Consider the following 288,358-nt stretch of genomic DNA (forward strand, 5'->3'; position numbering starts at 1 on the left):
TCTTCATCACACATCTCAGGTGTGAGACTGTCCCCCAGAGAGACTGAGAGCTGTCCCCCTGCCGGTGCCCTGCTGGGCTCATGAGCTTGTGTTACGTGTTCTGAGCGGTGCTCACGGTGCAAGAAGGGAAGCAGCCCATGTTTCCGCCTGGGCTCACCACCTGTGGCACTTGGGTGGCACAGTCTCACATAGTTTGTTTGAATGCAGCTTGTATTTCTGAAGTTGAACTTGTTAATAGTTCACTGGGTTGAAAGGGAAAAGCTTTGTGATTAAAGACAAAGTGTCAGTTTCTAATCCCAAACTGGTTTTACCAGAATTAGTTTATAATCCTCAAAAATGATACGCACTTTGCTTGCACGTAAGCATTCAGCCCTTGTGTTTGACAAGTCCAGCAAGACCTGCTGGGTCCTTCTGCTCAGGGTCACCCTCCTGCAGGCCAGACCAGGCACCTGGTGCCATGAAGCCATCGCCACGGGGAGCTATAGCAGCCAGAAACAGTTCACTGTCATAATTTCTTAAAATTTAGAACATCCAGGGAGGAGTTCCCGCCATGGCTCAGCAGAAACAAGCCATCTGACTGGTATCCATGAGGACGCAGGTGCAGGACGTCTCTTCCCGGGCTTCCTGCTCCTTAAAAGAATGTGCTGTAGGCGTTTGTTCTTTTGTTTGCACCTCTTCCTCTCCTTTCCAGCCTGTCTCTGGTTCCATGTTGTTTTTTCACAACTCAGCAAATGTGTGTTTTTTTAGTTTTACTGAAGTATAGTTGATTTACCATATTGTAATAATTTCTGCTCCACAGCAAAGTGATTCAGTTACACCTACGTGCATCCATTCTTTTTCCGATTCTTTTCCCATATAGATCTTCACAGGAGGGTTTCTTTTGGGGACCCAGGGAATCCTGTGGGGCTTGAGCACTCAGGGAGTGCATGGAAATCGTGCCAGGACCCAGGAGGTTCTTCCTGCATCCCACATGGATATATTTCTCCAGGACTCTTTCCATTCGTGTGGCAGATGGTAGCCCCAGAGTCTTGCTCTCCATCTCCTTCCAGAACCGGGCTGTTACTCTGCCTCGAGCCCAGATTCCTGGAGGAGAGGCTCTGATTGGTGAGGCTGGTCCAGTCAGCTGCTACCATGGTGGGGGTGGGGTAGGGTATATGTGAAGGCACTGCTGCTGGCACCCTCCTGGGCAAGGGGCAGCCTAGAGAAGTAGGGGAGACTTGATCCACCGAGTGGGTGAGGTTAGCCAGGACAGGTGTCTTGCCAACATTTCTTCCATTCTGGGGGGAAACCAGGCAGAAATACCTCTCTTGGCTGGTGTTCAGCAAATGTTGAAAAATCCAGATTTTTGAATCTGTAGATTGCCATGGGTAGTGTGGTCATTTTAATATTTAATACTGATTCTTCCAATCCAAGAACACAGTATGTCTTTCTATCTGTGTTGTCTTCAGTTTCTTTCATCAGTATCTTATAGTTTTGGGAGTACTAGTCTTTTGCCTCCTTAGGTAGGTTTCTTCCTAGGTATTGTATTCTTTTTAATGTGATGATAAATGGCATTATTTCCTTAATTTCTCTTTCTGACATTTCGTTGTTAGTGTATAGAAGTGCAACAAATTTCTGTATATAAATTTTGTAATGAGATCGTTGTCAAATTACTGATGACATTTTTCATAGAACTGGAACAAATAATCTTAAAATTTGCATGGAACACAAAGGATCCCAAATAGCCAAAGCAATCTTGCAAAAGAACAACAGAGCTGGAGGAATCAGGCTCCCTGACTTTAGAGTACAGAGCCACAGTAATCAGAACAGTACGGTACTGGCACAAAACCAGACACAGGATAGAAAGCCCAGAAATAAATCCATGCACTTACTGTCCATTTGCAGCAAAGGAGGCAACAATATACAGGGGGAAAGACAGCCTCTTCCATAAGTGGTGCTGGGAGAAGTGGACAGGTGCATGTAAAGAATGAAATTAGAACATTCTCTAACACTATGTACAAAAATAAACTAAAAAATGAATTAAAGACCTACATATATATATCTAAAAAAAATACGTATGTACACACCCTCCCCCCGAATCACTTTGCTGTACACCTTGAAGCTAACACAACAATTTTAAAAAGAAAAGAAAAATCTGAATTTTTTAAAGCAGAGAAGTTAAGTTGTGATCACTTACTTCATAAAAATGATTATTCACTTTTGGGGAGACATACCAGGATTCTTTTCAACTTAGTTTCTTTTTAATTTGAAGATCCACTGCGGGTTTGAACGCAGAGCCAGCAGAGCTGCAGAGCAGTCTCCTCAGGCTGCTCCGGGCTGGTCCTTCCTGAGTGGATGCCAGGCTTGATGGGTTGGCGCCTGTGGCCAAAACAACCATTAAGTATCTTGACGTCACCCCTCTTGGAAGCACCAGAACACCTACGTGAAAGGGGGCTGCTGGAAGGGTCGGCGTGCGCAGAGTTGATGGTCACCTCAGCTGTCCTGCTCGTGAGCGTCAGGGCGCGGAGGTGATCCGCAGAGCTGGCAGCTCCTTGGTGTGCTGTCCCGGCTGGGACTGGCCGCCCGCATCACCCCCAGCAGCATTCCCCTAAGAGAAGATGCTTCCCGGGAGGAAAGGAAGGGGCTCACCACAGGACGTGGGAGCTTTTTAAGAACCGGAGTTGGAGAGCTTGCCGGAACCAGGACAGGTGGCGTGCCCACCCGCAGGCCTCTGTCGTTCCTCACGCGGCCGAGCGCTCAGCCGACGCCCCTTCCCTGGTCCTCGAGTCGGTCCTGACCCCCGTCGCTGCAGCCACATGTTGGCTGTTCACCTGCCCGCGTTCCTAGGCTGCGAAGGCCGCTCTGCGGGGTCCTGAGGTCCCAGAGGAGTCCTCCCTGAGTCATGCGCGTGTGACACCCAGGAGCACGCGGTCGTCTTGGAGTGGCACCTGGACGTTGCCAGACAGGTGCAGGGCGCTCTCGGCCGTTACTTCATCTGCAGTGTCTGAGGACGAGAGGTAGATGTTCTGGAAATTCCTAGGGACTTTTCTCGCTGGGGTTAGTTTCCCCCACCCACCTAGTTTAGCGACGTGGACTTTTTATTTCCTGGGAAAGTGTTAACGGAGAAAACAGTCTTCTGACTTGCTTAATATTCGTGGAAATGCAAATGGGAGCAACAGTGAGGAATGCATTGTGCTCACCGCGCGGGGAACAGTTACGAGGCTGACGGTTGGTGTTGGCACGCATGTGTGGAAACAGGTAAGGCCGAGGGGCGGCTTGGCCCTGAGGTCGCAGGCACGGGTTCCAAGCCGTTCTGAGTACCCCGCCTGGTCTGCTGTGACCTCGGCAGCGCACTTCCTGCCTGTGAGGGGAGAGCAGTCGTGCCTGTCTCAGGTCGCTGTACAGGGCAGGGTGGCTCACACAGAGGATGCTCACAACTGCATCCCAGGCACGCATACGAAAGGTGGGTCTAGTGAGTGAAAAAGTGTTGCTGCTCATACGCTCTTAGTGGAATTGCAGAATGACATGGTCTTTTGGGAAGGTATTCAGGCTTTACTAAAAATTTAAATGTAGGAGTTCCCATTGGGGCACGGTGGAAACGAATTGACTAGTATCCATGAAGATGCGGGTTCGATCCCCGGCCTTGCTCAGTGGGTCGGGGATCCAGCGTTGCCGTGATCTGTGGTGTAGCTTGCAGACACAGCTTGGATCCCGTGTTGCTGTGGCTGTGGACAGGCCAGCAGCTGTAGCTCCGATTTGACCCCTAGCCTGGGGACCTCCCTAAAAAACAAATATAAAGAAAAAGTTTAAATGTATATGCTTTTTGATTTCTCCCTTCCCTTTCTAGATACGTGTCTTACAGAGATATTTCCAAATGCATAAAAATTAAATGAAATAAAATAAACATATATTCATATTACTGAACGCCATCTAATCATTAATACAGGTCAATTCATTGGTATGTCCAGTACACATACGGTATGTGTTTAACATGCGCACAGTGGGAAGACGTACAAGATTCTTGGTGAAAAAAAGCACGTTGCAGAAGAATACATATAGTGTGGTCCTACTTTTCTTTGTAGCTAAATAGATGTGGGTGTGCACATACCTCATAGGAAAATGCATACTAAAGAAGCCGGGACTTGGACGTTCCTGTGTGGCACAGTGGGTTAAGGATCCAGTGTTGCCATAGCCGTGGCACAGGCCGCAGCTGAGTTCGGGTTCAATCCTTGGTCTGGGAACTTCCATATGCCATGGTTGCAGCCAAAAAAAACCCAAACAAACAGACCGGCGCTTGATGTTTAAAGTGTGGGTGACGGCTGCCTGGGGAGGGAGTGGCTGGAGTACGTGCGCCTCTTGCGCCTTCGTGTGGACAAGTGTTTGGCTTGTCCACACGAAGGATGTGCTCACGTGCTGCTCGTTCATGCCACTGTTCTAAAACTCCAGGGAAAGAGACCCTCCAGTGAACTAAGCGTGGTCTATTAGACCAGAGGCAGGCAAGGTACTGGGGGAAGTGGGGCGGGGGGGCTCTGCGTGGGTCTGCAACCGAGTCAGTGTTGCTGTGCCTTGGCTTTCTAATCTGTCAAATGGGAGGCTGGTAGGTTCGCTGTAGTAAGCACGTCGGGGTGTGGAGAGCTCAGCCGAGCACAGCCGCCTCATCTGGAGGGCGCAGTCGGCACAGCGGGTCCAGCCGGAAAGCCGTGGGACAGGGCGGGAAGCGCCATCGTCCGCGGTGAGGTGGGGCAGCAGGGCCGTGTGTTCTGTGCCCGGGAATTCAGGTGCTTCTCTACTCCGTGTTGCATGTATTTTGCAAATCCGCAAAGAGAAAAACCCAGGGGTCTGAGGATCTCTGCCTGGCTGGGGACTTAGTGTAAACATGGCTTCGATTCAGTAACGTGCGACTGGTGCTGTTGGTTTAGCTGAGCAGACGTGGTCTTCCGTAACGACCATTTCACGGAAGTGGTTGAAAACTTCTTGCAACAAGTGTAGCTCATGTTTTTACGGTGCTTCAGTATTGATTCTCACTATCATTCAACGTAGGAAGGTGGGTCTTGTCACTAGGACAGGCCGTACACTGTCGGGTTGCGAAGGAACGTCTCCCTCCTGGCTTCTCCTGCGCGGTGGTCCCCGGTCACCATACACTAGTTCTTATCCTCCCAGGCTTGGGAGTGTCTTGGCTGGTCCGGCATTTTGCTTTTAAGTGTTACCGCTCGGAGTAGTCGTTTGCTAGGGCTGTTACTACTCTGAGTGTTCATTAACAGAGGGCCTCAGACCGGGTACCTTTAAATAGCAGGACTCTGTCCTCACAGTTCTCAGTCTAGAAGTCCGGAGTGCAGGCCCGGGCCCTTCTGTGGGCTCTGAGGGGAGCCATTCAGGCCTGTCTGGCTGCAGGTGCCTCTCCCACGCCTGCCCATGTCACACGGCCTTCTGCCTGTGTCTGTACCTCCTTTCTCTTCTTACAGGGACACCCCCTTCTCATCCCGGTTCCATTGCAAAGACCCTATTTCCCAGTAGGGTCACTTTCAAGGTTCAGGGGTTAGGACCGGGACATGTCTTTTGTGGGGGGACACCGTTCAACCCACAGCAGATACTCAGGCTTATGATCTCTGACCTCACCTGGGGTCTCGACCAAGGATGAGGGTAAGAGTCCTGGCAGCAGAGGGTTCCTGCAGGGCTCCCCGACCTTCATTCCCAGCTATTGATTTGTTGGGGTCTTTGGAAAAGAAAAGGCCAGGAGATGAGTAGAGACTCCGGAGTAGTTTCTCTTTTTGACGGTTACAGACGGAAGAGTTCTGTTTTCAGACTCTTACGCTTCTTTATATTTTTTTCAACTTAGAATTGGATTTTATTTTATATTTCCATGAGCAGTTTTCAGTCTAATTTTTCTTGAATCACAGCTGCCTTTATAGTTCAAAATTTTTTTTAATTTCATTGAAGTATGGTTGATTTACAGCGTTGTGTTAATTTCTTCTGTACAGCCAAATGAGCCCGTTGTGTACACACACACACACACACACACTCACACACTCTTCTTCGTATTTTTACTGTTATCCCGTTTGTCACGGGAGAGCGACCGTAGTTCCCTGTCTCTGCAGTGGGCCATGTTGCTCACCCATTCTCTGTGTAAGGGTTTGCCTCTGCGAATCCCAAACTCCCAATCCTTCCCTTCCTTACCCCCCACAGCCACAAGCATGTTCTCTCTCTGTATTTTTTATTGAGATATAATTGACACATAACATATGCTTCTTTTTAAAAATACACCAGTTGCTTGATTCAAATGAAATCTCTTTTTGCAAAATTGTTTTTGTTTTGTTTTGAAGGCTGTGCCCTGGGAGATATGGAAATTCCTTGTCCAGGGGTTGAATTAGAGCTGCAGCTGCTGGCCTACACCACAGCCACAGCAACACCAAATCCTCAACCCACTGAGTGAGGTCAGGGATCTAACCTATATCCTCATGGAAACTAGTTGGGCTCTTTACCAACCAGCCACAGCAGGAACTCCTCTTCTTGCAAATTTTAACTTTTATGGCTTCATTATAGACCTTCATTATATTATTTATTTATTTGTCTTTTTGCCTTTTCTAGGGCCGCTCCCACGGCACATGGAGGTTCCCAGGCTAGGGGTCCAATCAGAGCTGTAGCCGCTGGCCTTCGCCACAGCTACAGCAATGCAGGATCCAAGCCTCCTCTGCGACCTACACCACAGCTCACAGCAATGTCGGATCCTTAACCCACTGAGCAAGACCAGGAATCGAACCTGCAACCTCATGGTTCCTAGTCAGATTCGTTAACCACTGAGCCACGATGGGAACTCTAACCTTCATTATATTTTTAAGCTATACAGCAAACTTCTGTTTACAGTCCCTGTATTAGACCCTGAAACCCCATTAAGCATCTGCATATGGAAAATTACAGAAACGAACGTGAGGTTTACCTTAATTGTACGCTCCCACTTTGCTCACATCGAAGAATCTTTAGTTTTCGGGGGTAAAACCCTTGATCCCGGCGGTGTTTTCTTTGTTCATGGAATTGCTCAGCGGCTGTTTGTTGCCGTACTTCTCCAGGGGCGGGGCAGCCCTCCTGCCCCAGGACGTGCAGGCTGTGATGGGGAGGCGTGTGCAGAGTTAGACGGCGCCTGCCCAGGAGACAGGAGGAGGGGTGCTGCTTTGTGGGGGTGCGGAGCAGTCACATGTTGGAGAGGAAGCCCTGCGGCTGTCTGCCAGAACAGCTCGAAGGGGCCAGAGCAAGGCCCGAGCCCCCAGGGAGCGGGCCGAGGCTTCGGGGAGTCAGAGGAGGCGAGGTGGGGGTGGCGGCTGTTCCTCCCGCCCTCCAGCTGGGCCCTCCCCCAGGTGCTCGCAGTTCTGACACATGCAGCTGAGCGCGGGAGCCTCCGCGTGCGGTCCCGTCTGACCCGGAGGCCGACTCTCTCCTCACTGCTGTCATCTTCTGGGGGATGGGACTCTCCTCCTCAGCCGCTTTCAAACCTGGGAGATCCGACCTTGCAGAGAGGGGGCGGCGGGAGGAGGAGACGGCCCGTCCATGGCGGATGGGCGCAGGGAAGGTGCGGACAGGGGCACTGCCGAGTCTTCGCGTCTTGGGAACCGGGAGGGAGAACGAGCAGACGTTAGGGCCGTCCCAGCAGAGAAAACGGAGGCTGAGAACAGCAGCACCACGCGGCAGCCGGGCCTGCCGTCCGAAGCCTCCGGACCCAGAGGTGCGGCCTGGGTGTGTGCAGCACATGGACTCATGGGTCTGTGGCGGGGCAGCTGACGTGCTTCTGATCAGACACAAACTGCCGTTGCAGGCCCACTGACGACAGCAACCAGCCCCCAGGCCGCGGCGTCCTCTCCATGCACGGGCTGACCTACGGCGTCATCCGGGTGGACTCAGAGGAGAAGCTGTCTGTGCTCACCGTGCAGGACGTCGGCCTCGTGATGCCTGGAGGTGAGGGTGGGCCCTGGGCGCAGGTGGTTCAGGCGTCCAACTCGGACCCCAGCCAGGCCGATGGACTGGCCACCTCCCCTGCTGGCCCAGCCGGCGTCCCCATGCCCTGAACCGTGGGCGCACCCACTGCAGCCTGACTGCTGCTCTCGTCACGTGTCTGCCAAGCTTCAGCACAGGATGGGCAGTGCCACTGCCTCTCCTGGTAAACGAAAACCTAGGCTGTGTCCAGGGCTGAGGAAGGGCCTCTCTGTGTTGCATGCACCCCAGGACCCAGGAGGCACCCGCTGCGTCTGTAGACAGACCTGTGCAGGTCAGTCTCCCGTTGCCCATCCTGGCGCCGTGGGCAGATCCGTGGCACAGGAGCCCTTTAAGTCACAGCGATGGGCTCCAGGTTTCGTACAGACCAGCCCCCAACTGCGGAGCTGGCCTTGCTGAGCCCTCCTGCCTCTCCACCCTGGCCCTGCCTGTGCCCTCGCTAGGGCAGGACTGTGCTGACAGGAGGGGCCCTGGTCCCCTGGCCCTGCCTCCCGCAGTGCTGTCCCCCAGGGAGTGGGCTCTCTTTCCTGGGGCCGCTTTTCTTCCATGCCCTGGGCGTCTTGCCTCGCTGGGGCCGGGCTCAGCCAGGCCCGTGTGCTCAGCACTGCTTCAGCTTCAGCCAGGCCTCCTGGCTCCATTCCTTTCTTGTTTTTAAAAAACAAGGGGTCTTTTTGTTTGTTTTGGCCGCCCTGCAGCTTATGGAGCTCCTGGGCCAGGTATCAGCTCTGAGCCGCCGCTACAAACTAAGCCACAGCTGCAGCAACGCTGGATCTGTCATCCACTGTACCAGACCAGGGATCAAACCCATGTCCCAGAGCTGCCAAGATGCTGCCAATCCCATTGCACCATAGCGGGAGCCCCTAAAAAACAATTAGTGGAATTCCCTTGTGCAGCGGGTTACGGATTACCATTGTCACAGCAGCAGCCCAGGTCACTGCTGTGGCATGGGTTCAATCCCTGGCCCAGGAACTTCCACCTGGTGTGGGTGTGGCTAAAAAATTTCTTTAAAAAACCCAAACATTTATTTTTCAAATAAGTAATAGATTCCCCATAGTTCCAACCTCAGTAGATCAGAAGGTTGTCCAGTGAAAAACCTTTCCAGCCAGTGGAGGCAGCTGCAGAAGAGGGAGGTGTGCAGAGCTGCAGACACAGGCACATGGGCCGGCATGCACTCACGAATCCTTTGTCCTATTCTTAAAAAAATTTTCAGTAACAGTAGAACCCTGCAGGCCTCCTTGGGTCTTGAGTCTTGAAGCGCATGAAGAGCTCACGCATTCCTTCCCAGGCTGAGAAGTATCCCCGCCCTCCCACTGCGTGACCCCCTGCCCTTCACTGCTGCTGGGTGGGTGGTGCAGTGAGTAACCTGTCTGCGCTGCAGTCGGCACACGGGCTCGAAAGAGCTGCAGGGAGAGGTCTAGAGACCGCGTGCAGGGCACCTGGCCGAAGGGCTGACACCCCTTCCTCCCCACTGTAGCTTGACTTGGGGTTTGTTTTTTTTGTTTGTTTGTTTGTTTGTTTGTTTTTGTCTTTTTGTCTTTTTAGGGCCACACCCGCAGCATGTGGAGGGTCCCAGGCTAGGGGTCCATTCAGAGCTGTAGCCGCCAGCCTACACCACAGCCACAGCAATTCGGGATCAAAGACGCATCTGTGACCTACACCACAGCTCACGGCAACACCAAATCCTTAACCCACTGAGTGAGGCCAGGGATGAAACCCGAGTCCTCATGGACGCTAGTCAGGTTCGTTAACCGCTGAGCCACGATGGGAACTCTGAATTTCAGACTTTGTGATTTTCATCAATCCGATGGGTGAAGACTATTGCGGTGTCATTTTAACTTGAACTTTTCCTGCCGCGAGTGAGCTGCACCGCACGTCTTCCCGCATCTCCTCCAGCTCTGTGTTGAGGTCCAGCCTCCCATCCCCGTTGCCAACCTGGGGCTGACGGGGAGGCCTCGTTTGCTCTTTGCAGGCAGCTCACCACGCGCACCCTCCACCTCCCGGAAGCACAGCTCCCGGCCCCTGCGGCACGTGCTCACGTGCTCTGCGGGGCCACGGATGGGAGAATTACAGCACCCGGCCTCCTCTGAAGGCCCAGACACGGAATTTGAGATCAGAGATCGAGATTCCCATGGGATGTGCGAGGCTTTCTGTTTAGGAGAGCTTGGGAGGGAGTTCCTGCTGTGGCGCAGCAAGCTAAGGATCTGGCATTGTCTCTGCCATGGCCCCTGTTCAATCCCCGGCCCAGCACTGTGGGTTAAGGATCTGGTGGTGTTGTGGCTGTGGCGTAGGTGGCAGCTGCAGCTCAGATTCGATCCCTGGCCTGGGAACTTCCATATGCCATGGGCGTGGCTGAAGAAGAAAAAAATAAAAAATAATTTTAAACAAGTAGAAAAGCTTGGGAGACTATCGAGCAAGTATTTTGTGCTCAGTGGTTTGAGCGTTGAGCCCTCATCCTGGAGGCTGTGTGCACTCACTGGTCGATGATGTGCTGTGTGGCAGTGACTCCTAGTGTCACCCTCATGTCTTGGTGGCAAAAGGAATCACTCCCCTTAAGTACGATTTACACACTAACAGTAAAGCATTGCAATTATTTACCAACGTCGGGACGATGCAGTTGGATGTTTCCGTGGTCCACAAGCACCTGGCTCACTTCCGGGTACAGGTTTGCTGCAGATTCTGCTTCTGCTCATCTGCGCTCTTCTCACATCTGTTCATTTCTTTCCTCCGGTGCCTGCCCGTGCCCCTCTCTCGTGCCGCCTGTTGTGCGCTCAGCCGTCATGTGCTCAGTGAAGCCCGACGGGGTCCCCCAGCTGTGCAGGACGGACGAGGTCGGGGAGCTCTGCGTGTGTGCGGTTGCAACGGGCACGTCCTATTACGGCCTCTCGGGTATGACCAAGAACACCTTCGAGGTAGGTGGGAGCAGAGCTCGCGCAGCCAGCCAGCGCCAGCGCCAGCTACGGGAGCAGATGGGAAGGAGGAGGTGGCCGTTTCTCCGTGGAGAGTCTCCACAGCAAGGCAGAGGGTTGCGCTTTCTCCTGCCGTTTTTATAGTTTTCAGTAAATCTGGCTTAACAGCCTTGTTTTCACCTCATAACCGGAGCTGAAAAAGAGCTCCCGAGTGTCTTTAAAAGGGCTTTTTGTATTGCTGTTTCCACTCATTTACTGAGGGCCCAGCAGACGGGGGGTGGCTGGGGTACGAGCACAGCGTGCATGGCCTCTCGGAGGAGCAGCGGGCCCCTCAGGGCCTGCCGGCCTCGGCCAGCCGTGACCCGGTGTGAACACACACACACACTGCAGCCCGTATGTGTGGCATGCAGTTAGCACACACATCCCTGGTCTCAGAAGTTGTGTCTTTTCAGCAAGCGTGCCTAACCTGGAGAGGAGCGCACTTCGACCAAGTGTACCTGTGCAAATGGGACTCGGGAGGGGCGGGGGGGGTAAATTTCTTAACATGTAGAACTGCAGATGTGAGCACGTGACGTGGTACCTGGTACAGGCAGCTTTGTCCATGTGGATTCAGGGTTCAAAATGCCCTGAAGCTGAGCCAGACACAGTCTACACACAGCTCATCCCCTTGCCCTCACGACGTGTCTATCAGGGTGGCAGAAACTAGGGGTCACGGTTTGAAGTCATGGTGCTTCGTCTGCATTTTTCTTTTCCGTGTATGTCCAGTAAGGAAAAAGAGCATTTTAATGAGCAAGGATCCTTTTACAACTGACAGATGTGATTTAAAACACGCCCTGCTCCTCTGCTCCTGTTTGTGCTGTGGTTTTAAGAGCAGAATTAACCGTGTTTATTAGGCTTACTGCGGTCCTCTTAAGAGAGGCCTGTGGGGACGAGCCGTGAGCCAGTGGGAGGGTGCTGCCCACAGGCTGCCCACGGGCTGCGGCTGCCTGGACCTGGGCCACTCGGGCTGGGTTCAGGTGCAGAGACCCGGCTGGACGGGAGCAGGTCCAGTGGGTGGGTCCAAGGAGGAGGGTGACGGACGGGGACCGGCGGACACTCAGCGCTCCTTGCCCCCAGGTGTTCCCAGTGACGGGCTCGGGGGCCCCAGTCAGCGAGTACCCCTTCGTGAGGACGGGCCTGCTGGGTTTTGTCGGCCCCGGGGGGCTGGTCTTCGTGGTGGGCAAGATGGATGGGCTCATGGTGGTCAGCGGACGCAGACACAACGCCGACGACATCGTAGCCACCGCCCTGGCCGTGGAGCCCATGAAGTTCGTCTACAGGGGAAGGTGAGCTCTCTGCAGTTGGCCCTCTTCTCTGCAGACCACGCTTGTTGTACACACCGCAAAAACTAAAACTCATGGGGCTCTGTGTCCTCTTCTGTAAAAAGTGGACCTGGACTCGGTGCCTTCTGAGCTTCCCTGCAGCTCTGAATGTCCAGTTTTATGGAAATTTCCTGAGCCTGATAAATGTATTTTCACGGACTTCTCCAAGTTAAATAAGAATGTCCATTTGAAAACCTTATTTTTAACAAGCTAACTACACAGAAAAGAGCCGAGCATTTCTCTTGCTGCAGTTCATCCACCCAGAGGCCACGCTTGAGCCACAAGCTGCCCAGGATATGGCTCCTGTGGGCTCTGTACCTGGTGGGGCCCCAGCCCCTGCTGGGCACACGGCCAGCACCGACCACGGCCCCTGGGCGGGGAGTCCTCGCTGCTTGAGATCTTCCTCGGGTTTCCAGGCTGGTGGCAGGGGGGACTGCGAAGCTTGCTATTGGGTGTGGTGCAGCCACTTTCGTGGAGTCCAGTCACCAGCCCCTGCACTTCCGTGAGGCAGACACGGCCAGCAGGACACCGTCAGCTCCCGGGCAGCAAGTTTCTGCTGACGGGGAGACTGCGGCTTCAGAGGCCCAAACTCCCCATGCGAATTGTGGGGCTCGCTGCATTTTAGCACGCACGAGTGTTTCCATCGCCCCCGAGGCACGAAGCCCGTCACCCAGAGTCCTGGGTGGCCTCCACAGGGCACGTGGGCAGTTTGCCCTCCGGCCTCGCCAGCCTTCTCCCCAAAGGCACGCTCACCTTGCCGAGGACAGGCGCGGCCTTCACCAGCTGGGGTCGGCGCTGGGATGCTCTGTGCGTGGCTGTCAGCAGCTGCAGAGCCCCCGGCAGCGGGCCAGGCCTCCATGCGCCTCCAGCCTGTGCTCACCACGCTGCCGTCTGTCCCCACAGAATAGCTGTGTTCTCCGTGACCGTCCTGCACGACGAGAGGATAGTGATTGTGGCCGAGCAGAGGCCGGACTCCACGGAGGAGGACAGCTTCCAGTGGATGAGCAGGGTGCTCCAGGTAGTGCTCCCCTGCCTCCCTGGGCGGCACCCTGTGCTCCTAGGGCTCGCCGTCTGTTGCAGGGAGCAGCCGAGCAGAGCAAGGGCAGGCCTCCAGGCGTCGTGGCGCTGGCCCCTCGGTCCTGAGCCACAGCGCAGGTGTCGTCACCTCCCTGAGAGCATGCTTTCCTTTCTCAAATGTCCCCTCTTGTGCACGTGGTGGTCCACAAGTGCTTGCGCCGCTCAGTCCGGTGAGCCGCCCTCTGAGCTCGGCACCCCCGCGGGGAGCCCGGCTCGTGCCGCCTGCGCCTCCGTGGGCTGTGCTTGGCCGTCTGAGCATTTGCTCTACGTCTGTTCATACATAGTGCCTCTTTTAACACGATTCCCTCTCATGACTTTGCAGGCAATTGACAGCATACACCAAGTTGGGGTTTATTGTCTGGCCTTGGTTCCAGCAAACACCCTCCCCAAAACCCCGCTCGGGGGGATCCATCTGTCAGAGACGAAGCAGCTTTTCCTGGAGGGCTCGCTTCACCCCTGCAACGTCCTGATGTGTCCTCACACGTGTGTCACCAACCTGCCTAAGCCCCGGCAGAAGCAGCCAGGTACGTCTGGAGGGGGTGCAGGCAGGGGGTGGTCCTGGCCCTGGGGGGGCTCCCATCCCTCGTCACCCTCCCAAGGAAGCAGCCTCCTCATCGGTGGCATCCCGCCCAGCGGGGGATGGGAGGCAGAGTCCCCCCATCCGGGGAACAGGCGTTGGCCGCGCCTGGGCCCAGCACTCCTGGTTTGGGTGTTGGACCGCCCCTGCTGGGTGGTCTCCGGCACAGAGTCTCTCAGGGTCACGGCTGCCTCCCGCGCTGATGCAGACAAGGCTTCCGTACACGTCCTCTGCGGCCCAGCAGCAGGCGCGTGGAAGCCTCTGCGGACCTGAGCGTTTCTACTGATGCGATTGTTAAGATGGCCGTTTGGGGAACACGTAGCGGTCCATTCGTGAACTTGGGCCTCCCAGCAGCTGACTGGTCCTGCTCTTTAGGGCAGCGCGCAGTTCTCAGTGCAGAGAACTTCGTGCAGGAATGTGGAGCGCAAGGAAGCGGCTGTTCTGTCCTGGGGCCACCGGTCTCGATGTGCGGACAGACCTGGGAGGCGGGCAGGCTGGGGTGTTCAGATGACAGCCAGCGCCCAGGCTGCCGTGTCTCCATGTGTCAACTCGTTTCATCCTCACGGGCCCCGAAGTGGGCGCTCTGGTCTCCACCACTTGTGCCTCAGAGGGTTCGGGAACTGACCCAAGGCTCTGGGGCCAGAGGGTGGGAGAGTGAGACCCAGACCTGATGGCCCTTCGTGGGGGAGGTGGTCAGGGGGTGTGGGCCGCAGTGGGCGTGGAGCCAGCCGGCCCCCAGGCCCCCCGGGTGGAGCTCAGGTGAGACGGGGGTGAGCAGCCCTTCCACGTGCAGGGAGGGACCTCGTTCGGTGAAAAGCGTGGATGCTGATGTTCTAAGAAAGTCTAGGGTTTCTCGCAGTCACATTTCGAAAGCGTCTCTGCACCTCCTTAGAAACTTTTTTCTTTCGTTAGGAGAGAAAGGCTGTCAGAATAGGCTGTGTTTGCTTTGCTCGTGTGGAGCGCTGCACGGACTCCGGCCGCAGCTCCGTGTTGCGTCCCTGGCGGACTGGGAGGGGCGTGGGCTGTGCTGGCACAGCCCCCTGTTGTGCAGAGGCCTCCAGCCTCCACGGGTCGGCGGGCGGCCGAGCCCCGCCTCCCCGCTGTCGAGCCCCGCAGTCCATCCGAAGGCGCTTTTCTGTGGAATGTACGAGGTCGTGGGGCTGTTTTCGGTCAAGCCTCCGTGATGCGCGAGAGCACCTGGGAGCAGGTCTTTCCCTGCTTAGAGCGAACTACGTCCCTTTTTAGATGCCAGCCTTGTCTTCTGCATTATACAGGAAAAACCAGGCAGCGGGCCCGGGAGGGCCCCAGGGGCTGGCGGAAGCCTGACCTCCTGTGCCCTTACGGGGCCTCGTTCACCGTTGCCTGCTTGTCACGGTAGTGACCTACTCGAAACCCTGTTCTAACGAGATGTTTCAAAGCCTCAGCCTCGGGAGGATTTGCCCAGAGTCAGCTCCTCGCCCCCGCGGAAGCTCGTGTTGGAAGGAAGCCCGCGTGTGCTTTCCTCACCTGCGTGCCCCTGCTTCTGTCCAGAGATCGGCCCTGCCTCTGTGATGGTGGGGAACCTGGTGTCTGGGAAGAGGATCGCGCAGGCCAGCGGCAGAGACCTGGGCCAGATAGAGGACAACGACCAGGCCCGGAAGGTGAGCCCCGGGAGCCAGACCTCGGCCGGGCCCCTCCCTTGCTGCCCAGACGCCACATCACAGGTGCCCCCGACTCCCAGTTTCCCTCCCCGTCCTCGACGACCCTTCTGCCCGCCTGCCCTCGCAGCCCTGCCAGAGATGTCCGTGCAGTTTTGTAAGGAACACGTGTTTGTCGGGGTGCCCTGCGGTGTGGGACATGTCACAGGGGGAGGTGGTGCAGCCCCCGGACTTTCAGGCCCGAGGTCCCTCTGGGATCCCCGTCCGGTTCCAGCGCCCCCCCCCCCGCGCCCTTGCTCCTAATCCTCCCACCAGCCCGTGTTTGACGGCCGCACTGCCCCCCAGCCATCCAGCCCTGCTGGGCTCCCGGGGGACATGACGGCAGCAGCCACTTAACCGCCTCACAGTACGTTTCTCTCAGTAAAGTGGGTTAAGGCGAGGGTGCGGGTGCTTCCTGTGTCCCGACACGAAGCGGGCGGTCCTCGTGACCGCAGACCGAGTCAGGTGGCACGTGGCCTGTGTGCCGCGCAGCACTGCTGCGTGACCTCAGGGACGACCCTTGTGAAAACAGCATAATCAGAGAGCCCACTTGTGAAAGAGGATAGATCGGGTTCTGTCAGCAGCCCCAGAAATCGCCATTGCCTCTTCCGACAGCCCCGGGAAAAGGGATTTTTTTCTGTGGGTGAGGAGACTGGGCCTCCCACCCTCGGGCAGACGTCCGAAAACTTCCCTAACGGCGCCTTGGCACCAGCCCTTGACGCGTGGGCCTGAACAGGCACTGCAGTTCCAGATCACTGGCAGGAGCGCACCGTAGGCAGGGCCTGTTCTGCCACCCCTTTCCGTGCGAGTTGTCCTCTCCCTGTCTCAGGAGCCCCAGAAGCCCTCCTCCAGACCGCAGTGGTTTCAAAGGCAAGGTCAGCCCGCCCCCACGAGGCCCCGCACCTGACGGCTCTGCTCTGTTTCAGTTCCTGTTCCTCTCAGAGGTCCTGCAGTGGAGGGCGCAGACCACCCCTGACCACGTGCTGTACACGCTGCTCAACTGTAGGGTGAGGCCTCCCCCGCCGTGTTCCTTGCCGCTCCCTCTGCCCCCCACCCTTGGGGGCTCTGCGCCCCGTTCTCAGGGCAGACCTTCCACGCCAGCCTTGCCTGGATCCTTTGATTTGTTTGTTGGTTTGCTGCTGTTTTGACTGAGACCTTGTCACCTGGGAAACAGTGCCTTTAAGCCTTTGCGTGTGTGCACACTTTAGCAATTGAACAGCACGGTGTTTCCCACAAAAAATGAATGAATGTCTCCAACAGAGAACAGTTCCAGATCTATGAGGTATTTATGTCGTTATTTTTATTACTAAACTATTTCTAATAAGTAGGAAGTTGGGCTGTAGTTATAGGTGTTCATTCTTAGGGATGAAAAGCATGTCTGTTTTGTTTTAAAGTTCATACTCACTTCACATCAGAAAAGCAGACTCGTCATATGTTCGTAATAGTTCCGAGGCAGGCCTTAAACATTCGAGCCAATAGTAGTAACAATAAAAATTAACTGCGGAAGCCTTAACATGCTTGTTAACTTTCTGTTTGCTTTGGAAATAAAGCCCGAAAAATAGATCTCATGTAGGCCTTGTTGGCAAGTTCGGGTCCCTGCCACTCGAGGAAGCTAGGGCTCCTCGGAGTTGGGGGAAGTAGCAACATCCCAGGGCACGAAGGCACCGCTTGCTGCTTAAAGCAGTGGAGGAAGGACGAGTGGAAGGAAGTGCAGCCACACGAGGTGCTCTCTCGAGTCTCTAACGGGTGTCCAGCCCTCAGATCCGCTTTTCAGAGGTTCAGGGCGCAGAAGCCGCCTCTCCTCCTCCGACGCAGCCTGCCCTGCGTGGCCGGGTGCGCGGCGCTGACCCAGCGGTTCCCCATGCACTGTGTCTGTTCAGGGTGGTCCCCAGAAGGGCCTTCGTCTCAGCAAGCGCTCCCACACCCTGGCCCCCGCGAGGAGGCCTCGCTACCCCTGCCTTTTGGCGCCGCCCCATGCGCCGTGCGGACCGTCTTCCCAGGAGTCCCGCTCTGGCACTCGAGGCTCCGGGGCCACTCGTGCTCACAGGGGCGCAGCAGGTGAGCTGCTGGCCGTGGTGCGGTCACCAGGAGACCCTGCTCGTCGTCTCTTGCCTCCACTCCTTCCTCAGCCCCCACACAGCTAAGACGCCTTTGCTGGCACTGTTGCCAGGTTGGCCATCTCGGCTCTGAGGCCTGGCTGCTTCCTCTCTCACGGCTCCTTCTGATGTTCCCCAGGCTCTGCCCGCAGCAGCCTCCTGGACACTGTTGACGACTTTCCTTTCTTCCTCCAGAGGCTCTCCTGGCCCCTCTCCAGCTCTCCTGGCCCCCCTCTCCCCAGCCCCCGGGAAGGACCCCTGCACTCAGCCCCCGAGCATGGCGGGGCTGCCGACGAGGTGGCCTGCCTCCCTGAGAGCTGTGAGCCGCGGGAGGGCGAGAGTCCGTTCGGCTGGCTTTTCCACCTCCACCCTAGGCCTCCCTGGAAGCTCTTGAGTTTGCAGTCTGGGTGGGAGTTTGTGTCCATCCCGGCCGGACACGCAGATTCAGATGTGATCCAGGCACGTTCACAGACTTGGTCCTGTCGGTGGCAGGGAAACGCGCTGTCTTAACTGTGTCTCCCCTGGGGACCAGCCGCTTGCAGGGCCAGTGCCTTGGGTTGCCGACGGAGGGATGCTGGGACAATGGCCTCCTTGTCAGCAGGTGTGACCTGTGTCCCTGCCAGACCCTGTGTTCACAGCCCGTTGCTCTTGCTGGACACTAGGTCCCGGGGGCAGTGTCGTCACTGGAAATGGCGCAGACTCTCAAAGGGATGTGTCGGCAACAACAGATCTGACGGGGCGGGTTGTGGAGGTCGAGGCTGGGAGGAAGTTTGCGTCAGGTCAGCGTGGGGCCACTGTGGGCCACAGTAGCCTACCTTCAGACGTGGCCTCTCCCTTCTGAGGCTCGCCTGCTGCGGAGGCAGCTGCGCCCTGACCAGCCGGGCGCGTCGGATCAGAGCCAGGCGTCTGTGTCACTCGCACCTGCTCCAGCCCGGGGTACAGTTTCCGTGGGCGGGCAGCCTCCTCCGAAGCTCAGGGGCATCATTGTCGTGTGCTTTCAGTGTAACTTCCATTTAATCAGCCTCTCAGTTCAGCGCTGCCCAGTGGAAGTGCGACGCAGCCACAGGCAACTTCGCGTTCTCTAAAAACTTTTGAGAAAGTCAGAAAGGAGCTCCCTTTGTGGCGCAGCCGAAACGAATCCAACTAGGAACCGTGAGGTTGCGGGTTTGATCCCTGGCCTCGCTCAGTGGGTTAAGGGTCCGTCGTTGCCGTGAGCTGTGGTGTAGGCCACAGACGAGGTTCGGATCCCGAGTTGCTGTGGTGTAGGCCAGCAGCTACAGCTCCAATTCGACCCCGAGCCTGAGAACCTCCATATGCTGCAGGTGTGGCCCTAAAAAGCAAGGAAACAGAAGAAGAAGAGGGGTTGGGTAAGGAGAGCAGACCAGGGGTTCCCAGGGGAGAAGAGGGAGGAAGTGAGCATTTGGAGGTTTTTTGGATGTAAACGGCTGTATTTGGATTGGATGGGCAGTGGGGCCCTCCTGTACAGCACAGAGAAATGTGCGTGATCGGGTCGCTTTACTGCACAGGAGAACTTGAAGAAACCCTGGAAATCCACTCTACTTCAATTAAAAAGGAGGAGGAAGAGGGTGTGGGTGGTGGGCCCCCTGCGTCGCCGTGCTCTCATGATACAGACCGAGACCTCCTCTAGGAAAAGTCAGCCCTAATTTCCTGGGAGGTACTTTTTCCTAGAACCTTCTCTTAGGCAGTGAGTTTCTGTACCAAAAACCCAGCTTAGCTTCTGAGTGTTGATGAGGGTGCCAGGTAACCTCTGACCCAAGGAGAAATGACTACTGGTTCCTGGACCACTCGCCCGGCACATGCGTGGTTCTGTGCCAGTGAGCACTTTGGACAGTGAAAGGTGTGATGGAAAGGCGTCTTTTCTCCTGAGGAGAGGGAGTGGTGGTGCCCAGGCTGGTGGCTCCCTGGACGGGACTGCGCAGAGAGCCCCGCGCCCGGCCTGCCGTGGACCCCGCAGGGGCGCAGAGGGTGTCATGAGACTGCTGCCGAGGTGCCTGGAGGCCAGCAGGCCAGCAAAGCATCACCTTTCTAAGCGCCTGTGGTTGGAAATTTCTGAAACCAGCGCCTCTTTCAGATACATTCTTGACGGCTGGTGCCTCTCGCACCGCACAGGCTCTGCCGTGGGACGGAAACGCCGGTCCCGGGTAGAGACTGATGCGGGCTCCCTGGGAGATGGGGAGAAGGTCGGGCCCGGGAGTTGGACAGCGCAGCCTGCAAACACCTGCTGTTTCCGAGGAGACCGGCTCAGGTGCCTCAGGCGGAGCGTGGGGGCCGAGTTCCCCGAGCCATGCTGCCACCCGCAGCAGCCCCAGGAGTGCAGCGCTGGCTTCCCTCCAGGGCGCTGGCCTGGGAGGGCCTGGGCCCGATGCCCCGTCTTCACGGAGTGTGCGTTGTGGTTCCCGCGAGCGGGGTGCTCTCCGGGCCGAATGCCTGCTTGTGACAGTACCCAGTTCTAACGTAGACACCAGACGCGTCTTCCTGTGCTTCCCCGGCACGGCCGCCTTCTGCTCACTGGCTCTTCTACTTGTGCGTCTTTTCCTATGGTTTTTTAACTTTCCTCAGAAGGAAAGTAATTAAGGAAGAAATGTGGGAGGAAGCCTAGCTCGTCCACAGTGGGAGGGACTGGCCTCTCCTGGCCGTGTTTTCCCACTGTCTCCCTGGGGACTCTCTTCTGCCCGGGCCACGGGCCTGTCCGTGTCGCCCTCCAGTTCCCTCCGCCCCCCCTGAATGAAGGTGGGTCTTCCTACCCGTCCCTCCCGGCCGGTTTGCCTGTTCCCTAGCGGAGGGCCTTCGCCCTGCTCGTCACTTTGGAGTAGGACTTGAACACAAAGAGCAGCTGTGGACAGTGGTCTTCGCTCACCTGGGGTGGTGTGTGCACTTGAAATGCGTCCTCCAGGGAGACTTTTCTGGAAGCGTCGTGTGTTTATAGTCATGCTTTTCTTTATAGTTTAAAGTGTGGGAGTGCCCATCGAACCCGACTGTCATCCATGAGGACGCGGGTTCAATCCCTAGCCTCGCTGAAGTGGGTTAAGGATCTGGCGTTGCCCTGAGCTGTGTTGCAGGTCAAAGACTCAGCTCGGATCTTGTGTTGCTGTGGCTGTGGCGCAGGCCGGCAGCTGTAGCTCCGATTAGACCCCCAGCCTGGGAACCTCCATATGCCGTGGGTGCAGCTCTAAAAAGACAAAACAATAAAAAAATATATATGTAATGCAGCTGTCATGGATTCTGATATTCTTTAGTTCCTCTCTTGCTCCTCATTTTCCTAACAATGCTTTTTAAGGTACTTTTCAATCCAGATGTGTTTTACCTTTGTTCCTGCCAGCTTAAAAAGTGTGCATTAAATGCCTTTGATATATATATATTTTTTTTTTGGACTATCGCTTGGGGGGCAGGGTTGGTTTGTTTTCTGAGCTCCCTGACTTTTGATGTGGGCTTTCTTAAAAACAGTTTCAATTTGTCTTATTTTTCATGGTGTGAGTCCTGCAGTTTGCTACTAATTCCTATTGCCCCTGACAATTACACTTAAGTCCCAGAATTGCTGGGTTGATTTTTTTTTTTTTTTGGTGATTTTAGCTATTTTTTTAGGTCAAGCAATTCGTTTTTTAAATGTTTCTCTTTAATACAGATGCATCTCGTTGCCTCTGTGGGTTGGTGGTGCCCTTTTCTAGGCTAGGGGGCGGGGAAGGAAAGTGAATTCGAGCAGTGTGGGCCTTTGGACTGTGGTGGCTGCACAACTCTGTGCAGAGACGCACGTCCCTTGACCTCTACATTTAAATAAGTGACTTATGTGGTATATGACCTATACGCCAAAGCTGTTACATTAAAAAATTCTCACCCGCTTGTTCTTGTGATACTCAGGGCACAATAGCGAACTCGCTGACATGTGTCCAGCTGCATAAACGAGCTGAGAAGATAGCCGTGATGCTGATGGAGAGAGGGCATCTGCAGGACGGGGACCACGTGGCTCTGGTCTACCCCCCGGGTAAGAAGTAGCGCCGTGGAGGACAGCCGCTGCCCGAGAGACTCTTCATTGCGCACGCCGGCGCCTCCTGGCCTGGCTGGGCACTGCCAGGAGCCAGCGCCGGTCCTGCCTGGCTCACCGCCCCCGACCTCTCCCTCCCACTTGTGGGGACGGCGCTATAGGCTGTGCAGCTCCCAGCAGGGAGACAAACGAAATGGCCCTTCGCAAAGGCTGCTGCGTCTCAGTTTGTCTTACCCGGTATCCGAGATAGTTCATCTAATCAGTTGTAGTTAAATGCTTGACTCTGAACTGATGATAGTAAAGTCGAGTGAGTCCTTCGAGAAATGACAGCAGTAAGAACCGCCCAGATGGGGTCATGGCTGAGGTGTCACACACCCGCAGGGCCGAGGAGAGATCCGCTCAGGATCTCAGTGACCCGCGCACTCGCCTGACCTTTCCAGCCTGGTAGCTCTGCGGACGGGGTGGAGGCCAGTGGGCAGCGTGGCTTGTTTCCGGTGAGAACCTGTGCTCTTCTCCCCGTGTAGGGATAGACCTCATCGCAGCGTTTTACGGCTGCCTGTATGCAGGCTGCGTGCCCATCACCGTCCGTCCCCCGCACCCTCAGAACATCGCCACCACGCTGCCCACCGTGAAGATGATCGTGGAGGTGAGGCTGCTGGCCGGTGTCTGGGCCTGAGCGCTGGGCTCCCGGGCAGGGCCGGCCGTGGAGGGGGAGCGGGGGTGCCTGGGCCTGCGGTCCCGGCCGTGGAGCAGGCGCAGCCTCTTCCCCCAGGGAGCTTGCCGTCCAGTTCTGGCGGCAGGAGAGCAGCTTGTGTGTGGGACCTGGGGCTGGGGTCAGCTCTGCCACAGTGCGTGGATCAAAGCAACTCCCTGCAGGGCACAGCCCTGCAGACCCTGGAAGCGTCCCTGCCAGGCCCCGGAGCCAGCCAAACCAAGTGGGGAGTCACAGTTTAAAGGTTCCTTCCTCCATATTTAGAGGTGTCTTGTTCCTTTTGAAAGGATAGAGTGGTTTACAGTTTGGGCCTGGGAAGTCTGAGAGGATTAGGATATGTTTCCCCTTGGAAGAGGAGCCGCGGGGACGTCACAAACGAAGACTTTCGCGCAGTTGTGCTGGAGGACAGCCCTCACGGCTGCTGCCCGGTGGGAAGTGCTGAGGGTGTGTGCGCATGTGTGCGTGTCTGGTAGGATGAACCAGTGGTGAGAGCCGTCACTTTGGCTGCTGCTTTCTGAGTGCAACCGTCGCCCCGAGGGCACCACCCAGCTCTCCCAGGACCTCTGGTGGCCGGCGGGTGGAGCTGCGTGCCGAGGCCCAGCCTGCTCTGGGCACTGCGCGCGGCCTTGGTGCATCTGTCCACTCTTCACCCTCCGCTCCTTGCTGTCTGACCCCCAGGTGAGCCGCTCCGCCTGTCTGATGACAACACAACTGATCTGTAAATTGTTACGATCCAGGGAGGCAGCCGCAGCTGTAGATGTCAGGGCCTGGCCCCCCATACTGGACACAGGTCGGTCCTTGACTAGCTGAGATGCCTTCGTTTGCTTGTCTGTTTTTCCGTGAAGGTGGAGATGCTGACAGCTTTGTTTTGCTCTCCAGATGATTTGCCAAAGAAGCGGCCTGCCCAGATCTACAAACCTTCCAACCCGGACACACTAGCCTACCTTGACTTCAGTGTGTCCACAACTGGGATGCTTGCTGGAGTGAAGGTGAGACCCACAGAGCCACACAGTGATGTGCAGGTTCATCCTTATGTGTAGTGGGGCTCTGCTGGGGCCTGGCAGGGAGACACAGAGAGAGCATGCGTGCAGGTGTGGCCAAAAAAAAGAAAGAAAGACAAATGCTGCATGATCTCACTTACTTACATGTGGAATCTTAGGGGAAAAAGAAGCCCAGTTCACAGATGCAGAGCAGGTTGGTGTTGGGCAAAACAGCTGAAGAGAGTCACGAGGTACAAACCTCCTATTATAAATAAGGCTGCAGATGTAAGGTACAGCACGGGGAAACTATAATTAATACTGCCGTATTGCATATTTGGCAGTTGCTGAAGAACAAATCTTAGCTCTCTTCTTGAGAAAAAAATCTCTTACTATGTGTGGTGGTGGATATTAGCTAGACTTATTTTGGTAATCATTTCCCAGTATATACACAAATGTACATTTATGTTGTATACCTGAAACTAATAGAATGTATGTCAATTATACCTCAGTCAATCAATCAGCTGCATCTGAGGTGTAAGTAAAAATGAATAAATCAGTGAAAAAAGTTTTAAAAATCATATATATATATGAGGGTTTATTTCTGGACTATCTCTTCTCTTTGTCTGTGTCTGCCTTATGCAGTACCACACTGTTTTGATTAATGTAGCTTTGTGCTAAGTTTGAAAACCAGGAAGTGTGATTCCTCTGACTTTGTTCTTTTTCAAGACTGTTTTGCCTGCTCAGGTTTCCGTAAGATTCAGTGTGAATATACAGTGGGCTTTGCTATTTCTGCAAAACGTATCACTGAGATTTTGATAGAGAGTGCTTCAAATCCATATGTTCTTGTGTCATATTGCTGTCTAAAAATAAAGGATGTGCTCCCATCTATTTATTTCTTTAATTTCTTTGAGCAATGTTGTATGGTTGTCATTGTACAAATTTCTCTCCTCCTTAGTTAATTCCTAAGTATTTTATTCTTTATGATGCCATTGTAAATGGAATTGCTTTAATGTCCTTTTCACATTTTTCTTTTAGTGTATAGAAATTCAGCTTATTTTTGAATGTTGACTTTTTATCCTTCTGCTTTGCTGAATTCACTTATGGTTATTTTCAATTTTTGTGGCATCCTTAGGGTTTTCTGCATATAAGAGCACATCATCTATGAACAGAGATAATTTTACTTATTGTCCAGTTTGGATATCTTTTATAGCTTTTTCATGCCTAATAGCTCTGGCCAGAACTTACAGTGCTATGTTGAATAGAAGTGCTGAAAGTGGGCATCCTTGTCTTATTTCTGATTTAGAGAAAAAGCTTTTAGTCTTTTACAGTTGTGTATCATGTTCACTGTGTGTTTTTCATATATTGCTCTTATTGTGTTGAGAATTTTTCTTCTGTTTCTAGTCTGTGACAGATTTTGTCAGATGCTTTCTCTGCATTGACGGAGGTGATCATGTGGGGTTTTCTTTGTTCCCTTAACGTGACATTTTGACTGATTTTCACATGTAGAACCATCTTTGCATTCCAAGAATAAATCCCACTTGGTCATGATATATAAGCCTTTTAATGGGCTACTGAATTTGGTTTGCTAGTATTTTGTTGAGAATTTTTCCATCAGTGTTCAGAAAGGATATTGGTCTATAGTTTTCTCTTCTTATAGTATCTTTGGCTTTTTCACTATCAGGATTCTGCCGGCCTCTAAGAATGAATTAGGAGATGTTCCCTCTTCAATTGTTTGGAAAAGTCCGAGAAGGATTGGTGTTAGTTCGTCTTTAAATGTTTGGTAGAATTCAGCCATGAAGACATCAGGTCCAGCCAAGGCCTTTTTGTTCTTGGACTTTTTTGTTTTTCTGATTTGATTTTCTTACTAGTTGTAGGTTTATTCAGATTTTCTATTCTTTATGATTTATTCTTCATAGATTTTGTGTGCCTCCTTGATAGCTTATGTTCTGAATTCCATGATACGGAATTTTTCCATTTCTTGTAGGGTGTGCGGGTTGTTGGTATACAGTTAGTCGTCCGTTGTAGTCTCTTATAACTTGCTCTGTTTCTGTCGGATCCGTAGTACATGTCCTCGCTTTCATTTCTGATTTAGTAAGTTGATACTCCCCCCTTTTTCCTTAGGCCATCTGTCTAGAGGTTCATCAATTTTGCGAATCTTTTCAAAGAACGAACTTTTGGTTTCATTCTCTTTTTCTTTTCTTTGTCTGTCTCTTCTCCAACCTTTATTATTTCCTTCTTTCTGCTACCTTAGGACTTAGTCTGTCCTTCATTTTCTCATTCCTTAAATTGTAAAACTAGGTTATTGATGTGAGATCTTTCTTGTTTTGAATGTCATCCTTGATTGCTATCAATCTCTGCCTTACACTGTTTTGCTGTGTCTCGTAAGGTTTACTGTGTATGTCGTCTTTTCATTTTCATTAGTATCCGAATAGTCTCTGATTTTCCTTGTGATTTCTTCTTTGATCTCTTGGTTAAGAGTGTATTGTTTACATTCCACAAATTTGTGGGTTTCCCAGTTTTCTTTTTGTTTATCCTGTTGTGGTTGGGGAAGATACTTTGTATGTTATTTATCTTTTTAAATTTACTGAGACTGAATTTGTGGTCTAAAATCTGGTCTGTACTGGGAAATGACCAAAGTCCTCTCGAGAAGAAAGCGCATTCTCCTGTGGTTATATGGTGCTCTCTGTGTCTTTAGAGCTCTTTTGTTTAGTGTGTTAAGTCCTCTATTTCTTACTTCTCTTCTCTCTGGTTGTTTTGCCCTTTATTGAAAATGGAATATCAAAAGTCTTCCACTGTTATTGTAGAGCTGCCTATTTTTGTTTCATCTATTTTGATGGTTTGTTTTTAGGTTTGTAGATGTTTGCAATTGTTATGTCCTCTTGCTGTAATAAACCTTTTGTTAATACATTGTGCACTTCTTTCTATCTTTCTTTTTTTTTTTGGCTTTTTAGGGCCGCACCTGCAGCACATGGAGGTTCCCAGGCTAGGGGTCGAATCAGAGCTGCAGCTGCCCTCCTACACCACAGCCACAGCAATGTGGGATCCGAGCCACAGTTCATGGCAACACCAAGTCCTTAACCCACCAAGCAAGGCCAGGGATTGAACCCACATCCTCATGGATACTAGTCAGGTTCTTTACCCCTGAGCCATGACGGGAACTCCCCTTCTCTGTTTCTCGTAGCCCTTTTTGATTTAAATTTTGTCTGATATTGGTGTAGCTACCTCTGCTCTCTTTTAATCACTGTTTGCATGGAGTATCTTTATCCATCTATTCATGCTCAGACTTCTCATGTCTTCTGATGTAAAGTGAACCTCTCGTGGGCAGAATAAATGTTGGATCATAGTTTTTATCCACTCTGCCAGTTTCTGTCATTGGTTGGAGAGAGAATCCCTTTATGTTTAAAGTCTTTTCTTACAGGAAGGGACTTATTTTCTCCTCTTGCTATTTTCCATGTGGCTTGTATGGCTTTTCTGTTCCTCATTTCCTGCATTTCTGTCTTAGTTTACGCTTGGTTGATTTTTGGGTAGTGATGGGTTTAAATGCCCTTCTCATTTCCCCTTGTGTGTATTCTGTAGCCGTGTTCTTTGTGATGGATGGTTTCCATGGGGATTCCATATAACACCTAAAGTCATTATGTTCTAATGTGAAGTATGCCGGCTCAATTTCAGTAATATACAGAACTGCTTGTGGGCAGCTCCATCCCACCATTTTTCCGTTGTCGATGTCCCAAAAGCATATCTTGGTACATTGTGTGGCCCAAAACATAGACATAAATCTTTTAGATGCATCAGTTTTTTGAAAATATGCAGGAAGAAATGTGAAATTAAAACCCAAGGTTGTAACAACACTGGTTTTTAGACTAACGATTGTTTTGTTTTAGTATGTTAGTCTCTTAGCAGGGTTTACGAGCTATTGTTCAGTTACACTGGCTTTTATCATTGCCTTGTATTTACCGTCGCTGAGATCTTTAGTTCTTCAAATGACTCAAGTTAATAGTGTTCTTCTATTGCAACCTGCAGAATTTCCTTGAGTATTTGTTTAACTGCAGGTCTAAATGTAATGAACTCCCTCAACTTTTTATAACCTGAGGATGTCTTAATTTCTCCAAAATTCGTTGCAATTTGCTGTGCACACCTTCCTCTGGAAGTTGCAAGTGTTTCACTGACTCGAGTTCCACAGTAGCTGCATCTGATTCTGCCTGTGTGGTCATCGTCCCAGGGACACAGCCTCCTGTTGTGCCTCCTTGCCTGAGCCTCTCCTCTGCCTTCTAGGAGAATGCGAGGGGTACACTAATAAAGCACTCTGTAGAACAAGATAAATTCTGGAAGCTTTGAAAAGCCAAGGTATGTTTGCAGACCAGGTGAATCTTCGTTTACTAAGTATGGCATTAGCTCTGAGCCTCCTATAGGACAGTCAGAAGAGAAGCACACACTCTTTAAAGGAATTTTAATGCACAGAATCAAGTAAGCTCTGTTAACGTCATGTAAGCAGACCAAAGCGCGTGAGGGTATACGTGTTTACTTTCGTGAATACTGGATATTGTCCTTTAAAAATACTCGCCGACATCACAGTTTAATACTGTGTAATAGTTCATAAGAAAAGTCTAATTGTTTATCTGCTTTCTGTTTTAAAATTTTCTTGGAATGTAGTTGACTTACAAAGTTGGGTTAATTTTAAGCATAAGCGAAGCAAAGCAGTTGTGCGTATAGGTCCATCCCTTCCTTTTCAGAGTCTTTCCCGTACAGGGTATTACACAGCATCCAGTCATTTCCCTGTGCTTTGCAGGAGGTCCTTTTTCGTTCTCCACGCCTCTGATGATGGACATTTAGGTTGCTTCCACGTCCTGGCTACTGTAAAATAGTGCTGCTGTGAACGTTGGGATGCATGTATTTTTTCAGAGGATGCTTTTCTCTGGGTATGTGCCCGGGAGCGGGATTGCTGGGTCATGTGGTAGTTCTGCATTTAGTTTTTTGAGGAATCTCCAGACTGTTCGTTGTAGTGGTTGCAGCAGCTTACATTCCCACCAGCAGGGAAAGAGGGTTCCCTTTTCTCCACACCCTCTCTAGCCTTGGTTGTTTGTGGACTTTTCGATGAGGGCCATTCTGACTGGTGTGAGTCGGTGCCTCATTGTAGTTTTGATTTGCATTTCTCTGATAATGACGATGCTGAGCATCTTGTCAAGGAGAAGCACACACTTTTGATCACACCGCTTCCGTGGACTGCGGAAGTGGAAGCCATCACCTTAAACCCTGACTCAGGAAAGATGCTCCTCCTCGAAAGGGTTATTTGTGTTATTCCTTCCTAATGATTCTACTTAATATACGCACAGACGCTGGAGACCCCAGAGACAGGAGTGAGTAAACTGTTCTCGGGTTCTGTCTGCTGTGTGTGATGTGTACCTGGAAGGAAGGAAGAGGCGGCGTCGGTGAGTGTGAAAGGGCACCTGCTTCCAGTGCTGAAGGTCGCGGATAGAGCGGAAGCCCTCGGAGAGACGCTTGGCCCCAGAGGGAAACTCCTTCCACGTCTGTGGTTGCTTGGTCACCACTTCTCTCAGAAAGAAATTTTTATTCAACTTTAAGAACAAAAGTATGACTGAGTGTCCAATTACACACTGAAAATTGGCAGAGAGAAGCCTGTCCGGTAAAGTGTTTTCCCATAAAGGGCACCGTAGAATGTCTGATTTAGTATAAAATCCACGGATATATGTTCAGATGTTCAATTTAAGTTTTTTATACTATTTATTTATTTATTTTGATTTTTAGGGCCACACCCGTGGCATATGGAGGTTACTGGGCTAGGGGTCGAATCGGAGCTGCAGCTGTGGGCCTGTACCACAGTCCTAGCAACTCAGGATCCGAGCCAGTCTGTGACCTACACTACAGCTCACAGCAACACTGGATCCTTAACCCAATGCGCGAGGCCAGGGATCGAACCCGCATCCTCTTGGATCCTAGTCAGGTTTGTTAACCACTGAGCCATGAAGGGACCTCCTGTGCTACCTACGTAAAAGTGTGATTTGATCCCTGAAGTTTCCTTGTAGCTCTTACCTTTGCTCAACAGCCACTGGAAGTTGCAATGTGCTTTCTTTGGGTGAACCGCCTGTGGGTGTCCTCGTGGGATGTTCTAGAGCTTCTCGGATACTTTCCTGCTTGCTACAGATGCCCGTGAGCTGGCCTGTCGCCCAGGAATGGACACCTGTTTAAAATCAGCCAAAGCAAAAATGCACTGGAAGCTAAACCTGCTGAAGATGCCACAAGACACATCCTTAAAATAAATACCCTTGGCCTCATCCTAATGCCTCCATGTTGGTGTATCTGCTCTCAGTGTCCCTTTTAGAGCAGAGCAGTAGAGTTTGTTGCTCAGAGCTTTCGGAAAACTCATTTTTTGTCCAAGTGCAAGTTTGCAGGAGCTGTTCTTGCTAAGAGGTTCTAGTAGAGTGCTCCAGCCACGGCTCTGCTTTCTGATGTCGGCAGGGTCCGGGTTGGAGTGAGCTTGGGGATCGACAGCCGCCTTTCCTGGTTGCTTTTCTTAACCCGTTAACTTTCTGGTCGCTGTGTTGATGTCAGTTAATACTCACTCCCCTCTGCGTCCACGGGGGGTGAGCATCATCCCCTGCTCTCTGTGAGCTCTGTCCTCCCCGGGTCAGTTACCCGTCTCTGAACTCCCAGTGGACGGCCAGCTCCTGAGGGCTGGGGCTCTTGCTCCTCTTCTGCCCCAGGCTCACCTCGTCTGCTGGCCCGTCGGCACCTGCCCAGAGCAGGGCTTCAGGGAAGGTCCGTTGTGGTTGCCAGCCTGAGAATGTGGGTGATTTGGGTAGTTGGGGGTCTCACCAATTCCTGATGCAGCAAGTAGGAGGTTGAAGGAATATTTCACAAATCTGGCTTCATTTCTTCTTTAAACAAATGTGGCTTTAAAGGCAAACCAGAAGAAACTACTTGTGTGTTAGATTCTGAAGTAATTCTTTTTTTTGGGGGGGGGGGGTCTTTTTGCCTTTTCTTGGGCCGCTCCTGCGGCATGTGGAGTTTCCCAGGCTAGGGGTCGAATCGGAGCTGTAGCCGCTGGCCTACACCAGAGCCACAGCAACTCGGGATTCGAGCCATGTCTGCGACCTACCCCACAGCCCATAGCAAGGCCAAGGATTGAACCCGCAACCTCATGGTTCGAGGTCGGATTCGTTAACCACTGCGCAATGACAGGAACTCCTGGAGCAATTCCTTTTTACTTGCTCTTTTTTTAGGGCCACACCCGTGGCATATGGCAGTTCCCAGGCTAGGGGTCGAATCGGAGCTGTAGCTGCGGGCCTGCGCCACAGCCACAGCAAGGTGGGATCCAAGCCATGTCTGGAACCTACACCATGGCTCACGGCAGTGCCCGATCCCTGACCCACTGAGAGAGGCCAGGGGATGGAGCCCACATCCTCATGGATACTAGTCGGATTCATTTCTGCTGCGCCACAACGAGAACTCCCTGGGGTAATTCTTCATTGCCTCATATGAATTCAGTAAGACATCTGTGAGGAAACCTGGGCAGCACTCGTGGCAGTGCTCCTACATGCCAGGCTGGCAGGGTCCCCGCTCCTGGTTTCTCATCTCTCTCCCTGGAGTGGATTTGGCTGGACTTCCCTGACTGTTCCTGGGCTCTGCGCTGGTCCCTTCAGCAGCTCGGTGCTGGGGGCGTGTCCTCCACGGTAACTGGAGACGTGTTTAAGACCGTGAACTTGAAGAAGTTTTCCGGGCTGCTTTTACTTGGTTTTTCTTCTCAGATTTGTTTGGAGAGAAGGAGAAAATTGATTTTTTTTAATTTTTTATTTTAATATAATGATTTTTTTTCACATTTTAAAAATTTTTATTTTGTTTTATAATTTTTTTTATTTTCCCACTGTACAGCAAGGGGGTCAGGTTATCCTTACATGTATACATTACTATTAGATTTTTTCCCCCACCCTTTCTTCTGTTGCAACATGAGTATCTAGACAAAGTTCTCAATGTTATTCAGCAGGATCTCCTTGTAAATCTATTCTAAGTTGTGTCTGATAAGCCCAAGCTCCCGATCCCTCCCCCTCCCCCCCCCCTCCCATCAGGCAGCCACAAGTCTCTTCTCCAAGTCCATGATTTTCTTTTCTGAGGAGATGTTCATTTGTGCTGGATATTAGATTCCAGTTATAAGTGATATCATATGGCATTTGTCTTTGTCTTTCTGGCTCATTTCACTCAGTATGAGATTCTCTAGTTCCATCCATGTTGCTGCAAATGGCATTATGTCATTCTTTTTCATGGCTGAGTAGTATTCCATTGTGTATATATACCCCATCTTCCGAATCCAATCATCTGTCGATGGACATTTAGGTTGTTTCCATGTCCTGGCTATTGTGAATAGTGCTGCAGTGCACATGCGGGTGCACGTGTCTCTTTTAAGTAGAGTTTTGTCCGGATAGATGCCCAAGAGTGGGATTGCGGGGTCACATGGAAGTTCTATGTATAGATTCCTAAGGTATCTCCAAACTGTTCTCCATAGTGGCTGTACCAGTTTACATTCCCACCAGCAGTGCAGGAGGGTTCCCTTTTCTCCACAGCCCCTCCAGCACTTGCTATTTGTGGACTTATTAATGATGGCCATTCTGACTGGTGTGAGGTGATATCTCATGGTAGTTTTGATTTGCATTTCTCTTATAGTCAGCGATGTTGAGCATTTTTTCATGTGTTTGCTGGCCATCTGTATGTCTTCCTTGGAGAACAGTCTATTCAGGTCTTCTGCCCATTTTTCCATTGTGTTGTTGGCTTTTTTGCTGTTGGGTTGTATAAGTTGCTTATATATTCTGGAGATTAAGCCCCTGGCCGTTGCATCATTTGAAACTGTTTTCTCCCATTCTGTAAGTTGTCTTTTTGTTTTCTTTTGGGTTTCCTTTGCTGTGCAAAAGCTGAGAAAATTGATTTTATTCCAAATAATTTACAGCACTTTTAAAGAACCCAGGCTGCATACTGACTGCAGTGGGACTGTTTCCTGGGCTTGGAGACGCTTTTTACTGCAGCCCCACGGCGAGGGCGTGAGGTTGGATTTTGGCCGCCGTCAGATGGCGGCCCATCTCCTGGCACAAACGTGTGTGGCTGTCAGCAAAGCTTTCCCTTCGGAGCCCCGTCCCTGACCATTGAGGCAGGGTGTGTGCGTCAGCTGGTCCCCCTGTTGCACAACAGGTGTTGGGCCTGGAGGTGAAACTTGAGTCCAGTGTAGTCCCTGCCTGGACAGGGGACATGCGTGGTCCTGCGTCCCCTCCGTCGTGACAGGGCTGCAGTGGGGACTGCAGTGGAACCTGCCGTTCAAATGCAGGACACGCCAGAGTTACGTCCTGGGGGACCGGGAAGTTTTGCGTGCGGTTTACTCATGAAAGCGGGGGGCCAGTGAGCACATCCGCCGTCCACTCTCTCCTAACAAAACCAGAGTGTGGCTCCAGTTGTCCCGCGTCCTGAAATCAGCTCTGGACATCGGCTGTCAGGTCTGGGGCACGTAGCGTGGCCTCGTTCTGTAACAGGTGTCCTTAGGACGGGCACCAGCCCCGTGCCCCTAACGCGGCCTTGCTGTCTTGCAGATGTCTCACGCAGCCACCAGTGCCTTCTGCCGTTCCATTAAGCTGCAGTGTGAGCTCTACCCCTCTAGAGAAGTGGCCATCTGCTTGGACCCTTACTGTGGACTTGGGTTTGTCCTGTGGTGCCTCTGTAGGTGAGTGTCCTCTCGCCCGTCGTTACAGTAACGGAGAAATAAATCATACGCCCTTTTCAGAGCCCCTGGAAGAGATGCTGCCGCCTCTGGGGGTGGGGTGGGGGGCAGCAGCGGGGCCTCCCGCCTCAGCCAGACTCCCAGGGGCTGCGGCAGCACCTGCAGTGGGTCCTCATCCTCCAGTGTCGGAAAAACGAGTCTCCGTAAAGTTGGCTGAAGCCAGCAGAGGTGGAATCCGAGTTAGGAATAATCCGTGAGGTGTAAGGTTATCAGGTCCTGGGCTGTTACCTGCTGTATGGTCGCGTTTGGGGCCGAGATTGTTCCTTTAATAGCCATGCGGCACAGGTAAATTTTCCCTTGTTTTATTCTTCCTGTTTGGTGCAACCTTGAGGCTTCTTGATTGGAGTTGGCACCTTGGCTACAAAGAAAGCTCTAATTCAGGACCACGCTGGATGGGGTGCAGGCTGACCCTCGAGCTCTGGTGCAGAGGCCGCGGCCGTGCCTGGGGAGAAGCCCCCGGCAGCTCGCAGGAGTCGTCCGCACGAGTGGCTGCTGCTGGCTGGGCAGGGGTCTGCGTGGGAGAGGGCGGGATGCGGGGTACCCCTCAGCTCCCACAGCCCCTGGAGGCAGACGGGGCCTGTGCGTGAGGGGCGGGCGGCCTCTGTGCACCGCGAGGCTGCTTCAGCGCCCGAGCCTCTCTGGGACAGTCGGTGGAGAGCAGCGGGGCTTGATCAGAGGCGAGGAAACGGGCCGGGTGTGCCGGCTTCCGCACGCACGCACCCGGAGACCGGTTTTAAAGCGCCCGGTGTGGAGTACAAGGCCCCCCGAGGAAGAGGGTGTTTCCCAGAGGCGGGGGCGAGGCGGGCTTTGTGTGGAAATGCTGATGGATAGGACGCTGCTTGCAGGCGGCAGGCGTTTGACCAGGGTGTCGCTGTTCTGTTCGTGATGCAGCTGTGCTCGCGGTACTGCTGTTTCATCTCTTAAGTAACCATGTCGTAAAGTGATCTTTACAGACCGAAATCAGTTTCCCACAGACGACCTTAGAGGAAAATGGACAGAATTTTTTGAGTGTTGTAATTACTGCAGTGGGATCCGATTGATTTTTATATGTTGACGATGAAAATAACTCTTAAACCTTTTCACAGGACTTGATTGGAATGAGCTATTTTGTGTGTTACATGCATAAAAAACTCACATCTGTAAGCTGGCCCCGGGAAAAGTGGAAGTTTGGGGCACAGTAACCCTTTCTCCCTGGGACCGAGAGCAGTCAGCACGTGCTCTGAGCTCTTTAACGCTCGTCGAGTCGGCCTGGTTCTCTTCTGAGTTGCTTGCGGTCTTAAGCACCGCGAGCCCTGTTCCTTAGTGGATCTCCTTGCTCAGGAGGGTTCAGTCAAATCCAAAAAATCCGGAAACCACCCCTTATAAAATCCCCCCTAGATTATCAAATAGCCTTCCTAGAATGGCCCATTTGTTCCCCACACAGTGGCCGCTGGCCATCCGATCGGAGAATCTAAAGCAGTCACTTGTCCAGCATTTTGCTGTCCTGGTAGGAAAGGCGTGATTGAGGTTTTCCAGGATAGATTTGTACCTGTGTTTGAATGTGAACGGGGGTCACATTCTACGGAAGTGAATAAATAAGGGTCTCAGGACACACACACACACCCCCGCCACCAGCCCACATCAGTACCTGCTTCTTGCCCTGATCCGCAGCTGTAATCATAGTTTGTACGTGGTTCCAAGTCCTGCTTGCTTCTTTTGGTATTAAAAATGGGAAGGTTTTGGAGTTCTCGTTGTGGTGCAGTGGTTCACGAATCTAACTGGGAACCATGAGGATGCAGGTTCGATCCCTGGCCTTGCTCAGTGGGTTAAGGATCCGGCGTGGCCGTGAGCTGTGTAGGTCACAGACGCAGCTCGGATCCCGCGTTACTGTGGCTGTGGTGTAGGCTGGTGGCTACAGCTCTGATTAGACCTCTAGCCTGGGAATATCCCTATGCTGCGGGAGCAGCTCTTGAAAAGGCAAAAAAAAAAAGGACCAAAAAAAAACCAAAACAGGAAGGTTTTAAATATGTGTCTTGGATTTAAGTTTTGTGGAATCCATTGTTAAAACCTAAGGTAGAACACATCTGCCAGCAAGTCACTTTCATTCACTGAAAAGACTGCATTCTTCATCAAACCCAAACTGGGGGTGTGTCACCCCTCAAAAGCCAGCGTTTCTGCTGACAAACCAGAGAGGTGGCCTGAGAGCCGTGGTGAGCTGTTGAACTGTCAGGCTGAAAAAGGGCAGAGGATTGGACTGTCCCCACTCCCGGGAGCTTCTGAGCGAAGGAGCGCAGACCACGGGGTGGGGAAGGGGTCCTGAGCCCCCTCCTCGCCTCACAGGCTTGTTCCGTCCACACCTGGCCCCCCGCGTCGGGTCGAGGCATCTCTGTGAAGCAAAGAGCTGTTCTCATTCTCATACGCCCATGGAGCACGTCAGTTACTTACAGGCCTCCTGCTTGTGATTTTCCCTTGCTCAGTGGGGTCTCCAGGGTGATGGTGGGAGGGTGGGAAGAGCCTCAGGGGCCACCCACTCATGGGGTGTCTCCTCTGAGCCCTAAGTCTCAGCCCAGTGCCGTCTCCTCCCCGAAGAAGCCCTGTCCCCGGAAGAGAGACACTGGTGCAAATGTACAGTGGCCGCACTCTGAGCACTTGCATGTGCTCAGAGGTGCTGGAATGGATTCAGTCCGGCCTGTGCAGTGAGTCCGAACCGGCAGAGAATTGTTGAAATCAATTGGCAAATGTCTTCTTTTACTTGCTCTGCTATTCCATCAGAGATCAGAGTAAGTTCACACAGAAGAAAAGCCAGCACAGCATCACAGTGCAGTGCCATTCCACCTTGAGTGTGTGTGTGTGTGTGTGTGTGTGTGTGTGTGTGTGTGTGTGTATGTTCAGCTCTGATGATAGAGTGCGTGGCTTTTACACTTTTGAATCTTCACTTTCAACAGACAGGGGCCTTAAGATTCCTCAATCAGTGACATGATAAAAGCCAATTGTGTTTTAAAAATGGGCAAAGGACTTGATTCAATGATCCTCCAAAAAAAAACTGGAGCTCCCTTTGTGGCTCAGCGGAAATGAAGCTGACTAGTATCCATGAGGATGCGGGTTCGATCCCTGGCCTTGCTCAGTGGGTTAAGGATCCAGCGTTGCCGTGAGCTGTGGTGTAGGTGGCAGATGAGGCTTGGATCCCACGTTGCTGTGGCTGTGGGGTAGGCCAGCAGCTGTAGCCCCAATTTGACCGCTAGCCTGGGAACTTCCATATGCTGTGGGTGTGGCCCTAAAAAGACAAAAAAAAAAAAAAAATTAATGAGGCAAGTGTGGTTTTAAAATAATAAAGTATTTTCCTAAGCACAGTGAACGCCTTCCGTCTTGAGCGGTTTGTGACTCGGGATGAACGTTAATAGGTGCGTGTGCTCCGCAGTGTGTACTCCGGGCACCAGTCCATCCTCATCCCGCCCGCGGAGCTGGAGACCAACCCTGCCCTGTGGCTGCTTGCCGTGAGCCAGTACAAAGTCCGGGATACGTTTTGCTCCTATTCGGTGATGGAACTTTGTACCAAGGGGCTGGGCTCACAGACAGAATCCCTCAAGGTAAGTGCCTGGGACACATGCCAGCATCCCCGAAAGCTCAGGGTGGGAGGGAGTGGAGCAGGCGTGGGGCGCCGCAGTGATGCTCAGAAAGGCCCGCCTGTGGCCCACTGTCCGCCGAGTTTGTTGAAGTGTTTCCACGTGGAAACCTGGCGTTGTAACCCGAGTAGTTAGAGCTCAGGGTGAATGTATTGATGTCTCCTAGGGCGGCTTGGAGGGCCCTGCCCTGCCTCTTCAGTCGCTGGGGGGTGTAGTCTTGAGTGCAGTTAGTTTTATTCCGATGCTGGGGTTTGAGTCATAGGTCTGAATTGAGCCACTTGTTTTGTTTATGTCGAAGACCTGATTGGTAGGTCTGGGTCCTAACCAAACTTCATCTTTACAGTCAATGAACAGTGGTTTGTTTTTATTTTTTGATGTTCAGTTAGTATTATGTGACAGGGCCATTCTGATGGACGTTCTTTTCATGGGAAATTATGTGGTCCTTATCCAAGTAAGTAGCAGAGAGTAATCGTGGGGCCTGTTGTCTCCCAACTGTCAGTGTTTATACGCTCAGAGGTGCGTGCGTGTACATACTATACACAGATTGTGGGTACGCACACTTGCCATTAGGAAAGCAGTGTTTCCTCGTTCCTAAACTTTGTTTTCCTCTTCAGACCTCGTGCATTAAGCTTGAACAGGAAAGCAGGACGCACGGTGACTTTGATACTAGGCTGCGTGAATGAATGTACTGTTACTTGGCGTCACGTCCTCACGTAGGAAAAGAAATGTGTGTCTGCGACACAGTTACCACCTGGGTCTGCCCTTGTTCCACTGTGATAGCGAGTCTGTTTCACGAGCTGGCCCCGTAGGCACGTGCGTAGGAAGTGTCTTGAACCAGTAAGTGATTTCTAGGCCCCTGACATAACGGTTATTTTAACCTTTGCAGAGGCGCTCTGAAATAGGTCCACTGTCGTCTCCATTATACAGATGAGGAAAGTTCAGCACCCTTTCCGGGTTCTTGCGTTTAGTAAACTTTAGAGCCATATTTTGAATCTCTGACTCCAGGGGCACCATCTCTGGGCCCAGCTTTGCCTCCCAAAACACCCACATGTGGGAACGGGCCTTTGTGTTACCCCAACTTTGATTTTCCCTGGTGACCATCTGCATGGAAAGTCTCGGTCCTCGGTTCAGGACCCTGGTCAGCTCTCGAGGGCGTTCACAGCTCAGGCCTCGCCTTTCCCTGCTGCTCCCAGGTGCTCTGCTTGCCCTTGGCTTCGCCTGGGGAGCCTTAAGCCTAAGGCACTTGCGTTCCTGCTCCTCTGAGCTGGGCGTGCTTTGTTGTGACAGTTTATCTCAGGTCTCAGGACACAGAAGGGGAGCTGTCCTTTCGAAGGCGCCCCGGCGCTTCGGGTTTCCATTCCGCTTTAAAAGTGGGGTTTCGTTTCTCCGATGCGAGTTCCTGTGTGTCGGTGGGTGGAGGAGTGTGTACAGATGCTTCTGTTCTTCCCCAAGCCCTGCCCTTTAGTTGTCCCCCCAGACCTTGCCTTCCTTCAGCAGTGCTGCTCATCATGCTTCTCGTGTTATTGAAAATATGTTTGTAGTGTTTGTGGTGGCGTCTTTGATGGGCCAGTAATCTAACACGGGTGGTTTCTCTATTTAGAGACATGTTTCAGAGTGTTTCGATTGGTGGTGTGGACACAGAGAGCCCCGAAATGAGTATCTGCGTGGAGTTTCTGTCGCTGCGCGGGTCTGGCGGAGGAGCCTGCGGGTCGCACCCCCTCCCCACAGGGCTGACCTGCTCCTGCTGTCGTTATTTTCAGGCACGAGGCCTGGACTTGTCCCGCGTGCGGACCTGCGTGGTCGTAGCAGAAGAACGGCCCCGAATAGCTCTCACCCAGTCCTTCTCAAAACTGTTTAAAGACCTGGGCCTCCATCCGCGGGCCGTCAGCACTTCGTTTGGCTGCAGAGTGAACCTGGCAATTTGCTTGCAGGTGAGTTTCCTTGGCGCCAAAGTGCGCTTGAGTCAAAGAGTGACTTTAAAGACAGCCTGCAGCCCCAAGCTGCTCAACGCGGTTGCCTCTCCTGCCGCGTAGCCGTGTTTAGAAGGCGTCGTCTTTCAAGCAAATGCCTGTGGTTGCTGCACACCTGTTTGTCTTTTTTTAAATTATAGTCTGCATTTGTCAGTAACCATTATTCGTAACTAGCACTCGGGTTTATTCTGCCTGGGACATTTTCAGGTTTGCTACACGAGTCGCAGTTTGTCCAGCTCTTGAAGGATTAGATTCTAGACAAATGTTCCATAGTGGCAAGAAATCCCGCCTCTGGAAGCACTTGGTCTTTTGTTTCTAGACACTCATTTCTCCAGGAAGAATTCCGGTATGTTAAGCAGGTTCACGCACTTGCTGCTGTGGTGGCAACGTGGAAGTAACACTTACTGCTGCATAAAGGCGTAGGTGCAAGCGAGGCTGCCCTCCTAAGATTGCCTTGCATTGTTCGTGGCTGAAAGATACTGTTACTCTCTTTCTCTTCATTGGCCCCCTTCTGACCGTCTTCACTCTCCCGGTCCTGCTCGGAACTCTCAGTATGGGGTCTGGCCCACGAAGGAAGGGAGAGCGGTGCGGGGATCTCTCCCCGCGATGCCCTTCGCAGCCTCGCCCCAAACGGTCCACCAGGGCTCAGCTGCAGGTGCTGGAGTCGGGACAGTTGACACAAGCCAGCTCCCGATCTCAGTCTCCCCTCCCTGCCCACCCCCGTCTCTCCCACCCACGACCCCAAAGGTGCTGCTTGCAGTTCCCCTGGGAACCTTGGGGAGCTGCTGGTCCACTGTCCCCTGGAGTGGAACGTCGCCCAGCCATGTGGGGTTACATGCTGCACTCTCTGGGGACCATGCTTTGTAGCATCTGTGGGTGGGTGCCACTTCTGGAAGGTTCCCTGGTCTCTGGGGAGGGCTAAGTAAGCAGCTGACAGGCTGTTGTGACTGCAGACTGAAACGTACCTGATACACGAGGTTCTCAAGGTACTCGGAGGGTAAATGAGGGACGTGTTTTTACTTTGCAAGGACAGCTCACCAATGGCTCTGAGTGAGCCAGCCTGCAATGTCTCTCCCTCCACTTTGGCCCGTTTTATCCTGAGCGACATTCTCTACCATAGAGTCTTCTGTGCTTTTACTTCCTGGTGTCTCAACCCACACTCTTCTCTGCCTGGCAGGGGCTTCCTCCTTCCTCAGGAGGCAAAAGCCTGCTTCTCTTCCCAGGTCTCATGCTTTGATATCTCTGGCAAGAAGTATCTTCCTTCCTATAAATTCCCATGGCCAGTCACCCCTCCTGCATACTTAATGCTTTCTGTGGGAGGTGACAGTTACATCTGTAACCAGCACCCACCGCCTGCTGTGTGATAAACCAGTGCACCTCTCACATGTCACACGATCCCCCAGAGGTGAATTTGGCAAAAGTGTTGAAATTCAGTCCTCTGACTGCAGATAGGATTCACATTAGAGAAACGCAGGGTACACGGCAGCCCTGAGTTTTCTCCAAAATGAACCCATGTATTCACAAATAAAACCTCATGGTTGGGGGGGAAAACGCTTATAGTTGGAGTTCTCATTATGGCTCGGCGGGTTAAGAACCTAACTAATATCCATGAAGATGCAGGTTTGATCCCTGGCCTCACTCAGTGGCTGAAGGATCTAGCGTTGCTGTGGCTGTGGTGTAGGCTGGCAGCTGCATCTCTTCTTTGGCCCCCAGCCTGGGAACTTCCGTATGCTGCAGATGTGGCCCTAAAAAGAAGAAAAGAAAAGCTCATAGTACCGTTTTACCGTGTAAAATGAAAATCAAGGGTTTCCTGCTCTTCAAGCTTCCAGCACCATTTTTATCTCAAAGAGCAGGGCCTTCACCTTCAGAAAAAAATAGCATTCACACTCAGAGAAGAAAACAACAAAAGCATCCTCTCAAGCGTGCCGCGTCGTTCAAGGCCAGGCGGCGTCCAGCTACACTTCCCAGCTCACGGAGAGGAAGCGCGGTCCTCTCCTTCCAAGGCGAGAGAAGCTGAGGCTCGGAGAAGTTGAGCGAACTTTCCTCACAAAGGAGGGCAGGAACGGCAGCTGCTGGGAACAGAGCTGGCGGTGCTGTGGATGTGTAATCCAGGCAGAGCCGCATTGCAAAGGACTCTGTCATTTCACAGCTTTGCTCTGGGCCAGTTCCTTGCTGTGGGTTCCTTGCAAGTGAGACGCAGTCGTGTACGCTCAGTTTCTGCAGAGCTGAACTGCATGCAGGCTGAATAGCCTGCCTTCTGGTTTTGACTGTTTCCTCGAGCATTTAAATTCAGTCCTGCTGTGTCTGTGTGACCTAAATCAAGCAGCTCAAGAGGCAGGCGTGCGGGGTGGGAGGGGTACAGGGGACAGAGTCCCGGCCACCTCAGGAGACTCCACCGTGCCTGCCTTTGTGGGCTGTGGCCTGAAGCCCACGCCCCAGGTTCTCGTAAGAGAAGAGTCATGGAAATTGACAAATACACACATGGGAAGATATGAAATGTAAGTATTTGGTAATCATAAAAGTAGAATAATAGAAAACTGAGGCAATCACGATTTCTGTGATGCTGTGGTTTCAGCTCTCATATCTTAGAAACCAAGTGACTTGTTTACCCTTTTACCGTTTTGAGGCAGGAACTGACTGTTCTTACTTTGAAATTGCCCTTTCGACATAGCTCAGTGGCAAAGGAATGAACTCAGTGTGGGTGACTCTGGTGTAACCTGACTCTGTCTCTGCAGAAGAAAGAAACTTTGAAGTGTGAGCCGTTTGTTATGCTCATAGGAATGACGTTTCCCAGAATCTCTGGTGGGAAAAATGACTTTAAAGCCATTTTGCTTTATTAAACTTGTTAACGAGAGTGGACCTTAGAAAGCTCCAACTAAGACCTGTGAGAGTCCCAAATTCTCCCAGGAAGCGCTACCTGCTTATCAGCCTCCGTTGGAGGAGGAGGAGGACTCCGCTGCCTCTCTGCACAAGTGCAAGCTGAACGGTCGTTGGTGTGCTAGTGTGTGTGCCGGCTTGAGCAAGTGAGTTCGCGGTCACAGGAGAATGCGTCCTCGCCAGTGGAAGGAAGGAAGGGGAAATGAGGGCCTCTGCTTTCCCAAAGCGATCTCACGTCTCATCTTATCAGGAAGACACTTTTACGCCGCCTGAAACAGGAACCCTGATCTTTATTACATGGAAGAATGACGATTAATTTGAGGAGAAAGCGGTATTATAAATAGCTATGTGGAAGTAAGTCAGTGGGAACCATGAAGGCCAACCTCTGTCCCCGAGGCAAGCCGAAGCCTCCGCAGTTACTGTGACCTGATGGCCAGGTTCCAAGTGCTCTGTGGGCCGCAGACCAGACTGTCAGATTCACTGCCCCGGGTGTCGGATGTGTGCTGGCCCTGGGGCCCCACGTGGAAGAAGCAGTGCTCAGTCTAAGACTAAGCTTGTCTTTCCGGACGAACACTCGGGACTTTGGAAATAACCGCACAGGAAGAGTCAGCGTCCTAGTGGGCCATGACGGTGGACCCACGGCTTCTCAATCTGGGGTCCCCCGGCTTGGCTTGTCTCACTCTTGATGCTTGCATGTCGTGTGGAACCCTTTTTCTCAACAGGCCAGAGAGCGAAGAGCCAGGCCTGCAGTCCGTGGTATCTTCACAGGGGCTGTTGGCTCTGTAGCTTGAAGCACAAATAGAACATGTGTAACCATGAGACTGTGTTCCTGGAAAGCGTTGCCGAAACAGGTGGCCCCTGTGAAACTGACTTCAGTGCCCGTTTTGCAGGGCATGGCATGGACCCTTGCAGAGCCCAGCCCAGCAAAAGAGCTGGTTTTCTCAGCCTTTTTTGGCTTTAAAAAAAAAAAAAAAAATCTGCTGCTCTGTCTCAGATCCCTGTTTCCCTGACAACACGTACTACAGCCACGCCTGACAGCAGTTTCTAAATCAAAGTGCTTAATACCAACCATGGTTTTCACAAAAATTACACCAATTACAAAAGATTCTGGACTCCCCTTCTTGCCCTCGATACTGCATATATTTCCCTGCTGGACTTCCATCTTTGATTAGGCTGTGTAAGTCACAAGACATCATTGTTCCAACTCTAAGTACTGAAACAATCCGGTTAATATGCAAAAATCATAGTACTGAAAATCCGTCAGAGAGCTAAGATTCAGAGAATCTCCATGAACTAAATAAGTTCCTCAAAGAGAAGGGATCCACAGTTGTTTGCACTCCTTGCAGGAGAGCAGGAACCAACCAGAGGCTTTTGTGAGTATTAGCAGCAGCTCTTAGCCGGGCAGGCTGGAAGTCTCAGAGCCCATCCCGGTCACTCCACACATCTCCAGCAGCTTGCACAGGCCTCCCCTACTCTTAGGTGTGCAGAAGCCAGGAGCAGGGCAGCAGAGCTGAGGGAGTCCACCTGCAGTTCTCTGGGACTCCAGCGATTCAAGCAACATGCCTCTGAAGTCAGAGGAGGGGCCCTGGAAGTGAAAACATTTCCTCGGCGGGGAGGTCAGAGGTCCTGAGGGCTGGCAAGCGGAAAAGCTGAGAGCCCTTGTCCAGGCAGCCCCGGATCACCAGGTGCACCACTCCGGCACTCCAGAGACCAGGCTGAGACAGGAAGGCTGAAGGCATCTGTCTGGAGCCCCAAGCGCCTTCACCAAGTGCAGGGTTTGCCTTTCAAAGGCTAAGGGTTGGGCATTGGGATGGCAAGACGAGGAGCAGCCAGTCATGCAAAAATCTGCTTATAAAGCAGAAAGAGCTCTACAGTTTGAAGGCAAGTCTTAGCTGTAAAGTGTAAAGAGGTTTGCAGACTCTTCTTAGTACTCGGTTTCAAGGGAAGCCGGCACGAGTGAAGTCTAACTAATGTTGCTGCAAAGCCCAGAGCCCAGGTTCACTGAGACAAACTAGGGCCCGACAGGAGAAAGCATGTGCCTCTTTCTGGGGCAAATGTTTTTACTTCAGCCTCCACTGGTTTTAAACACAGTGTTTGCTTTACAGTCAAAACCTAAAAGACAAGCAGAGAAGAAAGAAAATATGATACTTAGCCTTGAGAGGACAGCGTCAGTAGAGCCAGTGGAATAGACCTGTTGGAATTATCAGAGACTTAAAAACAGCTATGATAAATATATTTAAAAATCTAGGATTTCCCGCTGTGACACTGGCGGAGTCTCTGCAGTGCCGGGGCAGTTTCAATCCCCAGCCTGGCACAGTGGATTAAGGAGCCGGCGTTGCTGCAGCTGCTGTGCAGGTCACAGCTATGGCTCCGGTCTGAACCCTGGCTCTGGAACTCCATATGCAACAGGATGCCCCCCCCCCAAAAAAAAATCTCGTTGGTGAGGCTTATACCCTGCCTGGAGAGGTGAGGACTATCACAGGAAGAGAGAAGCCACGGTGCTAGAAATAAACATTCCTCATGGTTTGATAGCAGACTAAATGCCACAGGGGGAAGGACCTGTGTGTGAACCTGAAGTCCAATCAATAGAAATCATCCAAGCGGAAACACGAGGGAGACAGGAATGAAAATGAGATGGGACTCTGAGATGTGCGGCACACCGACCTGTCGTCTGACGTGCACGAGATGGGGTCCCAGAGGCGGGGGTGAGAGAAAACAGACGGAAGAGCAGTCTACAGACACGATGGCCAAGACCGCCGGCGAGAGATGTCCACATCCGGGTTCAGGAATCTCAGTGAACTCGAGCAGAATAACCAAACGGAGAGAAAAAGAAGAGAAACCGCGCATCCACACGTGGTCACCGAAGTGCTGGAAGCCAACTGTAGAAACCGTCTCAAAGCAGCTGCAGAACATTCGTGACCTAGGGGAACAGTAACACAAATGACACTGAACTTTGACCAGATACAGTGGAAGCCAGAACACAGTCAGATGACAGATTCAAGGCGCTGAAAGAATTGTTTATCCAGCAAGAATATCTTCAAAAAGGTAGACAAAAATGCTCTTCATAGACGGAGCAAAGCTGAGAGAATTCACCAGCAAAAGTGCACTGTAAGACGGGATAGCAGGATGAAGCTGGGATTTGTAGAACGAAATGAAGAATCCCAAAAAGGTGAGCACACGAAAACTTGAAAATATTTATGTCAGAATTCCCTTTGTGGCTCAGCGGAAGACAATCCGACTAGTATCCGTGAGGATGTGGGTTCGATCCCTGGCCTCGCCCCGTGGGTTAAGGATCCAGTGTTGCCATGAGCTGTGCTGTAGGTTGTGGATGTTGCTTGGATCTGGCGTTGCTGTGGCTGTGGTCTGCGCTGGCAGCTGCACCTCCAATTCGACCCCTAGCCTGGGACTTCCTTACGCCACGGGTGTGGCCCTAAAAAACAAACAAAATCTGGAGTTCCCGTTGTGGCGCAGTGGTTAACGAATCCAACTGGGAACCATGAGGTTGCGGGTTCGGTCCCTGTCCTTGCTCAGTGGGTTAACGATTCGGCGTTGCCGTGAGCTGTGGTGTAGGTCACAGACGTGGCTCAGATCCTGCGTTGCCGTGGCTCTGGCGTAGGCCAGTGGCTACGGCTCTGATTAGACCCCTAGCCTGGGAACCTCCATATGCCGCGGGTGCGGCCCAAGAAATAGCAACAACAACAACAAAAAAAACAAACAAACAAACAAAATCTTTATGTCAATATGTAGATATGTAAATATTTTAACGTTTATTTTTTATTGAGGTATAGTTGATTTACAATGTTTTGTTAATTTCTGTATGCAGCGAAGTGATTCACACTCTTAAGAAAATCTTTTTCATTATGCTTTATTATAGGATATTGGATATAGTTCTCTGTGATATGCAACAGGACATTGCACATCCATTCCGTGTATAATAGTGTGCAGCTCCTAATCCCAAACTCCCACTCCATCCCTACCCCAGCCGCCTCCCCCTTGGCAACCACAAGTCTGTTCTCCTTGTCCATGAGTCTGATTCTGATTTGTAGGTAGGCTTATTTGTTTCATACTTTAGATTCCACATATAAGTGGTATCATACGGTGTTTGTCCTTCTCTTTCTGACTTTACTGAGTATGACAATCTCTAGTTGCATCCATGTTGCTGAAAATGGCATTATCTTGTACTTTTTTATGGCTGAGTAGTATTTCCAGGATGTACAGACAGCTCATACAACTCAACAACAACAAAAAACAAAACGGGAAAGGGCCAGAGTGGGAGGGATGTGGAAGGAATATTTTTACGTTGTCCCTAAAGTGTAACGTGAGGGTGAGTTGTGTCACATGATGCAAATGTTAGTGTCCACATCAGCCACTAAAAAGTTGACCCAGAGGCCCAGAGAGGAGGTAAAATGCTGTATTAAAGGCATTCTGTTTGTGAAAAAAGAATGCAAAAGCCAGAAGTAAAAACAGAACAGGTAAATAAAAATCGTATCGGTAACTACAGTAAAGCAAAGGACTTGAACACACCCGTTGGGTGGCGCGGATCGTCAGAGTGACGGGGAAGACGGCAGCAGATGCAGCCGCAAGGACGCCCTTCTCAGCTGTTTACACAGGCCCTTCTCAGGTGCTCAGCCGAGCTCGAGTCAGCGCCTGTCACAGCATCAGTTCATACTGAGGAGACTGCCCAAAGCTGCAGAGATTCGAGGGCACAGTATTTGTTTCCACCAGCCAGACCAAGAGATGCCATGATTCACAAGAGCACTGATCCTGTTTCACCTAACCAATCCTAAAAGCAAGAACCTAGAAGATCAAGCTCTCTGCTTGTAATGTGAACGGGAACAAAGCTCAAGAATATTTACAGGGATTCAGAACTGTGCAGCACCCACCACAGTCAAAATGTACAGTGTCTGAGATCCTATTCAAAGCGAAGAGGCCTGCCAAGAAGCAAGTGCCGATCTGCAGCAAAGAGAAGTGTCAGCCACTCGGGACTGAACTGAATGGACGGACGCACATGTTGAATTTATAGGCAAGGATGCTAAAAGTGTGATTTTAACTGTATTCCAGATATTCAGAAAGTTAAGAAGAAACATGGAATGTTAAAAAGAAAAAAAACAAAAAACCCTAACTGAACTTCTAGAAATGAAAACTGCAATATGAGGCGAAAGATAGTCTGGATGGAATCGATGGTAGAAGAAAAGAGTAATGAGCTATAGAACACATACACGTAGAAACTTTCCAAAATGAAACATGAAAGAAACATCTTTTAGTGGAAGGTGTGCCAGTGAACTCTGGGAAAACCCCAAGGGAATTAATGTACATGTGATTGGACTTCCCACAAAAGTAGAAAGAAAAGTCTAGGAAAAAACCCTGAAGAAATACTTCAAATGTGATGAAACCAGACCCACAAATCTCACCGCTCCAATATAACATGAAAGAAACTTAATTATATTGCTCAAAACAGTGATGCAGGGAAAAGCTTAAAAGCAGCCGGATGAAACAAGTCACGTCACACGGAGGGGCAGTGGTCACAGTGACCTTGCACTCCTCATCAGAGGGGCGGGGGCAGAGGCGACGCCGCCCTCCCGGACTTCCCGGCCTTCCAGAGCGAAGCCATCCTCAGCCACAGGAAAGCTGAGAGCCAGCTGCGGGCAGGCCCGCACAGCAAGAACCATTAAAGGAAATCCTTAGGCAGGAGGGAAATGATACCAGATTGAAATTTGGATCTTTACAAAAGAAAGAACAATGCCGGAAATGGCAGCTGCGTAGGTAAACATGGTAAGACATTTTTCTTATTATTTAAATCTCTTTAGAAGATAATTAACTGCTTTTACAAAACCAATATTGTCAGGGGGGTTATGATGTGTAAAAGTCAGCTAATGACAGCACCTGCTCAGAGCTCGGGAAGGGTAAAGCGGAAGTATGCTTTCATAAGGTTCTCGTAACATGCGAAGTGGTGTAGTGTCACTTGCAGGTAGGCTATGAAAAAAAGCTTATTTTTTATGGCTGTACCTACAGCATATAGAAGTTGCCAGGCCAGGGATCAAATCTGAGCCACAGCTGTGACCTGCACCACAGCTGCAGCAACGTCAGATCCTTAACGCACTGTGCCAGGCCAGGGATTGAACCCATGCCAGCAGAGACTACACTGAAACCTTAACCCACTGCGCCACAGTGGGAACGCCTGGAAAATGTTTAATGTGTGCTATAAACCTTAAAGTGACCACTAAATTAAAAAAAAGCAGGGAGTTGTAGCTAATAAGCCAATAGGGAGAGAGAATGGATCTATAAAAGAGGCCAGAGTAAAGGGAGGGGAATAAGTGGGATTAATAAAAAAAATAATGAAAAGATAGATTTAAGCATAATCACATCAATAATCCCATAAATATAAATACCGCTCTATTTAAGATGCAGAGGACACTTCTTGAGGCTGGATCTTTAGAAAGCAAGACCCCACTCTATATAGCCTACAGTAAACATGGTTTAAAAATAAATAGATTAGAGCTGAAAGCATGGAAAAGTTGTACCATTCTAGTGCTAATCAAAAGAAAGCTGAAGTGGCTGTGTTAATTTCAGAGCAAAGACTACCACTGGGGACAAGGAAGGTCATTTTATAATAATAAAAAGGGGTCAGTAGGAATTCCCTGGTGGCTCTGTGGGTTAAGGACCCAGCCCTTTCACTGGCTGTGGCTTGGGTACTGCTGAGACACAGATTTGATCCCTAGCTCAGGAACTTCTGCATGCTGTAGGTTCAGCCTCCCCAAAATTAAAGGGTCAATTTATCAAGAAGACACAACCTGGGAAGTTTATGCATATCGGAACAGAGTTACAGAATACAAAGTATTAGGAATGAAAGAGGTAATATCACTACAGAATCAGCAGAATTTCAAGAAAAGGGAATATTATGAACAATTGCATGCCTCAAAAATTGACAGCTTAAATGAAACAAATTCCTTAAAATCTTCAAGGTCATAAAATCACTCCCTACAAATAAAAGTCCAGGACCAGATGGCTTCACAGGTGAATTCTATCAAACATATAAAGAGGAATTGGTGCCCATCCTCCTTAAACTCTTTCAAAAGGTTGAAGAAGAAGGAATACTCCCAAAGACATTCTATGATGCCACCATCACCCTCATTCCAAAACCAGGCAGAGATACCACCAAAAAAGAAAACTATCGCCCAATATCATTGATGAATATAGATGCAAAAATTCTCAACAAAATCTTAGCCAACCGAATCCAACAACATACCAAAAAAATTATACACCATGACCAGGTTGGGTTCATCCCAGGTTCACAAGGATGGTTCAACATACGCAAATCAATCAGCATCATACACCACATTAACAAAAAAAAAAGTCAAAAATCATATGATCATCTCAATAGACGCAGAAAAAGCATTTGACAAAGTTCAACATCCATTCATGATCAAGACCCTCGCCAAACTGGGTATAGAGGGAACATTCCTGAATATAATCAAAGCCATTTATGAGAAACCCACAGCAAATATAATACTCAATGGGAAAAAACTGAAAGCCTTCTCACTCAAATCTGGAACAAGACAGGGATGCCCACTCTCACCACTGCTCTTCAACATAGTTTTGGAAGTCCTAGCCACAGCAATTAGACAAACAAAAGAAATAAAAGGCATCCATATAGGAAGAGAAGAGATCAAACTGTCACTGTATGCAGATGACATGATACTATACATAGAAAACCCTAAGAACTCAACCCCAAAACTCCTTGAACTGATTAATAAATTCAGCAAAGTAGCAGGATATAAGATTAACATTCAGAAGTCAGTTGCATTTCTGTATACTAGCAATGAAACATTAGAAAAGGAATACAAAAATACGATACCTTTTAAAATTGTACCTCACAAAATCAAATACCTCGGAATACACCTGACCAAGGAGGTAAAGGACCTATATGCCGAGAACTATAAAACTTTAATCAAAGAAATCAAAGAAGACGTAAAGAAATGGAAAGATATTCCATGTTCCTGGATTGGGAAAATCAATATTGTAAAAATGGCCATACTACCCAAAGCAATCTACAGATTCAATGCAATCCCTATCAAATTACCCATGACATTTTTCACAGAACTAGAACAAACAATCCAAACATTTATATGGAACCAGAAAAGACCCAGAATCGCCAAACAATCCTGAGAAACAAAAACCAAGCGGGAGGCATAATTCTCCCAGGCTTCAAGAAATACTACAAAGCCACAGTCATCAAGACAGTGTGGTACTGGTACCAAAACAGACAGACAGACCAATGGAACAGAATAGAGAATCCGGAAATAAACCCTGACTCCTATGGTCAATTAATCTTTGACAAGGGAGGCAAGAACATAAAATGGGAAAAAGAAAGTCTATTCAGCAAGCATTGCTGGGGATCCTAGACAGCTGTATGCAAAGCAATGAAACTAGAACATACCCTCACACCATGCACAAAAATAAACTCCAAATGGCTGAAAGACTTAAATATACGACAGGACACCATCAAACTCCTAGAAGAAAACATAGGCAAAACACTCTCTGACATCAACATCATGAATATTTTCTCAGGGCAGTCTCCCAAAGCAATAGAAATAAGAGCAAAAATAAACCCATGGGACCTAATCAAACTGAAAAGCTTTTTCACAGCAAAGGAAACCAAAAAGAAAACAAAAAGACAACTTACAGAATGGGAGAAAACAGTTTCAAATGATGCAGCTGACAAGGGCTTAATCTCTAGAATATATAAACAACTTATACAACCCAACAGCAAAAAAAACAATCAATCAATGGAAAAATGGGCAAAAGACCTGAATAGACATTTCTCCAAGGAAGATATACAGATGGCCAACAAGCACATGAAAAAATGCTCAACATCGCTGACTATAAGAGAAATGCAAATCAAAACTACCATGAGATATCACCTCACACCAGTCAGAATGGCCATCATTAATAAGTCCACAAATAGCAAGTGCTGGAGGGGCTGTGGAGAAAAGGGAACCCTCCTGCACTGTTGGTGGGAATGTAAACTGGTACAGCCACTATGGAGAACAGTTTGGAGATACCTTAGAAATCTATACATAGAACTTCCATATGACCCTGCAGTCCCACTCTTGGGCATCTATCCGGACAAAACTCTACTTAAAAGAGACACGTGCACCCGCATGTGCACTGCAGCACTATTCACAATAGCCAGGACATGGAAACAACCTAAATGTCCATCGACAGATGATTGGATTCGGAAGATGGGGTATATATACACAATGGAATACTACTCAGCCATGAAAAAGAATGACATAATGCCATTTGCAGCAACATGGATGGAACTAGAGAATCTCATACTGAGTGAAATGAGCCAGAAAGACAAAGACAAATGCCATATGATATCACTTATAACTGGAATCTAATATCCAGCACAAATGAACATCTCCTCAGAAAAGAAAATCATGGACTTGGAGAAGAGACTTGTGGCTGCCTGATGGGGGGTGGGGGGGAGGGATCGGGAGCTTGGGCTTATCAGACACAACTTAGAATAGATTTACAAGGAGATCCTGCTGAATAACATTGAGAACTTTGTCTAGATACTCATGTTGCAACAGAAGAAAGGGTGGGGGAAAAAATCTAATAGTAATGTATACATGTAAGGATAACCTGACCCCCTTGCTATACAGTGGGGAAAAAAAAAAAATCCTTAAAATCTTCAAAAGTAACACAGGAGGAAATAGAAAAAAATTATACATTATAAGGGAGTGGGAGGGATCAGGAGCTTGGGCTTATCAGACACAACTTAGAATAGATTTACAAGGAGATCCTGCTGAATAGCATTGAGAACTTTGTCTAGATACTCATGTTGCCACAGACCAAAGGGTGGGGGAAAAAGTGTAATTGTAATGTATACATGTAAGGATAACTTGATCCCCTTGCTGTACAGTGGGAAAATAAAAAAATAAAAAAGTATACATTATAGGTATATTATATCATGTATATGTTGTGTATTTTAGGTATATCACATGTAAATAATATAAATCCAAAATCTTCACAGAAGGGAAAAATCTCTAGGCTCAGATTAGTTTCACTGAGGAAATACCAGTCTTACAAAAAATTACCCAGAAAACTAGAGGAAGAAAGACACTTCCCAGCATATCCTTTGGAGTGAACATAACTTAGATACCAAAAAAAATTCCCAGAAAACAAAATTTCAGGCCACATGAAAAAAACATTCTCAGCAAAACACTAGCCTATTGAGTCCAGCAGTACATAATAAAAGCAAAACGCTGTAACCAAGAAGGTTTGATCTCTGGAATGCAAAGCTACTTTGTCATTGAAAAACTCGTCATTCCAGTTACTACATGAACTGAATAAAGGGAAGAAGAATTAGATGATCATTTCAGGAGACGCAGGAAATGCACTTGGTAGAATTCAGTTCCCTTCATGGGATAACTAGGGAGACAAAGGGACCGCCTCAGTCTCAGAAACAGCATGTAGCTAACCTCATGCTTAAGAGTACACCTTGAGAGCTTTTCCCTAAATTCAGGGAAGTCAGCATGGTATCAGAGGTCCTAGCCAAAGTCATAAGATAAGGAAAAAGAAGAATTTTTAAAATGTTGGAAATAAATGTTGTTATTTGCAGACAGCCTAGTGGTGCTTATAAGAACCACCTGTGGGAGTACAAAACTAGAAATCTGATGCTCTCAGGTTAGAGCTCAGAATCAGTCTTACTGCATTAATATGGTCTTCCTACGGCATAGCAGCAAACAATTAGAAAGTGCAGTGTTTTGAAATAATGCCATTTACAAGAATCTCAAAAAAATTGCAGGCACTCAAGAACAAATGCAATGAGAGGCATACACTAAAAATCGCAGAAGATTTGCTGAGAGAACTAGAATTAAAGAAACCTAAATAACTGAAGGAGTTTGCTGTGTTAATGGGGGTAGAGGGTCAGTATTTTTAAGATGCCTTTTTTTTCCCCCAAACTGATCAATAGTTACAGCGCAGTCCCAAGCAGAATCCCAGCCGGCCTCCCTGAAGAAAGGAGCAAGATGATTCTGAGGTTGTTTCAGGATTGCAAAGAAACGGAATAATCAGCCTTGAAGAACAGTGCTGAAGACAGGCTACCTGATTTCAGTACTCACAAAGCTGTGGTCATTAAGACAATGTGATATTGGCATGAAGGGAGACTAATAGAGAAAAACAAAACGACAAAAACAAAGCAAAACAAACAAACAATCCAGAAATAGATCCACCATGGCACCAAGTCCACTTAGTAGAGAAAAGGCTTTTTGGCAGAATGGTTTTGAAGCAAACTGAAGATTCAATTGAAAACAAGTGACCTCAGTCCCTTCCTTATACAATACAGCAAACCCCAGATGGCTCATGTACCTGAATGTCTTAGGGTTAAAACTCTAGAATAAAACTTCCAGGAAAAAAACTATGAAATACTTAGGAATAGGAATATTTACAACTTTTGATAGGCAAAAATCTCCTAGGACACACAAAGTTAATTTTAATGTATCTAAGAAGATAATAGGAAAAGGACAAACTGGAAAAATATGTTTGTAATAATATAGCTGACAAAGAATTTCTATTCAGAATTTAGAAAAAACTACCAATCAGTAATAGAAAATATGGACAAAGACTAGAATGGATATTTCACAAACGAATTCTACAGATGACCAATAAATGGGCTAAATGGTGCCCATCCTGACTCAGCAGGAGAATGCTGATTACATCACGGGGAGTGTGCGTGTCAGCAACACGTCTGCTAAAATTGAAATGATACAGAGACTCGCGTGGCCCTGAGCAGGAACGATGGGCAGATTCACAGAGGGTCCTGTGTTTTGTGCAACGCCCAAAGGTCTTTGTTCCATGCTTCGTGCCATGCCAAAGGTCCTTCCACCCTTTGCTGGTTAGCTCCAGGGAAGTGACGTGAGTCAGAGCATAGCCTGTGGTACCCAAAATGGAAACGGAGATTCCGTTTCTTACTTTCTAGAATGACTGAGATCAAAAAAGCTGATGATAACTAAATGCTGATAAGGACTTATTGCTGATTGGAGAGCAATTTACATTTCTTACAAAGTGAAGCGAACTATTAACCTGCATGCCAGGTATGTATTCAGAAAAAATTAAAACATGTCTATAAACATATCTGTTGAAGCTACAAAAAAAAAAAAATGCTGTTTATAGCAGCTTTTTCTTTTCTTTTTTTTTTTAGAAGTGTATTATTTTTTTATTTTTTATTTTTTTTTTCCCACTGTACAGCAAGGGGATCAAGTTATCCTTACGTGTATACATTACAATTACATTTTTTCCCCCACCCTTTGTTCTGTTGCAACATGAGTATCTAGACAAAGTTCTCAATGCTACTCAGCAGGATCTCTTTGTAAATCTATTCTAAGTTGTGTCTGATAAGCCCAAGCTCCCGCTCCCTCCCAACTAGAAATAACCAAATGTTCGACAACAGCAGGATGGCTAAGTGGACAAATATATGTGAATAGAATAGAATACTTCTCAGAACTGAAAGGAACAGCCCAGTGATGCACCAACATGAATGAATTCCAGAAGCATTATGGTCAGTGAAGGAGGCCAGTCTCAGAAGGATACCCCGTGTCACCTTCAATGAAGCCCACGAATGGATTTAGCCTAATGGGTGGTGCTAGAGAGCTGTAGCCTTTGGGGGATACGGGATGGAATGACCGTCACTGGAATTTTTATATGCTGTTTGGGGTGGTCGTCACCTGTTTGTGTACAGTTGTCCAAATTCATCTAACTGAACCCTTAAAATCTGTGTATTTTATTGTATGTAAATTAAACCTCAGTTAAAATATTGAAAAGATCGTTAATATACAGATCTGCTAGGAGGACCAAAGGATGTGGCTTGGGTTATGCAGGCAGCAACACTGCGTCAGGTTTAGCTGCTGAAGAGGCCCCCCGATGAAGGCCTTTGCTGTGCGCACACCCTGCAGTGTCGACCCCTGGAATCCAGTCCTGCTGAGCTATTTTCTTTGCCCCCCGCCCCCCACCACCCTGGTTAAAGGAAACCTCAGCTCCTCAAACACCCAGCGCAGTAGACGTGCCTGATGCCGGGACTGGGGACTGCGTCCTTAGAGCCCACATTTCTACTCAGAGTTTGCTACTTAGCTTAGGGGTTTATGTGCTACCATTAGATCATACTAACGCTGCACTGAGTGAGTTGCTGAATAGAAGAGCCCCACTCAGCTGAGGCCTTCAAGTAAGTACCGTGCTGGACTGTCTGTGCTGTGTCTGGCATGTGAGTCTGTACATCTGCAGCTGAGATATAAATGTAACTCATTTGGAGTTCCTGCCGTGGCGCAGCAGCAATGAATCCGACTGGGAACCACGAGGTCGTGGGTTCGATCCCTGGCCTCGCTCACTGGGTGTCGCCGTGAGCTGTGGTGTAGGTCGCAGACACGGCTTGGATCTGGCATTGCTGCGGCTGTGGCGTAGGCCCGTGGCTACAGCTCCAGTTGGACCCTAGCCTGGGAACCTCCACATGCCGTGGGTGCGGCCCTAAAAAAGGACAAGAGACAAAACAAATAAATAATTGAACTCATTTGTTCAATAAGTACTTAAAACCTAACTGACATACCCTTATGAGAATGAGAAAAAATGGTCTTTTCTGTATGTCCGTAAGTAACATTTTTATTAAACAGTTGAACTTTCAAGTTAATCTTTTCTGATTAGTGTAACTTGTTTCAAAAGCATTTTGTATTCATTTCTGATAAACTTTGGTTGGAACAGATAACTTTGCTTTTCTGCTAGTCCTTTCTGCAAGTATTTGATTATATTTAAATAGTTTGGAGCAATAGGGATGGTCCTTATGCAAAGGACCTCCAGCTTTCATTCTTTGGCAAATAGTCCCTCCTCCTGCGTATATGGAAATCTCGGATTTTTGTGCCTTTGTGTTTTTGAAACTCGGAAACACCTCTGCGTTCATGCTTCGCTCTTCCTTCCTGTCTCCCTCATTCCCGGAGACCGACTTTGCAGCTGCAAGATAGGAAGCGTGTTCCTAGGCATGTGCATCTTTGTCCTGAGATTCTGCCTCGAAGCATTATAACAGTGTGTGTGGATTAGGGTGGTTTAGAGAGAACATGGAGTCACGTGGGCTTGATTTTGTTCCAGTTAATGTCTGGGATTCCAGGGATCATGAGGGAGGTCTTGACGTGACCGCCTTCAGCCTGGGGAGCCCCAGCGATGGTCCTGTGGAGCCGGGCGCTCACCCCTTTCCCGTCCCGCCTCCGGTCTCTAAGCAGAGGAAGCTTAGAGAAAGCAGCGTAGCCGTGGGTAGCCACCGTAGCGGCAGTCACAGGAGGAGGACAGCATCAGTCTCTACATCGCGAACCATTGCTTTTTTTTGTAGACTTGCCTCCAGGTTGAGTGGTGGTAGTTTTCCGTCTGGCCTTGTTCCTATTCACAAGTTGCATCCTCAGGAGACCAGGTCCAAACGCCCTTTTTCTGCTGCTGTTGCCGTTTCTGGAGGCCACCTAGTGATCGGGGTGCACGAGGCTGTGCCACAGAAGGACTCCTCCTCGTTTCAGCTTTCTGGGAATATTCGGAAGATACCCAGTCACCAGAGAAGGACACGGGGCATCAGAGGAGGCTGCCCACCATGCAGATGCAGATTTAGCAGGGGAGGTGGGCACCAGAACTGGAGGGTGAGAGGCGAGTGGAGGACGTGTCTCTGGGGACAGAGCGGAGGGCGACAGGGCTGCTCCCTGGGGCGGAGGCGTCCCGCTGCGCACTGCCGAGCTGGCGTGTCCGCGGGCCGGAGCTTTGGCCTCTGCTTCCCGCGTGCGTTGTCCTGTTTTCTTGTCCTGGTCACCCTGATTTTAGATCCCCGAGCTCCCAGGTTCCTAACAAGAACTTGCAGCTCTTTCACTGAGGGACACTCACCACATTTGAGTATGAAATTCATACTCTCTCAGAAAAGAACCTCGAGAAAAGCCCCGTAAAAATCAAACCCCCCGAGCATACGTATTGCAAGCAGTCCCTCGGGTCCGCGTGTCCGTGGCGGTTGTCTCTTTCTCGCCTGTGGCTCCGTGGGTATGTGGACATCTCTTTAGATTTTTTTTTTTTAGCCTTTAACGGTGCAGTGACAGCTTTCAACGATTTCCATATGTGACATTGTTCTCTGCCCTTGTCACTTTGTTCCCTGCGTTTGGCCTTCTCCTCCCGCCCCGCCCTCTTCCTCATCCCACTTCTATTGGTGGGTTGTGTGTTTCTGTGTCTGTGTGTGTCCCTGATTTCGGTGGTTTCTGTTGGTCTCGTGTCCTCTCCTTTCCTCTGCTCCCCCCTCCTGCTGCTGTAGCCCCACCGGCTGTGGACGCTGGCCCAGCAGGTAGGGATTCCCGCTCATCCGCACCGGTGCCTGAACCGCCACGTCTCGTCCGCTCCCCCCGGGGCAGACTAGGAGTTGAGTGCAGAGCGGGGCACCCACGGTCAGGAGGGCTGATGGGCAGCGTGGTGTCATTTCCAGAGCGCGTCAGACAGCTCGTGTTTGTGCCACGCGCCGTGCTTGCGCTGTACACCACCGGTGAGGTCCCTTTGCCGGTGTGGGGTCACCTCCATTTCACTTCATGTTCTGCTTCCAGTGACCTGTTTTCTGATCTGTCTGTTTCCCCCTGGCCTCTTGTGGTTGTGCGCTTTGCTTCCCCACGCAGCGCTGGGCTGCAGCACAGCTCCACTGAGTAGCCGCAGGTTAGCGATCGGCGCGGTCCCGCTATCGGGCAGCCCCTCCACGCTGACTGCATGTGCTTCTGGGTGGGAGGGTTCCTGGGTGGTCTCCCAGGGAGTTGTGGACGCGCCTTCACTTTCATCTTTTTCTTATATATAAATGTGCCTTTGCTACAAGAGTAAGGTTCTTTCCTGAAGAATTTTATCATGGTTCTTCTGAGAGCCTTCCTTGTCTTTTGGCGAATTTTTCTTAGGTTCTCTCTTTTTCTACCCAAGGTATTATGTCACCTTCCCGAGCAGTGTATGAAGAAGTTTGGTTTGCAGTGTAGCTTTAATGCCATTGCTCTTACGTGAGCAGAGACCACTGTGCAGAAGTCAACCCAGCATATGTTTTGAAGAGATTTATGGGGCCAGGATAAGGTCTCTGGACCCCGTGCTAAACACACAAGCTCCCCGACCTACCTCTTGGGCAGGAATAGCCTCCCAAAGCTGGAGGGAAGCCAAGGCGCAGAGAGAGCTGGAAGGAACAAGACCATCACCTTTCTCTCTTGTTCCTCAGCCTCTCAGCTCGTGTCGAGTGTTCTGCCTCGATGTCTAGAGCTCTAACATACACTTGGCGGCGTGCCTGTGGGGACACTCTCTCGGCAAAAGGGGCTTCATGTCCTCGACAGCCTGCTTTTGCCAAACCGCCTCTGCGGTTTCAGCCTCCTTTTATTTGGCAAGACTCCCCTTTTCTTTTTAATTTTCGTAAATGTGATTGACAGTCAAGCTGTGTGAAAGTCCAGCATTATCTTCCTTACACGTTCTTTTAGGAGGTAGGTTATCAGTCGAAAAGTATGGTTTTCGTGCTTTGGGTCTGTGTTTAGTTTCAGATTTTGCCAGGGGGGAGCAGAGACCCAGTTCCTCCAGGTGACCTCGCGTTAACCACCTGTGTGCTTGCTTGCAGGGGACCTCGGGGCCTGATCCGACCACCGTGTACGTGGACATGCGAGCGCTGAGGCACGACAGGTACCGTACCGTTCCCTGCTGAGCCTTGGAAGGCCTTCCGGTTCCTTCTAGAAAGAGGGGAGCAGAGCCGATCTGCGCCAAGCGTGGCTGCCTCGTGAGCGAGCTTTCACGTGGGCCATGGGGCACCCCCAGCTCTGTGTGGTGAGGTGCCCGTGGAAGTGACCGGCCCCGAGCCGCTACCGCCGGAGCTGCTTTCCCCACGGTCTGCGCAGGGGGCTCGGTCCTTTCCTTGAACTTTATAGTCAGGCACCATTTTGCGCCTCAGAAAATATCAGCACCCTGCCCACACTTGTTTACATGAATCATTTCCATGGAAAGCCAAAATACAAGTCACGTTACCTTCCTGTGCAGCTTCCTGAGCAGCCATGAGCAGGAATGAAAGGGGCGCTGCTGGTGGGCGCTCACGAGTCCACCTTGCGGGATGGGAGGCGGCAAGAGGAATTCCCGCTCCAGCGGGTCCCTCCTGAAGTGTCCCGGGGAGGAGAGGACGCTGTCACCTTCCCTCAGTGCCCCACTGACGAGGTGGTTTTCTGGGGAAACCGGGGGGGGGGGTGTCCACAGCTGTTTCCACGACGTGACATCGCGAACAGTCGGGCGGAACATTTCCGAACGTAAGGCCTGGGCTGTAAAACCGCATGTCCACTCTACTGCCTACAAACAACATTTGACAGCAATTGTGTACCTTCGACAGACCCAATGTCAGATGGATATCATTATTCTGGAAGGAGCCAGGAGACCTGAGTCCTAGTAGAAGTTTCTTTTACTAAGAAACTCATCCCCAATTGAGGGGTATTTAGGCAGTTCTGTCGGTGACCTGTCCCTCAAAATGCATGAAGACCAAATTTGTAAGACCATCTGAATAAAAACTGCTGGTCTTTAGGGCATAAGAGGGTAAGCTGCGGTCTCAAACCGGCTGACTCTCAAGAATGGTAAGCATAAAATGACCGTTTATCCCATTTTGTGTTACGACTCTCTCGGAGGACCCAGGGTGGTCGCCAGTAGGGCTCAGGGGTTTTTCTTTCCTGGAAAAGCAAAGAAGTCTACAGACTCCTTTCTAACAGCTTTGCGACCTACCTTTTTGACTGTCTTCAGTAGAGCAAATCTCCCTCTTGAGAAAAGGTTAGGGTTTAGGAAAAGCGAAATTAGAACCCATACAGTCTGTAACAGTGAAGTTGTAAAAGTGCACTATCAGACACATATCGTGGTTCGAGAAGGAGCCAGGAGACCTGATTCCTAGTAGAAGTTTCTTTTATTACTAAATCTCCTATCCACACATTTCCTGACTTGGTCATTCAAAACAGAAGTGCCGGTGCTCTGTGAGCCTGAAATTGCCACTCAGTCAGGCATGAGTGAGGCTGTCAGGAATGCCACTGGCTTTTACACTAAGGGCAGCATTGCGGTGTCACAGGGATCCCACAAGCTGCAGCCACCTGCGTCCCTGCAGTGCTGTCCAGACTTGCGTTTCACATTCTCAGGTGTGTCCTGCATCAGAGGACAGGTGTGACTGGGAGCCAAGGGGCTGTCAGACCCTAGAAACTTGAGCACCTGTCTCTCCCTCATATTCTTCAGGGTTTGACTTAAGAAACCAAAGCAGAGTCCTGTCCAGATGTGATTTCGTCTGGTTTCTCCTCCAGAGGTTCCCTGGGGGAGCTCTCAGCAGGGGGCCTTTCCTTCTTTCACTTTTTGTCTTGCTGAGGTTCCATCCTGGGCCTTTCTCACCAGGCCTGCCAGGCTAGTCACTGGCCGTGGTGCTGTCCATGCCTTGCCCCTCCAGCCCGAGGACCTGCCCCACCCTATCCTGCTGGGCCTCTTCTTCTGAAGGGGCAGATGTCTCAAAGGCACCTCTTTCTTTCCCTTACCTGTTAGATCCCTGCCTCACCCCTGACCTGCCCACACCACAGCCCCCAGCCCCTCCCATGCCCTCTGCCGTTTCTGCACCTTCTTTCTAGTCTGTTGAAATTCCCTTGTTCTTTCAAGCCCAACGTCTCTGAATATTCTCTGGTGAAGATGCTGAAATCCAGCTTGAAATCTCTGTTATCACATCTAGCCTTTATGAACATGTATCAGCTGTGCCCGATGCTTTTGCTTACGGTGATTTAGAGGCTCTGTCACTGACAGATGGCAGAGAAACACAACCATACTAAATCTATGGGATGTAGCAAAAGCCATTCTTAGAAGGAAGTTCATAGCAGCACAGGCCTTCCTCAGAAAGCAAGAGAAATCCCACATAAACAAGCCAACCTGCCACCTAAAATAATTAGAAAAAAGAACAAACAAACCTAAAGTCAGCAGAAGGAAGCAAATAATAAAGATCAGAAAAGAAATACATAAATAGAGCTATAGAAAAAAATCGGTAAAACCGAAAGCTGGTTCTTTGAAAGGGTAAACAAAGTTAACAAACCTTTAGCCAGGCTCACCAAGAAGAAAGAGGACCCAAATAAAATAAGAAATGAAAGAGAAGAAATAACAACCAATGCTACCAAAATACAAAAAAAAAAAACCCAAAAAACTGTAAGAGAGTACTATGACCAATTATATGCCAACAAATTGGACACCTAGATGAAATGGACAAGTTTCTAGAAACATACAGCCCACCAAAACTGCATAAAGAATAAATAGATAATTTGAACAGGCTGATCACTAGAGGGGAAATAGAATCTATAATTTGAAAAACTCCCGGCAAAGAAAAGTCCAGGATCAGATGGCTTCAATGAGGAATTCTACCAAACACACAAAAAAGAACTTAAACCAGTCCTTCTCAAACGCTTCCAAAAGCTTGAAGAGGAGGTAACACTCCTCAAGTCCTTCTGTGACGTTTCTGTCGCCCCACCAAAACTGGACAAAGATGCTGCCAAAACGACAGTTACAGGCCAATGCTTTTGATGGCTCCAAATGCAGAAATTTTCAAATCAAATCCAACAACACATAGAAAAAGATCATACACCGTGATCAAGTTGGAGTCATCCCAAGGTTACAAGGATGGTTCAACCTACACAAATGAATCAATGCGATGCATCACATCAACAGAAGAAAAGACAGAAACTATGTGATCATCTCAACAGATGCAGAAAAAGCATGGATACAACTTAACAGCCATTCATGATAAAAACTCTTACTAAATCTAGTATAGAGGGAATATATCTTATCTAATAAAAGCTATTTTGACAACGCACAGCCAACATAATACTCAATGTGAAAAGTTGAAAGCCTTCCCACTAAATTCAGGAACAAGGCAAGGGTGTCTGCTGTTGCCACTTGTTTTTTTTTAAAACAGTGTGTTAACTTTAATCGGTGGGTAATCTTTTTTTTTTTTTTTTTGTCTTCTTAGAGCCACATCCTCGGCATATCAAGGTTCCCAGGCTAGGGGTTGATCGCAGCTATAGCCACTGGTCTGTGCCACCTACTGTGCCATCTGCGACCTACACCATAGCCACCTACTGTGCCATCTGTGCCATCTGTGACCTACACCATAGCTCACAGCAACGCCGGGTCCTAAAACCACTGAGCAAGACCAGGGATTGAACCTGCATCCTCATGGATACTAGTCAACATCGTTTTGGAAGTGGTAGGCCGGCAATCAGAGAAGAGAAAGAAATGCAGAATCCAAACTGGAAAGGAAGAAGTAAAATATCACTGTTTGCAGATGACATGGTACTCTACCTAGAGAATCCCAAAGATGCTACCAAAACACTGTTAGAGCTCATCAGTGGATTTGGTAAAGTTGCAGGATACAATATTTAAACACAGAAATCAACTGCATTTCTATATACTAACAACAAAAGATCAGAAAGGGAAATTAGGGAAACAATTCCATTTACTGTTGCATCAAAAAGAATAAGATACCTGGGAATAAACCTACCTAAAGAGACAAAAGACCTGTACTGAAAACTATAAGACGCTGATGAAAGCAATCAAAGATGACACAAACAGATGGAAAGACATCCCATGCTCTTGGATGGGAAGAGTCAATATTATCAAAATGACTACACTACCCAAGGCAATCTACAGATTCAATGCAATCCCTATCAAAGTACCAATGGCATTTTTCACAGAACTAGAACAAAGTATTTTAAATTTTTTTTGGAAACTCAAAAGACCCCAAGTGGCCAAAGCAATCCTGAGAAAGAAAAATGGAGCTGGAGGAATCAGGCTCCCTGGCTTCAGACTATAAAAGCTACAGTCACCATAACCGTATGGTCCTTTCACAAAAACATATAGATCAGTGGAACAGGATAGAAAAAGCCCAGAATTAAACCCATGCACCTACGGTCAACTAATCTATGACAAAGGAGGCAAGAATATATAGTGGAGAAAAGACAGTCCCTTTGATAAGCGGTGCTGGGAAAACTGTACAGCTCCATGTAAAAGAATGAAATTAGAACACACTCTAACACCATGCACAAAAATAAACTCAAAATGGATTGAAGACCTAAATATCAGACTGGATACTATAAAACTCTTAGAGGAAAACTTATAGGCCAAACACTCTCTGACATAAACCACAGCAATATCTTCTCAGCTCCACCTCCTAGAGTCATGACAATAAAAACAAAAATAAACAAATGGGACCTGATTACACTTAAAAGTTTTTGCACAGCAAAGGAAACCCTAAACAAAATGAAAAGACAACCCACAGAATGGGAGAATATATTTGCAAATAAAATGACTGACAAGAGACTAATCTAACAAAATATATAAACACCTCCTGGAGCTCAATATAAAAAGAAACAACCCTATCGAAAAATGGGCAGAAGATCCAAACAGACGTTTCTCCAAAGAAGACATACAGATGGTGAAAAAAACACATGAAAAGATGTGCACCATCACTCATTACCAGAGAGATGCAAATCAAAACCACTCGGAGGTACCACCTTTACCAGCCAGAACGGCCATCATCAAAAAGTCTGCAAACAATAAGTGCTGGAGAGGGTGTGGAGAAAAGGGAACCCTCTGGCACTGTTGGTGGGAATGTAAATTGGTGCAAGCATTATAGAAATTCCTCAAAACACTAAAACTAGAATTACCATGTGATCCAGCAATCCCACTTCTGGGCATCTATCAGGAGAAAACCATGACTCAAAAAGATACATGTACCCCAGTGTTCATTGCAGCCCTATGTACAGTAGCCCACACATGGAAGCAACAGAGGAGTGGATAAAGACGTGGTCCATATACACAGTGAAACAGTAGTCAGCCATTAAAATGAAAGAAATAGTGGCATTTACAGCAATATGAATGGACCAGAAATTATACTAAGTGAAGTTAGTGAGAGACAAACATCATAAGCTACCCCTTATATGTGGAATCTAAAAAAAAGGATACAAATGAACATATTTACAGAACAGAAGCAGACTCACAGACTTCGAAAAACTTTCGGTTTCCAGAGGGGACGGGTTGCGGGGAAGGGATGGACTGGGGTTTGGGGATGGAAGTGGGGTCTAAAATTAGGTTGTGACGATGGTTGTACAACTGTAACTCTAATAAACTTCCTTGAATTAAAAAAAGGTATCCAAATGGGAAACGTAAAATTGTCACTGCATGCAGATGACATGATACTATATAAAACCCTAAAGACTCCACACAAAAGCTAGAAAGATAAATGAATTTGGCAGGGGAGCAGGATACAAGATTAACATACATCTGTGGCATTTCTCTACACAAATAATGAAATAGCAAATGGGAAAATTTTTGTAAAGTCCCTTTTAAAGTTGCAGGCTCCACACCCAGGTTAACCTGCATCTTTGGAATATTCACACACATCGCATCTTCTGTGATTTTTAAAATGTGTTGTTTAAATGGTCTCATTTTATAGTCCGGATATTTTAGCTGCTTCAGATGTTTCTTTGGAAAAAGATGGAGTGTGATGATTAGTTAGAACCCTGAGCGCTCTCGCCCTGGTGCGGCGGGGGCGGCGTCATCTCCGGAGCGCTGGGATGCCCGTTCAGTCCGCAGCCGACAGAGGGGTGAAGGATCCCGCACTGCCGCAGCCGCCGTTCAAGTCACACCTGCGGCTCAGAGCCGATCCCAGGCCTGGGAACTGCACGTGCCATGGAGCAGCCGGAAAAGAAGAAAGAACCTCTCAGGGGGTAGGGGAAGCGGGTCAACGGGTCCAGACATCCGGTTTTACAATGCAAGTCCTGGTGAGGGCGGGCACAGGGGACTGTGGTTGGTTGGTGACCCCGTGCCGTGTGGTGGAAAGTTGCAGAGAGAGTAGATCTTAAAAGTCCTCATCACGAGAAAAAAAAATGCTTTATAAGCACGTGGTGACCATTTCGTAACGCACGCAAACACCGACCATCGTGCGGGACACCTGCAGCTGTCACCGGGTTAGGTGCCGGTAACACGCAGGCCCTTTCGCAGAAGAGAGAAGAGAACTCGACCAGAAGCCCGGAACACAGACCCCTGGCGGGTGGAGGCCGTCGGTGGGGAGCCGTCGACGGTGGCGAGCAGAGGCGCTGACCCCCAGCCCCGGGCGTGTCCGGCCCCTGACCCGAGAGCCTCTTCGCCGCTCTTGGTCCTGTTAGGGGCTGACGCACGAGGAGACCCTCGGGCCGGGGCCGGCTCAGAGGTGGCCCTGAATGACGTTTGCTGCTCTGGGCGCAGGGACAAGGCGAAGGAGAACAGCAGAAGTCAGACGCTTCAAGGGGGAGCCCTGTTCAGCTCCGTAGTTACTGGTGAATGTGCTTTTCCTTGTTGTCTCCATGGAAGTTCTTTGTGGTCCCTGAGCCGATGTCCCCTGTGCTGGTGTCCGGGAACTGAGAGGAGACACCCCACAGGAGGGTCTTACGTCGGGGAGCAACTATCGTCTCCCTTCCTGGGCAGCTCTGTCCTCCCGCCCTGCCCGGGAGCTTGGGCGGCTCTGCGCACGGTGTCCTCCGGGGGCCCTCCCCGGCCCCGGGCGCCAGTAGCATCCTCATCGGCTGCCCCCAGGCCGCCAGGTTGCTGCCCAGCAGACCGCTCCTCCGTCTCTGCCAGGTCTGCCTCTGGTGCAGCCGTGTGGGCGATTGCGGTCGAGGGCACACGTGGCCTCGTCCTCCAGGTCACTAGTGATGGCCAGGGTGGCCTTCAGAGACGGGCGCCCCCTGCCCTCCCGCCCAGGCTCTGTCAGGACACCCGAACGCTGTGGTGACCAGCTCCCCACAGCAGCCGTGGGGGTGCCAGCACTCCCGCGGAGCGGAGAGCATGCCCTCCTGATGGTCACATGCCTGCAGAGCCGGTGGTGTGGCGGACGCTCTGCCACTGGGTGACAGCGTGCTGTGCGGGAGAGGGGTGGGCGGCACTGCCCGGCCTGCCGTCTCCAGCCTCGAGTTTCCCTGTGACCCCAGTCCTGTGACCCCGAGTCCCGTCCCCCCCCCCCCCGACGCGTGCTGCGTGTGTGTTTCCCCAGCTCTTTCAGGAGTCCCGTCTCTGCCTTTTCTACAGGGGGCGGTTTTCCTCTTTGCTCTGTGGCTGCCTTTCCTGTCATGGGCATGGAGGGCCATCCCCTGTGGTGTTTGCTGGCAGGACAGGCCCACCCCTGAGGACCCAGCGCCCCCTTCCCACTCAGGCTGAACTGCTAACAAGGAGCACCGTTTCGTGACCAGAAAGAAGCTCTTTGTTCTGTCTTCACGTCTGCCCTCCGCCCTTGCCCGTGTCCCTCACCGCCACACAGCAGCCCCGCCAGGAGGCCACAAAGAAATCCTTAGCCGCAGACCCCCCAAGTTTCCCCCATTTCACATGAGATCGGCGGCTGACAACGGCCCATCTGCCTCGTCCCTCAGAGGCCGAGGCTCAACAGCAAGGGGCAGGAGGAGGGAAGGGGCCTGCTGGCCAGAGAGCAGAGCCCATCTAGCACCCACCAGTCCCACTGCTGGGGGAGGACTGGGCCGTGGACCCAGTCCCCGTGTTGGCAGAAACCTTGGGGAGTGAGAGGAGGGGCTGGCGTCTGGGCGCAGGTCACAGCCAGGGCATCTGCTCCCGCACTCTTGGCTTAAGCAGCCTTGTTCCATTCGTGACACTAGATGCCTGCTCAGGCCGTCCCTGTCCTAGTGCTGCAGGCAGAGCTGTACCTGGCAGGAGCTGGGAACATCCTCAAAGAGTGGTGGCCGTGAGTGGACAGCCAGCAGAGTGGAGCTTGTCCAGAACAGCCCTCATTTTTGGCAAAGGTTTTTGCTCCCTGGCATGAGTATCTGGCCTTTGCAGGGCTCCCGGGCACTCAGTGGCCTGCTGCCCCCATCTCCGTAGCAACAGCCCACCTCGGCCCCTTCCTTTTGCATTTGTGCCCTCTTCCCTCAGCTCTGCCCCTGCCCATGCAGCCTTCCCTGCCTATCTGGCCTCTTGCTCTATTGCTTCTGCATCTGCAGCCAATTGCCAATATCAAGACTCCACAGTCAGCCAGCCGGTCCCTGAGCACAGGCTTCTTCTTCAGTTCACTTGCGTGCTCGCACCCACCTGCTTTTAGTTCGATGCAGCGGGCGGGGCCTCCTGACCCAGCGGGCTAGGAAAAGCCGTCCTCCAGCGTTGGTAGTTCCTGCGAGCATCACGCCTAAACCTGCTGCAGGTGCGGTGTGGACGTTCGAGGGTGTTTTCTAACTGTATTCTTAAGGCTCTCCCACCCTCCGTAGCATAATGCTGCCTGGGTCCTGGAAGAGTTTTAGTCCGTTTATTTCTGTCTTAATGCGGCCAGTAATTTATTTTTGAAGGATGGCATAATTAAGCCAGTTGGCAAAAAGGCGCACCTCAGAGATACTGTGAGTTTGGTTCCAGACCACTCCAGTAAAAAGCAAATATCATAATAAGCAAATCACACTAATTTTTCGGTTTCCCAGTATCACTAACCTAGAGTTGATTAATTGTGAAAAAACAGAAAGCACTTACTTTCATTTTAAAATATTTTGTTGCTAAACAATTCCAGCCATCATCTGAGCCTTCAGGTGACGTAGTGACTTGTTTTGCGGTGGACGGTCTCGCCTTGACCCGAACGGCTGCTGGCTGAGCAGGGGAGCAGCTGTCATGGGCCGCGGTAGCCACGGCAAATTTCTTAAAATGAGGCACCGGTGACGTTTGCCACATTAATGGACTCTTCTTTTCATGAGTGGTTTTTCTGCAGCCCACAAGCCTGTTCGATAGTATTTCACCCACAGCAGAACTTCTGTCAAAATTTGAGCCCGTCCTTTCCAGTCTTGCCGCTGTTTTATGCACCAAGCTGGTGTGCGGTTGCTCTAACCCTTCCTTGTCATTCCAGCGGTCTGCCCAGCGTCCGCCCTGGGAGTAGCTCCCATCTCAGGAACCCTTTCGTTGCTCGTCTGTTCAAGTTGTATCATGAGGTTGGAACCATTTCGTCCCATCTTCAGGCTTCGCGTCTCCTCCTACTTCTGCTGTGTTTCCGTGACATCGGCAGTTGCTTCCTCCATGGAAGTCTGGAACCCCTCGAAGTCATCCGTGAGGGTTGGGATCCACTTCTTCCAAACTCCTGTTAGTGTTGATATGTTGACCTCTTCCTGTGAATCACAAATGTTCCTAATGGCATCTAGAATGGTAAATCCTTTCCAGAAAGCTGTCAGTTGTCTTTGCCCACGTCCGTCAGAGGAATTAACTGTCCATAGCAGCTATATAGCCCTATGAGATGCTTTTTTAAATAACGATCGAAAATCCAGTTTACTCCCTGATCCATGGACTGTAGAACAGATACTGGGCTCGCAGGCATGGAGGCAACTTTCATCTCCTTGTTCTTCTCCAGCGAGCTCTTGGAAGACCGGGTGCCTTGTCAGGGAGCAGTAGTATTTTGAAAGGAATCGTTTTTTCCGAGCACCAGGTCTCAACAGCAGGTGGAACATACTCCGTAAACCATTTTGTACACAGATATGCCGTCATCCGGGCTTCGTGGCCCCAGTCATCGGGCACAGGCAGCGCGGCTTGAGGGTCCTTCTGGGCCCTGGGGTTGCCGGAATGGGAAACGAGCATTGGCCTTGGTTGCATGAGCCCCTAGCAAGAGAGTCAGCCTGCCCTCCCAAGCCAGGCATTGACTTCTCCTCACCGGCTGTAAAAGTCCTAGATGACATTTCTTCTAGGGAAGCCCTTCCATCTGCGTTGAAAGTGTGTCGTTCAGTGTAGCCACCTTCAGGGACGACCGTCGCTAGATCTTCTAGATGCCTCGTGGCCGCTTCTGCAGCAGCACTTACTGCTTCGCTTGGCACGTTCATGTTACGGAAACAGCTTCTTCCTTAAACCTCATGAACCAACCTCTGCCAGCCTCAGAGCTGCTTCTGCAGCTTCCTCCCCTCTCAGCCTTCGCAGACTGGACACATAGGGCCTTACTCGGGATTAGCTTTTCGCTTAAGGGAGTTGTTGTGGTTGCTTTGATCTTCTAAGCAGACAGTAAAACATTCTCCATATCAGCAGTAAAGCGTGTTGCTTCCTCCTCATTTGCGTGTTCACTTTTAATTTCCTTCGAGAACTTTTCCTTAGCATCTACAACTTGGCTAACTCTCTGGTGCCACAGACCTAGCTTTCAGCTTATCTCGGCTTTCCACATGCCTTCCCTAGCAAGCTTAGTCATTTCCAGCTTTTTATGTAAAGTGAGAAATGTGTGACCTTTACTTGAGAAGAATGTCACTTGAACACGAAGGTGACTGCAGGGTCATCAACCGGCTTAATTTCAGTACCGTTGTGTCTCAGGGGCAGGAAGAGGAGGAGCAACGGCCAGTCCGTGGAGCGGTCCGCACACAGCACCTGCCGATCGAGCTCATCATCCTACATGGGCAGCTTCGTGGCACCCAAGACAGTTACAATAGTGACTTCAGAGGTCACTGCCAAGAGATCACCATAACACGTGCATGTAGGAGTTACGAAAAACTGGAAGCGTTGCAAGAATCACTACCAAAATGTGACAGAGACGTGAAGTGACCAAATGCTGTTGGGAAAATGGCCGCAATAGTCTCGCTTGAGGCAGGGTTGCTGCACACCGTCAATTTGAAAAAACGCAGCATCTGCGGAGGGCAGTAAAGCCAAATGCAGCCAGAGGGGGTGCTGTGTTCCGAGGCTTTAAGTAGTGTGAGAGGCGCTGGTTTTCTTGGATAGCCCCATCTCCTGCTGTCAGCATCAGGGCCTTCCCACAGCATCGGCCCAGTGGGCATGAAATGCTCCCGCGTTGCTCCACGAGTCCTTCCACCTCCAAGGATCTCCTCAGCCACTTCTGTCTGCAGCAGCACGAGACCCCACACCAAAGCCCACATGGCTGCAAGACGGCCTTTCCCTAAAAGTGAAAGCTTTTCAGCTGCTGAGTGCTCGGAGCTTTTGCAGGGAGCCCTGGATCCGAGGCCTGCCCCCCAGGACCCTGCCCACCCTGCAGTCCCACCAGCCCCCCTCTGTCGGCACCTTGTCTTGCTGACACTGCCCCGGACCCTCTCTGGGTGACCCGAGCAGAGGCTGCAGAGGAGCCCCACCAAGCCGTGACTCTCAGGGTCCTTCCCTGATGAGTTTTGGGCACATCTGTGCTGACACGGAGTGGGTCACGGTGGTGAGCGTGCCAACCCCCTGCGCCCTCCAGTCCACCCCCGGCCGGCGCCCTCCTGGCTGTCCTGTCAAACGTTCCAGCAGGTTCGCCCTCACACCGTTTCCTCGCAGTAAAAATTGCCTGTAGATGAGTGACCAGCATCACAGTCTCAGAGTAATGTGGCAGAGATGCAAAGCCGTCCTGGGGACCAAAAATAGAGTGACACGGCTGGGAGGGACTGGCACCACTGCTCTCCAGAGAAAATCACCAGAGCATAGTTTTTAAGTTAAAAGAGCTTTTCTTTTTTTGGCCACGCCCACAGTGTGCGGAAGTTCCTGAGACAGGGATCAAGCCTGCGCCACAACAGTAACCCGAGCCGTGGCAATGAAATGCCAGGTCCTTGATGCGCCGAGCCACACGGGAACTCCCAAGGGCTTCTTTTCTGAGAGGAGCTTTTGCTGCCTGAACTGGCCAGCCCGCTCCTTCCTGGGCTCCAGTGTAGGAGGCAGATTCTGTCCTGTCGCATCTGAGGCCCTGGCCGTGGTCTCCAGCAGCCGGGCTGTGAGTGCTCCAGGACCGGGTGGCAGCAGCTCTGTCAGGAGAGCTCTGACCTCTTAGGCTTCCCTTTTTCTGCAAGTGCTGCCCTGACCCCTCACCACTGAAACCGTGGAACATCACTTCCTGCCAGAGTGCACCTGCGCCCTGCTGGCGCCGCCTTTGCTCTGATTTCTAGATCGTCTTGCCTTAGAGGATGCCCACGGCAGAACCCGCGTCCTCATCAGACTGCCAGGCATTGACCGAGTGCTGAGCATGGAGGAAGGGACCCTCCGGGCGGAAAGCAGTGACCCCTTCCCTTTGTCTCTGCAGAGTCCGTCTGGTAGAAAGAGGATCGCCTCACAGCCTGCCCCTGATGGAATCAGGAAAGGTAGGCGCTGAAGGAAAGCGACGCCCTTTCGGAGCAGCACGAGTCTCCGGGGGTGGGCGTGCAGCGTGTAACCCAGGGTGGACTGTTTCTCCAAAAGCTCCTTGGCTGTTATGTGGCAGGGCTGGTTTGGGCCCCGAGCCCAGAAATTCAGAAGGGCAGTGTCTTCAGTGAATTAGCTGGGCTTTTTCCTGCGTGTAAAAGAAACCGCCAGGGGACCCGGGACCCTCGGCCTCGTTCTGCGCTGCCCGGCCTCCTTTCCCAAGGGCACCTCAGGGTCTAAAGCGGCTTTTTCCGCTCCGGCTGCCTCGGAAGCTCTGACAGCCCTGGGCCGGCGGGAAGCCGGCGCGTTGCTTGCTTCGGCCGTGGCAGACCCCTCGTTCCTGGCACGCGGGTTGGTTGTTCACAGGACTGGCGTGCAAGTCAGATCCCTTCCCTACTGGCCGTGATTCTGCAAGCACCCGCACGGTCGGTGTCCCCGTGACCCCGCGCGGGCCGTCAGGTGGGTGCTCCCTGCCCTCCCCGCGGGGCGCAGCCCGTCCGCCCGAGGGGGCCGAGGCATCCCGTCAGGGGCCCCGCCAAGGGGCCCCAGCGAGCCGAGCCGCGGTGGATCGCGCTCTGAGCTCCAGACTCAGCTCGTGCTTCCTCGTGTGCTCTCGGTGGAGGAATCGAGGGCACGTCTAAGGAGATGCCCTGTGTGGGCCCGGCGCCAGAGCCGGCGCCTGCCCGCAGGAGGAGTGGGGCCAGCGCGGGGCTTGCTACGTCGTGTCATTTATCACGTTTGGCTCGGGTTCTCAACGTCAGGATCGCGTGAACACAGGCTCTGTCATGGTGATAGTTACAGTTAAACCTAAGTGTCTGCTGTGAGCACATCATGCTGAGGTGTGTGATTTTGATTGCAAGCCGTCCGCTTTCTAAACCCTTTCAGACAGGAGACCCGGCAGGCGAGAGCGAGGCTGATAGGGGAGCACCTGCCTGTCTGTCCACTGACGAGACTGCTCTTGTTCACACAGATCCTTCCGGGGGTTCGGATCATAATCGCCAACCCAGAAACGAAAGGACCCTTGGGAGACTCGCACCTGGGTGAGGTGAGTTCCAGGCGACTCACGCCTGGGGCGCGGGGTGTGCAGGGACGTTCAGGGTTCCGGGGTGGGGTTTCCTTAAGGGACTATGAGAGATCCCCCGCCAGGTGTGAGAAAGTGAAAGCAGAATGTGTGTGGCCCCGTCGCCTGCCTTCCTCTCAGCTCCTGGTCATTTCCCACGTGCCTGCCTTCTGGCGACGCAGCCTTGACAGGAACAGGACGGAACGCACAGGCGAGTGGAGGGAAACCCAGAGTCGTAGCCGCAGCTGGAGCAGTAGCAGGAGGGTTGGGGCGCAGCAGTGGTTGGTCAGGAAGTCACCTGCTCCTCCGCCACCCTGCCCCACCCCGCCCTGCCCAGGGCAGCTGTGGCTCCTGCGGCCCGACCCTGCTCGCCGCCAGGGGTGTCAGCCTCCGCCCTCCCCGGTCCTCGCGGGATTCACTCCTCCCATCTGCCTTCCTCCGTTTTCTGCCCCGAGGACGATCAGTGGGCCCTCCTGGCCACAGGGACCTTCTTGCCTTGCCGCCCGCTGTGTGGTCCGCTTGCCCCTCACTCAGACCTATTCCAACCGCACACAGAATGCTGCTGTGGCTGTCGCGTGCCTGGAACGCCAGCCCCACCGCCTCCTGGTGTGGCCCCTGGAAGGTGTGAAAAGTGGTGAGGACAAGAGTCTCAACCCTCTTCCTTCTTGGGCTGTTTTGGCCCCTCCTCCACACTGTGTGAAGCAGAGTGATAGAATTCTCTACACTCGTAATTTAGGGCTTCCCTAGGGAGCTCCCCTCGTGGCTCAGCAGTTAATGAACCCAGCTGACATCTGTGAGGTTGTAGGTTTGATCCCTGGCCTGGCTCGGTGGGTTAAGGAAGGTGTTGCCGATGCGGCTCGGATCTCACGTTGCCGTGGCTGTGGTGTAGGCCGGCGCTACAACTCTGATTGGACCCCCAGCGTGGGAGCCTCCATGTGCCCTAGGTGCAGCCCTAAAAAGACAAAAAAAAAAAAAAAAAAAAAAAAAGGAATTTCCTTTAAATACATCCGTAGGAAAAAACTGGGGATGTGGCGCCTGCCGCCTCCGGCTCCTGGGAGAACTTGTTGGGGGGTGGGGGGGTCTGACTCCGACCTGAGAGCTGTGTTATCGTGTGAGACCCCGTGCTCTCCTCCTCTGTCGGCTCCGCAGCAGGTGTGGTCTAGACCCCGAGCCCTCTGGGTCTCAGGTTTTTGCACGTGGTGGCGCCTCTGCCTGGTCCAGGCCAGCTCAGCCCACTCACAGGCCCAGGGCTGCTCCATAGGCCTCTCTCCCCGTTTTCCCAGGTACCACATCAGGCATCTTTGTTCCCCATTTGTTGATGTTATAATGACTTTCTCTCCTAGAGTTTGTTTTGCTTTGTATTATTATAGTATATTCCCAAAAGTATGCAAACTAAGTGAAAAGGGAAAATAAATCAGAAAACTTTTTATTGTTTTCCAGATCCCCTTTTAGAAACAACCAGTATATTTAAATAAATATAAGGAAACTCATACAGCTCTGTTCATTTGGTGTGTTTGTTTTAAAAGCCCTCAATCCACCTAATTATTAGAATTTTCATTAGGCAAAGGCTTTTGTTTTTGCTCAGCCATGAGCTTGCTGTCCTGCCTTTGTTTCAGTAAACTTGGCAGCATCTGCGTCTCCCCAGAAGCCTGAACCGTCTTGCTTTTGCAGCCCAAGGGCAGTTTCGACCATGTGGAGTAGAATCTGTTGAAATGGAAACTGCTTCTGCTCTGGAGATGTCTCCAGTTCACCTGTCCAGGTGTGTTTTGCTTCCTAACAGATCTGGGTTCACAGCGCCCACAACGCCAGCGGTTATTTCACCATTTACGGAGATGAGTCCCTCCAGTCGGATCACTTCAGCTCGAGATTAAGTTTTGGAGACACACAGACAGTCTGGGCTCGGACGGGCTACTTGGGGTTCCTGCGGAGAACTGAACTCACTGACGCAAATGGAGGTGAGAGCCCAGGCGCCAGGTCCCCAGACCCTGGACACTGTCTGGGGTGTGCGGCCCCAGGCCCGGGAGGATGTGTGCCCGCGGGCTTGCTGTGGGCCTGCCTGGAGACAGCCGAGAGGGAGGGAGCCAGCTCAGGGTGAGCACGGCCCGGGCCCGTGCCCGGAGCCAGGAGCGCATTTGAAACTGGGGGTGGGGGTGGGGTGGGTGCGGTGCTAGTCCCGCTGCCTCTGCCCTGGCCCTCAGCAGGCTGGCGCCCGAGGGGAGCAGCAGCTCAGAGGGACTGGCGCCTGGCGGGCTGTTACGCAGAACCTGCCTTCTCCTCAAGTCTTGACTGATTCTGGAAGCCTCCTGCAGGGGCAGGATTTGGGGTATTTCGCAGGGATGGGGCCTGAGGTGTCTGGGTGACATCCTGCCAGACCCCGGGAGATGAGTGTCTAAAAGTCTGCCAGGTGCCCTCACCCACCGCCTGGCGGAGCTGCGCTAACCTGGCCAAACCAGCATGGATTCAGGGAGAAAATACAAACATATTCTGGCCTTGCATTTTCAGTTTGGGAAACTCGTGGACTGTTTTCTCTGGGGTGCCGTCTCGAGATCCTGGAAGAACCAGGGTTGGCGATACTCAGACCTCCCGGGAGGCGGGGCAGGTGCCGGCCGGCAGAGCTGGGGGGCGGGGGGGCCCGCACGGCAGCCACGGTCAGACCAGCACGTGACTGCTCCATCTCCTCTGACTTAACCGGGAAAGGGTCTCGTTTCCGGCATTTGACGTCAGTCGTCTCTCTCAGCCTCACCCCGATCCTGCCCTGAAGACCAAAGACGTCTTGGTTGTGAGGGAAGGGGGCGGACTGCAGTTGGCACAGCCCAGGGCTACCCTACCGCGGGGCGTGAACTTCACTTACGTGGGCTAAGGAGCTGTGTCTCCGCGCGCCTTCTCCTGTGCTCCGAGGTCTTTTCCCGCTTGGACAGGCGGTCGCGAAGCACGAGACCCCTGCGATGGCTGAGGGCTGGGGGGCAGGGGGACGCCGGTGCAGCCAGCACAGCAGAGGCAGCACCTTCGCTGCCCCCGCCCCCCGCGCCTCAGGCTGCAGAGGTTCCTGGTGGAGAGGCGAGGGCACCCTTAGCTCAGCCAGCCTGACTCTGCATCTCTTTCACCTGCAGGGGTAGCACTAAGCTGTTTTATTTTTAAGTGGCTTGCCGTGAAGCTCACGCGGTTTCCGTTCCGTACAGAGCGCCACGACGCCCTCTACGTGGTGGGGGCCCTGGACGAGGCCATGGAGCTGCGAGGCATGAGGTACCACCCAATAGACATCGAGACCTCGGTCATCAGAGCACACAAGAGCGTCACGGAGTGGTGAGGACGGCCGGGCGCCCGGGGCGGGGGGCGCAGAGCCGGGCTGTCCTGAGCGTGGCGGCCACTCGGCTGGGCGGGGCTGCCCGGAGGCCCCGTTGGCACTGATGGGTTTTCTGCTAAGAAAGTGTGACGGGAGTTCCCGTCGTGGCGCAGTGGTTAACGAATCCAACTGGGAACCATGAGGTTGCGGGTTTGATCCCTGTCCTGGCTCAGTGGGTTAAGGATCCGGCGTTGCTGTGAGCTGTGGTGTAGGTGCAGACGCGGTTTGGATCCCGCCTTGCTGTGGCTGTGGTGTAGGCCGGTGGCTACAGCTCCGATTAGACCCCTAGCCTGGGAACCTCCATGTGCCGCAGGAGCGGCCCTAGAAAAGGCAATAAGTCAAAAAAAAAAAAAAGAAAAAAAAAAGAGCAATGGAGGGAAGGGACTGCGCAGGTGCCTGGGCCTGTCTGAGTGGAGGTGGGAACCCAGTGCGCCCGTGGGAAGGCCTGAGGCTCCATGCGGGGCCAGGTTCACGGTGTCTCTGGGCTGTGGTGACCAGTCCCCCGTCCCAGCTGCCCTCAGGGCAGGGGCCTTGGCCTTCGATGCTGTGAGGGCTCCCTTTGCCTCTGCTTCATGGCCCCAGGAGGACAGGGAGGCCCCGGCTTGTTCCCTGGGCTTCTGCTCTCTTACCTTCCCTCCTCCTCACCTCTGGCTGCCCGGGCGCCCCCGCCAGGTCCTTGGTGCAGAGGGAGAAGGTGTGACTGTCCCCCAGAGCCTGGCCAGCCCCGTCCTGCCCTCCAGTGCCGCGGTGCCCGGAGAGCTCCCGCGTGGGCACCCAGGGGCCTGGCCTGGGATGGCGGCAGCAGTTCCGTGTTCCCTCAGGGGCACCGCTCGTCCCAGAGCCAAACCCTGCAGGAAGCCCGTCTCCGTGTGCGCACTGGCTGTGCTGAGCAAAACATGCGTCTTCTCACTGTTAGGAAACGATAGTGAATTTCCCCCAACACCCCCGCCTCACAGCGGAGCTGGAACCTTCTCTGTGTCTGTGAGAGAAAGCACATGCCAGCGGCCCGGCCTCCACGAGGCTCCCCAGCGGGGGCGATGAGGGTCAAGGGTCTTGGCGAGACGGCCACAGGGTCAGGAGAAGCGCTGGAGGCTCCCACAGACGGGCGGACAGCATCCCCTGGCAGCCTCCCCCGCTCCAGGACCACCCCACGGGTGAGGTGTCCTGTGCTGTCCTCGTCCTAAACTCAGGACGTTGGCCGGCCCGTGTCTGCAGCTTACCGCCCGGTGACCTGACCCCGGCATGGCTGGAGCACAGGGGCAGTGGGCCAGGGGCTGGCAGCTCCTCTCCACACATCTGTCATGGCCCTGGTGGCAGAGACACGTCAGGACAGCGCCAGCGCCCTTGGTGCCCCAGCGACCAGGCTGCAGGCCGGCCTAAGCCCAGGGGCTGGACGGATTCCGCCCGTAGGGGCCTGGGCAGTTCCCAGGACGGGGGCGGGGGGGTGCTGGGCGAGCAGCTGGGGGGGCCCCTGCAGGTCCCCCGGGTGGGGGAGGAGCGCCTCGCAGAGCAGGCAGCGGGGCCGTGGGGGCCGCGAGGAGCCCCGCGGACAAGCCCCGCCCTTCAGCGACGCCTCTCTTCCAGCGCCGTGTTCACCTGGACCAACCTGCTGGTGGTGGTGGTGGAGCTGGACGGGTCCGAGCAGGAAGCCCTGGACCTGGTGCCCCTGGTCACCAACGTGGTGCTGGAGGAGCACTACCTGGTGGTGGGCGTGGTGGTGGTGGTGGACATCGGCGTCATCCCCATCAACTCCCGGGGCGAGAAGCAGCGCATGCACCTGCGCGACGGCTTCCTGGCCGACCAGCTGGACCCCATCTACGTGGCCTACAACATGTAGGCCCGCGGGCGGCTCGGGCGGCCCAGAGATGCGACGTGTGCTCAGAAGGACTTTGCGTGCCTGCCTTCAGTTTGTCGGAAAAGCCCATTTCGAAAACTTCCTTTTCTTTCTTTTTTTTGAATTATTGGATAATAAGTGCTTTCTTCGTACATGTGGTATTTTGTTAAGCCAAAATAGCGATTAAAAGAAATATCTGCCCTCCAGGTGGGTTCTTTTAAGCAGTTTATGTAGTGTGACAAAGAATTGTTTTCTCTGTTTTAATGTGTCATGAAGTCCTAATGACATGGACCTGCTACTGATTTAAGCCATTGCTAGATCTCATCCTTTTAGGGACGTTTGCTGAGGTACGAGAAAACCTTCCAGTTAGATTTTAGCAGCTTTCTCTGTCAGAGTGTGCTGAAGAAACAGGCTCATACACGGCCTTTGAAGTTAGCATAGAACGAGAAGAAATTATAAATAAGGTGTATTTCGGCAATTACCTTGCAAATATCTTTGTACTAAACTAAAAAGATAAAATAAGTTAACTTCATATGTAATTATGTACAAAACGTTTAATTTATTTTGATCTCTTTAGAAGTATAACAGAGAAAACATTCAAGAATATTAAAGTCTTGTAATGTTTGCTAATATAAAAGTGTTGTATTATCTTGCGTGGATAGCATCACAACAACTATATATATATATGACATAGAAATTCACTAAGAACAAAGGAGATTTTAAAGTCGAAAACGCAGACCCTGTCACTTGCATGTCCCCTCCACTGCACTGCACATAAGAGACTCTCGCCCTCTTTGCTGACGCGAGCGCCCGGATCGCCAGCAGCCCCGTCTGTCTGATCGCTTCTTCCAGAACCGGAGACCGGCGAGCGAGGTTGGCGCCTCTCGGAGGTGGTGGATCGGGGCTCAGTGTGCACGCTTCCCTCTGCTCGGGGCCACCGCGCAGCCAGGCCTGGGGGGCAGGTGGCCGAAGAAGTCCTTGCAGTGTTTTCATCGTTTTTGTTCGCGTCACCTTCTCTGTCCCCGGTGTGGAAAGGCGTGTTGTTCTCTGGTCGTTTGCAGCAGGTCGTGTCAACTCCCTCGGACGGCTTTCACGGAAGACCCTCAGCAGGAGGTGGCCTCCCGGACGACAGAGCCCCGGCTGGAGCGGGAAGCCCCGGATACTGTCCCCGGCCTCCTGCCGCGACACACCTCCGATTTCCGCCTCTTGCTGCTGCTGCTGCTGCGCCGCCGCCGCCGCCCCCGCCGCCGCCTCACACGCCTTCCGATTTTCAGAGCTCCTCGCACACTCCTGGGTCACGTCAGCCCGTCTGTGTCCAGCCTAGAAGAGGTATTACCTTGTCCACGCGAGATTCACGTTGCACTGGCCCCGGTGTGGCCCTGCGGGGTCCTGAGGCTAGGTCTGCACGACGGAGATGGTTGCTGGAGAGACAGACCTTCCTGTGAGGTGGCCTTGTCTGCCGTTGCTCCGGGCTGGCAGTGAGGCCTTCGCATCGAGAGAGTTTGTGTGACTTCGGAGATCCAAGGCTAATTGCTGGTACAGTCTGAAGGGGTGTATTTTTTTAAGTTGTCTGCATGTGGGGTACGTTCTTCATCTCACAAGTCATTGATTTTTAAAATATTGTTTGACTTCACTGCTGTGTATGACTCTTCCTCTACACGCTTCAGATACACGTTGCTGCGGTCTTCTGCTTCCCGGGGGGTCCCCACCACTCACAGGAAAGACACTGTCCCACGCCCACCTTCTGTAAGGGGGGGTTAAGGTTTCGGGTCAGACTCACAACTGCAGGTGATCCGGAGGCCCACCGAGGTGGCGTGAGGTTGTTGGTGCCATTGCGAGGCCTCGGGGACGTCCTGTGTCAGCATCGAGGTCCAGGGGGCTCCGGGTTGGGATCCAGGTTCTGTGATGCAAGGAAAAGGAAAAGAGACAGTAGGTACCACCCGTTTAGCAATAAAGGAGGATCCTTCTGTACTAGAAACTGGATGTGTTAGGATGTAACCAGTGTCTGTCTTGTGACCTTGTGCTTTTGGAGTCAGACAGAACGTGTGGTCAGCTTGCACAAAGGAGGGTAGGCAGTGATCACTGAGGCTCAGACCAACCAGACAGGGCGGCTTCCTCATGGTGCTTGTTTATTATTATCTATTTAATCCTGCTTGACACTTTACCCAGGGAGACAGTCCCTGTTGCCAGTCGATGCTACAGCGTTATTCATAGAGTCGGTGACTGGTTAGAGAAATTCATGTGCTCAGCCAATCACGGTTTCAAACAAAATTTTTATGTGCAAAGGACGGCAACCTTCTCGTATGTTAAACCACCAGTAAGCTTTGTACATCTGTGATAACGCCTGTTTTATATTCAAATGAACAAATAAAAGCTTTTATTTTTGTTGCTCTGAAAATAGCCGTTTCTTAATTGGTCCCCTGGAGAAGTGGGGGAGCTTCTGTCCCAGGAAGGAAGCGGCTCCTACCAGGAGTGTATCCGACTCTGTTTACGTAATTTGTCGCTTTACTTATCAGTACAGATAATCATACTTTGAACAATGTTTAAATTTTGATGTGGGCATTTCTTGCTGAAAATTCCTATGGCAACAAATGTTTTGTGAAATGTTTTTTTTTTTAATTCTTTTAAATATATCTAAATATATTTGTTCACATTTTGCTCCAAGTGTACAGATTATTGGTAACTTTTAGGGACAAGGAGTGTGAGTCCTGTGTGCACCTACCCTTTGTTGCTCCTTGGCCAGAAGCCTTTATGTCAGGGTGAAGGGCTCGCTGACTCCCCAGCCCCAGCTGGCTTTCTTTTGTCTTGGCTGCACTGTTTGGAAGGCAGTACGGGTTCACTGACCTCCAGCTCGTGGTTATAAAAGTAATTTTTGTACACGTGAAAATCAGTAAAATTCAAATTCCGCACACGGATCACCAGGCCTGACCTGAGTGCCTCGGTGTCAGGGAGTTGTTGTCCCTGACGCCCTGGCTACGGTCCCACACTCACTGGGGTGAAAGCGGGCGGCTGGCGGGACTGAGTGCTTGGGCGGCGTGGAACACGGCCCACCCAGAGCCACCCTCTGCCCGCGGAGCTTTGGGCAGCGTGTGTGCCGTTCCTGCGGGGTTGCGGGGTTGCCGTGTCCTGCTCCCTCCAGCACGCAGCCGAGGTCTTGGGGCGCAGCCAGGAGTTTGGTGGCCTGGCTGGTTGATCACCCCGCATCTCACCGACCTCAGTGCCCCGGCTCAGCGGCCTGCCCACCTCGGGGGCGGTGGTGACCCTGCTTCGGAGGAGAGAAGGTCTGTTCCTTATCACCTTCCGGGACTCGCAGCCCCCACCTTCAGCGTTGTCTCAGCAGAACCCACACCTCTGGGCCCTACTGATGGGCCAGCCCTTTATTTTCGGGCTGGCGGGCGCGGTGGGTGCCAGGCGGGCATCACGGCCGCTGTGAGCAAGGTAACCCGGCGGCACGAGACCCACAGGGCACCTCAGCAAGAGAGTCGGCCCCGGGCGGTGCTCTCGCAGGGGCGGCCGGCCGTGGGAGGGTGCGCAGATCCGCGCCCCCTGGGCTCCTCCCTCCCTCCCACAGCCCGTGCCCGCCCCGCTCATCCCTGTCACCTCTGGCCCCTCGGAGGTGGGGTTCGAGTCAGGAAAGCGCCCTCCCCCCACTTCCTTCACTTCCCACCCTGTGTGGGGCCCACGGGAGGGTGGAGGGACGGGTGGCAAAGGCCTGGCCGTCCTGCAGGTGTGGCCTCTGCCCGCGGGGCACAGAGCAGGAAGCGCGGGTGAGTGGCCCGAGGGTGGGCGCTGTGCCCAGGGGGGCGGTCCGAGGGGGCGGCCCCGGAGGCAGAGATGGGCTCTGAGGGTGGCTGGTGTCAGGGGAACCAACAGGCGGTTACACCCGGACAGGTGAAGTCAAGCTGATTCTCCTGCCTCTTGGCGACAGCTCCAGTGAGGAAACGGGATGGTCGCCAGCCTGCTGAGGCAAGGTGACAGATGAGTCTGCAAAAGGCCTGATGGCTTCTGTCTGAATCATGCAGTTCAGGTGAGCGGGTGAGGATCTGGGCTCGTAGAACTTAACCTGGAACGTCATGTGATTTTACCACCACGAAATCATCTGTGGGTTTTCTCCCAACTGTTTAAAAGTAGAAATGCAGTTTTTTTGTTTTTTTCAGTTTTTTTGTCTTTTTGCCATTTCTAGGGCTGCCCCCGCGGCACACGGCGGTTCCCAGGCTAGGGGTCTCATTGGAGCTGTAGCTGCCGGCCTACGCCAGAGCCACAGCAATGCGGGATCCGATCCGCGTCTGCAACCTACACCACAGCTCATGGCAACGCCAGCTCCTTAACCCACTGAGCAAGGCCAGGGATCGAACCCACAACCTCATGGTTCCTCGTCGGATTCGTCAACCACTGCGCCATGACGGGAGCTCCAGAGATGCAGTTTTTAGCATGTGCGTCCCACAAAGACAGCAGCTGGGTTGGCCAGATTTGGGTGTGACTCCTGTTCTAAGACACACAAGTAATGAGAAAAACTTTTGAGAAGTAACTTCTGATTTTTCTTTCAAAATGGACTCTTCTTTCTTTCGGGAGTTTCTGAGTCTGAGAGTTTGGGCTTTACGTTTTTTAATTTTCCAACTTCTATCTCGTTCACTTACTCAGCCAGCAGATATTGGAGCCCAGCCGTGAGCAGGTGCGGGGATGGCGTGACCAGGAGCCCCTCGTCAAGCTCGCGTCCAGCAGGGGCGGCAAGGCCTGATCTGGCCTCTGGCTCCAGGCCAGGGACTAGGGGTCAGTCTTGGTTCTGCCCGCAGAGGCGTTGTGTGGGCTCTTCTGTCTCTATGGAGAATCAGTGGGTCCCCGAGATCTCGTTTCCCCCACACGCTATCCTCAGCCTGCTCTTCTCACCAAATGTGGTTATGAGGTCAGTGCCTCGTTTAGCCCCCCAGCAGCAGGTACGCCTCGTAAGTAACCTGCCTCCAGACCAAGTGGTTGCATCACACTGAGGGAAAGGGCATGTGTGCCCAGAAAAGCTCCGTGTGGGACCTGGGCCGGATGCTGAAAAAAAGAAAAACGAGGGAAAAAAAGAGGTTTGGGGAAGAGGTAAGGGCGTGGAGACGCCCCTCATGCTCAGAGCTGGGGGCGGGGGGAGGCGGACAAACAGACGGGGAAGGGGCGGACAGCGGGCCTCGAGGGGCTCGGGGAGCTGCCCCTCGCACGTGGGACTCTCGGCCTTGGGAGGCTGAGAGGGGGTGAGGAGTAGCTGGCAGGACCGCTCTCACTTGGACTTGCCAAAGTTTGTCTTCATCTTTATGAGCCTCTTTAAAACGAGTTAGAAAAGAGTGGGTTGTCCTTCCTTGTTTTGCAAGCAGAGACTGCGTAATTGCTGCTTTTGTCCAAACCCGATCTTGCCTCCTCCCGAGGCCTCCCTGGCGGAAAGGACCTGCTTCTGAGGCGGCCCGGTCGGAGGCCCCGGCAGAGCCAGCCCCGCGGGCCCCGAGCGGCCGGCCTCGGCCAGGACGCTGCACCTTTGGGCTGCCGGTTGAGCTCCGCATCGCTGCGGTTCTTAGAGCATTTGGGAGGGGGGGTCCTTCCGCAGGTTGATTGAGGCGCCTCTCACCTCGGTGCTCCCTGCTGCCCGGACTCTGGGTGTCCCCCTGGCCTTGAGTCCAAGTTCAGAGCTTCAGGAAGCGAGGGTCAGCTTCCGGGCGCTGCGTCCCGCCTGACGTGGCTGAGGCGACGCCAGTGTCCCTGATGTTTGACCACACGGTGACGGGGACGCGGTCGATGGTGGACGGATGCTCCAGTCGCTTACATTGTCGCTATTGTGAGTCACGCTGCTGGGGACCGATGGGCACCGACATCTCTTCAAGGCCCTTCTTTCGGTTCTCAGGGCATCTGCCCAGAAGAGGAACTGCCAGGTCGTAGGAAAATTCTAGCGTTAATTTTTTGAGAAACCACCATCCCGCTTTCCACACGGCTGTACCTCTCACATCCCCGCCAGTCGTGCACAGCATCCCGACTTCACCACATCCTCACCAGCACTTCCTTTCTGTTTGTTTTAATAAGAGCCCTTCTGGAGTTCCCGTCGTGGCGCAGTGGTTAACGAATCCGACTAGGAACCATGAGGTTGCGGGTTCGGTCCCTGGCCTCGCTCAGTGGGTTAAGGATCCGGCGTTGCCCTGAGCTGTGGTGTAGGTTGCAGACGCGGCTCGGATCCCGCGTTGCTGTGGCTCTGGTGTAGGCCGGTGGCTACAGCTCCGATTCAACCCCTAGCCTGGGAACCTCCATATGCCATGGGAGCGGCCCAAGAAATAGCAAAAAAAAGACAAAAAAAAATAAAAATATAAGAGCCCTTCTACGGGGTGTAAGTTTGTATCTCATAGTTTTGACTTGTGTTTCCCCAAGAGTTGGTGTAGTTCATCTTTTCAGGTGGTTATTGACAATCTGTAAATGTTCACTGAAAATAGGTCTATTCAATCCTCTGCCCATGTTTTGAACTGAGTTGTTTGGCTTTTTGTGGGTTTTTTTTTTTTGGCTTTTCAGGGCCGCACCCGTGGCCTATGGAGGTTCCCAGGCTAGGGGTCCAATCGGAGCTGCAGCTGCCGGCCTCCACCACAGCCACAGCAACATGGGATCTGAGCTGCGTCTGTGACCTGCACCACAGCTCACGGCAACACCGGATCCTTAACCCACCGAGTGAGGCCAGGGATGGAACCCGAAAGCTCATGCTTCCTAGTTAGATTCGTTTCCACTGCGCCACGACGGGAACTCCTGTTTGGGTTTTTATTACTGAGTTTTAGGAGTTTTCCGTAATTCTGGACCTTAATCCCTTATCAGATACATGCTTTGCAAGTATATTCTCTCATCTTGTGAGTTGCCTTTTATTCCAAAAATAGTGTCTTTCAATGCACAAAATTTTTAAATTTACATGAAGCCACATTTATCTGCTTTTTCTTTTGTTGCCTGTGCCTTTGATGTCATATCCAAGAAATCATCGCCAAATGCAGTGTCACGAAGCTTTGGCCCTATGTATTTATCCAGGAGTTTGAGAGAGCTTGGACTTACATTGAGATCTTTGATCCATTTGAGTTAATTTTTATATATGGTGTTAGCAAGGCTTCAATTTCATTCCTTTGCGTGTGGATATCATTGCCTAGCACCGTTTGTTAAAAAAAACAAAACAAAACAACTATTCTTCCTGCATCGAATGGTCTTGGCACCATTGTCCAAAATCATTTGAAAATGTATGCTGGGGTTCAGTGCTGGGCTTTCTATGCTATTCCTATGTCAGTATTATATCATTACCATGTTCTTTTGATCATTGTGGCTTTGTAGTAGGTTTTAAAATCAGGACGTGTGAGTCCTTCAGCTTTAATCTTCTTTTTAAGATTGTTTTGGCTATTTTGGTTCCCTTAAGATTTCATATAAATTTTAGGAAGGAGATTGTCTTCTTGTGAAAAAAAAAAATGTCTTTAGAATTTGGGTAGGTATTGGATTGGATCTGTAGATCGCTTTGGATACAATGAAAATTTTAAAGCATTGCTGATAGAAATTAAAGAAGACATAAATAAAATGTGTCCTATGTTCATAAATTCAAAGACGGTATTGCTAAGATGTTGACATTCTTTATGGTTGGTTAGAGTATTTTGTATATGTCCGTTAGATCTAGTTGGTTTAGGAGTTCCCGTCGTGGCTTAGTAGTTAATGAATCCGACTAGGAACCGTGAGGTTGCTGGTTCCATCCCTGGCCTCGCTCAGTGGGTTAAGGATCCTGCATTGCCATGAGCTGTGGTGTAGGTCGCAGATGCTGCTCCGATCCGGCGTTGCTGTGACTGTGGTGTAGGCCGGCAGCAACAGCTCCAATTAGACCCCTAGCCTGGGAACCTCCATGTGCCATGGGAGTGGCCCTAGAAAAGCCAAAAAGCCAAAAAGCCAAAAAGCCAAAAAAAAAAAAAAAAAAAAAAAAAAAGACCTAGTTGGCTTATTGTGTAGCTTAAGTCCTCCGTTTCCTGACTTGACTTCTATCTGGCTGATCCATTCACTGTCGTGACTGGAGTGTTACTGTCTCCAGCTATTACCGTAGAGCTGTCTATTTCTCCTTTAAGTTCTGTCAATGTTTGCTTTATATGTTTTTATGGCCTATCATTAGGTGCATACATGTTTATAATTATTGCTTCTGTATTGGACCTTTCGTTAATGTACAGCATCCTTTTTTTGTCCTTTTAAACCATTTTTGATTTAAAGCTCTAGAACATGTGCACATCTGCCCGCCATGTGGCTAGAGAAGGGGGAAGAGCAGCAGTTACTGTGCTAACAGCAAAAAATGGTCTGAAATTAAATACAACTTACCATTCATGCCTTCAATAGATTCCAGGCGTCCAAAATAGGTACGTTAGGCAGATTCTGCCAGTGCACTTGCTGTGTAGATGGGGAAAGAGTTTCATGGTGCTTTCTACCTGCCGTCTTCCTAACACTCTCCTTCTAGAAAAGAGAAAGAAATTCTTCTTTTAATTTATTCTACATTCCGCTCATACTTCATTTTAAAATACTTTAAGAGATTGCAGTTTGGCGTGTATACACGCACGCATGTACTACATGTGTATTACGTGTGTAGCCACATGCGGATCACATTAAAATATATTTAAGACATGAACTAGCCATCTCTCAAATACCAGTGTAGCACTATGTGCTTCTCCGTGTGTCTTTGGAATGACATCTCAGGCAAACTGGTGGCCGCAATCGCCTCTGAGAATGAGAACTGAATAGCTGGGCTGTTTGCAGTGTGTCACCGTTCTGACTGTTTGACTTTGGAAACACTTTTTAAAAAGAGAAAAATAATGAAACCAGAAGGTAATTCTTTGAAAAGATCAATTAAATCATTAAGCCTCTAGCCAGGCTAATCAAGGAAAAAAGTGAAGAGAAATAAATGACTAATATCGGAACTGGAAGAGGAAGTATCACTTCAAACCTCATGGATCATGAAACACAACTTTATGCCCACAAATTTGATAACCCAGATGCATTGTACCAATTCTTTGAGAGAGGGACAATCTGCCAAAACTCACCCACGAAGAATTAAGTTGTCTCACTTGGCTTGTATCAACGAATTTGAATCAACAACTAACATCTTTCAAAATAGAAATCACTGGGCTCAGAGGAAATGGCTATTGAATTTTACAAAATATTCAAGGAAAAAAATTATGCAATATCTGAAGTAAAACACGTTAGAAGTAATGGGCAGCGGGATAACGGAGGCAGGAGAACAAGCAAGTGACGTGGGAGACGGTGGCGGAAATCACGGCCACAGAAAAAAAAATAAAGATAAAAAATGAAAACGGAGGAGAGTCTAAGAGATTTGGGGGACAGCATCAAACACACCAACATTTGTATCATAGGGGTCCCAGAAGGAGATGAGAGGGAGAAAAGGCCAGAGAAAACATTCAGAGGTCACAGCCAGAAACTTGCCTTGCGTGGGAACGGAAGCGCTCACTCAAGTTGAGGAAGTGCTGAGACTCCCCCACAAGATAAACCCCAGGAAAACACAACAAGACTCATGCTAATCACACTGACAAAAATTAAATACAAAGAAAAAACAGTATAGCCACAAGGGAAAACACCAAATAACATACAAGGGAACCCCATGAAGATAACAGCTGATTTTTCAGCAGAAAATCTCCAAGCCAGAAGGGAGTAGCAAAATATATTCCAGGTGATGAAGGAGAGGAGTCTAGAATCACAGATGCTGTACATACCAGCAAGGCATTCGTTCAGAGTCGATGGAGAAATTGAAAGCTTTTCAGACAGGCAAAAGCTACGCGAATTCGGGACCTGCAAACCAGCTCTACAACAACTGCTAAAGGAACTGCTCTAGGCAGAAAAGAAAAAAACCTTCTCTGTAATCGCTTTCAGAGGATAGAAGCACATACAACCATACCCCAATAAAACCTTTAAAAAGAAAAAGCTAAATACTCCATGATTCCACCAATATAGGGCAAACTAAGGAAACAAGGAAAACCCAGGGGTTTCCAGGAGCGGTGGTGGGGAGAGATGACTAGACAGAGCACAGAGGATTTGGGGGTCGTGAAAACACTCCGTTGGTACCATGACTGTGGATGTGTCGTTAGATGCTTGCCCAAACCCGCAGAATTTACCCCACCAAGAGTGAGCCCTAAGTAAACTGCAGACTTTAGGGGATTATAATGTGCTCACCTAGGCTCATCTTTCTGCTGAGTGATGTCTATAATGAGTGAGGCTATTCATGTGTTGTAGAAGGGGATATATGAGAAATCTTAGTACCTTCCTCTCAATTTTGTTGTAAAACTAAAACTGTTCTAAAAATTATTTTTTAAATGCAAAAAAATAGATAGTTGGTTCAGTGGAATAAAAGTTCTTTGGCTAAAGGAAAAAAGACAAAACTATGCAGTGAATATACAGAAACTATTATGGAATATATATATATATATATATAGTTTTTTTGTCATTTTAGGGCTGCACCTGCAGCATATGGAGCTTCCCAGGCTAGGGGTCTAATCTGAGCTACAGCTGCCAGCCTATGCCAGAGTCACAGCAACGCCCGATCAGAGCAGCATCTGCGACCTACACCACAGCTCATGGCAATGCAGGATCCTTAACCCACTGAGCGAGGCCAGGGATCGAACCTGCAACCTCATGGTTCCTAGTAGGATTCGTTTCTGCTGTGCCATGACGGGAACTCTCTCTTATGGAATTTTATTCCATAAAAGATTTCAGACCACAGCCTGTAGTCAGATGTTTCACTATTATCCTAATTGCTATTTAATAATTATTTTTGAACTACCTCCCCAAAACTAAAAATAATTTTTTAAAATCCTCCTATTAGAGAAGACTTACAAACTTTGAACACTTTGTTAAATTATGTGTTGTTCTTTTTTTTTTGTCTTTTTGCTATTTCTTGGGCCGCTCCCATGGCATATGGAGGTTCCCAGGCTAGGGGTGGAATTGGAGCTGTAGCCACCGGCCTACGCCACAGCCACAGCAATTCGGGATCCAAGCTGTGTCTGCAGCCTACACCACAGCTCAAGGCAACGCCAGCTCCTTAACCCACTGAGCAAGGCCAGGGATCGAACCCACAACCTCATGGTTCCTCATCGGATTCGTTAACCACTGCGCCAGGACGGGAGCTCCTTTGTTGTTCTTTTTTTTAAAACGTCGAGATGTAACTGGCATATGACATGGTATTTAAGTTTAAGATGTACAACATCCTGATTTGTATATATTGCAGTATGATTGCCTCCGTGTTGTTAGCTAACCCCCTCCGTAATAGCGCCTCTTCTTGGTGGTGAAAATTAAGGCCCAGTCTCTTAGCAGAAGTTTTTCAGACGGTATTGTTGTCCGTAACCACTGTGCTGTGCATTCGTCTCCAGAACTTGTTTGCTTGTTGGTTTCCACTTTGTAGCTTAGATAACACCTTCCCAATTCCCACATCCCTCAGTCCCTGGTAACCACTAAATGACTGTTCTGAGTTTAGCTTTTTTAGATTCCACAGACATGTAATATCACACAGGACTTGTCTTTCTCATCTCACTTGGCATAATGCCCAAGGTCCATCTATGTTGTCGCGAATGGCCGGATTTCCTTCTTTCTCGTGGCTGAATAGTGTAGCGTCGTATGGAACACCGTCTTTATCCACCCACTCACTGACGGACACTTAGGTAGTTTCTATGTCTTGGCTATTGTGAACACTGACAGGAGACATAGACAGGAGTGCCTATGTCGCTTTGATGTCCTGTTTTCGCCTCCTTTGGCCACGTTACCTGGGAGTGGAATTGCTGGATCACATGGTAGTTTGGCGGGAAGCTCCGCACTGTTTCCCACAGTAGCAAAACCAATTTACATTTCCAGCAACAGTGCCTAAGTGTTCCCTTTCTTCTCATTTTGGCCAACACTTGTTTTCTTGTGTCTTTTTGATGAAGCCATTCTAACAGGGTGAGGGGTTATCTCACTGTGGTTTTGATTTGCATGTCCCTAATAATTTGAATATGTTTTCTTGTGCCTGTTGGCCATCCATATTTCCTCCATTTGAAAAAAAAAATGTCTATTCAATTCTGCCTATTTTTTAAATTGTTATTTTTACCAATACAGTGTGGTCCTGGCACAAAAACAGACACATATATCAATGGAGCAGAATAGGGAGCCCAGAAATAAGCCTATGCACTTATTGTCAATTACTCTATGACAAAGGAGGCAAGAACAGTTTCTTCCATAAATGATGCTGGGGCATTGGGTAGTAAAAGAATGAAACTAGAACATTCTCCTATGTAAAAAAATAAACTCAAAATGGGTTAAAGACCTAAATGTAAGATGGCATACTACAAAACTTTTAGAGGAAAAGATAGAAACAGAAGCAAAAATAAACAAATGGGACCTAATTAAATTCCAAAGCGTTTGCACAGCGTTTGCTCAGGCTGGGACTTCCGGTACTTGTTGACTAAGACTGCAGTAGCGGGCACTTTCGTCTTCTTCCTGAATGAACATAGTATCAGCTGCGAGTTTGTCATGTATGGATTTCATTATGTAATGTTCCTTCTGTACCTGGTTTGTTGAGGGTTTTTTTCATGAAAAGATGTTGTATTTTGTCAAATGCTTTTTTAAAATCTGTTGAAAAGATCATATGATTTTATCTTCCATACTATTGTCTGGCATATCACATTTATGGATGTACGTATGTTGAACCGTCTTTGCATCATAGGGATAAATCCCACTTAATCACGTCCCTTAATGTGTTATTGAATTAGTTTTGCTAGTAGTTTTCAAATACTTTTTGTGTCTACATTTACCAGGAATATTGGTCTATAGTTTTTCTTTTCTTATAATGTCCTTATCTGGCTTAGGTATCAAGACAGTGCTAGCCTCAAAAAATGAAATTGCAAGCATTTCTTCCTCAATTTTTTTGAAAGAGTATAAAAAGGATTGGTGTTCATTCTTTAAATATTTGGTAGAATTCACCAGGGAAGCCACTTGGTCCTGGAGTTTTCTGTGTTAAGAGGATTTCGATTTTTGACTCACTCTCCTTACTCATTACTATTCTGTTCAGATTTTCTATTCCCGATTCAGGCTTGATAGGTTGTGTGTTTCTAGGAATTTATCCACTTTTAGATTGCCTAATTTGTGGGTATATAATTGTTTATGATGATTTCATGATCCTTTGTCTGTCTGTCTTTCTTTCTCTCTCTCTCCGCCCCCCCCCTCTCTTTCTTTCTGCTTTTTTTAAGGGCCGCACCCGCGGTATATGGAGGTTCCCCGGCTAGGGGTCAAATTGGAGCTGTAGCCACCGGCCTATGCCACAGCCACAGCTATGCAAGATCCAAGCTGCATCTGTGACCTACACCATAGCTCATGGCAATGCTGGATCCTTAACCCTCTGAGCGAGGCCAGGGATTGAACCTGTGTCTTCATGGATGCTAGTCAGATTCATTCACCGCTGAGCCACAATGAGAACTCCCCTTTGTATTTCAGTGGTATCAGGTGTAACCTCTCTTTTTATTTATTTGAGTATTCATTATCTCTTTTTGTCTTTTTAGTCTCACTAAAGATTTGTGAATTTTGTTAATCTTTTCAAAAAAGTTAGATTTTTTTCTTATCTCTATTTCATTTATTACTGTTCTGATCTTTGTTATTTCCTTCTTTCTGCTAATTTTGGACTTCATTTTTTTCTCATTCCTTGAGATGTAAATTTAGGTTATTTGAGATCTTTCTGTTTTCTCAATATATACATTGAGTTTTATAAAATTTCCTTTCAGGACTGCATTTGCAGCATCCCATAGGTTTTGATGTGTTTTGTTTCCATTTCCATTTGTTTTGAGATATTTTCTCATTTCTCTTTTGATTTCTTCTTTGACCCACTGGTGATTCTGGAGTGTGTTAGTTTCTACATATTGGAGGTCCTGTCATGGCACAGCAGAAACGAATCTGACTAGGAACCATGAGGTTGCAGGTTTGATCCCTGGCCTTGCTCAGTGGATTAAGCATCTGGCATTGCCATGAGCTGTGCTGTAGGTCACAGACATGGCTCAGATTTGGTGTTGCTGTGGCTGTGGCACAGACCAGCAGCTGTAGCTCCGATTAGACCCCAGCCTGGGAACCTCCACATGCTGTGGGTGTGGCCCTAAAAAGCAAAAAAAAAAAAAAAAAAAAAGAAAGAAAGAAAGAAAAGAAAGAGAAAGAAAAAGGAAAAAAAATTCTACATATTTGTACGTTATTCAGCTTTCTTCTGTTGTTGATTTCTAGTTTCATATTGTTCTGATTGGAAAAGATACTTGGCATGATTTCAATCTTCTTAAATTTGCTGACTTGTTTTGTGTCATATCATATGGTCTATCCTGGATAATGGTCTTGTGAATTTCCAGAGAATGTGTATTCTCCTCCTGTTGGATGAAATGTCTATAATTGTCCATTAGTTCCATTTGGTCTAATGTTTGGCTCAAACCCAACATTTCCTGGTTGACTTTCTGTCTGGATAATCTATCGATTGCTGATTGTGGGGTGTTGGATTCCCTGACTATTGTATGTTTTCTAATTTCCTCTTAAGATCTGTTACTATTTGGCTAATATATTTAGGTGCTGTGATGCTGGATGCATATATATTTTATAGTTGTTTTTATCTTCTTGACAGATTGACCCCTTTATCATTAAATATTGACTTTGTTTCTTATTACTATTTTTGGTGATTATTTCTTAACTGTTTTTGGCGATTATGGCTTAAAGTGGTCTTTTTTTTTTTTCCCACTTACATGCAGTATCTTTTTCTATCCCTTCACTTTGAGCTTATGTGTCTTTAAAGCTGAAGCGAATCTCTTGTTGGCAGTATATCATCAGGTCCTTTTCTTTTTTTAACCCATCTAGCCTCTCTTTTAATTGGTGAATTCTGTCTATTTACATTTAGCATCAAGGACTTACTTGTGCCATCTTATTGTTTTCTGGTTGTTTTGCATTTCCATTGTTTTTTTTCCCTCTGTTTCTGCCCAACTTTGTAAATTTGTGATTTTTTGTGGTAGTGCTCTGCCCCACCCCCTTTTTAATCGACTCTAGGTGTTTTTGCTTTGTGGTTCCCGTGAGGCTTACGTAAGACCTCTCATAGATAAAACAGTCCATTTTAAGCTGATAGTACCTGAACTTTGATCAGTAAAAAATCATTTATTGACTCCACATTTTTAAGTTTTGTAAGTTATTATGTTAACTCTTTTTATTGTGTGTATGCAGTAAAAATTATAGTGGCTATAATTATTTTAGTTCTTTTCCTTTGATCTCTATACTAGAGTTAAATGGTTAACACACTATCCTATTACAGAATTAGAGTTTTCTAAGTCTAACTATATATTTGCCTTAATCAGTATATGTTGTATGTTTCCTTGTGTTTTCATGTCACTGACTAACATCTTTTCATTTCAGCCTCAAGAGCTTTCAGCATTTCTTGAAATGCATGCCTAGAATGATGAACTCCTTCTGATTATGTTTTTCTGGGATGATCTTCATTTTTGCTTCATATCTGAGGGATAATTTTGCCCGATAGAGCATTTTTGGTTGGCAGGTTTTTTTTCCCCCAATACTTTGAATATGTCATTCCACTCTCTCCTAAACAGGGTTTCTGCTGAGATATGTGCTGATAGCCTAATGGGCATTCCTTTCTAGGCTGTAATCTTTTTCCTTTGCCTGGCTTTAGAATTCTTTCTTTACCTTTGATTTTTGACAGTTTTGTTGTCTTGGAGAAGGTCTTTTTGCATTGAGATAATAGGATGATCTATCAGCTTTGTGAGTTTTGATGTCCAATTCTCTCCTCAGGTTTGGGAAGTTCTCAACTATTATTTTTAAAGCAAACTTACCACCCCCCACTTCTGGAACCCTCATTATCCTCCTTTTCTTTTGATGGAATCCTATAGATCACATAGGCTTTCTTCACTCTTTTCATCCTTTCTCTTTGTTCTCCTCTAACTGGATTATTTCCAAACTCCCATCACCTAACATACCTATTCTATCTCCCATTTGCTTTGCTCTACTGCAGCTGCTCTCGACTGCATTTTCCATTCCCTTCATTGAGTTATTCAGCCGCAGAATTCCTACTTCATTCTTTCTTATGATTTCTATTTCTTTGATAAATATCTTCACTTTGAACCAGTATTTTTCTTTTCATGATTACATTGAATTGTCTAAGTTTTCTTGTAGCTTGTTGAGTTTCTTCAAAAGAACTATTTTGAATTCTTTATCAAGCAGATCATGGAATTCCATGCCATTAAGCTTGATTATTGGAAGCTTATTATATCTTTTAATGATGACACAGCTCCTTGATTTTTCTTGTTCCTTGTGGTTGTGTGTTGCTGCTCTTGATGTGAAGTAGCAGACACCTCCTTACATCTTGGCAAGTTGCCTTCAGATAGGGTGTCCTCTTGGTATTGTCATTAATTCTGCATTTGGGTACCCTGGTTCTACTCTGCTCATTCCCTCTTGTGGCAAACTTATAAAGCTTTTATATCTTTTCTTGTTCTTACAACTCACCAGACTGTCTCCTGGAAACCTCTTCTTTATTTTCTGGAAGGTGGTATTACAGCTTAAGTGTCGGTTTTCTCCCTTGTCCACAGACCCTAGCCAGTTCTCAGATCACATGCTCTGTCTACTGGAGTCTTCTTTTGCTGCTGCACTCGGGAGCACACATAAGATGCCAGCTGCAGAGTAGGGGGAGGTGTGTGCTTAGCTCTCAGGGCACTGGGGATGCCCATGTGCCCAGTAGGGAGATTCCCCAGGTGTGGCACTCCGAAAGGCTCATGGGTGGACTTCTTGCTGGATTCAGATAACAGGAATTGCATCCCTTTAATGACATTTGATATCTAGCTCTTTCCTGATCTTCCCTTTGCCGGTCCTGGGGGTTTTGCCTTAGTACCCTGGAGGCTGCTGGAGAGAAACAGGTTCTCAAGCTGCTTCCTACCCTGCTGGGGTAGCTGAGCATTCAGTCCCTACCCTCCTTGTCTCCTGTGAAAGAGGTCACCATGTCAGATAGATTCACTGTATGCAATGATTCCTTCGTGATGGGGGGGGGGGGATTCAGTCCTGGGAAAGTTCTTCTTACTATCTCCACTGCATCCAAGCTTTTCCCCTCTCCAATGACATGCTGGAATCTCCCCTAGAAAAGGCTGGATTTCTGCAATTTCTCTATTTTCTGTGAATATCCATCTGCCCAGGTCAACACCCTCCAGATTTTTCCCAACTGCAGCCAGAAGGGTCAGGCAAGTTTATTGCCCCATGGGTTCCACAGCCCCTATCAAGGTCGAACCCTAACCCTCTTACCAGATGCAGAGGTGGGCAAGACCCCTCACACTTCCCTTGGCATGTGGTGCTGGATCCCACCACAGGTACTTTTGTTCATGGATGGGTATCTAATTCTTTGCTGAAAAATGACGAGAGGGAACATCCTACACCACCGTAATGCCGATACACTTGTGTGGTGTTCCTCTCCTTGTCTTAATTTCCCTTGGTATTTCTTCTATTCACTGACACAGTTCTCATGTGTAGACTTCCCTAAACTGCACTTCTTTATCTGTCATTTTGTACCACCTCATCTTGTCCTCTGCAGCAGTCCCCGTGCCGGCTGCCTCTAGTTATTATCTCGTCACGTCGTTCTCATTCCCACTTCTGGTCTAATGGTTTCCTTACCATGTCAAATCTCTGTCATTACTTGAAAAAAAAATTACTCTCCATAACATTTAACCCTGCAGACTTATCTCGCCAAAACTTGTTTTTCGTTTATAACTTGCCCCCTTCCCCCCACCCCGATTTTAAAAGTTATGTTTACAGTAAAAACATGAAGGAGGAAAAGGAATCATCCAGAGTCAATATTGGAATGTCTTTCTTCAGCTAACTCATGCTCGCCTGTCAAGCTTCAACTTACCTATAGGTTTTTTAAGTCGTCCCTAATTCTTTCCCCTCCTTTTGTATGCTTTCTATGTAGCCTGTAGGCATGTATTTTATCCTCATTGCACCCAAATCTGGGTAATAATGAAATGCGTACTTATTTGATCGACACCTTGCTAGAATGTAAGCTAGAGACAGAAAATGTCTGCTCTGCTCATTGTCATACCTTAGCATCTGACACAAATGCTGTGGCAGCTCAGTTATTAAAGGAGCGAATGTTTATTCTGTCTTCCAAATTTCCTTGGTTTACACCTTCAGTTACACTGGGTCCTGTCCTGGAGGGTAGGGCCATCTTTGTGGGGCTGTGTCAGAGATGTCAGGAAAATGACACCTCGGCTTTGAGCAGCTCTAGCTCTCGGACTTTTTCCAGCAGGAGGTTAAGGAGTTGGAGTAGACAGAGGTTTTCAAACTGGCCTGTAGACCCCTTTCCAGGGCTGCCTAACTGAAACGTCACTTTAGAGGTTATTGACTTGAAGATTTTTAAGCTCTCGAATTTCGGACTCTGAGACAGACTAAGAGCCTGTCCTCACAGAGAGGTCAAATTCTGCTGAAAACTGATTTTTTTTTTCTTGTCAGCCCCTAAGTATGAAGGTGGCCCTCTACTGCACATCTGCTGAATGGATACTGACTGCAGGTAAGGTGCAGATGCGGGCATGAGACAAAGCCCTTGTTTTTAGGCTGCTCTGTCCAGTGTGGGCAGCCAGCAGCCTCCAGTCAATGAAAGGCAGTTGGTCCAAACGGGTGTGCTGAAAGGATGAGGCCCACGCTGGATTTTGACGACTTAGAACAAGAATGTAAAATGTCTCACTGTTACATCAATCAAATATGGAAACATTTTGGATGCTAGGTTAAGGTGGCTGTATTATTAACGTAATCTGTTCCTTTTTAATATGGTTTAATATAATTTATAGTTCTTAGATACTATTTAATGTTTTTATTTAACTAGTCTTAACTTGATTTTTACTTATAGATGGTTACCATTTAATACGGTCATTGGATAATATTTAATGGTTTAATACTTAATATGGTTACCAGAAAGCTTTAAATTACCTATGTACCTCACATTGTGTATTTTCATTTGACAGCAGTGTTTGTAATTTAATGTGATAGTACTTAAACTTTTGTGAACTTACCTATCCTTTACTCTCAGTTGTAATCCCTGTCCAGCAGAATCACTTGCAGGCTTCCAAGAAATGGCAAGATCACCAGCTCTACCCACCCAACACCTCCTGAGGCAGAGCCTGCGTCTTAAGCAGATTCCCAGGCGATCTCTGTGCCCGTGAAGGTTTGAGAGGCTCCGATCTTGATCGCAGTAACAGGAGTCTTACTACCCTGTCCTACTTTTGCTTCTCTAATCCTGCCGGGTCAGGGATCAACCTGAGGGGCCTGGATCCTCGTAAGAGTGGGAAGTCTATTGATGGACCCTAGGAATCTGTAAAATACTGAAACTTTGTGCGTGCGTATTTTTCATGAAAGTGTCTGTTGTTTTTATTTTCATCAGTAAAGCAGTGGTTATGGAAGGATGGCCCCATCAGCAACACTGGGGAACTTGTAAGCAATGAACACGCTGGGGGTGGGACCCAGCAATGTTTTAACAAGCTCTCTTGTGAGCCTGATGAGCCGGAGGCGAAGGTGAAGAGGGTCAAGTCGCTTGCTGCCTCATGGTCTGGCCAGGAGGGTGACGCTGGCCTGAATGGAGACTGGCATCATGTGAGTTGGTTGGAGAGGTGGAATGACACAGGGTGAGATGAGGGATTCGATTCTACATGTACTGAAATGGAGGATATGGCCTGATTTTTCAAATGTTCATAGAAAATCATTCAATCTGTATGTTTGGCCTAGCATAAGGGTTAAGGAAGGGCTTTGTAGTCAAACAAACCTGAATTTTTTGAGACCTGGTAAAAGTAAATTCAACTTAAATAAATGTTTATTTTTCACACACTGATTTTATATAAATAGTCACCAGTGAGTGGCGAGCCCACAGTATATGATCACCATGTGATACAATTGTGTTTGTTTTGGTCTGGAGAATGGACTCAATCAATGTATTAAAGCCAGTTTTTTTTAAATACATTTATTAACCAATGTTAACACATTAAATGAATCTATATATTGCTAGTCAGAGCAGCTTACAAAATGCCAGAATGCATCATAGAACTGGACAGCCACAATGAATAATTACAATGTGCAGAGTGGCTAAGCTCAACACCTTGATATAGTTTTATGATTTGCAGAAAAATTTAATAATAGTTCCTAAAACAATCAATTGTAATTTTACCTAAAACTTTTACAAAACCAGGCCACAATCTTTTTTTAATTTGTTTTTTTTTTTTTTTTAACACACAGTTTTCACGCTGTAGTAACTTGGAAATGTGCAACCGTGTCAACGGAGACAAAAAGCCAAAGTAACACGAATCTTACTTTCATGCAGCTATTGGTAAATAGTACACACTCTGGAATGATTTTACACCAAAAATAGTTCCACAATAACTTGTTCTCATAGGGGTGGATCGAAGTTTTAAAACTTGAAAAACAATCAGAGAAAGTAAGTGTTCCTGGTTACAACGTCTTGATCCGACCACAGCACTGTGGCAACACCGACTAATCGCATGGCAGCAAGGAGGGACGAGAATGCCAGCTCCCTGCACAGTTCAGGGATGGTGTTTGAAAGGGGGCTACCAGGCAGGTCCTACAAGCCTTTGGGCACCACTGGGCAGCAGCTTGTCGATTAACTCGTGTCACCACCACCTGCAACAGCCTCAGAACTGGAGGACGATTTCACAGAAGACTTAGTTACATTTTCATCTTTAGAGTGACCCTGACAAACCTGGAGAAAACTTTTTAAAAGGTTTTTCCCCTGATTCTTTCACTTCCATTGTGTGTAATTGCTTTAATAAATATCAAAGGTCTAAATAAATATTTACAAATTATTTCTCTAACCTTAAAAAATAACTAAATGATAAATGGGAATTTGACTTGGTCTAAGATCAGTATTTGAAAAAACATAAATTGTGAGTTTTTTTTTAAAAAAAGTAATTTAAGTTTTCCTGGCTGTATTTTATATATCTATGTATAAAAAAAATCATTATTCAACTATCGATCCATTCCTATTGGTAATGCTTCTTAATCCAGACATTCCGCAAAATACAGACTTTTTACAAATCACGGCATTTTTAATACAAGAAAATTAACATGCATTATTCTTCATTCTGTGTACAGTGATGGAGTTCATTAGTAGGCAATGATCCATTACTACAAACATAACGGCTTCTGTGAAACTTAAGTGCTTTCTTTCCTTTCAGTATTAACTTACAATATAAGAGGTGACACCAGATAACAGGCCATCAGATGATATCTGGGGAGGGAAGGGATGCCTTAAAGAAATTTGTAGGCCTCATCTATAATTTCATGTATGGATAAAGGTAGTTTTTGGCTTTTTTATTTTATTTTTGTTGTTTATTTTGTTACAAGCACTCATGTTAGGACAAAGATGAAATGTGCAAACTTTAAAATTTAAATATTCATTTTCTCTAAGATCCAGCTCAGTAAAAGATTACCCCAGTTCCCTGCAATTTTAAACTACAAGATCAAAGCTAATAATTTGTTATAAAAGTTATATATTGAAAAGAAATAATGAAAAACACAATTGGGAAATATTTAAGAAAAAATATGCAGGACTAGCACCTGCTGTGTCAACCCTGTTCCCTAAATTCAATCATATACCCACTGGCATAACCAATAGATAATGCCTTTAAACAGTAAATTAAGCTGAACAAAACCAGCTCAACAAGGTTAAGAGATAAACGTCACATCAAGGTAGTATGTTTCAGTTCTGAAGCAGTTCTGCAGTTCTTACATTCAGATCTATTTTAAATGTTTCTTTGTTAAACTCACTTGTATTCACCTGTTGTTTTTTTAAAGATCTGTTGTTTAAAGGTTAAAATCTCTGTAAAACCTAAAAATGTTTTAAAATTTGCTGAAAATGCAACAAACTCTCAATTAAAATTTATTTAAAATAATACCCTCCACTGATGTTACTTTTACCCCCTGAAAAACTCCAGAGGAGCATTAACAAAAGATTTAAACTACTGTGCAAAATTTCTTCACGAAAAGTGTTTAAAGGCTGGTGCAAAATGGGAAGCAAATTCTAAACAATTTTGGCTTCTTGGAAACAAAAACCGCTGTGTCTGAGAAGAATAATCGTCAGTGATTCACCAGGAGGAACTAGCCTTCATCTTTTCCGGCGACAGGTGCGCTTGTGTTCTGCGTGCCAGTGCTCCTGCTGACACTTGATTGAGCAGTAGGATGTGTTCCAGCAGCAGTGGTACATGGCCTCCTCCTCACAGTTGTAGCACTACAGATGAGAAACCATGACCAGTAGGTAAACGTGGGATGAAGTGCAAAGGAAATGGTGGTTATAACTGTAGACATCTGAAATTGCTTTTAAAGATCTTTCCGGCTCAACCTTAAACTAGGATCACCAGAAACATCATAATGTTTTCTGTACCGAGCAGGATGGCAGGAGCCAACAGGAAGACTGAGGCTCAGCATGTAGTCTCGTGGCTGCAAACCCGAGCTTACCTGGCACCACATCGACCTTTTCCATTTCTACTAGGTCATCCCCATCAGCACACAAAAGGTCTTGAAATTCCGGAAAGATGACAGAACAGAAGCACCAGGAATCTACCTACCTGCCTGGACAACAGCTACGCTGAGAAATCCATCTAAAGTAACTGCTTTGGAACTCTGAAGTGTATTGAAGGTTTGAACAATATAGTTAATTTTGAGCACAGTAACACAGCTACCCTCTCCTACCCTTACCCAGGGTAGGTAAAAAGATTCTGTCCTGCTGCTTGCTGCTTCTGATCACAGAAATGGGCTGCTACCATTGCTGAACCTCCCCTCACTGTTACAAGCCCCTTCTCCTCCAGCTGAAGTAACTTCCGGAGGAGTTAAAGGGCCACTGCCCTTAGAGTCTGCCTTTGGCAAAGCCGGATATTCAAAATCAACTGCATATGTGGGGAAAAGCAGAAAGTGAATGTGCACTCCCAAGGAAAGGCTCAGAAAAGACCAATGAAGACATTTAGTTTATACTCAAGGTGATCCCTGGCACAGAAATAGCCTATAACAATCAAAGAAACAAAAACAGCAAACTCTGAAAAGGGGGAGAAAATGAGTGCCAGTTACCATATTAGATTCAAATGCTGTGTTCAACAAAAAATCATAAGGTATACAAAGAAGCAGGAAAGTATGACCAGTCAAAAGAAAAAAAATCAATAGAAACTGTCCATGAAAGAGACCTACTGGCAGATATATCAGACAAAGACTTTAAAATAATTATTAAAGAAACTCAAAGAACTAAAGGAAGGTGTAGAGGGAGTCAAGAAAACAATCTGTAAACAAAATGGAAATATTTGAAGAGATCAAAAAACCAAAAAGAAAACTTGGAGCTGAAAAGTCCATTAACTAAAGTGAAAAATTAACTGGAGGGATGCAAAGGCAGATTTGAGCAGACTGAAGACAGGACAATGGAATTACCAAGTCAGGGGGAAAGACTGAGGAAACATAAACAGAGCCTAGAAAGACCTGTGGGACACCATCCAATGACTAAGATGAGCACCATGGGAAGTCCAGAAGGAGGAGAGAGAGAAAGAGCAGAGCAGAGAGAATATTTGGGAAGTTTTCAGCCATTATTCCTGCAATGTGATGAAAGATATGAATACAAATATTCAAGAAGCTCAATGAACTCTCAGTCAGATAAACTCAAAGAAAGCCATACTAAGATGTGTTATAATCAAACTTTTGAGAATCATGAAAGCAAGGAAGAGGGGAACTGTCATATACAAAATGTCATCAATATATCATCAGCAGATTTCCCATCAGAAACTCTGGAGGCCAGAAGACCTGATTTTGTCAAAGTGCTAAAAAAATAAAGGGGAACACAAACAAACCTCTTAATGGAGAAGCCTATATTCAGCAAAATAATCCTTCAAAGGGGGAAGACATTTTTAAAATCCCAGAAAAACTAAAGCTGAGGTAGTTCAAAACCACTAGACCTGCCTGCAAGAAATGCTCAGGGAATCCTGCAGGTGAAATGGAAGGACTGAGACAGTAACCTGAAGCCCTTAATAAAAGTAAATGCATGAGCACTCATCAAAAGCCAGAATTACAGCAAAAGTGGCTTGCAACCGTACTTTTGTTTTCTACATGATTTAAGAAGAAAGTTATTAGTGTAAAAGCTATACTGTAAATTAGTTTGTAACCCCAAAGCTTTCTTCTATATAAATTAAGAGACTGGTGCAATTAAAAGAATGTTTATGTTTCTGGGAACACAATGTGTCACAATATAATTTTGTGACATCAGCAGTCAAAAGGGGTGGGGACAGGAGCAGAGATTTTGTTACTAAACTGCTAAAGAATATAAAGAAAAGAAAAGAACTTAAACTTCCACTATAAAAATCAACTAAACACAAAAGACAAGAATGCAGGAAATGAGGGACAAACAAGTTGTGAGGCATACAGAAACCAAATACCACAATGATAGTTAAGTCCATCCCTATCAGTAATTAAATGTACATACTTCAAACTCTCCAATCAAAAGACACACATTAGCAGAATGGATAAAACACATGATCCAAGTATATGCTCTCTGCAAGAGACTCAGTTAAGATGTAAAGACACAAATCGATTGAAAGTGAAAGACGGGGAAAAGATATTTCATGTAAATTGAAACCAAAGAAGAGCAAGCTAGCTATACTAATTTCAGACAAAACAGACTTTAAAGGTTAGACTTTCAAAAAAAAAAAAAAAAGGTTACAAGAGACAAAGGACACTAAATAAAAGGCAACTGCACCAAGAAGATATAACAATTATAAACATTTACACACTTGATGGCAGACCACTAAGACACAGGAAGCAGAAACAGACAGTTCTACACTAAAGACATCAAAATCCCACTCCCAATAACGGATAGAACAACCTGACAGAAAATAGGTAAGGAAACAGATCTAGCTGGTTTATCGTGTTAAGTCCTCTAACAGACATACACAGGACAGTCTACCCAACAACAAGAGTACATGGGACATTTTCTAGACAGACTATCTTTGAGCATATAAATTAAGTCTCAGTATTTTTGAAAAGGTAGATATATGAATGAAAGCCTTGCTGGGTAGAGTAAACTTGGTTGGAGGTTTTTTTCCTTTTATCACTTTGAGTCTACTGTGCCACTCCCTTCTGACCTGCAGAGTTTCTGCTGAAAAATTTGCCATTAACCTTATCAGGGCTCCGCTGTATGTTGTTTCTTTTCCCTAGCTGCTTTCAGTATTTTCTCTTTTTAATTTTGGTCAGTTTGATTAACATGTGTCTTGGGGTGTTCCTCCTTGGGTTTATTTTCTATGGTACTTGTTGTGCTTCCTGGATTTGAGTGAGTGGTTCTCTTCCCATTTAGGGAAATTTTCAGCTATCACCTCTTCAAAAATTTTTTTCTCTCTCCTTCTCTCTCTCTTCTCCTTGTGGCACCCCTATAATATGGATATTGGTGCGTTTAAGATTGTCCCAGAGTTCTCTTATAGACTTTCTTCATTTCTTTTCAATCTTTTTTCTCTTCTGTTCCACATCAGTGATTTCCACTAGTCTGTCCTCCACCTCGCTTATTGGCTCTTCTGCCTCCTGTATTCTGCTGTTGGTTGCTTCTAATGAATTTTTTATTTCAGTATTGTATTTTGCATCTCTGCTTGCTTAATCCTTAAATCTTGTATTTCTTTGCTCAGTGTTTCTTGCAATTTATCAATCTTTGCTTCCAGTTTATTTCCAATGTCTTGTATCATCTCCACTATCATCAGTCTAAAGTCTTTTTCCTGGAGGCTGATAACCTCCAGATCACGTAGGTGTTTTTCTGGGTTTTTTTCCTGCTCCCTTATCTGAGTTATAGTTCTCTACCTTTTCATTTTGTATAAGTTTTTGGTGTTCAATATCCACAAATCAATCAGTGTGATACACCACATTAACGAAGTGAAGAATAAAAACCCATATGATCCTCTCCATAGATGTGGAAAAAGCCTTTGACAAAATCCAACACCATTTCTGATAAAAACCTTTCAGAAAGTGGGCATAGAGGGAAACTATCTCAACATAATAAAGGCCGTATATGACAAACCCAGAGCTAACATCATTCTCAGTGGTGAAAAGCTGAAAGAATTCCTGCTGAGATCAGGAACAAGACAAGGATGTCTGCTCTCGCCACCACTATTCAACAGCAGTCAGAGAAGTAAAAGAGATCAAAGGAATCCAAACTGGAAAGGAAGAAGTAAAACCATCACTATTTGCAGATGACATGATACAATACCTAGAAAATCCTAAAGACACTACCAGAAAACTCATCAAGGAATTTGGTAAAGTCATAGGATACAAAATTAAAACACAGAAATAATTTCTATATACCAACAACAAAAGATCAGAAAGAGAAATTACTGAAACAATCCCATTTTATTTTAAGAATAAAATACCTAGGAATAAACCTACCTAGAGAGACAAAAGACCTGTACTCTGAAAACTATAAGACACTGATGAAAGAAATCAAAGATGACACAAACAGATGGAAAGACATACCATGCTCTTGGATTGGAAGAATCAATATTATCAAAATAATTATACTACCCAAGGGAATCTACAGATTCAATGCAGTCCCTATCAAATTACCAAGGACATTTTTCACAGAACTCGAACAAAATATCTTAAAGTTTTTTTGGAAGCACAAAAGACCCCAAATAGCCAAAGCAACCTTGAGAAAGAAAAATGGAGCTGGAGGAATCAGGCTCCCTGACTTCAGTCTATACTACAAAGCTACAGTCACCATAACCATACGGTCCTTTCACAAAAACATATAGATCAGTGGAAGAGGATAGAAAAAGCCCAGAATTAAACCCATGCACCTATGGTCAACTAATCTATGACAAAAGAGGCAAGAATATATAGTGGAGAAAAGACAGTCCCTTTGATAAGCGGTGCTGGGAAAACTGGACAGCTCCTTGTAAAAGGATGAAATTAGAACACACTCTAACACCATGCACAAAAATAAACTCAAAATGGATTGAAGACCTAAATAAGACCAGATACTATAAAACTCTTAGAGGAAAACTTATAGGCCAAACACTCTCTGACTAAACCACAGCAATATCTTCTCAGATCCACCTCCAAGAGTAATGACAATAAAAACAAAAACAAATGGGACTTAATTAAACTTAAAAGTTTCTGCACAGCAAAGGAAACCCTAAACAAAACGAAAAGATAACCCACAGAATAGGAGAAAATCTTTGCAAATGAATTGATTGACAAGGGATACATCTCCAAAATTTATAAACACCTTCTGCAGCTCAATACCAAAAAAACAAACAAAAAACAAAAAACAAACAACCCCATCAAGAAATGGGCAGAAGACATATAGATGGCCAAAAAACACATGAAAAGATGTTCAGCATCACTATTAGGGAAATATAAATCAAAACCACTCTGAGGTACCACCTTACACCAGCCAGAATGGCCATCATCAAAAAGTATATAAACAATAAATGCTGGAAAGGGTGTGGAGAATAGGGAATCTATTACACTGTTGGTGGGAATGTAAATTGGTGCAACCACTGCAGAAAATAGTACAGAGAGTCCTCAGAAAACTAAAAACAGAACTACCATTTGATCCAACAATCCCACTCCTGGGCATCTATCCAGAGAAAACCATGACTCGAAAAGATACATGTACTCCAATGTTCACTGCAGCACTATATACTATAGCCACGACATGGAAACAAACTAAATGCCATCGACAGAGGAGTGGATCAAGAAGATGTGGTCCATATACACAGTGGAATATTATTCAGCCATTAAAATGAAAGAAATAACAGAATTTGCAGCAACATGGATGGACCTAGCAATTATCATGCCTAAGTGAAGTTAGTCAGACAGTGAGACACCAACTTCATATGCTATCAATTACACGTGGAATCTAAAAAAAGGACACAATGTACTTCTTTGCAGAACAGATACTGACTTACAGACTTTGAAAAACTTATGGTTTCCAAAGGAGACAGTATTGGGGGTGGGGGATGCCCTGGGGGTTTGGGATGGAAATGCTACAAAATTGGGTTGTGATGATCATTGTGCAGCAATAAATGTAATAAAATTCATTGAATGATAAAAAAGGCAGATATTATTTTAAGTGACAATAGGATAAAATAAAAACAAAAGCAAAACTGGAAAATTCACAAACATGTAGAAATAAAGAAATACAATTTTTTTTTTTTTGTCTTTTTGCCATATCTTGGGCCGCTCCTGCGGCATATGGAGATTCCCAGGCTAGGGGTCCAATCGGAGCTGTAGCCGCCAGAGCCACAGCAACGCTGGATCCGAGCCGCGTCTGCAACCTACACCACAGCTCACGGCAACGCCGGATCGTTAACCCACTGAGCAAGGGCAGGGACCGAACCCTCAACCTCATGGTTCCTAGTCGGATTCGCCAACCACTGCGCCACGACGGGAACTCCAAGAAATACAATTTTAAACATTCAGTGGATCAAAGAAGAAATTACTTAGAGATCAACAGAAACAAAAGAGCATACTAAAACTTAGAGGATGCAGTGAGGCAGTGCTCAGAGGTAAATTTATAGCTACAAACAGCTACTGTAAGAAAAGAAAGACCTCAAATCACTAAGCACCAAGTCCACCTTTTTTTTTTTTTTCCTTTTCTTTTTTTAGGGCTGCACCCACAGCACATGGAAAGTTCCCAGGCTAGGGGTCAAATCAGACCTATATATAGCTGCAGGGCTACACCTCAGCCACAGCCACATCAGATCTGAGCCTCATCTGCAGCCTACACCACAGCCCACGGCAACGCTGGATCCTTAACCTGCTAGCTAGTCCAGGGATCAAACCCGCAATCTCTCATAGTTCCTAGTCGGATTCATTTCTGCTGAGCCACTATGGGAATTCCTGCAAAAAGTCCACCTTAAGGAGTTAGTACAAAAAAAAAAAAAAAAAGAAAGAAAGAAAAGAAAAAGGCAAACTAAAGCCAAAGCTAGCAGAAGGAAGGGAAAAAACAACGATTAGAGCAGAGATAAACAAAACAGAACAGGAAAACAGTAAGGAAAAATCAATGAAACCAAAACTTGGTTCTTAGAAAAGATCAACAAAATTGACAAACTTTTAGCCAGATGGACTATAAAAAAAAGAGAAAGAACTTAAATTACTAAGTATGAAGTGAAGTGGGGACCTTACTATTGATTCTACAAAAATAAAAAAGGGTTGTAACAATGCACTATTAAAAATTATACATAACACACGGGATAACCTAGATGAAATGGACAAATTCCTAGAAACCCAAAACCTGCCAAAGTCTTCAAGACTAAATCGTGAAGAAACAAAATTTGAATAGACCTATTACTAATGAGATTGAAATATTAATCAAAAATCTCCTAGTAAAAAAAGCCCTGGACCTGATGAATCCTCTAGTGAATTCTATCAAACATTTAAAGAAGAACTAATGTCAACCCCTCTCATACGTTTCCCTAAATTGCTAGAGGGAACCGTTCCTAACCCATTCTATGCTCCAGCATAATCCTGATACCAAGCCAGACAAAGATACTACAAGAAAAGAAAAGTATAGATCAATGTGTCCTGTGGCCAATGGGATAAAATCTGCCACAAAATAAAAAGATTATATAGCAAGACCATGTGGGATATAGTCTTGCGATGCAAGGATAATTCATTCAACATAATAAGAATCCATCAAGGCACTATACGCCATGTCAACATCCTGAAGGAAACAAAAATGATCAAGTCAATGCAGAAAAAGCAACGGACAAAATTCAACATCCTTTCGAAATAAAAATACTCAACAAACACGAGTAGAAGGAAACTACCTCCACATGATAAAAGCCACATAAGAAAAACCCACAGCAAACCCAAACCTTCCTCAAAGATCAGGAACAAGGAGGGATGCCCACTTTCACCATTTCTATTCAGCGTAGCCCTGGGAGTCCTAGACAGAGCAATTAGACAAACAAGAAATAAAAGGAATGCAGATGCTAAAGGAGTGGTAAGTGGTAGAATACAAAGTCTATGTACTAAAATCTGTTCCTTTTTTCGTGTATGGAAACGCAACTATCTCAAAAGCAAATTATGAAAACAATTCTATTTAAAGAACAAAATACTTATAATTTAAGCAAGAAGGTGAAAGACGTGTACCCTGAGAATTGAAAGAAATTAACAAAAACATAAATAAACAGAAACACATGCCATGTTCATGGGTTGCGAGACTTAACACTACTAAAACGTCAGCACTACTGAAAGCGGTCTCCGTGGTCAGTGCAACCCTATCAACACTCCAAGGGCGTTTTCGGTATGAAGAGAAAAACCCATCCAATCTTCACGTGGAATCTCAAGGGACCCCAAGTTGCCAAAACAACCTCGAAAAACAGAAATGCATCTGGAGGGATTACATATCCTGATTTCAATACTTAGCACAAAACTGTATTAATCTAACCTGTGAGGTTCTGGCGTACAGACAGGCCAGTGGAACAGAACAGAGGACACAGAGATAAACATATATGGTGAAATGATTTTTGATGAGGGTGCCAAGACCACGTAATGGGGGGTGGACAGTCTTTTTAACAAAAGGTGCTAGAAAATCTGGATATTTACATACAGAAGAATGAAGCCGGATCCTTACCTAACACCATCTACAAAATTAACTCAAAATGAATCAAGGACATAACTGCAACATCTGAGACAATAAAACTCTTAGAAGAAAACCAGAGAACAAAAACTTCATGACACTGGATTTGGCAATTAATTTTTGATATGACACCAAAGGCACAGTCTATGAAAATTATCCACAGAGTAAAAAAGCAACCCACAGAATGGGAGAAAATATTTGCAAATCATGTATCTCATAAGGGTTTAATATCTAGAATATGGAGAACTCCCAAAACTCAACTCAGAAATGGGCAAAGGACCTGGAGAGACATTTACTGAGTAACATATAGGACTGCCAATAATCACATGAAAAGATGCTCAACATCACCAATCATTAGGGAAATGCAAATCAAAACTGCAATGAGATACCACCTCACACCCACCTGCATGGCTATTATCAAAACAAAAGCCACAAGAGTTGGTGAGCCCTGGTGCACTATTAGTGGGAATGTAAAATGGTACAGCTGCTGTGGAAAGCAGTTGGTGGGTCCTCAAAAAATTCAAAATAGAACTAACACAGGATGCAACAGTACCGCTTCTGGGCAAATATCCAAAACAACTGAAAGCAGGGTCTTAAAGAGATGTATCTGTACACCCATGTTTGCAGCAGCTAAACCACGAAAGTAACCCAAGCAAAACATGGTATATACAGCCATGGAGTACTAGTACGCCTTATGGAGGAAAATGCTGTAATACACTGCAACGTGGGCGAAACCCATTATCCTAAGTGAAATCAGCCAGTTGTAAAAGGGCAAATGCTGTCTGAACCACTGAGAGAGAAAGAGAGGAGGGGAGACTGAGAGAGACTGCTTCATAAGGAAAGGGTTTCAGTTTTACAAGGTGAAAGGCATTAGGGGAGCAGGTGGTGTTGATGCTCCAGAAATGAGTGTATTTAATACCAATGAGCTGTATATGCAATGATCAGGACAGTGCATTTATTTTACCACATTTTTAAACAAAGCTCTTTACCTCACGTCTCTTTCCACCTACCACTTCTGTTTCTCTGCTTCTCTTCACAAACATCTTGAAAGAATTACCTAAACTTGCTGTTTCTGATTATTCTCTTCCCTTTCTTAATCCCATTGCAGGCTTTCACCTGTGCCTTGCTGCTGACTATGTTATTATCAAGGTCACTTATGGCCCCAAACCAGTGGTTAGTTTGCAGCCTTCCTCTTATTTGGCAAAGGTGGCAAAGTTCTGACTGTCACAACTTGGGGGTAGGGAGCTGGGAGCAGAGGCTGCGACAATGCTGAGCATCCTAAATGTACAGCATATCCCTCCCCAGCCTTTCAGTCCAAACTCAATAGTATTGAGGTTGAAAAAAATCTGATCTAAAAAAGAGGAAGAATTCACTTAACTTGGACTGTCTGGACATGGGAGAAGAAAACAGTGAAAAGATAAAAATGAAGGTTCCAAGCTGAATGGCTAAGAGCGGTGGTATCATAAAGAAACCCACAGTGAGGATGACCAGGCAACAGCAAGGAAGATGGGACTGAATTCTGGATACAGACACTTGAAAATGGATTTCTACAGATGTCTAAGATCTGTCGACAGAGAGACCTAGAGATGCAGGTGTAGATGGTTGATGAGGACAGGACCTGAGGGGATCGCGGACATTTGGAACCTAAAATTCTACCTTCCAACTGCATATTCTATGCTTTCTTATCTATTAAAGTTACTCTTTTATATTTATGATTGTATTATGTCAGCAATTGCAACTTCGGTAAAGTTACTACTTTAAATGTGTGGACAGCGTGTTTTAGTTTTGGAAATAGCTGGAATGAGTCAGATTTGTGTTTGAATCTTGCAGCTGTGCTAACTAATCATGTGAGTTCAGACCAAGTTTATTTACCTTCTTACTTTCCTCGTCTGTACTACCTTAGGCAGCACTATCTTTTCCATTACGCATTCATTTTGCTTTTCTCCTTTGTCTCGTGGATACATTTAAAGGATGCATCTATGTTTCTCTTGACTGTGTGCCGTCTTAACATCCATTTTTTGGGCTTCTGACATGCCTACATACTCTCTTGTCCTACAATGCTGGGCTATTCTTTACACAATAATAATGTAAGATTTAATTATAATACAAGAATAATTCTACAACTTCTGCCAATCTAACAGAAATGAGTAGGAGCAGAAGCGGCTTAGGAGGGTGAGGCCCAGCTCTACCAGTCATGTTTCCAGTCACTCTGTTTAATCTCACGAGCCTCTCGGATTCCTCATCTTAAAATATGGGTATAAGTCAAAGCAGTATGTTTTTTGCTTTGTTTTGTTTTGTTTTTTGTCTTTTTAGGGCCACACCCGTGGCATCTGGAGGTTCCCAGGCTATGGGTCTATTTGGAGCTGTAGCTGGCAGCCTACACCACAGCCACAGCAACGCCAGACCCTTAACCCACTGAGTGAAGCCAGGGATCAAACAGCAACATCATGGTTCCTAGTTGGATTTGTTTCTGCTGCATCATGATGGGAACTCCAAAGCAGTATGGTTTGATATAAAAACAAACACATAAGATTAATGGAATAGAAAGCCCAGAAATAAACTCATGCAAATATAGTCAATTAATTTACAGTAAAGAGCCAAGAGTATACAATGGGGAAGGATGGTCTGTTCAAAGAGTGGTTTGGGGAAAACTTGGGAAGTAACATGCAAAAGAAAAGTGGCTACTGTCTTACGGCATACACGAAAATCAACAAAAGTGGATTAAAGGCTTGAATGTAAGACCTGAAACCATAATACTTCTGGAAGTAAACACAGGGGGTGAGCGCCAAGACACAGATCTTGGCGATGATTTGTTGTTGTTGTTGTTTTGGCTGGGCCTATAGAATGTTACTGGGCCAGGGATCGAACCCATGCCACAGCAGTGACAACACTGGATCCTTAACCCACTGAGCCACCAGGGAGATCCTTTGTTGTTATATGACAACAAAAGCAAGGGCAACAAAAATGAAACTAAACAAGCGGGACTTCATCAAACTCATTTCTTTTCTGCATAGCAAAGAAAACCATCAACAAAATAAAAACGCACTCTATGGTTCCACTGGGAAAAATATTTGCAAACCACACATCCATTAAGGGGTTAATATCCAAAATATATAAGAACTCACACAACTCAATAGGAAAAAACCAAGTAACCTAATTAAAAAATAGGCAAAGGACTTGAGTAGGTGATTTTCCAAAGAAGACATACAAATAGCCAACACACAGCTCAGCATCTGCGGTCATTAGAGAAACGCAAATTAAAGTCAGCAGTGTATCACCTCCCATCTGTTTGGAATGGCCAGCTTCAAAAAGACAAGTGTTGGTGACAATGTAGAGAAAAGAGAACACTTGTCCCCTTCTGGCAGGAATGTCAACTGGTGCAGCCACTACGGAAAACACTATAGAGATTCCTCAAAAAAATTAAAAACAGAACTACCATACGACCCAGCAATTCCCTTCTGGGTATTTACCCAAAAGAAATGAAAACAGGCTATTGGAAAGACAGCTGTGCTCCCACGTTCACTGGGGCATATCCACAATACACGACCTACATGTTCATCGATGAGTGAATGGATTTAGAGATGTTGCGTGTGTGTGTGTGTGTGTGTGTGTCATGAGAAGGAAGGAAATCCTGCCATTTGTGACAACATGGATGGATGGACCTTGAGGATATTATGCTAAGTGCAGTAAGTCAAAAGTCAAAATATGGAATGTATACATGTATGTGTAACTGGGTCACCATGCTGTACAGTAGAAAAAAAATTGTACTGGGGAAATAACGAAAAAATTAATTACAAAAAAACCCAAATATGACAGTATCATTTATATGTAGAATCAAATAGCTATAATAATAATACCAACTTCAGCTATTTCACAAATGGCAATATGTTATAAAAACAGTTAAATAGCTCTTTATCATAGCCCTCTTCCCATTTCCTTGATTTGTGAGTAAACTTAGGGGGACTTCCTTTCCTGAGTCTAGTGTCTACTTTTTAGCTTTCTCTCATCTCCCCATGAGGACAGAATTATAGACTTTGTGTTAGGTCTTTCTGCACATTATTATCTGCAACACACCTTCATTCCCACCTAGTGATACTTATATTCCATTATTCATCTGTCTTTCCTAAGTTATCTTCATATAGTCTTCTAAATTACATCTAAGTTTCTCTTTTCCTTTTTGTAAAATCTTTATAGAAAATTTTATAATGTTTATTTCCCTCATGAAACATTTATACGTATTTAAAGACCTTTTCAGAATGTAATTTGGATCAAATGAAGAATCACAAAGCTCATATGGTAACTCATTAGAATTAAAACCAAGTTATGAGCTTTGGGGAACAAAACGCCCCCTGCCAATGAACTGACATCGGTGGAGAATCTTCACGCTCAGAAGCTGCCAATCCAGATGGAAGACGAGAGCCACAAACAGGACATATAAAAAAATGAACTATTTGTCAGTTTCTAAGTGAAGTTGGAGCCCTGTGAGATGTTACTACTATAAAGTAAAAGTAATCAATTTCCTTAACAGAATCTAATGTTTAAATGTTAAGTACAGTAAAATCCGAAAATCTTTAGTTTGCTATTATGATACTTGTATCTATAACTTTACAAAGTAGAAATTACCTATCAGGAGTTACTAGCAAAAGTTAGGGCTGGCCAACTTGGCAAAATAAAATATTTGCACAGATGGAAAAGTCATATAAAATAGCTGTAATAAACGTTATGTCCCAAAGGATCACAATTAAACTAAAGCTGACAATGCTGCCTGAGATCTTCTGCCAAGAATAATTTTTGCATATGCCATATATATCTTCCTAAGTTAATTTTCATCGTACCTATGGTACTTTTTCAGAAACAAGAGTCTAAGAAAATGGTGGTATTTACCCACTGCTTCTTCTTGGTCTGAGAAATTAGCTGTTTGTGCTGTGTTGCTAACTTCTTGATTTCTTCTACAAACTCTTCTTTACATTTCTCCTTCACTTGCTTACACTTTCTGTCCATCTCACCCTGCATATTGGCTACAGCTTTATTTACAGCTTGTCTTTTTTCTTCTTCCATTTCAGAACGCAGCTGAAATGAGAAAAAGTTAATCCAGAATATGTCAGCTCATAAATTACAGAGACCATGAAGCCAAACTTTAATCCATTGTTTCTACTTAAGTGGTGTACCTCTTCCCTCTGTTTCATTAAGGGCTATAAAATATTTAGGTGAATTATAAAAAGATATTTTGTTATATCCCGGGTTGGTGCCTTAAGGGACAGAGCTGCACCACGACAGGAAAGCTCTTCACCCCTCTCCCCGGGGTCAAAGGCACACTGCCCGAGGGGCTGCAGTACCTTTTCTAGAGCTTCTCGTACAACCCTTTCCGTTTCTCGCTTGTGGTCAGACTTCATCCGGTCTTTAAAGTCATTGAAGATTTTGGTGTACTTGTCGTGGCACAGGCTCTGACACACTCCGTCACTGGTGGTCTGGGTGCTTCGGTGCAGCATTCTTGGAGAAGAGGCACTTAACTTCTTGGTCTGAGTTGATACGGAAACTTTTTCGATTGGCTGAGGCATCGTGGGGATCTCCTGGCTGGAACTTACTGCTTCAGTTTCAGGCTCTGGTTCCTAGAGGAAGAGAAAAGTGCTATAGAAGTCACCAGTTCAGGAGTAAGTCTTATCAAGAGAAAAATGGGATGATACAGATAAATATCCAAAAATAAACTGCTGTTTAAAAACCATGTAAGAAAATGGAAAATTGTTTTGTGTATTTTACCACAATTAAAAACAAACAAACACATGCAAGTAGTGGGTACAGTAATTCTAAACAAGAATTTTCTTTACAAGTCCATTACATATTAACACCGTGGTTTTTCCTTGTAAAATAGACTAAACAAAGAGTTTTATCATATGAAATTATCAATTTGCAGTCATTTTAAAGAAGTTTTATTGCAGTATAGTTGATTTACAAAGTTGTGATAATTCCTGCTGCACAACAAAGTGATTCACTATACACATGCACACACATGGACCCTCTTTCAGATGCTTTTCCCACACAGCTTATCACAGGACACTGCACAGCGTTCTCCGTGCTCTACAGCAGACCGGCCAATCCTCCACACACCTCTTCTCTGAACTAGATTCATTAACAATTATCCTAAACCACTTCTCACTGAAGATGTGTTTGGATGATACACATATAATAAACACCTAGTTTTAAAATAGGCACAGATTATATACTTATAAAAGGCTGGGCTTAGGCATAGCTTCCTCCAGTTTTTAAATGTGGGCCTAATTGATTCTGGATAAATGCTATTAATAGTGGTATGAGAAAACATCAGAGTTCCAAGAAATGCAAAGAGCCTCTCACTTCGCCAGATGGGGTCAGTGCCACTTAACGGACAGAGAGACTCTACTGACAGGACAGAGGGAGGCTGGTCCAACTTGGCTGTTACTGTTTGACGCGTGCTTTTTGCAAGTACCTGTCAGGAGCACTGCCTTGATCACAACCATGAAAATATTCCGTTTCAACTGCCCCGTGGACACTATAAGGCGGGCAACTTACTTCTTTTTTGGGCTCCACACTTTGATTGCGTCGGCCTTTCTTTGCTCTCGGTTCTTGAGTGACCTTTAGCTGTGGGCACCATAAAAGTAACAGCATGTTACTGCAGACACCACGAAACACTTCCCTGCTGAGAGTACTAGTCACGGACCCACGGGCAGGTGCGCACTGGTTCACTGCCACGGCAGCTCTTTCTAGACCACGTGGTTGGCAGCCCCTGGATGATTCTCCCGGCCAAGAGCCTGCAAGCACGAATGTGCTGCGGTGCCGGTCGGGGTGGTGGTGGCCACGTGTTTACTGCAGAGCGCTTTACATGCAAGGAAGACCCCGCTCACCCCCGCGAGGCGAGCGAGGTGCACACTGACAGTGGTAGCCGGCACTTCTCACTGGAACCCTCACCTGCTCATTACTGGTGGAGGAGATACTGGATTCTGCCTCCTCCTCCCCTCGGTCCTCGTTCTTAGACTTCCAAAACCTCCCTTCACGGAGGAAACGCTGATGCAGTTCCAGCTCATCACAAGCCTTTTTCCAACCCATACTGCGCTTAACATGCAGCCGGTGAACGTTGACTGTGATGTCCTGTATGTTTTCAGAAGGAATCCAGGCCCTGCGAACAACAGTGAAAGGGGTGGTAGAAACTTCCAAAAGACAGAAACTCGGCCGTTGTAAAGCACCATGTCCCTGAGTAAAGCCTCTGACCAAGCAGAAAACAGGTGAGGTAACTTGCTTTTCATGGTCACCAGAGCAAAGTTCTCAGACATGGAGTGATTCACAAGTCCTTTTTAAAATGTTCAATATTTCATTGTTTTGATTACTCTGTTATTCAAAATCTAGCTATGTGCACAGCAGAACTACAGAATCATTTGAAAACACCCAGAAATTTTCATGAGACACTCAGATATAAAATGAGGGCATCTAACAACCATTATCTGCTATGTCATATTTATACCATGTCCCTTTTCATTGGATGACCCATGATTAACAGAGAAGCGTTTGTATCATTCAGCAACTAGGTTCTCACCTAGGAACACAAAGTTGATCTAAAACTGTATTTGGTTCCACAGGGAAGAGTGCTAGAAATTTGGACAAATTTTTCCTGGGTGCTAATCACCTGACTGGACTTAAGTAGTGTCCAACTAGAGTGTTGGACCAACCCAGCCAGGGCTCGCCATGTGCCAGCAGGAGGCACCACAAAGCACACAACAGTGTGTGGGACCTATGCCTGCTCGTGCCTTATTTGACAGCTGGAGACGTTGCCCAGACAGCAACATCTAATTAGTAGCTAGAATCTAGTGAGGGTGCCCAGTGGGTGTGCCTAGCTCACTAGGTTGGCGCCTCTACATACACTGCTGCCTGCAAGTGAGGAACAAGGGGGAAACAATGCAGGCTACAGTCAGGGTGACTCCGGGCTACTGTGGAGGGGAAGAGGCTTTCGGCCAGTTGTGGGTGGCCATGGCTTTCATTTGGGCTTGATCTTGAAAGAGGAGTAAGACTGAGACACAGAGGGAGGAGTTCCAGGTGGGAGCAACGTCACAAACGAGACAGGACACTGTAGGGATGCGGGAGCCACAGCTGGCAAGACATTTTCTAGAGCACAAGCTCTCCAGCCTGACAACCTGTTTAGGGTCTGCTGAGGGAACGGCAGCTTCTGGTATGAGCACGTAGAGGGACTGGTCCCAAATCATTTATTTGTTGAAATTTTTTTCTCCCACCTACGTGTGGAGACATGATGAGCCAGCAAAAGGATGTTTACTGCATTTCTTTATGGCGGTCTCTGCATAACAATGTGACTGTGTTAACATCACTGCACTGCACATTTACAAATGGTGGTAAAAGCATTTACATTAACAACACTTGCAGCTGATGGCCATCTCTTGTTGGTATATGATGAGTAGCTTACGTAGTTAAAATTATCTTTATAAAGTCCACTTTTCAATAAATCACGTATTCTAATGCGACAGTATCATTTTCAAGGTCTGTCCTCATCATTAACCTCAAATATCACACTGGGCACACCGTAATCAGCAAGAGCAAAGGATAAGGATTCTGGATTTACAGTAAAATTGTAGATCTTTTCTTTTCTAAAATAAAGTCCTGAGTTCAACAGTGTCAGTTACTGAAACTGTCCTGTTTAACAACCATCATCAGAAATACACCTAGAAATACCATGTTCAGAAATGACTGTCAGGTCCTCAGTCAAGTTAACGTGTTGATTTATTAAATTTTTTTAATTACTCAATGAATTTATTACATTTATAGTTGTATAACGTGCTGACTTAAACACACTTTGGTGTTACAACAGACTTCACGCTGTTTCTGATGGTGAGGCCCCCGGAGCTGTGGTCACAGCAGGACCGGGCTGCTCCAGGGCTCCCGGAGGCCCAGGTGTGACAGCTGCACACGCGTTGTGATTACCTTTGGTGGTGGTGACCGAAGAAGCGGACGTCAACCTGATTGTCCTCTTTCTGCATGACTTTGGCTGGCCAGAACCCAAAACCTTTCATTTTAGCCCAAACCAGTTCATGATTAGGTATCTAGAAATAAAAGTTTATACCCTGTCATATCACTTTTAAAGTATTAAATACCAGTGTATCATTAATACTGGACTACTTGGTCAAGTACAATACCTTACCTTGAAAATATTACTTTTTAACCATAAACACAGAGAACTTACCCCCACCCCAGGAATGATTGACTTTGCCTCCAAGAAAAACACAAAAAAATCAAAATCTGCGTAAGCAGTGTGGACCTGCGTTTCACGGCAGAAGCAGTGAGAAGACTCTCGATAGCCTGTGCACTCTGGAATGAAGCCGAGGGCCACGTGAGTTCACAGTGGCAAACAGAACGCCCTAACTTTGCTTCCTGAAGTACAGTCCCACCCTGGGAGCCTGTAAGAAATGGGAGAATTTGAGGCCCTCCTCCAGACCTACCAAGTCAGAGATCCAAATTCTAAGGAGACCCCCAAGTGACCGAGGAGCACAGTAAAGTCTCAGAGCCTGGGGGGTCTCAGGCAGGCTCTTACGCTGGTGTCGGGGGTGGGGGTTGCCCCGGAACACTGACAGGCTTCTTGTTCAGCACCCTCCTTGAAATCATGCCATTTTAGGGGAAATCACACAGCTATAAATGTATATAAAGGCTTAGATTTCTTGTGAGAGAATGAGAGGAAAAGCAAATTTTTACTTTATTTATATATTAAGGATTCAATGTTTATTCCTGTTCTTAAAGTCCTCATCTTGAAGTCAGAAATAGATATAACGACCCATTGTTTTTCCCATGTTTCAGCTTTTGTACTCATTTAACACCACATATAATATAAAACAAAAAAATTCAGAAAGATTATACTCTTTAGGTAAATTGGAAAAGCTTCCTTAGAGCAGTGCCTCAGACACTTAGGTAAAAAGAAAAAGAATCTCAAAGGTTCACATACGCAGGGATAGCAGAACCAATTGTCAGGACGAGCATTTGACAAATAGAAGCAATTCTTGCAAAGCTGTAGTTCATCCAGCTGAAAAAGAAAAGCAACTATTTTAGCCTACAAAAATATACACATGCGGAGTTCCCTGGTGGCACATCAAGTTAAGGATCTGACAGTCACTGCTGTGGCACAGGTTCCACCCCTGCCCCAAGAACCTCCACAGGCCGAGTACACAGGCCCCCCCCAAAATATATACACACGCATAAAACTATATAAAGAAGATCCATGCATGGAGTTCCCGTCATGGCTTAGCAGTTAATGAACCCGACTAGCATCCATGAGGACACGTGTTCGATCCCTGGCCTTGCTCAGTGAGTTAAGGATCCGGCATAGCCGTGAGCTGTGGTGTAGGTCGCAGACGTGGCTCGGATCCCGAGTTGCTGTGGCTGTGGCGTGGGCCGGTGGCTACAGCTCCGATTCAACCCCTGGCCTGGGAACCTCCATATGCCATGGGTGCAGCCCTAAAAAGACTAAAAAGGCAAAAATAAAAAAACAGAGTAGATACATGCAAATTAACATTCTCTTTCATGTATATAGTCTTGAATTTTGTTCCTTAAGCTTAAAATTTTAATTTTCCAATGAACAATATTGGAAGAGACTGCCCCTTTCCTGTTTGAACCCCAAGGTCCCAGATTGCACTTGTAACAGAAGACAGATTCTCAGGGGGCCCAGTGCCTCTGATCTCAGTTTTCCAGCCTCACTGATGCCTTTCCACTTGAGCACACGTATTAACCTATTCATCAGAAATACCTTCCTGGTCTACTCATATAAAATATCCACTACCAATAAAAGCAGCCCTAACTTTGCCTCTTTCTCCATTTCAGTCCTGTTTTCTTTCATAACATCCTTTTATAACTTGTAAAGAAACCTATTTTGTCTGTTCTTTTCTTGAGTCTCCCTCTTTAGAACGCAGCTCCATGAGCAGGAAGCCAGCATCCTGATCCTCATTTTATTCCTCCTAACACAGCAACAGTAGACACTCAATAAACATATGTTTAATGAATAAAAAAACAAAAGTCAAATTTGAAACAGAAGTTCCTGCTGTGGCTCAGAAGGTTATAGATCCAAAGTTGTCTCTGTGAAGATGCAGATTCAATCCCTGGCCTGGCTAAGTGGGTTAAGGATCTGGCATTGCTGTGAGCTGCGGCGTAGGTCGTAGATGCAGCTCAGACCCCACGTTGCTGTGGCTGTAATTCCACCCCTGACCCAGGAACTTCCATATGCAACAGGTGCGGCTGTAAAAAGGAAAAAAAAAAAAAAGCAATAGAATCAAGAAACAGAAATTTTGGAGTTCTCATCGTGGCTGCGCGGTTAACAAACCTGACTAGCATTCATGAGGAAGCGGGTTTGATCCCTGGCCTTGCTCAGTGGGATCTAATTCCACCCCTGACCCAGGAACTTCCATATGCAACAGGTGCGGCTGTAAAAAGAAAAAAAAACCGCTGCGCGGTTAACAAACCTGACTAGCATTCATGAGGAAGCGGGTTTGATCCCTGGCCTTGCTCAGTGGGATCTAATTCCACCCCTGACCCAGGAACTTCCATATGCAACAGGTGCGGCTGTAAAAAGGAAAAAAAAAAAAAGCAATAGAATCAAGAAACAGAAATTTTGGAGTTCTCATCGTGGCTGCGCGGTTAACAAACCTGACTAGCATTCATGAGGAAGCGGGTTTGATCCCTGGCCTTGCTCAGTGGGTTAAGGATCCAGCGTTGCCATGAGCTGTGGCGTAGGTTGCAGGCACGGCTCGGATCCCACATTGCTGTGGCTGTGGTATAGGCCTGCAGCTACAGCTCCGATTGGACCCCTAGCCTGGGAACCTCCATATGCTGCGGCTGTGGCCCTTAAAAAAAAAAGAAGAAAAAAAAAAAAAAGTCAAGGAACAGAAATTTTTATATAAATTGAGACATTTCTGCAAATACAGTATGGTTATAGATTAGTGTTTCAAACAAGAAACACCACCCCCAAAAACCTTCCCTAAATATATATTTCATTTGTTGTATAAATATGAATGCTTTTGTGTGGTTGCTCCTTTTGCCTGCACAGTAGAGTAAGAAGTGAATTTCAATCTTTCATTCAAAGACAGCAATAACATTACTGAGTGCCTGCCCAGTGTAATACATTTACATGCAGTTATGCAACTAAAACTCTTAAGGGTAATTACAGAAGAGAAAACAGTTTCCTTGTAGAAGTTACGTAAGTAACTAAATCTAACTCCCCAGATTTCTCTGAGAACAGTTCTGCTGGAATCCATCCCCCAACCACTTTGCATTATTTCCCATGTATGTCAAACACGGAAACAGAGTTATATTTAAGGGAAATGGCAAAATTATAAAATATGTAAGCAGAGGGGAACTCTGGAGCAGATTAATGTAGACTAAAGCGGGGTGCAGTCACCAGGCGCGGGCAGTACCTCGTGACATGTGTCTTTGTAGAGCATCCTTGCTATGTCAGCCTGCTCGCTGTCTGCTGTAATTGAAGACAGAGGACACACGTCACCAACAATCTAGAAACACGAGACTATCAACAGTAACACTGCCATTTACATTTTCTTTCCGTTCAACCCAAGTGCATATACACCATTTAAAACAAAAGTGTACACTTAACATAAAATTCAGGCAGTGAAATAAGATTCCATAGGCGGCTTTAACACTCAAGGTATATACTGTCCACTTCCATTACCTTTGGAGGATGAGACATTAATGGGGAAAAATCAGATTTAATCAAAATGCTTATAAAAAGCCTTTCAATAAACCATGATGGAAAAGCATATAAAAAAGAATGCGCATGTACATATATATGTACATATGTAAAAAACAGTCACTTTGCTCTACAGCAGAAATTGGCACAACTCTGTAAATCAACTATAATAAAAAATTTTTAAGACTTTCAACTATGTTTATAAGTTTATAAATAAAACTACGAATAATAATATCTCATTATTTAGTGTACTAAATAATGCTTTTGGCCCTTTAATGCCACGGGCTATAACTACATTACCAAGTATTTTTAAGTTTAAACCCTAATATAACTACTTACAGATCATCAAGGTATTGTTTTAATATAATGTTTTATAAAGATATTCCTAGAGTTCCCGTGGTGGCGCAGTGGTTAACGAATCTGACTGGGAACCATGAGGCTGCAGGTTCGATCCCTGCTCTTGCTCAGTGGGTTAACGATCCGGCGTTGCCGTGAGCTGTGGTGTAGGTCGCAGACGCGGCTCGGATCCCGCGTGGCTGTGGCTCTGGCGTAGGCCGGTGGCTACAGCTCCGATTCAACCCCTAGCCTGGGAACCTCCATATGCCGCAGGAGCGGCCCAAGAAATGGCAAAAAGACAAAAAAAAAAAAAAAAAAGATATTCTTCAACATGGAATGTAAAAAGCATGAGAGGAAAAAAAAAAAAAAAACACCCCAAAGAAAAAACAAAAAATATTCCACCTCCATAGAAAATCACTGTGTTGTGGAGCAGCAACTGAGCATCGGCCTTGAACTCCTCGTAACTTCGGTATTTCCCTTCATTCACTTTCTGCGGGGGCAAAAAACAAAGTGACAGAGGGTCAGTGGTGAAAATACTTGTCTGCATTATGTTAACAGTGTTAGGGCAGGGGAGACAGCAAAACCTTCCAAACGACGTTACGGCAATTCCCGTGTCCCACCGTACTGATAGAGTGTGGGTGAAGGAAGCCCACAGCTCTCCCTGCAGTTACCACTGATACTCTGTTGAAAATATGTTATACTTGACATAATAAGTTAGAGAATTATGCTTTTTCTTTTCTTGATGCTTTTTCTTTTCTTGATGCGTTACCACTGCAGGGTGGGGAGGTGTGGCAGATCCCACATCCTGCAGCCACTGTTGCCTTCAATATTTATTTACCCACGTGAACAATGTAGCATGAACAATGATGAAAGCTGCTGCGAAGTCCTATAAATAATGAAAGCTTTGGTCAATGGGACTGATGAGACCCTAGCTATCTACCTACGATTTTACAACTCAGGAGAATAAGGATTGAAAAAAGAAAGAACTGTCAGCCTCTGAGAGAGTTTACCATGACCACGAAGAAGACACAGTTACAACTCTGAATTGGGATGAGGTGTTGATGTATAAATAATTTTAAAATAAAGTCCTAGACGGTCCTCCATGCCCCGAGGCAATTGCTGGCTCTTGTCCGGCATCAAGGGGCACAGGGCTCTTTCGTGAATATAGACACCTGACCTCCACTCTGAACTTCTCATTACCTCCAGCTCAGGGATGTTCAAACCCTAGCACCGCCCAGCACTTCCAGGCCACCTGACTAAACCCAGCTGGGAACACCTGCACCCAGAATTCCCCAAGGACTCTCACAGCCTATATTTTGGTATGGACGGCAAGCTCCTGAAAGCATAAAAATCACGTCTTCCTCTTCATTTCCTTTATGGTATTTCTGTTTACAGCCTGCCCTTGCTAATAAGGCACCATCGACCCAGCCATTGGGTTCCACAGGCCTGAGAAGATCAGACGGGGAATGCGGGCGGTGGGGGGCATGCAGGGAGAGGGCAGCAAGGGCAGCTGAGTTCTTCATCATTCTCAGAGCCTCAGAGTCAGAAGAGAGGCTACGCAATCTGGGGTTAGAAGGGAAAATTAAAGTTGTTTGTATGAACAACCTTAATTTATCCCTTTCACTGAAATCATCTGCCTCAGTCTTTCTCAGAAATTAAGCAGATTAAGACATGAGCAAAATGATTTATTCCTGTGGTTTCCCTGTTATGGACAATGGTATGATTTTAAAACTTCAAAATGACATAAGGTACAGATCAGCACATCTACAAACCTAACTGGACGCAGGTCAAAGTGTTCACTGAATTTTACTGTAATTTGTAATTAAACATTAACAAGCCCATTAGCAAGCCTCAGCTAGAGTAGGTGAAATTAAGAACTTGAATTAAGAAGAACCACACTTTCTAGTTAAAATCTTTGTTCAAGTTCATGTCACTGTTTCTCAAGACTCTTGATCAGTTCTATGCTCTAGTCTTCCCTTGACAGAGACTCCTAAGCACTGGGGTTAAAACTAGGAAACCACACCCGGGTGTTAATTACACCGACCAGACAGCGTCAGGAATCTTTTCCAGGCCTCTTAAAAGATGACCCCTAGTGAGCACTGGAGGGAGCACAGTACACGCACAAGGGCGCAGGTGCACAGCCAGGGCTGCGCTGCCGCGGCGCTTTACCTCCTGTATGGCAGGGACGTCCACTGCCGAGTGCACCAGCCGCCGGTACATGGGGTGCTTGTTGTCCTTCCCCTTCTTATTAAGGTCGATTGCCTGAAAGGTTGTGAGACATGTCCGTTTAAAACATGGCTAGAGAGACGGGCGAAACACAAACTTCTGAACAAATACTTTAGAACTGAATGAAAAATGTACATGTGCCGTAGTTTAATGTGGCATTTCTTCAGGTTTTTATAGAAAGAACATTTACTTTGGAAAATTCAATTTCATTTAAAAAACTAATTATCAATGAAAATGTTCATTCTGATAAATGGAATTTTAAATGTAAATGTTTCTAATCTAATGCAGCTAAAGAAATGCCTGTGTCAAAAACAAAAACAGGGAGTTTCCATCGTGGCTCAGGGGAAACAAATCTGACGAGTTTATGTGAGGACGCAGGTTCAATCTCTGGCCTCGCTCAGTGGGTTGATTATCTGGCGTTGCCGTGGGCTGTGGTGTAGGTCGCAGATGAGGCTTGGACCTGGCACTGCTGTGGCTATGCTGTAGGCCAGCGGCTTTGGCTCCGATTGGACCCCTAGCCTGGGAACCTCCATATGCCGCAGGTGTGGCCCTAAAAAAAAGGCAAAAAACAAAGCTAAAACAAAAAATCTAAAACCAAAACAAACAAAAAAACAAAGACAAAACAAACAAAACAAAGCTAAAACAAAAAATCTAAAAAAATACGACAGCAGTGGTTTCCACCCTTCGTACTACTCTTTAAATATTTGTTACTTGTCAATCATTAACTTTTAGAGACTAAACCAGAGTGAAGCACATCTGGGGAGACTCTGAGAGCCCCACCCCCATCCCAGCCCCGGACGCACCCGCTCCTTCATGCGGGAGACGATGAACCTCAGGTATGTGCTCATCTCCTGCTTGTTTGTGTTTTTCTTCTTGATGCTCTGTTGAAAACAAAAAGGTTGATGTAAAATCTGATCATTTATAAATCTATATACATATATAAAGACGTCTATATATAAGAGATTATAGTGTGCAAAGATTTTCTTAGTATGCATCATTTCCAACATTTCAAAATTTGCACAGCAAAAAACAGCATTTAATGTAACAAGGTAAGAACCAGAAAATATGTTATACTTGACATAATAAGTTAGAGAATTATGCTTTTTCTTTTCTTGATGCGTTAAAACTTCAACCAAGTTTCAGATGAAAAGAAATAATAACTATAATAATAATGTTGATATAATAATGATATAATGTAGAATCACTTATTTTTATAAAAAATATCGATGGCTGAAATCCTGTAGGGGATATTTTAAATGGCAATATTACATGGTGAATTTCAATATAATATTCTTCTTTGTTAACAAGGTTATTAGAAGCCTGTCTCTCTTAGGAATTATGCACCTGCAGCAGACACATCCACATATCTTCTTAAACGTGCTACGGAACTCTTCAGTACCAACTCCAATGGCTATTAGTCTTGCCTAAAAGCTAGTCAGACTCCTTAATTTATCTCTCAGATAATTTAACTTCACATGAAGAAAAAAGACGGGATTCTACCTTTTATGTCATTTCTAGACGGCCAGCAAACAAGGGCCAATGCTCCCATTTCCTTAGTCAAAGGCAAGAAGACACCACAGCAGACACTGGACTGCAAGCAGGCTGCACTGCAGAGGACTGAGTAGGCTGGGCCACTATCTGATAGACGCTTTAACTTTGTCAGGCCACTGGATGATGATTCTCTACCCAGTTTTATTATTATTTACTCCCCAAAGAACTTTATACACAGGATTTCTCTCAATATGCTAAATATGTGGAGGAAGGAGCAAACATTTCTCAAGCAAATGAGAAATCTTAGCCATGGCTTAAGCAAATTGATTATACATACACAGCATGAAAATATCTGAACACAAAGTAAAAAAGATTTCCTGAGCATCTGAATTGGAATTTCTGGGGGAAAGCCCTGTGTCCTGCATCTACTCGGTCATTTGTATGTTAATTTCTCAGGTGGCTGTGATATCTGGCCAAGACCAAGAACCAGTGGTGCAGATGTGGAGTTAAAATGCAATGCCATTTCCTGGACCCCAGGTTACAATCCTGGGGGAAGGAGGCTTTGATGTAGCTTATACATCCTCGTTTTTAAACAAAATCCCCAGTGATACCCAGGCACACAAACATGTGAGAACTATTAGCTGACCCTCCAGTAAGCCAGAGCCAAACAGAATGATTCTCTCAAAGGGTCTGAAGCACAATCAGCTATTAACACTTTTGTGCAAATGTTCTTGCTGGAAAGGACACCTTCCACGCACTGCTGTCTAAGCTAAACAGCTCGATGAGCTGCTGGATGTGGGGAAGAAAGGGTAAGACGGACAAGAAGGCTACTTTTTCCGTACCTCTTGGGAAACCTGTACTTCCTTATAAAGAGAGGAGGATAAAAACAAATACCTCCAACTACACGCTCTATCAGGCCAACTCAGAAATATCTTGGGCGCACTGAGACTCCTCAAATATCATAGCAATCCACAGCAGTTAGAGGTCCTATAGCACTATCTGTGGGGTTGTGGTTCTTTTAATAGGTAACATACTATTCAGGCACGTATACAACCAGCACTGCATGTAGTACTGAAATACTGCTTTAACACTCATAAAATTGTGCCAAACCAGGCAAGGGGGGAGTGCTCTCCTCTCTGGGTCTGAATACCTCGAGCTCAGCGGGGGCAGGGAGCGCTCCAGACACTGAAGTCCACTAGAACTGGGACGTCTATGGCCACTGAGAGGAGACGGTGCTCACGGCATCCCCTGTCTCCAGGCTGCCCCGCTGTCGTCCACGCACAGGGGTGTTCTTTCTGCCCTCTTGACATCGACCTACGAAGTACTTTACTGTTAGCCGGAATCCACCCTCGTTTGGGTTTGGAGCCGTTGAAAGCAAAGCAAATCAGTGCTTCTCCACACAGTGCTAGAACCAGGGTACCGCTACAGGCATGCCTCGTTTTATTGCACTTCAGTGTTTTCTACAAGTTGAACGTTTGTGGCAACCCTGCATCGAGCAACTACTGGCACCCTTTCACCAACAGCATCTGCTCACTTTGTGTCTCTGCCACACATGGTAATTTTCACAGTATATCAGACTGTCATTACCATGCTGTTTGTCACAGTGATCTGTGGTGAGTGGTCGTCGAGGTTACTACTGTGCAAGGATTATGACTCACTGAAGGCTCAGATGATAGTTAGCATTTTTTAGCGATAAGGTATTTTCAAATTAAGGTATGCATGTTTTCTAGACATAATGCTAGCATACTTAATAGACGACAGTGCAGTGCAAACCTAACTTTTATATGCATCGGGAATATCTGCTTTACTGTCATGTCTGGAACCAAACCTCCAGGCAATAGCTCCGAGGTATGCCTGTATAGCTAAAACATCCTAACTAGATCATTCTTGCTTTGAAACAAAAAATCCCGAAACATTTTGAAACAGTAAACACTTTTATTTTGCTTTAGTTTAGGTAACTGTGCCTTACACTGTTCATGTAATTCCCCAAGAAAGGTTTATTTTCAGTTCCTGCTTCCTCTCCATAGAGAACCTACAAGCTACGTGGCTATTACATGCTCCCAGAATGCTTTCACTTTGGTTTTTCCTGTGCAAACATTTCTAGATGAATTGCGAATTTAGCACAACGATGCACAGCAACATTTCCTTCTCTTTGGGAAATGCAAAGCCAAATGCACAGAGCTCAGGCCAAGGGCCTTAATTTTGCAAAACTAAATGATAAAACATTTAGAGGATGAAAATTTGATTTTGTATCATGCATGCAGTAGCCCCTAACCTCTGCTGCTGCACTGAGAAGAGTCAAGAGGCATGGTGGCAACACTTGCCTTCCAAAGCGACACCTGATCTAGGAATTCTCTCCAGCTACTTGCTCATACAAACAAAAAGGCATCTCTCTCTTATATTTTAACTATGTGATGGTTCTTTTCAGTTAACACATTAGAAACTTCAATGATTCCAGCTGTGCAGGAGTCACCAAAAGAACTTTCCTATCCAAGGAGGATTATTTTGTTGAAAGCCTCTGTGTTATTTATTTTTCACTTGTCGTCCAATACATATTCTATGGTGACAAGCATGGGATTCTACTGAAGATGTAGGGCAAGAACTGAAATGTGTTTCAGCACTCTGGTTGGTAAGTGAACGGCTGCCCGCTGGATCTCGCACTGTTCATGCTTGTCCAGGATGCTGGGGGAGCCCACTTCCCACACGTGCAGGCTGAGGAGCTTGCTCAGTAAAGGGAAGCACATAAAAGGGAAGAACCTGAACGGATGCATAATCTCTCCTAATAATCTGTAAGGACAAAGCATTTGCCATATAATGCTTTCTTTCTGATACTTTCTGGTTATAATTCAGAGATTTGGTATTTCACAAAAGAAATCAACAAAGCATCCAGCTCTGTCCAGGGCTGCGTACGAGGTTTCTGGAGACTTCTCAGGTAACATGTTGTGGGCTGCCTTGTGTGACACTCACAGCGGAGTTAGTGCCTGTCAGCTAAACCAGGACATTTACATGCTTGAGAAAAAGCCACTAAAACCAACAGGCATGAAAGGAGTCCTTATGTTTGTAACACACCTAAGCAGATAGCTCTTGACGACGTCAGAAAAACAAAACTAATGCTGTCTAAGCTCTGTGGCTTACTGTAGACCCGGCTTTCCCTCAGGCTTTGAAGGGCTGCACCCGCCTCTACTGCAGACCTCAGGACTCCTCAGTGCAGGCCCTTCTGCGACAGAGGGCAGCCCAGGGCCCGCCAGAGTAAAGCCCAGTAGGTTTTGGTAACTGCTCACATCACCTGGCAGCATAAGGGAGTGACTCTGGTCAGTATCTACAAATAATAAAGAGAGAGACTTCCCATTACACGTCCAAAGTTGTTGCAACCGTTTTAAGATGACAGTAATCACATGGCTGAAGCTGTGTTACAAAGGTGGGTAAGAGATCCACGAACGATTAAGATGTGCTTAGGTCTGTTACACATAACCGAGGAGCTGTTTCCCTTTCAGGGACAAACAACAGAAAATCTTAAACATCTTCCTGAGTAAGGAACCCTTATATCAGCTACAATAACTGCTGGATTAGCACAAATCAGGTGAGTCTGGGTAGATACCACAATAAAACATCAAGTAATTCAGCCACACTCCGTGTCTTTCAGTGTTTTAGCTGGAGGAAGGTAGGAGCACATTCTGGTCCTGCCAAGGTTTATCCACAGCTGATTATTTATTGATAACGATGCCCAAGTACCACTGTTTGAAGGAACATTCAGGACTTAAAGGTCCAGAATTTTCCACGTGCCCTAGAGACCCCACTCTTCACTTGTAGGAACATGTCAGCAGAGAATTAACTTCTGGAAATATCACTTCTATACACCAAGCATCCAAAAGAAAGAAAGAAGTGCAAAATCAGAAATCAGTGTATTTCCCTTAGACAAATATATCTGTGCTGCTCCACCTCATCCAGTCCAAGCCCCCAGCCTGTTATTCACCAGGCTCCTCATTTTCTTGGGGCTTCCCAACACCAGGAGGGTTGACCCAAGGAGGCTAGACCAAGGCAGACAGATTTCTGTCCAGGTAATTTCTGTGACGGTAATTATTTTAGGCTGTGAGGACATTCAGTTGGTGGCAAGTCAGACATGCAATTGTGGTGAGAGAACAGCCATAAATAAAGTATGCGTTCCACAGGCAGGGCTGTGTTCCAGTAAAACTGGTGGATACGAAAATTTTCATTTCTTGTAATTTTTACATGTCACAAAATATTACTTCTCCTTTGATTTTCCTTCAACCATTCAAAAGTATAAAAACCTACTCTCTGCTCATGAGCAGTACAAAAACAGGTGCTGGGTTGATCTTGCCAATGGCTGGACCAGAAGTTCTGTGAAAGCAGGGTCCCTGATGGGCTAGTTCAGTGTTCTCTGGCCAGAGCCTTGCACAGTATCTGCTACACAGTAGACGCCCAATAAATACTAGTTGAACTCATGGCGATTCACTACTAACCACCCTCAATGCCTTCTTCACTGCCACGCAGCTGAACTCAGCAACATGAGATCCTTCTAAAATGTGAAACACTTACTCACACCCAAGCCACGTTACCACATTCTGGCTCCTCTAAACCATTCTGTTTACTTCTGGTGTGTGTGCACCACTTCACTCCCAGATGACTCCTAAACAGGGCTGGTGGCGGGTGACAACTGGAAGCCACCTGAATGTTAATGAGCCTGTGGCCATTGAGCGTACTGGAGCCTCAGTCCCAAGGATGCGTTCTAAACAAGCACATCCAGTGGTCCTGGTGCAGCTTACCCGGAGAAACACTAATTTGCACAGCAGTTACCTCTATTGTCTGAGGAGTCAAGAAGCTCCAAGCTCTCCTCTAAAGTAGCTGTAACCACCGAACAGAAATGAATCACAATGAATTTTAACTGCACACAAGTTGCCTATGTTACGGAAATTAGTGGCTCTACAGTATTCTCTAAAACCACATGTAAAGATAGAATAAAAAAGAATCAAATAATTCATAAGAAACCCAATATCTGTAATTGCAACAGTGGAAGCTGGTCTGGTGGGAGTGGCCCCAAGTCCGGCCCTTTCTCTTCTGTACCAGGAGCCCATCAGTAACTATCACTTTCTAGGACAGTTTTCTACTAATACGACTGCTCAGTCCTGCTCGTCCCCAGTACCGACATACCGGAAGAGCAGAACACCACACTGTTGCCAGCACTAAGCGTGGAGCCTTGGCTAACCACTTTGCATGTGGAAGGTACCACATTTAGCTGCACAACTCCTACAGCTCCATCTTAAACCTCCAGTGGCCAGGACAGCAACAGTCATTTGCACTTGAGTTTCTGGCAATAGTTTTTTTGGGTTTTTTAAAAACTTTAAAACGTTAAAAGGACTTAAGTTTAAAAATCTCTCCTAATCTGTCATCTCTCACAGGTGAAAGGTGAACCTGGAGGACAATTCAAACCACAAACAATAGCTTGGAGTGTATTGGCAAATGGGACTCTGTTCTCACACACTCCCTACTTGAGAAGTTGCTTCTGCAGAATCACTAATGCACAGGTTTCCCGGACTTGTTCAAACAGACTTACAAGACAACACTGAATGCTACTTCAGCTGTATCTACATTTGTTAATTTTTACAAAGTCAACTCTTGGTCCTCTGACTGAGTTTAGGAGGTTTTGACTAAGGTCAGATGATATAATCCGCTTTGTATTAGCCAGTCTAGGGTAATTTACCAACTATTATAATCTCAAATTAATTCTACATGCCACTCAACTGATGGGTACTGTGAAAACATGCGGTAGTCTGTATCCATTACAGCCTCACAAAGAAATTGCCAAAAATACTGGCTACAGAGAGAGAGGTGTTATGTTATTCCCGTTATGTCAGGAATGTCATCATTTGGGATTAAATGTACTTTTGGGGGTAACTTTAAATTCTTTTGCAGCATGTTACAGGGATTTGAGAATAGGAAAAGGACATTCAGAAAAAGTTTATAGAACACAGGCTGTGTACACCTGTTCCTCCCTCCTCTACCAACAGCAGGCTTTAAAGAAAGAAGCAGATTCAAAGGGCAGAGGGAGGATGGGTTCTTCAATTGAGTGAGCCTTTCCAGTCTCTTCTGAAAATAAATGAGCTTGTCTGTTTTGGGGGTCACAGAACGAGTATCGTATGTTCTCTGCTTAATGAGGCTGACAACCAGCCCACAAGAATACTAGCTGCCTACCTCCCCCTCCTTCCCCCTCCCTCTCCTGCACCTGCAGAGACACTAAAAGGAAACAGTGTGCACGTGGCACATACTGTCAGCGCATCAATACTGGAAACACTACGTGAGCTCTCTACTTATCTAGACTAAGTTCTAACCGTCCTGACGTAGGAACCAGCCCAACTATTATCTCTGTAATCCCTTAGAGCTAAAATTAAAAAATAAAGTTCAATTCAGATTCTAAATTGAACACCAAAAGAAATATCATGAAGACAAAATATACCCCAAATGTTTCACACTCATACCCAAGCCCTTCCGACCATAACTTATGAAATTCATCATGGGAAGGAAATACGGAAAGTATGTGGATTTTTTTTCTCCTGGCTTGGGGCCAGGTAGTTTTATAAAGAGATAAGACAATAATACATGAGATTTTACAAATTATATCTTAGCTCCAATTAAAAATACTTTATCAATGTCCCATTACTTTTTCCTCTAGTAAAGCCTGGAATGAAAAGCAAAACTGCCTTATAAAGTACTTGGTAAAGACAAAGACCTTTCTAAAAATGAATTTCCTACTTTTGTGACTATAAAAATATAATTCAGTTGCCTTTAAAATGATAAAAAATTCTGATTAATGTTCATTCATAATTTTCAATACTATGATTGCCTACATTTAAAAAAATACTTCTATCTTATTTAAAAATCCAATCTCCACTCCAGGTTTGTTAATATATATCTTGAAGTTTATGTAAAGGTACGTACTTTCAGGGTAAAATATTAATAAATTTCCCACATTAGAAAAAGACTAATCAGAAAATATTTTGAACATATATTCTTTACTACAATAAAGAATATATGTTCATTCAGCATTCTGTCCTACTTCACTTTGAATGTTAAATAATTCTCCTTAATTTTGAGATTTAAAAAAAAAAAAACTATTGCTACATACTCAAAAGAATGAAAAAAGGATTCAGAAGTACATTTCTATTCCAGTTTCAAGAAATAGCTTTCCTCCTGAGTCACAGTGCAAATGACTCAAAGTTAGTTACCCAGAACTGAGTTAACATTAACAATTCATTACGTACCCATGGTGACTGACCTCCTAATAGCAACTTAGTCTTGGTTTAGTTTTAGCAATCTGGCTAAAATTCCTTTGTTTTCAGTATCTGCCTAATGAGTAGACTGTATCCCATATGAAAAAAAATACAGTACCTGGGGCTTAACATCCAATTTAAATGTTAATTGTAAATGCCTTCTATATACTTCTTTATATTTATTAAATTTCCTATGAAATAGCTACCTTGATTCTAAGTATTTTAAAGAGAACTATGGTAGTAGGAAGACTTGAGGGATAATTCCTATTAGTGTAGCTCTTCTTCAGAGCTTCTCATGTGCCCAAGAGTCAGGGATCAGAGAATCAGGTGCTGCAAGTTAGATGCAGAACCACAGTACTCTTCCAACAAAAAAAAAAACTCTCCCATATAAATACTTCATTTTCTTATCTACATTTTCTCATGTTTCTGTATATTATTAGTGGGGGTTAAACTGATTCATTACACAATTTGTACATTAATTCAAAATTTAAAACCTGTGACCCTTAAACAGAGAAAAATGCCACCTGAAACATTTGTGGGTAGATAAATATTTTGTCCTTATTCTATTTTATTTTATTTTATTTTTTTGCTTTTTAGGGCCATAGGTGCGGCTTGTCGAAGTTCCCAGGCTAGGGATGTAATTGGAGCTACAGCCGCTGGCCTACACCAAAGCCACAGCAACACCAGATCCAAGCTGTGTCTGCAACCTACACCACAGCTCACGGCAACAATGGATCCTTAACCAGCTGAGTGAGCCAGGGAGTGAACCCATATCCTCATAGATACCAGTCAGGCTGATTTCCACTGAGCCACAAGAGGAACTCCAATACATTTCTCTAAAGAAGATAAACAGATGGCCAACAAACACATGAAAAATTGCTCAACATCGCTGATTATATTCTATACTTTTTAAAGACATGCTAGAATAATAGATCCCCATCCAATACCTTGAAAGGTATTTCTTCTTTTGTGACTTAAATTGATCTTTTCATATGTAAGTCACATTTAGTGTGTCATAAATGGGATGTAAGGTCAACCAAAGATGTTAGAGGATATAAATAATAATCTAACATTTTTATATAAGACAGTTATACTGTAAATCAACTGTATTTTAATAAAAATAAAACCTGAAGAGATACATGCACTCCACTGTTCACTGCAGCACTATTTACAGCAGCTAAGACATGGAAGCAACTCAACTGTCCATCGACAGAGGAATGGGACACATATACGATGGAGTGTCAGTCATAAGAAGAATGAAACAATGCCATCTGCAGCAACATGGGTGGACCAAGTGAAGTAAGTCAGACAGAGAAAGACAAATATCATATGATATCACTTATATGGGGAATCCAATTTTTAAAAACAATACAAATGAACTTATTTACAAAACAGAAACAAACTCACAGATTTTGAAAACAATCTTATGCTTACTAAAGGAAACACTGCAGGGGGGATTAATTACGAGTTTGGGATTAATATCTACACTCTGTTATACATAAAATAGATAACCAATAAAGACCTACTGTATAGCATAAGGAACTCTACTCAATATTCTATAATAACCTAGATGGGAAAAGAATCTGAAAAAAGAATAGCTACATGAATATGTATAACTGAATCACTTTTCTGTACACCTGAAATTAATACAACATTGTAAATTAAGTATATGCCAATCAAATTTTTAAGAATTAAAAAGAAAAGCCAAAAAATAAGACCATCATAAAAGCCAAAGATAGGGGCAGGGGATTAATACGTACAAACTACAATGCATAATGTAAATAACCTATGAGAATGTACAGTAGAAAAGAGGGAACACAGCCCATGTCTGTAGTAACCAATGGAACATAACCTTTAAAACTATGAATCACTACATTGCGTATCTGAAACTTACAATGTTGTAAACTACACCTCAAAAATCAAAAACACAAAAAACCAAGATACCTCAACTTAAACTCTGGATGGACTTCACTGGAGCAGCACAGAGGCCCAAATGCCAAAAAGGGGGCAAGGAGATCCCTGTAGTTTTCCCATTCTAGCACTTTCTACGTGCTCAGTTCAGAGCCCTACATTTTGCTCCCTAATGAGAGACTTTAGTCCAAACATAAAATGCTCATTTATCTGAATTTAAAAGGAGCAGTAACACGAATCTACGTCTCCTCAAAGTTATAAAAACAAAATTCATTTATGTAAGGAACATGAACATATTAAAATAGGATGGAGGAAACAGGGCCCACTTTCAAAACACTGCTGTTTCAGAACTGTTCACTGGAAAGTGCCGACTACTTTGTCTTGCTGTACAATTTCTTTCCCTGGCAGTTAATTCTCTGATTTTTAGGAGGTACCGGCTTCAGCGCAAACAATGCACCATCAACCCTTACAAGCATTAATCCGTGCACTACACATTACACTTCCCTACAGCCACAACACAGCGTTTACTGCACAATCTGCTGTGTACACGAGGGAGAGGAGGGCAGCAGGGAGCAAGCTGATTTATACCCTCCCTCTAGAATTCTTCCAAGTCATAACAATGGCTTGATGGGAAGAACAAATGCCAGGCCACTCATGAAGCTGGAATTTTCAACCAGAAATGTTTCTCGTGCAGCAGAACAGGCATTTAGATGTGCAGTTCATGGGTCTCCAAACCACCTTCAAATGATCAGCAGACACATGCGCAGTGGCTCTGACCGGACAAGGAAGATTTCCATCCCCACAAAAGGACCTACCAGACGGCTGTGATCTAAAAGAGAACATGGTACCGACCTGGGGAGTGGTCCCAGGCTTCTTCTAACCCATCACCAAGCAGATATCACTCAAATACCATCATGACGTTTACCAGCAAGGTTGGAGGCCAGCAAGTATGCACTTCATACGCGCGCGCACACACACACGTGTCTGCACACATCTAAGGTGCACGCGTGTGTACACACACACATCACGCATACACATGTGCTCATAGGCACACATCATGTACAAGGTCTTGTCTACACTCACAGAGGCCTGCCTTCTATAACCACAGCATCAAGGAAAAAAATGACTTTGCATCTTGGAAACTATATAAATGAAAATGAAGGAACAATAAAATGAGACATCCATTGGAGCCTATCAAATAGGTAAAAAAGGGGGGGATACTTTCAATGTTGGTATAAATGGGTATCATTTTCTGAAGGACAACTTGGTGATTTTTATCAAATTGAAATGTGCCTATCCTTAAATTTAAGAATTCCACTTCAATGAATTTGTCCTGTGAAGGTGATTAGACAGAATTATGTAGATACATGTAAATTAATCTTCTCTATTTTTAAAAAACATAATTGATTATACCTTTTTATAAAGACACATCCTTTCGGCAAATCTTTAAAGCAATTTTCACTTAAAAGTTTTCTTATTTTTTTCTTGGAAAATTCATGGCTATTCAGGAATATAAAATTCAAATACACCTAAATATAAAAACATACACTCCAGTTTCATACAGAGCTGAATTATAATGAGAAGACTGCTCTTCGGGGGGGAAGTGTGGCACCCTCCTGAACTCTCCTCTGGCAGGTGAGTTGCAGTGCATGGTGCTGGTCAGAAAGGACACGGCAGCAATGTAAATGGGCATTAATGGAGCCCCTCACACAGTCAGTTGTTGAAAAGAGATCTCCGGGACGTTGCTGAGTAGCAGCAGACTGGCCACCACCAGGCAGTGTATGCAAGCCTCTGATCCATCAAGTCACACAGACGGATACAAACGGACGTGCACGGGTGCCGGAAGAGCTCCGGGAGCACGTTCATCTCTGATGTGACAGCACTGCTGGGAATGTTACTGTCTTGCTTTATCCTTCTCTAAATTGTCTGAATTTTTTACGGAAAACTTTTTTTTTTTTTTTTGGCTGGGCCTATTTTTCCATTTTTTAAAGTTTTATGGAAGTAGAGTTGATTTACAATGTTGTGATAATTTCTGCTATACAACAAAGTGACTCGGCTCTACATACACAGCCCATTCTTTTTCAGATTCTTTTCCCACACAGATCATCCCGGAATACTGGGTAGTGTTCTGTGCTAAAGAGCGGGTCCCCACTGGCTGGCTAACCATTCCATACATTGCACTGTGAAAAAAGTAATTTAAAATTCTTTTTTTTTTTTAATTAAGAGTTCTCAGTGACAAGAGTGTGAAACAGGACACTACTTGAATTTGTTTCAAAGCAAAATGCTAATCTGATATTCAAAGGCTATTTTTCAGTAACAATCTACTGTATCTGTAAAGTAATAGTTTTTTAATTATTGTTTTAAAAGGCAGATAATCCAAAGAAGTATCTTCAGGGTTCAGAGATTCCTGAGATTTATTAAGAAAATTGATAAAACTATTTTAAATTGAGAAAAAAGTTCCATCATCTCCCTCTTAAAATATTTTGGAATTCACCAGATATATGAGATAAAGTTGCATGAGCTAAGATAAATTTGATAACATAGCTGAAAGCTTGTGAGAGATTACCTATTCAGTGCTGTAACACTGACAGAGGTTATGTAAAAACAAAGTCTTCTGACCACTATAAAACATTAGAAACATTTTAATCGTCAATTTTAGACACAGTGACTGACTTCCATCCACTACTTTACTTGTTCTGAATCTGGCTCTGGCATCTTATCTTCAAAATTCCTCACTAGTATACCTAACTAACATACATGACTTCCAAACATTAATCAAAAAGAAAATTAGAGAAGATCATTATGTTGATTTGAAAACACAGTTTTAAAGTTTTTGTCTATAGACTCAGTTCTCTTAAATCTGGTCAGTCATTCTCCTGTTAAGATTATTAAAAAGAGCTTTACTTGAAGTTTTGACACATTATTTAAAAAAAACAAATCAACCAAAACCCAAGCAAAATAAATACTTAAAATTCCATTCGAATTTCAAGGTTATAATTACCCCTTTCCCCAGGAAAGATATTGTTAGCACTTATCTTTTCTTAAACGTTAACAGTGTAAAAAATGGACAGATCTAATACAGAAATAACTATTTCTTTGGAAGTTTTAAAGCTCAAGCTAAAACTCACCATCTCCAACCAGACATAGGCTTTTTGAGTCTAACAGAAGGGAAGCTCACGGTTTATGAAGGGAATGCGTGAGCTAAGGTTTTATATTGACTCGCAGTATCATTTCAGTAAGCATAATCACACCACAATGTGAGACTATCTAGGCTGACAAAGGGAAAAAAACAAAAACAAAGGGAAGAAGAGAAAATCAGGATGGGATTAGCTAAATTCCGCTTGGTTACAATGTTTCTGTGTGAGCCAGAAACTCACTGCTATTTTAAAAATTTCATCTTATCAGTAAAGAGTAAAGCAAACACATTTAGGAAATGGAATTGGTTAACTTGATAGTGAATTCCGAAGGAGAAAGTAGTACGCATTTTATTCAAAGGTGTAACTGTTCAATTTCCATGCTTAATGTAAGGAACACAAAACATTTACCATAAAGTTTAACCTTTCCTCAAAAATCCCAAAGGTTTTCTTTAAATACTTTACTGTGAGAATATGAACGAAGTATTAGATACTTTAAAAGGTACTGCTCTAAACGCACAGGTGTGTCCCGAATTGTACGCTTCCGAGTCCCTATTATTTGATCAGTGACCGTATCTTTTTTTTTTTTTTTTTTTTCCCGCTTTTTAGGACTGCACCTGCGGCATGTGGAGGTTCCCAGGCTACAGCTGCTGGCTACACCACAGCCACAGCAATGCAGGATCTGAACCACATCTGTGACCTACACTACAGCTCACAGCAACGCCAGATCCTTAACCCACTGAGCGAGGCCAGGGATCGAACCCGCAACCTCATGGCTTCTAGTCAGATTCGTTTTGGCTGCGCCATGACAGGAACTCCAGTGACCACATCTTTTATATTTTCACAACATTCCTGCTTCTGTTCTTCAGATCTCATCAATTCTTTACTACCTCTAATGTAAACCGTTACCAAAATCCAGGAGATATTTACTTGTGAAATACAAATCCATGAGAATAAAGCATGAGTACTGATACAGTTCCCATACAGATGCTTACACTGACTTTTTGCAGCCATCGGAATTCTAGCACATCTCCAAGGAGGTCTACCCCTTGACGACTGAGAGTGAAATATTCAGACCTAGAGATTTATCCTACTTACCTAGCACTTAGGCCCTTGGCTACAAGTCATCATTGCACATTTTTTAAAAATGCCAACTCTTGTCTACCTATCGAATACGTATAATAGCGCTGTTAAGGTGAAGCATCCTTAAGTAATAAAAAGCCAGTCACTAACAGAAGATTCAAATGGACACTGTATTTTGCTCATTAAGCTGGCAAATAAGAAGGGAATTTTTGGCCAATATCAAAAGACAAAATGTTTTTGAATAATAAATATTTAAGCCACTCAAATACTGTAAAACATGTTCACAAACAGACCTCATGAGTAATCTGGGCAACGTGCATGGTTCCAAGTAAGTACCCTTAACAACTGCAAGAACAAAACAACAGAAGCTGTAGTCAAATAATTCCTTACTGGTCACTATCAACGCCGTATGCAATGCAGTATTTAGTCATCACACATCACGCATATGCACACACACCACATCTGCAAACAACAAGCACAGCCAAGTACACTTCTCAATGGGGAAATAATGTGAATGAAAACAATTGCGGGAAGTAGCTATTTTAACTACCAGACTATTTCATTTTGTTGAATTCTTTACGTACAACTGTTCCATCCCTCCACCCTCCAAATAAAAGAAAGAAACTAACCCAGGATATGACAAAAAATAAAGGCAACATTACACGAATATATAATGAGGAATAGATACAGACTGTTTCCAACAATGTGCCTCTTGCTACCTGTGCTTTCTGAGCAGCAGAGAAGACGGACTGAACAGGTTTGGCAGAGGAGAGTGGTTCTTAATTCCCAAGGGCCACCCATTACAGGAGTCACACGATCCACAGGGCGTTGTCAAGTACAAGGAGAGAGTGAATCTGCACGTGATTAAACTTGCTAAAATCCTTACCCTGAGTATGTGTTGTGACATCCATTTATGAGTGTTCTATGTTCATTACCCATCATTTCAGGAGATAACCCCCACCCTCCAGTACTTTATCCATCGACCTGGCAAGACCACCTGGGATGTCTTTGTACAGCTATTATTCATGAATTCCAACCCTCTGACCAGCACATTAAAGCTCATGGTACTCACCCTGCAAACTGGGCACTGCCAGTGACTACTGCTGTCTCTAAGCCTGTACTCATCAGACAAACACTTGGAATGATACACACGAAAACACAGGTCACATATCAACACCTCTCCAGGCAAATGGCATTCAAAACAATACCAGTCATGATTTTCTGTTTCCCAGTCCTACAAAAAATACAAAATAATTTTGTATGACATTTTGTCAATATCTGCAATGACTAAGAACAAAATTGAAACTAAAGTCCATCAGAAGTTAGGCATTATAAACAATTTTAGACATTTACTGTGTTAAAAACAAGAGGGAAAAATACCTAGAAATTCGCTTTTTAAAATTTAATTCTCTCCTAAACATATTAATATTCAGAAATATCTTAAGATGATCTGATAACAAAACCAATCCAAAATGAAGTAAGTCCAAAGCCAATCCTAGTTCTAACATTATCTTTCAGTTTTTATATAATCTATGGGATAATTTCTTCAGTAAATGGAACACCCCAAAGCAGTATCTATAACTTAGTATTTCAAACAGACAAACCTCTGTTTTGTTCTGATTTTTAAAAAACGTAGTAAGTACTTAGCACACTTTGGGAACAGAGAGAATAGTAATAAATGGTGATGCTCACTATTCTTATCTTCTCATCCCTGGTATTGGATGCTTTATTGAAAATAACCATTAATCAGAATGTCCATGTTCTGATAGGCTGTCAAATTTTCAGGGTCTGTTGAATTTGGAAAAATAAATTGAAAATGTGAAACTAAAGGTTTAATCACATTCTCCAAAGGACATTACCATTAAAAAACAAAAAAGGAAGCGGGCTTATTTTCTTAATGGGGCTATTCCTGGAAAAAAGAACATAACTGCAGGTATATAGGTGTTCTTCGACATTTTCTTTTTCTGTTGCATTCTTTTTTGTACAGCCAGTACCATTTAAACACAAACAAGAGGATGGCATAAGTTCTCTTAACTTAGACTTCATTATCCATAAATATCACTCTCAGCTTTTTGATAAAAATACCTGTGTTAAGAGTGATGGATTGATTCTCAACCTTCTTTTGCAGATGTGGTAGCTACACTTAGGGTGATCAAGGCCACTGCCAGTGGGGATCCAGAAACTGGCTCTGCAGGCATTTTTCTTTTTATAAATCACCATCCATACACTGCTTCTGAGGGTGAGTGCCTTTCTCATTCTCTCTTACATCCGTAATGCCCCCTTTAATGAAAGGGCTTTGATAGCGCATGTGTTTAGTAATAAGCATGGACTCCTCTAGCACCTAAGATTTAAGTCTGTTTCTGTTGACCAGATGAGAGTGCTCAGTCTCTCTCCTTTAAAAGGGAAGGGAGCTGCTAATGTCCTGAAATTCACATCTTCCAACCCACATTCTGAGTCATGGCTAAAGTACATTAGTAAGTTTTAGAAAAATGTAAACATTTTGGTTTGCTTTCTTGTAGGAAATCGGTGGTCTTTATCAACCAAAGTAATAAAGAAAAAAGCAGGACCATTTTTAGTTATTTGCTGCAGATAGATAAACTCTGCAAACTTACAATGGAGTAGTAGTTTCAGACTGTTTAAAAACCATAAGATACTGATTTGAAATAAAACCCTAATCTGTGCATAGCAGAAAAAAAATCTACCCCATCAAGTGTGACACAGTGGTACCACAGAGACACAGTGTTGTGGTGCCTGGCTGTACTAAAATAACAATCACTGGTTTACCCGTTTTGCATAGCTCATAAGTAAGCAGCATTTTAGCTATTTCAATGTTTGTATTAAAAAGCCTTAGGTTTTAATGGAGATAGGACTTTTTTTTTTAAAGTAACATAACTTTTTCCAATATTAAAACAAAATATTTCTGGATAGTTTCCTCAGAGCTGTTCAGAAACATCCAAAAGGATTTTAGTGGCTTATATATGACTCATTAACAAAAGAAACTGCCATTCTTCATCATTTAAATTTTTTTTACATTAATTCATCTTCCTGTGATTCTCAAAATGGTAATTAATAGGAAAGGAAGCAAGAGAATACAATTCTGGTGCATAGCTCCAGCCTCCCCATATCATGTCCTACCTTTTTCTATCCCTACCTTCTCCCATCCACCTATGAAACGAAGATGAAAACGGATCTTTCTTCAATAGGGTGTTTAATCCTAGACCTAGTTTTTCATAAAAATTACAGAAATGAAAGTATAATTCAAATGAAGTAAAAGTAGAGAAACTTGGATATATGTTTACATAGTGGCATACAACTCACTCGCTTATGGGATATGAAGGGAAGTATGGGCAGGGAATGCAGGTGCTGTTCATTCTTTTAATCACTGCAATAGCTGCTTAGAATATACAGAACATGCAAAAGCCAGGTTCAAAAGTTACTACATTCTCAATACAGGAAACATCTTTCTGAGGTGTAAATGATATAAGCATGTTTATTATAAGATAAGAGTTGCCTACAGTTTGTCTTTTAGTAAATAATTCATTTATACAGTGCTTTTGCACTAATGCATTATTGAGGATATAATAAGAAGCTAAACTTGCATTTTCACTGGATTTCCCCCGAGGTCAGCAACTACTCTACATGCTGCCTGACCAACATAATATGTGATACGCCACTTCAAAACAAAAAGTTTTTAAAAAGCAAACCTACTAGCACAAAATCCAAAACTAACTAGAAGCAATGTAAAGACAGTATGGTTCTAATGAACAATTCTAGCAAGAATTGACTACACTAGCCTAAAGAAAGATAGAAATTTAATACCAAAAAAAGCAGAATTAAAGTAAAATAACATAGTGCAAAATTAGTTCACCTTGTTTGGGGCTGCTGTCCTGGAGAAAGGCTGCATACTGTAGGCCTTTCAAAATAAAAACAAAATAATCTTGGTCTCTCTACTATATAACTTTGCTCAATATCAGGCAAACACATAGCTAAAGGGATTTTGTACATGGTCAAACTGTTTATTATTTGCTAACGACATATTCTGCAGATGGTATCAATGGATAATCTGTGAATGTGCTAATCATTAATGAAAAGACAGTAGCATGCAAACTCAAGAATCACTAATTTAAGAGGGAACTTCTGACACTAACACAAAAGCTACAAAGGGACAGAGGAAATCTCTCTAGAAATTCATGTGCCATGAAACCTATAGAGATGTCAGAAAAATACTATATTGATAAACTCATTGTCATTATAAATTTGCACGAGACCATGAGTGTATGTGTTTTTGATCTGAAACGGGTTCAAGCCATGTTTTTAAAAAAAATTTAGAGTGATGAATGTGAAGAGGTAAACTCCATACTTCATCACGGTGTGTTTATACAGGCTGTCTTCAGAATCCAGCAGAAAACAATCGACCCTCAAGAGGCAGCCTGCTGATCTAAGTCTCTGCCACCATTTACTGCAGTTGTTTAAGAATCTAGAGCCAGACTACCTCGAATCCTGGCTATGGTGCTCAAGGGCTGTGTGATCTGAGGCAGCACACTTAGCTCTTCTGTGTATCATTTCCTATCTGTAACATGAACCAAACAACAGTGCCTAGTTTATAGGGTTTTTGTAAGGGTCAAACGAGTTAATGTGCTCAGTAACTGGTAGCTGGTATAAGATGATCACCTGGCTACAGTGCACAAAACAGGAACTGACAAGTCTCAAAATGATGTGATGCTTGTAATTAAACACGTGGGAATTTCTTCTTCAGGACTCGAAGTTCATTCTGACAGCTGACTCTGGCGATGTTTCTGTATGCTGGATGCAGCAAGAAACACTGTTAACTTGCTTTAGAGATAACACTGAAGCAAGAGGGCTCAGTGGGAGAACTACGTCTGAATAGGGCCTCCAGAACTCTCCACCCTCACCATATTCAAAAGATTGTAATTTTTAAACTCCCTATTTCTACACAATGAGCACATAAATCTTATATAAATAAATATGTTTGATGTGATATTTCAACACAGATACAATGTAAAGTTAATTCCCTATAATTGTAGGTTTAGTTTAGTTTTCTTAATAAATCCAGTTAATCATTAGAGGTAAGAATTTTATGGTTAAATATGTCCAGTAACTTTTAATCTTATCTTCAAAATTAAAATATTAAAACACTGCTTAGTAAAATAAAATTTAGAAAGAGGAAAAAAAGAGAAAACTCTCTCTCTCTCTCTCTCTCTCACACACTCACACACACACACACACACACACACACACACACACACACACACAAGCTCAAAAGAGTATAACGGGACAGCATGACCCAAAATGTTCTTTTGAATGAAATGGAAATTCTTCACCAAAACAAGAATAACTTCTAAGGGTAAGTACATTACTGTTTGTTTTGCATATAGAACCGTAGTGTAACTGACTTCATTAATAATCACTGATACTTTACTTAATACTGTACTCAGTAAATAAACAACTATTTACGTTTTTGTATCTGAGACAGGTAATAGGCCTTTGGAAGAAATGTGTAGCTCTGTGAATAATTAACATAAATACAGTAAAATTTGTTTTGTATTAAAAAAAGTCAACAGAATTAAAAGGCATCAAGTTTTGCACTTAGGGTATTTAAAACATAACTGATTAATTTATGACAACTATAACAACAAAAAATGAAAAGATCTAAACTTTAAAAAAGATTCTTAGTTCAATATGCTATATTTATGAAGCGGGCTAGGAGAGCCAAGCTGTTTCAATTCAGCAGGCCTCTCACTATTTTTTCAAGAACAAAGCAAGGAGCACTTCTTTGCCATTGCTGCAGAATGGTGTAATTTCTGAAGAATAAGGCATAAACCCAATCCTACTTCTTATATAAAAGATAGGAGCTTAGCCAAGTTTCAAGACATACAGAACCCTTAGTTCTTTTAAAGCTGGTCATGGAGTTCCCGTAGTGGCTCAGTGGTTAACGAATCTGACTAGGAACCATGGGGTTGTGGGTTCGATCCCTGGCCTAGCTCAGTGGGTTAAGGATCTGGCATTGCCGTGAGCTGTGGTGTAGGTCACAGATGCAGCTTGGATCCTGCATTGCTATGGCTGTGGTGTAGGCTGGCAGCTACAGCTCCGATTAGACCCTGAGCCTGGGAACCTCTATTTGCTGCAGGTGCAACTCTAGAAGAGACAAAAAAAGAGCAAAAAAATAAATAAATAAAATAAGTAAATAAATAAATAAATAAATAAATAAAGCTGGTCCTTAGGAGAAGCACATGGGGACAAGGAGAAGCACCTATCTTGCCCTGTAAATTCAGACTATCTCTTTATCCCCATTATAACTCAATTTCTTCGAGAAACCACAAAATGTGTGTTTTCATTAATTATACTTCTGAAAAGGTATCAAACCTTAACTGAGAAAAGGGAGGAAAAAAAGAATTCTACCTTTTCACTTAGGCCTACTTAAAAACTAGTATAAGGTCCTGTTTACCAGCAGAACAAACTGAATTATGTGAAAAGTGCTGAAGTAGTGTCAACCAGCTAAGACCTGAGTTCATGTTTGCAGGTGCCCTCAAAACACAGGCAGCACGGAGTTCCCACTGTGACTCGGGGGTTAAGAACCCGACTAGCATCCATTAGAATGCAGGTTCAATCCCTGGCCTCGCTCAGAGGGTTAAGGATCCTGCATTGCTGTGGCTATGGCGTAGGCTGGCAGCTGCAGCTCCGATTTGACCCCTAGGCCTGGAACCTCCATATGCCAATGGGTGTGGCCCTAAAAAGGACAAAAACAAAATGAAACAGACAAAAACCCAAAACACCATAGCCAGCAAAACTGGAAGAAGGGTTCTAACTGAAAATGTCAGCTGTGGTTCCTAAGCTGATATATTATTTTTGAACTGCAATTAACCATGCAAGAAGAAAAGAGACCCTGAATCCAGACCTGGCAGGTAAGGAGAGCAGCAGTTTCACAGCAAATGTCGCCTTTTTATACTTTTAGGTCCTCTTCTACACTGGTAGCCAAACTACTGAATGGCAAATAAAAAGCACCTGTCAGATATGGGGAGTCACCTCTTTGTGTCAGGAACCGTGAATCAAGTTTAAGGTCACCGAGTAAATAACACCATTCTCCTCAATATCAAAACACACGTTTGACATGTTTCATCTGCAAATGATCTGTGACTCAAGGTTACCTGCCCTACTATACAGGCACACCTCAGAGATATGCAGGTTTGGTTCCAGACCACCACGAATAAAGCAATTGCTGCAATAAAGTGAGTTACATGAATTTTTTTGCCTCAGTGCATATAAAAGCTGTCTTAACACTACATTATACTCTTAAGTGTGCAATAACAGCATTATGTCTAAAAAATGTACAGACATTAATTTTAAACACTTTATTGCTAAAAATACTAACCATGATCCGACAATGTGGGGTGGCCACAGACCTTTAATTTGTTTAAAAAAAAAAAAGGTGCAATAAAGCAAATCACAATAAAAAGAGGTATGCCTGTATGACACAAGATACTTTTATAAGACCTTCCTATCTTGAATGAGTTAAGAGTTTATCTCATAAAAAACTAACATGTATTTATTGATTGCAAAGGGAGCTATTAAATACCAAACTCAGCTGAGCGATGGTAAAATTTAGACCAAGAAATATATTTCTCAAGTTATTAGACTAGAGGACATGGGAGTTCCCATCGTGGCTCAGCGGTTAAGGAACCCGACTAACACCCATGAGGATGTGGGTTCAATACCAGGCCTCGCTCAGTGGGTTAAGGATCCGGTGTTGCTGTGAGCTGTGGTATACAGGTCATAGACGCGGCTCAGATCTGGCATTGCTGTCGCTGTGGTGCAGGCCAGCAGCTGCAGTTTCGATTTGACCCCTAGCCTGGGAACCTCCATATGCCGTGAGTGCAGCCATTAAAAAATGACCAAAAAAACAGAATACTAAGAATAGAGGACATGAAATGTCATAATAAAAAAATGGTTTGAATGTAGTCATCCGTGTATATTAGTTTAGAGCAAGCAGATGATCAAGTAATCTATGCAAACACGTAGTCTTTCTTTTAAAAAAATCAAAATAAACAAGCCTTGATATAATAGAACAGTTTCATTCTGTGTCCAGGTCTATTGGCCTTTTACCAATGTAATTTCAATAGCTTCAAAAAGGATCTCCAAAAGAATTATTTGGATTATATAAATGAGTAATAATGATACAAATCTGGAAATGTAAGATCACCACAGAAACCGTGTATGGGTGCAGCCCAGGCTCCGCAAGCCAGTCACTTAAAAGATTGGTTGGTACTTTCCTATCATTTGTTTACTGACTAATATTTAGGCTAGCCACTTAAAATCGAGGGAGGCTTCATTTATTCATTTATTTGCCTTTTTTTTTTTTTTTTTTTTTTTTTTTGGTCTTTTTGCCTTTTCATTTCTAGGGCCGCTCCCACGGCATACGGAAGTTCCCAAGCTAGGGGTCCAATCGGAGCTGTAGCCGCCGGCCTACGCCAGAGCCACAGCAACGGAGGATCCGAGCCGCTTCTGCAACCTACACCACAGCCCACGGCAATGTCGGATCCCTAACCAACTGAGCAAGGCCAGGGATCGAACCCGCAACCCCATGGTTCCTAGTCTGATTCGTTAACCACTGCGCCACGACGGGAACTCCAAGGGAGGCTTCACTTTGAGTAATTACATTTTTCATTCTGTTATCTCAAATGGACATGTTTAAAATCTCACCATGAAGATGATTATCTATTGCCGAATTTTATCATAGTTTCTCCAAATGAATTAGCACTTCAAGAGAGATTCAAACAGTAGTTGAGATCAGCATCTCAAAACATCTAAAACTCCTTCCAGTCCTAGTAGAAAGAATCTCAGTACAATGGAGGCTATTTTCTTTGACTCAGACAATCTTTCTTTTAAATCGATCATATTAAGTACATCCTAAAATATTCTTAGAATTGGGCTTTGATTACATGATTGCTGAATTTAATAAAAAATAGTACTGTTCAAGATATGCACATTTTTCAATTGTATCAAGTTTTTAAAAATAAGCACTGGAAAAAACCTGGCAAGGTGGAATAAAAACATGATATAACAGACTCTGTTCAATGACGGTTGAGCGGCCTGAAGAAATGACAGTCTTGCCTACCTCCTCTTTTTCAACATGACTGTGCAAAGTGACGACAAGGAGAATCGGCCTCTTGGCTAACACAAGGTATCTCAGGGGATGCAGCTTGTGGAACTTGCCAAAAGAAATCAACTTTCCCCACCTCTGAGCTAGAGCTACTATTTTAGAGGCTACAGAAGGAAACGAAGAGCCTTACTACCGTTTTTCCAATGACAGAACTCCTTGAGTAAAGACTATTTGTAACTTTGAATAAAGCTTAAAAAATCAATAACCAAAAAAGTCGCCCTTCCTTCCCAAGGCCATATGTATCTACTTGAATTTTTCTTGAGAATGAGTAGAAAGTCAACAAGCTAAATAATGCACACTTGGCAATCTGAAAACTGAAGCTTTTGGAGGCATCATATCATATACAGGTTGGTGAGACTATAAAGGTCCCACACTCAAATGCCAGCACGCAGGGCTGACACTAACTCATAGGGTACCTGAGTGCCAGCGAGAAACCCGACCCTCCCAAGGACTGATCTGACAGGACAAGACACTTCCCTGGCATCTATGCCAGAGAACTGCTGAGGAAGCATGCAAGGACGTGCTCTCTCAGGAGTCAATGGTACTTACTAGGCTGTGCAGTTCACAACTGGCCCCTTATACAGCAGCCTGCACGCACAGGCTATAGCCCCTACAAACACACAGAGCTGGCCACTGTGACCTGCCAAGCCTTACCCATGTCAGTCATGTGTCCTTCTAGAGCATTCTTAGGGCATGAAAGCTGTAAATGCACACAGACGGCCCCTGCATAGCCAGGAGGTCTTCCAGCCACAGCTATGAGATACACTCCTAATCAGTTCATCATTTACAGCTACACCTTAGGTATACAGCCAGTGTCTAAAGGAAAATCTCTTTCCAAATCTTGTTTCAGTTACGGCTTAAAAGTAAAAAGATCACGATGAGAATTTTTGCTTGCTCTTTAGTAAAAAATTTGTGTGCCTCTGCTACACTATATATAGGCAGTTCCTGTTTGGGCATATTTATTACTGGTCAAAAACTTGCTTTGACATGATGGGGGACAATGTGAGAAAAAGAATGTACGTATGTGCGTGTGTGTGAGACTGGGTCACTTTGCTCTACAGTACAAAACTGACCACACTGTAAACCAACTATAATGTAAAAAATAAAAATCATTATTTTAAAAAACTTGCTTGGAGTACATAGTTACATGTTTCTACAGATAATCCCATTTAATCCTCAAAACAATCAGATGAAAGTGATAGCTTTAAAATTTTTTTTCCCCAGGGCCACAAGTGAGGCACAGGTGAGGAAATTCCCAGGCTAGGGGTCGAATTGGAGCTGTAGCTGCCAGCCTACACCACAGCCACAGCAACGTGGGATCCCAGTCACATCTGTGACCTACACCACAGCTTGTGGCAATGCTGCATCCTTAACCCACTGAGCAGGGCCAGGGATCAAACCCGCACCCTCATGAACACTAGCTGGGTTCGTTTCCACCGAGCCACGACGGGAGCTCCAGGTGAAGGTTCTATTAATATGTCTGTAGTACGGCTGAGGGATGAGGATCGGAGGTGGACAAGTTTCCTCAGGATCACGAACTAAACAAACGTTTGAGATGGGACTGGCCTCCATCACATCACACCCATGGCTTCGCCTCCTCCTACCACATCACGCTGCCTCCGCGCTTGCAGAATCTGTGTATTTCACAAACTAGGCAAAATTTTTATATGCCTGGCAGTGCTTAAATCATACATACATACTTGCTATAAAATACCTGTGAATAAGAACCAACCAGAATTAATAAAATCTGTATACTGGTTGTTTGATTTACATATAAGATTTCATCTAGAAAAAAGAAAATATAGGCCTAAAAATATAGGCAGCAAGAACATGTAAAAACAAAAATAGAATACAGAACCTAAAGTAGTTGTGAACATATAACTCATTAACTGCCTGCTGAATTAAACTGAATAAAGAAATTTCAACTTGAAGAGAAAAAAGCAAATGGAAAAGCAGAAATCTAAAAAGGAGAAATAAATCAGTTTAATGAAAAAATGTACACTTGATCCACAAACCAAAATCCTGTGATATTAAGCTGCATTTACTATCAGTTACTGTATTAATCTCAGAAATGATCAGTAGCCTTTATAATAAATATGCAAATTTCTACGTGTTTTGAGATTAGAAATTCTATATTATCTGGATTATTCTGAGGATTATTTTGAGGGTATAATAAACTCTCCGTTATCAATAGCCTTCCTTTAAGTGTCTGTTGTAGACAGATTTACATCACTTGATATTATTATTATTATGGCTAGGCAACCAAGTTTTTTTTACTGGCAAAAACCTGTACTTTTCTGTAAGGACATCAACAGAAAATTATACTGATACAAATTTTTTCATTTAAGTTTTCAAGAACACGTCAAATGATACCAATGAAATTAAACGCTTTTTTTTCTTCCATGTTTTCTGATGGTGGAAAAGGTGAATTTTCTTTCCTGAAACTCTAAGGGCACAGATTAAACCAACAAAAATAGTGTTAAAACTAACAGCTTCTCTAACTACATAACTTACAGCTGCCTCTGTCGCCCAGCTGCTCACAGAAAATGTGTTAGTTTACTGCTTTCAGACCTGATAAGTCAGTGTGAGTGTGAGTGTGTGTGTATAGTGTCTCAATTGCTATGGGGCCAAAAAGGGAAAGACAAAGTTTTGGGGAAATGTTTCCGCAAATAGCCAATTTTAAGATTTCGTGTCATTTCTAAAATTTTAGATTTTAGAGAATTCACTATAAAATACCCTCAATACATCTAATTACTAAATCTATTACTTTCAGAACTAAAACAATGTTTATTATATTTGAAAACTTTCCTTTTCAAAAACAGACTTTTCATGCAGGTATTAGAAAAATCAAAATAAGGCAGGAAAACAGAAATATTACACAGAAAACCATCTTTACATTAAAAAATGTACTTCTATATGTATCCTTGAGTGTGAAAGTATACATCCCTTTCAATCTGTCTGGATGGGATCAACACTGAACTCAACTGAAACATTTTTCACTTCTATTTACTCAAGAAAACGCTTTGGAATAGCACTAATCCTGTGTACATCAAAAGGGCTTTCCTTTGTTTTATTTTTCAGATTCACAGTAACCCAGAGAGAAGAAGCAGGCCTCCCTGTGAGAGGGAGTTTTCTCCTCAAGAGTCAGGAAGGGAATATCCATCCTACCAATGCAGATCCTTAAATTTAATAAAAACTGTCAAAGAAAATATCACTAAACTTCGGAAGATGAGTTTCTACAGGTTACATACAAATAATGTTCAAAAACGTAAGGTCAGCATCTTTCAGATTCATAAAATAAAGTAAACTTACAATCTCATCTCCTGGCAACCAATATCCTTCCTGTTCGATACCAGCTTTTGAACCTTTGCAGCCCACTGTCAGCGTCTCCACAATAAGACCATCTTTCACAGCTAAGCTCAGCTGCCGGGTGGTCTCTTTTGGATGCATACCGTGGACTCGAGACATATACCTGAATACAGAGGGAAAACAAATTTAAAATCCTTTAGTATGAAAAAATAAAAATAAAATGAGGTGCTTTTTCACTGTGATTTATAGTTATGAGAGCTCTGAAGAAAAAGAAAGAAAGAAAGAAAGAAAGAAAGAAAGAAAGAAAGAAAGAAAGAGGAACAAAAAGAAAGAAAGAGAAAAAGAAAAAGAAAGAAAGGGAAGAAAGTCAGTCCTGAATACATAATTCTTTGAATCACCATATTTTAAACCTTAAATCTATTTCGTGTGTTTTTATTTTTTATTCAAAAAACTTTAAAATTCTGATTGCCAAATATTTAAGGCAGGTATAAAAAAGAAAAGGATTCAATATACATTTACATATTTTATATATTTAGAAGGATATTTGTTCAAAGTAGTCCCACACCTGCAAATATAAATCACTTACAGATTTTAGTCAAATACCCCATTTAGCTCTAGCCTCTGTAGCAGTTAGCGCTACTAACCTCTACTCTGTAAATTCTAAATCTAGAATTTTATCATCTTCAGCCACAGGATGTTAGAATATAAAAATACTTTTACTCAAAACTTAGCAAAGGATACCAAAGAAAATACAGGAATTACATGAATGGTTGACAACTTATAAAGAAAACAAGAGTGCATGCTGTGATCAATAAGGCCAAAAAGTGACTTTCAATGAAATATATTTTGAACTGGATTGCTAAAGCATACAAGCTCTCCCCTGATTTACAGTTACATGGCATATTTTTTAATTAAAAAATTTTATTTCCATCATGGTGCATCGGAAACAAATCCGACTTGGAACCATAAGGTTGTGGGTTTGATCCCTGGCCTCGCTCAGTGGGTTAAGGACCTGGCATTGCTGTGAGCTGCGGTGTAGGTCACAGACACAGCTTGGATCTGGCACTGCTGTGGTTGTGGTGTAGGCCAACAGCTGTAGCTCCAAATGGACCCCTAGCCTGGGAAGCTCCATGTGCTGTGGGTGCAGCCCTAAAAAGCAAAAAATTTCAAACATACCCTGTACCACAGAAAATAATATTGCAGATTCTCTTGAATTTACCAATTGTACTGAACTCACATTAACATTGTGGAATATTTGCTTCATAATATTTTTGTTTTTTATCTTTTTGCCTTTTTCTAGGGCTGCTCCCTTGGCATATGGAGGTTCCCCGGCTAGGGGTCGAATCGGAGCTGTAGCCACCGGCCTACGCCAGAGCCACAGCAACGTGGGATCCGAGCCGCATCTGTGACCTACACCACAGGTCATGGCAACGCCGGATCCTCAACCCACTGAGCAGGGCCAGGGATTGAACCCGCAACCTCATGGCTTCTAGTTGGATTCGTTAACCACTGAGCCATGACGGGAACTCCTGTTTTTGTTTCTTAAAGAAATAAAATGTTATAGATACAGTTGAGTTTGTGCCATTTTCCATTCCACTCCAATCACCCCCAACACCTTCTACCAGTAAACTAGAGTATCCAGACACAAAAACATGAGACAAAGGAGGCTGGCCTCAGCCTCTCCAGAGAAACATTCTGTGCTGGAAGAAAGGGCAGCAGTACCCAACAGTCTGCAAGGAAACCAAGTACGACACATTAATTCTGTTTCCAGTTTATCTGCCATTTAAGCATCAAAGGAGTCAAAACAAATCATTTTAAAAATGCAAGAACTCCTCATTGAAATACCTTCCAAGCTCAGGGGATGAACGTTCAGCAAGACAAGGAGTAAGCCCTGCAGTGGGACTGCAAGTGCCTCTGTGCCTATGGTTTGCGGAAGAGAACTATTTTCTGCTTAGGAGGTAAATAACTTTAAAACGTGCTACTTTCTCTGCCAAGGCAGTCAGCCGAAGGGCTAAGGAAGGAAGTGCCGTGGGGAAGAGCAGATGCGCTGGAGTGACAAACGGTGGCAAGAGAGGACGAGGCAGAGTTAGATCACACAGACGGATGCGCCACCTCTGCGAACGGACAGTAGGGTGAGAAAGTGTGTGGCAGAGGGACACACACACTGTGACACATAAAGGTCAGCACGGACAAAGATCAGCTGAGGTCTGGAATGCAGGGAAGCGAAATGGGCAAAGGTGAAATGCACTAATTCCCTCACTGTTCAAATAGGGAGCCAAGAGAAACTTTCTTTGGAATTAAGCACACCACTGCACTCAGGTTTATTAAAGTAACCTTTGAGCAAAAATATAAAACCTCTAAGTTATCTGAAGCAACTCATAAAAAACACATATTGAGACAAAAATAAAAAAATAAAAAAACCCAAAAGAAAGCATATTAAATATAACGAGAAAATCAAAACCAAACAAGTTTGCCTTTCTAATATATACAAAGTAGATAAACTCAACAATGAAAAGACGGACTGAATCACAAATCAAAACAAAAATAGGAGAAACACAGTGTAACTCAGAAAGACTGAAAAAGAACAGGCAAAGGCATCTCACAAAAATGCAATCCAAATGAAGCAGGGATCAGGATTTGGAATGGAGAGGATTTGGAAACCAGGACAAAAATCACTTTTTAAAAAGACAAACCAGGGCACGAGCAGTTATAAAGCAAAAAGAAATAAAGGAAATACTGACAACAAAACAGAATTATGGGACTTTAATTCACTTTTCTCAGGCCACAAAAACATCTAGTGAACAAAATTAAGTACAGATACAGAAGACCTAATTCCCCAGACAGATCTAGCTGATTTTCTTCCAAAACCAGCCAAAAAACCTGTCAGGAGGTCCAAGAAACATTCATTAAAATTGACCTTAACAGGAGTTCCCGTCGTGGCTCAGTGGAAACGAAGCTGACTAGCATCCATGAGGACACAGGTTCTGTCGCTGGCCTCGCTTAGTAGGTTAAATATCTGGCATTGCCACGAGCTGTGGTGTAGGTCACAGACGTGGCTCGGATCTGGAGTGCTGTGGCTGGGGTGTAGGCCAGCAGCTACAGCTCTGATTCGACCCCTAGCCTGGGAACAGCCACGTGCGGTGGGTGCGGCCCTAAAAAACAAAACAAAACAAAACAAGTTGATAAGGAGTTAAAATGATCATAATTTGGATATCATATACCTAGAAAATCAGCTGGTGTGCTACTTTAAATCAAACAATTTAATCAACTATTTGAGTACAAACTAATACACTAAAACTAATAGTATTCATATATACATACCAAAAAAACAGGTTAGGAAATTTTAAATAAGATCCCAATTATTATTATTTTTTCTTTTTTAAATGCCCCGTGGCACATGGAATTCCCAGGCTAGGGATCAGATCCAAGCTGCAGTTGTGACCTAAGCTGCAGTTGCAGCAACACCGGATCCTTAACCCACAGTGCAGGGCAGGGGATAGAACCCATGTCCCAGCACTCCCAAGATGCTGCCGATTCCACTGTGCCGCAGCAGGAACTCCAAGACCCAATTATCTGCAACAGCAATAAGAAAAATACGTAGTAATACACAGAAGAAATGACAAACATGAAGAAAAATTTGGAAAGCTACTGATGTTAAAAAAAAAAGAGCAAATGGAAAGAGATGCTCGACGTTTAGATGGAGACAACAAAATCCAAACTGTTTCTGGGGTAATTTAACCACCACCAAGCAGAGAAGGTGATTCTCAAGTTCTGATGAGAATTCTACACAGGAACGTCCCAGAAATTCTGCTTCTAGACATTCATCCTATAGACACAGCCAGACACGTATAAAATAAAACACAAGAAAGGAAACTCATTTTAGCACTGCTGACAGCAAGTGGTTAGAAACATGTAAACATATGTTTTAAGGGTCTGGCTAATTTATAATATGACTATGACAAAGACTATTATGTAATCATTAAAAGACATAAAGCAGTGTTATAGACATTAAGATTACATAAGCTCTGAGGTACAGGGGATAATACCCAAAATATATAAAGAACTCATAAAATTCAATAGCAAAATGCCAAACAACCTTTTTGAAAATCGGGCAGAGGACCTGAATAGACACTCTTCAAAGACACAGAGGTGGCCAACAGCACATGAAGAGATGCCCAACATCACTAATCACCAGGGAAATGTAAATCAAGTCACAGTGAGACATCACCTGATCTGTTAGAATGACCATCATCAAAAAGACAAGCGATAAAAAGCGCTGGCAAGGATGCAGAAAGAGAGAGAACCTTTGTACAGTGTTAGCGGGAATGTAAATTTGTTTAGCCACTACGGAAAGTAACATGGAGACTCCTCAAAAGAGTTAAAATGGAACTATCATATAATACTGCAGTCCACTTCTGAGTATTTTTCAGAAGAAAATGAAAACATTAATTTGAAAAGACATCTGCACCCCCATGTCCCCTGAAGCACTATTTACAAAGCCAAGATATAGAAATAGCCAAGATATGAAAACAACCTAAGTGTCCGTGAACACACAAATGAATAAAGAAAATGTGAGAAAAAAATTATTGGTCACACACAAAAGAAATAAATCTTGCCTTCTGTGACAACATGGATGGACCTTGAAGCATTATGTCAAAGTGACATAAGTCAGGCAGGTAAAGATAAATACCATATGATCTCATTTATATGTGAAGTTAAAAAAAAAAAAAAAAAAGCTCATTAGATACAGAAAACAGACTGGGGGCTGCCAGAGGTGTGGTGGGGGAAGACAGTGAGCAAAACAGGTGATAGTCAAATGGTATAAACCTGCAGTTATTAGATAATTAACTCAAGGAGATATAATGCACGGCGTGATGGCTATAGTTAGTAATGCTGTTCTCATGTTTGAAAGCTGCTAAGAGAACAGATCTTAAAATTCCTCACTGCAAGAAAAAAATGTCTGTAACTGTGTGGTGATGGATTTTTTTTTCTTTTCCTGTCTTTTTAAGGCTGCACCCACAGCATATGGAGGTTCCAAGGCTAGGGGTCGAATTGGAGCTGCAGTTGCTGGCCCACCTCACAGCCACAGCAAGGCCAGATCTGAGCCACGTCTGTGACATACACCACAGCTCACGGCAACACCGGATCCTTAATTCACTGAGTGGAGCCTGGGATCGAACCTGCCTCCTCATGGACACTAGTCAGATTTGTTGCCACTGAGCCACGACGTTTTAACTAGACTTATTATGGTGATCATTTTGCAATACATAGAAATACTGAATCATTATGCTGTACATGTGAAACTAGTAAGATGTTACTTGTCACTTATATCTCAATTAAAAAAAAAAGGAAAATCAGAGTTCTTGCTGTGGCTCAGCAGTAATGAACCTGACTAGTATTCATGAGGATGCAAGTTTGATCCTTGGCCTTGCTCAGTGGGTTAAGGATCTGGCGTTGCCATGAGCTGTGGTATAGGCTGCAGACGTGGCTTGGTTCCCGCGTGACTCTGGTGCAGGCCGGCAGCTATAGCTCCAATTCAACTCCTAGCCTAGGAACTTCCATATGCCATGGGTGCAGCCCTAAAAAGACACAAAAAGAGAAGAAAATCAGTGAAAAGAAATCATGGTATAACATGGTACAACTTTTCAAAAACATTACATAACTATCTCTGTATATGTACAAGAGTTCTAGAGTATATTCCCGGAACTGTCAAAATAGGTCATTTCCCAGAACAGTGGTTCTGCAGGCAGGGGTGGGGGGAGACGTTTACTTCACAGTACTCCCTTCCGATTTCTGTTGGTGGATCTATCAGCTAACGACTGTTTTTAAGAAAAGCCACAATTTACCATCCCTCCAAATGTACAAAAGCTCCTTTCACCCACCCAAGCTTGCCAATCCGGGACAGGTCCCCTCCTTCATCTCCAAACTCATCTTAGCTCTTCTCTCCTTTAGTCACCCACAGTTAATCGTAAAACAGGTGGGAAACACTATGAGATTTCGATTAGAGGAGAATAAATACTATTACGATATTAAGTATTTTCACTGATGAACTTTGTACCTCTGTTAATTTATGTATCACCTTTTCCTATGTCCTTAATAAAATTTTATAATTTCCTCCAGAAAATCCTTACACATCTTTTTGGTTTTCCCTATATACCTCATTTTTGGGTTTCTTTCTGAAAGAGGATTTTATTTCATATAATACTTTCTGGTTAGTGGCTGCCAATACAGGCAGTCTTGCTAAACTATTAGTTCTAGGTTTGTCTGCGTAAGTAAGTTACTGAATCTGTCTTTTCCTACTGCGCCAATTAGGACTTCCAGTACAACGCAAGCTTAGGTAGTAACATGAGTATCTTTATTTCAGACCTTGCAAGAGATTCTTATAATAGCTCACCATTAAACACAGTACTTGATGAAGGTTTCTGGTAGATACATTTTGTTAATATAAAGTGGTAAATATAAATACACATATGAGAGTGCCCCTGTGGCACAGTGGGTTAAGATTGCAGTGGCTTTGGTGGCTGCTGTGGCGCAGGTTCAACCCCTGGCCCGAGAACTTCCACATGCTGCAGCATGGCCAAAAACAAACAAACAAACCTTCATAAATACAAATATGATTTTTGCTAAAGGATACTGGCAGCTTTATTAAGAAAATTCCGGGAGTTCCCGTTGTGGCGCAGTGGTTAACGAATCCGACTAGGAACCATGAGGTCGCGGGTTCGGTCCCTGCCCTTGCTCAGTGGGTTAACGATCCGGCGTTGCCGTGAGCTGTGGTGTAGGTTGCAGACGCGGCTCGGATCCCGAGTTGCTGTGGCTCTGGCGTAGGCCGGTGGCTACAGCTCCGATTCAACCCCTAGCCTGGGAACCTCCATATGCCGCGGGAGCGGCCCAAGAAATAGCAACAATAACAACAACAACAACAACAAACAACAAACAACAACAACAACAGAAAATTCCGGAGTTCCTGTCGTGGCACAGTGGTTAACGAATCAGACTGGGAACCATGAGGATGCGGGTTCGGTCCCTGCCCTTGCTCAGTGGGTTAATGATCCGGCGTTGCCATGAGCTATGGTGTAGGTTGCAGATGCGGCTCGGATCCCACGTTGCTGTGGCTCTGGCGTAGGCCGGTGGCTACAGCTCCGATTCGACCCCTAGCCTGGGAACCTCCATGTGCCGTGGGAGCGGCCCAAGAAATGCAAAAAAGACAGAAAAAAAAAAAAAAAGAAAATTCCTTTCTAGTTTCAGTTTGGTTTTCTTACTAAGAAAGGCATTACATTTTATTATTCTTTGGTATATTTTATCTGTTCAATTTCACCACACAAATGGGTCTTCTTAGCCCTGGGGACACGCAAACAGTGACAGAACATGTGAAGGTACAAGAAAATAATTTTCTCTTCTCTGTAGTGACGGCACGTTGGGTTCAGCTTTCTGAACCCCAAGAGAAGGAAAATCGGCTAAAGCCATTGACCTCGGTCCTGAGGGAGCACAGAAGGTGTATGGAGCAAGGACTCGGGGACAATTACAAGAGGGTCTGAAGGAAGGACACAGGACGTGCAGCATGCAACGTCCTTTCTCTCCACCCTGTCCCAGCCTGAGCGTAGAGCGGCTTTGGAGGAAAGGCTGTTTGCTGAGTGAAGTTTGGGTTTAGGTATACTCAGATAAAGTGACTTCGTTATACACTAAAAAGTGTAATAAAGGCTAAAAACACGTATTCAATATTTGAAACAGTTGTTACATTTGCACCTGAATTTATTTTCAGATGGGCGGTATTTATTTCCCTTTAAGGCCTTTGAACCCTAGGACCTACTTGCTGACCTACCTGCAGTTGCAGCTGAAAAGCTCAGGTACTACTTGTGGGAGCAGATGGCAAGTTACTTTAGACAGTGCCTCACAGAAAATTGGTATTCCATAAACTCTTGTTGAGTCTACAAATGAGTATTAGAGAATTTCAATGTGATCTTCTAAAATATTTGAAATTAATTCTAGATGTGCAGAGGAGCTACAAAACCATTACATAACCCCATACACTCTTCACCCACTTTAGCATTAACGTCTTCCATAAAATAGCAAATTATTAAAGTTTCTTAATGTGTTTTAACTTTGTTTATTCATTTAAGACAACTGACATTAATTTAGGCATGCAGCATGATGATTCCATATTTGTATATACTGCGTAACAATCATACAAACATCTCTCAGTTTCTTAATCTCAATTAATGATGGTACAATGTAGTATACCAGTATTTTAAACTACAGACTCCATTCAGGTTTCACCACTTTTTCCACTGTTCATGTTCTGTCCCAGGGATCAATTCTAGATCTCTCAATATGTGATATTATGAGCTTAAAAAACATCCAAAAATTTTAAAGATGGTATACAAGATGTTTTACTAATGAGGAAAAGTGAGTGATGACCAACCTTACCCCAAAGAAATTCTTATAAAGTCTACTGGGGCAGTGACACTTAGAAGGTTGGTGTGAAATTAGATTATAGCTGACAGTGTCAACAATTTTAAAACAATATAGTATGACACAAGAATCAAAAAGAAATAGATCCAAATAAACAAAAATCTAAGGGAAGCATTACCAAAGAAAGGAAAATGCAACAACATTTAGCAAGTGAGAGTGGAAAAATTGAATGGCAATCTGGATAAAAATAATTTAGATCTACACCATGTTTACATTAGAAATCTTAATGACTCATAATTTGCTAAAATTAATTATCTTTAACACTTCCAACAACGACTCAGTCTCAGACACCTGGGTCATGCAGCTTGAAGTGAGGACACTAGGAGAGGACACGCTAATGACAGCAGTAGGAATATGACCACACCCTGCACCAAATGCACTATGTTTTCTGTTAATTAAAAAAACACAGCGAATACCTTGTCCTGCCTTCTTACCCCTTACCAACATCTTCACCCTACCATGGAGGCTACAAGCCTTTATTTTGATGGAGATATAATGAACTTATTTTAAGTGAATTCCGGATGATCTGGATAAAATTAGTACTGCCCCATAATTTCAGTACCTAACAACTCCTAAGTGGCCCCAATGAAGTGACTCGGGGGCTAAAAAAGATTCAACTGAAAACATCAGAATCATAAAATTCGAGATAAAAATTTATTTTTTTTTATTTTTATTTTTTGGGTTTTTTTTTTGTTTTGTTTTTGTCTTTTTGCTATTTCTTTGGGCCGCTCCCGCGGCATATGGAGGTTCCCAGGCTAGGGGTTGAATCGGAGCTGTAGCCACCGGCCTACGCCGGAGCCACAGCAATGCGGGATCCGAGCCGTGTCTGCGACCTACACCACAGCTCACGGCAACGCCGGATCGTTAACCCACTGAGCAAGGGCAGGGACCGAACCCGCAACCTCATGGTTCCTAGTCGGATTTGTTAACCACTGCGCCACTACGGGAACTCCGAGATAAAAATTTAAATGAATACTGATCTAATTGCCTGATGTTAGCAGATAGTCTTAGTATAAAAACTATGGAAATAACAGAGGAGAAGAACCAAAATATCTGACTAGATAAGAAATGTGGAATTTCATGACATAAACATCACAAATCCATTTTTCTAGCTTCTTGAGCAATTAGCACTAACTTCCATTCTGCAAATGAGCAGCAAACAGTAAAATGGAATGTATTTATCACAAACACAACCAAGAGCTTGTATCCTTAAAATGCAAAACGATACAATAAGAAAACTATTTCAACTGTCGAATGAGCAAGAGACTTAAAATTACTCTTAGTGCTGCTAAAGATGCATTAAGAGAGCCACTCACAACACAGCTTTGCCAAAAAAACCTTCTGGAAAGCACTTTCACACCATGTACCAACACTTCAGAGATGACCCTGCCAAATGGACTCAGGAACTCCACTTCTATGGAAACAATCTGAATAGGATATTGGATTTATGCAGAAAAATGTGCCTCACATCATGAAATTTTATAGAGTTAAAAAAGGATCCTGATGTTCATGATAGTAAAATAAATTATAGACACTAAATAAGTTATATATTCACCCAACATGATGCGATGCACCTAATAAAATTAATGTTTTAAAAGACATAACTCTGGAGTTCCCACTGTGGCTCAGCAGGTTAAGAAACCAACTCGTATCCATGAGGATGCGGGTTTGATCCCTGGCCTTGCTCAGTGGGTTAAGGATCCGGTGTTGCTGTGGCTGTGGTGCAGGCAGGCAGTTGCAGCTCCTTTTCGACAAGTTCCTAGCCTGGGAACTCCCATACGCCTCAGGTGCAGCCCTAAAAAGCAAAACACACAAACAAAAGACATAACCTCTGAGAAAATGTTCACAATATAATATTAAAGATATAAAAGGACAAGATTTTAAAATATACATATATACAAATACAGGCAAGATACCAGTAGCAGTTGATTAGGTTATTCAGATCAATTCTTCCACTGAAAACTAAAAAAAAACAAAACAAATACTAAAAAATAATTCATTTAATTTAGGAGCATCTGCCAGTTCTGAAGAGGCAAATTAGAGAGTCTCAAAAGCTAAGCAGAGTTTTTGACATCACAGGGCCAAGAAGAAAACAACTTCAGTTCAAACTGACCAGGAGACGGATGGTAAAACCAAGAGACTCAGTTGTGATCGGAGGTTCTACACCTAGAGCGAAGCTGGAGACTGTCCAGTGTTCTCAATTACTACAGTCCTCTTTGAACTACCTCTTCAGTTGGTGCAACTGAATATTTACTGTAATTAAGAAACCTTTTCTCAGTGCCTTGTCCTAGCTACTAAGCTTCAAGCTAAGATCCCAAGGTAGGACAGACAACATGCCCTACCCTCGAGCTGCTCACTATCAGCAAAGGAAGCAGAAAGATTTTTTAAAGATCGTAAGAGGCTGCGACAAATAATAAAACACAGTTTCATACATATTACTGTGTGAGCAAGGAATAAGGGTACTGGGCTCAAAGGAAATCATATTTGAGTTGGATCTTAAAAGAAAGGGGAGGTCTTGTCCATTAATGAGGAAAAAATACAAAGTGAAGAATGAAAATAATAGATCTCTGAAGCAACTGAGAACAGCCTCATCAGATGGACTCTGAGTGGGGAGAGGTAGGACACGAAGGAAAAAACTGGGGTCTGATGTTGAAGGGCTCAGCACAAACGCCTTGTTCAAGTACTTGCACTTTATGCACAATGAATGGGGAAATCAAGAAGAACATAAATAGACCTAAAATCTAAAAAAAAAAAAAACCTGATAAAATGTGAAGCTCAGGTCAACTTAAAGATGTCAAAAATGACTTCGTAGGAGATGTGACCTGAGAAAGGAGGCTGTCTGGTAGACAAGTCCAAGAGGATCAGCATCCCAGGCAGTGTGGAGCAGAGCAGGTCTGAAGCCCTTGAGAGCCCAGTGCATTTGGAGTGCAGGCCGTTCTGAGCAGGAAGCAGCAGGAGGTGATGCAAACGAGGAAGGCCGAGGTACTGACATCCTGCACAAGAACTTGGAAAGCATGGGCAACAGAAGAAGGCTTTCAGTCCTGGAGCACATGATAAGATGGTGTTTTGGAAAAACATCTCTGACACCAATGGTGGGAAGAAACAGGCTAGTTAAGTCCAGGACGCCAGAAGCCCAATTAGGAGCCTGCTACCACTGCACAGGCTGAAAATTCCATGGGCTAAAACCCAGACCAGGTAGGGAGAGCAGACGTTTAAGAGGACGATTCAATCTATCCACTTCAGGATACTCCAAACACATGCACCATTTCCCTCCAGCCACAGGATAAAAATCTCAATGCTGGCATTACGCCCAGTCTGGGCCTCTCTGCCTTTTCATTCTGTTTCGCCCAAACTCTACAGTTCCTCTGCTTTGACTCTCCTGCCTGCCTCACCAAACCCCATCCAACTTCCAAAATCTAATTCCATGCCCTCCATAGGCCTGCCGAACTCCCCCAGTAGCCCCCACCTGAAATAAGGCCCATCATATTATTAATTAGAACATTCCACTGACATGGGGCTGAGTTGTATTCTATCTGTCACACCCCCCCTGTTGCTTGGTACTACTAGTTCATGCTTTAATGGTCATTTACACTTTTCTGCATCTTGTCTATATGCTTCTGTCAGAGACCCACAGAGAAATGTCAAATACATGAAAACAGCTAGACAGCAAATTCAACCAAGATGAGTGCCGTAAGCATGTGGCACAGTGGAAGAAACTCACTGAGGAACCACGGCTCTTCAGCATCAGTCACTTCTTCCGTACACTGTCGTTACAGCAGCTAAGATAACAACGGCGACAGCGGCAAGCTGTACTTCCCCATCTGCTACCACATGAAGATACGTAAGAGAAAACAGATCAATGTCGACTGGAACGAGAACGCAGTTACCAACTCTGTGAAGAATTCTTGGGAGTTCATGTGCACGATCGCATTTTCTGGTAGATTTTATTTTTCAACTAATATTACTTCCAAAGAAGTAACTTGGGCAATGGCCCTTTTCCTATCTTACAGTAAATCTAATGAGGGAGGAGTTCCTGTCACGGCTCAGTGGTTAGTGAAGCTAACTAGCATCCATGAGGACGTGGGTTCGATCCCTGGCCTTGCTCAGTGGGTTAAGGACCCAGCGTTGCCGTGAGCTGTGGTGTAGGTCACAGACACAGCTCAGATCTCACACTGCTGTGGCTGTGTGGCAGGCCGCTGGCTTCAGCTCCAATCAGACCCCTAGCCTGTGAACCTCCATATGCTGTAGGTGCGACCCTAAAAAGACAAAAGACAAAAAAAAAAAAATTAAAAAAAATAAATCTACTGAGGGAATAGAAAGTGGCAGAGAGCTTAAAATAGTTACTAGAAATCATAGGTTTCATAAAATTGATGTAATAAATAAATAAATAATGTGTACCTAGTTTCAACTTCAAAGGCAACCTAAGCACCAAGAGGACTTACAGTTTGGGCTTATGTCTGTCTGTAGTGACAGGAAGAACTCCAGGAGAACTCAGAAATTTCAATGCCAAACATGCCACAAGAGGTCAGAGGTCACATTTTCTAACTGGGGTTTGACCCTAAAGTAAGCAATACACGTAATTAATTGATGTCCTAATCTGAAACACTAACGTGAACGGGACTAAGTCAACCAATCCAATGTCAGTCTAATCATGCTAGCCATAAATGTGGTCACCTCTAGAAACTCAGAATCACAGTTACTCAAGATAGGAAGGAAACAAAAGTTTCAGTTGCTTTCTCCAGCAGTCAACAAAAAACAATTTCACCTCTCCCAATGATGCCAATAATGCTGGCAGAGACTAATATAAAATCTATATTTAATTCAAAAATGTCTTTAAATGATCTTTCAACTACTACTTATAATACTCAAGAAATTCTAATGCTATATTATAATTATCCAAATCAGGTGTGAATAATTTGTTTGGATTAAAGAAGAAAAAGATGACACACGCAACTTATTTTTTTGGATATTAAAATATAGGTGACATTTAGAAAATTAACTTGACAATGAATTACGAATCATATTGGGAATCCTAGCGACTCAAAGTTTAAATTTCATTTTTGATTCTGTTGTCATATGATTCATCTCTTTGCTCTTTGATTTAAAAGCTGTAAAATAAAGGCTAACAGCATGATTTTAAACATAAAAATATGTTATGTTTTACACAAATGCTAAGTAATCAAATATTTCAAAGCTTTAATTTCATGATACCTATCCAAATTTCATAAAATTGATGAGTTCATATGTGCAACTTATAATTTAGCATTTATAGACTTTTAATCTAAAAGACAAGCTACTCTTGCCCATGCTTATCTTCAGCTAAACTAATGTATTTTCTTTTCTATGATAAAATGACTTGTTTCCATTTTATGGTGATTAAATATCGCAAAACTTCCTTCAATTTCTAAAAATGTAAAATGTTTTATTGAGAGGCCAAAATTTATTCATGCTTATTTAGCACCCAATTGAGGTCATGTATGGAATTTTATATCATCATTAAATCAAACTAATAAACATGAGCTTTTAAATCAGAGGCACAGGTTAACCAAAAAAAAAAATCAAACTTCATTCTATATATGTATTCTGATTTCAGACTGAATCTTTTTGTAAAAATACTTTCCATCCTCAAATAATAGAACTTGTTAGTTTCCCTTGGTTATATTTTATAAATACTTGGAATATTCAATAAATCTCAACAGTGATTCTCTATTTTATAGTACTCTTTCTATTCCTTGATAGAACATTAGCAGTTAATAAGGAAAAAAAGAAAAAATTAAAAGAAAGTGGTAAAAAAAAGACTTAGGACTCTTTCTGAGGACGGTGCAATGACAACCAATAGGAAGCTACTGCTATGAACCCTACAAGACATGAGCAGATTAGGTGACAGAAACATTTGCAACATAGAAAAAAATCTATTTTATTATAGATACTGTTGTCCCTACTTATCTGATTAACTTTGAGGATCTGAGACATCTACTCACGAAATTTCTTCTTAAATTTCAACACAAATCTTAATATTTTAATGACCCTCTGAGGATGATACTGCTGTAGATTCTGATTTGTCTAGTGTTACATACAAATGTGAAGAATGTTCCTTGGACTTGCCTCTGCTAGAAGCAATTTGTATTGTTTTTATCTCTGCTTTAGGACTTCAGAAAATATCTAGTGTCTTTAAGTAATTTTTTTTTTTTTTAAGAAAAATGAAAGACTGCTGTGAGCTGGGAAGACAATGGAAATAGCATGGTTTTTAATGTCTCCAAAACTCCTAGACAAAGTTACCAGACAAGTTAGCAAAAAATCAGACAACCCCACCCTTGGATAACGTAAACAACAAAATTAAGTGATGAGAATCCCCATGAATCCCCAAATCTGAGCAGGTGAGGAGAAATCTCCAAGAGCTACAATCCCAACTGGTATGGAAACCTGTATAGGAAATAGCAGACCACCTACTGGAACTGAGCACAGAAGGATAAAATAACCAACAGGCAGTCACTGGAAAGCAACGCGGGCCAACTTGAGAGCAGCAGTTCAAGCTGGATAGGGTTTTACACACTCCTATTTCAGGTAACTGATGGTAATGCATGAATTCATGGTAAAATCTTCAGGGGCTGGAGTATAATGAGCACCATGAACAGTCAAAAGCCCCCTGCCAGTACAGAGCCCCAGAGTGCAGAGGAATCGCTAGTAACAGAAGTATTTAAAACTGAGGTCGGGTCATAAAGAACCACAGTGTAAGGACACTGGGTACAAAGGAAACTCTTCTGCAAAAAGGTAAAGAAAAATCAAGAAACCATGAGAAATACGAGACCATATTTTTGGCACTTCATAACAACGACATAAGGAGGTTTAGAGCCATATGTAGAAAAACCACTCTCAACCACTTTTCTCTGGTACAAATTCTGGAAAACTGATTTTCACATCAAAATGGCCAATGTAAAAGGGCCGTGGCTGAAGGAACAGAACATTCTCAATATGAAAGCAGGCCCAGGAGACATGCCTACAAACACAGATGAGAAGTACATGAAAAAGAAGTAAAGTGTAAACTAAGAAGGCACACAAGAATACAGCAGAAAACGTCATAAACAGAAGTTGTAAAGAAAGGAAACGTTACAAACCAAAAACATATAGCCGCTTTATTCGTAACTGCCCACCTGAAAATGTCAAATACAGAGACGGTAGGAAAAGAAACCAACACAGTATAAGAGAAGGCCCCAATCTGGAGCTCCCGTCATGGCACAGTGGTTAATGAATCCAACTAGGAACCATGAGGTTGCGGATTCGATCCCTGGCCTTGCTCAGCGGGTTAAGCATCCGGTGTTGGCGTTGCCGTGAGCTGTGGTATAGGTTGCAGATGCGGCTCGGATCCGCGTTGCTGTGGCTGTGGTGTAGGCCGGCGGCTACAGCTCCGATTAGACCCCTAGCCTGGGAACCTCCACATGCCATGCGAGCGACCCTAGAAAAGGAAAAAAGACAAAAAAAAAAAAAAAAAAAAAAAAGAGAGAGAGAGAGAGAGAGAGAAGGCCCCAATAAATAGCAAAATAATAACTACCTATACAAGGTAACAATAATACATAAATGATACACATACAAGTGACACTTGAACAACACAAAGGTTAGAGGTGCCCTCCCCACCCCACACAGTCAAAAGTCTGTACCTGTCTTTACAGTCGGCCCTCTGCGTCTCTGGTTCCACATGTGCATCCAGCCGTGGACCATGCAGTCTTATACCACATGTTTAAGGAAAGAAACCCACACAAAAGTGGACATGTGCAGTTCAACCCATGTTGTGGAAGGGCCAAGTGTGTAATTTTTAAAGTAAAATTTTCAACATTTCAAAATTCATATTAAAGGGCTACTGTGTACCCAAGAAAAACCTAGAATGGGAGTTCCCGTCTTGGTGCAGAGGAAACAAATCTGACCAGGAACCATGACGTTGTGGGTTTGATCTCTGGGGATCAAAATGGGTTGAGGATCCGGTGTTGCCGTGAGCTATGTTTAGGTCGCAGACGTGGCTTGGATCAGGCATTGCCGTGGCTATAGTGCAGCCTGGCAGCTATAGCTCCAATTAAACCCCTAGCCTGGGAACCTCCATGTGCTGTGGGTGCAGTCTTAAAAAGACAAAAGACAAAAAAGAAAAACCTAGAATGATCAACATTGAGACATACAGTCAAATTACTAAGACTTTAAAGAAAAAAAATTTGTGATTCTAGGCAAAAGACAAAGTCACAACAGAAAATCAGTTGTCATCAGATTTTTGTCAGCAATGCCTTAAGCCAGAATATACAACACATATAAGAACCTCAAACAAAGAAAGTAAAAGCTAAGGATTTTATATCCCACCAAACTGACTTTCAAGTAAAAAGACTGCAGACCAATTGTTACTAATATGCAGGAATTCGGAAATTTATTCCCAGGAAGTCTCCCAGATGGTTCTGCCACTATGGTAAAGAGTACGAGGCTTGGCTTCCTCAAAAAAAACTAAAAACAGAATTACCATACAATCCACCAATTCTACTCAGTGTTTATCCAAAGAAAATGAAATCACTGTCTTAAAAAGATATCTGCACCCCTCCCCCCTGTTCACAGCAGCATTATTTACAAGTCAAGACAAGGAAACAACCTAAGTGTCTATCAGTAAACCAGTGGATAAAGAAAATCTGGTGTATACCTTTTCAACGGGATACCCTTCAGCCATCAAAATGGAGAGCCTATCATTTTGTGACAATGTGGCCAGACCTAGGGGCCATTATGCTAAGTGAATTAAGTCAAAGACCAATACTGTATAATCTATACAATCTCACGTGTATGTAGATTCTCTAAAAACAACAACAAAACCAAAACCTAAGCTCACAGATGCAGAGAACACACTGGCAGTTGGCAGAGGCAGGGCTGGGGGTGGGCAAAATGAGTGAAGGCGGCCCAAAGGCACAAACTTCCAGTAAGTCAGTAAGTTCCAGGGATGTAAAGTATGGTACGGTGACTACCGCTAACAACATAAAATTGTTGAGAGAGTAAGTCTTAAAAGTTTTCTTCACCAAAAAAAAATGTCCTAACTATGTGAGATGATGAATGTTAACTAAATTTACTGTGTTTATTATGAATTTATTATATACAGTGTTGTATGTCAACTGTATCTCAATAAAATTGGAGGGGTGCAGGGGAGAAAAAGTTTTTAAAAAGAATCTACTAGAAAATGAACTTTAGGCATAGGTAAGCAGAAAAATAAACATTTATTTGGTGAAGTAGGAATAAATGGCAGTTGTAAGAAAGAAAGTGTAATATGTAATAGCTATATTCTGACAGTTTAGAATCAGTACAACTGCTTAAAAGCAGATGAAACAATTTATATGGTTTCTATGAAACAAATTATTACAGTGTTGGTGCTGTTATTCTCAGATGGCTTGGTATACAGTGTTGCATGATATTCTAAAATGTTGTCATTAATTATAATCAAATTTCTTTAAATGGGATCATTCTATATATCTAGTTCCATAATCTGCTTTTGTAACATTAACGAAAAATTCCCTAATTGTTGTGGATACGCATAAATACATAATATTCATCTCAAATAAAATAAAATAAAATGTTATCATTCATGATGTCCTTAAAAACCATGACTCTTACTGTATAAGAAAGGAGATATAGATTTTAGATAGTTCAGTAAAAACCAGTAGCCATAAATTCAAGGGGAAAATATCAGTATGAATTCATGACGCGGTCTTTCTTTTACGATTGTATGTATTTCCTGTTAACCAAAAGGCCTAAAAAGAGACCGATCTGGCAGCAATCAGCACACTAAGGGTCTAAAAATGCTCTTGAAGCAGTTCCTAACTGGGAGAAACCACAGTCCTTTGGATAAATCAGTGATTCCAAGCCTGGGGCAGGATGTATCCTAAATGAGCCTAAAAAAATCCTGTCATAATGGAAAGCAGAGAGCAACTTCAGGAACCAACATGAAGAGGCCCTAACTGGTCAAAGAAGGGAAAACTTAAGCATCAATAGGGATTATGTAAGGAATGGTCTGAAATACATCAAATGTATTCAAACACATCTATTCCAAATGACAAACAAACACAAACACCCTCCCCCCCCCACACACACACTAACGGGTTACCATGAGAGGATGCCATTATGAAAATTGGTAAATAAAAGAATCAGTTATTCCACCTTTCCAATATGAACCATACCACATATGTAAGTGATGGGAAGTTTATGTCCTTCTAGAAGTAGCAGTCTAGCTAAAAAAGAAATGGTGAAATTAGTTTATCACTATTTTGCAATCCCTAATGAAGTACTGGATCTAGCCTCTGTGCACCAGGCTTAGCATTCATCTTGCCAGGTGAAAAGCAGCAGACATGACGGCTGCTGAGGGCAGAACACATCACCCACCTATGAAGAAGCCTCTAAGATCAATTATTAATTTCCATGAGATGCAGAGGAATGGGTACCATTCAGCAGGTTAAAGGGTACCACAGGGATGCAATTAGCAAGGGCAGACTACGGGAAAAGAGGGAGAAAATGAACCAGTTCCTTCAATAAATAAATTGCAAAGGAAAACAACAAAAATGATGTAGGAGAAACCTCTGTTAAAAATGACTTAAGAGACATTTCAAATAAAAACAAGCAGAGCTAAATCATTATACAGAAGTAAACTACAGTGTTTAGGATGTATCAAGCTCCAAAATATAAACCACCATGACCTTAAAGGCCAAAACTTTTAAATGTATGAAAGTTGTACAGCTTTTGTTTTTATAATGGAGTCACTCACCAGTCAAATAGAGAGTGAAACTTAATGACTAATATATATTCTTTACAATAACTCTACTAAAGGCTTCAGTAATTTCAGATATTTGGAAAGTCTGAAAGGTACCTCTATGTTCAGACTTGGCTATAACTAACCAGAGCACCTTGATTTTAAATTAATTTAAGACTTGAAAAGCATTTACCTACTTAGAATACAGAATAAGATTATTAGGCTTTAAAGCAAAAGACCTGACTTCCTGTCTTGGTCCAATGCTTCTTCCTAACTTACTTGGCAAGGGTTATGAGCAAGGAAATTAACACTGCTCAGAAGCCAAGGCACCAGGCTAGGCAATTATCTAGACAGCTCCTTTCTGTGGCTGAGGGACTGGCATGGAAGTAAGTACACCTATGACTAGTGTTAGGAAAGACATATAAGATGCTATGAATGCACCCCCATAATAAAAAGGAGGGGAGTTCCTGTCGTGGCACAGTGGTTAGCGAATCCAACTAGGAACCATGAGGTTTCGGGTTCGATCCCTGGCCTCACTCAGTGGGTTAAGGATCTGGCGTTGCCGTGAGCTGTGGTGTAGGTCACAGACTTGGCTCAGATCTGGCGTTGCTGTGGCTGTGGTGTAGGCCAGTGGCTACAGCTCTGATTGAACCCCTAGCCTGGGAACCTCCATATGCCGTGGGTGCGGGCCTAGAAAAGGAAAAAAGACAAAAAAAATAAAAATAAAAAGGAGGATGGCCTACTCTCAGATGAGAAGAGATAGAAGGAACAGCAGGAACCACTCCAACACTCTCTGATTTTCTTATTATTTTTCGTCTCTGTGTAAGACTGATAAAACAATGGCTATTTGGCAGGTAAACAAATTTACTCATATTTATCTTAAGTTCTGTGATGAACATGAAGGGAAATAAGCCTTGGTAACCTTAGGTTGTACTGATGAGGAAAGGAAAAGAGAAGGCTTATCAACAAATCATCATGGACTTCCCATCGTGGCGCAAATGGAAACAAATCTGACTAGTGTCCATGAGGATGCAGGTTCGATCCCTGGCCTTGCTCAGTGGGTTAAGCATCCAGTGTTGCCACGAGCTGTGGTGTAGGTCACAGATGCGGCTCGGATCCTGCGTTGCTGTGGCTGTGGTGTAGGCCGGCAGTTGTGGGTCCAATTTGACCCCTAGCCTGGGAACTTTCATATGCCACAGGTATGGCCCTAAAAAGCAAAAATAAATAAATAAATAAATAAACCCCCCAAAACCAAAAAACAATCCTCTGTGTCCAAAAGGAAGAGGTGTGAAAGGCTGTCAACAGCCTCTGCAGCCTCACAATTTAACAAGTGTACACATGTGCACACACATGACAGTCATCCAAAGACAGTAATCTTGTCAGCCAAACTCTGTACATTGCCACCTGAGAGATCACTAGAGCTCCCCAGAGAATGTCTCTAGAGCTTTTAGAAAAAGATGCCATGGACTGATACGAAGTAATACCCTGAGAAGTTGAAATAGTTCGGATAAAATTAAACAACTTTAAAAAATTAAATCCAAAGAACAATATAATATTTCTGTATTCTTCTATAAGTAATTTTTTATATACTTCAACTATGCTTTTTCTTTTAAAAAAAAAAAAAAAATCCCAACCAGGAGTTCCCGTTGTGGCTGAGTGGTTAACAAACCTGACTAGCATCCATGAGGACACGGGTTCGATCCCTGGCCTCAATCAGTGGGTTAAGGATCCAACGTTGCCGTGAGCTGTGGTGTAGGTGGCAGACAAGGCTCAGATCTGGTGTTGCTGTGGTTGTGGCACAGGCCAGCAGCTGCAGCTCCGATCTGACCTCTAGCCCAGGAATTCCCATGTGCCGAGGGTGTGGCCCTAAAAAGACAAAAAAAAAAAAAAAAAAAAAAAAAAAAAGAAAGAAAAAAGAAACCAACCATTTTGAGGTTTTTACAACACACATAAAGTCATTTATTCCTATTTCCCACATAGCTATTACCTATTCGCTCCCCTTCCACTTGCCTTTAGGGGCTAGGAGTTGCACACGCACAACTCTAAGCCATTCAAAGGTAAATACAGGGTTAGAGCAATATATAGCATTATGTCTCTTGCTCCTGTCTTTTCCCTCTTAAGTAAACTTTATAAGCTTCTTTGCCAGAATACGACCAAGGGACAGAAACAGATGGTACTTAAATTTGTTACTTATTAATAAGGACAAAAATAAGCACTTAATGTGCTTTCGTAAATCATCTGTTTTCCGTTTTATGGGCACATCTAAAGAATGCACTGGAGGAACAGGTATAAAGAAATTCTACCTAAATTACCAAACCTATCATTCAAACATTGTAAAAAGATTAATTTAGCTTTATTCCTTTAAAAATACCAGAGAAACAAAACAAAATCAAGTTCTATTTGAAGACTCCCTTGTAATTAGTATATAACATGTAAACAGAGTATTCATAGAGTCATCTGATTTTTTTCTATTCTGAATCTTAGACTTTCAAGATAAATAGCATTGGAAAACAGAAAAACAAAACAAAACTTTCTGCCTGAAGGTTTATTTAATATAACTTCTGAAGTATAGAACTGTTAAAAATTATGTGTTAGTGCACTACAAACTAGTAAGATATTAGTTACTAGACCTACCGTGTTGCATGGTAGGTATTTACTTTATCTACTGTATATTAAAATGAATGATCAACAGCAGACTTTTAGATCGTTTACATAAAAGTGATTAATTGAAAGCCTTTTTTAATAAAAGACAAATAAAAACTTGTTTTCAAGAGGTACAAAATTCTGGTAACTAAAAATCTATTAGTATACTATTAAAAACAGTGCATCTAATATTCATTTATACAACCTCTCAATACAAGTTGCTCATGTATGTGTCAGTATGTTTTCCTAACAACCTTCTACTCCGGCAAGGCAAAAAGTGACTGCTACTTTGTACCAAAAACTGATTAGCATAATTGATAAATAAATAATTTTGGGACCTTCCTCCAAAGCCTCATATAAAATTTCACAGAGATTTTTTTGTTTAAAATTACTTACTTTGTAATACGGTCAATGTTGGCAATTTGCTTCTGATTTCTTATAATCTCAATGGCTGCCCAAAGATGCTGGATAGCTTTTGTATCCGCCTGCCGTCTTTTTGTTAAGCGTGCCATGACCTGCTTACTCCTTTAGCTGTAGCAATATACAAAAACATAAGGGAAAGGCAAGGATTACAAAGTGAATTATCGTCAATTTAAGTAACACTATCAGAGCCTCAGTATATATAATATGGCCAAGTTTTTATTTTCTAGCATTCATATTACCAATGACTCTATAAAAATATTCACTGCATTACTTCACAAAGAATGACACTGTGAGACCAAACAGTTAAATGGGTCTTCCCAAGAAAAACAGTGGCTACCTTACAACAACATGCCAAAGAGACAGACATCTAGAATGTATTCTTTATTATATTCGTGGTTTACATGTTTCAATGTAATACAGACATACTGATAATGAAAAAATTCCTTTAAAAAGCAAAAAACCATAAACAGAAAATAGAGACTAGCTGAGGTGTGAAAGGCTGGGGCTGCTATACTAGAGTGGACCCACATTGTTAGAGATGTCCAGATGCCTCGATTAGCTGTTGGTCATTCACTGTGTTACTAGGAAACATCATTTCTAATTTATTCAAATGTCTATATTCTTTCCTTTTTCTTTTTAGGGTCACACCTACGGCACATGGAGGTGCCCCAGCTAGGGGTCGAATTGGAGCTACAGCTGCCGGTTTACCCTACAGCCACAGCAATGCTGGATCTGAGCAGCATCTGCCACCTACGCTGCAGCTTGTGGCAACATGAGATCTTAATCCAATGAGCAAGGCCAGGATCAAAACTGCATCCTTACAGACACTATGTTGGGTTCTTAACCCTCTGAGCCACAACGGGAACTCCCAAATCTCAATATTCTGAATAAATGGTGGAAAATGGCCACCAGCTGTGTTCTGGCAAGACTTGGGGAAAATGGGTTTGCAGCCTGAATGTCTGATGAGTGATGATATTGCAGAAAGAGGCTGCACGCCTAGACTCTCCACTGGACACACAGAGGCCTATTAGTTCACTGAGAACCTGACCCTAAACTATACAGGTTATGATGTTGGAGCCCTTAGGCAAAAGGCAAACATCAGAACTTTGGGGGGCTGAAATCACCCTGACCTGGCCTTTCTTATTTCTTAAGGGAAGAGAATAAGTGAGAGAAACACATTCTTGGCACCTCACTGTGTTCCATGACCGGCCAATAGAACCTTACAAATCTTTTTCTCCACCTCTACATTTCTTTTCATAGCTACATCAGTTCTCCTTTTTTCTCCAATAAACCCAAATAAAGCTAGCAGCTGCCATCAAAGCTAAACTATAGACTCACTTCTGGGAGTCTAGGATCAGTCAGGGTCCTAGAACAAGAAGGTGTTTTTCGGAATTATAAAATCAATTCAGAATCAAAATCTAACACCAGCATTCAAGTTTTAAAGAAAATTTAAGGAAAATTAGTTGGTTCAGTATAAACTTCAATATGAAACTAAAACCTTTTCTAAATAATTTATGATTGTGTCTGTTTTAGAAAGTAACCAATTTAAAATGTATAGAAACTTCTCAGTTTAAGTGCACTGTGTGAAAGTATCAACTTTCCAAATCTTAAAAGCATTATGGTAAGGAATTTACTGGTAAGAATATAAAATGTTAGAAAGTGATATCTAATAGTGAACTGTAACAATAAAACCTGTGAGGTTGCACAAAATTTCAGCCATTCTCACACGCTTAAAAAATATAGTTGCCTATTTTGTGTAAGGCAATGTTCTAAACACAATGAAGTATTTTAAAATGTATAAACTCTGGTTCCTTGAAAGAAAATAACATACACGGAACTGCTCCTCATAATTATGTCACACAGACATACATGGTCCAAATCTATGCTGTGAGAATTCAGACAAGAGAGACCACTTCTCTCTTGGGTAACAGTGAAGAATGGAAAATATGTGGGAAAATATCAAATAAAACCTCTTAATTTCTTGAAAAGATAACTGTTTAAAGCAAAGATAAAAATAATTCTTAGGTATCATTAGGTTTATAACATATGTAGAAGTAAAAACAGACAATAACACTTTCCCCGAGGAGGGAAAGAACAGTAAATAATTATGTCATTGTAAATTCTTACATTTTATGTGAAGTGGTATGTATTATATTAATTCAACATGAAGTAGAGTAAATTGAGGATGCATATTATAATCCCTGGGACAAACACTACGGAATACAAGGAGGTATAGCTGACAAACAATTCAACTTATAAGATGTTTTCAAAATACATATAGGTAACATTAAAGAGCAATTTATCCAGAACTACAGAAAATACGTAACAGCAAAGCTTTTAAAAATACTAAAATTAATAGCAAATATAACCATTAACATAACAACCAGAAGAATACAGTAGAAATTGGGAGCAGACATCACTTAATTCCTAGAAACTGTTAACATCAAGAGTAAAGAATTAAGCAATGCTACACTGCAGGAAAGCAGAGGTAAAGGTAAAGCCAAAGTTTTTGAGATCCACCCAACCAAGTCACACAGACAGATTCGTCCTTTACCAAAAGCAGACCACGAGGCAGATGCTCACAGTTATTAACCCAAGGAAAGCACGGCAAAGATGCAAACTGAAGCCAGGTAGATACAGTGAGGCTTGAGGCATGTTATCAAAATACCCCAAACAATCTGACCTATTAAAACAAGATCTCTTTAAAGTACAATCACTGAAGTTCTCCTTTCTTATGAAGCCTAAAGTCATTCATTTCAGGCATGCCTGTTGTATGACAGGCATCCTTCTATGCTCTGGGAAAATAATAATACGGTAAGCAGACAAAAATCTTTCCATTATCTAGTAAATATGATTAATAATGTGGCTAGATATAAGAAGAATAATTTAGGTGTTTATCAATAAAAAGATAATCTTAAAAATTAGATTCTTAGATTCTGCGTACTGACAGAAGCTAAGCTTATCATTTAAGGACTTCATTTATCTGACCAAACCAAACTTTTCAGTCTATTCTACCCTGAATGTATATTGTATTACTACTAAACTGAACTACTCAAAACTCCTAAGTATGTCTATAACTCTCTTTGCTTAAGCAGTTCTCTCTGCCTAGAATGCTCTCCCTGAACCTTTACTAATTACTAAAAAAATTCTGTTCTTTCTAGAAATTACTATCAGGCAAATGTTCCCAACCAACCCTTCCCCCAGAAGCAAGCGCAATTCTCTTATGAATTCTAATTGTAATTTATTTATCCATCTCTTATAAATGTATTTATTGCCTTGTACAGATAACTTAAAATCCCTAGAAAGAATTTATTAATTCAAGTAAGAAAAGGTGTGTCTAGTTTATTTTTCATCTGTTGCCCAAGGTGCCCAACCTGGTTATAAACACGATAAACTTTTGATGTGGAACCATAAAATTCAACTTTCCAGTTATGTTCGATAAACAACAAAGTCCCAGAGTAAGCCTTTAAGTTGTATTAAAAATTAAGACATCAAAAAGAAAGACAAGAAAACTAGCAAATATGTAGAATTCAGTCCTCAATTGTTTTTTAGCTCCAACATATCTGAGGACTACGACAGACTCCCTTCAGGAAGAGAAGCTCCTTAGAGCAGTGATTCTCCAGAGTCCTATAGTTTAAAAAACAAACGTATAAAACCAAAACTTCCCAGTAAAATCTCCATTTTCCTTCATTGTGATACAATGCCCTTAAAATGTACCATCTTAACCACGTTCAAGCATACAGTTTAGGGGTCTTAATACGTTCATACTGCTGCACAACCATCATGACTATCCATCTCACAATTCATTTCACCTTTTTGAAATGAAATTCATACAACATACAACAGGCATGTCATACAACAGGCATGCCTGAAATGAATGACTTTAGGCTTCACCAGGCAAACACTACAGCCCCGTCCTCAGCCCCAGCCCCTGGCAGCCACGACTCTGCTTTGGGTTTAGGACTGTGCTGACCCTAAGTGCCTCAAAGAGGAGGAACCGCACAGTGTCCGTCCATCTCCGAGCGCAGTGTCCATGAAATCCACCCACACAGCAGCATACTGCACACTCCTCTTCCTTTTTAAGGTTGAATAATATTCCACTGCAGTTCCCACTGTGGCCCGATGGGTTAAGAATCCGACTGCAGGCGTTCCCGTCGTGGCGCAGTGGCTAACAAATCCGACTAGGAACCATGAGGTTGTGGGTTCGGTCCCTGCCCTTGCTCAGTGGATTGACGATCCAGCATTGCCATGAGCTGTGGTGTAGGTCGCAGATGTGGCTCGGATCCTGCGTTGCCGTGGCTCTGGCGCAGGCTGGCAGCTACAGCTCCGATTCGACCCCTAGCCTGGGAACCTCCATATGCCGCAGGAGTGGCCCAAGAAAAGGCAAAAAGACAAAAAAAGAAAAAAGAAAAAAGAATCCGACTGCAGGGGTTTGTGTCACTGTGGAAGCACAGGTTTGATTCCCCAGCTCCATACACTTGGTTAAAGCATCTGGCATTGCACAGCATAGGTCTCAGCTGTGGCTCGGATTCAATCACTGGCCTGGAAACTTCCATATGCCATGGGTGCAGCCATAAAATAAATAACAATAATATTCTATTGAATGCATACACCCCATTTTGCTTATCCATTCATCTGCGGATGGACCCGCTTTAGCTCTTGTAACTCTGCTACAAACATGTGTATACAAATGTTTTGAGACTCTGCTTTCAATTCTTTTGGGCGTATACCCAGAAGAGGAACTGCTGCATTATGTGGTAATTCTACTTTTAATTTTTTGAGGAACTATCACACTGTTTTCCACAGCAGCTGCATTATTGTATGTTCCCACCAATGACACACAAGGGTTCCAATTTCTCCACATCTTCATCAATATACAATTTTCTGGGTTTTGACACTAGTTATTCAAATAGGCATAAAGTTGGTCCAAGTAACTCTGGCAAGGCCCCAGGCAATCCCGTTATTCTCTACCCCTACAAATCCAATTCAATGCAATCCCATTTATATAAGTAACTTGCTTTCTATCATACAAATGCCACAAAAAAGAAAAAAATAAAATAAAAGAATAAAAGAGAAAGAAAGTCAGGAAAAACTTAAAAATAAGTAAAATTAACCAAAGTATTACTGGTGACAAATACATATGTGGGAAAACTTTTTTTTTTATTAAGCTGCTCCTGCAGGCAGAGGTTCCCAGGGCAGGGACTGAACTTGAGCCACAGCACTGACAACACTGAATCCTTAACCACTAGGCCACCAGGGAACTCTGAAAACGTTTTATTGCAAGGAGAAGGTAAACATGATGTGTGAGCAAGGGGATAGTTGAGGGCAGGGGAAAGAGAATGCGCTGAGAAGGAACACACTGGGAGAATACACAGCATCAAATACGTTCTGATTTTTACTTTTGGTTGGGGGATTCAAATTTTTGTTTTATTACTATGTCATCTAACAAATATATACAAATTCTGGAGTATTTACATTAAATGTTGCATAAAATTTAAAAAGTAATCCCATTGTATAATCTGCATTTCTTTGTAATTTAGTTTAGGTTAAAATTTTCCCAAACTTTATTAGCAATTTGAAGTTATTTTTTACTGATAGTCTATTCATACTATTTTCCCATTTACATATTAATTTCTTTATATATTCAAGTTAGTCATAAAATACTTTTGTCATTTAGAAAACAAAGAGAAATTATACTGAAATCTAGCTATATATTCCCTTACGTTGTCTTTATGATTACAAGTCTTTCCATACTAAGGCCAGAAAAATATTCAGCTTATTTTTCCTCTTTTCCATAATTTTTTTAGAAATACTGACTTCTTAATCCATCTTGGAATAAATTTTTTAAGTATTAATATTAATAAACTTTATTTTTAAGGGCTGCTTTAGGTTCATGACAAAATGCAGCAGAAAACACAAAGCCTCTCATGTGGCCACAACCTCCGTGATGGTCAACATCCCAAACCAGGGGGCACATTTCCTACAGTCAAGGAACCTGCACTGACACACCACTCTCACCCGAAGCCCAGAGCTGACTGCCAGTGGTGTATTTCACACACGCATGAAGATGTGTATCCACCATTAAAACATTATACAGAAGAGTTGCTCTGTCCTAAAAATCTGTGCTTCACCTACTCGCCTCTCCCTCTCCCTCCAATCCCTAGCAACCATTAGCCCTCTTCTCCATTGTTTTACCTTTTCTAGAATGTCATACAGCTGGGATCATATAGGACACAGCCTTTTCAAATTAGCTTCTTTCACTTATAATGTGGACTTAAGGTTCCTCCATGCCCTTTCAAGGCTTGGTAACTCATTTCTCTTTATTGCTGAATAATGTCCCATCGTCTAGAATCCCATCCATTTATTTATCCATTTATGTTGAGGGACATCTTGGTTATTTCTCCATTTTGACAATTACGACTAAAGCTGCTATAAACATCCTTGTGTAGGTTTCTGTGTGTCAGTAAGTAACTACCACTGCAGTTCAGTCTAAACTACTGAACTGTATGCTAAGAGTATAATAAATAGTTTAATTTATTAGGACACTGACAAACTGTCTTCCTCCACAGTGGCTGGACCACTTCGCACTCCCACCAGCAGTGAGTGAGTGTCCTGTTGCTCCACACCCTCATCAGCAGTTGGTGGCGTCAGGGTTTGGGATCTTAGCCATTCTAGTAGATACAGTGCCAAATCAATGTTTTAATTTCCAATTCTCTAGTAACAGATGATGTTGAACATCTTTTCATATGCTTACTTTACATCTGTATGCCATCTTCGGTGAGGTATCAATTCAAGTTTTTTGCTTATTTTTTAATCAGCTTGTTCACTTTCTTAATGTGGAGTTTTAAGATTGTTTTGTGTACTTCTATCAGTCTGTGGCTTGACCTCTCAGTGTCTCGTGACACTGTCTTTCACAAACCAGAAGTTTTTACTTATTTATTTTTTTGTCTCTTGTCTTTTTAGCGCCACACTCGCAGCATGTGGAGGTTCCCAGGCTAGGGGTCTAATTGGAGCTACAGCTGCCAGCCTGCACCACAGCAACACCAGATCTCAGTCGCATCTGCGACCTACACCACAGCTCACATCCTTAACCCACTAAGCCGAGGCCAGGGATCGAACCTGCAACCTCATGGTTCCTAGTAAGATTCGTTTCTGCTGCACCATGACAGGAACTCTCAGAAGTCCAAAGTCCAGCTTACCAATTATTTCTTGGGTGGAGTCTTGGTGTTTTATCTAAAAAGTCATCACCGTACCTAAGGTCATCTAGGTTTTCCTCCTCTGTTATCTTCTAGAAGTTTTATAGTTTTGCATTTTACATTTACATCCATGACCCATTTTGAGTTAATTTTGGTAATGAGTATAAGGTCTGTGCTTAGATTCATTTTTCTATATGTATGGCTGTCCAGTTGTTCTGGCAGCATTTGATGAAAGGACTATCTTGGCTTCACTGAAATACCTTTGTTCCTTTGTCAAAGATAATCTAGCTATTTGAGCTCTCTTGCGGCAAAGTGGGTTAAGGATCCAGTGTTGTCACTGCAGCAGCTTGGTTTGCTACTGTGGCACAGGTTCCACCCCTGGCTTGGGAATTTCCACATGCTACAGACATGACCAAAAAAAGTCACCTAACTATTAATGTAGGTCTATATCTGGGCTCTCTATTCTCTTCCATTGATCTACTTGCCTATTAGTTCACCAATATCACACTGTTTTCATTACTGCAGCTTTATAATAAGTCTTGAAGTTGGGTAGTATCAAACCCTGATTTTGCTCCTCTCCTCCAATACTGAGCTGGTTGTCCTGGGTCTTTTGCCTCTCCATACAAACTTTAGAATCAGTTCATCATCAATGTCCACAAAATTACTTCCTGGGATTTTATTTTTTTATTATTTATTTACTTATTTATTTTTTGCCATCCCCACAGCATGTGGAAGTTCCTGGGCCAGGGAGTGACAATGCCAGATCCTTGACCCACTGGGCCCTAAGAAAGCTCCAGTTCCTGGGATTCTGACTGGGATAGCACTGAACCTAGAAATCGAGGCGGGAAGAGCTGACATCTTGACAATACTTGTCTTCCTATCCGTTGACAAGAGTTCTCTCTCCCCTTCTTTAGTTCTTTGACTTTTGTTCATCTTGTTTTCCTCACACAGATCTCATATACTTAAGCATGTCTTTTTTGGATTTTAATGTAAATGGTAGTGTGTTCTAAATTTCAAATTCAACTTGTTCATTGCTGGTATATAGTAAAGTGATCAAGACTTCTGTATATTAACTTTACCCTACAACCTTACTATAATTGCTTATTGTTTCTGAAAGTTCTTTTAATCAATTCTTTTGTATTTTCTTCATAAACAATTATGTCATCTGCAGAGACAGCTTTACTTCTTCACTCCAAATCTGGATACTTTTATTACCCGGTCTCATCTTACTGCATTAGCTAGGATATTCAGAACAGTATTAGAAAGCAGTGGTGAGAAGGGGCATCTTTGCCGCCTTCTTGATCTTAGTGGGAAACCTGTGAGCTTCTCACCATAGAAATATGCTGTTAACGTAGGTTTTTTGTGGACTGGTCTGTGTCAAGTTGGAGATTCCCCTCTATTCCTAGTTTGCTGTGAGTTTTTATAACGAATGAATACTGACTTTTGTCAAATAAATTAGACCAAAAAAATTTGTCAAATTTTTTCTGTATCTGTTGAAATAATCACGTGATTTTTTCTTCTTGGACTAACTGATTTTCAAATGCTGAAGCAGCCTTGCATACCTGGGACAAATCCCACTTGGTCGTGGTATGTAAACTTCTTGTACAATATTGGATGCACTTTGCAAACATCTTGTTCAATACTTTTACATTTACGTTAGAGATACTGGCTTACAGTACAGTGTTATTGCTTTTTTCCTTCTGAAGTGTCTTTGTCTGATTTGGGTATTACGGTAATACTGTCCTCGAAGAATGAATTAGGAAGTACTGCCTCTACTTGTACCACCTAGAAGAGACTGAAGAGACTACGTATCATTTCTTCCAACGTTTGGTAGAATGTTCCAGTGGACACATCTGAGCACAGTTCTGTTTTTAAAGGTTATTAATTACTGATTCAATTTCTTTAAAAAACATAAGCCTATTCAGGTTGCCTGCTTCTTGTAAGAGTTCTGGCAGATTCTGCCTTTCAAGGAGTTGGTCTATTTCAAATTTGTTATCAAATCTGTCACCATACTGTGATTCATACTACTCCTTTTATTATCTTTTTACGGTCCAGAAGCAGTAGTAATTGCCCCTCTTTCATTTCTGATATTAGTAATTTGTGTTCATTTTTTGAGTTCACCTGTCTAGAAACTTCCTGATTTTAGTGATCTTTTCAAAAAACCAGCTTTTGTTTCACTGATTTCTGTACTGGTTTTCTGTCTGCAATCTCACTGATTTTGCTCTAATTCTTATTTCTTTTTTCTGCTTACTTTGAATTTAATTTTATCTTCTTCTTCTTGCATTCCAAGGTAGACATTTAGATGACTGATTTTTAGATCTTCTTTGCTATTATAGTCATTCAATGCTATATACTGCCCTTGAAGAACTACTTTCACGAATTGGGATAAAATGTATTTTCATTCTCATTTAGTTCAAAACTTTCAAAAAATTCTCTTGAGATGTTTTCTCTGATTTATGCGTTGTTTAACTTCCAAGTATTTAAGGGTTTTGAGCTATCTTTCTGTTACTGATTTCCAGGTTAATTGCATTGTGGGTTAACAACAAACACTGTGTGATTTCCGTTCTTTTAAATTTATTAAGATGGACCAGAATGTGGTCTATCTTTGTGAATGTTCCGTGTGAGCTTGAGAAGAATAGGTATCCTGCTGTCACAGAATGAAGCAGTCTATAGATGTCAATTACATCCAGTTCTTCGACATTGTTAGAATTCAACTATGTCCTTACTGATCTTCTGCCTGCTGATTTGTACATTTCTGATGAGGGGATGAAAAGTCTCCAACTGTAATAGCACATTCACCTATTTCCCCATGAAGTTCCATCAGTTTTGCCTACCATATTTTGACACTCTGTTGTTAGTATTAAGTCTTATTAGATCTTAAGAGTCTTATCCTTTTATTATTTTAATTACTCAATGAATTTTATTACATTTATTGTTGTACAATGATCATCACAACCCAATTTTATAGCATTTCCATCTCTTTATACTTCCTTGTTTTGAAGTCTGTAATTAGTATAGCTAATCTCCTACTTTCTTTGGATTAGTGTTAGTGTGGTGTATCCTTTGGGCCCCATTTCTTTTAATCTATGTGTGTCTTCATATTTAAAATGGGTTTCTTGGATGTTCCCATTGTGGCTCAGTGGTAATGAGCCCGACTAGTATCCCTAAGGATGTGGGTTCAATCCCTGGCCTTGCTCAGTGAATTAAGGATCTGGTGTTGTTGTGAGCTGTTTTGTAGGTTGGATCCCACATTGCTATGGCTGTGACGTAGGCTGGCAGTTGTAGCTCCAATTTGACCCCTAGCCAGGGAACTTCCATATGCCATGGAGCAGCCCTAAAAAAAGGGGAGGGGGTGTTTTCTTGTGGACAGTGAATAGATGGAGCTTGCTTTTTCATCCATTCTGACAATCTCATCTTTTAATTGATATATTAAGACCACTGATATTTAAGGTAATTGACATATGTAGATTAATATCCCTCATATTTGCTACTGTTTTCTATTTGTTGCCTTTGTTCTCTATCTGCCTTCCACACATTCTGTCTTTTGTCATTTTAACTGAGTATATGTATCATTTTCTCTCCTTTCTTAGCATATTATATCTTTTCTTCTTACTTTTTAAAAAACTGACTGCCCTAAAGACTGCAATATACATTTATAACTAACCCATTTTCATTTTTCTGCTTCACAGGTAGTACGAATACCTCCTAAGACAAATATGTCTAATTCATCTCTTCCCAACCTGATACTAATGCCATCATTTCCTTCATTAAGCATAAGCATGTATAAGCATTTACAGCTGACCTTGAACAACACGGGTTTGAACTGTACAAGTCCACTTATACATAATTTTTTTTTCAATAAATATTGCTACTGTACTATCTGCAGTTGGCTGAATCCACAGATGTTGAAACACAGATATGGAGGAGCAACTGTAAAGTTATATACAGATTTTCTACTGTGTTGGGGGGGGGGCTAGTGGCCCCAACTCCCAATTGTGCAAGGATCACTGGACCTGCACATAAAAACACACAGTAAGAGACAATGTTGCTATTATTTTGAACAAACTAATCTTTAAGATCAATGAAGAATCAGAAAAAAATAAGTTTATTTTACCTCCACTTATTCATTTTTCAATGCTCTTCTTTTCCTCATGTCGACCTGAGTCCCTGATCTGTATCATTTTTCTTCTAAAGAACTTTACCATAGGTTGCAAGGCGGTTGAAAAACTTTAACACAGGCTCTGGAAAAAAATTCCATCAATCTTTACCTGAGAAAGTACTTCCCCTTTGCTACTGCAGGGTAAGTTCACCGGGTACACAATCTTAGGTTGCTTTAAATATTTCATCCCACTCTCTTCTCACTTGCATGGGAAATCTCACAGGAGCGTGGGGAACCCCTATGCCTGGGTCACCCTCGACTTTTTACTCAGACTTGTTCGCCCCGAGCCTCCAGCAATTTGTCAGTTACCCAGGTTTTCCTTCTCCAGCACTGATTCCCATGGAGTTTCTGCTGGTGGTTTTTATTCCATTAAGTTGTGATTCTATCTGCCTTTCTGTCTCTCCAAATTTTGTGGCAGCAATTTGTTCTGTGGCCTCGCTTCTCTCATGGCTCTCAATAGATTTGTTGATTTTATAGTTGCTCAGTTCTTTACTTGTTATTAGGATAGAGTGGCAACTTCTAAGCATCTGACATGTCTAACCAGAAACCATGGAATTACTTTTTGAAGACGACATAAGATGAAAATACAGGTTTTCCCAAAGATGCAATCACTTGCACTAGCACAATTTATTCAAAGATTTACTTCTTCCAATGAAATGTGATACATTCCTAAATTATACAGTAAAATTCTTATCTACACTAGCATTAGTTTCTTTGATGTGCTTGGTCTTTTGTTAGTATTCCAAAATTTTATTTCTTATAACTTGTTTTATTATTAGGTCTTTAGTTGAAAGTACCATTACCAAGGTATAATCGGTTATTTGTTATAACTTTATTATAATATCCTACATATATAAGAAGTATGATTTTCTTCTTCTTTTTTGGCTGCCCTGCAGCAGAATGGAGTTCCTGGGCCAGGATCAGATCTGAGCTGCAGCTACAGCAATACCAGATCCTTAATCTGCTGTGCCAGGCCAGGGACTGAATCTGTGTCCCAGCACTGCAGAGACACTGCCAATCCCATTGTGCCATAAGCAGTAACTCCAAAAACTATAATTATAATCAATTCCACACTGTCACTTATTGCCATGTAATTATGTCATATATGAGAATTATGCGCCCAACGTCATCAATTTTTTTGAAAGAAGACTGTGTTTTAAAACTTCCTTATGTCCTTAACAACTTCTACCATAATGTATACACTAAAACACGTGCTGCCGGAATACACACTCCACTAAGTCTCAAGGAAAATAATAATAACGGAAAGAGGAACAAGGTTGTCTTTAATAATTATGCATAGTTGTCTCCTAGGTCTCAAGAAGACAAAAGAACTACAATTCCTCAAGAACCTCCAAAAAAATCAGTTGCACCCAATTTCCATATGCAATAAGCAGAGGAACAAACTTACATGAGTTCTAGATGATGCAGTTATTAGACACACTTTAAAACATGCATGCTTGATATGTTTAAGAAACTAAAAGATAACTCCAGCAGAGAACAAGAAGCAATAAAAAAAAAGCTAATGGAAAGGATAGAATCAAAAAACTACAATAGCTAAAGCATTAAACGAATGGATTTCATATCAGACTAGACACAGATGAAAAGAAAATTAGTTAATTTAAGGATTATTTTCAAAATAAAGTATCCAGAAAAAAGCATGGAGAACGTAAAAGACATATGGACATTATGATAAGGTCTAACTTAGAGTTCACCACAATCCGAAGAACAGAGGAAAGAAAGATCAGAATTAACTTTCAAAGAGACTATGGCTGATAATTTTCCATTACTGGCAAAAGACGTCAACCAACAGATCAAGAATCATTTCCAGAAAATAAAACCAGATTAATATAAAGACAACTACACTATGGCACATAGTAAAACAGCTGAAAACAGAAAGACAAAAAGAAAAAATATTGTAAATAACCAGAGGAAAAATCATAATGCTGTTAAAGGAGCAATAATACATCTGCAAGCTGACTTCTCAACCAAAGTAAGTGAAGTCAGAAGATAATGAAACAATACCTCCGAAGTGCCCAAAGGCTCTAACTGCCAGTTTATATAAACCTTCATTACAAGCAGTCCCACAATACTGAAACTTAAGAGGTTCCTCAGGAAGCTCCCCAGTGGCCTAGGAGTTAAGGACCCAGCACTGCCACTGCTGTGGCTCAGGTTCAATTCCTGGCCCGGGAACCTCCACATGACACAGGCGTGGGGAAAAAAAACTCCTCAGTCAGAAGGAAAAGAATCCCATGTAAAAAGTCAAACTGCAAAAAGGAAATGAATAGCAATCAAAAGGGTACATAATGGATACATCTAAATAAATATTCATTGTATAAAACAATTATAATAATAATGGCTTCTGGGTTTCAAAAACATACAGAATTTAAGCGTGTGTACAATAACCTAAAGAGTGGGATAAATGGAGTTAAAGGGTTTTTTGGCTTTGCTTTTTAGGGCTGCACCCACAGCATATGGAAGTCCCCAGGCTAGGGGAATGCAGCTGCCAGCCACAGCCACAGCCACAGCAACATGGGATCCAAGCTATGTCTTCAACCTACACTACAGCTCTTGGCAATGCCAGATCCCCAACCCACTAAGTGAGGCCAGGGATCAAACCCAAATTCTCATGGATACTAGTCAGATTCGTTTCTGCTGCGCCACAGTGGGAACTGAGTTATTTTAAGTTCCTTGCATTATCTGGTAAGAAGAATTTATATTAGACCTTGATACATTGAGGACATTAAGTTACTACCTCTAGAGTAGTCAATAAAAGGAGAGTAAAATAATGCATAGGTACCAAGCTATTAGATCAGGGGGAAAGAATAACACAAAATGCTTTATCAACATCCCCACATACACACCAAAGAGGAAAGGAAAAGGAGCAAGAAGGAAAAAAACCATATATTATGATGACAGATTTAAACCTTAATATATCGTTAATTACATTAAATCTAAAGAATAGCTTCAATAAAAGACAGCAATTTTGAGCCTAGATTAAAAACTATAAAACAAAAATCTAAATATACACTGCTTGCAAAAGATAAATCTTAAATATAAGGACAAAAAAGGTTTGTAAAGCAAGGGGGAAAAAAAAAATACATTACCAAAAAAGAGAGCTGGGAAGGGTGTGATAATGTAATATATTGCTAAAGAAAAAGGTCATTTCATAATAATAAAAAGATCTGCCTTATCAGGAAATATACTACATTTCATGTACTTAACATAGTAACAAAACATATAAAGCAAAAATTGACAAAACCGAAAGAAAAAATAGGTAAATCCACAATCATAAAAGATTTTAACATACCTCTCACAATAACTGATAAAAACAAAGAAAAAAAATTTACTAAGTATGTAAAAGACTTACAAAAACATTTAACAAATTTGACATATATATATATATATATATCAACCTCTGCAAGCAATAATTGCAAAATGTACATTTTTTTCAAATACACATGGAATTTTTACAAAATTGATCACATATTGGGTATAGCAAGTCTCAACAGAGGACTGAAATTACAGTCTGCTTTCTGCTTACAAAAAGAACTGAAGAAATCAGTAACAACAGATAACCAAAAAAAATCCTGTTTTTGGAAGCCAAAAACACACCTCTAAGTAACAAGAGTCAAGGAAAAAACTCACACTAAAAATAAGAAAATATAATGAAAGGAATGAAAACGTAAATACTAATTATCAAAAGTTCTGAGATGTACCTAAAAAGAAAGATTTATTGCCATAAATGTGCATATAATAAAAGAAGGAGGGGCTGAAAAGCCTCTACCTCAAGAAATTACAAAGTAAAAAATTAAACCAAAAAGGTAGAAGGAAAGAAATTATATACATACATAGATATAAACAGAAATCAATGCACTAGAAAACATACAAAAGAGACTCTATAAAAAGAAAAGTTGACACTTTGAAAATACAAAATCGAAAGACTCATGATGAAGCTACCAAACAACCCCCAAATCAGATACAAGGAGAAATAAAAAACCTGAACAAGCCTACATAACTATTAAAAAGGTTGAATCCATAATTTAAAATTCTCCCAAAAAGAAAAACTCCAGAACCAGATTGTTTCACCTTAGACTCTGCAAAACATTTTAAGAAGAAAAAACATCAATCTTTCAGAAACTCTTTCTGAGGATACAAAAAGAAGAAATAGGTCCCAATATGTTATATGAGATCATGCAATCTTGATATCAAAATCTGACAAAGGACAATGGGCATGAATGCAAAAATTTTAAATGAAATATTAGCAAATCAGGTTCCGCAATACCTAAAGAACAATGAAGTGAACCATGTTTGTTATAATCCTAGCAATTCACCAATTAATAGGAGAGAGGAAAAGAACCATATAACCAGCTCAATAAAATGCAGGGAAACACTGGATAAAACTGTTCACCCATTCATAACAAAACCTCAAAGCAAAATAGGAATAGAGGGGAAATTCCTTAATATGGAGAAGAGTATCCACATAAAACCAAGAGCAGAAAAATCATACTCAATGAAATGCTGAAAGTGTTCTCTCTCTAAATGGGAAGGAGTTAAGATACCATACTCACCACTTCTGTTCAACATTGTACTGGAAGTCCTAGTCAGTGCAATAAGGCAAGAAAAAGAAATAAGATACATACAGACTGGAAAAGCAGAATTAAAACTATTATAAATTAGAGATGACTTTTCTATCTATAGAAAACCCCCCAAATATACAGATGGATTATTAAAATTAATAAGTGACTTCAATAATATTATACATATAAGGTCTACACAAAATATTATCTACTTCTGTATACTAGTAACAATAAATAAATTTAAAAAATTTTTAAGATATTATTTATAATCTGACCCAAAAAAGTCAGATCTAGTAATAAATCTAACAAAAGATATACAAGATCTCTTATTTAGAAAGCCTTAAACTCTTACTGAGAAACAGTAAAGATAACCTAATAAATATAACTTATTCATAGATTAGATTAGTATTATTAAAAATGTTAATTCCTCCCCAAACTGATTCACAAATTCAGTTCAATTCCAATCAATATTCTAGTGGAATTCTGGTATGTAAATTAACAAACTGGTTCTAGGGTTGGCAGGCAAATGTAAACAGCCAAGAACAGCCAGGAACAGACACGTATGAATAACAAACAAAGATATCATTGAAAGAGCTGATAATCATATATCAAGATTTATTGGAAAGCTACAGTAACTAATAAGACAGTGTCCAAAAGATAAGAACAGTCATATAAATTCATAAAAAGGAGGAGAAAATCTAGAAATAGACTCGTGTATATACAGACACCTGATTTACATGGCAAAGATGGCACTGCAGAGCAGGAGTTTTAAGATAACTCTTTCCATAAACAATGCTGGGTCAGTTGGATATCACTATGGGGGAAAAATATCAGTCAACCCTTACCACACACAACAAACTGAATTCTGCATAGATTATAGATAAAAACATACAGGCTTCTAGAAGACAATATAGCAGACTTTTCATTTTCAAGAGCTTGAAATAGGGAAAGATTTGTTACATAGCATATATGTACAAATACTAAATTGTTAAATAGGATTACGTTAGAATTTTGTTTACAAAGATTAGATCAAAATTAAAAAACAATACAAATTAAAAGACAATAATTGCAAATACAAACAAGGACATGGGTACAGGGAACTCTCACACCTTGCTAACTGTAGTATAAATTGATATACTGGGGAGTTCCCGTCGTGGCGCAGTGGTTAACGAATCCGACTAGGAACGATGAGGTTGCGGGTTCGGTCCCTGCCCTTGCTCAGTGGGTTAACGATCCGGCGTTGCCGTGAGCTGTGGTGTAGGTCGCAGACGCGGCTCGGATCCCGCGTTGCTGTGGCTCTGGCGTAGGCTGGTGGCTACAGCTCCGATTCGACCCCTAGCCTGGGAACCTCCATATGCCGCGGGAGCGGCCCAAGAAATAGCAACAACAACAACAACAAAAAGACAAAAGACAAAAGACAAAAAAAAAAAAAAAAAAAAAAAAAAAAAAAAAATTTGATACACTGGTCTGGAAGAGTCTGTAATTATAAAGTTTAATGTTCTACTCCTAGGTATATGTACTCAACAGAAATGCATGCATATGGTCACCAAAAGATATATACAAAGTACCAGTATTTGTAATAATAAAAAGCTGGAGGCAACACAATGTCCATTATCAGCAGGCTGGATAAATACACTGTGGTTTAGTCATGCCATGGAACACAGTAACAATCACATAACTGAAACTGAATGAACTAGCCAAATACAGTATGAATGATCGTCCCTAAAGCCACTCACAAAATAAAACATGACACCAAACATATAAAGTTAAAAACAGCTAACAATCAGTGAAGTTCTGAGACCACAGAAAGAAGAGAGTGAAGATGAATCCCTACTCTCTGGTGAGAGCACATTCTGAAATGCTGTCAAAGTCTATTTCTTAATCTGGATAGTAAACTATACAAGTACGTTCATTTAGCAATAATTCACCAAGCCATCTGTTAGGATAATACAGAGATGTTCACTTTCCTATATAGATGTTATTCCTCATCTTAAAGGTTTTTAAGAGAGGAAGAAAGTAACACACAATGTAAACAGTATCTTTACATTTAATCCATTGGAAATGTTATTTAAATAGATCACAAATAGCTCTATGCACATTTGTCATTTTGTACATAACTGCAGGAAAGAAAGAGCTATTGATAATTCTGTATTCCTTGCCTTAAATTGTTTACATTAATAACATTAAAACATTTCAACCAAGATTTTTATAAATACTTACATCTGGAATCTAATATACGGCATAAATAAACCTTTCTACAGAAAAGAAACTCATGGACTTGGAGAATAGACCTATGGTTGCCAAGGGGGAGGGGGAGGGATTCTGGGGTTAACAGATGCAAACTATTGCACTTGGAGTGGCTAAGCAATGAGATCCTGCTGTATAGCACTGGGAACTGTATCTAGTCACTTGTGATGGAGCAGGATGGAGGATAATATGAGAAAAAGAACATATATATGTATGTATGTATGACGGAGTCACTTTGCTGTACAGTAGAAAACTGACAGAACACTGTAAACCAACTATAACAGAAAAATAAAAATCATTTCTAAAAAGATTTTTATAAACATTATTTACCAATTAAAAATCTACTTATAATACAGTTTTAACAATTTTTTTAAAAAGACTAAATCTGATACAAAAGTGTTAGTCTGTGTATCTTGCCGCCTTTAAAGCTAAGCCAGCTTGACATTTTACTAACAGAATGGATGGCTATACATCTGACACATCCCAAGGAAATGCCTGCCTAAGAGAAGAGTAAAACAGTCTTTGGGAGCTCTTCTGCGGGCAACTAAGAGGTGAAAGCAAATCAACTTCTTTGCCTTCTACCAATCTGTGCATTTTATACCCCTTCAGCTGGAATGCAAAACTCTACTTTTAAGAAATTTCCAAATGAACCTAATAGTACAACCGTTCTTTAAGTGATGTTTCCCTTTCTTTACTAAGACTGAAATGAGCCACAAAGAAGGGAGATGTGGGCCCAGAACAAGGTGGGAAGTAATGATGGCAGGAACCTCCAGAAACTATAATCTGCCCACCAAACAGCTCTTACTTGGGAAACCTCAAACTAAGGTGCTGTGGTTCATTTCATCTTTCCGCTTTATGTTCTAAAACCTGATATTTCATTCCTAAATAGAAAGTGAGGCTTCTGAAATGAATACCTTGTGCTCAATCCCAGTATTAGATTATTAGATCTGTAAATAAACCAGTTAATTTAAAAGACTATCATTTCAAAAACATAATAAATTTATTAAGATAATTACAACTACAATAAGATACCATCTCACACTTTCAGCATTGCTACTATCAAACAAACAAACAAACAAAGGAAATAAGTATTGGCAAAAATGAGAAGAAACTCCCACTTTGTACCCTGTTGGCGAGAATGTAAAATGGTGTAACCACTGAGGAAAACAGTATGGTGGTTCTTCAAAAAACAAAAAATAAAATTATTATATTGTCCAGAAATTCCACTTCTGGGTATATGCCCAAAAGGACTGAAAGCAGCTTCGCAAAGAGCCATTTGTACACTCATGTTTATAGCAGCATTATTCACAACAGCTTAAATATGGAAGCAACCCATGTATCATCAATGGATGCATAAACAAAATGTGGTCTCTAGATACAATGTAACATTAATCCTTAAAAAGAAAAGAAATCCTGCATATGCTACAACATGGAGGAACCCTGAGGACATTATGCTAAGTGAAATGAGCCAGTCATAAGACAAATACTGTATGATCCACTTAAATGAAGTATTCATAGTAGTAAAAATTATAGAGACAGGGAGAGGTAAGTGCTAAGGTTTCTGGCTTACACAGCATATTGTACTAGCGTGTTTTCAAATGAGAGAAGGCATTTAGGATAAAGACCAAGTTTACAAAAGACAGTGACATGCGCATTGGTTTGGGCCCTACACAATTCTGGGTATCTTTTAGACATCTCAGGAGATATCAAGTAGGCATAGAGAAGGGCGCTCAGGAGCTGAGAACATGTGCTCAAGATACAAATGTTTAAGTGACCGACATAACTGCACTGACTGAAACCATCATTGTGAATTAGACTGCCCAAGAGAACTTGGCAGAGAGAGACCAAGTCTTGAGGAACCCAACATCTAAAGATTAGATGACTGGAGTTCCCAGGTGTCCTAGAAGTTAAGGACTCAGCATTGTCACTGCTGGATCCCTTGGGTTTGATCCCTGGCCCAGGAACTTCTGAATGCCACGAGTGCGGCAAAAACAAACAAAAAAGATTTGATGATTAGGACAATTAACCTGGGAGAGAAGGAGTGACCAAACAAGTAGGAGCAAACCCAGGAGAGCCCTCCTGATCACCTGATCAGTAAAGATGTGATTTCAGAAGTAAGGACTGTTGATGTTGAGTCAAAAAGTGAAGAAGTGAAAAATACCCACTAGATTTAGCAAAATGCTGGTCACTGGTGACTTAAGCAAGAGCTGTTCTCAGGTTGATGCAGTCATGAGAAAGAGAAGAGTGACCACAAGAAGGTCTGTGGTTTATTCTAACCATTCTCATTTAAATGAAAACAGTACATGCACATCATTTTTTAAAATTAAGTAGTCCCACCCCTTGCTACCCCAACTCTGCTACCCTAAGACAAACACTTTGAGCTCCATTTTTGGTACTTACCTCAGTGTGTACACATAACACAACTTTCCTACCCTTATTTCTTGACTTCCTGCCTGACGTCAATTAATCTTTCACATACACACATCCCTCCTTACACACACAGAGGTGTTCCTCCTTCCATCATTTCAAGAAAGTTAGACCCCAACCTCTAGTTAAATCAACATCGATGTTTATCAGGAAAGCCAAACATATTCACAGCTGAGACATGCAGCTTTCTCCTCTCCATGCACTGACCCATACATTCAAACTGCTCTAGACCTTAAGCTGCCTCCTCAGCTCTCTGGACCCCTGGGTCTGCTTGGCTCCACTAGGACAGTGCTCCCAAAGAGCAGGGTAATGATGGAATTCACCTCCTAAGTTTCTTCACCTCAGGAATCAGTATCTTATGCTGCCTACTGTTCAGTGCCTACAACAGTGCCTACTGTCTGTCACTGCCTCAAACTCTCATCCAGTTTCACCACTGTTCATGATGGAGCTGCAAGCCTATTAGCAGTTTCTCCAGCGTGGCCAGAAGAGGAAGTTGAGCTTCCTCCTAACAACCCTGTTTTTAATGGGGTATCACCCACTTTCAGGTGGGACTACTTCAGAATTGCTCTGGGTGCCCTTTATAGAAAATATACATCAAGACTTCTGTAGCACAGAAAAGGGAAGTGATGTGGATGAAGCCACTGGAGGAGGGAGCTGGGCACAGAACTGTACACATAGGACGAATCATCCTATTGCTCTTGTTCCCCTCCACCACTCCCCTGCCACCAGAGAGTCAGGATACTTCTCTTCTTCTTCTTCTTCTTCTTCTTCTTCTTCTTCTTCTTTTTTAATGGCTGCACCCACGGCTCATGGAAGTTCCTGGGCCAGGGACTGAATCTGAGCCACAGCTACAACCTATGCTGCAGGTGCAGCAACGCTGGACCCTTTAACCCACTGTGCTGGGCCAGGGACTGAGCCCCACCTCTGCAGCAACCTGAGCCGCTGCAGTTGGATTCTTAACCCACTGTACCACAGTGTGAACTCCCAGACAGGATACTTCTGATTCTTGAGGTTTCCAGGATTTTGAGGCTCAAACTGGCATGTTTCTTGGTCCTTCCCTGTGTAGGCAGTTAGCTATCTGGCCTGCTAAATCAAAAACACTTCATCCACCTTCCTTCCAGTTTCCAAAGTGTTGATGACATCTCTTCTGTGCTCTGGCCTACCTCATTTTTTTGCCCTTATAAGTTTAGGTATTTTTTCATTCATTCAGGAAATAATACATATTCAATTCAACATGTTCTGACAAAGGCAATTTTGAACTTTTATTTCAATAAGAAAGACATGAAAATGTTTGAGAGTCAGAAGGGAATTCACTTGAGAGGCTAAGGCAAAGTAGGAATATATCAACTTTCTGGAAAGCCAGAAGGTAAAACCAAATGAAGAGTAATTAGCCTTTACTAGGAACATAAGAAAGAGTGTATCATAAGTAAAATAATAATTGTACTCATATTTAAAAAGGTTTATTAATGTTTCTAAATCTAAAGTATCCTAAGGAAAGGCATTCCCACTGTGGTGCAATGGAAACAAATCCGACTAGTATCCATGAGGATTCGGGTTTGATCCCTGGCCTAGCTCAGTAGGTTGGGGATCTGGGATTGTCTTGAGCTGTGGTATATGCTGCAGATGTGGCTCGGATCTTGTGTGTTGCTGTGGCTGTGGAATAGGCTGGTAGCTGTAGCTCTAATTCCACCTGGAACTTCCATATACCACGGGTGTGCCTCCCCGCCCCCCGCCCAAAAAAAAGGCAAAAGATAAATAAAGTATCCTAAGGAAAAAATACCCATTTGGGGGCAATATTCCACAAAATTATTGAAATCAATGCAAATTCAGTCTGAATTTAATAATGCAAAAACAGGAGTTCCCACTGTGGTGCAGTGGTTAAGAATTCAACCACAGGGGCTCAGGTTGCTACAGGTTCAATCCCCAGCCTGGCACAGTGGGTTAAAGGATCCGGCATTGCTGCAGCTGTGGCATAGGCTGTAGCTGTGGCTTGGATTCAAGCCCTGGCCCAGGAACTTCCATATGCCGCAGGTGTGGACATAAAAAATAATAATAATAATAATGCCAAAACAGTGTAAAATGTTTACTTACCTAACTGGGAAAGTAAGTAAATAAATCCATCTCAATAGATATTGATGTTTGCATTCTGAAGAACAAAGCAGGAGGCACCATACTTTCCGATTTCAAATTATGTTACTATAGTTAATCACTGCATGATATACATGAACTTTGAGAGAGTAGATCCTAAGACTCTTATCACAGGGAAAACTTTTTTTTTCCCTCTTGTTTTCTTTCTATATGAGGTGATGGATGTTAACTAAACTTGCAGCATTTTACAACATATGTAAGTCAAATCACAATGCTGCATGCTATGCTTATACCCTAAGCTCATACAGTGCTATATGTCAACTACTTCTTCCCCCCCCCCCAGAGGTCAGAGTTTATTTTTATTTTTTCTAAATGATTTTTATTTTTTCCATTATAGTTGGTTTACAGTGTTCTGTCAAAGAAATTATCCATTTCTTAAGAAATTAACTATTAACTTAAGAAATTAACTATTTCTTAATAAACCTTGAAGGAAAAATCTTAAACTAGAAACAAAAACTATGTTACAAGGTTACAGTAACAGAAAAGAATGGCCAATAAATATATGAAAAAGGAGACTATACAATAGGGAAAGGACAGTCTCAGAAACTGGATGGCCACTTGCAAAAGAATGAAACTGAACCACTATCTTACACCATACACAAAAATTAACTCGAAATGGATTAAAAACTTGAACATAAGACCTAAAACTATAAATTTCTGGAAGAAAATATAGGAGTTTATAAGCTCCTAGCCATCTGTCTTGGCAATGATTTGACACCAAAAGAAAAAGCACAAAAGCAAAAATAAGTGAGACTACACCCAACTAAAAAACTTCTACACACCAAACAAAACCAACAAAATGAAAAGGCAAACTACAGAATGGGAGAAAATGTTTGCTAATCATATATCTACTAAGGTGCTACTATCTAAAATATACAAAAAATATACAAAAAATTCATACACCTCAATAGAAAAAATCCAATTTAAAAATGTGTAGATGGGGACCTCCTGTCATGGTTCAACAGTAAGGAACCTGACCAGTACCATGAGGATGTGGGTTCAATCCCTTACCTTGCTCAGTGGGTTAAGGATCTGGCATTGCCATGAGCTGTGGTGTAGGTTGCAGATACAGCTCAGATCTGGCATTGCTGTTGCTGTGGTGTAGGCCAGCAACTGCAGTTCTGATTTAATCTAGCCTGGGAACTTCCATATGCTGTAGGTGCAGCTCTAAAAAGACAAAAAAAAAAAACCCAAAAAACAAAAGGGGGGGAGGGGAGGCAGATATCTCAACAGACATTTTTCCAAAGACCACATCTGAAAAAGTATTCTATCACTTATCATAGGAATGAAAATCAAAATCACAAGATATCACCTCACATATTAGAGTAACTATTATCAAAAAGACAAGAAATAGGAGTTCCCGTCGTGGCGCAGTGGTTAACGAATCCGACTAGGAACCATGAGGTTGCAGGTTCGGTCCCTGCCCTTGCTCAGTGGGTTAACGATCCGGTGTTGCCGTGAGCTGTGGTGTAGGTTGCAGACGCGGCTTGGATCTCGCGTTGTTGTGGCTCTGGCGTAGGCCGGTGGCTACAGCTCCGATTGGACCCCTAGACTGGGAATCTCCATATGCTGCGGGAGCAGCCCAAGAAATAGCAAAAAGACCAAAAAAAAAGACAAGAAATAAGAAGTATTGTTGAAGATATGAAGAAAAGGGAACACTCACTGTTCATAAATTGGTACAGTCACTATGGAAAAACAGTATGGAAGTTCCTCAAAAAATTAAAAACAGGGTTTCAATCCAGATGGTAGAATAGAAGGACATGGACCATATCTCCTCCCTCAAACACATCAAAAAAATACATCTACATGTGGAACGATCCTCAGAGAATACCTGCTCAACACTCACAGAAGAGCTCATAAAACCAAAACTGCCAGAAAGACCACGACGTAACCAGGCAGGATGAAAGAAAAAGTAACTGGGACAAGACCTGCACCCTGGGAGGGAGGTGTGAAAGAGGCCAGGTTTCCTTGCCCTAGGAAGTCCCTTTGGCAGCTGGGACAGAAAGGGAGGTTTGGAGGCTCGGGGGAGAGTGCAGCAGCCAGCTTGCGGCAGGCAGAACAGAGAGAGGCCAGCGCAGATGGTCCCTGCCACATGGCAGCAGTACCCAGCCTGAGCCATGTGTCTGCTGGTACACCTGGGAGCTGGGTGCTGAAACTTGGGCTTCAGAGGACAGACCCAGGTAGAGGACAGCAGTTGGCTGTGTGATGACTGCCTAAAGGGGATACAGTGCAGTAGAGGCCACAAGCCGGGGGCGTACAAAGAAGGCCAGGCCCACCAGAGAAGCCAAGTGCCACTGCAACAGGTACGTGAAGGGAGAGGCAAGGCCCAGCACAGCAGCCCCTTGCTCTGTGTGCGTGCTCACCGTGGACACAGCCATCACCTCTACGAGCTCTGGAAGCACACAAGCACCAGCAGGTTTCCCACAGGCTGAGGCGGGGGCTGAAGTCAGAGCCTATCCTTAGGGGCTATTCAACTTAGGAAGAAAGGCTGAAATGTGAGCCCTCTTTCCACAGCTGTGTGACCTGCAAATTTACACCACCCCCACTAGCTTTGTAAACTCAGTGACTGCGCCACATCCAGGTGGACTAGAGGTACTCCTGCAGCTGGGGTGGGTCAAGCACTAGCAACTGTGGGTTTTGTAGGTGCGCAACTATGCAGACAGGGCTGCTTCCAGACCTCCCAAGGGGGTCCAGGTGCCCAATTATTGTGGTCATGGTACCCAGCTTCAGTGAATTTGCATTACGGATGTGTGCTAGTGCCTTTGTGAACGCAGCACCTATGAGACACCAGAGCCAACTGCCTGTATTCCCACGATTGAGGTGGGGGCTGAGGACAGTGCCAATGACATTGCACTTTGTGAGCCCACACAACAGGTGACACCACGAGCTCACTCCCTAGTGGACAGCTCTAGTCCTGACTACCTGATACCATAGCTCAGAAACAGATCTGGGGGCTGTTACCTCAAAAGGGTTGTGATAACCACAGTGTAAAGTGGAGGGCCTGCTCAATATTCAGTGCGGGCTCTGGTCAGCACAACATCAGTAACTAGGGAGTAACATCCAGCACACACCAAGGAAAGATGCAGCAGGCATCCATACTGAAAACAGCTCTTGAACCCAAAATAGACTCACAGCGATGCTCCCACAGACCTCCAATACCACAGAAATAACTGTTTCTCCTAAACTCATAGAGTAAGAAGAATATAAGTAAAATAATAATAATTTAAAAAGAGGAACCATTCCTACTTAAGAGATCAAGAGAATTCTCCTAGAAGAAAAACAAAAAACAAAAAATGATGAAACAGACCTCTCCAGTCTAGAAGACACCAAGTTCAAAAAATAAAAATAGTGAAGGGATTAAAAACGGCTATAGACAGAAATGCAGATTACCATAAAAAGGACCTAGAAACCATAGAGAAGAACCAAGAATAATTAGAAAACTCCTTTGCCAAGATGAAACCTGAGCTAAGGCAATAAATAGCAAACTGAATAACACAGAACAAATAAGTGATTTGTAAGATAGAATAATGTAAATCATCCAGAGTAGCAGATAGAAAGACAAATTAAAAAAGAAAGCAATATATGAGACTTATAGGCTAATATAAAGTGTGCCAATGTAACTTAACAGGGATGTCAGGAGAAGAAACAGAAAAGGAACTGAAAGCGTATTTGAAGAAATTAAGGCTGAAAACTTCTCCAACCTAAAGAAGGAAACAGATATGCAGGGACAGAAAGCACAGAGGGTCCCAAACAAGACGAACTCAACCAGACCTACATCAAGACATATTATAATAAAAAAGACAAAGTTAAAAAGAGGATTCTAAAGTCAGCAAGAAAAAACAAGAATTAGTTGCAAGGGAACCCCCATAAGGCTACCAGCTGATTTCTCTACAGAAATGCTGCAAGGCAGAAGGGAGTAGCAAGATATATTCAAACTCCTGGAAGGGAAAAACCTATAGCCTAGGATACTCTACCCAGCAAGATTTCATTTAGAATAAAAAAGAGATAAAGAGTTTCTTGGACAAGCAAAAAACTAAAACAATACAGCAATACTAAACCTATTCTAAAATAAGTATTGAAGAATCTTTTACAAACAGTAAAGACACAAGATCTGCACCAGCAGCATATGGAGGTTCCCAGGCTAGGGGTCCAAGTGGGGCTTTATATGCCAGCCTACACCACAGCCACGGCAACGCAGGATCTGAGCCACGTCTGTGACCTAACCACAGCTCACGGCAATGCTGGATCCTTAACCCACTGAGCAAGGCCAGAGATCCAACCCTCGACCTCATGGTTACTAGTTGGATTCATTTCTGCTGCACCACAACAGGAACTCCTAACTTGTCATAAACATTAATCAGCTTCTTAAAGGATTCAGATTATTCTTGACAATTGTGTGTGGAGTGGATCACATGGTCTTGGGTCAGTGACATATGGAATTTCTTACAGACCCCTCCCCAGTTTCATTCGTGAATGACGAAACTTCCTCCCATTTGACTGTGTCTCCTTTTATAGCTTCAAGAAGGGTCAGCTGAATGCAGTGGAATGGCTTTGGCTTTGTAGCCAGGTAGACCACAGCTTAGTTCCTAGCTCTGCAACTGATTAATAGCTTAACTTTGGGCAGGTTAACCTCTGAACCCAATTTTTTCACTTCACAGTAGGAATACTAACTACATCACAGGATTATTATGAGAATTAAACAAGATGGAGTAAAATGTCTGGAATGTATTAAGTGCTTAATAAAGGCATTCCCTGCTTTTGGAGGGAAGAGAAAGATTTTCATTTGTTAAAGTCCATGGTAATACAGTGTTTAGTGATGATTACAAAGTCCTGGTTTCTTTACTAGTTTAACAGGTATTCAAATCTCTTACTTTGTGCAGAGTAGTGTGCTACAGTGAAAAACTGATGCTCCTTAGGGTTGGAATTGTGTGTCTCAAAAGCAGCTGCCTGCCCCCTGTTGCCACTGGGGTATAAGGTGAAGCAGCTGAGAAGACAGCTCTGAAAAGAGGGAACTTTCAGAGAGAATAGAATAATCTACTACTCACTGGTTCAAGGCATTTTTTTTTTTTTTTAATGGCCATACCTGTGGCATATGGAAGTTCCCAGGCCAGGGACTGGAATCCTAGCTGCAGCTGTGATCTATGCTGCAGCTGTGGCAATGCCAGATCCTTTAATCCACTGCACCAGGTCAGGGATCAAACCTGTGCCTCTGCAGTTTCTTAACCCACTGTGCCACAGTGGCAACTCCTCAAGGACTACATTTATGGGACAGTTTCAGTGAGATACAGAGACATGCCCGGACCAGTTGCTCAAAAGAACATCAAACAGCCCTAAGTTCCATTGCCTCCCAAAGTCTCAAGAAGCCTGTAAAAATCTCCCCAAAGAGGCTGAATCTATAAACCTGTCAGTGAATCTTTTACTCCTGATTCATTATTCTAAGTTCTAAAAATGATGCAATGGGTGTAAGGAAGTGAAATGATTCTTTTATGGTATATTATACTGTGTCATATTAATAAAAAAGAAAAGACAGGAAAGTAAAATTGCTTAAATTAGCCAGTAGTACACAGACTTAAAAAAAAGTAAAAATATTTTTGTGAAAGAGATGATAACCACAATGAACAACAAAAGGATAAACATGAAAATGTAAAACAGGACATCAAAATCATAAAATGTGGGGGAGGAGAGTAAGAAAATGTAAGGTTTTTTAAAAATGTGTCTGAGAATATACGACTAATAGTCTAAAGCATGTAGACAACATGCTTAACATACTTGAAAAGCAGGGTAAACCCAAATCAAAAGCATACAACAGAGTCACAAAAACCAAAGAGAATACAATCACAATACAAAAGAAAACCATCAAACAACAAACGGGAAAAACAGGAACAAAAAAAGAAATACAAAATCAACAGGAAAATGATGTTCTGATTGACGATAAATACATCTCTATCAATAATTATCTTAAATGTCAATGGACTAAATGCTTGAGGAAACAGAGTGGCAGATTGGCTAAAAAGAAAAAAACAAGGGCCTACAATATGCTGCCTACAAGAGACCCACTTTAGGGTGAAGGAAACACAAACATTGAAAGTGAGGGGACAGAAAAAGTTATTCCATGTCAACAGAAGTGACAAGAAAGCAAGGGTAGCAATACTCACATCAGACAAAACAGACTTTAAAACAAGGGCCATAAAGGACACCATATAATGACAAATGGATCAATACAAGAAAAGGGTATTACATTCATCAACATATACACACCCAATATAGGAGCACCTAAATACATAAAACAAATATTAACAGACATAAAGTGAGAAATTAACAGAAATATAATAATAGTAGCAGACTTTAACACCCTACTCACATCAAATGGACAGATCTTCCAGACAAAATCAATAAGGCAACAGAGATTTTAAAAATATAATGGAACAGTTAGACTTAATTAATATTTGCAAGACATTACACCCTAAAAGACCAGAATACACATTCTTTTCAAGTGAAGATGGAATATTCTGTAGGACTAACCACATACTAGGACACAAAACAAACCTCAACAAATTTAAGAGGATAGAAATCATTTCAAGGACCTTTGCTTACCATAACAGAATGAAACTAGAAATCAACCACAGAAAGAGAAATGAGGGGGAAAAAAAGGTTACATGCAGACTAAAAAGCATGCTACTTAAAAAACCAGGGCATCAACAATGAAAAAAACCAATGGGTCAACAACGAAATCAAAGAGGAAATTAAAAAATACCCTGATACAGGGAGTTCCTGCCATGGAACAGTGGGTGAAGAATCCTACTGCAGTGGCTCAGGTTCAATCCCTGGCCCAGAGTAGTGGATTAAAAGGATCCAGCATTAGTTCCCACTGTGCAGCAATGGAATCAGCAGTGTCTCTACAGGCCCAAGACACAGGTTTGATCCCCAGCCCAGTACAGTGGGTTAAAGGATCCAGTGTTGCCACAGCTGTGTCATAGGTTACAACTGTGGCTTGGACCTGATCCCTAGCCTAGGAACTCCATATGCTGTAAGGCAGCCAAAGGGTGATGGGGGAAGGATCCAGCATTGCTGCAACTGCAGTGTAGCTCACAGCTGAGGCTTGGATTCAGTTCCTCACCTGGGAGCTACCATATGCCATGTGAGCAGTCACTAAAAAACAAAACAAAACAAACAAACAAAAAAAACAATGAACAAAACAAAGCAAACAAACACTTGAAACAAAGGACAATGAAAACCAACCATACAAAATCTATGAGATGCAGCAAAAGCAGTTCTTGAAGAGAAGTTCATAGCATTACAGGCCTTCCTCAAAAATATAAGAAAAATCTCAAATAAACAACCTAACCTATTACCTAAAAAAAAAAAAAAAATTAGAAAGAGGAGAGCAAACGAAACTTAAAGTCAATAGAAGGAAGGAAATGATAAAGCTTAGAGAAGAAATTAATAGAGACTTTAAAACAACAAAAATCAATGAAACCAAGAGCTGGTTCTTTGAAAGGGTAAATAAAATCAACGAACCTCTGGCCAGGCAAACCAAGAAGAAAAGAGAGGACCCAAATGAACAAAGTAAGAAATGAAAGGGAAGTAACAACCCATACTGCAGAAGTACAAAAAACTTTAATACCATGAACATTTATATGCCAAAAAAACTGGACAACTTAGAAGAAATGGAGAAGTTTTTAGAAATATAGAGCCCACCAAAACTGAATCTAGAAGAAATGGATAATTTGAACAGACTAGAAAGGAAAAAGAATTTATAATTTCAAAAAATTCCCTGCAAACAAAAGTCCAGGACCAGGTGCCTTCAAAGGGGGAATTCTACCAAATGTACAAAGCAATTATACTAATCCTTCTCAAACTCTTCCAAAAGACTGAAGAGAAGAAAATACTTCCAAAGTCATTTTCAGAAATCACCATCACTCTACCAAAACCAGACAAAGACACCACCCCCCCAAAAAAAAAAAAAATCCACAGGCCAGTATCTTTGATGACCCTAGATGCAAAAATTCTCAACAAAGTATTAGCAAACTTCATCCAACAACAAAACACATAAAAAAAGATCATACACCATGATGAAGTTGGATTCATTCCAGGGTCCCAAGTATGGTTCAACATATGCAAATCAACCAATGTTATACATAACATCAACAAAACAAAGAACAAAAACTACATGATCATCTCAACAGATGCAGAAAAAGCATCTGATACAATTTAACATCTATTCATGATTTAAAAAAAACTCTTACTAAAGCTAGTATAGAGGGGATATATCTCATCATAATAAAAGATATTTTGCAAACCCACAGCCAACATAATACTCAACAGTGAAAAGATGAAAGCCTTCTTGCTAAAATCTGAGACATGAAAAGGATGCCCACTCTCACCACTTCTATTCAACATACTATTGGAATTCCTAACCACAGCAATCAGACAAGAAAAAGAAATAGAAGGGATCCAAATTGGAAGGGAAGAGGTAAAACTGTCATCATATGCAGATCACATGATACTCTATATATAGAGAACCCTAAAGATTCCACATGAAAACTACTAGCAATGGAGTTCCCTGGTAGCCTAGAGGTTGAGGACCTGCTGTGGCTCAGGTTACTGCTGTGGTTTGGGTTCGATCCCTCACCCTGGAGCTTCTGAATGCTGTAGGCAAACAAAACAAAATAAAATCAGAATCTATTGTATTTCTTCACACTAACAGTGACATATCAGAAAGATAAAGTTAAAAAAATCCCTTTTTAAAAATTAAATCAAAAAATAAAATAAAATACTTGAGAATAAACCTGACTGAGGAGGTGAAAGACTTATAGGCTGAGAACTACAAAACACTGATAAAGGAAACTGAATGTGATTCAAAGAAATAGAAAGATATCCTAGGCTCTTGGATTGGAAGAATTGATGTTGTTAAAACAGCCATGCTCCCCAAAGCAATCTACAGATTTAATACAATCTCTATCAAATCACCCATGACATTTTTCACAGAACTGGGACAAATCCTGAAATTTATATGGAACCACAAAAGACCCAGAATTGACAAAGAAATCCTGAGGAAAAAAAGAACAAAGCAGGAGGCATAACCTACCCAGCCTTCAGACAGTGCTACAAAGCTACAGTAATCAGAATACTGTGGTACTGGCACAAAAACAGACACATAGGACAGTGGAACAGAGAACAGAATGGAGAGCCCAGAAACAAACCCACACACCTACGGTCAATTAATCTTCAACAGAGGAGACAAGAATATACAAGGGAGAAAACACAGTCTCTTTGGCAAGTGGTCCTGGGAAAGCTGGACGGTCACATCTAAATCGATGAGGGCAGAGCACTCCCTCACATCATACACCAAAAAAACTCAAAATGCCTCAAAGGCTTAAATAGAAGACGTGACACCCTAAAACTCCTAGAGGAGAACATTCTGTGATATAAACTGTGGCAATGTTTTCTTAGGCAGTCTCCCAAGATGATAGAAATAAAAGCAAAAGAATAAACAAGGGGGAGCTAATCAAACATATGAGCTTTTGCACAGCAAAGGAAACCATAACAAAATGAGAAGACAACCTATGGACTGGATGAAGATATCTGCAAACGATGTGATCATCAAGGGTTTAATTTCCAAAATATACAAACAGCTCATACAACTCAATAACAAAAAAATAAACAACCCAATAAAAAAAAAAAAAAAATGGGCACAAGACCTAAAGAGACCTTTCTCCAAAGGAGACATACAGATGGCAAACAGGCACATTAAAAGATGCTCAACATAGCTAAGTACTAGAGAAATACAAATCAAAACTACAATAAGGTAGCGTTCCCCAGTGGTGCAGCAGGTTAAGGATCCAGTGTCATCACTGCTATGGCTTGGGTTACTGCTACTGCACAGGTTTGGTCTCTGGCCTGGGAAGTTCTACATGCCGTGGACATGGCCAAAAACATGAAATATAAAAATAAAAAATATTAAAACGGTAAAAAAAAAAAAAACTCACAAAAAACCACCTACAGTGAGATGAGATTTTACCTCATACCAGTCAGAACCTATCATTAAAAAGTACAAATAATAAATGCTGAACAGAGTGTGGAGAAAAGGGAACCCCCTACACTGTTGGTGGGAATGTAAATTGGTACAGCCGCTATGAAAAACAGTATGGAGTTTCCTTAAAAAAAAAGCTAAAAATACTGTTACCATATGATCCAGCAATCCCATTCCTGGCATATTTCCACACAAAACTCTAGTTTGAAAAGATGCATGCACCCCAATGTTCACAGCATCATGCAGCACTATTTATAATAGCCAAGACATGGAAGCAATCTAAATTTCCATCAATAGATGAAATTTATATATATAAAATAGAGTAACTCAGCTATAAAAAAGTATGAAATAATGCCATTTGCAGCAACGTGGACGGACCTAGGGATTATCATACTAAGTGAGGTCAGACAGAGAAAGACAAATACCATTCTATATCTGGTATACATGGATCTAAAATATGTCACACATGAACTTATTTACAAAACAGCAATAGATTCACAGACAATCACAGATTCTTGTTTGCCAGGAAGGGGGGTGGAGTGGGTGTTTCGGATTAGCACATGCAAACTATTATATACAAAATGGATAAAGAAGGTCCTATCATATAGCACAGGGAACTATATCCCATATTCTATAATAAATCATAATGTAAAAGTAAAAACAAAACAAAACATAAAGCCCATATGATCCAGCAATTCCACTTCTAGGTATTAATCTAAAGAACATGACAACACTATCTCAAAGAAATATCTGTACCCCCATGTTCATTGCAGCATTAATCAAAACAGCCAAAAAATGGAAACAATGGACCTTGAGAGCATTACTTCTAAGTGGAATACGTCAGACAGAAAAGACAAATACTGTATGATCTCATTTATATGCGAAATCTGAAAGAACTCAATAGAGAGCAGAGTGGTGACTGCCAGACACAGGGAAGGGGTGTGGGGGAAGAAAAATGGGTAAAGATAGCATAAAAAAAAAAAAAAAATACAAGTTTCCAGTTATAAGATAATTAAGTCCAGGGGATGTAATATACAGTGCAATGACTACAGTTAACAATACTGTACTGTATATTTGGCAGTGGCTGGGACTAAATTTTAAAAAGTTCTCATGGCAAGGTAGGAAAAAAATGTACTTAACTATGTACGGTGATAACTGTTAACTAAACTTACCATGGTAATCATTTCACAGTACATACATACATCAGGCCATGTTGTATACCTCAGACTAATATGATTAACGTTGACTACGTTCCAATAAAATTTATTTTGTGCATTCTGAAAACATCAAAAATATACAAATACATTTAAAAAATGACCTAACGTATGGCTCTGCCACCTACAGCATATTTCTCCATAAAAACGGAAGACTACAAAGAATCACACTGTGGAAGAGGTCTGGGTTGTAACAGATCTTTTTTTTCTTTTACCCGCCCCCTGTAACTGCGCTTATAATCAATTTACTAAACCAAATTTTAGAATTACATTATGAAATTTAAGCTGTTAGTTTTTCTGCTTTCTCTAAATATGTAATTTTTAGCCAAACTGGGTAATGTGCCCAATCCTAATGAATACTAACTTACAGAAATTCTATTAAAAACCATCTAACATTGTACACTTTTAATAAAAATCAGTTTGTCTATAAATCTGTAAGTCTATAAATCTTAAACCTTCCAAAGTGTGAAAACTTTTTATCCACAGGGAAAAAAAACCACTTCTTTCATAGATGGGAATGTCATCTACGAACAAAGGGAGGAAAGCAAGTAACCATTTGCTTCCGCGGGAACACAAAGAACTGATGAGACATAAATGAAAAGATTGTTTTTACTTTTAATATCTTGTAATGAAAATCATTAACACAAATGCCTCTCTCCTTACAGAAGATAAACAATTATCTCGAAAAAACATTATATAACTAAGAGGCAAAATATCTGCTTTTAGATAACACTCCTAATTTTGCATTTCCATACTGTTGGGCCAAGGAAGTTGTTTTATTAGTGACCTAAGTAAATCAATGTTACAATTGGAAGTATATGAAATTATAAGCATAATACCTCATTTTTGTCATAACTTTTTGTTTTGTATTTATCCATGGTGGTGATTTCTTCACTACTTTTTCTACAATGTTTCAAATGCCTAAAAATTAACTATTAAAATTAAATTACTATCAGTTGTCTATAACAATTCATACTAAAAGAATGACTAATTTTTTCACTGAACATTAAAGAAACTAGAAAAAGGAAGTTTATGAAATATGAAGTCCCTTTAGTGGAAAATGCTATCATTATGTACATAAGAAAAAATCAATCTAGTCATCAAGTATTCATTATTGATGAGTACCTACTATTTGCTAAGCACTGCTCTGTGTAACTGGAATATATTGGTAAACAATTCAAAAAGGTTCCTGTGCTTTACAGCTTACTATAGGTGGTGGGGAGGGGGTAAGCGTTCAGGAAACAAACACTTAAAAACAAATAAGATGAAATCAGATAGTGAGTGATAAATCCTATGCAGAAAAATAAAAGAAAGTAATAAAATAACAGACAATGGGGAAGGCTACAGGGTGCCCTGAGCACTGATGAGATACTGTTTCTGGATGTGTCTGACAGTGTTTCTAGATGAGATTAACATCTGTAAGAAAAAAAAAAAAAAAAAAAGAGTTCCCAGTCGTAGCACAGTGGAAGCGCATCCAACTAGTATCCATGAGGATGTGGGTTTGATCCCTGGCTTTGCTCAGTGGGTCAAGGATCCAATGTTGCTGTGAGATGTGGTATACGTCCCAGACAGATTCGGACCTGGAGCAGCTGTGGCTGTGGTGTAGACCAGCAGCTGCAGCTCCTATTTGACCCCTAGCCTGGAAATTCCATATGCCACAGGTATGTCCCTAAAAAGCAAAAAAAGAAAAAAAGAAAGAAAAAAAAGAAATCTGAGATCAGATTTCCCTCCTCAACGTGGGGCGGGCCTCACCCAGTCTGAGGGTGTGAATGGAACAAAAGGTGGAGGAAGAAGGAATCTGTTCTTTCTTCCCGGCCTGTACTGCTTGTACCAGGATAGCTCATCTCACATTCTCCAGACTGGGATTTATACTATCAGCTCCTCTGGCTTTCAGCCTTCAGACTCAGGAACTGTATCACCAACTTGCCTAGGTTACCAACCTTCAGATCAGGGGACCTCTTAGCCTCCAAAGACACAGAGCAAATTCTTCACAGTAAATCTCCATGCGTGAGGGGTGGAGGAAAGTGTGCCCTACTGGTTCCGTTTCTCTGGAGGACCCGCGTTCTGCTCCTTTACACTGGTTGGTCAAAGTTGCTATGGTAATCATCAGTACTGTTCATCAAATAATTTGAGTTTTTGTCCCTGAAACTGGTAGGATTGCCCTGAAACTTCCCGACTGCCCTGAAATTAGGTTTGGCCATGTGACCAGATTTGACAAATGGGACCTGAGTAAAAGGAATTTATGCCACTTTGGAAATTTTAGAATCTACAATTTGCTATGCTTCCTTTTCCTTTATGCCATGGGTAATGGTGATGGCTCCAGATGGTGGCTGCTCTCTCACCCTAAGTCCCAGAATGAGAGCACCACACAGCAGAGCTCCCAGCCCATCAGTGAGGCACATGTCAGAAGAGCAAGGGAACGCTGTTCTTTCAAGAAGCCACTGAGACGGGGAGCATGCCTGTTATCACAGCCGGATCTAACCAATCCTGACTATCACAGAAAGTTATTCTGTTTGAGGCAAGCCTTGAATAATGAAAAAGAGTAAGCCACACAAAGAGAAGAACACATGCAATGGCCACAGTGAGAAAGAACTTGGGATATCTGGGGCAGAAAAGACAATGGAGGGAGTTCCTTTCGGGCTCAGGGGAAATGAGTCTGGCTAGCACCCATGAGGACGCAGGTTTGATCCCTGGCCTTGCTCAGTGGGTTAAGGATCCGGCATTGCTGTGAGTTGTGGTGTAGGTCACAGACACAGCTCGGATCTGGTGTTGCTGTGACTGTGGTGTAGGCCGGTGGCTACAGCTCCGATTGGACCCCTAGCTGGGAACTTCCATATGCCACAATTGCAGCCCTAAAAAAAAAACCAAACAGAGAGAGAGAGTGGAATGTAGTACATAAGGAAAGGTGTAGTGTGAAAGGAGGCAGAAAGGCAGAGGCTAAGATCAGATCGTACAGAATCCAAAGGCGAAAGTAACCAGCTTGGATTTCCACATAGTTTCAATGGGTAGCAAGTGAGAGGATTTTAAACTTCACGGGGTAGAAGAGGTAATGAGCCTGTGTCCTCATGGATACCAGTCAGTTATCGAGCCAATTATCCTTTGATTACAGAATTTAAAATGGCAGAGTAAAGACCCTTCTACTCCTCCTCTAAAAGTAACAAACAAAACCAAAACATCTTTGGTGAATAAATGCGCCACAAAAATTGAAGACAGACAATGAATACAGCAATTTTAAGAGTTATGGCCAAACAGAGGAAGATCAAATTTACACAGGGAAATAGTGATGAAAAGCAAGCCACTTGCCTAGAACTCCAGAAAGTTCTGGGAATGTAATTCAGCAGGTACAGGGATAATTAGGGGTGCTGAATAAATGCATTATTTAATAGACTGGGTAAGAAGCGATTAGACTCCATCTGCAGTGCTGTAAAGTTGTCAGACGACCACTTGTCATCATCCCTGAGGGACCAGGAATAAACTGAACCAGAGAGACTGAACCCAGCATCAGAGAAGAGCGGTGGTAAGATACAGACCAAAAGCAAGTACGAAAAGGCTACATAATGAACTGTGACTGGCTGGCAGTCCCCTTCTCCTGCCAAATTTCAGGCTCAGGCAAGAGGCCAAGTGACAGCTTCCCGGAAAAATTAAATTATCCCAGAGAAAGGATCTTTGGACATTTAACATTTAAGGGAACCTAAAGACACCAGCCATCTAGTCACCTGACATCCCTACAGTGAAGCCCATACACAGAAGTTTCAATTAGTTTCCCAGTGTCTCACCCTTAAATATATAAACATACAGGCACAGATCACTAGACATTTAAGAACAATGTCTCGAAAAAGAGAAAAGAGGTATATCAGGCAAAGAGAAAAGGGTGGGGCCTGGCGGGGGAGGGGGGAAGAGGGGAACAACTCAAAACAGAAAATGCAGCAACAGTGAAGATTTTTCAAAATATACACAATTAATATCATTGAAGAGTAGGAAAGGAACTGCATTTATAAAACCATAAATAGGATACTATAAACAGGAATATTCAGAAAATTTTTAAATAGGACACACAGCAAACTCAGTTAAAGGGGTGGAAGATAAAGTTGAGGCAATCTCCCATTAAGTAGAACCAAAAGACAAGAAATTCTTGCACAATAGTAGACCAGAGGAGAAAACTGTATAGAATACAAAATCTGAATAATGAGTTTCAGAAAGAGAAATTGGAGGGAGAAAATCTAAGAAATAACTCAGGAAAAAGACCTAGCACTGAAAGCAGGCATTTACAGACAGAAATAGTCCATCAAGCATCCAGCACATGAATGGCAAGAGGGCCAAAGCACAGCCACCTACAATATCGAACCCAAGAAAGAAAAAGAAGAGCTTCCAGATGTCCACTACAATAGGGAGAGTTCATAAACCAATATGCATCATATTTCTCAATAGCAATGTTGAGAAGCTGGGAAATGATAAATAAGTGCCTTACAGATTCAAAGGAAAAATGATTTTCAACCTAAATTCCTGTAACTATTCAAATGATCAACCAGTGAAGGTTGAATAAAGAATTTTCGATCATGCAGATAACCCCAAAATGTATGCCCTATGCACTCTTTCTCAGGAAGCTACTAATATGAACAGACAAACCATAATAAAAGGAGACCTGGAATTCCTTGTTGTCTAGGAAACAGGACTGAGCACAGAAAGGAGGGAAAGGGAACTCCTGGACCAAGAGTTCTACGGACCTATAGAGAATCCTGCCTACGTTAGGGAGAGAAGAGAGGCAGCAGATGTCATCTCAGAGAGCAAGACCAAGATGCAGCAACTATCTTAGAGTCAAAAAACACACAAGTTTAGGCTAATTAACAACAAATTATACATATGATGAGTGAGAAGAAATACAAGAATATATCCCATTTACAATAACAAAAGATAAAATGAAGTATCTAGTTATAAACTCAAGAAATATGCACATCATATGATAAAATTATTTATAATTTTATGTATAAAATTTACATATAAAAATTATTTAATGCTCCAGAAAAATAGATACATACTTGAATGAATGGAAAGATATATATACCATTTCTTGGGTAGAAAGACTCAGTATCATAAAGATGCCAGTTTTTCCCATTTAAATTTATAAATTAATGTGATTTCAATTAAAATACTCTAAAACTCCATTTCTTTTGCAGCTAGAAAACTGTTTTCTAAAACTTAATTAGGAAGAATAAGCAAGAATTTCCAAAAAAGAAAACTAACAAGAAAGAGCTAGCCCTACCAAGGATTAATACCTAATTAATCATATGTAATTAATACAGTCAGGTACTGGCATATGAAACAACAGAGACGACTGGAATAAGAGAAAAGTTCAGACTCAGCCACACACATGCTTATAGAAATGTATTCATCATAAAAGAAACAGTTCAAATCAGTGGTGAAAAAAAAAATTTTTTAATTTACTTTTATTGGCGTATAGCTGATTTACAATGTTAGTTTCAAGTATACAGCAAAGTAAATCAGTAATAAATATATCTATTCTTTTTCCCTAATAGGTTATTACAAACTATTGAGTAGATTTTCCTGTGCTACCCACCCCACCCCACCCCACCCCCACCCCTGTTCCCTGGTTGTTTTGTTTCTGGATTTTGGGTTACAGAAATGTTTTTTTTCTACTCTCTGAGTTTAAAGGATTTTTTTCCTATGCTTTCTTCTCGTAGTGTCTGATTTCATTATTTCTATGTTTAGACTTTTGAAACATTAGGAATTTATTCTAGTGTATAGGTTGAAGAATCCAGTTGTCTTAATGTTATTTATTAAAAAGTCTTCCTGAGTGAAGTCAGAGAAAGACAAATATCATATGATGTCATTTATGTGGAACCTATAAAAAAAGATACAAAAGGACTTATTTTTTAAAAAAGGAACAAATACACAGATTTCAAAACCAATATTATGGTTACCACAGGTCAAACTCTTGGGGAGAGGGAAGAATTGGGAGGGTGGAAAGAAGTGGGCAGGTGGGAATAACACATACACACTACTGCATAAAACAGATGATTAATGAGAACCTACAGTACAGCACAGAAAAGTAATAATAAGCACAGAAAAAGATGTCTGGATCATTAATCATTATGGAAATGCAAGTCGAAACCACAATGAGATACTACTTCCATCTCATAGAATGGCCATATTCAAAAACAGGACAAGTGTTGAAAAGCTGTAGAAGGGAGTTCCCGTGGTGGCGCAGTGGTTAACGAATCCAACTAGGAACCATGAGGTTGCGGGTTCAGTCCCTGCCCTTGCTCAGTGGGTTAACGATCTGACGTTGCCCTGAGTTGTGGTGTAGGTTGCAGACACGGCTCGGATCCCACGTTGCTGTGGCTCTGGTGTAGGCCGGTGGCTACAGCTCCAATTCGACCCCTAGCCTGGGAACCTCCATATGCCATGGGAACGGCCCAAGAAATAGCAAAAAGACAAAAAAAAAAAAAAGCTGTAGAAGAAATAGTATCTTCATACATCACTAGTGGGAATGTAAAACGGTACTGCTGCTTTAGAAAATTGTTTGGCAGCTCCTCAAAAGAAGGGGGGAAATGTTGCCATGTGAAGCAGCAATTCTAACAGGCATATGGTCCAAGATGTTTATCAAAGGATACAACCTTGCAGTTATAAGTTATGGGGATACAATACAAAGCATCTTGATTATAAATAACAAATACTATATGGCATACTTGAAAGTGGTAAGAAACTAGATTTTAAATTTTCTCACCATAAAAAAACAAATTTTGTGATGTTACAGAAGTGTTAGCAAACTCCAGTAGTAGCAATGGCAATATGTGTATCAAGACAACATGTACACGTTCAATTTACACAGTGTTTATGTCAACTGTATCTGAATTTTTAAAAACCTATGTCCAGCGAAACCTTGGGCATGTATATTCATAGCAGTATTTCTTCATAATAGCCAAAAAGTGAAAACAATCCATGTGGTCATCAACTGATGAATGGGTAAACAAAATGTGATATATCCAATGGAATATTATTCCTACAATGGAGTACTACTGAGGCATAAAGAGGAATAAAGAACTGACCCATGCTATGACATGGATGCACCTTGAAAACATCATGCTGAGAGAGGAAGCCAGACATAAAAAGATGACATGTTGTCTGACTCCGTGATCGGACGTGTCCAGATCAGGCCAGCCTATGAAGACAGGAGGCAGGTGAGTGGATGCCTGAGCAGGTGTGAAAACATCTGGAATTAGATAGTCGTAACGGCTGCACAACCCTGAGAATGTGTTAGAAATCATTAAATTGAGCACTTAAAACACAAGTCACCAAAGCTAACAGATCTGTCATCTTGTTGATGTGAGGAGTCAAAAGAATTTTTTTTTATGGCTGCCCCTGTGGCATATGGAAGTTCCTGGGCTAGGTAGGGGTCAATTCAGAGCTGCAGTTGCAGGCCTATGCCACAGCCACAGCCATGCCAGATCTGAACAGCATCTGCAACCTACACCACAGCTTACGGCAACACTGGATCCTTAACCTACTAAGTGAGAACAGGGACTGAACCTGCATCCTCACGGGCACTTTATGTTGGGTTCTTAACCCACTGAGCCATAAAAGGAACTCCTCAAGAGAAGATGATGCTATAGCTTCTATTAAAATTTTTCTACTAAAAGGAACTTTCAAACTATGATCAGTTGTGGGTTTTTTTTTTTTTGGGGGGGGGGTTGCCATGTTCACAGCACAAGGAAATTCCCAGGCCAGGGATCAAGCCCATGCCATAGCAGTGACTATACCTTAACCCACTGAGCCACCAGGGAGCTCCCACAATCACTTCTTTTTAAATGTGTCTCCCGTTCCCTCCCTGAGACCAGCTCCCTTCCCACTAGGAAATAGCTCCTGTCTGCTTTCATTGTTACTACATTTTGTAAATAATCATACGGAAAATTTCAAGCACATACAAAAGCAGAATTATAAGAACCTTTTATGCTTCAATAATTTTGCCATGTATTTTAAATCTAAATTATTTTCCTCAAATTCCCAAAAGTATCAAATGTTCATTACTGTCCATAGTAATTTATCCTTAATAAAAATAACAATGATTGGAGTTCCCGTCGTGGTTCAGTGATTAATGAATCTGACTAGGAATTATGAGGTTGCAGCTTCCATCCCTGGCCTTGCTCAGTGGGTTAAGGATCCGGTGTTGCCATCAGCTGTGGTGTGGGTCACAGATGTGGCTTGGATCCCATGTTGCTGTGGCTTGGTGTAGACCGGCGGCTACAGCTCCAATTGGACCCCTGGCCTGGGAACCTCCTTATGCTGAGGGAGCAGCCCTAGAAAAGGCAGGAACAAACAAGCAAAAAACAAAACAAAGCAATGATTAAATGTAAATTATAAATTCAGTTAAAAAAACAAAGTTGAATCTTTATATCCTCTTCTTACCACCAAAATAAATAAAAATCAAATGATTGCATACCACCAGCTCTCCAGTATCAACAACGATATCTATGCCTACATAACCTAGGATATTTAGTAACACAAAGGTACTTTTTATATTATTAATTTGACTCAAATTGTTTTACTGAATAAGTACTCTGAAATACATCCTGGATGACTATGAAAACTCAGACCAAACAATTAGAAATTCTCCACTGCACAAACATGCTACCTCTCAAAGGACTCCCTGTTCCTCTTTAATCTGTTTTAAATGTGCTGCCCACTAAAATATCAGACTGAAAGTCAGTCTCCCAGCGAGTACCTTGGTCACAGCAGAAGAGGGTAGAAGCCCTCCTCTGATTAAAAGGTATGAGTTTTTAGATCATATAGATATTAGTTAGCCTTTGCAGGTTTTTTTTGGTTTTGTTTTTTTTTTTTTTTTGGTCTTTTAATTTTCACCAAAATTGCAAAAACTGTATCTATCCTATTTTAAGATTGCCATTGAAGGCAAATATCTTTCAAGGGTTTTGTTTTTTTCACATTTGTAGCTCTTTAGAAAAGTGCTGTGATCTCTCCTACTATATGGTTAACCTTTATTTTTTTTTGGCTTTTTAGGTCTGCACTTGTGGCATATGGAATTTCCCGGTTCCCAGGCTAGGGGTCAAACTGGAGCTGCAGCTGCCGGCCTATGCCATAGCCACAGCAACACAGGATCTGAGCTATGTCTGTGATCTATTTCACACCTCACAGCAACGCTGGATCCTTAACCCACTGAGCGTGGTCACGGATCAAACCCGAAACCTCATGGTTACTAGTCAGATTCGTTTCCACTTCACCACTCCTGGTTTACCATTTTCTTAATGAGTCTTCAAAATTCCTTTACACACCTGATGAACAGTATCTTTTGGGTTATCATTTCTATTGCCAATATTGTCCCAGTTTCCTTGCTTATAATGAATTTTTCAGTTTTAGATTTTTTTTTTTTTTTTTTTTTTTTGTCTTTTTGCTATTTCTTGGGCCGCTCCCGTGGCATATGGAGGTTCCCAGGCTAGGGGTCAAATCGGAGCTGTAGCCTCCGGCCTACACCAGAGCCACAGCAACGTGGGATCCGAGCCGCGTCTGCAACCTACACCACAGCTCACGGCAACGCCGGATCCTTAACCCACTGAGCAAGGGCAGGGACCGAACCCGCAACCTCATGGTTCCTAGTCCGATTCATTAACCACTGCGCCACGACGGGAACTCCCAGTTTTAGATTTTTATATTATCAAATTTGCCAATCTTTTCCTTTAAGATTTTGCCCCTAGTTATCACTTTCCTCAACTTAAAATTTAAAAAACACAGGAGTTCCCATTGCAGCTCAGTGGGTCACAAACCCAACTAGTATCCACGAGAATGTGGGTTCGAGCCCTGGCCTTGCTCAGTGAGTTAAGGATCTGTCGTTGCCATGAGCTGTGGTACAGGTCGCAGACATGGCTAGGATCTGGCGTGACTGTGGCTGTGGTGTAGGCCAACAGCTACATAACTCCGATCCAACCCCTAGCCTGGGAACCTCCATATGCCACAGGTGTAGCCCTATAAAGAAGAAAACAAAAAATGGCCCCAGCAGTGCTAAAGTATGTCCTGTCTCCTGGATGTCACAGCTGCAATATACTGGGTGTGTCCAGTGAGCATGGCTCAGGCCCAGTTAAGGTGCTTCTCTTAAGGACTCAATCACCTCAACGTTCGGAACCAGGAACCTGTCTAGAGAGAAGATAGGAAAGCTACCACGTTCCTGGCATCCTAAAAAGTGCAGTGTACAGCGCTGTTCTGAGACTGAAAGCCACAGAAATTCACAATCACATCTGGGTTCGGGAAAAGGCTAAATCCTCCTCAGCCAGTGCTGGCTTGCAGATTTCCAAAGGTGATATCATATGAAAAATGTTAAATTTGCAGGCTAATCCTCTACAGGAAATGGATTCTGTAGAAGAACATATTTTGGACGCTGACACTGGTTTGTTTTACCAGGATGCTGGCAAATTTTAGCTTACAACAATGTGTGGCCAGAGTCTTGTAGAAACTGAATCCTGCATTTCCCCTGGGGCAAAGGGTCAGTATTTTTCGATTCAGAGTTTGTGGTGAACATAACTACGCTGAATAATAAGAATCAAGTGTAATGATAACAAATATGATCTTCATTTTTTAAGTGTTTTGAGAATAGCCATTTTTATAACATGATAAAGTAAACACCCTGAAAGCCATTTCAGGTAAGAGATGATGAAGACTGAAGCTTCTGATGTCTCAAGTTAGAGACAGCCAACTCTGGATAAATACCAGTATGGGGAACAGAGATTACTGTGATCCTATAATTAGCTCCTAACATTATTTCCTAATAAGTCTTTTAAAATGACACAATCACTGTTTTCTAGGAACTTAATCTATGAAATAGGGCATATGTTTGACTTAAAAATTATTTTAAATTAGCCAATCATTTATTACCCAGCAACCATACTAGCCCATGCTAAGTTAACCAGAATGCTTCACATCTCAAAAAAAAAATGTTTTTCAAGAGGAGTCTGTCATTGTTTGTAGACTGTGCAAACTTCAAATCTGAAGAAAATGACAAACAACAATTCTGTACTTCAGAACTGATAGAATATGAATTAGAATACATATTAGCACCATGTTGAAGATATTCAAGAGCAGAAAAAGAACAGAAAATAAGTCAATTTTATTCAATGCAAACAGTTTATACTAAAAGAAACATGTCTTGCCTAATAAATATTTGAATGAACTCAAAAGGCAGGCAACTCCAATAATGGTTTGTACTTTCACGCACATTTTAATAAACACAACATACTTCTACAGACAACATCTAGGTGTCCTCAATCTCTACTGACTTCTCTTCTCCTAATACATTTCCCTTTATAATTATCATCTCTCTAATTAATGAAATGTGACCAAAGTCTGCAATTGAACTTCCCCATTATTTAGATTCTGAATGCATGAATCAACTATAATTGTTTAAAATCCTGAATTATTTGAAAGTCCATATAAGGATATTTTATTGCAACAAAGAAGCATATCCCATTTTACTATATATATTTACTATAATGAGTGAGCAACAGAATAAAGAACTAAGAAATTACATAACCACTTTCTAAATCAAAGCAAATACCTAGGAGGGGTTAGAACAGAGGGTACTCCTCCTGCACCAACATTGCACATCCAGAACAACAGGCGTTTGTTTACTTTAGGCTGACATTTGGCCTCTGGGCAGAACATTCCTGTCTTATTTTTCATATTGTCTTATTGAACTGTTATAATATACAAAATTTATAATATCTTTGGAAATGTTTAAAGTATTTGATTACTTATACAAGAAAATCTGAAATCTTACAATTATCTTACATACTGTGAAATGTATGGCTACAGCAGATACAAGCAATAGTGGACACTGATATCAGCCAATAAATCTGGCACTTTCTACCATTAAATTGCCAAATACTTGTTATTTTCATACAATATCTGTTTCTAAAGTACTCTGAGTTTTAATTTGGCTAAAACGTGTATCCCATAATCTTGACAAGTTGTGTCAAAAAAGTTTGGTCTCATTTCATATTTCTAACTAATAGGAATTTGACTGCCGGACGCTGTGATAAGAATTTTGAGGTCCACTGTAAACCAACTATAATGGAAAAAATTAAAAAAAGAATTAAAAAAAAAAAAAAAGAATTTTGAGGCCAAGGAGTAAAACAATGGGGAGGAGCAGGAGGAGAGTGAGGCTCCAGAAAACTTTAGAAAAAATATAAATATTAGTTGTTTCACGAAGGCACTCCACAGGTGCTGGGAAAGCCCACTGGGAATGCTCAGCAAGTACACCTGAGGGAGAAGTACAGTGACGGGAGGAAAGCAGACATTGACCAGTAGCGACCAGAGTGACGTGAACCTCACAGCTCACAGGCTTCTTCCCTCAGGACCTGGTACTCAGCTTAGACAATGAATCTGCTTCTACTATGGCTCCATCTCTGGAGAAAAACCTGTAAGTGGAAATGATACCCTCAATCTGGAGAAACATTAGGGATCACCTGAAATCCAGACAAAAGCCAGAGCTATCCCGGGTGCTAAGCAGCAGCTCTCGGAAAACCTTCTCAGGTGGCCTCACTCTCACCCGCAGGCACAACTTTACCAAGGCTGGCATAACCACTTAGGCAAAGACATCCAAGTGCTTCTGATGCCTGTCAGAGTCGCAAGCTTACTCTATGAGCTGCAGAACACTAAGCCACTGCTCAAACTAGAGCAAAGTGCTGAAAATGGGTGGTAGCTACCCCAGACACCACTGGTCTCAGATGTGAGGCAGCACCATTAGGAAACACCAACCAACGCTACCTTGCTCTCCACCTTCCCGGACCACCAGCAGAGCAAAAGTGCCAGGGCCTTTTTGACGAACCTGAAAAGACTTGAGGTTTTCTTCCCAGATAATTTTTCAGGCTATTTAGATTATCCTCTGTAAGAAACTTTGTAAGATTCCTCAAAGACAAGTTCTGAGATAAAGGTTTAAAGGTCACAGGGCACATCATTTTCTATCAGCCATTTCAAAGAGAACTTTCTAAAAGAAAGCATATAGGCATATATATTCAGCCTACTTTAAAAAAAATTAAAACCTGAAACTTGAAAAGTCAAAAAAACAAAAAACAAATGGGAACTTTAAAATAGAGCACAGAGATTCTGATTTAATGTTTTTGTTAAGAAAAATAAATAATTCAGATGCTCAGTCATGACTGAGTACCACTGTACTACCAAGAGCATTGCAATATGTCATCTAAAATCCCAAAAACTTTAAAAGAACAAAATGATGCAAATACTGGTGGCCTAGTAGTTAAGGACTCAGCATTGTCATTGCTGTGGCTCAGTTTCAGTCTGTGAACTGGGATTTGCTGCAGGCAGAGCCAAAAAAAACCCCAAAAAAGCAGATACTACTGCTACTAAGGTTGACAATGGCATGTTTTTCATTACCGTTTAAAATATGCAAATGAACATACAGATGGCCAAAAAACACATGAAAAGATGTTCAACATCACTCATTATCAGAGAAATGCAAATCAAAACCACTCGGAGGTACCACCTTACACCCGCCAGAATGGCCATCATCCAAAAGTCTACAAACAATCAGTGCTGGAGAGGCTGTGGAGAAAAAGGAACCCTATGACACTGTTGGTGGGGTTGTAAAGTGGTGCAACCACTGTGGAAAGCAGTATGGAGATTCCTCAGAAAACTAAACATAGAACGACCATTTGATCCAGCAGTCCCACTCCTGGGCATCTAACCAGAGAAAACCATGATTCGCAAAGGCACCTGTACTCCGATGTTCATGGCAGCAATATTTTCAATGGCCAAGACATGGAAACAACCTAAATGTCCATCGACAGAGGAGTGAATCAAGACGATGTGGTCCATATACACAATGGAATATTACTCAGCCATTAAAAAGAATGAACTACCAGCATTTTGTGCAACATGGATGGACCTAGAAACTATCATGCTAAGTGAAGTCAGCCATACAATGAGACACCAACGTCAAATGCTTTCACTGACATGTGGAATCTGAAAAAAGGACAGACGGAACTTCTTTGCAGAACGGATACTAACTCGCAGACTTTGAAATACTTACGGTTTCCAAAGGAGACATTTCGGGGGGTGGGGGGATGCACTGGGATTGTGGGATGGAAATCCTATAAAACTGGACTGTGATGATCATTGTACAACTATAAATGTAATCAACTCATTCAGTAATAATAAACAAATAAATAAAATATTCAAATAAACCAAGAGAAAGTCTAACTTCAAATTGGATGGGTGGTTGTTTAGTTTGTTGTTGTTTTTTTAATAATGATTTTTATTTTTCCATTATAGCTGGTTTACAGTGTTCTGTCAATTTTCTACTGTACAGCGAGGTGACCCAGTCACACATACATGTATACATTTTTTTCTTACATTATCATGCTCCATCATAAGTGACTAGATATAGTTCCCAGTGCTATACAGCAGGATCTCATTGCTTATCCATTCCAAAGGCAATAGTTTGCATCTATTAACCCCAAATTTCCAATCCATCCCATTCCCTCCCCCTCCACCTTGGCAACCACAAGTCTATTCTCCATGTCCATGATTTTCTTTTCTGTGGAAAGATCCATTTGTGCCATGTATTAGATTCCAGATATAAGTGATATCTTATGGTATTTGTCTTTCTCTTTCTGACTCACTTCACTCAGTATGAGAGTCTCTAGTTCCATCCGTGTTGCTGCAAATGGCATTATTTTGTTCTTTTTGTGGTTTTATTCCATTGTGTATATATACCACGTCTTCTTAATCCAATCATGTTTAGCTCTTAATTCATTTGAAAATAACTGAGACTGAAGCTAGTTTTATTCTAATAATCAATATGAAAATAAAATTTAACTTTCAAAGTATTTATATTTAAGTTTCTTAACTGAAACAATCCAACATGAATATTGATCACAATCGAGAGGCTTCTTAAAAGTTGTATGTGTAGAATATATACATGAAGAATAGGAACGTATACGTTTCAAAATGAAAGATACAAGGCGTTTTGACATTATAGGAAGTGTGATATTTTTAAACATAAGATGTTAAATTGGAGTTCCCGTCGTGGAGCAGTGGTTAACGAATCCGACTAGAAACTATGAGGTTGCGGGTTTGATCCCTGGCCTTGCTCAGTGGGTTAAGGATCCAGGCGTTGCCAAGAGCTGTGGTGTAGGTCGCAGACGCAGCTCGGATCCTGAGTTCCAGTGGCTCTGGTGTAGGCCAGTGGCTACAGCTCCCATTCGACCCCCTAGCCTGGGAACCTCCATATGCCGCAGGTGCAGCCCTAGAAAAGGCAAAAAGACAAAAAAAAAGTCACCTTAAGTTTTATATCCTCTATAATTTAAAAAGATAACATCTCTAGTAGTAAAATATATATATATATATATATATATATATATATATATACACACACACACACACACGGCATCAATGGCAAAGCAAATATTCTCACGTGTTCCCACAAGTACTGAGCAGTTAAAGTAGACATATTCAATATAATTTGAGAAGTGCTCCATATCAAAACTCAATTGAAAATTAAAGACTTGGTTTCCCTAACAGCATTTCTCAGATGCAGTTCTGAGACACAAAAACAATCAACAAGCAGATAAGTCAAGAATCTACTGGAGTTCCCTAATGGCTTAGCAAGTTAAGAATCCAGGTCACCCGCTGAGAGCAGGAACAAGACAAGGATGTCCGCTCTCGCCACTACTCTTCAATATAGTTCTGGAAGTCCTAGCCACAGCAACCAGAGAAGTAAAAGAGATCAAAGGAATCCAAATTGGAAAGGAAGACGGAAAGCTATCGCTATTTGCAGATGACATGATACTACACCTAGAGAATCCTAAAGACTCTACCAGAAAACTGTTAGAGCTTATCCACGAATTTGGCAAAGTTGCAGCATACAAAATCAATACACAGAAATCGACAGCGTTTCTATATACTAACAATAAAAAAGCAGAAAAGGAAATTAGGGAAGCAATCCTGTTTACCATTGCATCCAAAAGAATAAAATACCTAGGAGTAAACCTACCTAAAGAGACAAAAGACCTGTACTCTGAAAACTCCAGGACACTGATGAAAGAAATCAAAAATGACACAAATAGATGGAAAGATATAACATGCTCTTGGATTGGAAGAGTTAATATTACCAAAATGACTATACTACCCAAGGCAATCTACAGATTCAATGCAATCCCTATCAAATTACCAAGGACATTTTTCACAGAACTTGAAGAAAATATTTTAAAGTTTGTTTGGAAGTACAAAAGACCCAGAATAGCCAAAGACATCCTGAAAAAGAAAAATGGAGCTGGAGGAATCAGGCTCCCGGACTTCAGACTATACTACAAAGCAACAGTCGTCAAAACTGCATGGTACTGGCACAAAGACAGAAATATGGATCAGTGGAACAGGATAGAAAGCCCAGAATTAAACCCACGCACTTACAGCCAACTAATCTATGACAAAGGAGGAAAGACTATACAATGGAGAAAGGACAGCTTGTTCAATAAGTGGTGCTGGGAAAACTGGACAGCCACATGGAAAAGAATGAAATTAGAACACTCCCTAACACCATACACAAAAATAAACTACAAATGGATTAAAGACCTAGATATAAGACCAGACACTATCAAACTCCCAGAGGAAAACATACGCCACTCTCTGACATAAACAACAGCAACATCTTCTCAGATCCACCTATCAGAGTATTGACAATAAAAAGAAAAATAAACAAATGGGACCTACTCAAACTTCAAAGTTTCTGCACAGCAAAGGAAACCCTAAACAACACAAAACGACAACCCACAGAATGGGAGAAAATCTTTGCAAGTGAATCAACTGACAAGGGATTAATCTCCAAAATTTATAAACAACTTCTGCAGGTCCATACCAAAAAAAACAAACAACCCCATCCAAAAATGGGCAGAAGATCTAAACAGACAGTTCTCCAAAGAAGACATACAGATGGCCGAGAAACACATGAAAAGATGTTCAGTGTCACTCATTATTAGAGAAATGCAAATCAAAACCACTAGGAGGTACCACCTTACACCAGTCAGAATGGCCATCATCAAAAGGTCTACAAACAATCAGTGCTGGAGAGGCTGTGGAGAAAAAGGAACCCTATGACACTGTTGGTGGGGTTGTAAAGTGGTGCAACCACTGTGGAAAGCAGTATGGAGATTCCTCAGAAAACTAAACATAGAACGACCATTTGATCCAGCAGTCCCACTCCTGGGCATCTAACCAGAGAAAACCACGACTCGCAAAGACACATGTACTCCAATGTTCATTGCAGCACTATCTGCAATAGCCAAGACATGGAAACAACCTAAATGTCCATCGACAGAGGAGTGAATCCAGACGATGTGGTCCATATACACAATGGAATATTACTCAGCCATTAAAAAGAATGAACTACCAGCATTTTGTGCAACATGGATGGACCTAGAAACTATCATGCTAAGTGAAGTCAGCCATACAATGAGACACCAACGTCAAATGCTTTCACTGACATGTGGAATCTGAAAAAAGGACAGACGGAACTTCTTTGCAGAACAGATGTTGACTCACAGACATTGAGAAACTTATCGTCTCCAGAGGAGACAGTTTGGGGGGTGGGGGGATGTGCCTGGGCTGTGGGACGGAAATCCTGTGAAATTAGATTGTTATGATCATTATACAACTACAGATGTGATAAATTCATTTGAGTAATAAAAAAAAAAATAGGAGTTCCCGTTGTGGCGCAGTGGTTAACGAATCGGACTAGGAACCATGAGGTTGCGGGTTCGGTCCCTGCCCTTGCTCAGTGGGTTAACGATCTGGCGTTGCCGTGAGCTGTGGTGTAGGTTGCAGACACGGCTCGGATCCTGCGTTGCTGTGGCTCTGGTGTAGGCCGGTGGCTACAGCTCCAATTCGATCCCTAGCCTGGGAATCTCCATATGCTGTGGGAGCGGCTCAAGAAATAGCAAAAAGACCAAAAAAATAAATAAATAAATAAAGGCAGATGAAAAAGAAAAAAAAAAAAGAATCCAGGTCACTGGTGTGGCTCTGGTTACTTGCTGTGTTGCTGGTTCAATCCCTGGCCCAGGAACTTCCACAGACCGAGGGTGCAGCAAAACAAACAAACAAAACAAAAACTCAGAAAACAGAAAACTAAAGAGTTCATAATAGCTTTTAAGCTCAGATAGTTTAGTCTTCATTAAAAGAGTGTTTTTTTTTTAATCTTTCTATAGCTAATAAATGAGAAAACCTTATGTAATATCCCCACGGACGAGCATCAGCATGTCTGATCTGAGCATGCTACAACTCAGTTGATCTATTTCTCTCTTCACCATATGCTTCAGATTATTTTATTTTAGACAATAAACACCTACTGACTTCTGAAGCCTCAGCACTTAGAGTAACTTTCAAGAAATTAGCTATTTCAATTCAAATGGAACTTATTCAGCAGAGGGAATACTAAAAAATTCCTTAAGACAATGACTGCCCCTTCTAACGCAACACAAATACTTTAGTGTTAATTACAAATATACTGAAACATCTTTCTCCTATACAGAAGTATTAAAATAATGATTAGAGGAGTTCCCATCGTGGCGCAGTGGTTAACGAATCCGACTAGGAACCATGAGGTCGCGGGTTCAGTCCCTGCCCTTGCTCAGTGGGTTGACGATCCGGCGTTGCCGTGAGCTGTGGTGTAGGTTGCAGATGCGGCTCGGATCCCACGTTGCTGTGGCTCTGGCGTAGGCCGGTGGCTACAGCTCCGATTCAACCCCTATCCTGGGAACCTCCATATGCCGCGGGAGCGGCCCAAGAAATAGCAACAACAACAACAAAAAAAAAGATAAAAAGACAAAAAAAAAAAAAAATGATTAGAGGTTCTCCCCACTCTTATCCTGTGCCAAATTATCTTCATAACGTAAGCTGCCAATAAGGACAACAATAAAATAAGCCAATTATTTACGTTTGTTCTTGGACTACCAGCTGTCATTATAAATGAAACTGGAATTAACCAGAATTTTATGTATGCAATGTTCTGATTACCAGGTTTCTAATATTCCTTTCTTTCCATCTCCTGCTTTTTTAAGAAGAGCAAGCATAGTTTTACATTTTTATTTTTCCATATTTTTGAAGACATAAATGTACACTCGGAAGATGACAGTGTATCAGTACAAAGATCCAAGAAGTTGGTGAGTCTTAGAGAAAGAGCAGCCACATGGAGTATAGGTTTATGGGCACATGCTTGAATTCAACTCCCTATTTGATCATGTGTTCTATGTGACCTCAGGCACTAGTAACTTAACTCTTTCAAGTCTGCTCTATTATAATTTATATAATGCTTAAATCTGTCCTATATAATACCTTAATTTCTCATAGAATCATGCTGTAATAATACTTCCCTCATTATGCTGTTTTGAGGACTAAATGGAGTACGTGAATTGCTTAGGTTAGTAGGTGCTCCATAAGCGACCTTTGTAAAAGAATGGTGTTGCCACAAACAATATGTTTATGATGAAACCTAGCTTTCAAAAAATCACTTACAATGTAGATTTTAAAGGGACCTAATGTATGTGAATAATCAAATTACAATGAATTTATGACAGATTCTCTAGCAATAAACCAAAGTATTTTCCTGATTCTAAAAAAAATACCCACTTTCAATCCCAATTGTGAGAATCAGTATCAGGTAACATGCTCTCAATACAAATCCATTTCTAAATATTTGTATATATTTTTATTTTGTTTACATGATAAATGCTTGGACTAGGAAAGAAGATTCTTCCTTCTTTAAATCCTATTTTAAGTTTACTTAGTATACAAGAAGATCAAATTAGGAAAAGTATTAAAGATTTTAAGTGGGTCTATATTTCAATTTAAATGCTTAGATAATATCTGGAGAACAAAAAAAAATTACTAATCATAGCAAAGTTTTTTTTTAAGTCCTCAAGTGGTTAATAAAGTCACAAAGTTACACATTAGAATGAATTTGAAATTAGTGCTAACATTTCAAAAGTAATCTCAGCTCAAATACAATGTACCTTAACTCACATACACTGCTCCAAAGCACCTATACTTAATTTCTTGTTACACTTTATTGTACCTGCTTCAGTAACTGTGTTATCTAGCAAAGTGTCTAGTACATAGTAGTTTCAACAAGTAACAATGTTAATGAGTGAACTCAAGATATCCAAATATAATCTGCCGATGTAGACTGTTACATATTGGGTTATGTCTACCTAGCATATTCACTCAATGTTAATGAATGAATTCAAGATATCAAAACACATTCTACCTATTTTCTTAAGTATAAGAAAATATACTTAATGTGCTCTTATGAAACATTAATTATGGACTAACTTGAACTATAAAAGTGTTCAGTTAAAACAAAATTAGTATACTATACTTAAATATTATTCAGTTTACAAAAAAAAAAAAAACACTGTGTAGAAGTTTTCAGCAACACATTTTCCCAATAACTATATAAGTGCACAATACTCCTCTCATCTCTAAAGAATAGATGAGTCCATATGGCCCCTTAAAAAATGCTGATGTAAGAGTATTCCAGAACTTTTCTCATTTCTATTAATCTCTTTGTCTATTTCTTTAGTTTTACATAGTTAGGCAAATGATTGGCCATTTATATACTCAATGAATAGAAAACATACAGTGAAAAATCAGCTAAATGTCTAAATATTTACTAGTAGCACATAAATTAGATTATTTGTAAAACTGTGTTGACTAAGCCTAACAATTTGCTAAATTTCTCAACTAAACACATAATGGACTACACAAATATTTTTACTTCCAAATATTCATTTTACATCCTATTTATTTGCATTTGTAAGTAATCTTGATATCAAATGTTGAATAGCATTTTCACAATACAAAATACAAGCATACCTCATTTTATTGAACTTCACCTTACAGCCCCTCAGAAATACTGTTTTTACAAACTGAAGGTCTGTGGAAACCCTGCATCAAAAGTCTCTTGGTGCCATTTTTCCAGCAGCATTTGCTCACTCACTAAAGGCTCAGATGACAGCTACCATTTTTTAGCAAAAATATTTTTAATTAAGGCATATACATTTTTAAGACATAATTCTATTGCACACTTAATAGACTATAGTATAGTGTAAACATAACTTTTATAAAACCAAAAAACTCAAAAAACTCGTTTGCTGTGCTTTATTGCACTAGTCTAGAGCAGAACCTGTGGTACCTCTGAGGTATGCCTGTAAACAGCTTTTCAAGAATTTTCTAAGTGGAAAATCAGTAAAGCAGGCACACACATGCACAAAAAGATCTTTCCTTAAGGCAGTAAATATGTTTAAGATACTTCATGTAGATATACTGCTGGGTGCTCAGATTTGAATTTTATCTCCCTCCCATTTTGTTCATTTCTATCATTTATCTCTTATCACAAAGATTCTCAGACTTTAATGTTATACAGATCACATTCTCTTTAAAAAAAAATATATTCCTAGTTCATCCACTTCTTATTAAAGAAAATATGCAGGTGACTTGAGTGGTGGGGGTGTGCTACAAGGAAGTGGGACCTTCCATAATTGAAAGGAGGTCTGCTACGCTTTGAGATCATGTGCACGGTTTTTAAAAGTGGGATACTGTCTGTAAAGAGCTTTGCACAACAGCTGATACTTGGTAAACACACAATATATGATACCTATTTTTATCATGGTACTCATTTATGTTATAGACTTGTGGATACCAAAACACTTCAAAAAATCAAGACCAAAGGAGGACAGACCACTGATGTTATGGAAAACCTTCAGACCACTACTCATCTTCACAGAATCACCATACCAAAGGAGATTTAAATTGTTTTGAAATTTTGACAATGCCACCAAGAGAAAGTAACTGAAAGTTATCATACATGAGATATGGGTAGAAATTAAACTCAAATCAGTTATTTTTTACTTTCTGTCAAAATTCCTAGTCAGAATGTTGGTGAGGGATTAGTTCTTTTTTTTTAATTACTTAATGAATTTTATTACTTTTATAGGTGTACAACAATCACCACAACCAAATTTTTACAGCATTTCCACTCCAAATGGTGAGGGATTAGTTCTACAATGATCAAAAGAAGAGGTGACACGCAGGGTTTCTTTTTTCAGAAAGCCTATCAGCTTCCAGCAAATAGAAAACATACAACTTAAAGCAAATACAGACAGGGTGACAGATGCAGAAAAAGGAAAAAAACATTAAAACAAGTGGTTAAAATACCATTGGTCACACTGTGTACTTCAGAGACTTATATTATTCCTCAAAGACAAAGAGGTAACAACAAGCATTTGCCAGAGGCTGGGGAGAAGGAACTGGGGAGTTAGGGTGTAACTGGTACAGAGCTTCAGTTTTACAAAGCAAAAAGAGCTTATGGCGGTGGGTGGTAGTGGTGGTTGCACAACAGAGTGGATGGATGTATCTAATAGTTTAATAACTAAACTGTACCCTTAAAACTGGTAAACTTTATGCTATGAATATTTAGCCATGATTTTTAAAAGTAATGATAAAAAAAGCCTTAAAATTGCTTCAGGTAAATGAACCATGAGGAATACAACAAATGCTAGTTTTCTAACCTTCTGAGATACCTAGTGAGAAAAAGAGATTCAGAAGCATGATATGATGGTCAAATACCAACTAGTAAGACAAGGCAGGCCATGCCACACTGTAACTTCAGAGCTTCACTCCTCTCCATGCTAGTTTAATAACCCAAACTGAATTTGACTCAACCGAAGTCTCACAGTAGCTTATACGTCAACAACCCTGCGAAGTAGGTGCAATTACTCTCATCCTTGTTTTCCATGTGGGGAAACTGAGATCAGGGATGACAGGTTTAAACAGTCTGCCCAAGGTCACTCTGCTAGTAAATGACAAAGGTGAGATTCTGACTCAAGCCACCTGACCTCAAACTCAAGTTGTCAAGCTACCTCTAACTCAATTACAAAAATCTAATCCCACTGTAAAAAAATTCAATGTTAAGTTCAAGTGAAGGTTTTCAAACAGTGACTTTCTCGGGTCTGACTTTTCTCCTTACCACTTTTTCCAGACACAGCCTCTTTGCTTAAATGTTGCTTTCTATGGAGAATTCAACTGAAGGATGGCAGAAGTAGGTAAACAAAATCTGACACCCAGGGTTTAGGGCTTTACACTAGTAGAACAGCATTTGATACTTTATTACAAATATTACAATTCTTAATGAGCTTCAATTAGTGTCTCAATTTAGGGATGCCAAAGGGTATGAATGTCTCCAGTATACACTATCTGAACAACCCTTAGAGGAAATGGGAGTATGGTTACAAAAGGGTGAGAATTCAAATAAACACAGGTGAATTCATGGAAAGATCCACTCGAAGTATCAACTTAATGATATCGCGTTAATATTTCATATGATCTAAGGAGATAACCATTTTTTTTTAAACGGCTGCACCTGTGGCATATGTAAATTCCTGGGCTAGGGGTCAAATCAAAGCTGTAGCTGCAGGCCTACACCACAGCCACTGCACACTGGTCCAAGCCACATCTTGGACCTATACAGCATCTTGTGAGCAAGGCCAGGGATCGAACCTGAATCTTCACAGAGATAATGATGGTTCTTAACCCGCTGAGCCAATTTTAACATTTTAACTGATTTTTTAAGTAAAGCTGGAAACACTGACATGTATGTTTAACTACTTGGCAAAAGGTAACTGCAAAAATAAATTGCCCAATCACAAAATGTAAAAGAGATTGCATTTTCATATGAACAACATCTATGGGGGAAATTACCTCGCAAAGAACTGAGAACCTCTATTAAACATGTATAGAGTTTTAAGCAAGGCAAGTATTATCATTGATTCTGCTACTGTTGCATCCCATAGTCTCTGACCTTTGATTCTCTAACCTGGCCCGCTTATAAAGAGTTCGCCAAAATAAAGACAGTAATCAATGCCAAAGACAAGGAAAATAACCTGCCTGTGCAAAATTCACATTTTATCTCCTGCTTACACAAATTAGAATTCATGTGACCCTGCTTACCGGAAAGCACTCTAACTTTTGAAGTACAACCAAGACTATCTCCCTGATAACTTCAAACCATTAATTAGAATCAATGACCCAAAAACCTGAAAAGGTTATATATCACACAGTTACTGAGCTCCAGCTACTACATTTCTCGACTTAAAACAGGTAAACATTTCACTTCCTGCCTTTAAACAGACTAAATTATTTTTAAGCAGTCTCTTGCCTCCACATGACACGGCTTTCTGTAGGATACACAATACCTGGGTGAGACAAACTAGAGGAGTCAGGACCTAAACCTGGGGGAGCGCTACGGATTTCTAAAAATCTGAACCAAGGGGCCCCTTCAACGTTCAGGCACTTTAGACAAGCACGTAAGGTGCACAGAGTATTCGTGACACTAGGCACCATGCCAACAGCAGGTATCATACCCCTATACCAGGCACACATTCGGCACCACCGGCACACGAGGTATCATCCCCCAGCCACACACCAGGTGCGCACTGCGCACCTCGGACACATAGCACCTAACACTGGGCGCACACCAGGCACCGTGCCCAAAGGCATGTAACAGGGAGCCCTGCGGACACACCTGGTATCACGCCCCCACTGTACCTAACACGGGGCACCACGGACACACCACGAGCGCCTGCACAGCTGGGTCAGAAAGGCGTAAGAGGGCAGTCCACTGGGAAGTCAGGGTCCCAAGCCCGCCTGCTGGGCCCCAGCTTAACTGCTCCCCTCCGGACGCCGGACACGCAGGCGGTCCTGCGGGGTCCCAGGAGGAACTGCTGAGGAGGCAGAGGCCTCGCTACTGTCCGTCCCCAGCCACGGGGACCGCGTCTGGCCTGGGCCCTTGGGGACCACACTGCCCAGCCGCGGCCACCGCTCGGAACAACGAGCCGCCACGGCAGGCGCCTCCCCGCCCCCACACTCACAGGGCCGCGTCCCGGCGGACCCCGACCCTGACTCCGGGCCCGAAGGCCTGGCCGCGCGGGGAGGGCCGGCCCGGCGGCCGGAGCTCACGCGACTCCCGGCTTCGCGGCCGAGCAGGCCCCGCGCAGTCCTCCTCCCGAGGGCCTCCGCCTCCTGCGGGGCCTCCCCCGCCGGGCGGCCAAGAGCGAGGGCGCAGGAGACCCCCGCAGCCCCGCAGGCCCCGGCCCATCGCAGACAAAGCTCCACCGTCCACTCCGCGCTGCCCGCGGAGGGCGAGCGGCGGTCACGCCCGCGGCCCGAGAGGCAGCAGCCGGGCCCGGACTCCACAAAGCCGCCGCGCCCCCGCCTCGGACGCCCCTGCCCGCGCCCCCGCCCCGCCGCCGCGGCCGAGCTTCTCCCACCATTATGCTCCGGTCCTCGCCGCCGCCGCCGCCGCCGCGCCCGGCCCTCCCCCTCCGCGCCCGGCCCGCCGCCCGCGCCGCCTCCTTCCCGCCGCGGCCGCCTCCTCCGAGCCTGGGCCGGCGGGTGCGGGGGGCCGCCGTCTCCCGGCCTTCCCGCCTCCGCGCGCCCGGCCTCCCCGCCGCCCCCAGGCTCCGCGGCCCGGCCTCCCCGCCGCCTCCGGCTCGCGGCCCGGCCTCCCCGCCTCCGGCTCCGCGGCCCGGGCCTCCTCCCCGCCGCCCGCCCCGGCGCGGCGCCTCGGGGGCGCCATGTTGACAGCCTTCGCCGCAGAAAGTCGCGAGCGCCCGGCGAGGGAAGCGCGGAGGCCCCGCCGCCGCACTTACGGTGTCGCCTCGCCGAGCGGCGGGCCGGGGCCGGGCGCGGAGTTGGGGCGCCGCCGCCCGCCGCGGGGAAAGTTTGCGTCCTGCCAGGCCGCGGCGCCGCTCACATGGCGGGTCGAGCGGGGCGGCCGCTCGCCGGCCCGGCCTCCTCGCCGCCGCCGCCGCCGCCGCCGCCCCCGGGCTTTATTGTGTGGCGGGCCGGCGGGCCGCGCAGCGGGTTCGGGCTCGGGCTCGGCGCGGGCTCCCTCCCGGCCCGGCCCGCCGCGCACGCCCACACCCACCTTCCCTCCGTCCTGTGCTCCGCGCCTCTCCCCAAACTGGAGCATATTCGTACAGATCCACACATGCACTTCATATCCACACACACGTGAAGGCTACGTACGTGCGGGCACGCGGGAGCCGGGAGCGGAGCGCACAAAGATCCGGCGCCCGCAGCATCGTCAGCTCGGACCCGCAGCTGCGGGCGCTGCCCGGCCGACGCCTGATTTCGTGTGCGTGGTGCCTGCCTGGAGTCGCCGTCGGAATGGCAAAGTCTTGGAGAAGCGTTAGCTTTTAATGGGCAAGATCGGTAAAATGGTGTTCATACCCTTTTAATTCTGTCATGAAAACGAACTGCGGGAATATGCTGCATTCCACACTTACGCCTTCCACAAGAACCGGACCACCCATTATCACTTTAGCAAAAACACCACCAATTGTTTAAGGAGAAGGAGGTTGTCTTTTTTAGTTTGTGATTGTGGATCTAACCAGAGAAGATCCCAATATGTGAAATAAGACAGGCTCAGAGAGAAGCATATTTTATAGATTTCACGTATTTTCCCTAATGACCTTTCTCCAGGAGGAGTTTGGAAGAAACACCTCTGCGCCAAAATTTCTTACCCTGACTCCATTTGGACATGTATATACCTGAAAATCACTGAAAGACACTTGTCCAAGAAATCTGGGGATTTAAATCCGATTCATCAATCTTTCATGGCCGGGCTGTAAGACTAAGACTTTAGAAATGGGTCGTACTTGACTAGGAGTTCCATGACGCACACCAGCGGAGGAAGCAGTCTTTCAGAGCCCTGGTCCTCATACACCCCAGAGGGGGTTTTGGTTACCTCAAGGAGCATCACAAAATCAGTTTAACTCATTTTAACTGTATGGATAAATACATGCCTTTAAACACTGGCAGACGGGTTAAAAAAATGTCAGAAAAAAATCGAGCCATGCCTGGTTTGAATGCTGGACCGGGAATTCTAACCAATGAATAGCTTTAAGTAAATCATCTTGTTTAAAAGACATCTGTAAAATAGAGATCAGCATGTGTTTCCCTGAGGCCACTCAAGGAAGACATTTTAGGAAAGAAGTCACTGTGTAACTCCACATTTTTCTCTAAATTTTTTTAGGCACCATTTTAATTTCTGTACCCAGATTTTATTTCTCATTCTACCTTGGTTTTGCCTACAATTTAACCTTTGGCTCTATTTCCCCTTCAAAACAGTTTTGTTTACCTCATTTTCCCCTCAGCCGAGTGAATAATAGGCAAGGGAAGTGGTCTGGGGGCTCCTGGTTTGGGATTGGGAGTTGGGAGGAAGCCCAGAAGACCAAGCACTTCTTGCCATACATCCTAGGTTACACCATGAATTTATCCACCAACATGCAAAGAGAGAGCAAGGAACTGAGTCGTGGAGGGAAAGAGGGAAAGGGAAGAGTAGTGGGCTCTGAGGGATGGTTTACTTCCCTTGGCCCTGTTTCGGAGACCTAGCACCACCCCAAGAAGGACCCCACCCAGCACTTCTGACCCTTCCCTACCCCCAGCTGACTCTCACCAGTGGTAATGTTGGACTGGATCAGGCTATCATTTTTCCAGATTCTGCTTTAAGAAATATTATGTACATAGAGAAGTCATGTGTTATTCAGCAAATTAATGTGGAATTTTTGTCTCTTTAAAAGAAATTAATCAAATCATATCCTTAATTTATACCCCACAGTTTAAAATAATCGAAATCACTTAAGTAATACATTGTAGCAACTGAAAATCATTTTTCTAAAGGTAGAAGAAAATATAGGTGGATATTTGTAAGATTAGTGTGGAGAAAACTATCCTAAGCTCTAAAGCAATGATTTTATCAGAAAAGGAAAGTGATAAATTTGACTGTATAAAAGTGTTTGAATCCTATATGTCAAAAACAGATGTAGATGTATTTTAAAATATGCCCATTAGGGTTACAACTTTTATAAGGAGCTTCTTTTTAATACCCTTTCCTCCACTTTCTTTTCATAATGAGGACCAATTCATATGTTTTTAGCACCGGCTTAGAGAGGGTGACTTCACAGCTCTGTAGAGTTGGGAGTCTCCTGCTAAATTTACATCTCAGTGTTCCTGGGTTGCAAGTATGTAGCAGTAAGCTTGTGCATGTGCTCCTGAAAGGCATTGATTTAATTTCTTTATTTTGCCTTTACCTTTAGTTTTGCTTTTAAATAACATGTTTTATGTTTCTGCTTTGCGTTAAAGGGTGAATTACATAAACATTGAGTATTGTATATACACTTTGTTTAAGAACATAATTTTAAGTGAAACTTTAAGTGAAAAACCATCAGGAATGCAGCACATTATACAGAAATTAGTGAATAGAAATTATGTTGTGTTGTAATAAGTAATGTAAACTCGTGAAATAAAATGGGAATAAAAAAATTTCAATGAGACCTTGTGCTTTTCATTTACGGGAACTCAGGAATATATATCCCTTTTTCTAATTTAAACTAATAGTAACTGCATTTTCAACTTACACGAATGGTTTTGCAATAACAAACAAATTACTCTCGTAAGGTGGGGAAGACTACAAGTAAAACTACAAGGCAAACGGGAGGAAAAATATGTATATGTAGGAAATAAGAACGAGGGTAATAGTCTTTAAATATAAAAAGCTATGTCACATCAGTAAGATAAACACCACACACAATACCAAAAAAAAAAAAAAAAAGAACAAGGTCATGGATGATTTACAAAAGAAGAAATATAAACTATTAATAAATATTGACAAATGGGAGTTCCCGTCGTGGCACAGTGGTTAACGAATCCGACTAGGAACCATGAGGTTGCGGGTTCGGTCCCTGCCCTTGCTCAGCGGGTTAACGATCCGGCGTTGCCGTGAGCTGTGGTGTAGGTTGCAGACGTGGCTCGGATCCCGCGTTGCTGTGGCTCTGGTGTAGGGTGGTGGCTGCAGCTCTGATTCAGCCCCTAACCTGGGAACCTCCATATGCCACTGGAGTGGCCCAAGAAATAGCAAAAAGACAAAAAATATATATATATATTGACAAATGTTCAAATTTGCTAGTAATAAAATGCCAAAATAACACTGCTTTTCTTCGATGGCAGAATTATTCAGGGATAATGCCACTGAGGTTAGCGAAGTGGACACTTTCATACACTACTGATAGGACACTGAATTGGTATGAATGCCCTTGAAATAGGAGAGCCTTAAAAATGTTTACATCATTAAGTCCAGACATCCACATTTGGAAATCTATCCTAAACATATTAGCTGAAAGACAAGCAAGAATATATGCACCAATTGTTCTTTCAACTTAAAAACCTTCGATGATTTTCTGCTGAGTCTTGAATAATATCAAACTCTGTTCTTTGGCTCACAAAGGCCAGCTTTGTCTGGCCCCTACCTGCTTCCTAATTTTAACTTGATTCCACATTTCACTCCTGCCTCACTGACCTTTGTCTCCTCTTTCTGGAACATCCTTTCTCTGTCTTCCTGGGAATAATCCTTCTCCAGGTGTCTGTTCACTGGTCATTTTTCCAAAAAGATCCTCCTGAACCCCCAATCTAAGTTGGTGCAATTTTCCTCCATAAGACAGAATTGTTTGTAATGGTATATTAACCTCAGTGTTTATGGGCTAACAAGAGAATTTGTTCTCCATAGCATACCTAGACACCCAATAAATATGGGTTTAATGGGAAAATGGCACAGATAAAATTGGTGATCCTATTGCATTTGAGAGGGTACTATCAAGGTACTAGTGTTTTGCTTTTTTTTTTTTTTCCAGGGCTGTGACTGTGGTATATGGAGGTTCCCAGGCTAGGGGTTGAATCGGAGCTGTGGCTACTGGCCACAGCCACAGCCATAGTAATGCCAGATCCAAGCCGAGTCTGCGACCTATATCACACCTCATGGCAATGCCAGATCTTTAACCCACTGAGCAAGGCCAGGGATCAAACCCACGTCTTCATGGATACTAGTGGGGTTCCTTAGCTGCTGAGCCATGCCAGGAACCCCGTGTATGGCTTTTAAATAACATAACCAATGGTCCTGTCACTCAAGTATTGTAGTCCTTAATGTGCATTAATCAAAATTACGTGTTAATAGATCATGTTATAGTTAGAATAATTGCTCAGCGCTGTGGGGTAAAGGATCTTCTAAATGCAGTTCTCCCAAGCCCCGGGAGGAATGGAGACATGTTCTCTCTGGCCATTTATGCATGAGTGAAGTGTGTGTGAGAGAGAGAGAGAAACAGAAGACATGTACGTACAGGAGTGACGTTTTTGAAGCATATTAATACACCTTCCTCCTTTGTACTTCCATGCGCAAGATCCCTAGTGAGCCTGAGGCGTCTGTGCACCTCGAACAGCATTAGGATTGTCACGGCAAGAACTGAGATGGAAGGAAAGTCAATATCAAGCGGCTGACACCCCCAAAAGAAACATTAACCTGCGGCAAGACAAAAGAACGGCAATACAATTCTCCAAATCACTTTTTCTCCTTTTTAACATTTTTGGAAATAGGCCTGGCATAGGAGACCTGGACCTCACCACCCAGTTTGGGGACTGGATCGAGACTTCGGGGAGAGAGGGGCCGGAAGTTGGTAGTGAGTTTGTAACTGCTCAGGATTAGGCACTTTTTCCAGATATTTGGAACCCACTCAAAAAATATTTGGCAGTCAAAACTATTTGATGAATTAATGACTGAGAGTCATCCAGTGTTTTTTGTAAAATCAATAAAGTTGAAATAAGATAAAAATCCAGGAGTTCCCGTTGTGGTGCAGTGGTTAACGAATCCGACTAGGAACCATGAGGTTGCGGGTTCGATCCCTGGCCTTGCTCAGTGGGTTAACGATCCGGCGTTGCCATGAGCTGTGGTGTAGGTTGCAGACGTGGCTCGGATCCTGCGTTGCTGTGGCTCTGGCCTAGGCCGACAGCTACAGCTCCGATTAGACCCCTAGCCTGGGAATCTCCATATGCCGCGGGAGCGGCCCAAGAAATGGCAAAAAAAAAAAAAAAAAAAAAAAAAAAAAAAGATAAAAATCCAGCATTAGAAGCTGTAAATTTGGAAAGGGATATAAAATCACATATGCACACAATTTCAATTTTTTAATATTAAAAGAAAATACTGTGGAAGAAAATGTTAACAATGAGTATTTCTTTGGGTTACAGATATCTTTGTTTTTAAAAATATTTTTTCATTATTAGGATATAATTACTAGGAATATTAACTTAGGAGACTGGTTCTTCCCCATTTATGGAACAACATTGTATATTCCCTACTTGGAAGAATATATGATTTTCAGGACACTAACTATAAAACTATTTTATATAGAATCTTTTTTCATTGGTTTCTGTAGTTAATGTATAGAGAGATTTTGTGGCTGCAATCTATCCATAGCTCACATCCCAACATTTACATAAAAAGCCAAAAAACATAACTATTGGACAATCGAAGCTAATAAAAATGAATGTAAATATATGTGGGCAGTTGTCACAGTAACCTCTCCAGGCATTGATTTTCTCCTTTGTAAATAAAGGAGGTTTGTTCACTGCCCTTTAAGACTCCCACTGGCACTTAAGTTCTACAGTCTCCAGTGCTACTCTCACACCTGTTCCTGGAGGTTCTGTTGTCTCTGCTGTTCTAAGGACCCTTGTGAAATCTTGTTTATCAGATATTCTTTCTCTTTGTGCACCCTTATTCTCTTTACTCCGGGTTTTGCTTCTTCCTTTTTTACCCTTCTGGGGTTTTTACCGGGGGGGGGAGGGGGGGTTGGGTGTTAAATGATTCCTGGCCTCTGAACTGATCCCCTCAGACGTACTGGATCCAGGTAGAAGCATCTCTCCCTCGTCTTCATCTAAACATAGAAAACTACGGTAAATGCACATCTACATTTGTATACATTCTCCAACCTCTTGTCAGAGATACATTTTCAACATCTTACACTTTTCAGTGAGGATAAAATTTAGTCGCATTCTACATGATCATCTTATGAAGAACTTCATGTAGTGAGTTTACATTAAATAGGAGACACCTGCACTTACCCACTGTTACTGCGGTCTGCATTCTCAGCGATGGCAGATGAACAAGTCTGATCACATGGAACTATGAACAGAAGGCCTTTTTCAATGCTATATTTTATGAAATTCTTTTCATAAATGAGAACCTTTTGGGAAATATTCTGAGTTTCTTTAAAACTTAGTACTGCAGTGTATAGTAGTTAAGATTTTTTTTTAATTCTCTGCCTTAAGCTTCATATGATTAGATAGTTATGTCCCTGCCCACAAAAATTCATATTTAAGAAAACATCAGATTTACTCAACACAGTATTGGAAGTCCTAGCCATAGCAATCAGACAAGAAAAAGAAAAGGTATCCAAATTGGAAGGGAAGATGTAAAATTATCATCATATGCAGATGACATGATAATCTATATAGAAAACCCGAAAGATTCCACACAAAAACTACTAGCACTGGAGTTCCCTGGTGGCCTAGAGGTTGAGGACATGGTGGTGTCATTGCTGTGGCTCAGGTTACTGCTGTAGTTTGGGTTCAATCTCTGGCCCTGGAGCTTCTGCAGGCCATAGGCAAAGCCAAAAAAAAAAACAAAACAAAACAAAGCAAAATAAAAAACCCCGAACTACTAGCACTAATAAATAAATTCGACAAGGTAGCAGAATATAAGATTGACATACAGAAATCTGTTGTATTTCTTTACATTAACAGCTACATATCAGAAAGATAAAGTAAAAAAAAAAATCCCTTTTAAAACTGCATCCAAAAATAAAATAAAATACTTAGGAATAAATCTTACCAAGAACGTGAAGGACTTATATGCTGAGAAACATAAAACATTGATAAACGAAACTAAGATGGTTCAAAGAAATGGAGAGATATCCCAGGGTCTTGGACTGGAAGAATTAATGTTGTTAATGGCCGTGCTCCCCAAAGCAATCTACAGATTTAATGTGAGCTCTAGCAAACCACCCACGACACTTTTCACAGAACTGGAATAATACTAACATTTATATGGAACAATAAAAGACCCAGAACTGACAAATTAATCCTGAGGAAAAAGAACAAAGCAGGAGTTATACCCTTCCCAGACTTCAGATAACACTACAAAGCTATGATAAAATAGTGTGGTGTTGGCACAAAAACAGACATACGAATCAAAGGAACAGAAGAGAGAGCCCAGAAATAAACTCACACACCTATAGTAAATTAATCTTCAACAGAAGAGGCAAGAGTATACAATGGAGAAAAGACAGTCAGCAAGTGGTGTTGGGAAAGCTGGATGGTCACATGTGAGTCAATGAGGGTAAAACACCCCTCATACCACACAAAAAACAAACTCAGAGTGGCTTGATGATTTAAGTATAAGACATGACACCATAAAACTCCCAGAAGAGAACATAGGCAGGACATTCTCTGACATAAGTTGTAGCAATGTCTTCTTAGGTCAGTCTCCCGAGGCAAGAGAAGTAGAAGCAAAATAAACAAAGTGAAGCTAATCAAACGTATCAGCTTTTGCACAGCAAAGGAAACCATAAACCAAATGACAAGAAAACCTATGGACTGGGAGAAGGTATTTCCCAACAATGTGACTGATAAAGACTTAATTTCCAAAAAAACATAAACATCCCATACAACTCAATAACAAAAACCCAAACGATCCATTCAAAAAATGGAAAGAAGATTTAAATAGACATGTCTCCAAAGAAGACATGCGGATGACCTATAGGCATATGTAAAGATGCTCAACATCACTAATTTTTAGAGAAATGCAAATCAAAACTAAAATAAGGAATCACTTCATGCCATTCAGAATAGCCATCATTAAATAGTCTATAAATAATAAATGTTGAAGAGGGTGTGGAGAAAAGGGAACCCTCTTATACAATTGCTGGTAATTCAAATCGGTACAACCACTAGTACACAGGTTCCTTAAAAAACAAGAATAGTGTTGCCGTATGAGACAACAATCCCACTCCTGGGTGCATATCCAGAGAAAACGCTAATTCCTCTAATTGGAAAAAATCCACGCACCATTCGCAGCATCACGGCAGCACTGTTTATAATAGCCAAGGCAAGAAAGCAACCTGAATTTCAACAGATAAATGGATAAAGACTATAAAGTGGGATACTGCCCAGCCATAAAAATGAATGAAATAATGCCTGTTGAAGCAATATGGATGGACCTAGGGATTATCATACTAAGTGAAAGAAGTCAGACAAAGACAAATACCATATTATCATATCACCTACATGTGGAATCTAAAATATGACACAAATGAACTAGTTTACAAAAGAGAAACAGATCACAGACATAGAAAACAAGCTTATGATTGCTAAAGGGAAAAATGCGTGTGTTTAGGGGGAGGGATAAATTAGGAATTTGGGATTGGCACATGCAAGCTACTATGTATAAAATAGATGAGCAGGAGTTTCCATTGTGGCTCAGCTGGTTAAGAATCTTACTTATATCCATGAGGAGGCAGGTTCATGCTCAGTGGGTTAAGGCTCTGGCATTGCTGCAAGCTGCAGCATAGGTCACAGACGTGGCTCGGATCCAGCATTGCTGTGGTTGTAGTGTAGGCTGGCAGTTGCAGTTCTGATTTGACCTCTAGCCCAGGAACTTCTATATGCTGCAGGTGTGGCCCTAGAAAGGAAAAAATAATAAACAAACAAACAAGAAGTTCTTACTGTGTGGAACAGGGAACTATATTCTATGTTTTGTAATAAACTATAATGGAAAAGAGTATCTGAATCAGTCTGTTGTACACCAGAAAATAACACAACATTGTAAATTAACCACACTTCAATTAATCAATTAATTAATTAAAAATAAAAGATGTCAGGGTATTTTTTAATCATTAACTTTGGGGTCATATCTTGTTCTGTTTTTTTATCTTATATCTTGTCCTTCATTTTTAATATTAGGAGAAGCTTTCTCTAGGATTTGGGTAATCGATATAAAATTAAAAGTGATGTTATTTTTGTGTGTTTCAGGTTCGTAATACCAACAGAGTTGATGAAAATAGTTTAAAGCCTTACAGGACCAGAACACTAGAGATTACAATTCTAAATAAATAGATCATGAGAAATTGTTTTTAGCAATAGTGAAACATAAAATATCCTCTGTGCTCTTACCTATTCGAAGGAAACTCTCTGACTGTATTGCCTAGTGATGAATCCCTTAAAGAGCTAAGGAAAAATGTATAAGGTGTTTTAGACTGCTCAGGGGATATGTGTAAGAATTAAAAATCTAAGGGAACATGAAAAGTAAATAATTGTAGTGCTAAATTATATTTTCTTAAAGGTTATCACAGCCAAGGAGTTCTGTGGAAGCTCAGTGGTAACAAACCCTGACCAGTATCCATGCAGACGCAGGTTCAGTCCCTGGCCTTGCTCAGTGGGTTAAGGATCCAGGGTTGCCATGAGCTGTGGTGTAGTTCTCAGGCATGGCTTGGATCCCATGTTGCTGTGGCTCTGGCATAGGCCACCCCTAGCCTGGGAATTTCCATATGCTGCGGGGGCGGCCCTAAAAAGACAAACAAGTTATTACAGCCCAAAAATGTTTTCTGAGTGATTTGGTTATTGCCTCTATATCTGCAGTTTGATGGGCTCTTTTGCTTTTATGTAGTATTTAGCTAAAGTTGGAGAAAATCTGCAGAGAGCACTACATACTTCCTTTTTTTTCTTTTTATTTAACTGCAGACACAGAATTTAAAACACAGGAAGTTCTGCTTCCTCGACAGCTGCATTCAAAAGCAGTGCATTTCTTTCTGTTTCTGACCTGAGTCTGGCCCGTAGGCTACCTCCTGAAGTTGAGAGTGTTTCTGCCTCTGGTGAAGCCTTGTGTTAGCTTTCACACACATGATGTTAAGGGGTGAATTGTCCTTTCTTATTTTTTCTCATTTCTCTTACTGCTATTTTGAAAACTCCTCTAGAGTATGGGCGAAGAAAGTAAAAGTGAAACTCAGCACATTTTTAAAAAATTAGTCATTGTATTTTTCAAAGGAAAGTTGCTGAAAGAGAAACCAAGGGAATCTACAGATTAGAACAAGATCTAGGGGTAAGTATAGACTTTCTTATATGTTGCTAATGTACTTAACGCTAATTATAAAAATGTTCTAGTGTGTGCCTCCATTCTAGGTAAATCTATAACGGAAATAAACAGTGGCTCTCTGTTTTGAATGGATATGTATTTATTTCTAGTTAAAATTTAAGCTAGAGTTTCTAGTAGAGTTGCTTCGTTGTTATGGGTTGAACACATTTTGGAATCTTTTGTGTAAATAGCATATTATGTCAGCAAGTTCTCTCTGTCTCTGTCTCTCTCTCTCTCACATACACACATAAGCAGCATGGCTAAATAAATTGTGATTTATTCATAGATATGATTTATGTAACCATTGAAGAAATTGTTGATAATTATGTTTCTGTGTTAGGTGAAAACTATGATAATCATTGGAGATAATGACTACAACCACATAAACACACATATTAATAGAAAAAAGAAGGTAATATAAATGACTAAATATATTAATATCTGGCAAATAAAATTGTATGTGGTTTACTTTTTCTTTTTTATATTTTATTTTCTTAATACTATATTCATTTTGTAATTATAAAAAATTCTGAAAACAAAATATTTTTCTAGGTCAAAGGAACTGAATGCTGACACTTTTATATTGTTTAACCTAATAGCACTGATCTTCAGATTCCCTGCATGGGATTTTTGAAAAGTAAAATTAAGCCAGATTTAAGTGTGTTCTTTAGGAAAACGGCAATCCAATAGAATTATTGGAGTCCAGTTAGGAGAAATGCCCATGGTATTTCATGTGCATTTTGCCTCCAACTCAGTTTCCAGAAGTAAGTTCAATATTCCACACTGAAATGCAGTGATACTGAGCTCACACAGACATAAAGTTAAGCAACTTTCTGTATGATCGTGAGGAACTAAAAAGTTCATTTCTTCTACACATATAACTTTGGTTGTTAAATCTCTGTCCAAAAAGACCTTTATTCAAAAACCTAAAATATCCTGAGCTCTGGGTAGTAGAGAGTGAATTATCTTTCACTGCCCTAGCTCATTTCATACTTAACAATGGCTAACTTTATTACTGACATTTTACTCATGAGGAAGCTAAGACTTAGAAAAATAAAGTATCTTTCCAAAGCTCAGAGATGGCAAGTGACTGAACTCAGACTTGCATCCAGAATTACCTCCTGAGAGAGTCTGAAGTCTGGGCTATTCCTGATATTTCAAATGTGTTCCTCAGTTAGAAACACATTTTAAAAAATAATTTACCTATGATATCACACATACGAAATCTCTCTGCTTTATATTAAAATTTCTATTCCATCAGAATAAAAAAATTAAACATTTGAAATAAAAGATGCAATTCACTAAACAAAGGATTTTAGATATGTGAAAAAGTATAAGAGTTTCCCTTATGGCTGAGCAGGTCACCAACCTGACTAGTACTGGTGAGGAAGCAGGTTCAATACCTGTCCTCACTCAGTGGGTTAAGGATCTGTTGGTGCCATGAGCTGTGGTGTGGGTCACAGATGTGGCTCAGATCCCACTTTGCTGTGGCTGTGGTATAGGCCGGCAGCTGCAGCTCCAATTCACCCCCCAGCCTGGGAACTTCTATAAGCCACAGGCACAGCACTAAAAAGCAAAAACAAACAAACAACAAAACAAAATAAAACAACTATCAAACAAACATGGAAAAAGAAACCCCAAATACCGTATTCAAATGAGTCACCCCAAGTGGAAAAAACTTCCTTTAATTATCTATTGCTTAGAGTCAGAGAGTTCAGAATGGGGCCCACCTTGGCTACTTCCTTTATCATTTCCTTCAGGAAGTCTAGAATGCTCAGATTTTGCTCTGGCAAGATTAGTGAGGTGGATGATGACAAGTACAGAGAAGAACTTCCAAATTTACTGTTAGGTATGAGAGTTATAACTACTAGGTTCTTTTAAAAGTAACTCCTTTATCAAAGCATTAAGCATTTAGCCTGGGCAACAGGGTTTTAAATTATAATTTGAATGGAAATATTTTTATTATTTCTACTTTTATAAAATCACAGTCATCTTTGTATGTGATAATGTAGCATGTCCCATGTTCATGCAAAAGAATTTGGTTCAGATTTGAGTTTACATAGTTTTTCAAGGGCTTTTTTTACTGTGGTTGCCCCAAAGTTTACGATATGCATTTATAACTAATCCAACTCTGCTTTTAAATAACTGATACTGCTTCACAGGTAGTGTGAGTATCTTGACAAATAGTCCTAATTCCTCTCTCCTATTGCTTTATCATTGCTGTGATTCATTTCACTTATCTATAAGCATATATAAGCATATCTATACACCTACACGTATATATGGTCAACACCTAAGCATAGTCAAATTTATTGTTACCATTACTATGAACTGTTACCTGTTTGATCAATTGAGAATAAGAAAAACAAAAGTTTTATTTTTATTTTCTTTTATTCCTTCTTTGCTGCTCTTCTTTTTTTTTTTTTTTTTTTTTTTTTTTTTTTTTTTTTTGTCTTTTGTTGTTGTTGTTGTTGTTGCTATTTCTTGGGCCGCTCCCGCGGCATATGGAGGTTCCCAGGCTAGGGGTCCAATCGGAGCTGTAGCCACCGGCCTACGCCAGAGCCACAGCAACGCGGGATCCGAGCCGCGTCTGCAACCTACACCACAGCTCACGGCAACGCCGGATCGTTAACCCACTGAGCAAGGGCAGGGACCGAACCCGCAACCTCATGGTTCCTAGTCGGATTCATTAACCACTGCGCCACGACGGGAACTCCCTGCTGCTCTTCTTTATGTAGATCTGGTTTAATGATTTTATTATTTTCTTTCTCTCTAAAGAAACTTTTTTTTTTGGTCTTTTTTTTTTTTTTTTTTTTGTCTTTTTTTGGGCCACACCCACAGCAAATGGAGGTTCCCAGGCTAGGGGCTGAATCTGAGCTACAGCTCCCAGCTGCACCACAGCCACAGCAAGGTGGGATCTGAGCCACCTCTGTGACCTACACGACAGCTCACGGCAACTCTGGATCCTTAACCCACTGAGCGAGGCCAAGGATCAAATCCGCATCCTCATGGATACTAGTTGGGTTCGTTAACCACGATGGGAACTCTGAAACTTTTTTTTTTTTTTTTTAAAGAAAACTTCTTTTAACATTTCTTGCAAAGCAGGTTTACTGGCAAAAAAAAACAAAACAAAACAAAACAAAAAAAACCCTCAATTTTTGTTTAAGAAAGCCTTTATTTCTGCTCCACCTTTTTCTTCTTTTTAGGGCTGCACCTGTGGCATAATGGAAGTTCCTAGGCTAGGAGTTGAATTGAAGCTGGAGCTGCTGGCCTACGCCACAGCCACATCAACTCGGGATCTGAGCCACGTCTGTGACCTACACCACAACTCACAGCAATGCCAGATCCTTAACCCACTGAGTGGGGTGAGGGATTGAACCTGCATCCTCATGGATACTAGTCAGGTTCTTTACTGCTGAATCACAACAGGAACCCCCTGGAAAAGTGGTTTTTGGTAGATACGAAACAGGACTTAATATAATTGTATGTTAAGCAGATATGTTTCATAAGTAAAAGTGCTTGGGAGGGGATCAAGATGGCAGAGGAATAAGACATGGCACCCACCTTCTCCCACAAAACATCGCAAGAAACCATCTACATATAGAATGACTGGCATGGAACATCTACTGAAATGTCCAGAAAGGGCAAGAAACTCTCCATGTAACGGGGTAGAACAAAAGGGGGAAAAAAGAAAAAGAGAGAGAAAAGAGATTTAAAAAAAAGGAATCAGGATGGGACTAGCACTCCCGGGAGGGAAAGGAACATACCTCCTGAGAGGCCACGGTCCTGGAGGGGAAACTCAAAGCCTCAGGGAAAAGTGCGGCAGTGGGCAGATGAGAGCCAAGCAGAAAGAGAGCTGCGCAGATGTCAGGACCACCACCCTCAGACGTTGCAGCCTGAGACACGCAAGCCGGGGCTGGGCACTTACTCTGAGGCTTCAGAGGTCAGTTCTGGGGAGAGGACTAAGGTTGGCTGTGCGGAGATACCCGGAGGGGCTAGGGCGTCGTGCGCCACAGTTGAGGGAGCGTAGGCGGAGGCTTGGGCCTGCAGGAGAAGCAAGGCTTGATGACTGGGCAGGTGAGAAGAGGAGGGGCAGGACCACCGTAGGAATGTCTTTCTCTTGCACAGGTGGGCTCTTGGGCACTGGGGCACCTCTTCACAGACTATGGGCAATGGGGTGCTTCTTGCATGAGCTATGGGTGGCGGGCACCACAGACTCCAGAAGTGAGCGTGGCCTGCCACCACTAGAGGTCTGTGAACATGCACCACCTATGGCCCCAGTCACCTCTGGGATTACTGCAGAGGAGGGCACTGCCACTGAGTACCACTTGCTGCTCTCACTCCCCTGGGAATGCACACACTCTGCTCTTGCCGATGCCAAGGTCTTGGGGCGTGCCTAAACCTTCTGAGGGTCACTCCCACTTTCCAGGGCCCTGCTACCATGAGCAGCCTGTGCCACTTCCTTGCGGGTCCTCACCACTGTCAAGAGCCTAGCAACCAGGCACTGGCTACTGGCCCTGCCATTGCCCCCATCTTCCTGGGACCAAGCCTAGGCCTTACACCAATACACCCTGTATTACGGGGATAAGAGCCTGCACGCACTGAGGAAAGAGACAGCAAGCATCCACAGCAAAAGCAGCGCCCATGACCAAAAAAAAAATAAGCCCTCACAAACTCCCCAAGGGCACTCTCACATATAAACAGCTCTCTGAGACTACAGTAGTTGTCTTCCCTAAACTCACAGAATAAGAAAAATATAAGCAAAAATGAAGATGCTCAGGAACCATTCCCAGTTAAAAGAACAGGAGAATTCCTCTGAAGGAGCGAACAATGAAACAGACCTCTGTAGTCCAACAGACACTGAGTTTAGAAAGGAGAGAGTGAGAATTCTGAAGAAATTAGGAGCAAATATGAAGGAATTAAGAGCAGATATGAATGAGATTAGAAAGGAAACAGAAAATATATAGAGGAGCAAATAAAAGTTAGAAAATTCATTTGCAGAGTCACAAGCTGAGTTAAAGGCATTGAAGAGCAGAATAAATACTGCAGAGGAACGAATAAGTGACTCGGAAGATAAAATAGTGGTCCCACCCTCCTCCTCTCATCCTCCCCAGTATTTAAGCTTTGCTTCTCCTGCAGCCTCAATCAGGACAGAAAACCAAATGAAAAAACATGAAAGCAGTATAAGAGATCTATGGGAAAATATAAGGTAGGCCAATCAATGCATAATAGGGATCCCAGAAGGTGAAGAAAAAGAAAAGGGATTGAAACTATATTTGAAGAAATTATGGCTGAAAACTTTGCAAATCTAAAGGAAACAGATGTTAAGACACAGGAAGCACAGGGAGGGTCCGAACAAGTTGAACCCAAACAGGCCCACATCAAAACATATTATAATAAAAACGACCAAGTTAGAGAGAGAATTCTAAAGGCAGCAAGAGAAAAATAATGACTTCATTACAAGAGAACCCCTCATAAGGCTACCAGCTGATTTCTTTACATTACAGGCCAGAAGGGGAGGCAATATATATTCAAAGTTCCTGCTAATTATCAGAGAAATGCACATCAAAACTACAGTGAAGTACCACCTCATGCTGGTCAGAATGGCCATCATAAGTAAGTCTACTAATAACGAACACTGGAGAGGGTGTGGAGAACACGGAACCCTCCTGCACTGCTGGTGGGAATGTAAACTGGCACAACCACTATGGAAAATAGTATAGAGATGCCTCAGAAAATTAAATATAAAACTACCAAGGGGTCCAGCAATCCCACTCCTGGGCATATATCCAGACAAAATTTTTATTGAAAATCATACAGGCACCCTAGTGTTTACTGCAGCACTATTCACAACAGTCAAGACATGGAAATAACATAAATGCCCATTGACAGATGAAAGGATTAAGAAGATGTGGTCCATATGCACAAGAGGATACCACTCAGCCATAAAAAAGAACAAAATAATTCCATTTGCAGCAACATGGGTGGAACTTGAGGCTCTCACACTAAGTGAATTAAGTCAGAAAGAGAAAGACAAATACCATACGATATCACTTAGATGTGGAATCTAAAATATGGCACAGATGAACCTATCTGCAGAATAGAAACAGAGTCACAGACAAGGAGAACAGACTTGTGGTTGCCAAGGGGGAGGGGGAGAGGGAGTGGGATGGACTGGTAGCCCTGGGTTATTAGATACAAACTGTTACACTTAGAACTGATAGACATGAGGTCCTGCTGTACAGCATAGGGGACTACGCCAATCACTGGTTATGGGACATGATGAAAGATTAACATGAGAAAGACAGGGTGTATGGATGTATGACAGGGTCACTTTGCTGTACAGCAGAAATTGGCAGAACTATGTAAATCGACAATAGTAAAAACATTTTTTAAAAGGGTTTGGTGAAGTACACAGGAAAGAGATTCTGTACAACACTCTGCTTTTTAAATTCTTACCTACCTATATTTATCACTTCAACAACTTCTACCCTCCATGTGTCGACCTACAATGTACGCCATGGTCTGGTAGGGTACTAATGAGAAAGCAGAAAGATGCTCTAAATTTATATTTCCATTGGAAGTTTACAGAAGTTAGTAAAATTTCCAAGGGATAAATTGTTTAGATGATTTAGAAAGTTAATTTATAATTTTGTAAATCATGCCTGAAATTTAAAAGTTATTTTTTAATCTCATTCTCTTCACGAGCTATTTAAATTAAGGACAATATCTGGGATACTGGGGCAGGGGCTCTGTGAAGGGCTTGTCTAAGTGGGGTTGTGCAGAGAGAGTGTGTGACTGTCCAAGGAGATTTACTGTGTCCAAGGAGATGGGCACATGATTCCACACTGTGCCCAGTGCACTTGGGTGAGCAGAGTCCACTTGGATACAGCTTCTAGAGAGCCTTGCTCAGAGCAACCTACTCATCAGGTTTCTTGACTTCGCTCTTCGGAAGTACACAAAGCGCCTAATAAAGCCCAATAAGGGAATTAATAAACTTCTATGTTGCATCCTTCATGTAAAATGAGATTTAACCTTCCTGTTCATCTTTTCCTTACTGTAACTAAGACAGCTCACACATCGACTCCCATTTTTATAAGGCTCTGCACGTTAGAAAATCCTCGTAACTGTGCTGTAGATGCAAAAGCTACAGAATCTGACCAGGAGTGAGACGGTTAACTGGCTCCACATTCTTTACTATTTCCTCTGCATTTGCCCACCACATGATTTCTATAGAACAATTGCCCTGCTCGCAATCCTTCCTTTGCACCCTGTTTCCCAGGAAGGTAAGACGAGTCTCCATATTCCCATGGACGAAAGGAGAGTCCACTGAGAGCAGAAGTGCCAGTCCCAGCTCACGGTAGGGAGGGCTTTCCGTGGTGTCGGCAGTCTTGTCCTCATCTAGCTCTAAAGAGATCTTACCAAGTGAAACCCATATGCAGATATGAGGTCCATTTCTATTAATTTTTACCAAGGCAATTCATTGGTAATGTTTTAAAAAGTATCAAAGTTTTAAATCTATGTAATAGTTTTGCATACTGTTTTAGAAAGGGTACAATCCCTATTTCACATAATCATTAAAGGCAGTGAAATTTTTTTTTCTTTTTATGGCCACAGCTGTGGGCATGTGGAAGTTCCCAGGGTCAAATCAGAGCTGCAGCTAAGGCCTATGGCACAGCCGTGGCAACACCTGATCTGAGTCACATTTGAAACAGCTTGTGGCAACACCTTAGATCCTTAATCCACTAAGCCAGGCCAGGGCTCGAACAAGCATCCTCACAGAGACAACACTGGGTTCTTAACCCATTGAGCCACAGTGGGAACTCCTAAATCCAGTGAGATATTTTAGAGCTTGTTTACTTTCTTGGAAAATGCAGAATTTCAATTATTTTCGGTGGAAAAGAACAGTAATTGGTCTTAACACTCATCTAAAAAATGGCGTTGGCAGACATCATTACAAAAAAATTTAAAATCCATTGTATGAATATACATAATTCTATTTGTTTAAAAATAAAATATTTTTTCTATGAAGTAATAATTCTAATAACTGAATCTAGGTTACTTAGAAATAGGTCAGAATAGCATGACCGATGAATTATCAAATCTAACATAAGGCTTATGTTGTATTTTGTACCATTTTCAGAAAGGTAAAGTACTTTTTCCATCCAGCACATACAATCCTACCTCAGTCAGGGAGCATTTCACCCAAGTCATTTCTACAAGGAAAGCACTGGCACTAAAAACTCCACTGGTTATGAAATATATAAATGTTTTTGTTTTATTCCAGGGAATATTTTCTGAAGTTCAGACAACGTAGCAACATGAAATAGAAGTTTGTCTTATTCCCTTTGCAGAAGAGATCAAATAAGTAGCTGCCTTTTAGAGTTAACTCATGATTGTCAACTACCTATTTACTCCATCCTTCTAATCAGAAGTTTTCCTCCATTTCTTTTGCAAGCTTGTGATCGTTTCAGAGTGCATGTCTTAGATTCTGTGTAGGACCAGCAAGCCCCTTTCCCCAGCTCCTGAACCGGGAGACAGAGATTGCCTTCAGCTCCTGACTTGGCAGTCATTTCACGCAAGGTGCAATGTTTACCAAAGAGAACAGGAAATCTTTTCTCCAGTAAAATATATTCTAGTTAAACAATGAGTTTTAGTAGGAAATAAATGTGTTTACCTCGTATGTTGATAAAATTGCCTAAAGTTAAATTACAAGTCCTTCATTTGAAAGTAATCACAACTAAAGAGCTAGAGTTTCTGCTGTGGCGCAACGTGCTTGGTGGTGTCTGCGGTGCCAGGACACGGGCTTCAGCCCCAGCCAGGCACAGTGGGTTGGGGGATCCAGCATTGCTGCTGCTGTGGCATAGGCTGCAACTTTGGCTTGGATCTGATCCCTGCCTGGGGAACTCCATGTGCCTCGGGGCAGACAAAAAAAGGAAAAAAAAAAAAAGAGTGTTAACAGATCTGTTTAACTCTGAACATGAACTCAAGTATAGATTTACTAGATGGAGGAATAAAATCACTCCAGGTATTCCAGGGTTTGATGGCATATTAGGAGTTTTCTCTCTCAGAAGGCACTGTTTCCACATAGTGCAAAGAATTCCCTCTTTTGATTCCTTGTGGGTCTTGGTTACATGGGCTGTGATTTTAACCATTAAAAAAACCTCCTTGTATACTCAGCCTCTATTTTTCTGCCTGGATGGAGGGGACAATGGCCCTGTAGTCACTGCAGCCTGCTGCGTGGTTGCTGGGAGAGTGGATTAGCCATGCCTGTTTTGGTTTTGAATGAATATACCCCCGGCAAGCCATGCAGACAAAACAGTTTCTTAGGTGGCACATTTATAGAATTGGTGGCTCATCCTTACAAACGCCCTATATTCCCATGGGGCTGAGCTTTCATTATCAAAAACTCAGAGACACGGGTGCAGTACTCACAGCATAAACCTATATTCCTTACTTCATTTCCTCTTTCTGTCTTTTGAAAGAAGAGAAGAATGGAAGGACATGTCCACAAGCCTTTACGTTGCTCCATTCCTAGCACATCTCCAGGAAAATTAGACCAAGTAGTTTTCTTGCGTAATCTCCATCGGGAGATTAGTAATCAGCGAGACCAGCTGACTCTGAATTTTGTTGTGCTCAATGTAATTCTCACACATGAAGAATTTGCTTGTCTTCTTTGCCCGGAGGGTTCCCTTCCCTGATCTCTTGAGTAGAAATGAGTATTGTCTGAAAAGTCTGGGGCCAAACAGGGATACGGGCAGGGGAAGGGTGTGTTGTTTCTGTTGGGTTCCTGGAGTGAAAAGGTTCTAGCATCAAAAGTTTTGAGAACCTGGGGGAGGCGCCAGTCCCACTCTGGCCAGGGAAGAGATGACCTAGGTTGTGGGGAAGTAGTTTCCAGTGTGGTTTGTAATACTTTCAGCAGTTCTGAGGGTGGCCTGCTCTTCAACTTGAGGTTTGTATATTTAAAGATCTGTAACTACGTCCTGGAAGAAGAAATAAGTCTGAATTAAATCTCTCTCAGGACAATACACTTCTATCAAATTAGATAAAGGGAGTAGGCAAAAGTTATTGAGGACAATTAATAGCTGGCACAGTTAAAATTCCTATAGTCCCAATTCCAGTAAAGAAGTACTCTAATCAGTTTTACCTAATGCTATACGCTGATTTTCACAGAAATCCTGGAGGAGTGAGGTGAATTCATTTTCTTTAGCTAAAAGGAGTATATACTCATTCAACATGTACCATACTGATGATGACAAGATAATGGAGGAAATTAATATTATATTAATGTACAAGAAACTTGCCAATTTCCAAAGGAAATTAAAAGGATTACATTTTCTTTTATTTTTCTTCATCAAGGGAGAAAGGATTAGAGGTCTAACTTCATCCTTATTTCCCTTTTTGTTTTTTGTCCAGAAAGTATGGTTTTTATTTCTTTCTTGCTGTGTGTACCCGGTTATTCTAGATTTCCCTCCAGATTCAAGTGTTAATTTCTTTTCTTTTCTTTTTTCACTTTGTAAGCTGATTTGAGTACTTTTGTAAAGAAGACACACACTCTTAGTTTATCTAGCAGCAGTAGGAAAAGAAAAGCACTGGCCCAAGTCCAAATTCTTCTTTATAAAATCATTAAAGATTCAATATCAATTCCTCTGAAATAGGTGCTTTTTTCCCATCTCTGTTATGGCTGTGTTTTAGCTTAAATACATTTGTCTCCTTTTAGGTCCTAAAGTTTTCAACCGAAACGTGTTTTTTTCCTTCTTTCTTTTCCAAAATTGTTGTGCCTATTTGAACCTGGATAGCGACAGCTAAAAATGGCCTGAATCTGTCACGGAGAGACCCTGTAAGGCTCATAAATCTTATTGATGCTTTTTGCTAGAAGAGGTCATAAACATTTAAGGGACTGCTAAAACGTTAAATTAAACTTCCCCCAGTTTGTCAAGGGCATAGTTTTCTCTTGTAATCTAGATTCCTTATGCCTTCATTCATTGTTAGTTTAAAATTAGTCATCTAAAATAACTGAAAATGGAGCTCCCGTTGTGGCTCCATGGGTTAAGAACCTGACACTGTCTCTGTGAGGATGAAGATTCGATCCCTGGCCTCGCTCAGTGGGTTAAGGGTCTGGCATTGCCACAAGCTGTGGCATAGGGCATGGATGTGGCTTGGATCCTTGCTGCAGCTGTCGTGTAGGCTGGCAATTGCAGCTCTGATTCCACGACTAGCCTGGGAACCTCTATATGCCACAAGTGCAGATGGAATAAAAGAAAAAAATAACTGAAAAGTGTATCTGAGTCTTGTTGGACTACACCTTGCACCTGAGAGTAAGGCGTCATAATTCAATTTTCTGACTGAGCTCACAGGGCACGTAATTCTTCTTTCAAACTCTGAGAGAAAAACATTCATCTATCTCTGCCTCGATAATGAGGTAAAACTGATACAAAAACGAGGAGGGCATAGGTGCCCAATGAGGAAATACAGTCAAGAGCTCATTTCCTCTCCATGCTTATCTGCTACCTTCTCCCTTCTCAGAGGCTTCTCCTCAGAGCAGCAACGACCGGGAGGACTCTGTGGTGGAAACACTCTGCCCCGCTCTGTCCGTTGCGGTCGCCATTCAGGCGAGTGTGGCTTTGAGCACTTGACATATGGTAAGTGCAAGGGGTGGACTGAAGTTTAAATGAGTTTTAGGGAGTTCCTGTCATGGCTCAGTGGTTAACGATTCCGACTAGGAACCATGAGGTTGCGGGTTCGATCCCTGGCCTCACTCAGTGGGTTAAGGATCCGGCGTTGTCCTGAGCTGTGGGGTAGGTCACAGATGCGGCTCAGATCTGGTGTTGCTGTGGCTGCGGTGTAGACTGGCAGCTGTAGCTCCAGTTCGACCCCTAGCAGGGGAACCTCCATATGCCACAGGTGAGTCCCTAGAAAAGGCAAAAAGACCAAAAAAAAATTGATTTTAGTGGCCGATGGCTGCCATTTGGATGATATAGTCTTACAGTTGTTTGCCTCTAGCTAGTTAAGAAAATGTTTGTTCTCCTCAGACGCAATGTTTAGATCATAGGTCTCGTCCCCCAGCTAAGAGGAGCCTGATCATTAATTGCAGTGTAACACACTCTACACTGACTCTTTCAATAACTTGATGTAGACGCAAGAACTTTAAACGATTCTTAGACCTAAATGATCTAAATGATCAAAAGAAAGAGAAATCTTTCAAAGGAACATGTATTCCACAGAATATGTTACGTTGAGATTAAATAATTTAATCATCATTCTGACACAATAATAGAACTGATATATCTTGACTTATTCATATTTATTATAAGTAAAAACAATCTGCCTAATCTATTAATTAATTAATTAATTTATTTATTTATTTTATTTATTTTTTGTCTTTTTGCCATTTCTTGGGCCACTCCTGCAGCATATGGAGGTTCCCAGGCTAGGGATCCAATCGGAGCTGTGGCCACCGGCCTACACCACAGCCAGAGGAACACGGGATCCGAGCCGCGTCTGCAACCTACACCACAGCTCACGGCAACAACAGATCCTTAACCCACTGAGCAAGGGCAGAGACCAAACCCACAACTTCATGGTTCCTAGTCGGATTCATTAACCACTGCGCCACGATGGGAACTCCTATTTTATTTATTTTTTAATTAATTTTTTTTTTGGTCTTTTTGCCTTTTCTAGGGCCGCTCCCGTGGCATGTGAAGGTTCCCAGGCTAGGGGTCTAATTGGAGCTACAGCTGCCGGCCTATGCCAGAGCCACAGCAACACAGGATCCGAGCCGTGTCTGCAATCTATACCACAGCTCACGGCAACGCCAGATCCTTAACCCACTGAGCAAGGCCAGGGACCAAACCCGCAACCTCATGGTTCCTAGTTGGATTCATTAACCACTGTGCCATGACTGGAACTCCTATTATTTATTTTATATATGACTTTCCATATCTGCTAGCTCAGCAATTTTGTGAGACATATGCATATTTCATACCCCCTCAATTCTTCATGAGTTAACAGATTTCCTTACTGTTTCTCCTCTCTTGCATGTCTTCCTTTTTTTTTCAGTCCTCTAGGCGTTGTTGATCTCACCAATTATATTCAGTCTTTGTCCTATAGTTTATCTACTACATTACAAAAAGACATAAATCACTGAGTTTGGGATTTCAATATTTTAAAGACTGTGATGATGGTACAACATTATACAGACACCAAAAATGCAGGTTTCTGTGCTTGAAAGAATCCTCACAATGCCAAAACAAAGGTTTTGTTTCTCCTGAATGGATGTATGGCTCAAACAATGTCACTAAGTTAACTAGGTCAACTGCTCTCTCTCACAGCATCATTCAGCCACCAAATCTATCTGTAAGTCTGGGGAAAGGAGCCACAGAGGAAGACTGTGGGGAGATGAGAGTCATGACGAGAAAAACCACTTGTTGTTCTAACCACTTCTCCCAGGAGGAGACTGTGACCCAGGGAGTTTCTCTGGGAGCTTTGCCATTGAAACCTCTGTACATCCCCTGGCAACAGACGATTTGCTGCACTGCTGAAAGGAGCAGACAGGGGCTGGGCGCGGGGAGTGCCGAAGCTCACAAAGGAACTGTCCTCTTAAATAACAAGCCCACTGCTCGCCAAGGCTGCTGGAGCGCTTTCATTCAACAGGGGTCTGGAGCAACCACCTCTCTGCCTGGCATATAAATCTCTGTGGGCTTTCTTCCTTCTAGGTTTTTTCCTCTTTTGGGTGTGGATGGGTTCTACTGTCTGTTGCTTTGCTTTTTTTTTAGTTGAGAAAAATCTGATTAAAGAACTGATGATTTCATCTTCAGGTCTCCTGTGTGTTATGTGAAGTGACACAGTGTTCTTTATTTCCACACTAAACACATTAAAAGGTAACTGTAGAATTTTTATATTTGTGCTTCGTGTGCATTATACTCGTAGATGCAACTTTTGTACAGAAAGGCAAGAAAACAGGACGCATCATGAAAGGTTTAAAGTGGGAAGTAAAATTAATTTACTTCATAGTACATGGACTTACATCATATTATATATACTTTTGAAGTTCAGGGAACCTACTAAAGGGGAAGGAGTTTAATGTTTTCGTGTGGAATTCTGTCTCTGCCCTGTCGTGGTATATTTGGGGTTAATATGTGTCCTTTCCATCTTAATGTATGTAAACTTCATTCTAAAGCTTTGTAAGTAAATATCTGAAGGTTTCCAGGTTATTCTAAGCAAAGTTTGTCAAAACAGAGCACCTGAAAAGGTCCACCCCCTCATTTATTGACAAAATATCTTATTTCAGGACTTTGTTTTCAGTAGACAAGTTGCTCATTGGTGGCTTTTTCCACATTTTTTGACATTTTTGAGTGGCATTGTGACAGCAGTATATCGGAGCAGCGTAGGGGCAAATACATAAAATGCAGGCGTACTGACTTTGTATGAGTTTGCATTTATTAGGCCTGGTCATGTATGCCAATTCACAGGCATATCTGAGTATATGAAAACAAATAATCCTAATAAAATTGTTACGATAAATATATAAACAGTACAAAAAAGATGGGATGAAAGAAAGGCAGTTCTAAGAAAGAAGTTTATAACCATAAACACCTGTACTAAGGAAAAAAATAACTCAACCAAACTTACTTTACACCTGAAAGAATTAGAAGAAAAAACTAAGCCCTAAGTTAGTAGAAGGGAAATAACAAAGATCAGAGCAAAACTAAATGAAATAGAGACCAAAAAAAAAAAAAAAAAGATCAATGAAACTGAGTTGTTTTTGAAAAGACAAACAAAATAAACAATCTTAGATTTATCAAGAAAAGAAGACAAAATTATAAATAAAAGAGGAGACATTACAAATGATACTTCACAAAGGATCCTAAGAAACTACTACAAGCAATTATACACCAAAGCTTCCAAATATCTTCCAAATTAGATAACCTGGAAGAAATGGAGAAATTCATAGAAACATACAAGCAACCAAGACTGAACTATGAGTTCAGGAGGATTAAGATGGTGGAATAGAAGGACTGGAGCGCAACTTCTCTCCTAAAAACAACAAAATTCACAACTAAAAGCTGAGCAATCTCCAGCCAAATGGACCAGGAACCTTAAAAAAGATACCCTACTAAAGAAGAAAAAGAGGAGGCCACATCAAGAGGGAGGAGGGGCAATTTCGTGATATAAACAACCCCATACCTCCTGGGTGGGAAGCTCCACAGACTGGAAACTAACTGGTTCACAGAGACTCACCTACCGGAGTGAGAGTTCTGAGTCCCACATCAAACCCTCACATGCAGGGATCAGGCACTGGGAGAAAGAGCCCCTGGAGCATCTGGCATTGAAGGCCAGTGGGGCTTGTGTGCAGGAGCTCAATGGGACTGGGGGAAACAGAGACCCCATTCTTAAAAGGCACACACAGACTTTCACATGTACTGGGTCCCAGGGCAAAGCAAAGTCTCCATAGGAGACTGGGTCAAACCTGACTGCAGTTCGTGGAGGACAACCTGGGAAAGCAGGGGTGAGTGTGGCTTGTTGTGAGGGACAGACACTGAAAGCAAAGCTCTCAGGAATATTCAGCAGCCTGCCTTTCTCTGGAGGTGGCCATTTGAGGAAAATCTGGCCCCACCCATCAGTAAGCTGCTGAGAAGCCCCAGACCAAACAACAATCCAGGTGGGATCACAGCCCTGCCCCTCAGTAAACAGGCTGCCTAAAGACCCCTCAGGCACCCAGCTGCCTCTAATCCCATCCAGAGACTAAGCCCCACCCACCAGAGGGATTAGAATCGGCTCCACCTACCAGGGGGCAGGCATCAGCCTCTCCCATCAGGAAGCCTACAGCAAGCCCCCATACAGACTTCAGCCACAAGGGGGGCAGACACCAAAAGTAAGAGAGGCTACAACCCTTTTATCTGTAAAAACACCAAAAACCTATAAAAATGAAAAGACAGAGAACTATAACTCAGATGAGGGAGAAAGGAAAAACCCCAGAAAATCAGCTAGCGATGAGGAGATTCTTAGCCTCCAGGAAAAAGACTTTAGATTGTTGATACTGAAGATGATGCAAGACATTGGAAATAAACTGGAGGCAAAGATGGATAACTTACAGGAAACACTGAGCAAAGGGATATAAGATATAAAACTTAAACAAGAAGAGATGCAAAATACAATAACTGAAATAAAAAATTTACTAGAAGCAGCTAACAGCAGAATACAGGAGGCAGAAGAACGAATAAGCGAGGTGGAGGACAGATCAGTGGAAATTATGGATGCAGAACAGAAAAGAGAAAAAAGATTGAAAACAAATGAAGAGAGTCTCAGAGAACTCTGGGACAAAGTTAAACGCACCAACATCCGTATTATAGGGGTGCCAGAAGGACAAGAGAGAGAGAAGGGGGCAGAAAACATATTCCAAGAGATAACAGCCGAAAACTTCCCTAACATGGGACAGGAACCACTCACACAAATCCAGGAAGCACGAGTACCATATAAAATAAACCCAAGGAGAAATACACCGAGACACATATTAATCAAACTAACCAAAATTAAAGACAAAGAGAAAATCTTGAAAACAGCTAGGGAAAATAAATAAATAACAGACAAGGGGATCCTGATAAGGTTATTGGCAGATTTTTCAACAGAAACTCTGCAGGCCAGAAGGGAGTGGCATGATATACTTAATGTGATGAAAGGAAAAAACCTCCAACCGAGATTACTCTACCCAGCAAGGCTCTCACTCAGATTTGAAGGAGAAATCAAAACCTTCACAGATAAGCAAAAGCTGAGTGAATTCAGCAACACTAAACCAGCCTTACAACAAATACTAAAGGAACTTCACTAGGCAGAAGAGAAAAGGCCACAACAGGAAACAAAAATGCCACAGATGACAAGACTCACCAGTCAAGGTATATATACAGTAAAGATACAAAATCATCCACGCACAATTATGCCACCAAAATCAGAAATCATGAGAAGAGGTGGGTACAAATGCAGGACACTGGAGATGCACTTGCAATTAAGAGAATAACAACTTAAAACAATCTCATATACATATAGACTCATATCAAAACTTCAGAATAAGTGCAAACCAAAAATCTACAATTGATACACAAACAAGCAATCTCTGGAGAAGAAATACATCTCATAGTAAATAAGTGCATAATCCACCATGAAGGGGGTCATTTGACATCATTCTTGGAATGCTGAAGTCTTCTTAGATCTGATTCTGATTTCCTCTCCATCAAAGAACTTAGGATAATTATAATTAAATAATGCCACTGTATAAGTAAATAATACAGTTCTACAGTTGTATTATTAATAACCATTTCTCTCCATGGTACAATGTAAGGTCTATAATGTCTTGTTTATCACATCACCTAGAATGGTGTAATGCCTATGTTGAAGAATCAATAAGATGTAACAAATTGTGAGGACATATTTATATAGTTACTCTGTTTTTTAATCAATTTATGCATTTTACATTTTACTTATTTTCAGAGGGTGTATTATTTTTGTTATTCTTATCAGTTGTTATTCTTTTTATTATGCTATATAAAATATTTAATGGTATATAAGGCTTTCTTTATAAATTTTAGTTGCATAATATACACAATTTTAATATAAGGCTAATTTTTAAGGAAAAATTGAAATGTAATAGATAATACTAAATAGTAAAGATGAAAGCCATACAAAATGGGATAAAGTATAAAATAAATTTCCTATTTGTCTCAGCATATTTTCCATTCCACTTCTCCAGAGGGAGTCACTTAATCTGTTTCTTAAGATCCATGATATAATAATCTGTGTAAGTGTAATTGTGTTTAAATATATGTATTTTATTCTGTACAAAAAGTTAAAATAAAATTAAAAAAAGACTGAATTATGAATAAATAGAAAATATGAATACATCAATTGCTAGCAAGGGAGACTGAATCAGTAATCAAAAACCTCCAACAAGACACACACACACACACACACACACACACACACACACACACACACACACACACACGGGAGTTCCTGTCATGGCTCAGTGGTTAATGAACCTGACTAGCATCCATGAGGATGCAGTTTTGATCCCTGGCCTCACTCAGTGGGTTAAGGATCTGGCATTGCCGTGAGCTGTGGTGTAGGTCACATAAGTGTCTTGGATCCTGCATTGCTGTGGCTGTGGTGTAGGCCGCTGGCTTCAGCTCCGATTGGACCCCTAGCCTGGGAACCTCCATATGCTGCAGGTGTGGCCCTAAAAAGACAAAAAACAAACAAACATCTCTTAACAAAGAAAATTCCAGGACCAGATAACTTCACTATCGAATTCTGCTAAATATTTAAAGAAGAACTAATAGCTATCCTTCTCAAACTTTCCCCAAAAAATAGAAAAGAAGAAAATACTTTCAACATTACCCCGATATCAAAGCCAAATGAAAACACTATAAAAAAGGAAAATTACAAGTCATATCACTACTGCGCATAAATGCAAAAATCTCCAACAAAATATTAGTGAACCTAATTTAACAGTACATGAGAACAATCATGCAGCATGATCAGTCATGCAGCAATAATGCAATACAGTACATTAACAAAATGAAGAATAAAAATCACATGATCATCTAAATAGGATAGTCTCTTCAATAATTGGTGTTGTGAAAACTGAATTGTCACATGGAAAAGAATGAAACTGCACCCCATCTTACACCATACACAAAAATCAACTCAAAATGGATTAAAGACTTGAACATAAGACCTGAAGCTGGAAATTAACATACTACACACTACTACATATAAAGCAAATAATCAACAAGGAACTACTATAGCACAGGGAACTCTGCTTAATATTCTGTAATAACCTATATAGGGAAAGAATCTGAAAAAGAATGGATATGTGTATATATATAACTGAATCACCTTGCTGTACACATGAAACTAACACAACACTGTAAATCGACTCTACTCCAATACAAAATAAAAATTAAATTAAAAAAGACCAGAAACCGTAAGACTTCTAGGAGAAATATAAAGGGTAAGCTCCTTGACATTGGTCTTGGCAATGATTTTCTGGAATTGACATCAAAAGCAGAGGCAACGAAAGCAAAAATAACAAGTGAGGTTATAAACAAAAAAATCTTGTACTGTGACCCTGTCAGGGAATAAGCCATTCCACATAAACGAATTTTTCAGGAAACTAAAAATTGAGTGTCAAACACCAAGACCTGTTTTATTAATACATTTGAAATATATATTTCTAAAATTTATTATCTATTTCTCCCTTTTGATAAATAATGAATGTTACTTTTAATGGGGCAGAGTATCACTTGTTGATTATGTGTCTATGGAAAATTATCAGTTTCTAGGAAAACAAAGTTAAATCTTCTACAGAAAACTAGTGAAACTTAAGAAGAAACATTTCAGGAGTTCCCATCAACAAAATGGAAAGGCAACCTACATAGTGGGAGGAGATATTTCAAACCATACATCTGATAAGAGGTTAATATCCTGGAGTTCCCATCGTGGCGCAGCGGAAACGAATCCGACTAGGAACCTTGAGGTAGCGGGTTCGATCCCTGGCCTCACTCAGTGGGTTAAAGGATCCGCCGTTGCCGTGAGCTGTGGTGTAGGTCGCAGCCATGGCTTGGATCTGGCATTGCTGTGGCTGTGGTGTAGGCCGGTGGCTACAGCTCTGATTAGACCCCTAGCCTGGGAACCTCCATATGCCACAAGTGTGACCCTAAAAGGACAAAAAAGACAAAAAAAAAAAAAAAAAAGAAAAGGTTAATATCCAAAATATACAAGGGACTCATAAAACTCAATAACAAAAGAACCTACAAACAATCCATTTTTAAAATGGGCAAAAGAGTGAAATAGTATTTTTTCTAAAGAAGATATACAAATGGCCAACAGGTACATAAAAAGGGACTGAACATTACTAACTGTCAGAGAAATGCAAATCAAAACCACAGTGTTACTGGAGTTTTCTTGGGGCTCAGCAAGTTAAAGATCTAGCATTGTCACTGCTGTGGCTCAAGTCAGTGCTGCGACACAGGTTCAATTCCTGGCCCAGGAACTTCCACATGCCTTGGGTGTGGCTGAAAAAAACTACAGTACTACCTCACACCAGTTAGGAGGGCTATTACAAAAAGCCCGAGCAATAGCAAGTGTTGGCAGGGATGTGGAGGAAAGGAACCTGGTGTCCTCACATGAACAACATGTTCTAATAAGCCCTCGTGGCCTCCCGGCTGTAAGTGATGGCCAGATGTCCGTGGCTAGGACATCGACCTAAACCGGAAACTCTGGTCAGTGGGAATCACAGCAGAAATCATGTCTGACTGGTCGCATCCCTGGAGGAGTACAGGGGTGACATGGACCCCGTGAACTCACCCGTGGGGCCCTTGGGTCAGATAAAGAGGAAGCCACGTCAAAGTTAAGTCTTCTGAGAAGCAAAGGCAGAGAAAGGCAAGCTGGAGTTTGATCTGCGGACCTGTTGTGCAGACACTGAGGACTGAAGTCAGTGATGAAAGCGTCACCAAACTCAGGTTCAGCTCTTCACTGCTTTTAAGTCCATACCCAAGAGACAACACTTGGTGGGAAAGGAAAAGGTGGTTTATTTAGGAGGCCAGCAATCCTGGTGAGAAGGTGAACTCATGTCCCAAAGAACAAATTCCCAACTGCCAATCAGGGGCAAGAGCTTTTCAAGGGCAGGGTGCAGGTGGAGGGAAGGGGGCTACCTGCAGACCAGCAGAGTCAGCGCTGACAATCGCCTTGAAGCTGCTTGTGCGATGTCTGATCAGTGTCACCCATATTGAGTATATTCAATCTTCAGTTCCAGGGTCAGCTTATTCCCAATTCTTTGAGGCCAGTTCTTGGAATTGTGGCAGCTTATGTCATGGCTACAGTCTGGTCATCATGTAGTTAACTTCTACCTGGTGGGGGTTTTGGTAACTGCAAAACAGCTCAACACATTATCTACAGCCTTTGAGGAGGAACTGGAGGTCCTTGACTTTGTTTAATGACTAAACTATCATTATTTTGTCTTATGTGAGTGCTTTTCTTTTCTTTTGCATTTTCTTCACTTCTCTGATTAAATTTATTCTTTAGCTAAAGTGTTTCTAACTTAAGATAAGAAGCAGGTGGAGGACATGGTGAGTTTTCCCAGGAAGGTCCCATAGGGTCCTTCTTGGTTGCAAAAGGACTATCAGAGAAGCTTCCAATGATATTGCAGTACAAAATCTGAAGGGGTCATTGTCAAATGCTTCAGGTTTTTTTGCAATCCATGGAGCAGCAGTTGTTCCCGTTGTAAGTGTGAGCCCCAGATAAGCTGTCAATCTGCACTGGAAGACAGCATGAATCGCAGGAACAAAGCTCATTTCAGACTACCCTTCCCAGCTTACAGCAGAAAGGCAGTGGAATGGACATTTTGGCTGTGGATCTCCCTAAAGAAACAATCTTACAGTTTTTGTCATTAGAGTGGGATGCTGATGAACAGGCATCTAACACAACTGAGAAGTAGCTGCTGTCATGTCTGCCAAAATTAGTCTAATTTGAGATATCTCAAATTAGTCTGAGATGAAATTTAAAACATCAAAGTAGAAAAAGATATCTGTGCTATTCCTGTATAGCCACAGAGATGACTAATACAGAATCTTAATTTTAAAGAATGATCATTACATTTTTCAAACAGACAGGAGTTTATACTATAAAATGTTGTACATTCATTGTAATTTAAAATTAACTTTATATTCTAAGAAGCTTTGTAAATTTTTTCATGTGTGATATAATTTTATGCTTTTGAATATAGTAAGGTCTTTCATGTTTAAAAAAGGAACATTTGTGTGCACTTGATGGGAATGTGAACTTGTACAGAAACAATGGAAAACAGTTTTGAGGTTTCTCAATACTTAAAAGTACCATATGATCCCGCGACCCCACTTCTGGGTATATATCCAAAGGAAGCTAAAATCTTATCTTAAGGAGACAGATGTGCCCTATGTTCACTGCAGAATTATTTACAATAACCAAGGTATGGAGATAACTAAGCGTCTGTCAGTAGAAGGATAATCAAGAAAATATTAGACACACACTAATGGAATATTACTCAACCCTAAAAAGATGGAAATCCTGCCATTTTTGACAACATGGATGACCTGGAAGGCATTATGCTAAATTAAAGAAGCCAGACAGAGCAAGACAAGCACTGCAAGATATCACTTACACGGGGACTCTAAAAAAGTTGAAGACAAAGAGTAGAAAAGTGGTTTCTAGGGACTGGGGATGGGGGAGAAAGTGGTCGATAAAAAGGAACAACTCAGTTACGAGATGAGCAGGGTCTGAAGATCGCAAGTATAACGTGGTGACTCTGAGTTGGTAACACTGGGCTGTGTAACTGACATTTGCTAAGCAGGAGAGTGGAACTTAGATATTCACCACCCCCTAAAAACCCAGAGCGATATGTAAATTAACCTGATAGGAGGGGGCATCCTTTTATAGTGTTGATCTATATCAAATCACCATGTTACATACTTTAAATATCTTACAATTTTGTTATTTATACCATCATAAAGCTAAAAAATAAATAAATACCCATGTTCGCCCCTAACTTTCCCTTTAGGTCTCTGTGAAAATCACTAAGTTATTTAGTTGACTGTTGGGTGTGATTTTCTTCCTTCTAAATTAAGAGTCTTTAAAGAAATTTGTCAAAAGATTGTCTAAATAATCTTGTTCTATACAAAATTAACTTTAAGGAGTTGACAGGATTTATTCAGAAGACAGAAAATTCTGGTAAGAATTGGATGTTAGATTATAGACAGGGTCCAGGGGTCCTAAGGGAAGGAAAAGAGGTCAGATGCCGGGAATAAAGCAGCCAAGAAAACCCTCCTACCTAGGCGAGCGTATTTATGCTGCTATCATTCCACAGGCAACTTCTGAGAACAAAATATGCAGGCTTGAAATTTTTATTGTTTTTCTTTTTCTTTTTTCTTTTTTTTTTTTCCTTTTTTGTCTTTTTGCTGTTTCTTGGGCCGCTCCCACGGCATATGGAGGTTCCCAGGGGAGGGGTCCGATCGGAGCTGTAGCTGCCAGCCTACGCCAGAGCCACAGCAACGTGGGATCCGACCCGCCTCTGCAACCTACACCACAGCTCACGGCAACGCCGGATCGTCAACCCACTGAGCAAGGGCAGGGACCGAACCCGCAACCTCCTGGTTCCTAGTCGGATTCGTTAACCACTGCGCCATGACGGGAACTCCTTTATTGTTTTCTTAATGATACAAACTCTTTGCTTTTCTTTAACATTCGTTGTTCAGCTTGACTGTTTTTCACTGAGGAGCTAGTTCATATGTAGATTCAAATTTGAGACAAAATTTCCTGAGGCAGGATATATATTTTATTTTCAACAAAATAAGGGATAATGTACTAAGGTCATCCATCCATACTGAGATTCTAACAAAAAAAACTACTTAATATTAGGCCTGGTTTTCTTTAAAATTTACTATTGTTTTTCTTTTGATTCTATTTTAAAAAGTTTTAAACTTCATATAATTTTACTAAGGTATTTATATTGGACTCGGTATACTATCATTTAACCCAAAACCTCCCTTTTGTCTTTGAATTTGTTTTTCAGAAACTTTTCATTTTCTAGCACCCAGTGATTTAAAAAAAAACTGACTTAGTACACAAACCATCTTTCTCAAGTTATTTATCTAAAACTATAGTTGACCCTTGAACAACATGAAAGTAGGGGTGCCCACTGTTCCACAGATGAAAATCCAAGCATTATTTTACAACCAGCCCTCTCTACTCATGGTCTGCATCCACAGATTCAACCAACTTTGGACCATGTACACATTTATTGAAAAAAAGAATCCACACACATTAAGTGGACTTGCACTGTTCAAATCCACATTGTTCAAGGGTCAACTGTTCCTGCTCATATATATTGCTGTTCCCTAAGAACCCCCTCTTCTGTTTCAGGGATAGTGTGTGTGTGTGTGTGTGTGTGTGTGTGTGTGTGTGTGTGTGTGTGTGTTTTAAACCAGCAATGTTAACTTTTCCAAATGAAGTTTCTCATTTATCTGGTTAAAATCTTAAAACAACAAGAAAGAATTACTGAGCTTATTCATTTTGTTAAAAGTCACAAGCTTCTCTTGGTTTCCCCCCCCCTGGTATTAATTCAATATTCTGTATTGTACTATTTTAACTCAATGGATCTTGTTTTCATATGTCTCCTAACCGCTTCTCTATAGTTTTATTTAATTGTATAGGAAGATCTTAAAAAAACACAAATTGGGGAGTTCCTCTTGCGGCTCAGCGGTTAACAAAACCGACTAGGATCCGTGAGGATGTCAGTTCGATCCCTGCCCTTGCTCGGTGGGTGGATTAAGGATCCGGCGTTGCTGTGAGCTGTGGTGTAGGCCAACAGCTATAGCCCTGATTCAACCCCTGGCCAAGAACTTCCATATGCCACAGGTGCAGCCCTAAAAAGCAACAAACAAACAAATTGGATTTTTTTTTTCAGTATGGACAATTTCAAACACAAAGTCAAGAGCATGGACTGATTCACTGCCATGTGCTGTTATCCAGTTTTAACAATTACAAACAAATGGTCAGGCTTGCTACATTTGTACATTTTTTTTATTTAGTCAGCTTCCCCCCGCCCATTATCTTCCTTAAGATAATTTGACTTTATCTACTTTTTTCCTCCGCTTTTTAAAAATATCTTTTGAAATTCCCATTGTGGCTTAGCGGGTTAAGGACCCCACATAAGGATGTGGGTTCAATCCCTGGCCTTGCTCAGTGGGTTAAGAATCTGGTGTTGCTGTGGCTCTGTTGCTGCAGCTGCAGCTCTGATTTGACCCCTGGCCCAGGAACTTCTACATGCCACAGATTCAGCCATAAAAAGAAAAAAATCTTTTCTTGGCTGTACATTTTCTTATGAGATCAACACACTATTTCTTTCAAGGACATCTGGCACCTGAAGACTTAAGTTTTTTGCCATGAGAGTCAGAGCAAGCACTTAGACAGAAAGAGCTGGTTGAGGGTCTTTTGCCAGGGTCTGGATTTCTTCAAATTGTTTGAGTCACAACGTGACACACAACACTGCAAATGTGATGTCTTTATCTACTTGTATTTCGTGGTTTACCCTAGTTTTGTGTACACTCTTGACCATGTTTCTCAGATACTTTAGTGGTACCTGCTTTGTCTTGTCTTCTGAGGCACAATTCACACTGGATTATAAATGTACGGATGTACTCTGGTGTTTACGTGTCAACAAGACATTTTTGATTAGCGTCTGCCTGGATTATGAACAGTGAAAAGCTGGCTAAACCAGTCTGACACAGAAAATGTGACTCAAAATAGCCCATTTTTTCAAGTTCAGTGAAGGTCAAAACTGGTAATTTCATATTTCTAAAATTTAAATTTGTCTAAATCATCAACTCTATTTCCTGGCATTTTTTTCTTTGTATATAAGGAATATTGAAGCAAAGAGTCAAAATAGTCATGGACTGTGGGAGAGAGATTGTCTTCCTTCATTTTTTCAGTTCTTGCTCCCTTATTCTTTGGATTATCCAAAGTAGCTTGGGGATTTGGCAGTTTATTAAAGATCTGCAATATCAGTATGTCACTTAATTCATTTACTACCACAAACTAATTAATGATATTATTGATGCAATATTGATTACTTTAAACCACATAGTAAAAGAATCAGAGCAAATATGAGGGCATCATATCTATGTACATATTAAATGCTTTCTTTTGAAGTTTCTTACTGTTACATTGTTTGTCTAAGTTTTTCTTTCACATTTAATACTTCCCTAAGACTTTTTTTTTTCTTTTGAGACATTAGAAAATAACAGTGTTAGGTAAACAGCAAAACCGAGAGGAAGATACAAAGGTTTTTCCATGTATCCCCTGGCCATGCCCAAATAGCCATCTTATGATTGTTACCAAGCCAAACGATGTCCACTAACCAGTAAAGCATTTGCATCTCCTTGATGACATATTTTGTGGAACATCTTTTCAGATGCAGATTTCCCATCTGTATATCTTCTCTATCTACTCTAAATCCTTCATGTAAGTGGAATCACATAATATGTTTTTCTGTGACTAGTTTACTTCACTTAGCATAATGTCCTTAAGGTTCATCTATGTTATACAATGTTGTAGACTTTCCTTCCATTTTATTTCGTTTTTAATTTAATTTTTATTTTTAGGGCCACACCTGCAGCATATGGAAGTTCCTGGGCTAGGGGTCAAACTGGAGCTGCAGCTGCCAGCCTATGCCACAGCCACAGCAATTTCAGATCTGAGCCACATTAGTGACCTACACTACAGCTTGTGGCAACACCAGATCCTTAACCCACTGAATAAAGCCATGGATTGAACTTATACCCTTGTGGACCCTAGGTTGGGTTCTTAATCCGCTGAGCCGCAGTGGGAATTCCCCTTTGTTTTTAAGGCTAAATAATAGTCCATTATGTATATAACACGTTTTGCTTATCTTTTCATCTGTGGATGAACACTTCCGCTGCATCCACATTTCAGCTATGCTGGATGCTGCTGCTGTGAACGTGGGTATGTAAATAGCTCTTTGAGACTCTGCTTTCAATTCTGTTGGTTATATCCCCCGAAGCAGAATTGATGGGTCATGTGGTAAATACATTTTTAAGCTTTTGAGGAACTACTGAGCTGTTTACTACAGTGGCTGTACCATTTTATATCCCCACCAACAGAGCACAAGGGGTCCAATTTCTCCACATCTATGCCAATACTTGTGATTTTCTGTTTTTTGATAGTAGTCATCCTGATGTGTGAGATGGTATTTCATTGTATTTTCATTTGTATAATGATACAGTGATGTTGAGTATCTTTTCATGTGCCTGTTGGAGTATATGTATATATACATGAATAGATATGAAGTATCTTTTCAAGTCTTTTGTACATTTAAACAAATTTTTTTTTACTGTTGAGTTTTATGAGTTCTCTGTATATTCTTGACATTAATCTCTCATCATATATATGATGTGTATTTTTTTCTCCCATTCTGTGAGTTGCCTTTTCACTCTGAGGATAGCGTCTTTTGATGAACAAATTTTAAAACTTTCACGACATCTAATTTGTTTGCTTCTTGATTGCTGTTGCCTGCGCCTTTGATGTCATACCAAAAAATCGTTGTCAAATCTAATGTCTTGACACTTTTGTCAAAGGAGGAAGCACCCAACGTGAGCGGGTATCAAAATATGGAAAAAGAGTTTGGATAAAGACTTTGAACTGTTAGTAAGATTTATCCTCTGGTTTCTAAGAAGCTAGGCAAATTGAGGTTTGGGGAAGGAAGGAGAAATAAACTAAACTCAACACCCTTGAAGACTTCCTGTGAAGACAGAGAACTGAAATCTAACTCTTCCTATTCCTCAGATCAGGAAAGACACTGAAAGAAGTTCAGTAAGGTGCAGGTAACAGGAAAGGAAGAGCTTCTATGATGGCTCCAGAAGAAGTGATAGGGAAGAAGTCTTTTTTTTCTTGAGTTTTCAAGATTTACCAGGAGCCAATAACAGTGTTAGGTAAACAGCAAAACTGAGAGGAAGATACAACTGCACCCAGTTGATTCAAGGGCTGAGGAAAGTGAATGGAGTGTCTCATATTGGTCCGAATTATTGATATCCATTAGTTACACCAAGCTGCCAGTAACCCACGGTAGGGCAGATTAAATGAGAAACATTGCCAAAAAGTAAACGCTTTCTGTGAAAGTCACAGTTGAAGTACTCATTTGTTAGGTTTGTAAGACAAACGGAAGTCTTGATCCAGCACTGCTGTTAGATGTCCAAGCTATAGGTTTGCTCCAATCAAGTTGGACTCATCCATGGCAGTAAGGATGACCTGGACACAAAGAGGTCAGAGAGCTGCAGTACTTGTCTGAAAGAAACTTATAAATGACCTTGACTTTCAGATGTGTAGGTGTTACTCTTAAAATCCCAACATCATTTAGGATGATTTAAAGGTGATTGTGCTATTTCAGAGAATAAAGGTCAAATCCACTCTCAGGTATAATGGATTTTACTTTAACAAATACCACCACTTTATTACACATCCAATGAATGACATTTTCAGTGATGCTTTCTCAAGTTCATCTGGAACAGACCATTAATTATCTGCAGATATGCCCTTGTGCTTTCATAAAGGAAAACATTATTGAATTTGGCTAATGAAACTCTGGCTTAGGTCTTTGAAAAAGATAATTTAGAATGGATGAAGCAATCTGTCTTCTTTCTGGATGAGATCTATATTAACAAATGTGGGGCATCAGTTTGCGTAGGGACACTGGCTTACTCCAAGTGATCTGTATTCTCTCGTCTTTAGTTCTTTGACTGATGCCTTGTTCCAGAGTGACAAAAATAATCTTTCACCTCCTACAGAAAATAGTACAGTCATCCTGATGCTGTAGACCTGGTCTCTGCAGATGGCATGGAAATTTGAATATGAGACAGTTTAGACACAAATCCTAGGGTTAAGATAAAAACTGGGAGTTCCTGTTGTGGCTCAGGATGTTAGAACCCAACATAGTATCTGTGAGGATGCAGATTTGATCACTGGCCTCGCTCAGTGGGTTAAGGGTCCAGCATTGCCACAAGCTGTGGCATAGATCAGAGATGTGGCTCAGATCTGATGTTGCTGTGTCTGTGACATAGGCCAGCAGTTGCAGTTCTGATTCAACCCCTAGCTTGGGAATTTCCGTATGCCGCAGCCATTCTTCTTCTAAAAAGTAGAAGAAGAAAAAAAGGCAAAAACTGGGTGGTTTTTGGTGAGCGATGAATCACAGACTATTGCGTTAAATGTGGCACATGATACTAATCAATGTTGCAAAGAATTTATTTTCCACTCAGTTTCTTTCCCATCTAGCTGTGTTAGACACTGGATTTAAACACAATTACAAAGTGGCACTTATACCATGCAGTGCTAAGCACAGTGTTTCCAAGATTCAAGGTTGTACACACTCAATCAAGTACTTAATTTGTTAAACACGGAATTTAAACACTTTTCACAGGATATTGTCTCATGCACCACATCCTGGTAAGCAGTGTTAAAAATGCCAACTTTGTGATGAGACTCTTACTCAATTAGTTCTGTTAAACCTGTGTCACAAGGATGCATCACATAAATAACACACAAGGTGGAGATATTTGGGTAAATATGTGGTTAAAAACCACCAAACTGGACCTAATTGTGCCCATATTTATGCACAGTGGCTCAGCTCTTGACAAACTGGACCTGGAGGTGCGACACAGCCAAAGCTGACGGCCTGTCCCAAAAGAGGCGAGCTGCAGGAGGGGAAGCGTGCCCACATCTTCAAAGAATCTTCACCCCTTCTGCTGGTGGGCCTAGGGACGAGCACTGAACATCATGGAAAGGAATACGGATGATTACAAAGGCGGGATTAGGGTCAGGGCTAGGGTTTAGGGCTAGGGTTAGGAACAAAGGTTAGTAGTGTGGTTAGTGGTTAGGTATTAGGGTGTGAGTTAGGTTGAACTCTAACTGGCCCACTTCTCCTCTCTCATCTCTGACGCCTCCAGGATGGACAGGACTTGTCCAGGGTCACACACAAGTGTGACCTGGCGTTGGGATGGACCACTGGTATGGCAGAGTACAGCAGTCTGCTAGCCACCAGGTTTTGCCTTCTCAGAGGTACTTCTGGGACTAAATCTTTAATCCCATCCATATATGCAGCAGTAGATGGTCAAGTCTCGGAAGGGATATTTCTTGGCCTCTGACTATCCAGGCAGGCATCTGTGTTCTCAAGCTCAGGCCAGTCTGGCCGCTATAAAGCTCTGGCGGCTAATTACTAAGCTGGCTATGCTGCTGGGCAATTGAGCAGCTAGACACCCTCTTGGGATTTTTCAGTTCTCAACATCCCCATGGTTGAGAGTGACTTTCCCTCACAAAGAGCGGTAATAACCTTCCAAATGTTGAATGCGACCCTGGCCACAACAACCACAGGGCAGTCTGTGTCTTTCAATCCTTTGGCCTTCTGGTTACAGCAAACCTTTGATGTGAATACTTGTTAACAATCAAAGACCTGGGAGTAACCGGCCTCCCAAGGAGCAGTTTCGCACTAAGGCCTCATAGTCTCAGAGAACCACGTACATTCAAGGCTCAGCTCCTGTGGCCCCCCCAGAAGCTTGCCTACTGTGAAGTCTATGGAATGAAATATCCTTGAGACCTCGGGTTCATTGAGCAGGAGTTTCCTCAACACCCGTTCTTTGGTCTCTAACCTCTGTAAAGGAGCGAGGAAAGACTGGGAAATGAGCAAATGGGTTCTTGGGTGTTAGATGATTAACGTGACCAGGGCCAGCTGTGACTTCTGGGATCCACCCCCACCCCCCGAAAGCAATGAGGTCTGTGCATCTTCCGAGGGCACTCAGGCTCTTCTGGCCAGTCTCTGAGCTATGAGGACCGATGCCCAGGGAAGGAGCCTTGTGTATGCTGCCAGCGTCAACCTTGCTTTTTCTGTGAGTAGAAGAGCTTCGTGCTGTCGTGGGCGGATGGCAAGAGGACTGGATAGGTGGATGCAGCCTCGGACCCTCAGTGAGCTTCTTTCTTCCTCGGGCTTTGGAATCCATTCTCATGCCCATGTCCAGCACCTTAGCTTTCCTTTGGGAATTACATTTCATCTGCTGCCAAACCAAATCTTTCCGGAGCACAGCCACACCTTCCATCCTCCGTGAAGGGTGACCCACATCTACCCAATCCTATGTTCCATACTTTTGGTGCTGTGATTGGGTAAAGGGTGAAAATGTGATCAAAACCAGGCCAAAATAATTTTAAACTATTACTTTTCATAGAATCCAAGAGAAGGAGGAACTATATCAGGTAAAATGGATGGTCAGGGGGTGTCAGCCTAGAGTTCCCGGAGGCCCAGATGCAGTGGGAGGAACTGTAAATGGGGTCTCCCAGAGGCTGGTAGCAGGACACAGGGCTGGAGAGGGACCGGGTCACACAGCCCTGTCCCTGTGCCTTCCCTTTCTCTGGAGAGGAAACTCCAGAACAATGAAAGGAGACCCAGCAGGGATATCAGATCCCTGGGTGGCTAACTGGCCTGTTAGTATTTCTCATTTTAGGGTCCATTTTGTTAATGCCTATTTTTACTTGTAAACCACTATTTCCTCTAGACTTCCAGTTTGATGCAATACATTTCTTATTTGACTTTTAATTTTTCTTCTCTTTCTAGGTTTCTACAGAATTATCGCCATTAATGAGCCAATATGGATACTTTATCATTAACTTCTATTATTTATCATTAAAGTCCGTATTTTATTTGGATCCCTTCTTTCTGCCTTCTTTTGTTCCAGGGTCCCATCCAGGGTACCATACAATGTATCGTCACAGCATCTCATTAGGCTTTGAAAGTTGCTCGGACCCTCCTTGCTTCAGTGTCCTTTATAGCATAAAGAAGGACTGGTCAGGCATTGCTGTTTGCTTTGGGATTTACTTGGTGTTCTTTTCATGATTAAGCTGGGTTAAGGGTTTTGTGGAGGTAGATCACAGAGTCAAGTGTGCTCTCAACCCTTTATGTCAAGGGAGCAGAATTTCAAGGCAACTTGTCACGGTTAAAGTTATCGTTATCTTTTCCAGTTACCTACCTGGCGGACTGCTGGTCAGTGTCGCCCACGGGGTGGTTGATGCTGGGTGCCTTCTCTGGGAGGGAGTCACTATGTGGAACCCGTACTTCAGGAGCGGTGTGTTAGCTCCACCTCCTGGAGGAATGGCTGAGTGTCTATACCAATTATTTAAAATTCTCCTGCATAAAAGACTTCTAATCACTCTCATTTATATATAAACAAACCTATGTAATCAATTAATTTTACAGGTGTGGACACCTGGATGGTTATTTTAAGCTTTCTGTTATAATCCATGACTACACTGGTTATGTTCATTCCTGCTTTGGCTGTTGAAACCTCTTTCCAATGGCTCCGGTTTTGCTTTGTGACTGTTCTATTATGTGGGGTTTTTCCTCAGTATTTCCTTATTTTCTGATACAAGAGTCAAGGTTATTCTAGCTCAGTCCTAGTATCAGACATTCCTTCTAAGAGCTTTGGTTTCTTTTATTGGAGAATGGTATTTAAAAGGTTCATATAAAAGCTAAATGTGTTCAGAGGAAAATGCAAGGAAATTTATGCATGTGTTTATACCTATGTATCTTGGTGAGGTTAAATGAGAGCTGCTCCAAAATATTCCAAGATGGCATATTGATTATTCTGAATTAAAGTTACTTAAGAAAGAGCCAATAGAAGAGGGAGATGCTGACTCTCCACTTTATCTCCTTGAAAGAAGGAAATAAATATTCCACGTGAAATATGCAGAAGCCTATGTAAACGAATGCTGTTACTTCTTTATTTACTAACCCAAGGCAAACTCTGTTTAGATTCTTCACCCATTGAGCACAAAAACCCTATGCTTTCTTGGCCTGTCAATTCAGCACAAATTATTTCTGTCTAAAAGGTGTAAAATATTCCTGTTTGACTACTTCTTAGGCCTCATTTCTCTGAGGCCTCTGTGTTTAGGAATTAAAATTTGTTTCTTTTTCTTCTGGTAATGTCTTGAGATATTTTATTATTTGTCCAGCTATAGGACCCAAAATGGATAGAGGGAAGTTAGGGGCTAGTGGTTAGGGATTAGGGTTAAGGCTAGTGGCTATTCCCTTGACAACAATTCAGACCCCTTCTCATGCCTCCTGAGCAAACTGGGAACTGCAGTGTCCTTGAGAACCTGACAGCCCAATTTCCTTCCTCCTCTCCTTCTAACAGTAACCAAGTGCCTAGGAGAGGGGTGTTTCTCTCTGAAAATCTTCCAGAGTACCCAAAACTCCATATTCTACACCACTAGTTTAAGTCAATCAGATAAACCCACTGCAAGTCCCATAAATGGATTTAAATTAATCAGCACCCCCCCCTCTTAATTCACAGGCCTGGTTATAGGTCACGTTCTTCCCACATAGGTCAACAACAGGAGGAAGAGTCTCAGAAGGAAGAAGAATAAGGAACTTAAGGGAGAACTATCCAAAGAGAGGAAAAGACTGCCCACTACATTATAACTGCTTTTACACACTCCATTCCAGCTAACAGCCCAGCATTCCCGACGCCAAATCCCATGCATGCCTGATTCTGGAAAACTGCATGCTGAAAATTCATGCTAGGTATTTCTGCATCCAGAGTTCTGCCTCAGTAGAGACAAATGGCAGTCAGCATCCAGATTGTCAAACTGTCTGGTTGTGGGCACACTTGGCAAGTCTGGAAGGACCCAGACATGAAGGCAGAACTATGACTTCTCTATCAGGTGGCAATACGGATAAAAGAATAGAAAATGGCCTGTAATTAAGCCCTCCTTTCTGTGGTTTGACCTCCCCTTCTCCTACGCTATCTTTGAACCTGGAAGTGCCAACACAGGGCAGCAGGTGGGCTCTGCCGGTGCTCTGGTGTCCTCTAGCGGCCATTTAGCCTAACAATAACTCAGAGTCCTCAGGGCTGCTGACCAAACCGGGAACTGCACTGGGCTTGAGTACCTGACAGCCTGATTTCCTTCCTCCTCTCCCTTTCACAACAATCCGGTACCTTTCAGAGGTTAGTATTTCTCTCCCAAGGTCTCCCAGGGCACAAAATGCTCCCTGTCCAACACCACTTCTTTAACACAACCTGATGGACTACCAGTCATGTAACCGGTTTTAAATTAATCAGCCACCCCCCCTAATTCACAGTTCTGGTTTTAGTTCTGGTTATTCCTCCAAGAGTCAATGAAAGGAGGAAGAGGCTCACATGGAACAAGAATAAGGAACTTAGGGGAGAGAGAATCCACGGGTATAGGCAAAGACCACCCACCAAACTATCACCTTTTCATATGCCTGTTTATGACCATGAGTCAGTCATTAGAGATGCCAAACCACATGCAAGCCCGAATCTGGAAAACTGCAGCCCAAGATTAAAACCAGGTATTTTTATAGTTCCTTTTGTGGCTCAGTGGTAATGAACCCGACTAGTACCCATGAGGATGCAGTTTCCATCCCTGGCCTTGCTCAGCCATGAGCTGTGGTATAGGCTGCAGATGTGGCTTGGATCTCATGTTGCTGTGGCTAGCAGCTGCAGTGCCGATCTGACCCCTAGCCTGGGAACTTCCATGTGCCACAGGTGCGCCCCTAAAAAAAGTAAGCAAATAGAGAAATGAATAAAGCAGATATTTCTGGGTCCAGAGTTCTGCCTCTGGAGAACCAAATGTAGTCGGACAGCACACAGTTGGTCAAACCGGCCACTGGGACACACAACTCGTCTGGGAGGGACCCATGGATATGAAGGCAGAACTATGTTCCCTCTAGTGGGTGAAGCAAGTGGGACCCAAGAATCTGCGGTAGCTTGTAACCAACCCCTTGCTGCTGGGCACATCCTTGGAGTGCCACCATCGCAGTCTCATACCCATCTCTGAGCCCGGAAGTGCCGACGTGCAGCAGCAGCTTTGCCGGTGCTGCTTGCCCTCTAGCAGCACCCCTCGAACAGCTCAGAGCCTCCTGCCCAAACCTGGGGAAGCACTAGGCTTGAGCACCTGGCAACCTGATTTCCTTCCTCCTCTCCCTCTAAGCACAGTCGAGTGCCTGACCGATGAGGGTACTCTCTCTCAGAGCCTCCCAGGGCACCACCCTCCCAGTTAAACAGCACTGCCTTAAGTCGATAGGCTGAGCTTATTTATCTATTTATCTATTTAACCGGCTTTATTTATCTATTTGTTCTTGTCTTTTTAGGGCCGCACCCTCACTGTGGCAGGAGCAGGAATTGCTCTTGGACGGGTGACCCCCTGGGGAGGTTCTGCATACCTTGAAATCACTGTACAAAATCTCACACAGGCCCTTGAGGACGTGTCTAAAAATGAGGGATGCCTTACAAGGACCCTACACTTCTCTGAACTCAGTAGAAAATACTGTAGTTGACAACAGGCTAGTCCTTGACTGTCCCCTGGCTGAGCGAGGGAAATTCTGCACAGTTCCTAATAAACCCTGCCACACACTTGCCAATAACTCTGGACAGATTGAGGTAAACATGAAAGGGATATGTAAGCAAGCTCAAAGGTTACAAGACAGACCACAGAAAGTCCCAATCCAAGCTCCCTCTGGAGTGTGGTCAAACAGAGCTTGCTGGTTTAACCTGGATGCTTCCGTTTCTTGGCCCACTAACTGCCACTAACTTCCTGCTCAGCTTCAGGCCTTGCCTCCATAACTGCCTCGTCAACTTCTTTGGGAAAGGACTTGAAGCCCGCCAACTTCAGACGATACGAACAAGGGTACAAGCATTGGGACTGCAGCCTCGTGACAATCAGACTTATTTTAGGCTGGGCAGGTCTCCAGTTTAGGAAAACCTGTGCCCATGTTCAGTAGGAAGCAGCTTCAGAAGACAGAGCTTCGCCCTCAAGGATGGGGAGACGTGCCAAGGAAAGGGGGTGTTGCTGCCCGAGCTGACAGCAGATCCTTGTCAAAACCTGCTAAGCCCTCCTTGAACAGGAGTTAACTTGTATCTTGAAGTGCAAAGGTCCGGAGACAAAAGGAGGAAGCTGTAGGAAGAGATGCGCCCAAACCAGGTGGAACCAGTGGAATCAAGATGGTGACGAAGCTGGTCTCCCACAGACTCCGAGTCTCCTCAGTGCTTCTCTTCCTGCATCAGCTACCTGATGACACACCTGCGGTGGCGATGACTGGAAGACGCTGACCAAAGAAAGGATAAGAAGGGGTGGCACCCCATTTCCAGGAGAGCCCTGACCCTTCCCTGAAGACTGAAGGACAGGCCTCCCTGTCATCAGCCTCACTCCTCCTCGCTTTATCTTTACTAATTAAAATAAAATCCCTCTCACCGCGTGGGCAGGAATTTGATGTGTGAACTAAGTTTCTGCTTCTCCGTTCTTTGCCCACTGAATAAAACTCAGGCTGCATCCACCTCAGCTTCGGTTTCATTTTTTGGCTGCACAAACCCAAACTAGCATCTATTCTAATTTTCTTTTAATTCTTTTTATCTTGTCCATATACTAATAACAAGCATGATTGAAAATGACCACCTAAAAAAAAAGAGACCCTGCAAATATTTATTACACTGGTTCATAAATCAGAAAAGGAGTTGCTGCCTCTGTGGCTCAGCAGTTAGCAAACCCAACTGGGATCCATGAGGATGTGGGTTCAACCCCTGGCCTTGTTCGGTGAGTTAAGGATCTGGCGTGGCTTGGATCTCGCGTTGCTGTGGCTGTGGTGTAGGCCGGCAGCTACAGCTCCTATTAGACCTCTAGCTTGGGAACCTCCATGTGCCGTGGTTGCGGCCCTAAAAAATAGGAAAAATAAATAAATAGATGAATCAGAAAAGGAGAACAACATATCTCCACAAGACTCAAGGAAATAGCTCCAGTTCCACCTCCAACTCCCAGAGATGAAATTTGATTTAAACCATTCCCTGAACAATTTGCATATGGGACGTTTACACTACCTTTGATTGCTGTGTATCGTAAAAACTGACATGTCCACCCACACATACAAGTACAATACGTGTGCTTTATCGTACATAATACTAGTCCTATAATCATGCATTATCTCCCTCATGTGCATAAGCATGTACTTCAGCCTACTGTTATCACAGGACACATCAAACAGGTCCATCCAGGAGTTCCCTGGTGGCCTAGTGGCTAAGGACTTGGCATTAAGACTGCTGTGGCTTGGGTTTGATCCCTCACCTGGAAACTTCTACGTGCTATGGGTGCCAAGAAACAAAACAAAACAAAAATTAGTTCAATCCTTATTAGATTCCAGTCCCTACAGAATATTCATAGGGGTAATTAAAGTGATTGACTTTATATAGGACAAATATTTATTAACTACACATACCATGTAATGTCCAAACATTGTCCAGTCAATATGCTTATCATAACCAACAACCAGAACATAATCAGAAAGCCTTGATAAACCATCATCCTGTCCACAAATGTGCTTCTCTCCTAGTTCTGGGCCCAAGAACCATGCGGATTTCTACAAATGAATTTATGTATGTTTTGGACGCATCTAGGCATGCTGAAGTATCTGGGCTGGGGATTGATCCCAAGCCACAGCAGTGACAACACCAGTCCTTAACCGCTAGGCCACCAGGAAACTCCAAATGAATTATATCTTGCATTTGGTTCTTATTTTGGGGCCATTTCTCTCTTAATTGCCCACTTTTCCTCCTTAAATTAGACATCTCAGGGGACTATCTAATCAGTGGACTATCTAATCAGGTTAGGTTCACACATAACTGGTTTATGCATTTGGAATTTTTATTTTTATTTAAATTTTTTTTTTTGTCTTTTTTAGGGCTGCACCCATGCCATAGGGAAGTTCCCAGGCTAGGGGTTGAATCGGAGCTGTAGCTGCTGGCCTACACCATAGCCACAGCAACACCAGATCCAAGCTTCATCTGCTACCACCCCAGCTCATAGCAACACTGGATCCTTAACCCACTGAGCAAGGCCAGGGGTCGAACATGCATCCTCATGGATGCTAGTAAGATTCATTTCTGCTGAGCCATGACGGAAACTCCCACATTTAGTATTTTTAACTCTGGAGGATGCTGTGACTCAGGTATGGCCATCAGAGGCCTTATCACGGTCAAACAACTTGTACTTGAGTTTAAACTGAATAGTATTTACCAACATGATCCACCATAAGGCGTTGAGTCAATGGTCACAGGACATAGAACAGTTACACACACACACACACACACACACACACACACACACACACACGCCTATCAGGTAAATAACTTTCTTTAATCAAACCCTCCTACCTCCCACTAAATCTCCTACTTGGTATGCCATTATTGCTCTGCCAAACCCTCCCAAACAAGGCAAATCATATAACTACATAAGAGTCAACTAACTCATCTAACAAACATATTGCTATTACTTCAGTGACACAAAGTTAGTATAACTACAACTAGCCTCCTAATAAATACCAATCAATTACTTAGATATATAAGGCTTATATAGAATAATGTTCCCCTCTAGCTGTCATTTACATCAAAGTTAAAAATAAAGTATATTTTAATAATCTCCAAAAGAAAATATATTAAATATTTCAATACTAATATTAACATAATTCAGAGTACTACACTGAATACTAATATATGACATGAATGCATAAGTCTTATATATGCAAAGTTCTACTCAATCTGTTGATGTAGTTTAATATTTAAAGTGAGGCACTGTAAATGCCTAGATGGATTGACTAGCTCCATAAACACAAAGGCGTGGTCCCAGCCTATTAATTTCTAAAAAGCTTACACACGCAAGAATCTGCAGCCCATGGACAATGCCTTCTAAATCGTGAAAAATTAAAAGGAGCAAACATCCAGCACTAAAAAAGTAGCTCAAAATGCCTTGCTTAACTTTGCCCCATGGGAAATGGTAGTGATAAAAATTAAGCCATAAAAATAGTTTGAGCATGTTGACTAATTGGGGTTTTGGTAAAATTTTTATCAGCCACCTTGGTCCTAATATTATCCCATATTAAGAGAAATCCAGAGTAAAGCATGTTAGGTCCAAAAAAAGGTTAAGTCCTAATTAAGCTTTACAAAGCCATAGCTGAAATAAAAATAGCCTATGAGAGGGACTTTAACAGTTCCGATTGCATCACAGCTAAGATGCAAAGTGACATTAGATGTCCCACTATGCCTAGTGCTAAATTTAAATAAATATGACAGCAAAGTTATTCACCAGAGTACTACTAACATTTGCCTGAAAGTCAAAGCATTTAGTGGTCTTCACAGCCTTCTAGAGGAGGCCGTTCTATAATCAATAAACTTGGGTAAACTCACCCGCCCTATATGCTGACAAGCTCAGGAAACCCTGGTAAAGAGCAACAGTGAGCATAGTTATCAGACGCAAAAGCATTTGATCAGGCAGAACTAATGCGATGGAAGAGGCGGGGTAAACTTTCTGCACCAAAAGCATAAAATAATTTAAACAAAGTTTTTATGAAATAAAAAACCAAAGGAGGATTCCATAGAAAATTTAGAACAGAATGCTTATTTGAATCAGGCAATGAGTCACAGACACATAGCCCACCACCGTCCTCGAGTACAGATAACTTTTCGTAACCTATTAACAGGTGCCAAACATAAAATGGGAGATAAGGAGTTCCTGTTGTGGCTCAGCGGGTTAAGAACTTGACTAGTATCCATAAGGATTTGGTTTTGATCCCTGGCCTCACTCAGTGTGTTAAGAATCTGGCATTGCCACAAGCTGCAGCACAATCACAGATATGGCCCGGATCCGGCATTGCTGAGGCTGTGGTGCAGGCCAGCAGATGTAGCTCTGATTCTACCCCTAGCCTGGGAACTTCCATGTGCCACAGGTGCGGCCCTAAAAAGAAAAAGGAAAAAAGGTGTGTGTAGGGGGGATAACTTGTAATGGGGTGTGCATGTTGCTACGTGTGCTTGGATGAATCAAAATGTAGCTTACAAGAAAAGCATCTAGTTTACACCCAGCAGAGTTCTTACTGCATAAATACCTTGAACTAAAACCAGCCACAACTTCTCAGCAGATTCAACTATCATAAGTAAACTAAATCAAACATTCATTCAACATCTAATGTATAGAAGGTAGAAGTTTAAATCTGGTGCTCTAAAGTACCATAAGGGAATGATGAAAGAAGCATTCCAAAGACTTGGCGTTCCCTTCGTGACTCAGTGGTTAACGAACTCAAATAGGATCCATGAGGATGCAGGTTTGATCCCTGGCCTCCCCCACTGGCTTAAGGATGCAGCGTGGCCCTCAGCTGTGGTGTAGGTTGCAGATGCGGCTCGGATCCAGTGTTGCTGTGGCTGTGGTGTAGGCCAGTGGCTACAGCTCCGATTCGACCCCTAGCCTGGGAATTTCCATGTGCTGCAGGTGCGGCCATCTAAAAAAAAAAAAAAAAAAAAAAAAAAGAGAGAGAGAGAGAGAGAGAAGCATTAAAATTACCAAAAACTTATCCCTCTTCCCTTTTGCATAATGATTGAACTAGAAACCTTTAACAAAGAGAATGTAAGTAAAGTTCCTGAAACCAGAGGAGCTACGGTGGGACAGCACACGCCAGAACAAACCCATTTAAATGGCAAGACAGTGAGAAGATCGACAGGTAGATGTGACAAGCCTGACAAGCCTGGTGACCGCTGGCTGTTCAGAAGAGCGTTGGTTCGACTTTAAATGACTTAAAAAACATAGGTTTTAATGTAAGTTTTAATGTTATTCTAAAATGCCGAAGCTTTTTAGATGCAGGATACAACTGTCTCTGGAGAATAAGCATATATCATGGTTGGCTAAAAGCAGCCACCAATTAAGAAAGCATTCAAAGTCAATCACACACTCATCTTAATACCAACAGTAACTAGATCAAAGAATAAGTTAATACTGGACTAATCTATTGATTTATAGAAGAAATGCTGTTAAGGTGAGTAACAAGAAATATCTCTCCTTGCATAAGCTTATATCAGAAAAGATAGTTAATGAAATGAACCTAAACAATGCTTAATGTATTCAAGCATTGTTAACCCAACACAGGTATGCATTTAAGAAAATATTTCAAAAAGTAAAAGGAACTCAGCAATCACAAATCCTGCTTATTTATAAAAACACTGCCTCTGGCACTTCTGGTATTAGAGGCATGGCCTGACCCGTGACGTCCCTTTGATGGTCACCATACCCTGAGTGTGGAAAGGTTACACAGTCATTTTCTCTCTAAATAGGGATTATATGACGTGTCAAACTCGGGTTTTACTGCCCCTTTTAATCAATGAAATTGCCCTGCCCAAGAAGAGGCAGGAATAATGTAAGACAAGAAACCCCTGTGGAACTTTAATTAATTAAAACTCCAATAACCGAACTTTAAGGGTTAACCCAGTTTTTAATGGAGTAACAATTTTGGTTGGGGTGACCCTGGAGAATAAAACTTAGCGATAAGGGCGCAGTTCTACTCTGGAGTTTAACAATAGGGTTAATGACCTCGATGCTGGATCAGGACCCCCCAACATTATAACTGCTATGAATGGTTTGTTTGTTCAACAGTTAAAGTCCTACGTGACTTGAGTTCAGACCGGGGCAATCCTGGTCCCTCTCTATCTGTTACAGATTTCTCCCAGTGCGAAAGGACAAGAGAAATAAGACTTAATTTTCAAAATGTCTTCAGACTAAGTGATGGTGTGTAATTTAACTTATACACACCCTACTGCATGGCAGGGTCGTTAGGGTTTGCACAGCCCAGCAATCACACAAAACTTAAACCTAATCCACAGTGGTTCAAGTCCTTTTCCTAAGAATATGATTATAATCAGCATTCTTTCACTAATTACCCAGTTTGCTTGCCATAGCATTTCCTACATTAACTGAATTGAAAATCCTAGGCTATCTACAGATTCAGAAAGAGCCAAACAACATCAGCTCCTATGGATTATTATAACCTATTACTGATGCAGTCCAATGATTTATTAAATAGCCACTATGGCCATCCTACCATCATCAATGTATATATTATTGCACCAATGCTAGCCTTAACCCTGGCTGTCATGTAATGAACATCTTCCCATGTCCTATCCACTAATTAATATAAACCTAAGCATACTCTTTTACTAGCTACATGAAGCCTAGCCTAGTGTATTTCATCCTCTGACCTGGATGAGCTCCAGATTCAAAATATGTTTAACTGGAGCTCTGTGAGCAGCAGCACAGACAATCTCATATGAAGTAACACTAGCAATTATTCTCTTATCAGCCCTATTGATAAATGGATCATTTACACTTTCACCGGTAATTATCACGCAAGAACACCTATGACGAATTTCCCATCCTGACCCCTACCCAGAATTTGATTATTCTAGCAGAAGTCCAGTGGAGCCCCGTTTGATTGAACAGAAGCAGAATTAAAACCTCTGTTTGGTTTCTATGTAGAAAATGCAGCAGGCCCATGTTTTTCCTGGAGAGTATGTCAATATCACTCTCATCAACATTTTCACAACAATCCTATTTTTAGGAGCATTTCACAACCCCTAAAGGCCAGAATTCTATACAGCCAATGTCATCATTAAAACACTCCTAACAATCTCCTTTCAATAATTTGAACATTCTACCCACGATATTGATACGATCAACTTATACATCTATTATAAATTTTTTTACTGTTAACATTATGAGAAGTTTACCAAAGTATATGAGCAGTTTCACCACCTATCTTCAGGCATCCCACCACAAACGTAAGACATATGGGGCAAAGAGTTATTTAGAGTAAATAGTAGAGGTTTCCTAGAATTGTAGGAATTGAGCCGACTGTTAAAGAGTTTTACATGCTCCTTGTCACCACGTTACACCGCATGCTACAGCAGGTCCACTAAGTGAGCTACTGGGCCCGTACACCCAAGATGTTCTATATATGTTGTTATATCTTCATGCACTAATGAACCACGTTGTTTTTGCTATCATTTTACTGACCATTATCTCGGGGAGCATAATTGTAGTAACAGGCTCATACTGGTTAACACTATCCTCATTCTAATAAAAAATTAAACCCTGAGCTGTATTTGTAGCATCCAACAAATATTTTCTAAAATAATCCACCACATTGATATTATTTAAGATGGCTGTTACTCTTAATATAATATACCCTGGCCAGTGAACACAATAAATTAAAAAAATCTTTAGTCCAACAGCATTTACCCCAAGACAATAGTTTTTGTCGTAAAATGAGGACGTTCCCCATTTCATTTCCGTACTTCAGCCCCTGAACTTACTGGCTTTAAAGGCACCTGCTTGTTGATGATTCATAATAAGTCCTTTTTCTTTTGGGTAAATGATTTAGTATGGGGGCAACAGAAGAAAGAAAGCAGAAAGTACTGTCTTCACAAAGCAATTAAAATGGTAAATTGGGAGCAGCTCTCAATGTTTAGACTGGTGCGCAAGTCCTCAGGCTGTTTTCGGGCGGCAGACAAGTGGAAGCACACTATGCTCAGGCAGGAGAACAACCATGGCCTAGCAGGCTTGGCTGCCAAGATTTGGTAGATAAGGATGGGGGACACTGGTTAGAAAAGATTTACTGTCATAGACACTCAGATGAGATGGGCAGCACCCAAGAGACACTCTGGGTAAAATTCAAGGGATTATTTGGCAACGACTGCCGCACCCCCAAGACCAATGGGCGGCAGGACTGCTCTGGCATGCTGTTAAGGCTAAAGCACGCTTCCCAGGGACAGGATAGAACAGGAGAGGGACATTAAGGGACGAAGAGCCTCAGAGGCAACCCCCATCAGCCCTTGCCTTCCAAGGTGGCTGCTTGAGAATATATATGATGCAAATGGGGAAAAGAGAATTCTCTCTCAATGCCAGAATCTTAATATAATGAGGCGTAGAAAAATAAATAGTTTTTCTTTGAAAGACAAGCAATACATCGCCAACTTGCTATGAAATAACATTCTGATAATTCAAGAAGAGACAAGTTATTGTGTAAGAACTTTCAGCGAAGAAGTCAAAATACTTAATACAAGTAAATATTTGGTTAATTTTTTAATCCCAAGTCCCAGCAATACAGCAATAAAATATTTTACTAGAGAGGAGGCTGCAAAGAGAAGCCCAGGGGCACAGACCTGTCCGGGAGCTGCTGTTTGTTAGTTTAGATCTTGCTCTGAGGTCCTTAGGGTCCACTCTAAAAAGTGGGGCTGGGGAGGGGTCAGCAGGGAGGTCTCTGTATATGGTTCGTGTTGCTGATCCCTGTCAGGGCGCCTGTCCAGGTGAGCTCCATATCCTGGGAGGAGCCTGTCCTTGTGAGCCCCGTGGGCTTCTGGGTGATTGCCCAGGTAAGCTCCATATCTTGGGTAGGGCCTGCCCTTGTGAGCCCCGTGTGATGATGGGTGATTGCCCAGGTGAGCTACATATCCAAGGCATGACCTGCCCTCGTAAGCCCAGGGCCTGATGGGTGCCTTCGCAGGTGAGCTCCACATCCTGGGCAGGATCTTCCCTTGTGAGCCCCATGCACTGGGAGGGGCTTGTGAACAAGCATCCTTTGTACTTGGCACAGGGTTGTTTAGTGTGATTCTCCTGGGGGCATTTCTGGAATGAGATGAGAACCAGAAAGTGCTGCAGGTCTTTGGACCCCCCACTCAGGCTCATCCAGAGTGACAAGGTCAACAGGTGGGTGCTGGCCACTGTGCCACATGAGGGAGGCCCCATGAGTACTTCTTGCTTTTTCAACCTGACAACACGGAGGCTTCCTTAGGACAGAATGGACAGCCCACCCCAGGCGGCAGCACCTGGTGACCATGCAGGGGACATGGGAGGGAAAGGCAAGGAGGGAGGGGAGAGGGTGCCCAGGCAGAGCCTTGGGGTAGGAGACTGAAGGGGGTCTTCCTGCATCTGAGCTGGAAATGGAGACGAGGTGGTGAGTGTGACCCAGGAAAGCTGATCTTCTGACATGAGCCTAAACCCGCTTCAGGGGGAAATGCTTGCTGGGCGACCCCAACACAGGATTGTAAGACAAATCCCATCAAAGAAATGATTTGAAGGATGAATCCCACTGAATGGAAGGCTTGCAAAATGAATCTTCATAAGAGGAAGCTCTGTGAGCTTGTCCCCTCAGAGGAGGGTAGTGGAAACTGCCAGGGGCAGGTAATGCCCCTGAGTGGGCAGCAGGTGCACTTCTGCTGGTCACTGCCCACAGCACAGGCCTGGCCCTGCGGACATCAGGACCTGTCATCTAGGTGTCCTCGGGTAGCCTCTGTTTATAAGCATAAAGGGGGGATCAGCACGAGTGTAAAACATTTTCAGAGGATATATTTGATGACTGCGGTCCTTGGTTGTTGATTTGTTTTAGTCATAATCCTCCTGGTTTTAGATCTGATGTGGGTATCATAGAGGAGTCAAAATTTAAGTTCTCACAATCTGTATTTGTAGCTTCAATATCATGGATGACCAATAGTTTAATGGTTAAGAAAGGATTATTTATATCATGTAAAGAATTCCAATGGTGATAAGACAGTTAAGATTATAATGGTGGCTAACAAATGGTTCAAATTGTCCTACTTGTGCATCTAGTGTACGTGTATGGGTCATTTTAGTCGTCAGCAGGATGATCGCTTTTAGTGGGGACCTGGGACAGTAAAATTGGGCCACTTCTGGTCTGCCCTTGTGGGAGCCTGGGCTGACTTCTGAGTCCTGACCACGGCCAGAGAAATTGGTAATGTTTTTGTTTTGCAGGTTGAAACATTTAATGACAAACATTTTGTGCACTTCGCTGATGTGGGTGAAATGTGGAGCCTTATGTTGATTTATTCTCCAAGAAATGGACATCCTACTTCCCACCAAGGGCAAATCTCTGTCCAGAGGTGAAAGACTCCATCTGTGTGACATGTGACCCACAGAAGAGCAGCCCCAAACTACTTTAAAACTGAGTTGTCTACATGGTAGATTTAGACCTCTCCGTGCCCTGTCTACACTATGTGTTTTTAGACATGACCAAGTCCTGTCCACACTAGGATGTGGGGACCTGGGTAGAGAACCAGCTTCAGTCCTGAGAGCTTTGAGGGGGACACGGGGTCCTAGGTAGAGAACCAGCTTCAGTCCTGAGAGCTTTGAGGGGGACACGGAGTCCTGGGTAGAGAACCAGCTTCAGTCCTGAGAGCTTTGAGGGGGACACCGGGTCCTGGGTAGAGACCCAGACTGGCCTCAGTCCTGGGAAGGTCTGTGCC

General features: G+C 43.3%; 2 protein-coding genes and 1 long non-coding RNA gene across 26 annotated transcripts in view; 2 read left to right on the forward strand and 1 right to left on the reverse strand.

Annotated features, from left to right (window-relative positions):
- Nucleotides 1–79,333, forward strand: part of DIP2C (disco interacting protein 2 homolog C) — a 371,728-nt gene extending 292,395 nt beyond the window's left edge. For 6 of the 8 annotated variants that reach the window (XM_021065075.1, XM_021065074.1, XM_021065081.1 and 3 more), the window contains 19 exons: nt 7,784–7,923; nt 10,732–10,868; nt 11,982–12,190; nt 13,130–13,827; nt 15,411–15,520; nt 16,483–16,563; nt 21,529–21,652; nt 22,177–22,298; nt 23,043–23,154; nt 23,244–23,353; nt 32,929–33,059; nt 36,514–36,682; nt 38,479–38,649; nt 58,199–58,260; nt 70,601–70,658; nt 71,669–71,743; nt 73,539–73,713; nt 74,938–75,061; nt 76,686–79,333. In XM_021065075.1, coding sequence (XP_020920734.1) covers nt 7,784–7,923; nt 10,732–10,868; nt 11,982–12,190; nt 13,130–13,827; nt 15,411–15,520; nt 16,483–16,563; nt 21,529–21,652; nt 22,177–22,298; nt 23,043–23,154; nt 23,244–23,353; nt 32,929–33,059; nt 36,514–36,682; nt 38,479–38,649; nt 58,199–58,260; nt 70,601–70,658; nt 71,669–71,743; nt 73,539–73,713; nt 74,938–75,061; nt 76,686–76,938 — 3,061 coding nt within the window. In that variant the 3' untranslated portion in view covers nt 76,939–79,333. The remainder of the gene's footprint in view (nt 1–7,783; nt 7,924–10,731; nt 10,869–11,981; nt 12,191–13,129; nt 13,828–15,410; nt 15,521–16,482; nt 16,564–21,528; nt 21,653–22,176; nt 22,299–23,042; nt 23,155–23,243; nt 23,354–32,928; nt 33,060–36,513; nt 36,683–38,478; nt 38,650–58,198; nt 58,261–70,600; nt 70,659–71,668; nt 71,744–73,538; nt 73,714–74,937; nt 75,062–76,685) is intronic. The other 2 variants (XM_021065077.1, XM_021065079.1) reach the window with 2 other exon arrangements.
- On the reverse strand, nt 96,913–233,097 carry ZMYND11 (zinc finger MYND-type containing 11). 16 transcript variants are annotated; one of them, XM_005668258.3, is made up of 16 exons: nt 232,652–232,873; nt 172,509–172,643; nt 150,251–150,410; nt 141,629–141,673; nt 138,833–138,994; nt 123,659–123,736; nt 122,799–122,891; nt 121,032–121,119; nt 120,007–120,062; nt 117,549–117,626; nt 116,537–116,655; nt 114,521–114,728; nt 114,125–114,193; nt 112,915–113,187; nt 112,463–112,648; nt 96,913–99,208 (listed from the first exon to the last, which is right to left on the reverse strand). In XM_005668258.3, exons 2-16 carry the CDS (start codon nt 172,622–172,624, stop codon nt 99,086–99,088), a joined length of 1,854 nt encoding a protein of 617 aa, XP_005668315.1. In that variant the 5' UTR covers nt 172,625–172,643; nt 232,652–232,873; the 3' UTR covers nt 96,913–99,085. The 16 variants fall into 16 exon arrangements, with proteins under 16 accessions (XP_005668315.1, XP_005668317.1, XP_005668313.1 ...); XM_005668260.3 differs by having other exon boundaries at nt 120,007–120,059; nt 232,551–232,683; XM_005668256.3 differs by having other exon boundaries at nt 232,551–232,683.
- On the forward strand, nt 242,103–257,378 carry LOC102163368. Of its 2 annotated transcripts, XR_001299417.2 has the most exons (4): nt 242,103–242,603; nt 253,357–253,476; nt 254,163–254,278; nt 255,968–257,378. It is a non-coding gene; the product is annotated as an uncharacterized LOC102163368 (long non-coding RNA). The 2 variants fall into 2 exon arrangements; XR_306051.3 differs by lacking the exon at nt 253,357–253,476 and having other exon boundaries at nt 242,114–242,603.

This window comes from Sus scrofa, chromosome 10 (genome assembly GCF_000003025.6).
Source record: "Sus scrofa isolate TJ Tabasco breed Duroc chromosome 10, Sscrofa11.1, whole genome shotgun sequence".
In the NCBI taxonomy this organism is placed as follows: Eukaryota; Metazoa; Chordata; class Mammalia; order Artiodactyla; family Suidae; genus Sus; species Sus scrofa.

Bases quoted from the DNA above. Each gene is read 5' to 3' on its own strand.
- ZMYND11 (XM_005668258.3), bottom strand. From the start codon at position 172,624: ATGGCACGCTTAACAAAAAGACGGCAGGCGGATACAAAAGCTATCCAG. The intron at 120,063-121,031 runs GTGGAATATTTT...CTTCAATTACAG, and splicing joins CACAGTGATTTTCTATGGAG to CAGACAGCGAGCAGGCTGAC. The intron at 114,194-114,520 runs GTGAGGGTTCCA...TGGTGCCCACAG, and splicing joins CCTCCACCAGTAATGAGCAG to CTAAAGGTCACTCAAGAACC.